We start from the raw sequence: 251,767 nt of genomic DNA, 5'->3' as shown, positions 1-251,767 counted from the left end.
TGTAAGAGTTCTACCCTTATTTTGGTTATAACCGATCGAGTGAGGGCCCAAATCTCTCCACACTCGATGAGTAGAGGTACTTCGGCTAGTCAGCGTTGAAAAAAACAGGGCTCTATGGTCACAGGGTTGGTAGGTGGGTAGTTAAGGCTGTCCCCAAGTTTATATTATAACAAGTTAATACCCACGACCTTCCAATATCAACAATAAAAAGACTTAGGGGTATTTCACCATCTCCTTGTAAATCCTGATTAACTTAAATGTCCTACTAAATCGCAGTTAACTTCAAAAACCGATTTCACAATCTCTGATTATCGCAAAAAAATTGTAAATTGCGTTTAAATCATCGCTAAAGTTAACTGAAGGAATATCCTCTGTTTAAAACACATTTAAAAATGGCGTCGTGTTAGTTGTCGTTTTGACTGTTCTACTCGAATTTTTATGGCGTTGAAAACCGTTTATAATCGAAATAATAAGGTGAGAATCCAAGATTTTGTGTTCAATTAGCTTGGTATCCGTTCAACAAAATACAATTAAAGTCGATTACAGCGTGTATAAGGAAACGTTATCTTCGTACGATTTCATAACCTAGCTGACTTGTGTTTCGAATTTTGACAGTTAGCCGTTATCGCAGTTAAAGGCACAGTTGCCGGTGTTCCACTGAGTTTTCTTGCATAGTTTTATTTTGTTTAAAATAAGTAAATATGGAGCTGATCCGAGATGTGGAGGAGGAGATTTTAGAGGCAATGGAAATATTACGAAGGCAACGAAAATTCAGACACAGAGTTAATTACGTGGAGATTCTCGATGATGTTGACTTTCGGTCAAGATTTCGTTTGACCAAGGAAGCCGTCAAACGTCTTCATGATTTAATCAAAGGTGGAATTACTCCTCGAACTACACGGTACGTACATTCTCTATAATATAATATGATACAATAAATAGTTGGATAAAGTGGCGGCTTCCGTAATGTAACACTTGGTCTCACTTGTAACTTTGAGGAGATTGTGGTTCGATTAAAAATAAAATATATACCTTGTTTTTCAGAAATCGAGCCGTTCCAACGATGAGCAAATTGCTTTTGACATTGAGATATTTTGCTACCGGCTCCTACCTCATGTCAGCAGGCGATTTCAGTGGCGTTAGCAGGTTGTCTGCTTGTCGGTTCATCAGAGAAGTTACTAATGCCATAGCTTCGTTAGCTCCAAGGTTCATTGGATGGCCCCGTGATCTTGGTCCTATAAAGCAAGGATTTTACAATTTGGCTCGCTTCCCGAGGGTCATCGGAGCTATAGACTGCACGCACGTTGCAATGACTCCAAGTTAATATGCAAATAAAAATTATTATTATATTTATTGATTCCTTCAAAGAACGGGAAAAATATGTATGCCTAGGCACATAAAATCTCTTGAAGAGTATTTATTTGAATGTACCTTCTGTTTCAGAAGCAGAAGATGCTGAGGTTTATCGCAACCGGAAAGGGGTCTACTCCATGAATGTCCAGGCTATCTGCGATGCCCGCCTCATTATAAGAGATATTGTTGCCCGCTGGCCTGGTTCCAGCCACGACCAAACAATATTTAACAATTCAGTTATAAAGGAGAAGTTTGAGGTTGGACAGTTCGCAAACTGTATTTTGTTAGGTGACCGTGGCTACCAAAGCCAAACATATTTATTCGCACCGCTAGCCCGAGTTAACAGTCCAGCTGAAAATCTATACAACGAGGCACAGATTCGTAGTAGGAATGTGATAGAAAGGTGTTTCGGTGTGCTAAAGAGCAGGTTTCCAGTTCTACGAAGGCGCATCACGCTGTCAAGTGCACGCGTTCAGTCCATCGTGGTGTCATGTGCGGTGTTGCACAACATGGCTGTGATGATGAACGACCCACACTTTGCATATGAAAGAGACGAAGAGTTTGAAATGGTTGATGAATTACAAAATAATTATCCGGACAATAACAATGACACGAGGCGAAACCTAATTAGAATATTTCACTCCTCTCTTAAATAATTATCCCGATTACCAATAATGTTCATTTCAATTAGGTAAGCATTTAGTAGTGTCTCGGTGAATATATGTCATATATTTTTAAATATTATTTATCTATGTGGATATAATTATAAATATGTATTATTTTATGTATATTTTTTAGACACTATAAGTTTATATTAAATCATTTAAATGAATGCCTCGACATGGGTTTTGCCCAGTGAGGTATTCATATTTAAAAACAAAAGTGTTATGCAAAACGTGAAATAAAAAATAGAAGCAAAATATCATGCTAGTTAAGTGAGGTCAGCTTAGATTTTTACTCTTCACCTCTTTCATATGCATGTTGTGGTTATTGAAAATCTAATCTGTTTTAAAGCAACCTTTAATTTTTTTTTTAAATAACACGGTAAACGTAACTAATGTATGAAAAACTAGTTAATTTATTAATACTCTCCACTGCGGCTCCATAAAAACTCGTGCTCTAATTTGTACTCGTATACACCACACTACTAGTAAGTTAAGTTAAGTTAAGTTATCAGTTCTAAGAATTTTTATCATAATTGTGATAGTGTCAAAAAACCTTTATATATATATTTTTTTGTTAATGGTTTAAAATATTAAATTATAAAGTATATCACCTAGAAGTTGTATTCATTTAAGACAGGGGTGCTCAAACTTGAACTGCTGGCGATCTACCTCAATATTTTTAGACTACTTACGATCGACTTGAGAGGCTGCAAGTATGTGTGATGCAGGGTTGTCGTACATACACGATACACCCTACCTACCTAGGTAGGGTGTACCGTAGCATATATAGATATTAGCTTTCCGCACAATTTACATTATCTTAGTCAAGGTTTGGGTTAGGTTTACTTAAGTTCTTCTCTACAATATCAATGAAAAAACTCCTAGTTATTCAAAATTGCGAGTTTATTCGTTGTTACAAAACAAAAGAGTTACATATGGTGTTAAACTCAACTAAGGAGTGACTTTGGATGTTGAAGCGTGGCACTGCATGTCCTCAGCATACTTTTCATAAGATGGTGCGTAACCACTGAGTGCCAATCGCAAGCATGATGACATATGATCGTTAGTTAATCGATTGCGATATTTTGACTTAATTATCTTCATTTCAGAAAATGCAGACTCGCACAAGTAAGTTGACCCAAACATTGCCGTCAGTTGAAGGGCGATTTGCCTTAGATTCGGATATTTATCTTCAGATATAAAACACCAGAAATTTGTATCAGATGCTGTAGCTTTGAGATGTATATCTGATATAATCTGCACCAACTCATTTTCAACAGAACATGAGTTCATATTAAACTGACTTGCTACTTCAGTAGCTAATTCCTCAATGTTTTTACATGAAAAAGGATAACTCATAAATGATGCTATATTTGCCAATTTACTGCAATCATAAAAACGCATTTCGAATTGTCCCAAAATATTTGATAATTCAGCCTCATACATATCATAATTCAACTGAGGAATCCTTGCTTTTAAAGACGGAAAATGTTTCAGATCATTTCTTTTCAGTTGATCTATCATAAGTTGCAATTTACTTTTGAATGCGTTTACTGCGCTAATCATCTCAATAATAGTTTTTCCTTTACCTTGAAGCTCCAAGTTAATGGTGTTTAAGTGCATTGTGATGTCAGTCAAAAATGCCAAATCAGTCTGCCATTTTTCGTTTTTCAACATCTCAGTGTCATCACCTCTTTCGTCTAGAAAAGCTGTTATTTCGGGCAATAATTCTTGAAACCTTTCTAGGAATTTTCCGCGACTCAACCACCTGACGTCCGTGTGAAGAACTAAATCAGTGTGTTCAGCTGACTCCCTATCTTCCAACTGCAACTTAAAAAGCCGCCGTTGCAAGCTACGTGCACGGATGGAATTCACAATTTTTGTTGCAATGCCCATAATTTCCTCCGTGTTTAAAACTTTTGAACACAAAACTTGTTGATGTATAATGCAATGGAATGAAAAAATGAAGGGAATTCTTCATTAGCTCGAGACAATGCCACAAAACCGTTCTTCTTTCCAGTCATTGCTGGTGCTCCATCGGTTGTAATGCACACTAATTTATATATTGGTAGCTTGTAGTTTTTTACAAAATTGATGAAAACGTCATATATATCTCCGCCACGGGTCTTCCCCTTCAGAGGAATGATTGTCAAAAATTCTTCCTTAGCCAACATGTCATTGAATACCATCCGAATAAAAATACACAGCTGGGCAGTGTCTGTCATATCGGTGGATTCGTCGAACTGTAAAGAAAAGTATGTACTTATTTATTTATTTATTGTGGATAACTTATATAGCGCCATTTTCGTAATAAAATACCTCAAGGGCGCTTTACATGGTGATTCTACTGTTAAGTTAATTTAATTGAAGCTTTAAATTTGTAATTTGATTAAAATAATTTATTTTGTTGTCACGTGCTACGGATTTATTCAAATGATTTAGAGAACAAGTGGGTTTTAAGTTTTTTCCGAAACATCACTTCACTTTCACAGCCTCGCACCTCTGCTGGGAGAGCATTCCATGCCATAGGGCCTGCGACCGCAAATGCGCGCTCACCAAATTTAGTGCGCTGTTTGCGTAGAGGTATAATAACTTTTCCTCTCGCCGTAGACGTAGCTGATCTAAGCGTGAGACGCCTGTCAGCTAGTTCATCTGGAATGCATAGTTCCCTTAGATATTCCGGAGCCGAGTTGTGCAGTGACTTATACATAAGCCAACAGAGTTTGTATTCGACCCTCTGTGGAAAACGTAGCCAGTGTAGTTCCCGAAGTAGTGGAGTGATATGACTGAACTTAGAGATTCCGAAAATAAGTCTCGCTGCGGCATTCAATACAGATTGTAGGCGAGTCATTTTGTTCATTGGTAGACCTGCATAGATACCATTACAATAATCGACTCTAGACACTACAAACGCATTTATTAATTGACGGGCGGCATCAACCGCTCATGACTTCAATACGCCTTGTGACAGTCGGACGAGATAACTGAAGTTCTCTAATAGCAGACATGATTTCTGTTTTATTTTTAAAATCTCCAAATAAAGTCTCACCTGCTTCAATAAATGCTTCCTTCACAACCGATCCATCTTCGAATGGTTTCTTGTGTTTCGCCAATATATGAGATATTTTAAATGACGCGATCGTAGCAGCTTTTGATTGTTTGGCTGGTCTTGTGAACATGGTTTGTTCTTTTTTCAAACAAGATATCAAATTACTTACTTTTCGTTTTCTTAATTCACTCTGTGGCGGAAAATCCTTTTCATAGTTTTTATGAGCCGTTTTATGATGCCTCTCTAAGTTACCACGCTTAGGTATTGCAACTGACGCACGACAAATAACACAAATGCACTTATCCTTCACCATACAAAAGAAAAATTCTTCCTCCCAATCGTTATTAAAATGATACGTTTTAGATTTCTTCATTGCACTCATTTCGCACTATTTAATAATAAACTTTGTATCGACGTAGTATCGCCTTCAAGTTACAATTCAGAATGACTACAATTCCTGCAGGCGCAACATTTATATCGGCGTGAACGAAAGTCTCGAATGTTCCCGTCAAACGCGCCGCCCGAAATGGTCTAGTACAGTCTAGTCTAGAAACAACGCGGCTTTTCTTTGACAAGTACCGCGCGTTCCTTTGATAAAGCCGCCTTTTGCCGTAAGCAGTGTTATTACGTAATAAATTTTTGTAGTTTAGTTACCTACTTATTAAAAAAATTTTTCTTCTCAAGATCTACTCAAAAAGCACTCGCGATCGACTGGTCGATCGCGATCGACCGTTTGAGCACCCCTGATTTAAGACATGTTTACAAAAAGTGTAAAATCGTAGAATGAATATGGAACTATAATTTGATATGTAAAATGTTTCCCTCAACACTCATTTATATAATATATGTATGTATATGTCATTTAAAACAAACAATCAAACATTGGTTTTAAATTTTGATATTTTAAAATAAATTTGATGACTTGAAATTTGACTGCTTTATAAATATAAGTTGATTTTTGAGATGTAACCTTTTTTAATGGGGGATTCATTATAAAGGAAACAATAAAAATATAAACAATAAGTGAAAATAAATGTGTTTTTATTCCTTTTATTGAGCCAAATTTTAAAAATAAGTATTCAAACATTTTATATTCCTAAAATGTATAATCTAAGAACTAACTTTGTGGTTATTCATTATAATCAAATAAATATAAAGCAACTTGTTTTCAACCACTCATTTTTTATTTTTTCTACCAACCGGTTTTAAAGCTACAAAAGCTTTATTATCAAGGTATAATTAACTAACTAGTTAATTTAACCCTTATAAAGAAGCTTTGAAACTGATTGGTAAGTGGTTGAAAACATAAGTTGTTTCATATTTATTTTCTTATTCGTTCATTTTTTGATTTTCAAAAAATGCAATCTTTCTTTATAATATATCCGATTAGCTTCTAGCTTTTCTTCTAATATTTTTGTCTTCAAAGAACGCTGAATTTCCTTTGCAGCTAATTCTTTCTTTCTCTCCTCCTTTTCTGCTTCACGTTCCTGTGTCTTATACATCCATTCCTCCTCCAAAATTTTTTTTTGAAGCAAGATCAAATCTTTTCTCGCATCTATAACGCGCCCTCCTTTCTTCAAAGCTGGGTGCTTCGGTGTGCGCAGCTGCGGGACACTCCAGGTATCCCACTGCTGCGCTGTAGTAATGGCTGCCTGCCGGCTAGGGACTACCGGTGATGTAACCGCTGGTGGCGAAAGAGCTGCCGGCGGCTTAGCGGCGAATACCGGTATCGGTTCATCCCGCGGCTGAGTGGTGAATACCGGTATTGGTTCATCCCGCGGCTGAGTGGTGAATACCGGTATCGGTTCATCCCGCGGCTGAGTGGTAAATACCGGTATCGGTTCATCCCGCGGCTGAGTGGTGAATACCGGTATTGGTTCATCCCGCGGCTGAGTGGTGAATACCGGTATCGGTTCAGCCCGTGATGTAGACGGCAGGCTGATACGATCGTCTTCTTCTTCGACAAAATTTATGTCCTCAACGTAGGACGAAGAATCTGAAATAAATGATAATATTGGTAATGAAGTGCGGAACTTTTGCTGAGATGACTTTTTATTGTTGATTTAATAAATATTTACATAAACAAGGCAAAGAATTTAGCTCTAATAATATCTTTTGGTGTTCAATATTGATATTTAAAAAATACTTTTATTGATGATAGAAAAAATTATTGGATTGGCCTCATCGTGCAAGTATTTCATAGTCCCTGGACTGGCACCTGAAGTGTATTTTTTATTTTCCAAAATGTGAAAACCCGCTAGGGCATTTAAAATAAAATAAATATTTAAGATATTTACTTACACAGCGGTGTGGCATCACTGTCAAACACCATCGGTTCGCCCTCACTACTCAGGGATATCATTTCCATAATCTTCATTTCCATCTGGTCAAGAGGAGGCACCGTACTGCTACCCCCACCAGTCTTCATGAGGTCCTTACGGATATCCGTAGACCTCTTCCGCACGGCCCGATTGATGGCGTCATATTTTTGCCGGAGATTTTTCCTGGTGCGGAATGCAGACGCTTCAGCACTGCAGTTAAATTCTGCCTCTATTGAGGTCCACTCAGCGTCTTTATCTCGCCACTGCACGGAATCACTTTTCTTACATTCAACAACACTTCTACGACTATATACCAATTTAATAAGCTTATCACATTCGCTCCTAGTAAAATTCGTTCCTCTCTTATTCATCCTGACTGATTTAACTAAAATAAACTAAACTTAAGAAAAACTATGATTATTAATTATTATATAAACTATTAAAAAACTGAAAAAGCTAAAGAGGAAAAACTAAAACGAACTAAACTTAAGAAAAACTAGGGTTTTTATTATATAAACTATTAAAAAGTTAAAGAGAAAAACAAACAAACTAAACTTAAGAAAAACTATGATTAATATTATGTAAAGTATTAAAAATAAACTGAACTACAAGAATTACTATGGATAAATCAAACTAAACGCTATAAAAAGTTAACTTAATTATTGATTCTAATCTTAAATAACGAATAAAATACTGAGATATATCTAAAACTTATAAAAACTAACCGAATAACTGAAGAATTGACGAAGTTGCTGAGAATTGAATAGTTTTACGCATGTTTTGACAGATAAGCGATTGATTTTTGTCCATAGATTTTTGCATTCCGGCATTTCGCGCTGTGTTGCCAGACGAATGTCTTGATTAACTAGTCGGAAGATTGATTTAGCATTATTTCGATGGTGAAATCGGTTCGTTGCAAAAATCGTTTAAATCGGGTAGCAAATTTTAACTTACATTTAGTTAATCAGGATTTACAAGTAGATGGTGAAATACCCCCTTATTCTAATAAACTTAAATATAAAATTAACCTAGCCTTATAATTAACTTTTATTAATAATCGGCGCGCGTGCACGAGAAGATGTATGAAGGTAGAGGAAGCGAAATCTATATGCAGAGATAAAGTTACGTGGCGTTCCATCCTCTCTGCCTACTCTTACGGGAAATCATGGTTGCCGTTGTATTTGTCATAAAAAGGTGGGAATATAAAAATATGTTTTTGATGTAAATAAAGTGAATTGAATGTAGTGGATTTTAAAATATAAATATTATTTTAAACTTATTATTACTCGCGTTTTTAACTGTTCTGAGCTTCACAAATATCAACATGTGGCCGGTTCTTGGAGGCACCTTCTCGGTAAGAACAATAGGCTCTCAATTGCCTAAGCGGACGGACATTTATTACTCAGCTTCAACGACCCTTGCGAAAGGCGCATTTCAGGTCCTTGTTACTGACTAATAAAATCTAACGGTACTTTTTTTAAGATAGACGCGTTTACAGAAATTATTTTTATAAAAGAAATGACAGAATTGATGGATTTTGCACAGCGGTACTTTCGGTCTATATCAACCTTTCCAAATATGGATAAAAGACTGATTGGCCTGTATGAAGCTACGTGTCTGTAATCTTCCTTTCCAGGTTTTAGTATTACTTCAATTCTGGCAATTTTCCATTGGGCTGGGAAACAACCAAGTCTCAGACTCGCATTAAATATGCTATGGAGAATGTTCGGAATGCATTCGAACGATTTTTGACAAATGTCTGCAGTGAAGTGATCGCTGCCTGTAACTTTACTGGAATTTAAGCTAAATAATATATTTCTTATTTCTAATAGTGTAAAAAGAATGTCATTGTCGGCCAATAGATTTCGAACTCCATTTTGCCTAATTTCAAGTTGCTGAAGTTGAATTTAAGCGTCTCTGGAGGTCGTGATTGCGAGTTTCTCAATATTTTTTGTACCGTAGACCAAACCGTATCTTTATTTTGTCCCGTGCAAAAATCTTTCCAGCTTTTAGTCTCAGCTAATGAAATCGCATCTGTATATTTTTGCTTGATCTCAATGTACGCTGGTAATGTTATGAGATTTCTTCTACCCGCAGCCAAGTTGACCAATTTCCTCTTTAGTCTAATGACTTCTTTTTTAAGTTCGTTTAGTTCTCCAGGGATATTTTTTAGATTTTAACGTTTTAACGTTGGGGTTGGACGAGCGACAGGCTTCTGAAATTGCATCTGTAATAGTACCTACCTCTCTGTTTAGGACACTCGGTTCATATTACTGTCTATTTTTATTAAATTTAGTTCTTTTTCTGTAATTATTTTCTTTAAGGTGTCTTTGAATTTTTTCCAGTTTGCTTTGCTGGTTTTATATAAAAACGTCGTAACTTCATTTTCAATAGTATTAGAGTCGGTTTCTAATTTGATATTAAATGTGATTGCATTGTGCTCTGAAAGTGCAGCTAGCTGTCGGTGGATTCGCCATTTCTCGACTAGACCAATCAAATTTGCAGAGCATGCCGTGATGTCTATAATGCTTGTGAGCAAATCATTGCCTCGAAATGTTTCAAATGTGGGTACGTTTCCCTCGTTTATAAAGTGAAGCTGATTTTGAGACAAAAAATCATTGACTTATCTCCTCTTTTGTCTGACCTGTTGCTGCCCCCCCGGATGCTCTTAGAATTTGCATCTGCCCCGATAAGAATTCGATTTTAGATCTTATAGTTTAGCAGGGCGCTGATTTTACTCAGGCAGGAGTCGACGTCTTCACTTGGAGTAGAATATTGAGAACCTAATATAAGTGGTCGTGATGTTAATTTAGTTTCGATGAAAATGTTCGTATTATCACTGTATTTATCTAAAAGTATGCAGATATGAGATATCTCATTGTTTAAAATTATTACGGCTGCTTTTACTGGAAAATTACGATTATATTTTTCCAAATATTTTGCCACTGTATGTTGATTTATTGATCTTTCCGGTGTTACCTGTATACGGTTCTTGTATGAGTGCTATATCATATTTTTGCTGTATAGCTTGTTGAAAAAATGACAATGTGGCAGCTTCGCATTTTTGAAGGTTTTCCTGAACAATTATGATATTTTTTCTGGATTTACTGTCCATAGTCGACCATATTTCGATATCTAATAAATTGTCTTTGGTGTGCCGGACACTCTGGACTTAAAGCTTGACAACCTCGAAAAAGTCATTTACAATAAAAAATATATAAAATTTAAAAAAACAAAAAGGGAAATAAAAACTAGGATTAATAAAATTATTAATGAAGAGAGTGAGAGATGGTTGGTTTTTGTCGGGCTCTCTGTTGATGGTCCAACCAAGGGATTGTAAGAATTTCAAGGCTTCTAGAGTCTGCAGCCGGAGAGTTTCTCGGCTCTGATGTGCCAGGAGAAAGTCGTCCAGATAAACAATAACTCGAATGCCCTTTCTTCGAAGGACCTCTGCGATCCAATTGGTTATTGCTGCAAAAATTTGAGGGGAACTGCTCAAACCCTGGGGCAAGCATGTCATCTGCAGACATTGACCTCTGTACACGACACGTAGAAAACGACGATGGGTCTTTGCAACTGGTATATGAAAATACGCATTCGACAGATCTACTTTTGTCAAGTAGTCTCCGGGTTGCAAGAATTCGGGCACTTTGAGTGGGAGATCAGGGAAAACTTTTTCACTTGCACAAAATTGTTTAGCGCTTTCAGATTGATGATGGGACGAAGAGTCCCGACGCTCTTCTGCACTAGAAACATCTGGGACAGGAAACCCCGATTCATGGGTGCTAGTTCTAATACTCCCATTTCTAGCAACTCCTTTATCTGTATGTCCATTTCCGCCGTGTATTTTGTGGCAAAATTGTGCAGTCTTATCCGAGTGGGCCGGGATAGCGATGGTTTTATCCAAAATGGTATCCGATAGCCATTGAGAATTTTTAGGGCGAAGTCGGGGGCATTTGCGGTACGCCATTGTTCTAAAGAACCTTGCAATTGCCCTCCCTGAAATCGCCCGGGCTGGTTGTCAATTGTTTTGGGGGCGACGGTGCGAGGTCTGCCCACGCCCCGTCTGCCTCCGAAATTTCCGTCCTCTGCTGGCAGAGGAGGAAAGGCCAGAATGGTGACCGGGGTCTGCCCGCCGGTACTGAAACGGAAATTGGGTGGGACCCAGATTTCCCGCAGGAGCACATTGAGTCTGTTTGACTGTTTGTGCTCCGCTCTTTGGCCTTGACACTGTTTCCCTAACCCTGGGGGTCTGCGGAAACTGAGCCCTAAAGACTTTGCTTGCCCCACCCAGTCTCTGCAACCGGGTGACAAGTTTGTCCTCATTACCGGAAATACCGGAGCCGTGGATGTGCTGCAGGCACTGACACTAGGCCCTGACACATTTGGAGTCTCCACCGGGCCTAAGGGAGACTCTTCGTCTTCGAAACCCTCAAATTCACTGTCAACTGCGCCAGATACGCCGCCGGCATCTCGCTTAAAAACGAACTTCTGGAGATCGCTTAACTGGCGCGTCAGCTTTTTGAGCATTTTATTTTGAGACTTTTTACGCGTCGCGAGCCATCCGAACTCGAATCAGAATCCGTGGTCTCATAACGACGCTTGCGCGTACTTGAGTCCGTGTTCTCACTTCGGTATTTTTTGGTAGTTTTCGCCAGAGTTGGCGGTTCCACAGATGACATTACGGCGCGCGAGGGTTATGTGATGATAAAGATATGTAAATAATATTTGAAGCGCAACGACGCACGTTGTTTTTAAAAAATAAAAACCGGTAAACAAGATGGCGTCCACAAAACAATGCGCGTCACTAATACGAAATTACACGAAAAAACAGTGAATAAACGCAACATTCCTAGTCAATTATATCATATAGTTTTCTTTAAACAACGGAAGCTTTTAAATAAACAATTGAGTTATCTCTAGCACTTAATGTATCACAAAAAACTTAGCGCGAGATAATTTGTGACCACATAGAAAGAATTTCTATGTCAATTGACAAAAAAAATTGCATGACGCCAACTGCCGGTGACAAAACAAACGACCAATCACAGAGCATATAGATGATGTCATCCCAGTGTTGACAATATAAGGAGAATGGAAGCTAATTTAGACCACTATAGACAAGAATCGAAATGTTGTCTCTCACATATATAAAATATGTTCTGGATGACGAACGGCACTACATAATAAAGTCAAGAATAAAACCCGCTGTAACATCGCACAAAACAAACATTTTTATGCCGAACCGGTGACATTTCGAAGGGATGTATTGTTTAAATAACAGACGACCTTTGAAAACAATAATGCTTTTGTCGATAAATAGATTTTCGTGAGGCATCATAGTTGCTTCAAAAATTGTTCTGGTATGGTCAAGAAGAAATCTAATTTTATGAAGTTTATCAGTCGGTATTTGTACATTACTATCACTAAAGTGGAGCATTTGCAACAATAGTTGGTACCTGTCTCTGGGCACCGTCGTTCCGAAAAACGGAGTGTGAAGTATAATGTTTGTACTCCAATACTCTTCTATTGTCAAACGCTTAGTCCTCGTCATTGCGAAAGTTATATACATTTCCGAAACTGTTGTGTCCACCCATTATATGGATCTCGCCTTTTCCTTAAAATCGACAGTGCTCATTTTGTACTGATAAAATTTGTTTCAGCATTAAAAGAATTGTTATACAAGTAAAGTAGTTTAATGGATGTTCTTGACCTTGGAATGTTACTACCACTGATCTTTAAGGCTTCCACACTACGTTTTCCTTGGTTTTGTCTTTATAGTTAAGTCTCAGTACTTTTAGTACGCGACCAATATGAGGGTTGGCATATGATGACTGAAACAAGATCTTCGTCAGGAATGTCAGCAGAAATTCCTCTGACTAACCCCATTCGAGAAACATTATGCGTTGGGATAAAGGCCATTAGACATTGCAAAAATATTTCTGATGAAAGAGTTCGCTGCAGTTGCATTATTAAATTCCATCTTTATTCTGTACTTTCCCTCGGCCTTAATAGACCCGTTAATTATATTGGGTACCTTTCTGGAAAACAAAAATTTGCCTAACTCCACGGTTAAGATAGGTTTGCTCTGTTCACAACGCTGTATAGTCATATTGAAAGGACCGCAAGATCTAAGGGGATTAAAATATTCCTTAAGACGGAGGGTTAGAGGATTGCCCTGGCGGAGGAGTAGTTTCATTTTATTTATTTTCAAACAATCGCGGAATATCAGTAACCTTGGCGTGGTCCATTTTCCTTTTTTTATATAAATGTATCTCGTCTGTTGGTACGACTTGCACCCCGCCGATAACAAATGTTATGGCTTTGAGTCTTCGTCTCCCGCTGAGTATTATAGCAACTCGGGGATATGAGAAATCTTATCCTGAAGCTACCGAACGATTGTAAAATAAATTGTCTTAACTTACGTCAAAATGGACGCCTTTCACTTTTTACTGACTACATATTGTATAATCGGTTCGTCTCGCACAAATTTATTTGACAAATGGTCGAATCTTTTCGATTCTCTCGCTAGGTGGCCATAATATTGCCATATGTGAAAAAATGGCTGGTTAATTAACCAGCCAAATTCACCGGACCGGCTCGAATTATGTGTTGAAATATATATTTTTTTAAAATATTTTCAATTTTTTTCTGTAGTTCTAAAACTTCATATTTAAGAAGTGGACCCAGCTTCGTTGCTGCGGTTTCAATTATTCTGCCACCAAGAATAGCTTCAGTAAGTGTCCCATCTGCTGTACCGCAATTTACAACCTTATACAATTTGGATGCAGTTATTCTGCCAAATCTTAGGCTATCCATAGAGCACAGTTTGCTCGGTGTTGGGGTGGCATTGTCTGCCATTTTGAATGATTTTTCTTTCATATTTAACTGGCAGTAGTTTATAAATTGTCTGCAGACCAAATATCTCTTGTTTTAATAAATTGATACACAAGGTAGGTAATTAATAGATTAATTCTATTTCAGTGGATAGGCTGTTGATTGGCTGTTGATGACTCCCAGTCCTATCGTTTTATTTATATATTAACCTTTAACATACTATGTGAAAAAACTTCCATAAGTTCCTGTGTGGTAACCCGAGGTTACCCAAACTAAATTCGTTTTTTCTAGCCTTTAAAGTAAAATAATTGTGAAATAACCTTCACATACTCTTAGATTAAGAGTAATGACATTATTGTTTATGTTTACAAAACACAACACTACAGAATATCAAAACTACTTGAGTGACGATTGATTTACTCTCCCAATGGAATCCCACAAGAAAAATTCCTACTTGAAATTCATTAAGGATAATAATACTCAGTTCATTGGTAATATTCACGTTTGTGTTAATATAAACTAACTTTTAACTAATGTTTTTTGAAATAAGCATTTATTATTTCAAGGTTTAAAAATTCGGTTATAAGCGTAGACTATACCCTGTCTGCGTAATCTATAAGTGCGAAAGAACTACAATTAATAATATGAATCATAACACGTATAAAACATGTGAGTCGAGGTCCTGTAAAAAATAAGATGGTGAGATGTTCTTTGTAATATGCGTGTACGGGTTGGATGGGTTAGAATTAACTCGTACACTTTCTTGAATTTAATTTAAGTTTATTAAAATTATTTGTGGGTAAATACAGAACAAAATATTGATGTGAACCCAACGATAATAACTGTCCGTAACTAATTCTTAATGAGTAGTGATAATCTTGACCAATCTGTACCAGTATATATATTGGTCAGATAAGGGCTGTGTTTGTCGAGGCTATGTAAATACTGGCCAACAGAAACTTTCCAATGCTTCATCTTTGGACCATGATTACGTGCTCGATTGTATTCGTTCACAAGGGACTGATAATAAATGGTAGGTATATTACATCTTCAAACGAATTAAAATATTCAGCTTAATCTTATTTTTCAATGAAATACACAATATATATTTTTAATACCTATACGATTTCGATTTTACTATTTCATTCCTTGGAAAATAAAACCAAAAAAGGTACATGAGTACACCACATCATATTTTTGTAAATGCCAGTATTCAACAAATACACCTTTTTAAATAGCATATTACAACAGAGATGAAGAACATTTTAGAGAAGGTAATATAGAAGTCTCGGCATCTATAGGGCTTATGACCTGTCATTGGCTGGTTTAAGTGGCCACTTAACACACTGAGTATCATTCACCATTCTGCCCATATTTAAGCATATATATCCCTTCAATTCTTTCATCTGTTGATGTTTAGGAAGTTAAAGAGCTAAAACCTTACCTTTTCTAAAATGTTCTTCATCTCTGTTGTAATATATTAATATTAACAGCTCCCCAGGGAGTTATATCCTGTCCTTGTCTACAAAAATTTGTAAAAACTCAAAATATTGTTAATAAGTCCACCTGGTCCATGAAATAGAATAGAATTTGAAAAAAGAAAAAAATTTCGGCGTTGCCTAGTATGTAGGTGAAATAATTCAATTACACGAATCTCACCCGCATAATTAAAAGTTTCAGTTCTTTAACTTCGCAAACATTAACAGATAAAAGAATTGAAGAAATATAAATGTTTAAATATGAGTAGAATGGTAAATGTTACACTGTGTGTAAAGTGGCCACTTAAACCAGCCAATGACAGGTCATAAGCCCTGTAGATGCCTAGACTTCTTCATTACTTTATCTAAAATGTTCTTCATCTCTATTGTAATATGTCAAGATTAACAGCTCCCCAGGGAGTCGAATCCAGTCCTTGTCTACAAAAATTTGGACAAACTCAAAATATTATATTTTATGTACTTACATTTTTCCTTCTTTGCACGACTGTTTGAATGCACTTCATTAAATGTTGAATATTTATATTAAATGTCGAGTAACATTAATTTGAAAATTGCTTTTTTTTTTAGTTCTTAACACATAAAATCACCACCATTTACAGAAATCAAAAAAATTAACCATACAAAAAACATTTAATTTACAATTCGGAGATACAGCACACATTTTTTTAGTAAAGAGCTTCGACTTTCGGTTCATTGGTATAAAGTTCCGAAGTCAACTGATTTAGTATTAAATTACTATCTCTTTTCATCTTATTAAAATTATATGTGTGTCTTGCTCAGTTATCTCATTAGATTATATCTCTTTCCCTCAAATGAATGTTTTATATATTTGTCTCAAGAATACTCGACGTTTTGTCATTTTCTGAGATCATTGTGGACAAAATATTCCATTTAAAATTATCTAATAAACCTAAAAATATGATATAATTTTTTTCTGGTGCGTAAAAGATCACTTTAAGATTACAAAAAATTTCGTTGTGATATTCAAAGGAGTTGACGAGATATTGATGAATTAAGTGCAATTTGCAACGCCGGTTACATCATAGGAACGGGCGGGTTAAATAAAAAACCAAAGCAAATAAATTGAGGTGTGGGTATTTTCCCATTTCTCTGGCTGTAATGAATTTTTTTGAGGTTCTAACCGCAGCCATCTTGGATTTTCTCAAATAGCACTCTGTTATCCTCCTTGATGGTTCCTTAGAATGTCTCCATTCATGCTAAAGATTTTATCTTTATTCAATGTTTACGCTTTTGGAGGTGGGTGATGTACGGTTAAATGTTAACGCGTCTGTTTGGCAGCGTGTACTAATGTAGGTAGGGGAGGGGTATGCATTGTCCGCCATATCTCTTCTCCCTAGTGTTCGAGTTAACAATAATTAATATAAATAGATAAAGGTGTGATTAGAGGGGGCGCCTTACCTGAAACATCCCTCCCCCCTTGTGAAAAAACTGCTACTAAGTTAATGAAACATCTAAAATAAAATTTGCCAAAGAAAAATCATCGAAATTGTTAAAAATGAAAATTGTTAATGTTTTTTCAAAAAATCATTAAAATTGTTCAAAATGCACTCGAAAATGTTTGTTAAAATTATTTTTCATCCTTATGAAACTCAGTTAAAGAGAAAAAAACTGAATAATATTGTCTTTTGTAACGCTTAATAATAAAAATGGCTGTGATTGTTTGTTCGACACTTAATAAATATACATATAAAAATACATAATTTTTTTGTAACAAAACATTACTACTTAAGTACCGAGTGTCCTTTTTTCACATTAAACTGGAAGCCTCGATGGGTGCGGCGCTGGTTTAGCTGCCGTCTCTCGTCATCCTGATGTGCTTCATGTCGTGGTCAGTTATCCTCATATTGAAGAAACGCCACACCCCGATGACGAGTGCGATGATAATGCAGACCAATACTAGCGCTGTGAGTGATATGTGGTCAGGTGCTGGTCTCATGACACTCGCACCTGACTGCGCTATCACTGCGTCTTCTTTTGATGATGTAGAACCCATGGTAGTAGCGATAGGGTAGATACTTTTGTCTTGTTACTTTTATGAACGACTCTGGCTCACTGAATCTGACAGGTTTTCTTCTCGCACGGCCTAAACGTGTTGTCATTTGTGCTGCGTTCGGCAAATTTTTTAATGGTCATGACGGTGTATCCTCGTTGCAGTTCAGATGTTAATTCGCAACCAAGCTGTTACCATTTCTGGCAAGTCATCGTTTCGGAGTTTGTAAGTAGGATTTAGGCGGTCTATGGAAATGGTTTTCTTCCTCCTTGATTTTTATTTTAATCATCTTATCCCGTCTTTTTAAAACAAATTTTGCGGGATTTTCCAAAAAACAATTTGTGTTTAAGGTTTTCGGATTTTTTCGAGATTTTTCCTGGGTTTTCCAAAAAATATTTGTGTGTGAGGTTATCCGAATTTTAGAAAAAGAAGAGAAAACTATTTGTGTTTGAGTTTTTCCGAATTTTTCCTGGGTTTTCCGAAAGACTTTGTGTTTGAGTTTTTCCAAATTTTCCAAGATTTTATAAAAAGAACAAGAGAAAACTATTTGGTGTTCCGATTTTTTTGAGATTTTTCCTGTGTTTTCCAAAAAAATATTTGTGTGAGGTTTTCCGAATTTTCCGAAAAGCTATGTGAGGGCTCTCATTACCTCGTTTTTTTACAAAAATATGGGTACAGGACTTAAAATCGGGAACGATCGCGCCACTTGCCCGTTAGTAGATGCACGCTCGGAATTGCTGGTTCGCGGGATGCGTTATCCTTTATTAACTTTGCTACAGAAGCCTAAATACAATGACTGCAATCACCTACCTTATTTTGGATTCTGGCACCTTTATTGTCTGGAACTTCTGTCGCGTGGCAGTCAGGATCAGATCCGATCTTGTTGTCAGGAAGGAGGGGCACTTTGGAATTACACAACACAGTGGATTTAATAGTTATTGATTGTAAAATATCTTATTTGCGATCGCGGTGAGAATATAAGAAATCACATGTACACACGCCCAGTTCAGTTGTTGTTCTTCTGACTCCGAAATAATATAATAACAACCCACGGTAGGCAAATGTAACATCTTAACAAGGGCCCTGTAGGTAGCAAATAAATCCGAACGCCTCATCCTAGCAAATGTGCTATATATATATATATATATATATAGAGATGTGTGCACATAGAGTTAATGTGGCGTAACCAGTGGTGTTGGTAGATTTGTCGCCTGTCCCGTGGTGTTCGTGGCGATGGGAACGTTGCGGCCATTATTTTATCAAGTTTCTGGTGTAGTCTGTGTTGCTGATTTTCGGCTTCGATGCGGATTGTGGAATCTTAACACTTTATTTTTGGGCTCTTACGCTTAGGCTAGACCAGGGGTTATATCGAATCACTTTTTAATTAGGCTGTTACTTTATTTACTATAAGTTACAATAGTTAGGAACAAAGTTATTAGTTATGCCTCGTGGCAGTGTTGGAACCGACTCGCTTTGGCGAGGCGGCGCACGGGTGCGTACTCGTGTACACACGTGCTAGCCTCCTCGCGCGAACCACCAGACTGTCGCTCCCTGCGCGACGTTCGTCTCTCTTATCTTCTGCCCCACATATTGATTGTAACAAATACCATAACAATATAATTTAGATCCGTTTCGCAAAATGGTGTACAAAACAAAAAACAACTTCTCTTTCGGAAACCAAGTTTTGTAGTTTCCATTTAAAATAAATATAAAAATGGCATTTTTCAATAAAAAATTATAAAAGCGCCATCTATGAATAATTAGTTTCATATTTTTGTTTAGAATCACTTTGTTGACATACTGGATTTAAACCAGCCAACGACAGGTCGTATGTCCTGGAAATGCATAGACTTCCATATTCCCTTAAAAATGTATTTCCTTCTCTGTTGCAATAAATTCAACAATTTTTTTGTGTATAATTATTTTTTGTACTTTTTAATATGTTAGTTTTATTTATTATAAATGGATTTTGCGGGATCGTAAAACAACGGCGAATGTGCAAAAGACAGTGACATTGACATTATTTTATATTTGATTTTGACAAAGTCATACAAAGACTTTTTTCCAGGTTAAAAAAAAATATATTTCCAAACCAATTATTATCAAATGGTACACTTTTGTGCTTATCAAGTTATGACATAAATTGTCAAAAAAAAAAAAATTACCGCTGTCGTCATGTAAAGTTAATGAAAATCACATGCGTCGTTGTTCTACGAACTGTGTTATAAAAATCCGTCTTCCTTTCCTTCACTTTATTTCCTTTTTCTCACCTTCTTTTGTTCATTTTTTGATATTTTATATTTTCTCCCTTGTCTGTAACGTGTTCTGCTATTATATTTGTGAAAAACTTTAACTGGATGCGTGTACTTATTTGTTTAAATAATTTATGTTTTTTCCCGAATAAAATATTTAAAAAATAAATAAAAACCCTTATTTTCACTGCAAGCTGTCAGTGCACGTCGGCTCTATGATGCTCCTTATTGTTGTATCCCGAATTGTGTGACGCAGAAATCCCCATGTTTAAGTCCATTATGACATCTAACTTTGGAGCTGTATAATATATGAATCCACTAAATTCTTTAAAAGTAGGAATATCATTGAACACTTTCTTGCCATCTCACAAACCCTTTGTACTGCAATCTAATTTTACAAGAATTAAATTGATAATTAGTACATCCCAGTGACTGGAAGGTACTCCTCACTTATGTTATGCTCTTAAGTTAAATAACATCTGCATTTTTAATTGATTTTAAATTAAGCTACTCCTTGACAATTAACAATTAATTTATTATTATGTTTAAAAATATAGAACTTATAGTCCTTAAAATATTGCATGACTAAAATGACAGCTGTCAAACTAATGTCACTAGTGATGGGAAATTACTGATCACGTTTTCTCGGCGTTTAATAAATAAATAAATAAAAACTAGCTTAATGCACACTTCGGCATTGCCTGAAAATAAAATATGTATCGAAGTGTTATTTTGGGAGATAAATTTTAATTTTAAAATGAATATTTTTGTGTAAATATGTAATAAATATTATGTACAATACCTTTTATTGTGTCTTATTTCTGCCTATGTGTGAAAATAGTGAATAAATAATAAGTTTCACTTGATAAATAAGTTTATTAATCACAAACTAAGATAATACAATAAAATATTTATACGCAGGTTTACAATGCAACACTCATTTGGAAATCCGTATCAATGTCGCAGCCGGATTGTCATTCTAGCTGGAAAACATATTTGCTAGCCAAATTACAAATGGAATGGTTTCATTGGGACTGACTATAATGACGACGATCAGCTTTAATGTTTATTATGCAAAATGAGCTGTGGGCATGGTTTCGGGTGAAAAACAGATATCCATTCAATACTACCGGGGGAAGAAATATGATGATGAATAAAGCCAGTGGGTATTACCTTATTATTAAGACGTAAATACCCGAAGACCCAATGGGGCCAAATATTTTGATGTGTCGGGTGAAGTTTGGTTAGGTTAGAATTAGTTAGAAAGTATCCTGCTGATTTTAATAAAATTTTAATATACAATTCAACTACAAACTAAAAAATATTTCCCTTTTAATGGTTTCGTCAATGAAGGATCTTTGCATTACTTTAGATAGTAAAATCTCCTATCATGAACACATTAATAATTTTGTAAACAAATCTCTCAAACTTCTCGGTTTTATCAATAGAATGACGACGGACTTCAAAAATATTAATACCATTAAATCTCTTTACTTCTCACTAGTTCGACCCCATCTAGAATACGCTTCTCCTATTTGGTCTCCATTCTACAGGACTCATATTGACCATATCGAGTCTGTCCAACGCCGTTTTCTAAGAAAAGTGGCACGGTTGCTCGGATTATAAAGGGGTGATTATACCTATAGTCCTTCAAATATAGCTTGATTAGAATGACAGTTGTCAGCAAAAGTGATGACATAACTTCGTAGTTACGTCTAAGGAGTGATTTATATTGACACACGAAAAATCATTAGTATCTGGCGTGTTAATTAATTTTTTAAATACAATGCTTGACATATAAATCAACAAAAATTATATAAAATCAGCTTTAAAACTAAAATAAACCTAATTATTAATGACGTTCAAAAATGTTAGAGATGTGACAAATCAAATGTAAAAATAATTCATTTGATGTTGTTCATGAAAAAAAGTATAAAAGGTAATTTTTTTGTGAATACTTGTCTTTAACACACTATAATAGGCTTGTTTTTGCGTTTTTATATCAATTTTCGGACACAGAGCTTCATGCTTGCATGAAAAAACATCGATTCGATCGGTACATGATCAGTGATCGGTACTTTCCCACCACAAGTCACATTAGTTCGGCAGCTGTCATTTTAATCAAGTTATATTTTAAGGACTATAGATTCTTAATTTACACATACACAAGTAAAACTATGTAATATTGTATTACTGCCTATCCTAAAAAATCCACGCCTTCTCAATTTGTTTATAATACATTCATACCTTCTAATTCGTCATCATTTCCCTATCCACATCCAGTAGCGCATAGGGCACAACGGTGAGGAAGTTCAGTGCCATGGGAAATCGGATATATTTTTTGTATTCTTGCATGCGGAAAAAATTAGAGCATTTAATTGTACTGCGAAGTTTCTCAAAAATACGTGAAAAAGTCAATAAAATTAGTTTTAACAAAAATTTAACAAACTACTTTGAAACATCACGGATTCGGGTGAACAATAACTAAAAGATTTCTGGTTTCGGGATAGCCATGTTTTTCAACCTTTAGCGTATTTTAACAGGTTCTCCTTTTAAATGTCAGGAAAACTCACCGACTTGAACTCGTGACGTCACGGGTGGAGTAATTTTAAAATTACAAAGCATTCAAAATTCATAGTGATAATACGATTGCCTCAGTTTGTAGTCTTAACAATTTTTTTAAATTCCAAACTTTCTCATTGAAGCTGCTCTCGATCATTTAATAAACCTAGACAATAATATATGATCAGTCTTATGCCCTAGACCCAGTACCAGAGACCATAAAATATTCCCATAAAAATATTAATTCTTTTTTTCCTCATCCGCTTCTATGTGGAGCATGTGGACATCACCAGACGCCTCCGGGAGACCTAATCGCGAGCCGGCACTCTCACCTCCTTCCACGTCAATCCCGTGTCCCTTAGTTTCACCGAAGGATCGTCGTCGACGGTCTTCCAGGACGGGGAGAGCCCGCAGGTGTGAAGGGACAATTAGAGTTAAGGCTCTCTTGAGGCGGCAGCTAGGTCCACCGCAGCATCCTCAAAACTCTCATTATAGAAGGTTTCTGCATCCATTCTCGGACTTCAATGGTAGTAATGAATACATACCACCTTGTACCTAATATTCTCCTTAAGCACTTACTCTAAAAATTGAGAAGTTTAGTGTTTTGAGTTTTAGTTAGGTGTCAGGATTGGCACCCATATAGGATTACATACTGGCATTATACAAGAGTTGAATAATCGGCATTTCGTTTTGACTGAGTACCGACAAGAGTCACTGTTTAAAATAAACAATTCATTAATGGATTAACCTGCTTTAAATTGAATTTGATACTGCTTTAAATTGCTGGCAAACGCAGTATGCATTGAGGCGGGTTTATCTCCATTTGATATCCTTTCTTCAGTATTTTTACCTAAGAGTAGGCATCGAGTCAAAAGCATTCAAGCAAGCTATTTCACTCGGAGAACTACATTTTTTATTCCGCCCAGGCACGGAAAGTACCTTCTAATCATAATGTTTCGTACAATACATATAAAGATGCAAAAATGGCTGCCTCAGGATTCAAATAATGTCACTCTTAAGAGTTTTTTAACAAACACAAATCAAAATCTGCGCTATCATATTTCCTTCCAAATGTGTTTTTAAGTTTGCATATAATTAGTGTTTTTTGAGCATACAATGAAAACTGGCCAAGTCAGGATTCTTGTTTGTCGGCAAATCGAGGTTGAAGTTTTTACGTAGACACACTCACAGTTTTGCTATTTAGTACACTTTTGATTTCAGGTGTCTTTTGCTTTACATAGTACAAAGCATTATCAATGCATTTTGTTAGTATAGAAGCGTTTTGATTTTGTCAGTATTTTCTGTAGCAGTTAAACTGACTCGATCAATATTCAATCATCAATTTTGTAAAAAAACTTTGAAATATAAATAAGTAAACTTAGTTTTTTTTTTCAGTTAAAGATTCCATCTAGCACTAAAACTTGGTCAAAAAATCCCAAAATTCGACTTGGCCGCTTTTCCATCTACAGGATTCGTTCGGACTACCGTTCCAGGAGCTATTTTCCAGCCATATTAATTCACCGTGTCCGAGACGCATTCGCCTTCCATGCTTGAGGTCCTGGTTTCAGTTCTTGGGAGGGACGACACGAAATATTGATTAAAAAAGGTGTTTTACACTGCAATATTGAATTGTTCCTGGGTAGGTACCTGAAGCGTAAGACTGATCGCATTACCTTCCTGCAACAGATGACCGAGATACACTGCATTTATTTTACCAAGAGCAGAGCCCTATGCGCCATCAGGTGTGGATAAGGGTATGATGATGATATTTACAAAATGCGGGTACATCTTTAAGCTGATAAGTAAATATTTACTTTTTTCATAAAAAATCGTCTTAAATTCTTACATGGTCAATAAAAAACTCATTTCTTCGAGCCTAAAATTACAGTATTTTATTTAAATATAACAACTTTGTATAATACTGATGCAATAACTTCTAGTCTTATGATAGATTAATACACAATATTATGGAAGCATGTTTATTTTACCATTCTAATCGTCATTCACTAGAATAATATTCAAACTACATACAAAAACTAATTCAACCCATATATTTCATTCCTCTGCCTCTCAATCTGCGTAATTTTAGGCATAATAAAGCCATAATAAAGTTGTCAGCATAGTATTCTTGTTGAACTCGATAAAAAGAACACACCTATGGATATTACAAATTGAAAGGTACACGGCTAATATAGGCTAAATGCATTTCTTCAATCTTCACGATATTATTGCCATTTTTTTCTCCTGAATGAGTTCAACAAAATAATAACAAAATGTTAAGTAAAAAAAGACTCCCCGTGTTACGAATTGAAGGAAATAAATATGGGGGTCACGGCTGGCAAAAAAAGATTCAAAATATGACAATTGCGTAGTAGACGTTTTTGTTTCTTTATTCCTGTGATATGTATAAATATAGACAGATAATCCGGCACTTCGCCTCTCCGGCTCTGCCAGTAATCCGGCGTTTTTATACTGCCAAGTGGTAGTGTGAATTGGAAACCAGTGACTTCTTGTGGCGTGGTCAATGACCGCTGCGCAAGATGTATGTTTACCTGTCTGCCTTACACTCGTCTGTTCCGTGTGGTGCTCACTGATGTAGTGTATGATACAGTATTACATACGTATACAGCAGGGCCTCGCTAGTTCGAACACCCAAAATTTATGCCCTGTTTGGATGTAAGAAACATTCGGATACAGATATTTTGAAAGACATTTTTCGAAATAAAACAATTTTTTTTGTTACTGAAAGTTTGTTTTGATCATGCAAAATGTAAAATTAATAAAGTGTAATGCTATTAATCACACTTTTTTATGAATTCCAATATGTATAGTGCTTTGTCGAGTGTTATTTAGTGACATAAAAACGCTTCAACACCCCATTCCAAGTAAGTATTAAAGGCAGACAGAGGTTGAGTATGTAGAATCCTTCCAACTAGTTTCTATGCCTCCAATTCTTTTTAGTTTTCGCTGTCATGCTTATTTCTTAGTTTTCTTAGAATGTCTTCATCAGTTAAAGGCTCCAGATAATCAATATAAGCATTGTTTATCGAGTGATTGTTAGTCCCTACTTCTGAAAAGCCTCTGTTTCGAAAGAGGTTAAATGGTAGGTCATCTTCAAGGTCGCATCTTAGCCGAAAATGTCATCTAATTCAAATAACAAGGCCCACAGAGGCTTCACAAAGGTAGGGGGTCGTTCGGACTATAGAGGCGTTCGGATTAGCTGGAGTTAGGACTATCGAGGCCCTGTTGTATATATATGTACAATAAAACATAGTTTCTGTCGTTTAAATGTGTCACAGTATAACATTCATTAAAAACCTATATTATTAAGTACATGAACTCAGTGTCCCACAAAAAAGGTTTTTATTTTTCTTTTTTCTCTCCTGAAAAATTCTTTATTTGGTAATAAGCCCGTTCTTGCCGCGTACCCTTCAATTATTTGTATTCAGTCGTGTCAATAACTCGGGATATATGAAATTTTATGCCAAAAGCAATTTGCATCATATCTAAAAGCATGATTTAACTATTGACGGAAGTGTCAGGTTACTATTTGTGGATATTTATCCACAAACGAAATATGTACCTCACGGTTGACATTTTTTTAATTAGATATCAATTATCAATGCTAGAACTAATTTAAACTATGCAGTTAATTATAACTTATAATTTATTCAATCTGTTTAGCTAGATTAGTTACCAAATGAAAGTATAGTTCTGAAATAATGGTCGGTTCAAATGTATACAAATCATACAGCCATTTTAACTCAGAATTGCCATTTTCAAGATAATATTCTACTGTTGTATTGATATGTGATACTATAATAAATATATACATAACTTAAATAAATCTGATAAATTTGGTATTACCCATTGGACGAGAGAGCCTCTTCAAAACTAAAAAAATAATAATGTTTCTATTTTGATGACTCTAATTTCTGAAATCTTACTCAAACTTAGATCTATGAGTTATATAACAAATATTTATCTATTGTTAAAAATAATAATACTTTAATTAAGTCTTTCATTTCATTAAGTATTTTCATATAAATGTATATTTTGAGCGATCAAACTTAAGATAAAAGCGAATCGCTTTGGTGAATGTGTATTTGTTTGCATATTTTACCATTTCTGAAATAAATTGAGTCATTACATACCAGTTTTATAGTGCTAGCTACTTTTCATATGGGCACCAAAGAATCTGATGACTCAATAGTATTAAGTCTACGCGATATTCTTATTCAAAGTTATGTGTTGATTCAAATCAATAGCTCTTGAAAAGTAGGCAAATTTATTATTCCATTTTCAATATATCGATAACAAAACCAAATATTTACAAAAACATTTTAAATAAGTACCTATAGTAATAAATTACTTATGCTTTTATATTCAATCATATAGTTAGCATAATATAGACAAACCTCAAAATGGACGAGTACACAAATCTTTATTTAATAAAACTAAAAATAACCAAAAAATGTTATACATACATAACTCAAATAATTATTTTGTATCAGTCTACTACTTTTAAAAATATAATATTAAACATGAAATGGATTGAAAAGCGCAGGTATTTTTTCTCTCCTAGCGAGGATATTATTCCAGAACATTAAATACAAAATAATAACCGTTTTTACTACTTATTTATTATAAATATAGTTTTAAAGCAAATTTATTACATCGAACATTATTATTCTCTCGAAACTTTGTAAAATATGAAATAAAATACCAAATATTTAAATTAACAATGAATTATTTCACATGTTACACATTTCTCAATATGTGTTATTCCAATAATTTACCATCAATTTACATTTTGTGGGAGAAAATATGTCATAATCGTAACATTTAAGTAAAGCTTAAATCAATTTTTATTTTATATTACACAGTTATAAAACCTTCTGGTTTCTCAGAGGAAATTCATTTTAATTGATTATAGAAATAATTGACGAGTGATTTGGACCAACCAGGGCTGAAGATGTCGCGAAGGCGATGAAACCCATTACTGGTTATTCCAAAATTGAGAATTTGAGTATTACTCGTCTTTTATTTATATGATAAATAGTTGTTATACATAGTTTTAATTGTGTCTTATCAAACATTTTATCAATATTTTAGAACCGATTATAATTCATTGGTAATTATTTGATTTAAAACACTATATACAACCAGCAACAAGTGATAACAGTTATAAAGCAGGGGTGATATCACTTCTGCCTTCTGTATTTGGCAACGGGCTCTGGGTATAAGCTTCTAGATGCCTATTGCAGTTCATGTCTATGTGGAATGAAGTGTTTATAACAATGATTTCACTGTATGCAAGCTATGTAAATAAATTATTAAAGCACTTAGATTTGCTCTTTTCACCAGAACTGTTGATATATGTTTATTTTAAATGTTGAAAAAATCATCCGCTTAGCTTAGGTGAAAACGCCTGTTGGCCATTGAGAAGTAAAAATAAACTACGGGATTCCATTGATACATTGACTATGATGTTTAAAGATCAAGAAATATCAACAGACTTGATATTCGAGATACCACAAATCGGTTGGTTTCTTTATCGAGAAGGGATGTGTGTTCCCTTCACTTGCACATATGCACATCCACAGTTAGTAGGCAGGTTTTACATTCCACGAAACAGCACCAGTGAAACTTGCAGTGACAACGCTCCTTAAAGCTCTTCTTCAGGGTATTGTATCCTCGGCCGCAACACATCAGGTCACACCCGTCCATTCCTTGGGAAGTTCGATTGCAGACTCTACCGGTTGTACCGAAGGAACCCTGCGAAAACAAATAGATTTATACTTGTGATTGAAATTGAATGTGAAATTATTATAGGGGGAAAACATTTTTGGAAAGGAAATATGGAAGTCGTTGGTGTTGATCAAACTAGCTGGCATAAAACTTTAAAAGTGCTTTCAGGCATTGCCCGACAGGTGAAATAATTCAGCCAGATGAATCTCGCCCGTATCAAAAAAGGTTTCCGCTCTTTTAATTCACAAAAGTCAACCTATGGAAGAGCAGAGGGAATATGGATGTTCAAACATAGATACAGAATGGTGAATGTTAATGCTTATACTTCGATATTCCCTTCTCAAAAAAAAAATTTCCTCTCTTTTGTGATAAATTTCAATCTCTTAATAACTCCCAAGGAAGTGAAATCCAACCTTTTCTATAAACGTTTGGACTTGCAGTAGAACTCCATTTATCCGAACTAGAGTTATCCGGATCGTTATCAAGCGTATGCGGGACTTCGCTGCTCGTAAGTGAGTTTCTTCGACAGAGCAATTAACTTTGCTGGACATGTTTAAGTAGGTTTTGAATGTGATACCAATTCACTGTATTATTTCAAAAGCAATAAAAAAGTTATCGTAGAGTAAGTTTTACATTTTCTTTTAAAACATTGCCTTAATTTAACGGTTAATTAATAAAAGTTAAAGTAGCATGGATGATCGGCCTCGACAGAGTAGACTACACTTACGAAGGCGGCCTCCGTGGTGTAATGGCCAAGACGCTTGACTCAAAAGGTTCCGGATTTGATTCCCGATGAGAACACAAAAATTAAATGTGATTTTTCTCAAACCTGGGTGTTCTGCGATGTAATTCACCATTGTAATTGGGCCTCCGGGCCTGTTATGGTGCAAAAAAATGGAGTAAATGCTAAAAATCTCAAGTGCACAAAAACAGATATAACGTTGGCTCCATATTTAGTTTCATTTACTAAATGGCTTAATTGATGTATCATCGTAACTGGAACAAGTGGCATTCAATGTTCTGATCTACCAGTTGCGAAATAATGATGCGCTGTTCCTTGATCAGCATAGCACAAACTAATTGCTCGCATGCACCAATGTCCCGACTGTCGCATTGTAAACTCGAGACAAGATCTGTACTTTTTTGGTGTAAGTCTTTCAAGATTTAAACAATCAATAAAATAGACCAGATATTGTCTTGAGGTAGTAATTATTATTTCATTTTATCCTTGCTATAATTTTCGTAAGTTGTATTTTGTTTTAATTGTACTTGAATATATTATTAAGAAATGTATTTACTATTGTTAAATGGACTTAATTAGTCCGTAAATAAATAATAAATTATCCGGATCTCTGTATTTCCGATGACACCGGGCACTAATTAATCCGGAGTTTTACTGTACTCGAAATATTTTTTATTGATTCTTCTGCATCAAAATAGATAGATTTTTTACTATAGATTAAGCAAGGGAATTCTAGAGCAAGATCTCAATGAGGATGAGAATTTGTTTGAGAACGGAAAATGTGAGGCTAGGCATATTCAGGACCAACTTGTCAGGTGTGGTTTAATTTATCAGTTCATGCACTGCATAGTATTCGCCAATCTGTCTTTTATTTTTTCGCATTATAACTGGCCAAAAAGCCCAATAACATATTATGTCTAGAGGGGGTTATAAGTAAACCCCCCGAGGAACACCTCAAGAATGGGCCATCACTCACCACGTTCTCATTCTTGATGCAGTAGTTTGGCGAGTCCTCCAGGTAAACCAGGTCCTGTGCCGTGGGAAGGGAGAAGCGAGGATCCTTCAGCTGCAGGCGTCCCCTCTTGCTGACCTTCACTTCCGTAGCTCCGTCATACTTGTCCTTGATAAAGTCACCTGCAAAAGAAACTATTTTCACTATGTGTTTTTTACACCATTTTTATAAACAAATACACTTTGTTTTTTAAGGTAGGAGAGTGCCGGGAACAGGGGGAACGATGCACTCGAATCAACCTTGGCAAATATTTATTTACGAAAAGTTCGTGATGTAGGTAATATTATAATTTGACATTTGAAATTCATAAAATTTTTTCAAAAAAACATCAGTCAAATTAAATTTTTTAAAAAGACCTTGACAAAGAAACAGTCATATGTCGAAACCGGCGGGCATATTAAATTTATTTTAATGATTTTACACCAACTTAACAGTTAATTATATAATTTTACATGGAATATCACAAAGTTGGTGCTTCAAATACCAATTGTATGGAATGAAGTTTTTTATTACATATGACCTTCCCCGCTTCTTCCCTCGCGTGGTATTGGGGAGAAATTAGTCAATTTATTTGTTATTTTGTCGTTTAACAGTAAGAATTTTCCCGACAAAATAATATGTTTTTTCGGGATAAAAAGCAGTCGGCATCTATTGCCGGTCCTCCAACTATCACTATGCAAAAAAACGTAGTCTATGGCGATGGAGTATCGTTATTCTGTTTTAATATTAATCTATTTTTCCATTAAGTATTTTCTCTAGAAGGTAATATTTTTCCGAGGTGAAAAGTAGTTTACGACAGTTTTCAGCTCTCCGGCTATCTCTATGCGAAAAACCAAGTCAATCGGTCGTTCCGTTGTGACGCGAAGGAAACACAAACAAACAATTGTGATTGTTCACGCTTTCGCATTTTTAGTATTACATTATTTTTTATATCACATAGTATATATTATTATGTGGTATGCATCCATCGATAATAATATTATGTTTATCCCTAACGGTTTTTTTAAATTACAAAAAAATACCGTATTTTTCGGACCATGAGACGCACTTTTTTACTCTGAAAATTCAACCAAAAATTTGCCAGTGTTTGAGTTTTTTTAGAAACTAATTCGAGAATTTTTAATATTTATTTAGGGATGAAATTTCTGTTAATGATGAATAGAAAATAATCTACTTAATGCACTTAGAGTTTTTTATGATATTTACGCTTTATCCATTATTATTATTCTCTACAATTTGTACCGAGTAAATCTCACGGCTCGGCGCGTTGAGCAACTTTTTTTCATTCATCCTATTTACAAAAGTCCATGTAATTTCATTGACACTTAAAGTAAGCACCTTCCCGTTACATTAATGCGGCCTGTAGGCTTATCAATCGTCCATTTCCGTTCCAACAAAGGCTCGCCTTACTACCGCGCTGTGCAGCGCCCGGTAAGTGGACAAGGAGCGATATTTATGTCTCGTTTCTGTGACCCCCAGAAGGGAAATCAATAAGAAATGCTCGTCCGACTTTCTGACTCGGGCGCAGTTCCCCAATCCCACAAATCTGACTTTATGGACATTCATATCGAATGTAGGAAGGACAATGAAGTATTAATAGGTGAGTTACGAGTCTGTGACAAGACAAGAGAGAATAGTTCATCTTATTGTGTAGTGGTTATTCCGCGTGGATACCGTGCGTGTCTCGGGTTCGACACCGAATCGGTCCACATGAAATATTGACTTGAAGGCGTTTCTCAAAGTTTAGTGGCTTCCGGTGTTCGGGTGGAATAGAGAAAACAGTTCGGTGTGAGAAATAGAACCAGAAACCTGGGTGGTATAAAGCATTACGCTCTGCTTTCTGGCCCATGACCTAAGCTCGTGAGGAGCACATTTGGACAAGCCACATTAGGGCTCAGGGCCTATCGGGCCTGTCTCAGCTCCCAGCCTTGCCAATTCATCAGCTGCCTCGTTACCGTCGATGTTTGAGTGTCCGGGTATCCAAATTAATACACTCGCCGACACAATTAAGCGCCCGTAGGCATTTTAAGGTTAATTTAGAATTGATCAAGGCAGAGCTCAGTGCTTTTAGAGCGTCTAATGTATACCTATAAATTCACTAAATTTTACCTTTAAAAATACGCCAGAAGAAGTGTACTGCCCTCGTAAGAAAAAAGGAAGCTTTTCAACAAAAATCACAGGTGAATTAAATATGAAGTAATGTTCTACAAAGAATTTTGAACCGTTTGATATAAAGCAAAAAGCAGTAAAAAAAATATTTCAGTAGGCAAGAAAATCGATGGTATGTTTTTTTTAGTTTTTAAATAAAAAATACAGTATCTTGAGATTTATAAGCTAACACATTGTGAGATTTGACACATAAAGGTTTTATGCTTAGGAACAATTGACATACTGCGTTTTACTTAAGATTATTTAGTTTTTGAAAGTTTTTTTCATTAACTTATTTTTTATTTGAAAATTTTATTTATTTACCCTTACGGATTATATTATTTATTTTACAAAAATAATTTGTAATTTATTATTCATACTCTGTTGCTGATAATAATATTTTTTACATCGTTTGGAAAGTTTGTCTGAGTCCTTTGTTTAGTTTTGTCTGGTAGTTTATTGTAAATATAATTTCGTAAATACTAAATATGACTTTTTGATCTTCTTTTAATATGTTTGTAATAAGATTACCCATATTCACTCTTTTTTATGAATTCGTGTAGCATGTAGTTTAAATAATAATATATAAAAAGTGTTTTGTAATTTAGCTGGTAATTATAAAGGATAACTTTATTTTAATACCCGTTTATTATTTAATTACAAGTATTTTATTATTAAATAAAATGTCAAATATTTTTTTTTTTTTATAAATAAAAAATAATTTGATTTACCTAATGCATTTTTATAATAATATAATATTATTAGAACACTCGTGCTTAGGTTTGTTAGTTTTTGTATTGAAAATAAAACGTTTTAGTATATATTTTCATCATCATCATACCTGATGGTGCATAGGGCACTGCATCGGTACAACGAATGCAACGTTTCTTGATAAGTTAGGTGAAAGCAAGGTGATCAGTCTTACGTTTCAGAAGCCAGTCCAGACCATATAACAAAAAACTACATACGGAACCTAACCTTACATCTTTCATTTTATTTGTGTTCATTTTATGCCGATTTTTTTTACGCCGGTGTCTCTCGGAACGGCACTCCGGCCTAAACGACGTTTACCTGTGTTTTATTGTTCCCGGACTGGCACCTGAAGCGTAAGATTGACCACCTCCATTTAACAAAAAATAACAGGATACGTTGTAATCGGAGTATTAATACACATGTTACATGGAGGTAAGGTGATTATTTCTACGCTTCAGTTGCTAGTCCTGGAACAATGAAATATTCCAGTATAAACAACCTTTAAAATAAATATTTAAAATCCACCCTACCAGGAATTAAATCCAGGACATCGATTATAGTAAGCGAACACGTTAACCACCCACAACGCGGCGGACATTTCTCCATTCGATTTCTTTAGTCAGGATTTTTATCTGAGAGCAGTCATCGTGTCGAAGGCACTTCTCCGGGGTTCTGGTTCTATTTTACACATAGAATGATATTCTCAATCCGCCTGGACACAGATAATATATATGTATATAATATTCATAACATCTTTTTGCATTTTCTTAGGTTTCCAGTATATTTACCACCTAACCACCGAGTAGATTGTTATTTGAGAGCAACAATGGATTGTAAATTAACCCGATGTAAATTGTACATCTATGTTTTAGAAGCCGAGTGCAGTATGGTATACTGAGTGTGTTTTGAGTTCTGAGTTAGAAACAACTTTACTATGAAACTCAATAATACAATGTATGAAAGATGTATGATGTACCAGCCAACACATTTTATGGTTTAGATATGTACCTAACGCCGATTTTGAAATATATTAGTTTGTTTTCTTGTTTTTTTTATTTTAAATATCATTCCAAAACAAAAATAGGATGTTGAAGTAGGGTCTTATATTATGCATGATGCATTTTTATGAAATAATTGGACGGGGAAAGCGTATGATAATCATATGAAATTTGTTCTATTGGTCTGTATAAATTGGTTATGTTTTTTTATGATTATTTTAGTTTTTGATTGTTTATTATGTTAATGATAATTAGGTTTATTGGATTAATTGCGTTTTTTTATTGTTATTATTATGTTAACTTTGTTAAATAGCTAATCTTAGACATGTTTCACATTTTGTAAAATGTTTCCCTCGGCACGGGACACCCCCGCGAGGGAACATTATTCTGTATAAAAAAAGAATACAAACAATGTAAAAGTATAAATAAATAAATCAAAATAAAATAAAAACCGTTCAAAACTAATTATTCAACAATGTTTTGAGTATGTCCAAATGCTTGCAGACTGGCTGAGTTTTCTCCCTAAGGAGTTGCTCATATTTAAATTTGTTGCAACAGACAGGGAAAACACTTTTGAGAAGGGAATATAGGAGTCTAGAATTTACAGGGCTTACGACCTGTCATTGGCTGGTTTAAGTGGGCACATTACACACCGTGTAACATTCACCATTCTGCCTATGTTTGAACATCCACATTTCCTCAACTCTTCCATTTGTTGACTTTTTGTGAAATATAGAGCTGAAACCTTTATCATGTAGGTGAGATTTATCCGGCTGAACCAGCCAATGACATGTCGTAAGCCTTTTGACTCCCATATTCCCTTCTCAAAAGTGTTTTCCCTCTCTGTTGCAACAAATTTAATTATTCAAAATATGCATTATAAATACTTAACTTTTACTTGCAACATATTATTCTTATAGGTAAACTTTTGAACTTACGAGAAATTTACGCCAGCACTTATTTCCAAAATGTATATACATATATTTTCACATTCATTTTTAAAGATCCAAAACCGTTCCAACGCATTCGTTAAGGATAGTTTAATAATTAAGATAATTTATTTGGATTTGTTTCGATCGTTTCTTTTTAAATTGTGCATTTAAAACGGATTAAATTACGTTATTTTTCTAATGTAAGGGATACATATTTTTTTCATTTTTACTAAATTACGTTAATGTTTTACTACTGTCACTTTTTTATAATTTTTGAGACTTATAGTATTCTCCCAGGATATCCTTAAATGATAATTCAATTTTTTAGAGAGCCTGCGTACAATTTAAATATAAGTAAAACTACATTTTTCCACAAGTATTAATTATATCTAAAGCTTTTCCTTACACACCCTCTCTGACATAATCAATCATATTACCTGGGCCCGATTACGATAGGAAGTTAAAAGAGTTATACTCAATTGTCTCTTAAGTAAAATCGAAATGTATAATTTAAAAAATATACGTATTTTTAAACATGAAAAATGAAAATAGGCATTTCTTTTTTTTGTACGAACATTCACATTTTCAGTTAAAAAAACGAATATACTTCATAGACAACTTAAGAGAACTACGTTAACTTCCCGTTTTAATAAGGGCTCTGGTACCTAAAGAATTTTCAAGTTTACGGTCAAATAAGATGATTTCGTTATTTTGTAAACCGCGTAAAGTGTGGATTATAATCATCATAAGTGATCAACCCGTTCAGCGGTATGGAATTCCATATATTATGTATTCTGACAGAGTTGATTGCACGTTGCATAGGATTGAATTGCAAATCGTGCTTTTCTAGGTGGTCCCATATATAATCCAACCGCAGGCAAGAAAATACACCATAATAAATATATAATAACTTACGTGTATATAAACGTTGATTAAATTATTGGTTTTTATTGCGTCGGGTTGTGTGTAAGAAGGCATTTGCATTTATTGAAAACAGTTGATGTATATTTTTTCTAATTGCGTTGACAAACATAAAGTAATAGAAACAAATCTTTTTTCCGTATTTTTTTTACTGAAATAGACAACGCGTAGGTTACATAAACTTTTTTTCATATTTCTTCGTGTATTTTTTATAGATACATCCATATGAGTTTTTGTATAGGGTTTCTAAACTCATCAAGATTATCTATGGCTTTCTTCAAATTACTTATTTACGAATGGTAGAACGAAACGATCAAACGAGATGAAGCGCATTTCATGAAAAAAAATATATATTTAATGCAGTCCCTGGGCCCGTATTACATTTTTTTGTTATTTTTATTATTTATTTGAAATTTATTTATAAACCCTTATTATGGATTACATTCTTTTGGCAAAATAATGTTTATTTTTTAAATTTGTATTCGATTGTTAATATTTTTATCATCTTTTGTAAAAGTTGTTCGAGTATTTTGTTTAGTTTTGTCTGTAAATTTATTGTATAATTTCATTATTATTTTTGGTATGTGTATATATATTTACATATTTATACACACACAATTCTGGGTTCATAAGCCCTGTAAACGCTCGAATATCCATAATCTTGAAACAAAAATTCTACCCATCTCTGTAGTGATATAAATAATATTATAATTTCATTCCCTGGTTTACTAGTCTCGACTGTCTTTGCCTCGTTTTAGAATGCTGTATGTGATATTGTTCTGATATTCTAATATTGTGCCTATGTTGACTACATTTTTTAAAAAGTTTTAGTTCTTCGTCTACATCAGTGGTTAATTTATGCATAAATTTTAAGGATTCTAGTTGAAAGGGTTTATTTATATTTGATTGTTTAGTTTGTTTCAAGAGTTCTTTAGTTTCTGTTAGGTAAGGGAGTTAATAGTAAGTTAACAGAGTTGTCTCCGGTTTTACACTAAGAAAAACCGAATTTTCCATTTGAAAAATTGAATACAATATAATTTTTATAAAGTATGTTCTACTTTTGGTAATCCGCGGAGATATACTTCAAATTTTCAAATAAGTATTTACATATTTTCGAGCGTGAAATTCTATCGACAACTGAAGATAACTCTGTTAACTTCTCATTGTAATCGGGGCCCTGCTGTTGTTCACAATGGTATCACGTATTCAGGGTCATTTTTTGTATGATTTTTCCAGTATTAGCTTTCATTGGCAGATACCGCGGCTTATTACTTCTTCCGGAATTTTATGCCGCTAAGATCAGGGATAGTAATATAAAAAGTCGAAAAGTTCGAAAGTTTTTAAGGCCTTTTATCGAGATGTGTTTACCTTTTTTACTGATTAGCAATTTAGTTATTTTATGTACCTACCTACCAGGCGTTGGTGGCCGCGGTAGTATTATTTTGAGGGACAGGTTCTTCTTTATTACCGTCTTTTCGATCGTTCCGAAAAAAACGAAAATTCATTGCATCGCCCAAAGGGCTGAAATTTCTGAGTTTCCGAGATTCCAAGTAAGTCCTGATAAAATGAGGCCCGAAGAGCTTATCAATGGATGCTTGATACCCGATCGTTACCTGCTAGTGATGATACATTATCATCATGTTTAAAAACCATTTAGTATCTATATACTAAATATATCTTTTATGCCTAAAATGCATTTCTGTCTGCATATTTAAAAATGCACTTCTGTTTTTCCCACTTTTATACCAATATACTAATTTTTAAGGATACTCTTATTATTTTTTTATACTACTAAATATAGTTTCGTATCATTAAAATCAACAAAATAATAGTAATATTTTATTTTTATTTTGTTGATTTTAATGATACCATTATTTTGTATATTTGATTATGTGTGAATCATAATTTGTATAGTTTTTATTTTTTTTAAATTATTTCTGATTATCGTTTTTGCATTGTATTCTTTGGAATTTTATTATTTATTACTTATACCTTTTTTGTGGGTTGTTATTCTATTGCATCACATGCCATTATAATTTTACTGTGTATTTTTATTATTAATTATTACGGCTTGACACGGGCATAGCCTAAAAAGCCTTAATAAGTTCATTAATATGTCATTTTGAATGAATAAATTAATAAATAATTAATTTAAAAAATGTGTAAAGATGATTTTTTTGACATTTTTCTTTTTCTTCTAAAAATCATTTTTGTATATTTTTGTTTTTATTTGTATATATGTATGTAAAACATTTAAAAGCCTCAAAGACGTTTAAATAAGTAAATATACTTGTTTAAATGTTTTTGATAACAATAATAAATAAATATACTTTACAAATCTCAAGGGATTTAATGAAATACCTTTTAAATAGATAAAACACGGCACGCGTGTTTCAAACTTAATGCAGCATAGATTCAAAACTGGTATAATAAATTATTAGTAAGTAATAATTGTGTCTAACAAAGGAATCAATCACAAAAAATGACGTGATGCTATTACAATGTTTTGTTAATAATAATTGCTTTTTAACACGAAACGTTTACGGTGGGAAGTAAAATTGAATAATAATTTTACGTGCTTAAAGCAGAAGATGGTTTTGTCTATGGAAGAGAGTTAGCTATGAAAGATGATGAGGGAAATCGAATAATAAAACTTATTTAAAGAATGACTTACTAAGAGACAATAATTGATAATACTATTAAATGTCAATTATATACTGTTTACAGTCCCATGTCGGTGGAGATGTTTTAAATAAAATATAGAATCGATAAAAATAAAAAAAAGACACAAACATTCAAAAGAACAATTGCAGTGAAAGCATTCCCTCCACATACCCGAAAACCGTTTTAAAAACCGTGCCTCTTCCGATCGGTTTCTCTCATACTAAAAAACTATTTTTATGTGACTAAACGAGTTACTGTTTAACCCTAAAAAGATAACTATATTTTATAGTTTATTAAAGATAACCTTACTTCGATTCGATGTGTGTATGTTTGAGTACACATATTTTGGATTGTGTATATATTTAAATGTCAGCCTCGTGGTGTAATGGTCAGCGCGTTTATCTACCATGCAATAGGTCTCGGGTTCGATTCCCGACATGGATGATATGAAATATTTATATAATAGGTTGTGTTCCCGTGACTAGTGTTGCGGACTCACGGACCACAACTAGATTTCCATTTTCTAATGGTGAGTTATGTAAAACTCGTTGAAAATGGGCACCAAAATTGAAATATTTGGGTAAATTATAAGAAAGCCAATACTTCTTTTAATTTTATTTTTTTTAAAGGGGTGTTTTCACACCACAATATTTCGTAGTCCTTGGACTGGCACCTGAAGCGTAAGACTGATAATCTTGCCTTCGTGTAACAAAACTGATCAAGATACGTTGCGGTCGGTGCACCAATGCAGTGCTCTATGAACCATTAGATGCGGAAACGGAATGATGATGAATTAACATAGCTACATAAAATGATAGATGTTTTTTTTTCTTTTATAATCTATTTTGATGTATTTAGTTAATGTTAAAACTGTAACTAAATAAGTCATTTGAAGACATGTAATTTCAAATATATATGATAATCAAAATTTAAAATTATAAGAATTAAACAAAAAAAAATACACGAACCTACTCATAATGACACGTATGGTAGGTAAAAACAAGTATTAAATTCAGTTACAAAAATTTGTTTCCAATATGCTTTTTTTTATAAAATAATAACACCAAGCATGGCTTTTCTTTAAAATAATAAATAAAAACATTGATGAATACAATGGCCTTCGTAGCAGCCCATAAATTGTTTACCTTCATAAAAAACTTCTGGTCCAATGGCAACTCCCTTATTTTTATTTTTTTATTATTTTTTTATTTTTATTTAATAGCATAATTATACATTTTTACAATTTAAAAAAAGTTTCACTTGTTATATTTTTACTAAAACTAAAATCCCACCGAGCCACTTTTTGTAGCTTGTCGGTGAAGATTATATTTATACTGACTTAATAATATTATTTACATTTATAAAAACAATGAATAACTGATAAAAAATAACAGCCGGAAAGATCAGAATAAACATGTTTATACAAATAATAATATATAACTTTATTTTTTAAATACAAGAAAATATATGAAAAATTAAAATATTTACCCCTAAGCTACTATTCATATATAAATTCTTGATCGAGTAGCCACTCTCTTGTTTTGCTCTTGTTACAATGTGAGTTAAATTTAAGTTCTTTTGGTAATAAATTAAAAATTCTAGGTACCAAATATTTGAGAGTTCTATTTCCATATTTATTACATACTTTTGGTACTACCAAGCCATCATTAGACGTGAAGCGTGTATTATGTTTATGTTTGAGAGGAAACTTGAATGCATTACTATTAAATTGTTCCAAAATGATGCAAAGCCACAGAAGTCAACTGATTTTTATCATTCGAATAATTTCTATCAAACTTTTATGTTATTTATATATTATGTAGGTGCATATATTATGCATTAGTATGTTCGTTTTGAACCAACGGTCGCGCATTGTCATACCTTGTTTTATTGTTGACATTGTATCGTATTCACTGCATTTTGTGGTTTCCTGCCGTTTTATATGGGACTCGTTGCACATTATTCATTCAGTGTTTTTTTTTCAGAATAAGATTTTGAACTTTACCAAACTTTAAAAAAATACAATTATAACATTTCTTGACTAAAATATTTACAAAAAGGTTTCGAAAGTGGGTATAAATCATATATTTTTAAAAAAATAATCAAACTTCTTACCAAGCTCTTTCTTGTACCCTTTTCAATATAATTACAAGTTTTTTTTTTATACTTACGCACTCAAACACACGCACCCTCTCCCTCATTCATTCAAACATACACACATTCACATACACACATGAATACAAACGTCGCACACGTACAATTCAATAAACTCTTTTCATATATATAATGTATTATTAGATTAACAGTGGATTTTTAAATTGGCTCTAGTATTTATTTTTTATTTCTACTTTCTTTTCTTTTTCTTTTTTTTTCTCTCTTACTATTATATATGTTTATATATCTGTGTGGATTTAAATGTGAATATGTAATATTTTATACGTATTTTATATATATTTTTTAGACACTATAAGTATCATTTATTCAATCATGTAAATGAATGTCTCGACACGGGTTGTGAGGTATTCATATTTTTTTTAAAGTTTTATGTAAAACGTGAAATAATAAATAAATAAAAAAAACTTTTTTTTTTATGTAATAGCTGTTAAAATCCCAAATAAAATAAATAAAATAATTAGGTGCAAAAATAGGAACAAAAGTGATAAGACCTAATAAAAATGCAATTGCCAAACTTTGCGTATCATGTATGTATCATAAAAGCTCCCTTGTTGTGAAACATGTTATATGTTATGAAACATGCTCCTATCAGCTTTGTTAACTTTAACGATAATATTGTATTTAGGTAGCATGTTTTACTGAAGTTATAGTATAGCATTAAGACTACGTAATAATATTTAACTCAATGCTTTACTATTGATTAAATCGACAACTGAATGCACTCGTACATAGCAAGCTAATCTATAAAACTATTATAATAAATTCTGCATTTACCGTAGACTTAATTCTCTAGCGATTTTATCACAGGTGCATAAGGAGAATCGATTTATTTATTCAAAAGGAATACTTTATGTATATATTCCATCTTAATATTATAATTAATATCTAGTGTTTCTTTATGAATGCAGTATATTACGACTGTTTATTTTCTTAACGAAGTAAAAACTACTAAAATGAACAAAAATGATTTTTTAGAAGTAGACAGTATTTATAATAAAAATAACTGAAAAAAAATGTGTTTACAGTCTTAGAATTTTGAATTTTGAATAGTCTTAGAATTTTTCAACAATATTTTGAGTTAGTCCAAATTTTTTTAGACAAGGACTGGATTCAACTCTCCGGGGAGCTGTTAATATTAAGTATTTTTAATACTAACACATGATAACTTTTGTTGATAAATCCACCTGGTCTATAAAGAAGTATAGAAATTTTTTTTTAAAAAATTCAGGCGTTGCCTAGTATGTAGGTGAAATAATTTAATTACACGAATCTCACTGGCATAAATAAAGGTTTCAGCTCTTTAACTTCACAAACATCAACAGATGAAAGAATTGAAGGAATTTAGATTTTCAAATATAGGCAGAATGGTGAATGTTACATAGTGTGTAAAGTGGCCACTCAAACCAGCCAATGACAGGTCATAAGCCCTGTAGATGCCTATATTGCCTTCTCTAAAAAGTTCTTCATCTCTGTTGTAATCCGTTAATTAGAATTTAGAATAGTCTTAGAATTTTTCAACAATATTTTGAGTTAATCCAAATTTTTGTAGACAAGACTGGATTCAACTCCCTAGAGAGCTGTAATAATTAAGTATTTTTAATATAAACATACTACAACTATTGTTGATTAATTCACCTGGTCCATGAAGAAGTATGGATATAAGAAAAAAACATTGTTTTCAGGCGTTGCCTAGTATGCAGGTGAAATAATTGAATTACACGAATCTCACCCGCATAAATGAAGGTTTCAGCCCTTTTCAAAACATCAACAGATGAAAAAATGGAAGGGATATAGATGTTCGAATATGGGCAGAATGGTGAATGCTCTACAGTGTGTATAATATATATTATATATTCAAATTATGTACAAAAGTAAACAAAATCTAGATCGCGCCAAACAAATAATAAATAAAAGTTTTTACTGGCGCGTTTCTCATACATTATTTTTTTAAAATAGTAAATTATCAGAATATATCAAATAAACACAAAAATAAACAACAACAAAAACAACAGAACCCTGGAGAAACTCGGTCGGGTAGAGCCGAGGATAATATCCACACTCTCTCATGTAGAGATATCTCAGAAACATCTTTTGGATTTTCTCCATCATAAGACAGTACTTCAGTTCACGTGGGCCCCAAATCATCGAGCCACTCTCGAGTCTACTTCGCACCGAGGAGTTGAAAAGAATTCTCAGTACGCGGGTATTTTCGAAAACCCTGGCAGTACGCAGTCCTTACAGAATCCTTACATCTTCAATGATTTACCACTGATTGCCTCTATGGGATCATGAAATGTCAGGGTACTCACAAATCTAACGCCCAGACCTTAACATTTTATGTTCTTTATTTATTTAACTTTTTGTCCATGATGTTGTTTGTACATTGGCGGGCTTATTGCCAAATGGCAAGTTCTTCCAACCAACCAATAAAATAATAGTTTTTTATAATTCAAGTTACGAAACATATTAAACAGAAAATAAATATTAAAAAGCCAAAGATATATAAAAATAGAAATAAACGTATTTGTTAATAAATAACTTTAAATCAATACTTGGGTATTACTCGATGGGTAAAAGGAAAAAAGAGGAAAGAGGAAAGGAGGATAGATAAAGGAAGAGAAAGGAGATGTTTATTCAGACGTGATTTAAACAGAGATACTGTAGTAACATCTTTGACGGTGGATGGGAGATGATTTCACAGTCGAGCGGCATGGACACGATATGAGTTAGAGAAGAAAGAGGAATTGTGGATGGGTTAATACCTAAAATAGTTTTTTGAGAATGAGAACGAAGAGGTAGACCGTAAACTGATAGACTTTGAAATTTTTCACGCAAGTATATAGGAGCGTTAGGACTATGAAGTACTCGTACATTAAACAGAAGTGAGAGGGACTGATAGTCTCTCCGCTGTCTAATTTTGAGCCATTTCAGTTGCCTACGATAGTTAAAAATGTGGTCAAATTTCCTAAGACCAAAAATGTACCGTATACATGTATTCTGAAGTTCAAGTTTATCGAGTTGCTCACCGCTTAAATCGGTCATGGAAACATCAGCGTAATCTAGAATGGGTAGTAGTAATGCTTGAACAAGGGTGCATTTAGTATTAAAAGGTTAGAATTTTTGCAACCTTTAGTGAGTGTATACTGGAAAATATTTTGCGGCTTAATTCATCAGTACTCCTAGATTTTTTACGGATTTCCAGTATTGAATATTGGTACCATTGACATCAAGAGAATTATGTGGATTATGTGATTACGTCTAACTTTCTAAGCAATCTTTGACTAGCCGTAAACATAATTTGTGTTTTAGATGGGTTTATAAGTTAACTTTTTAATTTTAATTCTTTATTCTTAATTTTAACTTTTAATTTGAATTTTTAACTTAATTTTAATTTAAACTTTTTATTTTAATTTTAACTTTTACTTTTGATCGTAATTTTAACTTTTGATTTCATTTCTTAATTTATACTTACTTACATCTTCTACCTGCATCTAATAAATTATTGTTGGTTGTGAATTTTTACAAATAAATTTAAATGTTCATGGAAGCAGAGAGAGGGGGAGGAAAGTAGAGTAGCTATACAATGACTTTTCCTTTTTATGTACTTTTTATTAAATATTTATATTTTTACTTTTTTAGAATTCAATTATATTTCGCCTTTCCTCCTGCATTCATAATAAATTCGTGTAAAATCTGTAATTGGTCTTACTTTTTTTAATTGTTCTTTTGTACCTTGTTTTATATAAAGACTGTATGATTTCATTAATAAATAAATAAATAAATGAGTAAACCATGCTCTTTTGTCCATGTTGATACGCAATTTAGTGTATTAGACATCGATTCTATTGCTTCGCTGGTGCTTTCAGGTCTGCAATGAAGATATAGTCGTAAGTCATCTGCATAGATATGATATGAACAATTGAGACATTCTGCTATCGGAAGCTAACCCTAGTTATCCAGTTTAGATTATTCTGCCTAATCTTATTCGGTATTACGATGATGATGGTGATGAAGTATCATCAAGCAGGTTCTCCATCCACCCAAAGCGAGAGCATTGATGTGGCTGACGTGTTTATGAGACTATTAAAGCCGAGTTTTGTAAGTGAGCGTATGCGCATGCGCATTCAGCGAATGATTATCCGTAATGGATTCTCCTCACATAACTCCACTTTATATTCCATTCATCATGGAACCACTTACACCATAATATATACGGCTTACTATAACTCAAAGATAACGCCGAGGAAATTCCAAGCTTTTATCGCCAATCACTGTTAAACTGTATGCTTAGTATTCGCACGAGCAAAAAATATGGCTTGTTGTCTAATTAGAAAATTCAGTGCTACGGAGAATTACATTATATACAGGTTGACTGGAACTGAACCCGTTATAGCAAATTCGCATATAGAGGAGGTTATTTGCTAATTATTGGACCTCACTTTCCTTACGTAAAGTTTTATAGTTTGCGAGAAATGTAATTTTATACTTTATTGAGATTTTTTCCAAAATTTGACCTTCAAGCATTCAGAACTTTAATACCCGTATGCAGAGACAAACCTTAAGGTGAGGAATGTACATTCTATTGTCTTCACCTTCGGGTTATTCTCTGCATTTGAAATTAGAATGTACTTTCCTCACCTTAAGTTTTCTCTCTGCATAGCATTTGAAATTAGAATGTACTTTCCTCGCCTTAAGTTTTCTCTCTGCATACGGGTATAAGTCTTTTCATTATTTTAGTTTTTTTTAGGGGTAAAAAATAAAATATTACTGTACATAAACACTGAACTGAACTAAACTGATTTATATTGAATTATTTTCAAAAGTACCTATTTAATGTTATTTCATAATGCAATTTACTAAGTATAAGTTTTTTTAATTGTTAATTTTTATGATTCAACACGGGTCTTAAAAAGCCATAATAGGTTACTGAATGTGTTAACAAATGTTACTTGAAATGAAATGAAAAAAAAACTAATAAATTAACCGTTATTAAATCCAAACATTCAACGCAGTAATTAATTAAACCGCAGTAAATATGAAGACAACTTTCTCTCACTGTGTTCGTGTACTCGCTGTGCGTTGGTTGATTGGAGAAATAATAATGTATTGATGAAGATATTAAACTGATTAACAATTTATTACCAATTAATTGAATCCGAGATGACCACTTTGACTGGTTTTGGGAACTACCTTAAAACTGTGTTCAGATCCTAAGACATCAATTTCCAACACACATAATAATGATGATATTTAAAACTTCGCGATTTGGAAATTTCTCGCCCGTGACGTCACAAGTTATTTACGGTGAGTTGTCCTGATTTCCCGGTAGCCGGAAATGTATCACAACACTCTGTCATCGCTTGATTTCGGAAAACCAGTGACTTCATTCAAAGTAGTACTTTTTTATCAAAATCTTTTTTTTTTTAATTCATACATTTTTGAGAAACTTCGCCATACGATTAAATACTCTAATTTTTACCACGCGTAAGAATATATTTTTAATATTCCATTTACCTTACTGAACTTACTTATTTATTCATTTTATTTCTTGGAAAAGTGCATACGTATACATATTTCTAAGTGTGGTCTAATAATTACATAACATGTCGTACATATATATTATATTAGGTCTAACTTAAAAACTGGATTTTTTTTTAGAAATTTGAACGTTTATTAAAGACAATTCTGTTATTCAACGTATTGTCTATCGAAAGTTACCACATTTCCCTATCTTTCTGGCCGGTCATCTTTTAAATCAAAGAACAAATTAAGCCATTTTTTTATGCCTCGGACTGAAGTGAATTGTCTTCCGAAAAGTGCGTTCTGCATCGACTAAAACAAATGGAAGTCAGAAGGCGCCAAATCTGGATAATATGGCGGGTGGGGCAGAACTTCCCTTCCGCTATTTTCCAAATAGTTTCTAACCGGTTAAGCAATATGTGGCCGAGCATTGTCACGTTGGGAAATCAATATCTCGTGTCTGGTCTCTCATTCTGGCCGTTTTTCCTTCAATGCTCTCTTTAAACGAATCAATTGTTAAATAGGTACGAAGGTTTTCACGGTCACTGTTCACGGTCACTTTTTCAGAGCCAGACCGCGAAACTTCAGAGGAACATTTCTCATGATAAGCTTTAAAAAAAATCCCAATATTTTTTTTTTCCAAAAACTTGTTTAATTTTTTTTTTTTAAATTACACAATCTCAAAATAGAGTAAATCTTTAATTTCTCGGGCCAACTTCCTTCCTACAAACCCCTACCCCATTTACATTAGTTGCATTAATTTTAATTTACCACCTGAATTCGGATCAGAATGTTACAACCTCACCGAGGATAACTGTCCTCTGTTCTTCGGGTAAACGGTATTAACTGTCACTGCGAGTGCAGGAAATTGTGTACACACGTAACCACTGATAAGTTATTTGAGTCGTTGCCGTTGTAAATTATCGATCATTTTGTCGATTGTCTATTAGGTTTTAAGTTATAAAAATCTATCGTGTCATCGCGCGCGACTGTTCAAGATCTAGTGCCTTATTCAAACCAACATCCTGTAGAACTTGCTCACGAGAAAAATATCGAACAATAAGGTTTTGAGAACCCCAGTATAAGGTGAGTGATTGTATTAATTTTGTATTGGAGTTCAGCAGCAATATTAACAACGCAATGTGTAAAACCGCGGACCAGCGACTATCGATCATGCACCCAGCTTTCATCCGGTATGTAGCATTTTTCTTTCATCCGATAACTTTAGGAAAAATAAGAGATCGGTTCATACGTTTGTATACTGTTCTCAAATAATGTATAATGATGAATTAAGTGCAATATTTCCTCATGATAGGAATGTATTGGCTGTGGGATGAGATTGTATTACGAACTAATGATGATGTTAGTACCTATTTTTACCAGACTACCTTTGATATCACTCCCATTTTATTTTGAAACCGATTAATTCTAATTTATTTATTTGGCCTCCAAGTAAGAAAAAATAGAATATGGCGTTTTTAACAGCAAACTAATATTTACATCATTACGTAATGACCTTGACGAGAGTTGAACCTAATACCATATGCATAGTAACACAACGCGCTAACCACTACTTACATACAATATACGGTCAGTATCTATGTACACCCGTTAAACATTTCGAAAATGTAAAACACTATAGTATTAAAACCAATAGCAATGAAAAATGCTACTATATGTATATAACCCTTTCACTACCAATAACGTTATTTCAACACTCCAATATTCGCATCAATATTATTGCAGTAGCCGCCTCGTATCTGCGTTTTGTGATTGTTTATTCTTTTACAAGTTTAGTAATTTTTTTTATAATTAAAAATAATGTCTCTGGAGTCCCGTGCCGAGGGAAACATTTTACAGTATTTTGAACAATATTTTACTTTGAACATTTATTATTATTATTATGGATAACTTATATAGCGCCATTTTCGTAACAAAATACCTCAAGGGCGTTTTACATAGTGATTATTTTGAATTTGTAATTTAATTAAAATAATTTATTTTGTTGTCACATGCTACGGATTTATTCAAATGATTTAGAGAACAAGTGGGTAAGTTTTTTCCGAAACGTCACTTCACTTTCACAGCCTCGCACCTCTGCTGGGAGAGCATTCCATGCCATAGGGCCTGTGACCGCAAATGCGTGTTCGCTAAATTTAGTGCGCTGTTTGCGTAGAGGTATAATAACTTTTCCTCTCGCCGTAGACGTAGCTGATCTTAGCGTGAGACGCCTGCTAGCTAGTTCATCTGGAATGCATAGTTCCCTTAGATATTCCGGAGCAGAGTTGTGCAGTGACTTATGCATAAGCCAACAGAGTTTGTATTCGACCCTCTGTGGAAAACGTAGCCAGTGTAGTTCCCGAAGTAGTGGAGTGATATGACTGAACTTAGAGATTCCGAAAATAAGTCTCGCTGCGGCATTCAATACAGATTGTAGGCGAGTCATTTTGTTCATTGGTAGACCTGCGTAGATACCATTGTAATAATCGACTCTAGACACTACAAACGCATTTATTAATTGACGGGCGGCATCAACCGGCAAATTTTTGCGTATGCATTTAATTTGTCTCAGCTGGTAGAAGCATGAACTTATCGTTCTACTAATTTGAGCGTCAAGAGAAAGGTCAGAATTGAGTTAAACTTCCAGTAGTTTAACGGTGGGTAAAGCGGTACTCCCTACATTGGGTAGGGCCGTATCCTAGATCAAATTCTGTCGTCTGGCTGAAGCGACCCATAGTTGTTCAGTTTTTGATGGGTTTAATGTTAGTCTGTTTTCAACCATCCAGTTTCCTATTTTCTCGATGCATCCATCAATTAAATTGACAAGCACACTTCTCTCGCCTGATTTGCAATAAAAATAAATCTGAGTATCATCTGCGTAGCAGTGAAACCACAATCCACATTCTCTGATAATGTTCTCTATATCTTTAGTGTAAAGGAGATAAAGGAGTAGTCCGAGTACTGACCCTTGAGGCACTCCTGTAGACACCCGAAAGTTGTTTGAGCTTTTACCCTATTTATCCTATAAAAACACTTTTTTCCTTTTTGACCTGATTCACTCTTCAATCCGTGCGCAATTTGCCCCCATTATCCACTTTTTAAAAGCAATTTTATAGTAGGAGTACTTAACTCTTAAAAGACTGGCAAAAAGTCTCTTTGCGCAGGGTGATGCAACATCGTGTTACCACTAGTAAAAGAAGAGATATTCTAATGTTCAGCCATTTGAAAAAAAAACATGGAGACATACTGTTTAATAATTCATTTATGCAAACAAACATATAATTTAGCCCTATTATGGCAAAATAAATTATAAATCATAAATACGCCGCTCATATTACGCGCGTGCATCCCCCAATACTGTCATCAACCGACTGAAGAGTGAATCTGTTTTAGATAACGCCCGCCTCAGAACAGCGTCACTGTCTTCCTTGTTATGAGTTATATCTTCGTGCTCTCTCTTATACAGGTATGTTGCTGAATTAGCGGACATTCATTCTTCGCGTAGCAAGGATAAATATTTTTTGTATTAACATCCAGCACAGTAAAACAAATTTTACTTTTGAAATCCGCTGTAAAAATGTTCATTTAAAGATTACGAAAAATACGATTTCATAATTTAAAAAAATAAGAGAGACATATCAAGTCTTATGTCCTATGTCGACTAGTGTGACATTACAGCCACACAAGAGTTAAAAATTGTCCTAATGGACAATAGAAGTAATAGTTAGTGCACTTTAGTCGAAAAGTAGACCAAAAGTCGTTTTAATTTTACTCGTAAATTGTTTTTGCAGCATCAGGGTGGAATGTCTAGTAATTGCGTTTGTTTTATAGGAGGCAGTGTATAATTTTTTAATGCTTGTAGCAGAAGAAACTTTATTTAGGTTTTTTTAAACCTTAAAGCATTTGTGTCCGTTTTTCACTACTTAAAAACTTTTCGCAACTTAAAAAATTGTGATGATACTTTGAGGCTTAAATTAATAAAGAAGAACGATAATATAGCTATCTTTTTCGCTCACTCATAAAATATAGTAATGTCGCATAGGCCGTGACTATAAGTTTGAATACTGACAAGTTTTAACTTGATGCCGCGCCGACTCGAGTAATTTGGTAAATTAAACAATATGGAAAGATGAAATAGTTGCGTAGTTGCAAAGTAAGTTTGTTTTATATGTTTGTTGTTTATTTCGTCTGTTTATAAGATTTTTCTTGAAATCAGAATGAAAATATCGGATGTCATTTAATGTGTCACTACCGATTTCTGTGAATAAACAGTTCTTTTTATTTGTCCCAAAATACGGACATGGCCAAAAATTCATGTCGGATGTATAAAATCAAATATATGAACTTATTAAAATACACTTTTAAAGGATATTACTGAATTCAAATAAAATATTTATATACAGCGATATCCGTTTAAAAGGACCCAAAAAAATCATTTCGTAAAAGAAAAACAAAAACTCATTTGACATGTACTAAAAGCCTAATTGATCAGAAAAATGAAAATGAATTCATTAAAATAAAAATGTATTACTATTTCATTGGTTGCCATGATAAGGGTTAACAGATTTAACATCTTTTTTTAGTCGAGGGAGTTTGTTCTGATTTTCAGAATAAATTTTATGGCAGATTTTTTTTTGCTTGGGCAATGTCTCATATGGATCCGAAAGGGTTGAAATGTATTATTGATGAAGTAGATTTTTGATCCATAATGGATTCCGTGCCTCTTTATCTGATATGGACCGTCCACAGTCCACAGATCGTGAGCATCCATCAGGCGACGTGATTTACTGCGCCGGCCATCTTCGACAGCTGACAGACGTCATATCTGACATTCGGCAGTGCTTGTCAACTGGCAATCACCGGTAGTCGGCAAGAGACAGAAGGTAGGTACCGCCACATGCGGGTTAGACAGATACCGCTTATCTATTTACTTTGGGATGAGGGGGATTAGCGTAACTGTACGCATGAAGTCATTTTAATAGTTTGGTTGATTGAACTTTATGATGCTTTTATGAACAAATAAACATATTACAACAGAGATGAAGAACGTTTTTAGGAAAAGAAAATAAATTATTGGCATTTACAGAGCTGAACCTGTCAAGGGATAATTTATGTGGCAACTTCACGCACTGTGTAACATTCACCATTCTGCCTATACCTGAACATCAGAGTTTCTTCAATCCGTCTATCTGTTGATTTTTGTGAAGTTAAAGAACGGAAGACTTTGTTTGATGTGACTGAAAAAATGTTTAAAAAATCATCTGAAAATATTTTTAATAAAATGACCAGCCAATGACAGGTCATAAGCCTTGTAAATATCGTATTCCTTTCTTTAAAATGTTTTCGATCTCTAATGTAATACGTTGTTCTTGGACGAGTCAAAACATTGTCAGCAAAAGGACTTTATTTTATTGATGATTTTTTAAGGAATTATATCGTAACTATTACCTATATATTCTTTTGAGTGTGTCATATCCTGCTGGAGGGTGGGGTTCCATAAACTGCTGCGAACGCCCAGTTGCATTCCACCGGCAGCACCACTGACTAGTCCAACTCGTTAGCGTCCACGTCACGACCCTGGGCAATGGGATCACACTCATAACGGGGTGATCACAGCAGACAACGAGAGGATGATAGGCGAGTTTCTGGCGCCTCCAAACCAGAACCAACCAGCTAAGGAAAGGTTACCCCGGCATAAAAATCCACCAAAGAAACAAACAAAACAAACAAAAAAACCATCACGCCGTTACCCCGTAGGGGTAGGGAGAGAGGATAGAACGCCATATCACTCTGTCTTTGCATACAAACCTCGCTTTCTCTACATCCATACATCTTCCCATGCACGCACGCTGATTATTCCAACTCTTGACATGTCCATCTTCAAGTATTTGTTGGATTTGGTCACGTCATGTCTTGCTCGATTTTCCTCTATTTCTGCATCCATCAACGTTCACATTGTAAAGATGTTTAGTCGTTCTTTCGCTGACCATTCGCTCTACATGTCCGAACCGACGCAGAGCTCCTTTCTTGATTTTGTCGATTATTTTATTATTTATTTTATTTTTTATTTATTATTTGCGCATCTATCGTATATAGTTTTATCACCATTCGCCTGAGAGATTGCATTTCAACAGAATTCAACCTGCTTACATCCCTGTTTTTCCAAGTCGATACTTCGCTCCTATGGATCAGAGTCAGGACCATGACTCTATTGTGAACTGCTAATTTTATCTCTTTCGAAAAATACATATTTGCAAATTATAACCTTTTTATCTGAATATTCTAATATTTCAATAGAGATGAACGAATGATCTCATCAAGTCGGAAACGTACGTCTAGAGATCTAGTTGTATTTCGGACACACATGACTATATTTCTTATTCGCCTGAACACAGGCCATGCCAAAATGCAAATACTTATTAACAAAATGAAGTCCTGATAAAAAAAATAAAATCGTTTTCCGTAACACGTTTTCAAGTTGCCTACATAAATTATCTTTTGATTTGATTACAAACGTATAATGCCAAGATCTTTGTTTACTCTTAAAAGGCGGACATTTGAAAAAAAATGTAGAGGCGTACTGTGTAATATTTTTTTTTCCCCGTTTTATAAAAATAATAACATAATTTAGGCTCGTTACATCAAAACAAATTAAAAATCGTAAATACGCCAGTCATTTAACTAACGTGCACTCCCGCTATCTGCCAATAACCGACTGATTGAATGAATGAGAAAAACACACACGATTGGTGGTTTCCTTGTCTAATGCATGGTACATGTTTCTATCGTGCTATCTAGATGCTGTTGTCTCTTTCACACGAACGCCGGCCATATAACAGCTCCTCTGTCTTCCCTGTATTCAGTTCTATTTTTGTGCTTTTTTATATAGTTTAACAGATTTTTTGTGGTATTAGCATGACTTTCATTCATATCGCATAGCGATAAATATTTTTTGCATTAAAATCCTGTCTATTTATGCTAATTATACTTTCCAAATCCGGTGTGAAAATATATATTTGATGATTACAAAAAATACAAGTTAATCATCAAAAAAATTGGAGAGATATAAAATATCAAGTCTTCTACCCTTTGCAAACTCTTGTTTCATCGCAGCCACACAAGAGTTAATCGTTGTCTTCCTGTATAAAACAAGAAATGCAATCAACTTGGCTATGCTTGTAAAGGTAATAAAAAGATTTAAAATCGTATAGATTAACATGTAACTTAACTTACGTCGTGTCAGTAACTGACGTTTCTAATAAGTGAAGGAACTCACTTGCGTAATAAATCATTATACGAAGTGTAGAATGTAGCCATGTCAAATATTTTATCCCAAGTTTCGCGTTCCGTACTCTGATATGAATTGCCGACGAACAATCACCAATGGACGTCCGGTCGCTGAAAACTTGATTCCTTGTAAAGTAGGCAAGTCTGGTTAAGGCTCTCAGGAGGCATCCGCTGTGTGTATATGGCCCAGCCAACCGTATCGCCTTCGTGTGATGACAGTTGTTACCGGAAGTCGGAAGTGTCCGTTCTGTTGCTCACAAAGTCAAACCACTGCCTACCCAATATTCTTCTTTAACACATATTAGATAAGTAAAGTGAATGATGAATTCACATCGGATATAGACATATGTCGAGGAGTCCGGCAAGGATGCATTCTGTCTCCTTTCCTTTTTAATATGTACTCGGAAGCCATTTTTAAAAATGCCCTGAATTAACTAACAAACAGCATTAGCATAAATGGACAATTTATAAACAATATCCGATACGCGGATGATACTGTCCTTCTAGCAGATAGTATGGAAAGCCTGCAACTATAATTGGACAAAGTTTACACGGCAAGTTTGAATAAAGGGCTAGAGATGAATATTTCCAAGACTAAATGTATGGTTATTTGGAAAAAGCCACAAACTTTCCCAATGACTTTAAAACTTGGAGGGCAGGTTATTTAGCAATTTCATCAATATAAATATTTAGGATGCTGGCTGAATGATAAATGGGATCACTCGCAAGAGATCAAAGTCAGAATAGAGGTAGCGCGAGACTGCTTTTTTAGGATGCGTGACCTTCTTTGCAGTAGAGACTTTAATTTAGACCTCCGAATGCGCATTACTCGATGTTACGTCTTTTTAGTACTTTTTTACGGCGTCGAAACGTGGACACTCACTCAAAACACTTCAAAAAAAATCGAAACCTTTGAAGTGTGGTGCTACAGGAAGATATTAAAAATATCCTGGGTAGACAGAGTCCGAAACGATGATGTTCTCCGACGGATGGAAAAAGATAAAGAAGTACTGAAGACCATAAAGAAAAGAAAACTTGAGTACTTTGGACATGTGATGAGAGGTGAAAAATATAAAATTTTACAAGTCATTCTACAGGGAAGGATTGAAGAAAGACACAGTGCAGGTAGAAGGCGCATCTCTTGGCTTAAGAACTTGCGCGACTGGTTCCATTGCAGCACTCAGTCCTTGTTCAGGGCAGCTGCCAATAAAGTAAGAATCGCAATGATGACGGCAGTTCATGACAGAAATACTAGGCGCGAACGCGGGAGGATGGCAGGAGCAGGCAGCCGACAGAGATGCCTGGAGGCTCTTTGTGAACGCCATTCGCTCCAAATAAGGAGCAGACATGGAATGATGATGAGGTTCCACGATTCGGATCCGTAAATGGCGATGTCACGGACTCCGGATCAGAACGTCCGAGATTCGAACCTCAACCTTTTTTCATTTTTTAACACTGGTTTCAAAACAAACATATTTCGATCAATCAATTTGAAAGCATTGAAAAGGAAAATATATGTTTCCGTCTATTAAAATAATCCTTATTATTGGGTCATTGGACCCTTATCAATATTTCACTTGAAAGTAGCCATTCAGTCAAAAACACGCGTTTAGGGTTCGGGTTTTTTTTCGCAAACAAAAATGTAATATTTATTCCGTCTTTTTATTCTGAGTGACAAAAGTCTACGATGTATGTAAGGGGAGTAATTGAAAAATTTAATTATTTATTTATTTTACATAAAACTTTTTATTTTAATAATAAATGTTTGTCGCAGTAGGCAAAATTATCAGTTCACAATGGAGTCCTGGTGCCGACTCTTGTGTATGAGAACGAGTTATGGAATTGGAAAAACAAGGATTGCATGTATGCTGAATGCTGTCGAAATGCGATCTTTCGGGCGAATGTTTGGTAAAACGTTTGATAGGTGTACATAGTTCGCGATTCATGGATTATGTGAGGTTGAAACAAGCATTAATGACGAAGTCAAGAAAGAAATCCCGCGTTGGTTTGGACATACAGAGCAAATGGACGGCGAAAGAACAGCTGAAAGGATTAACGATGCGAATGTTGATGGAAGCAGAAAACGAGGAAGACCTAGAAAGACTCGATATGACCAATGGCATCAACAAAAAAATTAAGACGGATATGTCAAAAATCGAAGAAATCGGCGTGCGTGCATGTGAAAATGAATTAATGTAGAGGAAGCGAGGTCAGTATGCAAAGACCGAGTAATATGGAGAATTTTTTTTAAATGAAGGGAGGTTAAGGGTTTTAAGAATATATGCATAATAATGCTTCAGGCGTTTCTTAAAAGTTGCCAGGAAAGTGACATTTTTTACACTATGAAATAGCCCATTGCAAAGTCTGGCACCCGGGACAGGAATGGAATAATTGCTAGAGAACGGTGCGGTATGTCGAGGAATTACTTTTTTGTTTATTTTCTCCCTTAATACTATTTAATAGATATTAATACTATTTAATAGAACAGTGGGAGATTAATTAGTCCTTAATGCCATGCAATCGATTTCTTATCCAATCTCTATCACATTCTACATATCTCCGAGTACCTACCAAACCTATATCTTCTGTAATTAAACTCAATTATCTGACACTTCAATAGGCCCATTCATTTAACGCACGACCTGCGATTTATAATTTATTTCCTGTCAATACATTGTAATTATACTCAAGTATTCACTATAGGCTAGGTATTTATACATTTTAAAAAAAGTATGTATTCATTTAAATAACAATTTATCCCAGTATCGCGACAAATACATGAAATGTATCATTTTTTATTACTGTTTTTTCGCACCACAATAGGCCAGGAGGCTGAATTACAGGTGTAAACCATAATACAGAATACACAGGTTTGAAAAAAACACTTTTTTGTATTCCAACCGGGAATCAAACCTGGAACCTTCCAGTATTTTCTCTCGGTGTTTAATGTTTTCTACGTGTATTCTCAAAAAAAAAAAGAAAAAAAATATATTCGTAAGTGCCCCCGGCACAGGTTACCCAGTGAGAACAGATTATTTTTTATGTTCAATATTGTATGTATTGCAATATTAAACATTTTTTAAAAATCGGCTTGTGGTCCCATGGCTAGTGTTGGTTGCAGACTCACGGATCAGAGATCCGGGGTTCAAAATCTCTCGCTACCCCAACGTGATTCGCATTTTCTTGTTTTGAGTTATTTACAACTCGTTGAAAATGGCCTCCAAAATTGAAATATTTGGGTAAATACGAAAATATTTTACGTAAGAATGTAAATATTTTTTTCTTATTGAAATATATAAATCAGTTTCATAACATGAAAACGCGAATATTTCTTTAAAAAATTCATTGAAGGGGATTCTAAACGTAAATATGAAACTAATTATGCCAATTTTACGTTTATTTTCAATGGAAATTTTAAAACTATTTTAAAGTAACAAATATCATAACAATATAATTATAGGTCCTTTAATAAGATTACGTATTTTTCGTTTGTACACCATTTTGTGAAAAGGATCGAAATAATATTGTTATGGTATTTGTTACAATCAGTATAGTGTAAAGTTTCTGCAAACTAATTTTTCTAAAATTTCCATTGAAAATAAACGTAAAAAGGGCAGTTTTCAAAAAATATATATAAAAGCGCCATCTATGATTATATTTTCGTTTAGTATCACCTAAAGAAATATTTCACATAAGATGTTTATTCGCGAATTTTAGTGACACAATCCTCAGCCTGCTTTATGATCCTGTCAGTAATTTAGGTATATTAAAAAAACGTAGATACTCGTACACGTTCTTTTAATACCAATAATGTAATAATTATAAGATTCTCGTCACAAAGACAACGTAAAAAATTACATACTTATACCACTTTCGGTCAAAGACTTAGGTTATTACGCAATTTAAATCTATAACCTACTTCCAGTGTCCTTTAAAACAATAATTATGAATAACGAGTAAATGTTTCAAAATGCTATAAAAATGGATAATGGAGGCAGGCAGAAGTAAAGTAAATTGTGTTATTCGGCCTAACCAATTTCGAAATACTTCTGTGATTGATATACTAAGCTTCGAGCACATTCGGCCCTGTAATGTTCTAGCGTTGTAGCTTAGCCGATGGCGATTGGTTTCGCGAATGGAGGATCATAGGTTTGGCAAGGCGAATTCGCGGAAACTTTCAAATTTCAATTTTGTTTTTTATTTATCGGTCTTTCACGAACTTACCGTTACAATGTAATACAATTTTTTTTAAAATAATAATTTTCAAAACATGGTCACCCTATTTGAAAATGACTTATTCTTCCTTTTGAAAGTTTGCGAAGACATGATTACAAGGTAGTTTGAATATCTGTTTATTAAATAAATCCTTTTTCTTAGAACATGAAAGGTTGAAATTATTATATTGCACGTTTGAAAGCGTTCTGAATAATATTAACACGTGTTTTTTTTCGTTTTGATTCCATTAATATGGGCAGTAGCGTGGGTTCGTGAATGGAGTAGGCGCGAGGAAGTTAATTATATCTGACGGTTGTGGTATATAATTTAGACGTACAGTCTCCGGACAGAACAATGCGACCACATTTATCTGATAGCGGTGAATGTGTATTTATTTATTTGTTCTTGCCATGACGCATTATTCATAAGGCAGGGTATTTCAACCGAAATGGGGTATCAAGAATATTTACAGTTTGTCCAAATTTTATAGACAAGGACTGGATTCAACCCCTTTGGAAGCTTTTTTATATTTTTTTATTCATTTTCATTTTAGAAGGTAAAACATGAATAGAAAATATAAAAGGAAAAAAATAAAACCCACTCAACCGCGAAACCGGCTGGTCAGCAGGTTTCTTATTTTTCCTTTACAAAGAAAAACGTTAGAGAAATTATATAAATTTAATAAGTCATGTAAACATTATAAAGAAATAAAAGCATACGTATTTTTGCACAAAGTTTATTTACAAAAAAATAATTAGATGACTGTTCACATAAAATAATAATCAATATAAAGCCTTGTTACATATTAGCCATTTAATTTTTTTTTTCTTAAAAGTTTTGTCAACATTTTCTTTTAAGATCTGCTTAGGAATCTTATTGAACCTTAAAGTAATTGTATAATGAAGTGTTCTTTAGCCATACTTGTTGATAAACCTCGGTACTGACTACTAACAAGCTTCCACGTTGTGCTAGCCTTGTATTATGTGTATGTATTTACCTTTTCTGGTAGTTACTATAAAATCGATATCCAGTAACAAATTTGAGCCATAGAATAGCATTTACGGACAGGCATCCTTGCTTTTTAAAAGTTCGGGTACCTCTTCCTTATCAATTTTAGCTGATCTGTTAATTAATTTAAGAGCCGAGTTTTGAAAAGATTGAATTTTATAATGTTGTTTTTACAAGAAAGGCCCCAACTGGCATTAATGAAAAAAGAGCATTTTACGAAGAAAAAAAAAACCAGAAATATCGGCATTTACATGGCCTATGACTTGTTATTGGCTGGTTTAAGTGTCCGCTTTACAACCGTGAATAATTCACTATTCTGCCTATATTTGAACAACTGTATTACTTCGATCCTTCCAGCCGTTGATTTTTGTGAAGTTAAAGAGCTGAAACCATTATTTATGCGGATAAGATTCATATGACTGAATTATTTCACGGAGCAACGCCTGAAAATATTATTTAATTTTTTACTTCTTCTTGGACCAGATAGTTCTATTAACAGTATTTTCAGTTTGTCCAAACTCTTGTAGACAGGGACTGGACTCAACCCCCTCGGGAGTTATTAATATTTATATATTACAGCAAAGATGAAGAATATTTTATAGAAAATAATATTTCTATTTATTTTTTAAAAATATGACTTTTCTTTTCAGGGCTTATGACCTGTCATTGATTGGTTTCAGTGGCCATTTTACACACTGCGTAACATTCACCATTTGACCTATGTTTGAACATCCATATTTCTTTGATTCTTCCATCTGTTGATTTTATTGAAGTTAAAGAAACACACAACACCCTGTCCATTAACCCACTCTCACACCCATATACAATCACACATATATTCACATACCTTCCGAAAACACACTCCACTTTTTTACACACGTATCCTCACACAAAAAAAAAACTCGCACACATGCACTTCGATGAATTAATATCTAACTAAACTGGATTTTTATAATTGTATTTATGTGGAAAACTGATTAGGCTTTATTTTATGTTTTTTTTATAATGTTGTGAATATTTTTTTGTATTGCTGTTGTTTTTCTGAATAAACAAATTAAAATTGAAATAAAAAAAAAACTGAAACCTTTATTGTTGTAAAGAGATTCATATCCTTTTCCTAAAATGCTCTTCATCTCTGTTGTAATTTGTTAATCCTAATTACTCTTTAGGGGGTAAATTCCAGTTTTCTGTCTACAAGCATTTGGACAAACTCAAAATACTGTAATATACATTTTGGCACAGAAAATTCGATTTAACTTTATTGAAAATTGAACATAATTCCGTTCATTTCCCGTCGTAATCGGGGCCCAGGAAAAAGTAGGAATAATATGATAGGACGTTTTATCCACTGGTTAGTTTATGATAGTTCTAGTAATTAGTACAACATCCCTCGCGGGACGTTTCGTGGGACAATCCGGGTGATTTTTACCCTTAAATGACCGTGATAATATACTTCTCCGTTTCTTGTGAGGTCCCTGATGATGGGCTGAGCTGTGACGGGCGAGGAGGAGGGGGTTACAAAGGCACCGACACACAACTGCGGTCAAAACACGCAGACATTTAACCAATGGGTGTTTAAAATCAACAGCATTTTAAATTTTAATAAATAATTCAAAATTATTGCAACAGAGAGGGAATACATTTTTGTGAAGGAGTTTGAAAGTCTAGGCGTTTATAGAGTGTATGACCTGTCATTGGCTGATTCTCACAGTGTTAAAGGGCCACATACCGCTTAGCAATGTGTATCATTCACCTTTCTTCCTTTGTTTAAACATCCACATTTCCTCAACTCTTTCATCTGTTGACTTTTGTAAAGTAAAACAACTGAAACTTTTATCGATGTATTTGAGATTCACCTGGCTGAATTATTTTACCTGTGGTCGGGGTCTACGTTCAAGGTGCGCCGAAGTTTTTTGTGACGCTGTTTGGTTGAGTTTAGGTACAAATTAGAAGGGAAATAAATTATATGTCAATTTTTATCGAAAGCCAACCGGGCAGCGTCAAAACGCATTACCCTCTTTTATACTAGTTGGTCGAATCGAAAATATTTTGATCAACTATGTCCATTTGGATATTTTTTAAGTAGATATATTTTTTTTTTAATATGAGCCCCTTTCAGAACACATGGGCTTATCTTGTTAAATTTTTGGAGAAGATTAGCGAAATAATTTAGGCACTAAGTTTTTAATTCCAATCAATTTTAAATTTGTTTGGCTTCGTTTTTTAATATGAAATAGGTAATAATGTTGATATCAATATAAAATGCGTATTTTTTTATTGATTTATTTCCTGTTTTTGTGATACACAGAAGTTTTTTTTTTTCAATTTCTGACTAACTAGGAGTTTCTCGAGTTTAGACAGGACTTTTATTGTTATATGTGTTTTTTCATTCGATGATACTAAACCAATTAAAATCCAACCAGCTGAAACAGATATATTGACAATAACTAAAACAGACTAAATATAATGTTAATATCAAATATTAAATTTTTAAATGTTTTTATATATGCAAAGCAACTGATAGACTTATTTATGTCAGGGTCCGACATGTAAAAGATTTGGGGCCCAATACCGTAAAATACTATTGAAAAAATGCGGTTCTACTTTGTGGTACCCTAAAATTAATGGTCATGGCTCATTGTTTTAACGTTATGCTGAGTTTAATTCTTTATTCAAAACCAGAAATTGTTTCGAACCGATATAAAACTTTTTGACTGCAAATTATTGGACTCGAATAAAGTATCTGAGAGGGTAGGTGGCTGACAAGTCGTAATTTTTTAAAGTATATTCAATAGATTAAAAATTATTCAAATTACCACCCCATCTGATTATTACATATAATATAACCGATTTGAACCATGAAAAATATACTGATTTAATCGCTCGGTAATCTAAAGCACATATCAATGAGTAGAAAAAGTGAAAAATATAAATATTAAACATACCTACTATAAGCTTTTAGAATATCTAAAAATATATAAAATTATATCTAAATTATTTAAAATTATTTATATTACTTACATAAAAATGTTATTTATATAAATCAGGTTGTGTCAAATACATACATACTTTAAGATTACTTTATTCATTATTATATTCTTAATTGCACATTCAATAAATAACTTCAGTATTTTACACTGTTGTCATTCTGGTATAAGCCGCCCAACAAATGGAAACTGATTTTTGCCTAAAATATTGACGTTTAATAATTAAATATATATTTTTTATTGACAGCATTTTTTCAAATGCCTATTTAAACAAAAAATACTGTTTTGTTCTTTGACAAATACTACTGTCATTGATAAAGGGGTATTTTTATTGAATAAAACCTGGCAAACCCGTTAAACCGAAATTGAACATTTAACAAAAAACCGGTGTTTCTAAATATCAAGAGTTGGTTTTAAAAATTTTATATAAGATTTTTACTTTACTGTTTTATCTGAACTACCCGCATCCAGTCGGGTATCATCACATATGATCTAAATAGTCCTTAAGTGTGAGGTTACCCGCCCTAGCATATAGAATATAGATCTATAGCCTTGTGGTCCTGTGATCCTGTTCCTGTAGCCGCACACAGGGATAAGGATATCAAATCTAAATTAAAATATTATAATGTATTGTTTTAGAGCATAAGGTTCACCGCGCTGCGGTAACAATCGTGAATAATTTCTAATTATAGTTCTTTTTGTTATTATAAATTGTTACTATTCCTACGAAAACGTTAAAATATATTTTTTTAATAGTCTTGTTGAGCAAAAACTCAACTAATTTTACAAAAAGTACCCATACTAAACACGATTTCCATCTTATTACCGCAGGCAACTAAAACGTTTCAAAATTCGTCGACAACGCTCTCATTTTTGTTCACTGTACTCCATAGTCTTAACACTCCACCATACCTTAATGAAATATATTTAAACGCTTAGCAGATCATGCCTAAGGTACGTCGTCGTTCAAATTCTCAAAGCACCCTTTTAATTCCTACTTCTAAGCTAAGATTCTGTCCATGCACCTCGACTTTGTTAAAATTACTTCTGGAGAAACACTGTTTATCTCTTTCTTAACGTCTCTTTTCTTTCTAAATATATACAGATATTGTTTGTTCTGCTTTTCGTAACTGTTTTTTTCTACATACCTACGTATTAAGTCTAAAAAATCAAAAACACCTATTATTTTATTGGTTGCATGGAAGAAATTTACATTTTGCAATAAGCCTACCTCTTCTATCATTTCCTGAATTTAAGTAAAAACAATAAGTACAACAACAATTGTTTTTCTTGTAAGACCACATAAATATTTTTTAACAAAAAAAATAGTAAAATTATAGTCTAGAACATTTCTGAAAGCTTAAAAAACATAAATTTTAGACTCGTGCCATAATTATCGCTCAAGTTCGAATTATCCTACATTAAAAATGATTAATTAAATATATTTTATGATTTAAAAATATATGTATACAATTTTATCAAGACAGGATCAAGAACCACGTCTTGACTAATGCATATCTCTTACACTTTATTTTCAAAGCCTAACAAGAATTCGCTTTTTATGGACGTTACAAAATCTAAGAAACACGCGAGTGGTTATTTTATTTCTAATTTCTATCGTGCCAATGAAAATTAAATTAAGGTACCTTATTCTTCACCAGAGGATACTCTAGATCAATATTGAAAAGCTCTAGTATTATATAGATTTCCTGCTTATAAATATGATGTTTTTATCATATCTTCCTTCCATATCCTCTTTCCCGTCTGCTGAAAAGCCTCTATAATAGAGGCTGAGCGGGTTATTCCTTTTTAAAATACATAAATAAATAATGTGCTATCAATTTTGTGCATGTAGTTCAATAAAAAAATTAAACGGTAACATACAACTGAAAATTAAATGTATTGAAACATTAAGCATATGTAGGTATTTGTAATAAATAGTTAAACAAACACCTTGCTAGAATTAACCTTTCCGAAACATCTAGATGTAAGTTCTGCAGTACAGATGAGGAAACACCTATACATATTATATGTGAGTGTGATGCTTTAAATCATAAAAGGAGCCTTATCCTCGGCAAACCGATGGTCAAACCCGAGGATATTAAAGAGCTCGCCCCCTACCAAATAAACCGATACTTTACGGATCTGGGCTTGGAGGGGGAGATTTAGTCAAATATAAACTCTCGCCTTCCAGACAGTAGCCAGGCTCTTAATAGACCTGGGTTTGGAGGGGGAGATTTGTCAAAATTTGAACTCTCGCCTTCCACACAGCAGCTAGGCTCTTTATAGACCTGGGCTTAGAGAGCGAGAACTATTCACGGGGACCCGTCACAATATATCTTCACAGGTCGCAGTGACGTCGGGAGCTTGAATAACACTGACTCCCACCTAAGACTAAGACTAATAAATGAACAGCTGAAATAATAGATTTTTATTTTTTTTAAAAGTAATTGTGGATTTTTTTAAACAGGTGTATTTTTTATATGTTTCATACACTTAAACTCCCGCTAAACTGCTAACGCAGCTTTTTTGCTGAGTATTCTCTCTTTAAATCTTTTAGCAAGATAAATAATATTGCACCAAATATTAAAAATAAAATAAAAGCGAAAAATAATAAACAAATAAAACAATTTTTAACAACAAAAATTAAACTATTTTATATTAATACTGAATTGTTAATTTAAGAAAAAAGTTTTAAAAATATTTTTTGTTTGATTTTTATTAATTTTACTTTTATTCCTTCATTTTGAAGTCAATTTAAGATTCTTGGGAAGATACACACCCTAGTCTTCTGTCTTTACGTATTTAGCGCTTTTTTTCTGTAAAGTTTTCCTTTAGTTTTCGGCCTGTTCCATACGTATGGGATATTGGCGATTTGTAAATATCTTGAAAAAATTCTTTAGTTATCATTTTTAATGTTTAAAGCATTACACATAGGCAGTAGAATTTTAAGGTCCACAAATGTTGAGATCCGTACAATATGTAAGGCCTCAGCCTCAAGAAGTATTATCAACAAAATCAAGAATAAAGATCTGCGTTGATTTGTAAATGTGGAGCGAATGGACAGTGAAATATCGGCAAAAAAAAATTACGATTCCAATGTTGACGGATGCAGAAATCGAGGAAGACCATGTGAGATATGGCATGACCAAATCCAAAAAATAATCGAGGATGAACATGTCAAAAGTCGTAATAATCGGCGAGCGTGAATGAGAAGATGTATGAATATAGAGGAAGAGAAATCTGTATCCAAAGACAGAGTGATATGGCGTTCTTTTTTTTTCGTTTTTTTTTGTTTGCTCGCCTGTAAATATTTTATCGTATTTATGTTTTTTTTTATGTGCTAACAGGCTACCGTTCAATAAATATATAAATTATACATTTCAAAGTATGGTCACCCTGGACAAAGGTAAATGCGTGCATTAGTCTAATAAAAGGTATAGTCGTAACAGCTCTCATAATACTAATTATTTCAAACAATGAAACAAAAAATGTTATTGACGCACCCACTCGCGAAGAACTATAATTGCTGGGCCCTGATTACAATGAGAAGGCGATATAGTTATCTTCAACTTTCTATAAAATAAATTCGAATTTTCTGTAGAAACAATCGAAAATACCTTTAAAATATGTTTTGAAGCATCTATAATTACAGGATACCAACAAAGAAACTTTAAATTCAAACGAGTGAAGGCGTATATTAAAAAAAATAAAAATAAACTTCAAATTTTCATCCAAATATGCGCATTTCATACATTTTACTTTAAGACAATTAAAGATAACTCTGTGAACTTCAATTTAATCTGTTGTTGCTCGAGGGCCTCGATTACAATGGGAAGTTAACATTTATCTTCTTTTTTATCTACAAAGTAAAAATAAGTTTTCTGTATGAAAATTTTATTTTTATTTTTTCTTCTAAACGTGTTCAATTATAATGATTATAATAAAATTATAAATAAACTTATCAATGAAACTTCTTGGTTTAGTATTACTTTTTATTATTTTGACCAACGAGCGCTTTCGCTTAAGTAGGCATCTTCAAGACTAGTGAATTGTTTAGAACATTTACAGTTTTTATACTATTCTTAACATATTTTGGAGAGTAGATCAAATTAGTATTTTAACAGGGGACAGAAACTGTTTAGCAAACTAGTGGTAAATATTTATGTTTCTGTCCCCTGTTAAAATACTTATTTGATCTACTCTCCAAAATATGTTAAGAATAGTATAAAAACTGTAAATGCTCTAAACAATTCACCAGTCTTGAAGATGCCTACTTAGGCGAAAGCGCTTGTTGGTCAAAAAAATAAAAAAGGAAAACTAAACCAAGAAGTTTCATTGATATTTTTATTTATAATTTTATCATAATCATTAACTATGGATTTTTATCAAGAAATATCAATAAAAAACATCAATATTGTTCAATTATAGGTTACTGACGAAGGTATTTTAAGTGTTCATGCAAATATACTCATTTTCGTCCATAAATATTGGTTTTTCTTTATCGACAGCCGAAAATAACTCTGTTAACTTCCCATTGTAATCGGGGCCCTGGGCCCGTATCTGCAATTTTATCTATAAAGTTAAATAAGATTTTCTGTTTGAAAAATGGAATATGCATACATTTTATTTTACCAAACAAGTTCACTCACAGGTTTCCTACAAAGATACTTGAATTTTTTACATAAATGTACAAATTTTCCTAGGTAAATGTTGATGTTATTTTATAGACAGTTGAAAATATCTTCAGCCGACGGCTATAGAGTCAAATAAAATTTTCTGTAAGTTGTTTGTAGATTTGTATTCAAATTTTATAAAATTTTGTCTGTATTTAAGTAAATTAAAATTATTATTAAGGTTTTTAGAAAACTATTATAACAAAGAATAAAGCGTAAATGGTAAAATATCTTGTGTATAATTGCTATCTGCTCCATAAAATCGTTAAATTAAAAATAATAGCCATTATGAGTTTACTCCGCATATTTCTACATTATAATGTATACGTATACGTTCCTCACACAAAACGCTTATTGTTTCGAACAGACTTTTTATCATAATTAGAGGCTTTAATTACAATATTTTGAATGGGATGTCGGGAAAGGTGATAAATGTCGTATGGCATTTGGTGAATGTTTTACCAAGTCTGGAGATTATTATCTCGCTCATACAATGGACTATAACAATTGAAGAAAGCATTTAAGTACATTTTGAAAATTATGCAAATGGTGGCGGCGTGCATGGAATGTCAAAATCCTTTGATCTGTCAAGCGAAAACTTTAGCTGTTAACTAGCGAAGCGTCTTTTTTGTAGGTGTATTCTTCTGCCCTTTCGTTTTGTAATATTTGTAATTATGTACTATGTCGATCCAACTCATACATTTTTTTTGTTGCGTTTTTATTTAATAAAATACTTATGTTATTACAACATTAATACATTATAAAAAATAAAACAATGTATTTTAACATATTTGTCCCGATAAACTTTTAAATAATAGTTTGTCATCGGGTCCTCAGACATTAATTTTAATTAAGTTTCAAATAAAAGAGTACAGACATGATATTGTATATATAAAATAATGAACATATATTTATTATATTTTTGATGCTTCGAAAAAATTAAAAATAGTATTTGGAAGAAAGAAAGAAAAAAATCAGCAAAACTAAATAAAATAGTTAAAAATATTTAACAAGTTTAAAAAGTAGAGAAAAAAACCATTAAATTAATGAATAAACATATACTTGAAAATATTTAAAAAGTTAGAAAAAATTAATGTTCTCATAAATGCAACCAAAACAAAGTAAAATATATAAAAAAAAAACAAAACAAAAAAACAAAAGTTTAAATTTGTCTACAAAACAAAAATTAAAAGTACCTTTTAAAATTAAAATTTTTAAACATGTAAATAAAATAAGATAGAAAGAAAATAAACGGTTTAGAAGACAATATTAAACATGTATTTAACGAGAGGTAAAAAAACAGAGTTTTTTAAATGAAAGTTATACCAAACATAAATTAAAATAAGTATAAAAACGTTCCGTCTTCTAACCACTTCCATATAAAAAATATAATCTTGTTTTTATTATGACATGCTTTTAAGTCAAGTGGGCGCATATTAAATATTTTTGGAACAATAATCTAACGAAATAACTGAAATATTGGTAATCTTTCTGGTTTCGACAAAAATTATAAGTGCGAAAATTTTTACGGTCCTTCAGATGCGGGCGGTATTTTATTCTAAATTATTATGTCGTGTGTTTTTCGTCCTATAAAATACTTTTAGCAAAGTTATTGGTTGCAATTTACCTTAGAATAATGAAACATGTTTATTTAATATCTAGCATCGGAAAGGATTTTAAATCTTGAATTTAATATAAGTATGAAGTAACAGCTTACCAATTTCCCTAAAGGATCCTAATTGCTGCCAGCAAGTCACCAGACTACAGGAACCGGAAACTCCGTGACATTTGCAGGTTACTGTTGACTTCTTGATTACAGCCTGAAAATATTCACCAATCATTAGTTTTAAGATTTATTGATACTGTAACAGAGATGGAAAACATTTTTTGAGAATGAAAATTGAGAGTCTAGGCTTTATATATATGTAGCTTGCAAGCTACCATTGGCTGGTTTAAGTAATAATGATCACCATACACAAATATGAGGTTTTGAATATTCTTTTACTTTTTTCACATCCCTTCCTAAGTGGTCTCAGTCTCAGTTCTACCAAATAAAGCCGAAAGATAGTCAGGTCTTCCGAATAGCGGGAGCCTGTAATTATATATATGAAGAAGAGGCAACTTAGATTAAGACTCTCCTGAAAGATCCGCAGCACGTGTCCAAGCCAGGTTTACCGCCGCACCATCCAAACGCTCGTTTATAGGAGGCTATATGAAAGCAAACCACTTTTCACCTTAAGTTTTAGTCGGGTTCATTTTAACTGAGCATAGACTAGAATTCCAGACAGCACGTGTGTTAAAAGTTGCTTCGGCAATTCCTAAATGGGTTGCGAGCTCATTTTGACGAGTGTGGTCTTGTGAGTAGTACCACTGAATCCGGATCAGGAGGCTAGAGACTCAAACCCAGCTCTAACACAACTTTAAATTTATTTTAACAAAGAGGGAAAAAAAAATTGAGAAGGGGATATGGAAGTCTAGGCATTTACAGGGCTTATGACCTGTCATTGGCTGGTTTAAGTGGCCACTTTACACACTGTGTAACATTCACCATTCTGCCCATGTTTGAACATCCACATTTCCTCAACTCTTCTATATCTCTTTCCTATGACAGCGGTGCCCGTATTTTAACGGCCATCGGAATATTTTGTGAAGTTGCACAACTTGTTTCCCAACACGAACCACAAAACGACCAAAAAATTTGAATTGAAAATAAATCATTTGAACTGAATAATTATCAGTTATTTGCTTGACAGAGACAAACATGTTGAGAAAATGGAAGTTTAAGCATTAAAATAGCTTATGATTTGTCGTCGGCTGGGTTAAGTGATCACTTTACATACTGTGTAACATTTATAATTTTGCCTATAGATAGTGGACTTCTATTTCCATGTACGGATTTTTTTATTCTCTAAACGTGCTTGATTTTAATATTACATTCTCATGCGTGTTAGCCCACTATAGAGAATAAAAACAAGCGACGTTTCTGGAGATATTTTTTTTTTATTTTTCTCGGACGGAATTTTAATACATATTTTGTAGTTTTTAAACAGACATAAAGCCGTTGAAAATATGAAAGTCTGCGCATTAACAAAACTTATGATAAACAGATTATAAGCTCTGCCAAAGCTAAGCTCTGCTCGGAAACATCCAATTTTTCTTCTAAGATTTGTACACACCCAAATAAAAAATATATTGCATCTCTGATGAAAAAAACTATAAAATAATAAAATAGGAACCAAGTTGTGGTAGAGCAAAGAGCGAACCTTGAACCCCTGAAAGGAATTTTTCACCAATACCACGGGATCATAATCTTGAACTTATAACTGGGTAGGGTTTACGGTGTCTCTTATCTATGTCATTCCGTCCCGTCGCGTCATCGGATCTCGAAATTGGATTTTATAATTAAAAACCATAATAGTCATCAAATCGATATACTTTTATTTTTATCTATTTTTTTAACTACATAGGACCCGCAGTCCTTAAGTGCGGAGATAGGAGCATATCCAACAGTCGCTAAGCCGCAGATAACTGTGTATTGTGATTAGTTTTTAACTGCCTCGGGTCATTAAGCAAATCGAAACGAGTTTAGGTCGATCGGACTCCACTAAAGGAGCATTATTTCCCAATATAAAACCGAAATAGATAACTTTATATTATTTGAATGGGTAATATAATTGTGGAACTGTGAGAATGCTACCAGGGTAGAAATTAATTTACTCAACATGGGAATGAAACTGAATTGACAAATTACAACAGGGATGGAGGACATTTTAAAGAAGGGGATATGGAAGTCTAGGCATTTACCGAGTTTATGACCTGTCATTGGCTGGTCTACGTGGCCAATTTACTCACTGCGCAACATTTACCATTTTGCTTTTGTTTAAACATCCATATTTCTTCAATTCTTCAATCTGTTGATTTTATTTTAAAAATGATAAATGTTTCGCAGTGTGTAAAATTCTCTGGATTATGTCTAGTCTGCCTAACTGGGTACAACTTATTTTAAGACAGACATTTTTATGCATAAAAAAACAATAACATGACTACCTACTAGTTAATTTATTATATAGTTATAATATTTCAATATCCCATTTTTTTATTTTTAAGTGAGTTTTCCGATTTTTCTCTACCTAAATCCAGTAACCCTTTTATACAAATTTATTCTATTGAATTCGGGTCATGGTTTTGTAACATATTGAATATTTTGGGGCCCAAAAACCTGAAATTTCTTTGCCCGAATTCAGAGTTTGTAGTAGACCCTACGACTAATCCTTTAGTTTGACTTCTGGTAGTGTAGGAGTGTTCCTTTTGGGATTTGGTAGAATAATTTGCTTTCACAAATATAATTGTTCTAGATATATATAATTGCCTTATATCTAATATATCGAATTCCTCGAACAACTAGACGCTGGGGTACCTGAAGGGCTTTTTGAAAATTATTTTAGTAATAGATTTTTGAGGAGATTCGAGAGGTTTTGATCTAATAGGGTTTTTTTAAATTTACTATTAAGTTTTTAATATTCGCAGTTTTACAAAATATTATCAGGAATATAAAAACATGCTAAAGCTATCTCCTTAAATAAAACGAAATTCCTCTCATAATTATGATTTTAATTAACACTCTAATGAAGCAGAGATACCTAGTACCTAAGATGTAGGACATATTTATATTCCGTTCTTAAGAAATCCTTGGGAAATCAATACATTCTTTACCTTTTGTAATAAACCCGATTTGAAGCGCTCAGCAATAATTCTCTCTTCATTTTACGATGTGTGAAATAAATCCTTTTAATTTGCGCCTTTCTCGACAAGATAACAGTGCCGTAAAGGGATCAAAACATTTTTTTTGTAAAAATATTTGGCCATAGCCAACGAGTCGAAAATGTTTGTCCAGGATTCTGGTTCTTTTCCAGACTCAGAACTGTATTATTTATCTACCCGGACACAAAACATTTTTTTTAATGACCACGTGTTCACATGAACCAATCAAAAAGCGTCATTCTGTTGTTGCGACAACCAGCAACAGATTTCCGGCTTCCGGGATATCTTCTTCTTTCGTCGTTTAGTATGTTTTGACATTTAGCGGGTACAAGTAGTTTGTTTTAGAATCGTTCGTGGTTCACCTTTCAAATATCAGAAATACTCATTGATTTGAACTCGTGACGTTGCAGGCGGCGTAATTTCGACGTTTCGATAGAAATTATAAAAAAAACATAGCGAAAATAATCCGGATACAGAAAAAAATTACTTATTATGATGGTCTTTTGATTCATTTATTTTTTAAACCACTGCATTTCCTCATTAAAGTTAATTCTCTAACTTTCCACTTTAGCTTCTGGGAGCACATTTTTTTTTTTTTTGTGTTGAAAATTTAAAAAATATGGGCCCAGATCGGTTCTTTATCTCATGGGAATTACAAGCTTGTATGCATATATTTTTTTTATTCGTTTATTTTTCCATACATATATTTACATAGAATTTTAATTACAAAAATTCACTTAAAAAAAATACATCTTAAATTTAAGCTTTAACATAAATTGGGGAAAATTCTTACAAAGACTTCAGCGTTTGAGCGTGGGCCATTCTTTTTTTAATTGTTAACAAGTTTATAGCATATAAATATGGTATGGCATGACCATGAAAAGAAAAGAAAATAAAAATATAAGAAAAACCAATTTAACATATGCTGATATTACGAAAACAGGATTTTTTGCAGTATACATTTAATATATATATTTTTTAAAGGTGTCCATCTGTTCTTTCCATGCTAATCCAAGACCTCAAATTTACTTTGAACTGTATCAGTGATTTAATGTTTTGTAATTCTTTAGTTAAAAGATTGAAGGATCTTGGACCAACACATAAGCAGTGCCTCTGTGCGAACTTAGTTCTGCATCCTGGAACTGACAGTATACTATCGGATCTATTGCTAATACGATTTAAATTATTAATAAATAATTCCCCATTTAAGTGAACATATTTCAGGCACTGGAATAAATATTATTTTCTAAAACTAAAGAGTCCACTCTCCACGTATAATTCATTACAAGGAAATAGTCTATGTTTTTTGTACATTATCTTAATTATATTTTTTTGTGCGATTTCTATTGAGCGACTATGCACGTCCAAGACTCCTCCCCACCCAATTATTCCATATCGTCTGATTAACTTGCAAAACTCTAATCTCCAAAATTAAAAATTTTACAGGAGGGTGAAAAAACAGTTTAATTTGTTGAAATTTGTTGAAATTATACTGTTTTTCCACCCTCCTGTAAATTTTTTATTTTCGGAGATTGGAGTTTTGCAAGTTAGTCAGACGATATGTTATTGAAGATTGAATTAAAGCGTAATATACCATTTTTAATTTTTCTTTGGTTAAAATATTTTTCAGTCTTTGGAAAACATTTAAAACAAAACAAAACAAGTGGCATTCAATGTTCCGATCCGCTGGTTGCGAAATAAAAATGTGCTGTTCCTCGATCAACACAGCACAAATTATTTTATTTTATTTATTTATTTATTCATATTTTTTCGCTTATAAACTATAATTAATAATAAAAATAATGTGACCTCACTGGGGTTTCCCGTGCCGAGGACACTTAACAATTTAGTTTTTTTTTTTATTACATTTGAGAATAAACAAAGAAGACTCACTTAAAAAACAAACATAATTAACAAATATTCAGACAGTTTTAAAAACAAGGTATTTATATACATCTATATTATTTATATTAAAAAACACACAATGAAAACAACAAAAACCTAACATAAGCCATACAGTTGTGGAGCAGTTGATTCAGCATTGGTATGGGCGAATTAGACTATCCATTTTACTTCTGCCTAGCTCCACTATCCATTTTTTTATAGCCTTTTTAAACATTTTCTCATTACTAATTGCTTTAATAGATAGTGGAAGTAGGTTATAGATTTTAATTGAATAATACTCAAAATCCCTTTGTCTGAAAGTGGTATTAGTTTGTATTTGTTTAAGTTGTTTATGTGTTGAGGATCTAGTGATTATATTATTTGTATGTGATGTATTGTGGGGGTTATGTCTTTCATTTGAGTAAGAGTAGTTTTTGAATCTATAAGTGAGTATTGTTTTAGCGTATAATTGTCGCTCGCATGCACCAATGTCCCGATTGTGTCGTATTGTAAACTCGAGACAAGATCTGGAATTTTTTGGTGTAAGTCTTTATAGATTAAAAAATTTACTAAGATAGACCGGATCTTGTCTTGAGGTAGTATTTAATTTATTTTTTTGTCCTAGCTTTAATTTTATTTAGTTGTATTTTATTTTATTGGTGCCTGTATTTATTATAAGAAATTGTATTTACCATCGTTAGAATGGACTGCATAAGTCCGTTAAATAAATAAATAACTATTCAGTAATTATTACAGTAATTTATTCAAATGTGACCATTCTACGTCACTGGACCATAAAATAAAAGTGCAATTACAAGGACAGATATAAAAAGGCTCTCAAGGTATTACGGGGCAGAACTCAAAGCTGATTCCTGCTTTATCACACTCATCGTCTGGAAATCAGGATACACGCCACCCGCCACCCGCCACCCGCTAACCAGCAAACTGACTGAAGTCACCATGTCGGATAAATAACAAGAATTATACTACCAGGTCTAGGTGAAAAGTCACCGTAAAGAAGATTAGTAAACCGTCAATTCACTTATAAAATAAATTTTGGTAAATATTTGTGTATAACCACTCACCGACTTTTATTCTCATTATTATTAAATTCTATAAAATAGGGTTTGAACTAAAATATTTTTACTATTTTATTTTTTACTTAGAATTTAAGAAAAGTATTAAAAAAAATGGGTAATCTAAAATGCTTTTATTGCATGGTGTAGTGGTCAGCGAGTGTAGTGGCAACATGCAAGAGGTCTCGGGTTCAATTTTGACACAGTTTATCTGAAAAATGTGTTTTTAATCTAGTATATTTCAAATGATGTCCCTGGACTGGTACCTGACGGGTAAAACTGATCATCTTACCTTCAAGTAACAAAAATGATCAAGATACGGTGCAATTGGTGTTTACCAATGCAGTGCCCTACGCACCATTAGGTGCAGAAAGGGAATGATGAAGAAAATGCTTTTAATTTTTTTCCTGTTTAATTAATTATCATCAAATTGTCAAAACAAAATTCGTTGTCTTTATTTGAATACCGATACAATAAAGTTTAGTCTAAATTTCAAGACAAGTCCTCTGCTGGTCGAAAGGTATATTTTAGTTGTATAAAGTTTACATTTTTTTTACCAGAAATTATTCAGAATTTATTTTTTTTACGTGGGAAAGAGAGATTTCTTTCTTGCAACTGACGGGAGTCGAACCCGCAGGGCCACTTTCACAGTAAGCCGTCTCACCAACTGCGCCACGGTGCCTGCCGTTTATCTTATCTCGTATTTATTTACTTATTATTTTAACTGCGTGATTTTGAGCGTTTTAAAAGGCCAAATCGTATGATTTCCATACTTTTTATCAGACTTCAGCCTTAAAAACTTAACACATATTATTATTCAAATATGTAAAAGTAAAGTTGTAGTTTTCCATCGAATATTCTGTATATTTATTTAGTCGCGAACAAAGGACCTCCTTAAGGGATTTCCCAAAATGCGTTAAAAATATACAAAAATCGCTCGCTTGTATCCAAGACACGAAAAAGTAAAATAAGTTTGTAAATATGTACACTATCCTCCTCAAAATGTAGTTATTAGCACATTTGATTACCAATCATGAAATGTCTGGTTGGATTCCCATTATTCCGTCGCATGAAATATTAAATTTCACTAAAAATTTACCAGCTTACCTGGAGTCATGTCTGAAGTCTAAGACCACTCATCCGTCGACTTTTTTGACTTATCTTGTCTTTAAAATAGTAAGGTATTGTTATTTTTATTTCAAGTTTAATTTCTAATTCAAATGATCTAATTCTTCACATAAATATCTCATATAAATCAAATTCATATTTTGCGTAAGCGAATATTAATCGAGATATTAATATCCGTTTAACCATGCACTTTATGCTGTCCTGGTAATTAACACATTTAATATTAAATTAAATTAAATTATCACTAACACAAAGACCATTTCAAACAAAACAATTATTAAAGTCCTTGTCCTTTTTTTATTTTACGTCAGCTTTTGTCATAAATAATTATAAATTTGTTAATGATATCCGTATAAATAATTATAAATCCTACCAGGACGACAGGACAACAGAGGCGATCGGCACAACCAATTATTTCCCACGCAACCCTTTATGTGTGCGTTAATATATGTACACAGCGAGAGTGATAGTTTACCAATACTATACTACTAAGTCACACAGAGCTGAAAGCCAGCGTAACATAGTAACATGATTTAAGTCAATTTATCACAACTAAATAGATTTAGTAAGCAGAAGAAAATGTACACTTGTATTTATTAAATTCACCACAAACGGAGAGTTTATTTTACGTTTACTTTTATAATCGCTTTTCAAGAGTGGAGGGTCACCTTATTAAACTCAATTCAACTTTTATCGAGATAATTATTCCTATAAAAATACGTTCATCAATTTTTTATTTATTTATGAAAGGGAAATCAATAATACTCAAAACAAATATATGTTCAAAACAGAATGATCAGTAAAGCAACAAATAAGTTATGGTGTTCGAAACATTTCAATTATTGAAATAAGTTACCCTACCCCTCCTAGTAAATTAAATAATAAATGTAATAAAATTGAATCAGCAATACCATACGTATGAAACTAGAGTCCAGACAGGGGTTTAAAATTATTTTCCAACTGGTTACCTGAAGAGATAAAAGAAATAAAAAATATATTCATTACTGTAATGTCATTAAACATTTTTTTTAATATCATCGTCATCATTCGACTTCCGCACCTAATGATGCATAAGGCACTGCATTGGTACACCAATCGTAGCGTTAATTGATCATTTTTGTTATTATTATTATTTTATTTTTTTTAATAATAGAAATCAAATTGGGGTGAAGTTGGGTTCGAACCTCCGATCTCCGATCCGTGAGTCCGCAACATCACGAGACCACAGCCTGATTAAAAATATATTTTTTTTTAAATTCTTACGATGTCAAGAACCAATTTCATATGGCAAATATGAATTTTACGATGTCACAAAATAAAATAAAAATTAGTAATTAAAACTCGTCTATGCAAATTGTAGAAACAAATGAAATTACTAAAAATATTCTAATTTGAGAGCCTTAGCTCTTATATTTGTTTTTTAATTTTTTTAAAATAGGTTTTTTATATGAAAAAATAGTTACAAATAGGAAACACTTTGTGGATATAAACCACACACGAGTTTAATATCATATTATAGACAACTAGTTTTAGGTATTTTGATTACCCATCATCGGGTATAACAATTTACTTAACCGAAGTACAGAATTCAGAATAGAAATTGGGTTCTGATAGGGTTGGATTGAAGGGGTAAGGGGGGGTGGCAACGTTATTCCACAAAGTAAATGTCGAAACAATAAATAGCATACAAATTGGCAATTGAAAATGTATCTTTACTTGTCTGTTAGACATTCCAAAAATACTGTTATTTAATAGTTAGTACACACGTAACTTTGGTGAATTACGAAAAGGTTTAAGCGTTATAATTTGAATGTAAGTAATTTAGTGAACTAATATAAAGGTCCGACGCATCTCTCGAGACGAGACACGGCCCGGAGAGAGGGTTCCCGCCCTTAGTGAGCGGGGGTGAACTTACCCTGCGGCCCGCCTCGTTGTTGTGCCGGTTCATAAGGGCGCGCGCCCTCCTCCGACTTCCCCTCTTGGAGCGAACCTCCCTCTCCCGAATGTCCACAAAATTCTCCGTAAATCTGGAAATAAATACTCAATTAATCAATTTTGATACGTATTTAAAAATAGATAAATAAATAATATAATTATACGAGCATAGCTGCGGTCTTAAAAACTGTTAAACAGGGTTGTGTAATATCACCGTAGTTGTTTAATCGGACAAAATATATGGGTATTGTAGTTCTTAAAGCAAGCAACAAGGATGATTCGCAACAAATACCTAGTGTCCAAACTATATGATTTATAAATTTATTGTTATTTTTCTTAAAATTAAAGTCCTGCAGAATTGTGTACATACAACTCGTCAGCAGATTCTTATAAACTGGTTCGATAAGCCATACATAACATACATTAATAATAATTTTACTTAAAAAACATTACATATTATACCATATTTTATAACATTAATAAAAAATAAAAACTATCATTAATACAAAAAAAAATATTTTTGATTAACCATAATTTGAGCAACCGTCTCACTCAGTATTTTTATTATTGTTTGGTAACATGTTAAATATTTTAGGTATACTATATTGCAGTATCCTTTTGCCATATTTATTGCAATATCTAGGAACAGCTAGCCCTACCATACTAGTAAACCCGGTGTTGTAATCATGTACCAACTAGTGTTTATACTCGGAGTGCGACGCATGCTGACAAATTAAGTTGTTCCAAAGTAGAGCCCGAACTGATAATTTATTTACAGATTTATACATTAGTGATATTAAAATATTGTGTCTCTGGCCGTATACATTTTTATGTAGTAGCAATTTGATCATCGAATTTTTCAAATTTTGAATAAAATTATATTTATGGCAAAGTATCCAAAATTAAACTCTTTTATTGGAAAGAATATAAAGAATACAAAGAAAGGATTAAATCCAATAAAACAATTTAAAATATACAGTAAAATCTAACAGAAGTGTTTTATTTTCGATACCTTTCCAAATTTTTATATGGAATTCTACCAATTATTTGCATACACAGTAAATAATATATGCTATTTGCCTGGAGAGCGATTTGGTGGTGAACGAAAATAAGTAAAAAGTTATAGTATTTAAAAGAGGAAGTTAGGTTATTGAGTGCATTAAAAATGTGAACAACAAATCATCGCATTGGGAAACAATGTTCTAACTGACAATATATGTTTTTTTACATTGAACTTTTATTATACGAGTATTTATATTTAAATATCGGTTCTATCTACATCAAAATTTTAAAGAACAACGAACGATCAATCTTTTATTATTATTAAGTTTAATAAGACACTATTAATAAAAAATATAAGTTTAAATAATGTCTTTATTTCAAACTTTCATGTCTCAAAAAAGTTATGAATCTACATAGAACCTTGTTTCCCCAACGCGACGAAATGTCTTAATTAAGTAGAAGAATTTGTGTATCTAGGAAGCATGTTCTCAAGAGATGGAAGAGTAGATAAAAACGTTGAAATGAGAGTGAATGCGGGCAACAAAATGAACGCCGCACTGAGCGCAATACTTGCCAATAAAAATAAGTCCATCAAAGCTAGACCGGCGGTGCACCACGGAATTTTAGTCCCAATACTTGCGCATGGAAGTGAAACATGGAACTGGCAGACGAAGAAAGAACACAGAGTGAACGTGGTCAAATGCGACCTCTTAGACGAATGTGTAAGAAATCAATGTATCGTAGAAGTTACGAATTATGAAATCTGACGATAGTGCAAATCTGAGATAAATACGATTTATAAAATTAAGAAAGGATCTCTAAGATGATTTGGGCATGTAGAACGAATGGATGACGAAAGAATGGTAAAACAGGTGTATGTGGCGAGAATGAATAGTAAGGTAGGACAAGGACAACCTAGAAATTGGTTGCGTGATCAGATTACATGTTTAGTATATATAATAGATATAATAAAAATAGTTTTCAAAATTTTTTACATTTTCAAATATGTTTACATGAATACCTTTTTAAATATTTTAACTTATTTTTAAGTACTAATTTTTCATTTGTATTTTGTATTACGTGTTAACACGATGAACACCAAAATTTTAACAAAACAATTAAGGTTATACATGCGTCATTCAAAAGAATACTCTACAAGATATTGTATTTGCTTTTACGTTACATATATTATTTTATTTGATAACAAGCCTTCAAAATGGAATTTCAAGTAGGCGAAAACGAGCGTTTTCGACACATACTTTTGTTTACATTCAATTAGGGAATAAAGCTGCCAAAGCTGCTCGCGATATTTGCGTAGTGTTCGGTGAAGATGCTTTGAATTATTTACTAATTTTTTGTAAAACACTGATATAACTAATGTTAATATCCAATATATGAGTGGTTCAAAAGCAAAGATCACTAAGTCCACTCTGGTTAGTTTTGAGTAAAATAGGTTTAAATATATTTTAGTATTCTGTAAGGGTATGATTGGAATCACTACCATATATATTAAAACTAGTCAACTTAGGACATGTTTCATTATGGCAGTTAACAATTAAAGCTTTTTGCATATCTTTCATGCAGTAATCTCAATTACGATATTTTTGGACTTGGTTATCTTTGCTTGTGAACCACTCATAATTATATGTGTCGCAATATTAATATATGTATATATGTATTGATTTCGCATATATACATAGTCCCGATTTAATACGAAACTTTCTAACAAATTGCGACATGAAAATAAATAATTGTCTTGTGAATAAAATGAAATTAAAAAAAAATAATGATTATTGTCATTATCTCAACAATTAGTTATTAAATTATTATATTTTAAAGTTATTATTACTAGGCATTTTATTATAATTCTAGTATCTAAAATAATTCTGATATATTTTGCTCCGGGTAGAATTCTGAATGAAAACTTACCTCCTCAAGCTTTTGCACACTAAATTTCTCCTCATTTTCCCATACAAATCCCACCACGCCAGTAGACAAACTTATACCAACAACTCGCGAGTTTTACATGAAAAGCATAATGGCCTAAACTCAAATACCAAAAAATACAGAAAAATATCATTTTAATGTTTAAGAAAGCTGAATTTTAAAAATACCAAAAAATATCTCAGAAAAATATATTTAACAAAACATAAATTATTTTCTGCATTTTCCTTTTTTTAAAGTTTTTTTAAGGGTATTTGTTATTTTATGAAAATGTCCCTTCTGAGTTTACAAAACACGTATTGCACATGCGCATTATGAGTTGAAATTTTCCCGCTCAAATATTTTAAGCACCGCCCTTAACTATTGATTTTCTTTGCTCCACCCCTAAAGATAACTGAGATACAAAATAATCCTAACGCTCAGGTATCTTCGCATTCAAAATGCATCTTAATGGACGTTTGAACAAGTGCTATTTTGGCTTGGGTGTTTTGAATCGAACCAAGAATGGCGGGAAAATGGATTTGGATGTGCTGTCAAAGGCTTCTTGATATATTTCTGTGCTCCGGGTATTCTTACTAGAAACGAAACAAGTTTAAATTCAGGGATATTTGTTTTATAATAAATTTCTTGTACATATTTAAATAATTTTAATCGAATTATTTATTGATTTATTTTATATAATTTATTCAAGCCTCTATGTCCAGACGGATAAAAAATACAATTCTTCGTGTGAAATAGAACCAGAATCGACACGTGGGCTGCTCTCAGTTAAACGTCTTGAATAAGGAAATAGAATGGAGATAAGTCCACCTCGTTGCGTAGTGAATGACGCGTTCGTTTACCATTTTTGATATCCTGGGTTTGATTCAACCAGGCTGTTGGTAAAATATTGATGTTGAAGGTGGTTGAAACTGCAATATTTCATTATTCCTAAACTGGCACCTGAAGCGTAGGATTGATCACCTTACCTTTGTGTTACAAATAATCGAAATACTCTACATTTGGTTTTCAAATGCAGTACTTTATACACCGCTGAGTGCGGAAAGAGGATTGATGATGATATTAAGATTATCAACTGTAATAAAGAAAATATAAAATAGTAGAAAATATAATGTAAATATTTTTAAAAAAACCATAGCATATACCTACAGAATTCGTCAAGAAGATATTTTTTTTAAAACTCATTGAATTAATTTAACACAAACAGCTAAAAAATATACCATGCAATATAATTTGATGTTTATCGATGCCACACAAGAAACTAAAACTGCATTTCGAAAGTCTATTAAATTTATTTTTTAACACGCTTTTATTTTTCGGAAAATTCCGCTGTACGCCATTATGCGCGTCTTCCATAAGCGATTATCCGATTTCCAACCTCTCGTAGCCACATGTGCTCCTGGTATTTTCCAGCGGATTTGGACAATCTTAAGCGCTAAAGCCTTATCCACCCCCCCAAGCTATAACGGATAACGCTTCTGACATATTGTGTTAGCATACTTTAATTCTATTTAGCTTATTTTTAAACATTACGACAGTTGCAGTTTTGGCATTTTATGTTATTTTTTTTGTTTTCTACAATAATGTAAGTAATTTTTAATTTAAACAAAAAACTAGTAAATATTAATTGTTTGTTACATAAGCTTCATATTTATTATTTATTAGTTAAAATAAACTTATTTAACCATATACGTATATGAATGTTTGAGGGGACAAGATCGTTTAAATAACGATAATATTTTAAAACTAATTTTATTATCTTTTTCAGTTTACCTTCGCGACGATAATGGCCGTTGTGTTAAAACTTTTTAAAATCAAAACACTTGCGTATAAGCTATTTGAGGTAGCATTTTATATTACCACTATTATTACAATGCTTTCCGTAATATTTTATGATATGCTTCCGTTTTATAATGAAGTGTTGTTAGTAATATTTTTTTATCCGCAGATGAGTTTTCTCGGCGAGGGAGAGATCTTAAATCCTCGAATCTTCTCTGCGCTTCGATCTCCTTCATTTTATGTTATCCTAGTATAAAAATGTCTGGAATGCGGGAATTCGCTCCAGAGCACTCGTTAGAAATTCCCGCCAATTTTCCAAAGGAAATATCTGGAATGTTTCACATTCCACGTCGCTCGCGATGTATGCATTCCTGGTAGGAAAAATTCATCGATACGATGTTTCGCATCAAATTTTTACGCTTTCTTTTCACTGTCGAAATGGACATTTTTATAACGGTTCTATCGGGGAGAATATGTTTTTTTTTCAAAACGCATTATTTTCAAATAGATCAAATATAACCCATGTATGTAAAATTAATATCAAAAACTTATTTCTTGGAATATTTTTAAGTATTTTTTTTTATTATTTAGATATTTCCAACGTGTATTTTATTTAGCTTCAACTCACCTCCTATAGTTTATCTTTTCCTAATAAAATAAACTCGTGAGAGGAGCTTTAAGTTGCGAAGCTTTCTCGTTCTAACACAATTTTATTTTTTTTAATTTATACATATATTTTTTTTATTTATGTGATATAGAAAACATTTCAATCGGTAGAATACGTCCGTTTTGTTTTTTTCCAACTATAATTGTAAAAAATATTTGGTTATTTTCATAAATAGAATAGTTTTTCATTGTAAAGCACTGATCGCGTAGTAAAAGGCAGCGGATTTAAGAAAACTGGGTTAACTTATCCACACGCCTGTATGGACTCCTGGTGTGTAAAAGCCGAAATATGCAGAAAAATCCATGTTTTTGTGAAAACTGTTATGATGGAAAGCTTAGCGCTGAATATTTAACGTTTAAAACGAAGCCTTTTCCTGGACAACAGTTACATATTTTCAATATTTTGTATTTACTTCGAGAATTGCACATTACCTTTACTACATTTTCCTTGCCAGAGTTTCATTCATGGGTTGCTACGCTCGTCATGCGCAAAACGAGCGCGGTTTCCATTCGCTCGAGAACACCATTGCCACTTTATGCCGCCCTGGTACTGTTCTACGCAGAGGAAAACGAATATGAGCTTTCCGTTAAATGCGTCAAACGTGAAAACGAAAATACTCCTCCCTTCGGGAAATGCGCTCGGGGTTTTCAGTAACCGTTTCCAACGTATGAGATTCACGTAAAACACCTTCTCGATACTCTGCGCTCCCGATCCAACTAGCCTCCGACGTTAGAAATTCCTGAAACTCAAGGTAACATTTTTTCATCACTGAAATTTTCTAACGTAGAAAATTGTCATTTTTTACGAAAGTTTATCTTTCTTATCTTTAAATTAACATGCTAAAATGAATAAAGATTTTTCTCTTCTCATATTCATGTAAACAAGTCAATTTCTTCTAAGAATAACCTGTCATAATAAATCATACATTTTGAAGGTCGTCTAAATACTTCACGTTTAAATATGAAGACTAAATTTACATTATTTCCTGAAAATCTGAAATTGAAGCCCTTTCGTAGCGTGAAAAACTACCAGGAGAACATGTACGCGAGTAGAACACCGGGGGGAAAACATTCCTTCTACGGATTGCAATAAACGTAGCTGAAGTCGTAAACTGAGAGATCTGGGAGACAAAGAGTAAAAACGGTGTGTTTTACTTTTCTCCGTGTATACTTCCCCGGGTGCTTTTTACACAAGTGGAATAATTTTCCGATGATTTATTATCGTAATAGAGATTCAATGTTTATTTGTCATTATTCTTCTTCGGTGTTTCTGCTTTCCTGGGGATAAGTTCACCTCTGACCTGTTTTTTTATTATCCTTTTTCGACCTTTTTCCGAGTTACCCACAGAGCTCGTTTTTAACGTTGTATTTATTTTATGGGTGATAAAGTACAGCGTAAACTTTTTATTGAATCATTTATATATTACAACAGAGATGAAGAATATTTAATTGAATTTTTTACTAAATCGATTAATATAAACTCCTATTTCTGGTTAATATATTTTTTTATAAATATTATACTCTATTATATTGATAATCACGGTATATTAACAAAAAATACAATTTCTTTATCCACTACATATTTTAGGAAATAGATTTTTAATGGATTATGTGTAAGTCTGTCTAACTAGGTAAACCTGTTTTAAGGCAAACATTTTTATGCGAAATAACATGACTACCTACTAGTTAATAAATAATGCAGTAATACAATATTTATTTTTACCATTTATTATTTAGTTTTAATAAATTTTCTAATATTTCTGCACCCAAACCCTGTAATCAGTTTTTCATACAATGTTTCAATGATTTAAGGTTTTTAATTTTGACCAGAATATTTATTTATCCCTATGAAACATGTACTTAAAAAGATTTTTTACAACAATGTCACAGGACAGGCTTTTGAAACATTGATAATTGCTGCATTTTGTATTGCGCAAATATGTAGGATAATACTTTAAATATATTTTGTGACTAGGACTGAGAAAGGTGAATATTATGGATTTTATTATTCCTGAAAATCGACAAATTCAAAATGCAAACTGCTTCAATATTTTTTTTCGTAACGACATGATGTTCTGAATATCCCCTAATTAAATTAAGGAATAATCCCCTTCTCTTTTATGTAAAATAATATAAAATGGAGGCATATCTTTTCATACATGGATGATATTATCAGTAACCGGTTTACCTAATTCGTTCTAGACTTCCCAACGGGTGACTGGGAATAATCAACTATTTTAATAATTTACGCAAATGGCATACTCGAACGACATACACACGTAATAATGTCATTATATTATAATCACTGTTTGTATTTTAAGCATTTACATTGTTACAATATTTCGTGTTTGTCAAAATTTTTGTAGTTAAAAAACTGAATTAACCCTTCAATATTAACAAATTTTCATTGAGATTAAGAACATTTTAAAGGAGGAAATATGAAAGTCTAGGCATTACAGGGTTTATGACCACTTAAATCAGCCAATGATAGGTCACAAGCTCTGTAAATGCGTAGACTTTCATGTTGTCTTCTATAAAATGTTCCACATCTCTGTCGTAATTTGTTAACATTAACTTTGTAGTCAAACATTTTAATAAATATAAGCAAATATTTGCATGATATAACCATTTACTGACATTTCTTTGTCTACCGGATTTGAGACGTACCCGTTTCTTCATCAGGGCAGTTGACTAAAGAGGAATGAACAAGCATGTTTGGGAAATTATTTCAAACTACTAGAAGGGATACTTTAGTTGTGGTTTTTCTTAGGAAAACCCTTCAATAATGACCCTTTAAACGTGACTCTATCCACCTGAATTCTTCTCGGGCATCTGAGAACCAACAATTTGCAACTTAGAAAGAATGAGTTCACACTAACCCATTTTTCGGGCTGATAAGAGATTATATCGAGAACTCGGCCATTTTGAAGAGTACCAAATGTTATGTTCCAGATGAATATCTCCGACAGCGTCAACACAAACTGTTTTACCTCCGGGTTTAAGAACCAACTTGTCTCTGGTCATGGCGATAAGAAGAGCAGTCAGATAGCAGAACATAATCACTTTGGAGGTCGACATATTTCACATCAGAGAAACTTTATTTAAGTGCTAAATACTCCTCCTATAAGAGAGTACTGTTGAGGACAGAACATACCACAATAAATACTATTAGGTTGGCAACACTAAAACGTCTTCAGTTGGCATCGCTGGTGCGAACACAATTTTACATATGAGCTATGACTATTCTCAGTCTTTATTATAGTAAATTAAAAGACAGATCACATGCTCACTAAGACCGACATTGAATTATGCCTTCATAATATTAAACCATTGCTCAAACCATTGACATGTTGTCCTACTTAACACCTAAATTTGTTTTCTTGGTAATGTGATTTTGGATCAAGAAAAATAAGTTGATTATTTTTTGCTATAAGAGATATTTTACAAATGATTTCCGGTTTACCCTGTTGGTTAAGTCAACCCCCTAATACACGTCAGTAGTCAGTTCGTTGACGTTGTGCGGACTCCGACAAAAGATAGATATGGTAAATCGTAAAAGTAATTATCTCCGCATGACCAATCTACAATACTAAATACCGACCTAATAATATAACCAACACGTGTTACCGTACTAAAGGGGCAGAGCGGAACTAAACCAAACGCTACTGGGTGCGGGCCGCAGGGTTGATGCATGCACGTAGACAAAACAAGCTTTATTATGGAATCATAATTTCTTATTTAGAATAAAGTTGTGCGTATTAAATAAAACCAGAACCCTGGATGAACAATAAGCAATCGATGGCAACTCTAAGGAAGAAATTCTGAAATAGGTAATAAGTCCTCCTCATCCTCATAGTATGGTGTTGGCCTATTCCCCGACCGTGTTAAATAAGCTACAGTTGGAGTGCCAATGCAGTGCTTTATACACCATTGTGTGTGGATAGGAAAATAATAATTATATGTTATTGACCGAGAGGTCCAATCAATGATGGCAAAGTAAAGTACCGGTATTAAAATTTTACGAAATCGTTTGCCCAAAGCAAAAGTGCAGTGAGATAATCCCGAAATTTTCGATTAAGAGATATACATACAGATACATATGTTAGTAAATTAATTAGTTGGGCGTTATCAAGTAATAAAATACTGAAATTTTGTTAAAATATAGTATTCATAATCTACTCCAAATAATTTTATTTAGTTAGACCCTTTACACACCTCGATGTCCAATTATTTTAGAACATGTTCTTCAGAGATTGCTGTTGCTTTGGGCTAGCGAAATTTAAATTGTTTTGTAATTTATCTTAAACTGCATTTAATTGGTAGATCTTCATTTTATAGATCGAAAGGATCTGTTTGTGGTACTACATTCGTCTCCCGTGAAGTCGACTGCCAGCTAGCCGTCCATATTTTCAGAGGTCTGCCTGCGGGTCTTCTGCCAAGTGTTGGGGATCAGTGCTACGAAAGCTCCTAACGTCACTACAACCTGTGAAGATCTATTGTAACGGGTACTCGTAAATAGTTCTCGCCCTCCAATCCCAGGTCTATAAAGAGCCTGGCTACTGTGTGGAAGGCGAAAGTTTACAATTTGGTTAATCTCCCCCTCCAAGCCCCAGATCTGTAAAGTATCACGCTATTAGGTAGAGGGCGAGCTCTTGAACATCATCAGGTTCAACCAGTGGTCCCCCGAGAATGAAGATCCTTTTATGATGTAAAGCATTGCATCCACATAGAATGTGTATAGGTGTTTCCTCATCTGCACTGCAGAACCTACATCTAGAAGTTCCGGAAAGTGTATTTAATTGGTAGTGATAGATCTTCCTTTTATAAATTCCAAGGATCTGTTTGTGCTACTGCATTTTTCTCCTGCAAAGTCGATTGCCAGCTATCTTTCCATATTTTCAAAGGTCTGCCTGTGGATCTTCTGCTTTGCGGTTGCCTTGAAACGCGATACGTGGAACACTGTTTTTCAGCATTCTGTCAAAATGTTTGATCTAGTTTTGCCTTTGCTGTTTTCCTCATCTCACAGTGTCTTCCGTACTACACATGCTTCGAGAGTCCATGTTTTTTGTGCGATCTTGTAGCATGCTTCTCATCGAGATTTTGCTCTGGAGATATCCGCTCTTGCCTCAATTCCATATGTGACTATTGGTCTTCCACATGTTTTGTGGATTCTGATATCAGAAAGTCTCGTGTGTCTGTGCCTCTATACGAGATATCTGAGGCACCCAGACACCGGAGAAGTTTTATTTATTTATTTATCATTTGGCAGATCATTTCTTCAAATAATTATAACTCTGGAGATATTTTTAAACAAAAAATTCTTAATCATATTCCAGTACAAAAATTCTTAATCATATTCCGGTACGGTGTGTATAAAATAAATATTGCAATAAAAAATACATTTTACAAAACCGCTTCAATCTTATCAAATATCGAACCCATGACCTCATATCAGAGACAATTGCCACTTTTAAAACCAACGATCAGCTAAATATTCTTTTAAAAATACTTTTTTTTTAATGTACACGTAAAAATGTCAAGGCATAAACGATGTTTTCATTTATGTAACAAAATACATCAATTCACTTATCGATTAACCCCGTATTTTCACAGAACAGTGAGATCATATGTGACTCGAGTTTATCGGGGGGTTGATGCATATTACACGTACAATATATAGCAATGTAGATAATGCAAGTCTCCCACTTCCCCTGCAACGAAGTGCCGCTCATTTGAGTGATCGTTATAATAGGGGTGATATCAGGTCACTGATAAAATTATAACCCCTATGTCAATACAATGCGTTCAGAAATTCAGATGGTAATATAACTTTATATTCCACTTTTTTATCTGCTCGTAACATTGACATTAAAATATGACGACCAATATTTTATATAGTGCTGGTTTGTTGGGTACAGATTATATGTATACTATGAAATAAGGCGCTTTCTGTCAGTTGAACACTTCCAAAAAACTTATCATTTAATTTTTCTAGATTTCTTACAGTATTCGATTAAGGAAAAGATTGAGAAAGTAAAATTTACAAAAATACAATCATCAAACGGAAACGTTTCAACAAACAAGGGAATTATAATAATGTGAAAAATTGAGATAACGTATAATGAAGCATACATAATTGTTTAAAACATGATATGCGAGTAAACAAGCTACTACCCAAGCTACCTACTACAATGTAGGTGTTGCGCAAGGTTCACACTTTGGACCGATTCTTTTTTCATTTAATAAAATAATCCTAGCTTTCCGATGCTCTGGATGAATTGTATTTATATTTTAATAATTTTTTGAGTTTGTTAAAAATTTTGTAGACGAGAACTGGATTCAACCCCCTAGAAAGCTGGCTGTTAATATTAACATATGAGAGATGGAGAACATTTTAGAGGAAGGAATAAGGAATTCTAGGTTTCTAAAGGGCTTATGACCTATCATTAGCTGGTTTAAGTATCCATTTTACACACTGCATAACATTCACCATTCTGCCCATACTTGAAAATCTATATTCCTTGAAATCTTGCCAGTAATTCAAGGAAAGACAGACTCAAAACATTGTTGACAAATCCCCTTGGTCCAATAAGTACAAAAATTAAAAAAAACGTATTTTCAAGCGTTGCCTATTATGTGAGTGAAATAATTCAATAAGATGAATCTAACCCACATCAATAAAAGTTTCAGCTCTTTAACTTCACAAACACCAACAGTTGGAAGAATCGAAGGAATTTAGCTGTTCAAATAAAGGCAGAATGTTAAATGTTACCCAGAGTGTAAAGTGGTTACTTAAACCAGCCAATGACAGATTATAAGCCCTGTAGATGCCTAGGATACTTATTACTTCCTATAAAATGTTATCCATCTCTGTTGCAATGTGTTAATAATATTAGTATACAAACGTTTATTGATTACATTTTTTTTGCTTCTCAAAACAGCCCCAGCATGATGTGTTAAGTTGCACCGTAATCTTTGCCAAGGGAGGTGCATTTTCATCACAAAGGTAAGTTAAGTCAGAAACAATACGGATTTACACCCCAGAAATCAACAGAAGACGCTCTTAACGCATCAGTTAAGGTAATCAGGACTGCACTGCATGACAAGAAAATGATCATAGCGATCTCGCTCGACATAAGAGGAGCCTTTGATAACGCTTGGTGGCCATTTTTAATGTGCCAACTGAGCAATAAGAAGTGCCCTCGAAACTTGTTCATGTTGGTGAAGAGCTATCATCAACAAAGGAAAGTTGTATTGTCACACTTCGATGCCACTCTCGAAAAGGTAACGACCAAAGGATGCGTTCAGGGATCCTCCTGTGGACCGAGCTTCTGGAATTACATCTTAGATGATGTACTCCAGAAAGACTTGGGTGCGGGAGTCGAACTGAAGGCATTTGCGGACGACCTTCTCTTGACAGCCGTGGCAGACAATACAACAGAACTTGAGAGGATGACAGACAATGCGCTGAAGATTATCACAACATGGGGCTCAAAAGCTAAACTCCAATTCGCTGAAGACAAAACCAACGTGATGTTTATAACCAGAAGAAAGGACCGCCAGCCAACCATTCATATGAACGGAGTCCAGTTGAACTATGTGGACCACTTTAAGGTTTTGGGTCTTACCATAGATCGCAACCTAAATTGGTCCAAACACGTTGACGGTGTTTGTAAAAAAGCCGCAGGTATTACAAACAAACTCGTGAGAGCCGCCAAACCCACATGGGGTGCATCGCCGGAGGTTATGCAGCAAATATACGTAGGCGCTGTAGAGCCTCTGATTACGTACGCCTCAAGCGTGTGGGTGGACGCGGTCAACAGGAAAGTCAATCGGAAGAAATTGAACTCCATCCAACGACAAATAGCCATCAGGTCATGCAAGGGATACAGAACAATCTCCTTGGTATCAGCACAGGTTTTAAGTGGATTCATGCCACTCGATTTGAGAATCAGGGAGCTTGCAGAAGCATATGAGGTGAAGAAGAGCCTCACTTTGCAAGACTTGCCACAGGACAGATTTTACCAGGGAGTGGGAGACTATTTCTCACTTCCTCATCCGGCGGAGCGCTATCCGATAGATCACGGCTATGATGATCAGGTTCTGCCTGGGACGGCGCAGGAAGAGTTGAGGATCTACACAGATGGCAGTCTCTTGGACGGCAAAGTGGGTGCAGCGTTTGTACCTTACGATGGCGTCAGAGAGCTGCCGTCGAGAAAGTTGAAACTTGGCGATTTCTGCTCCGTGTTTCAGGCGGAACTCTTTGCGATCAGAGAAGCCCTGGTCTATGTTTTGAAGAAACCACCAAACAGATGGAAGAAAATAACGATCCTGACAGATTGCAAATCTGGCGTCCATGCAATAACTGACCGAAATTCGGTCAACCCTATTGTAATGGACATTAGAACAGATATCCAGAAGCTTCGATGCAGACACCAGGACGTGTACATCGGCTGGATACGGGGACACTGCGGAATCCTTGGCAACGAAAAGGCTGACGAAAAGGCTCGGGAAGCTACACTCAAGAAGACAGCCCCCGATTTTGCCGATTTCCCGCTCAGTTTTGCCAAAAGGAAAATAAGAAGCAGAACCCTTCAAGTCTGGAACGATCGTTATTTAAGTGAACCTACCGGAAGTATAACTAAAATGTTTTTCCCTACCATTTTCCATGCCTATGATTTCAGGAGAATGCAGAATGCTGGCTACGAGCTCACCCAGATGCTTACGGGTCACGGTGGGTTTATGAGCTACCTGCATCGCTTCAAGATCTCCGAAATCGACAGCTGCCCATGCGACGATGAAACTCCTCAAGATGTCCCTCACCTGTTGATGCATTGCCCCCTTTTCAGCTTTCAAAGACAACAGCTGGAGGCGCGCTGCAGAAGCTTGGGTGAAGATCTATGCGACATCCCATCGGTGATAGGTAATAAAGAACTCACACGAGAGGTAGTATTATACATGATCAATATAGTGCAGGCTATTGGTAAAATAAACCAAAGTAGGGAAGAAAATGCCGAACACTCCTCTAGTGGAACGGAAGGCCTGTTGACTACTGCCAACAGGCCGGCTTCTCCTGAAGAGTTTTGAGTGGTTTCCTCTCCACATAAGCAAATGCTGAGAAGTTCCTGATTGGCCCACATTAGTATATCCCACCTGATCCCAACAGTTTAGATCAATTTAAAGAAATTTAATTGCAGAAAAATCCACTTTTGAAATATAAACCTTGTATATTATAAGCAAGGTAAATAATAAAGCAACTCCTATATAAAAAAAAAAAAAAAAAAAAGCATGATGTGTTGCTACTTTATGCTAAACAATATTGACTAAGTACTGAGTAAACAAAGTACTCTGTAGTATACAAAATTAGAGATAACGTCACAGGACTGTCACGTCCACTTATCTAAGCAAGTGACGCGAGCAATCATTATGATATGAGTTATAAATAAAGTCAGTACTGTCATATTCTGTGATAAAATAACCAGATTTACACCGATAATTTCATTATATTCTTAAGAAGATTCGCGGTCTGACTCTGATAATAGAACTAGAGCACGTAGTTTTTATTTTGTTTTATAAACTGTTTTTTATAGGAGCTAGGACCACCCAAAAATATTTCAAATAGCCTAGTTTTATCTGCCATCTTTGGACTTATGATATACAAATATAATGATGATTTTAAAACATATGAGATAAATTTTACAATGCCGTAGAATGTAGTATGTAAATATACTTTTTTGCTTTTCTAAACTATAGGGGTACTTAAGTGAAAACCCAAATATCATTTAGTTTCGTGTATGGTTAGAAATATTTGAGTAAAGGAAAGGAGCAAAGTAATGGACCCGACCTACTTTTAATATGATGAGGATGCACTGTTTTTTAATAATAAATATTCACTGTGAATTATTTTGATATTTTGGTAACAACTTTCCACCACGACGCGCCACAATTACAAAAATTCTTATGTGAAGTCCAATTTTAAAAGTGTTCAAAAACAAATCTTCTAATTTTGTATCTTGAAACCTACCTTACAGGCATCAAACTTATGTTTTTTTTATTTTTTAAAAAACTTCATAGTTAATGATTTTCATAAAAATATCAATAAAAACGCCTCAAAAAGATATATATTGGTGTTCTTATAATTTATTCCGATCCGTGAGTCCGCAACACTAGCCACGAGACTACGACCCGATTAAAATAATATAGGAAAACTTAACAAAAGAGATTTTACTGATAATTTAATCAAAAACATTATTTCAATTTGGCGAGTACTCTCAGGTAAAAAATCTGCAACAGAAAATCGACTGGAGATTAGTCGGTCTCATGATGTACTGGTTATTGCGTTTGCCAGGCGTTAAATAAACAAGTAATTGTAAAACAATAAATATCGATTCATCGTATTGAATTTTATCATGCCGTGTAGATTTTTGCCGTGGTGTGAAATGGGACAGTCATATCGCGCAGTGGGCTCGTGGTTTGCACGCGCACAGCGGTCCAGTCTCCGTGAATGTACGGTGAGGTTAAACAAAGAGGCGGATGAACGAGCAAGAGCCGCAACCTGTAAAAGAACGGCACCTTTCTCCTCAGAATTTCCCCTTAGCTTTGCTAAATGCTGTATAAAACAAAATACGCAGCAGCGTTGAGAGGATCATTACCGCGCTTCTACTACAGGTAAAATCACTATAATGTTTTTCCCAACGCTGACTGATGCAGCAAACTTCCTTCGTCGTCACCAAAGTACTTTCGAAACGACCCAAATTTTTACCGGACACGGAGCTATGAGAAGTTACCTATATAGGTTTAAATGAAGGAATGATAACTATTGTCCGTGCGATGATATTTCTCCACAGAGTATCGAACATCTGTTATTTCGGTGCCCATTTTTCAGTTTACAACGCTTTAATCTTGAAATCTGCTTCTGTTTCTGATGCAGGTAAGATGGAATATCCTTAACAGCTATCCACACTGTATTTAAAAGTAGTTATCACGCGCCATTGTTCTTGAACTTTGCAACAAAGGTGATTGGACTCATAAAGGTATTAAACCAAAATCAGTGATCAAACATCCCATTTCCAAGACAAACAAAAACGATTCTTTCCGAGTACCTTAGCCTTGTACATGACATACATGAAATACGGGGGTCCAAATATATATAAAACAAAGAGGCAAAAGGAGATGGACACAAAAAGTAATAAGCGTGATTTTTTATTAAACTATCACATACATCCTTTTGCATTTCTGTTGACAACATATCGCATCTTCTTTACGGTATGTAATATTTCTTTACATTCTGATTTTAGTTAGAATTTTACCCTGAAACTGTTCATCTAAAGTCGAGAAGTTAAGCGAAGAAGAAAGAGAAATAAACACAGTGTAGATGTCCTCACCATGGCCGTCAACCACTTATTGGGATATTTATCCCCTCTCCACCTCGTGTTCTCGTGTCCTGTCACACACAAGCAGTCGCGTGATATATTCACCGAGATTATCGGGTCAGGCGCTGTTACTGGCATATAGTAAACAAAGCATTGAGAAAACACAAGTCAGAATTTAAATTTTTAAGTTATTCACATAAATATCTGGAGATAGTGGATGAAACTCGCGAGTGAAAGATCCTTTGTGAAAAAAATATAAATAACGTAATACCGAATTTAATAATTAGATGTTGGACACGAAGAAACCGGTCACTAATAAAAATTATTAGTAAAAGTGGAATAAAACTATGTACGTATTTTATTATAAATAAAAGTAGGTTTAGTAAAAGACGGATTAATGAATGTTACGCAAATTATCAAATACCTAGGTTTATTACGAAAAAAATATTAATCCCTGTTGGTGACATGTAATATTATCTATAATACATATTATTATGTAAAGTTGTAGCGCTTAACTTCAACTTAAAAGCCTGCACAATAATTGTTGAGAACCTACTTCGTTCTATCAAGACATCTCGGGTAATATGACGTGATCAGATGGACAGACAGGGTCTCGTCGTCATGGCGCGGCGCTCTCTGGACTAGTGGATAACGTAATATGATCAGACGTACTTGTAGCCGTACTCCAGGTTGTCTCCACAGCCGCCCCACAGCCAGTCTCGGTGCAAGTCGCGGGGGCGCAGCGCCCGGGAGCAGCCGCACGAGGACAGGCGTCCGTCACGGCAGGCCCGCGCCACTGCCAAAGCGGCCCCCGCGGCTAGCAAAGCGTGAGTGAAGGCGCTCTCTCGGCTTCCTGGAATAATACCTCATTTTTCTTAAATAATTGTAATATAAATCAATAAAAAGATCTGATTCGACCAAAATCAATAAAGAAGAGGTGTTGGCTGTAAACTAATTCCGAGATTAAAACTACTAGAATAAGAAGGATATAAATCATATTTGTTTGGGTAAGAAATAGTGCTAGACTGCGTTTACAAATAGATCGCTAAGAGGCTTCAGATCAGACATTTCATAAGGAGTGCCTCAAGGAACGTATTTAGATCCTTTATCGCTTTATTTATGAAAGCAGTTTTCCAATTAGCATGTTAAACTATGCAGTGATGTAATTAACAGGAATGTATAATGTCACCATGTTTGTTTAATCAATACATGGACAACTGTATCAAAGAGATAGAATGTATGGGTATTGAAGCGAAAATGGATAATTTTTCAGTAAGCTGCTTGTTATACGCTGATGATGCAGTTCTTTCAACAAGCAGCAAGGAGAATGTGTAACAAATAGTCTCTAGGATGTATGATGTATGCCTGAAGAGCGAATTAGTGATGAACGAAAGTAAGTCAAAAGTGATAGTACTTGAAAGGGGAAGTGAGGTTACTGACTGCATATTAATGTAAATCTGGGAAACATGTTTTCAATGGATGGAAAAATAGAAAAATATGTTGAAAGGAGAGTGAATGTGGCAACAAAATGAACGGTGCACTAAGCACAGTAATTGCTAATAAAAATATTTCAATCGAAGCTAAACTGGCAGTGCACAACGGAGTTTCAGCCCCAACACTTGTGTATGGAAGTGAAACATGGAACTGACAGAGGAAGTGAACGCAATCGAAATGCAATCTCTTAGACGAATGAGAGAGAAATCAATGTATGACAGGGTTACGAATGAGAAAATCAGGTGAGAGTGTAAATCGGAGTCAGGTATAATTGATAAGATTAAGAAAGGATCTCTGAGATAATTTAGTCATGTAGAACGTATGGATAGCTAAAGAATGGTGAAACAAGTATACATGGCGAAAATGAAAGGTAAAATGAGACGAAGACGACTAAGGAAGACGCAACATAAACTGAAAACCAAAATCTTAAGTCTGGCTATGTCAAAAGCTGGCAGATGTATGAATGTGGAATATGCGAGAAATGTATGCCAGGATAAACTTGTGTGGTGGTCCATTTTCTCCGCTTACCCCTGCGGGGAAATGGCGTGATAGTAGTATTAGTAGTAGATGTAAGTGAATTAGAAAATTTGATATCTTCCTTCGTATATGAGGTCCTGGATTTGATTTTCGTAAAAATGAAATGCCGAATGAAAATGTGCTTTTAAAATGAAATATTCCATAGACCCTAGACGTCTGATCTTAAGTTTTAATTTAAGACTGGTCATTCATGGTCGAGAATAGCTGTACATTTCAAAGAAGTTCCGTTTTGGCAAGTTACGCAAACATGAGGAAAAGATTTTTGCTAATGATGAAGCCGTACTGACCTATTTTGGCAAGTGGTCCAAATACACTTGTGTCATTGTGCGTGGTACAGTTCCACCTCCTATCCTTGAACTGGTGACCACACTCCTGAATGGCGCTCTTGGCTCCAGAAGCCACCGCTGGCATGTGGTCCCCGTACTGCGCACACAGCCGAGCCTGACCGACCGTCAGGTGGTTGGCGGAGCATTTAACCTGAGGATCTACGTCCGCAGCAGTCCAGGTCTCGAAGCCATGGTGACCCATATAACTGCAAATGAAACGTTTTACATAAATGACTCGCTCTTTAACAAAAATTGTTAATTTTACCAAAAAATTTTTTTTTTTAATATAATATTAAAAACACAAATTGTTGTTATTTTCGATAATGAAATATATCGCATCCCCAGAAGTACACTGCCATAAGTCTTTATTTGGCTATTTTTACTAATGCAGTTTGACCACGTGTTTTTTGTGTTATTCAACAAACTTCAGCATAAGAATACTAAAATAATAAAACATTGAATCTACTTAGTAAAATATCGAGAAGAAAATTGCTCTCATACTGCAGTGTTTTTCTCATATTTTAACAGTCAAATAAGCAAATAACACAAAAAATACCGGACATTATTTTATTTTATTGGAGAGCCAACAGACATTTATAAACTTTTAAGATATATTTTCATTTATACAATAATATTATAAGTACATATCATAAAGTCCAATTAGAAGCTTCCACATAATTTTTTTTTTTTTCAAGAATTAACGGTACAAGTACCTTTTACATTACATACATATATAAGTATTTACAGTGGAGTATATACGGTAACAACTTTTTCAATGCTTACTTAGAAAGAACATAATTAAAATATTGATTCCACACTAAAATGTTTTACAAGTAATTGTTTATAAGCTGGAAATTTCAATAAAAATATGTCACCTAAATCCGAATGTTTATTACCCAGCGCATGTAGACGATTCAGTACTGAGTTGCTAGAATATATTGAGATATGATTGTTGCAGTGATAAAGTTGAACTAGCCTAGTCACTCTAACTGGTACTTTAAAACCAATGAGGGCCAAAATTTCAGGGCTGTCCAATACTGAATTAACGATTTTAAATAGAACTAATAAATCATAAATAGTTCTCCTTTCCCTTAATTTAATCAAATTTAATATATTTAATAAATAATCATAGTTACGAAATTCATTACGTATTCCTAATTTAAAATTAACATATCTCAAAAACTTATTCTGAACTCTTTCTATGGTAATTTGGTGAGAGGCATAATAAGGGCTCCATATTGTAGAATTATACTCCAAGATGCTTCTCACCAAGGAGGTGTATAAAATTTTTAAAGTGTTTATATTTTTGAAGTCCTTAGTGATGCACAAAATAAACCCAAGCGTCTTTAAAGATCTACTACTAATATCATTAATGTGACTGATAAAAGACAATTTCTGATCAAAAATCACACCCAAATCCCGCATCTCAGTAACTGAATCCAATGCAGTGTTACCGATTGAGTAGTCAAATAAAATAGGATTTTTTATCCTGAAAAATCTCATGATATTGTTATTATAAATGTTGTCACATAAAAAATATTCATAACATAAAATAACTAATCGTTTTGTAATATTATATTACAACTATAGTTGACCTATGGTCTAAAGTGTACATTTATTATGTGCCTACATACAGAACTGTACATAACCTGCATAATATATGCTGCGGATTCAAGGCGCAACATCATAATTTGTTTTTTTTTTTTAGATTTTAATTATAAAGGAAGTTAAAGATATGTTATTGATATCAATTAAATTAATCGATGATTACACATATTGTAGGTTCTGTTTACAAATGAATTTTGAAAATATTTAGTGGAACATTCAGAAATTTTAAATAGAGATTGGTTTCTGGTGTACGTTACTGGGACTCTAAAATTAATAAGTAATAGAATCTTAGGGCAATCTAGCCATGCCTCTGCGAGCTTGGAGAGTTTGAAGTTAGTTTGTAGATTATCTAGACCTGTATTCGAGTCAACCGTCTAAATTTGCAATGCGATATAAATTTTGATTGTTTTAATAATGTCAATACACGTTAAGTTACGATCATTCATATTTATTTTTAAATGTGTTTGCTGTCATAAAAACCGCGTTTTCCAGGGAGAGCGATATCTTCAAAAAACTCTTATTTTAAGGGAAAAAAAGAGATGGGAAATTGAAAGAATGGTTTTAAGATTACAGTGTTTTTTTTATGTACCTCCCTAAGTGTAATATTTAAAAAAAACTAAAATAAATTTAAAACAATTTTGTTTTTAACCTCGAAGGTTGGAAAAATATAAAATAAGTGGTTAACCTTAAAAGACTGTGGTAAATAATCCCTTTGCGCGCGGTGATGTAACACCGCGTTACCACTAGTAAAATACAGAATATTCTAAAGTTCAAACTGAAGACTGAATCTGTTTTACACATCAGCCGCCACAGAACAGCGTATCTGTCTTCCTTGTTATGAGTTCTATCTTCGTGTTCTCTCTTATACATATGTGTTGCTGAATTAGAGCACATTTATTTTGCACTTCGCGTAGCAAAGATACATATTTTTTATTGACATCCAGCATAGTTATACAAATTTGACTTTACAAATTGGGTTTGAAAATGTCCGTTTGTAGATTACAAAAATGCGAGCTCATCATTTTAAAAAATAAGAGAGATAAATCAAGTCTTGTATCGTAAACATATAATTTAGCCATGTTATAGCAAAAAAAATTTAAAATCACAAATACTGTCACTGTTATCAACCGACTGCAGACTGAATTAGTTTTAGACAACACCCGCTGCAAAACAGCGTCTCTGTCTTCCTTGTTATGACTTCTATCTTCGTGCTTTCTCTTGTATAAGGTACCTGTATAGATGTGTCGCTGAATTAGCGGACATTCATTCTTCGCGTAGCAAGGATAAATTTTTTTTTTATATTAACATTTAGCATAGTTATACAAATTTTACTTTCTAAATCGGATGTGAAAATGTCCATTTAAAGATTACAATATATACGAATTCGTCATTTAAAAAATAAGAGAGATATATCAAGTCTTGTGTCGACTAGTGTGACATTACAGCCACACAAGAGTTGAAAACAAAGTTATCTCATATTTATTTTATTGTAATGAATAACCACAAAGTTAGTGCTTTCAGTATAAATTTTAAAAAAAATTATTGCTAAAACTATTTAAACCATTGATGGACCTTTAAGTTATCAATTTATAAATTATGTAATATCCACAAAAATATTCTGTCCATCAAAGAATATCCGTATTATATGCATAAGCTAGATAACGATTCGGGATGACACAAAGGTTGCCCCGTAGTGTAATACTAAGATACTTGTCTTTCGCACGGAAATTACGGGTTGTAGTTTGCTGCAAAAAATCTCGTAAATGCCTAATTATCATTTGTACCTATCTCAAAAAATAGAGACTTTTTTTGGGAATAAAATTTTTTATTTATTTCAATTTTTTTTATCCAAATTTCCAATAAATTTTTTTTTAGAAAGAGTACACAAGTCTGGATTTAGTCTAAGGAAAGAGATCATTTAAAGAGACTGCTGCGAAATATTGCATATATTTATACTACTAAGCGTGTTGTCAATATGCTTATTAAAATATTGTTTAAAATTGTTTGAACTTTTTATTAGTGTTTTTATTCGTGTTTTACTTATTTTTTCGTTTGATTTTTTTATTTTATTTATTAGTAGAAAATATTTCTTCTTATCATTTTATTTACATTATTATATAAACATAAATATATTCTATTTACCTAAGTATTAGTTTAAAATAATAATACATATAATTCTATTTTTTTTATCGTTCTGTTATTCAAAATTATTTTTTTATTTTTTTTACTAGCTATTTAGTACTAAGTATTTTTAATACCAAATTATTATTTTTTCAATACTTTTAAAACTGGTAATATTTTTTTTACGTTGTTTATCTTTTTTAGACTTTCTTAATTTGTAAATAATATATTTTGTTTTAAATGCTCTGTATTACTTATAATTATACTTACGTGTATGTATTTTTAACTGTATTTGTAACTAATATGTAAAAGGCATTAGTGCCGTTTATTTCAATTAAATAAAATTATCATAATATATGTATGATTATATAATAATATTTTATGTTTATTATTGCTATTATTTAATTATGTACGTTAGCGAGCCGTTATTACGTTGGAATACGTTATTATTGAAAAAATAATTATTAAATATATCTGTATTTGTATCAATAAAATAAAATATTCAAAAAAAATAAAAATATTTTTAAAAATGTAAAATTTACAAAACGATACATACCAAAAAGGTTGAGTCGTACGGTCGACAAATATCTATAAATAAGTCATTATAGAAAATAAAAATCAGACGTACGTTCCAAATAATTTATTTTATTTTTTAATGCCTTAGTAACACAAGACTAAATAAGAAAATAAATAGTAAAACATAAATTACTAGGAATCTAAATTTAAGTCATCAAGAGTAATCAATGAAATACAACTGCAAACATCTAGAAAAAACATCCATAACAAAATATGTATAACACGTTTGAATGTATTCATTGTTATTCGAAGATACGATTAGGGGATTATTTAAAATAATTATAGATTTTACAAAAACAATGCATTCAGAATATATTTTCTTATTTATGTTCACATGTATTTTCATTTGAAGTAATTTGCAAATGTAAAAAAATCTTATAAATTTTCAACTGCTACCCCAATGAACCATCCAAAATCATTGTCAATTGACGCTATTTCTCTATCCCATTTTTATTTTATTCCTTAAGATAATGCCCCGAGTTTTGAATCAAAGGATCCAGCCTTCGTATCAGTTTTAAATAAAATTTCCATCCAAGTTCCATTAAAGTCATAAATCACATGATGTAACGTCCGTAAATTTCCACAATGAAATTGTATCCGTAACTCCTTTGCGATTTGACGTGAATCGTGACGTTCTTGTATCCAACACCCCCACTTAAAAGAGAAGCGAACCCTCCGTTTCCTTTGATATCCTGATCAATAGCCCTGATGGCGGTGATTGTGAAAATATTAACAGTTCTGTTAGGGGGAAATTGCAAGTTTTCACTTTTGACTCTCATAAATGACGAATTTTGCTTCAGAACCTGCCTCAGAAGCAATCGGTCAATCCCAGGGGACATATATCCGAGAACCATGTGATGAGAGTTGTTCGAATGGACATTCACATTATTTCCATAAACAGCAGGCGGGTACACTTGGTTGTAAGAATTCACCGAAGACAACTGGCAGAAAACTAACAAAGCCAGACTTGTCAAAATAACCTTCTTCAACACACCCATTTTTGTTTAAGTAGATCAACAGCTTTAATATGTTTGCACTTTTAGTAACTGTTCTCACTTAGTCCAGATACGAACTGAATAAAACTGTTTGATAGCCATTGCAATTTATAATAATCAGAAAAATGAAAAGCTGTAAATAGACGTAGCACTTTTTGTTTATTTTAAACTGATAACTGGAGTACGGTAGACTGTTTACCTTATGACGTGATGTTGAAGCGGATGCCATTTGCAGTATCTTTACTACAGAATTTAAAAAAATGTTTTTTTAAACAAACTTTTTATCTAAAGAAATCTTATAAAATTTTGTGCTCCTCCGAAATATTTATTTTCACTTTTTATTAATTTTGCTACAAACAGTAGATTTCATTACCATGAGTTATACTTTATTTATTTATTGTTTACTTTTTTGCATGAACACTTGACAAATTACATATTATCTACTCTTCTTAATGTTAATTTTTTTGTAATTTTACAGTTTTTCAATTTTACAATTTTAAGTTGCTAGAATTCCACAGGTCCACACGCTTTGTAGCTGCAGGACGATTGCTAATCTTGCTTCAATATGTAAATGTTATCAACCATCAATTTGTAAATAGGGTCTAGAATTTCAACAGTCCATGCACTCAGTAGATGCAAGACTTTTATAATCTAAATTCTGTTTTCAAAAATGAGTTTGTTTATGTTATAGTTATAGTTTGCATATTTCGTCTCATCATCACTCCAAGTCCGCTCCTAAGTTGGAGCATATGGTGTCTAAAATGAGCTTCCATGCATCTCTATCGGCTTCTAGCTCCTGTGCGTCTTCACAAGTGAGGTTCGCGTCCCGTAGTCCAAGTGTTATGCGGGCGATTTATAGGCAGTATTTAGTTTTCATCGAGTAAATATCAGATCTACAGACAGCCTTCATGCTGTTGAATGTGGGGCCTGCTACTCTTATCCGCATTCTCAGTTATTTTTTAAAGCTGCCATTATCTGTAACATGTACTCCCAGGTATTTGAGACGCTCGACCCTTTCGATGATTTGGTTTGACAGAGTCGGGGGATTTTGAGCATCAAGGTGCGAAGTGTTACACAGTACATGGGTTTTTGCAATATTGATTTTTAAACCCATCCATGCAGGGATGCAGGGTACCTATTTAGCTTATCTACAGTGACCTGAAGACCCCCGACGAATCTTCGATTATAACCGCAACATCAGCATACTCTAGGTTGTCTTAATCGATGTACAGCAGCCAATTGCAAATATTTACTTATCTATGCTTTATACATGGTTTTTCAGGGTCAGACCGCGAAACTTCACAGGAACAATCCTCATGGTAAGCTTTAAAAATAATCTGTATAATTTTTTTCCAAAAGGCCATTTTAAAAAATATATTAAAAAATTGACATCTCAAAATGTAGTAAATCCTTAATTTCTCGGACAAGCAGTCCTTCCCTATACCCCTACACCTCTCCTACCCAGCCGCTTCGTTGGTCAAATACGTTTTAAGCGCAATTTTTTTGTCGGGGAGGGTAGGGGTTAGCGGAAGGGATGCTAGTCCGAGAAATGAAAGATTTCCTTCATTTTGAGATTTGAGACTTTTTGTCTCTGAAGTCTCATGAGGAAGGTTCCTCTGAAGTTTCGGGTCTGGCCCTGAAAAACCGTGTATGTCTCGCAGCAGTCTCCTGCAATGGTCTCTTCCCTTAGACTAAGTCCAAATTTGTACACCTCTCTTGAAAATGAAAGAACTTTAATCTAGGACATTGAAAACTTTTAGGGCCACTTGACTATCGGAAGTCGATCAAAGGATTTAGAAGCCAGGAAGGTAAAGTTGCTTTGAGCTAGCTTCGAGTGTGTGGTCGGACCAATGTAATTTATCCTTCCCGCAGATCGCGTATGTATATTTGTTTATTTTGTCTCGTTTTATTATAAAACATTTGAAAATATATATATATTGTAAGTCTGCAACTTTTCCACTACTCCACATTTATTTTCACTTCTTTCACCGCTATATTTACCTCAAGTCGTACGGATTGTTAGTTTTGCGAAATTTATAACTACTGCGATGTCATTATTTATATTGAAGCCAGCGTTGCTAATATTTGCTCTGGAAAATTCTAAGAAAAGCCTTCCTTTGGCTTCCAGAGCCTTGCGAAAATAAGATAGTGTTTCTCATTCATAAACGTAAAATAAATTTATTAAAGGATTACTCATTGAATTAAATAATCTAAGTATCATTATACAATAATTGTATTTACACTATGTTGGAAAAAATAACATTATAATAACATGAAAACATTATTTTGTAATTTATAAAACACATGTCTTATTTGTGGCCAGGTGGATGAAGAATACAGTTCTGGGTGTGAAATATAACCAAAATCCGGGATGAGTGTTTTCGACTAGATAACTGCTCTGATTCCTGGTAGGTTGGAGCTGAAGTACTGATTTAAAGGATATTTTAACTGCAATGTTTCATTCTTCCTGAAGCGTAGGAGTGATCGAAATAAGCTGCATTAAAAAACCAGTGCCTTATGCCCCGCTGAGTGCGGAAAGAGGTATAATGATGTAACACGTATTAAGCCTACACTTTCCGTTTATTTTTTTAATATTTGGGACATTCTATTATAACAGGAGGGACGTGGGTGGGACATTTGATTCCAGAATTTGACCAGCTTTTTTCATTTTTTTTCATTTATTTATTTTTTATAATATACATAAGAGGTAAAACAGAGTATTCAAATAAATAAGCATAATTACATAGCAATGAAATACATATTAATAGTAAAAATAGCAAACAAAAAATCCCACAAAGGCATGGCCTGTTCGTGGGTATACAAGAAAATGTTAATGATTTTTTTCTCCAATAATAAATAATGGACAGATATAATATTTTTGTGTAACATAGGAAAAAGAAAATAAAATATTTTGTAAACTTCAGTAAATATTCGGTATTTTTTTTATAGTAATTAAAAAAGGAAAAAAAAAAATTTTTTTTAATTAAAATATTCCTTATTATTAAAGGGCAACAAAACATATTTTAAAAAGAGTTGACATCTTTAGTTTGAACCCAGGATAGTGCGTGTTTTTTAAAATAAGGAAAATTTTGAAAGATTAGGATCTGTGCTAGCCTCGTTTTACAATGTGGTATTTCTAACACACGATCCCTTCTTTGACTTGATCTATTGGAATCACTTGTAAATACATTTTGGTTCTTAAATACATATTTTAAGCATTGAACACAATATATTTGTCTTAGGCCTAAAAGTTTAGCTTCTTGGAACAATTGGAATGAGGGAAATGTGCAATTTTTGTGAAGCATTATTTAAAATATAAATTTTTGAACAGTTTCTAATGGTTTAATATGAAACTTTCATTCATTTATTCTCTTTTTTCACATTGTAAATAATAAAAATCATGTTTCTGCACTGGGGTTACACTAAACTTAAGCATATGCTTTTTTTTATTTTTTTACAAGTGAGAATATACAAAGAAGACTTAGTATGCATACATTGAGTTATTACTTTGTCATCAGAATACATACAATAGAAAATATATTTTTTAGACAAGATAAAGAACCATTTTACCATACTGTTTTTAAGTAATAGACACACATTTAATATGTTTCGTGTAATTATTATTTTATTTTTTATAATTAATATTTGCGTTCTTATGATTTACCCAAATTTTTAATTTTGGGGTCCATTTCAACTAGTTGAAATAACTCACTATAAAAAAATGGAAACCAAGTTGTGAGTAGAGTGGAGTGCGAACCTTCTAATCATGGGAGTAGTAAAAAATACATTAAATCAGGGGTTCCTCAGGGATCTATACTAGGACCAATACTGTGCGTCATAAAATTATATGTTTAATTTATCATAAAACATTTTATATATGCAGGTGACACTATTTTAGTTATTTTACATGGCGATCTCAAGAACCGTAGTAAATTTCAACAGAATTAGTGATGCTTTGCAAAATAGGTGGCATGATGTCAGACGACATTGATGGTAAAAAAAACTATATTGATGCCTGTCATGTAAATGAAAAATTGTATTTAACCACATCCCGACTTTTCTATGTCTACCGGTTTCGTCATGACACTAATTATACTAACATGCAAAACCCACTATACACTTTCACCATAGTAGTGCAAGTTAGTGTTAAATACTAATAGCGTGCGTCCTATCAGATTGTTGATATAATATTTTTGTGCAACTACTATGGTTAAGTTTAATAGTGGGTTCTGCATATTGATGTAGTCTATTGGCAAATAGAAGGGTAGTTGCGTCTCTAAACCGTTTGTCATAAAAAAATCATTAAGTGGTTATTCATAAAATTATTTACTAACACTTAATAAATGAAAAAAATAACAATAGAGATGGGAGCCATTTTAGAGAAGTAAATATGGAAGTCTAGGCATTAACAGGGCGTATGCCCTCTCATTGGCTGGTGTAAGTGGCAAGTCTTTGTCTAGAAACGTTCAGACAAACTCGTAATATTATTGATTAAATTAAAACTTATGATTTAAGAAATCAAACACTGATTTGAGTCTACTGAACACTTTATTTTATTTTTAAAAATATAAAACAAAAAACTTTCTTTTTTTTTTTATTTCATTATTATTGCAATATTGTATTTATGTATATAAAACTAATTTTGGCCTATAATTTTGTTTTTTTTGTGAATATTAACTTTTTTGTTGTAATGGCTGTTGTTTTTTTTTAATATATAAAATAAAAACAAAAATTTCGTGACAATCGTTTCGCCTTGTTAGGGCATTTTAAAACGAATGTTAAACAAATAGAACAAACGAAATGTTGACATTCGTTTGAAAATGTCCTAACAAGGCGAAACGATTGTCACGAAATTTTTGTTTTTATATTTGTAAAAATAAAATAAAGTGTTCAGTAGACTCAAATCAGTGTTCGATTTCTTATATTATAATTTTAAATATGGAGTTCTACAAAATAAACACCAAATCAATAAATAGATTAAATTAAATGTTATACTACAAAGTTAATGCTTTAAATATTAATAATATGATGCATGTGCGATCAGCGCATGCCAAAACATATATGTTACCTATTTTTAAGTCGCATAAATTTGAGTGTATTTATATTAATAGAATTTGCTTGTGTTGTGGTGTCTAAGATTCTAGTTATATTTCACAAACAGAACTGTCACCATCATTCCTCCCGGACTCAGAATATTACTTTTTAAATTAATTTATATATTCAGTTTCAAATTTTTCGAATACCTTTATTAACACGCGATGAATCACCACCAACTAGAAGTCATTTAGAACACAATATGATAAGATCGTCAGTCAGTATGTAGTCGAGTTATCGTTTTATGGTATCTTAAAATTTGTCGATGTGTTCGAGATACGGATCGTACATGCTTATAATATGTATATTACTGTAATAGCTTATGGTCTCTAGTCGCTACTGACGTGATACATGATTCAAATATTGGGAAGCCTTTCGAGGAACACAGTTAAACATCAGTTAGCCTGGCACAGGATAACCAACGAGAAATGATGAACTATTTAATCCCTATGCACGTTATAAATTACAACTTAAATGGACTAATCATATTGAAAAACATGTAAACAAACTGAGGTATTTGACCTTTGTTTTCAAACGTTTTACTTTATGTACGTTTCAATACGAGTGATCACGCCATTTCCCGGATAAAAAGTAGGCACATGATTCACAGATTGCTGGTTCGCGATTTTACAATGTGCAAATTGCGTTATTCTTGTTGCTGATACTTAGAACTCCAATACAAAATGAATACAAGCACTCACCTTATACTGGGGTTCTCCAAACCATATTGTTCGAACTTTTTCTTGCGGCAGGTTATATTGAATCTTGGGTGATTGAGGCACTTCATCTGGACTAGTCGCGCGCGACGACATTACGGGTTTTATAACTTGAGGAATAAGCAATTATTACGCGGTGCAAGAATCCAAAATTTGTCTTTCTCTTTGTAAGGAGAGAGAAAAGAATTTTATAAAAAACTGTCCTTCTTCTTCTTTTTCTTTTTCTTCAACTTTTTGTGCAGATATTGAATATATTATATCTGTAATTTTTTTTCTCAGAGTCTCAAATAGACGATATTTTAAGGCGCTCAAGATCCTAGCCAACTGAGGTCCAAAGCCGATCAACCAACACCTGAGGGGCCGATCAACCGAAGCCTGTAGGGCTGTAAAACATGGCCCGGCGAGGGGGGCGACTATACTAGGCACGGAGTTGCAAATACGGAGAGATAAATAATTCCAACTTGGATTTTTAAAATTTGGTCATTTTTTACGTTTCATAATTTACTAGCAAATCTCCACTTAAAAATAGAGAAAAGAAGAGATTTATTTGCATTCACAAAATTGTAAAATGTATGTTAGCACCTTTCGCATAAACGATCGAAAACACCTTCGTTCAGTTTAGTTCGTAGCATCGTAGTCTCTCAACATCGACTGTTGATGGAACATCCGTGATAACGGGAGAGAAGTAACAGCTTACATATAAGATGTTAAAAAGATGTTGGACTTTAGGAGTACGCTTTCATTGTAGCCGTTTATCTAATATCTAATTACTGATGTTGTAAACACTTATATTCGCCAATCGTAGCTGATGAATGTTGATAAATCGAATGTAACGGTTTTCGAAAGAAATGAAAGGCGAAGTATGTTACTTGGAGTGGAAATATTTAGAAAGACATGAACTCACGTGTGGCTGTGATATCGCCCTAGTCTACAAACGATGCAAGTATTGATATTGATCTCTTATTGTTTTAAATGATGAAGTATGAGAATATTAAATGTGACGCCAATACAGCAATAAATATGTGTAAGAGAGAGCTCGAAAATAGATCTCAAAACAAAAAAGACAGAGACGCTGTTCTGTGGCCGGTTTTTGTGAGAAAATAGCTTCAGTCGGTTATTAATAGCGATGAGCAACGCGATGGCGTATTTGTGATTTTAAATGTATTTTGCTAAATGTTTATTTTTATAAATTACTAGCGGACCCGTCAGACGTTGTCCTGCCCGAATGTTGGCTTCCCTGCTATTAGCTTTGAAAAAGACTTTATTGATAAGTAGGTACCTTACTACTTGTTTGTGATTAAATTCCAAAACTTTAAATTGATAATACTAAAATATTTCATTTAAGTAGGTACCCGGGTACTTGTTTATGGTTGAATTCCAAAACATAAAATAAATATTTATTTCAAATATGGCATTCTTTTTGCAAACGTCAAACTTCGGTCGTCTCACCAACAAAGGGCTGTACTTATGTAGGAATACGATTTTTAAAAATGTATTCAATTTAATATTATTTTAGTGTTACCAAAAATTCAACAAAAAGAAACAAATGGGTAGAAGTTATAAGGAATTTAAGGAAAGAATCTGATTGAGATCCACAAAAAAAATACTGTTTGTAAACATTCAAAACCAAACTTTTTTATATACAAAAAACAACAGCTTTCCATTTTTTCGCAAATGCATTCTCCTCGAATGTAACCCTGGTAGATCGATGAATTAAACATTTATGCTCCTAACTTATTTTTTACATATTCGATTGAAGATATTAATATCTACGAACACGCACAGCGCAAAGATCTATGTTTCTCTGAAAACCGCACGTAAATCGGTTAAGCCGTTTAGGAGGATTACGGTGACATCACACGTACAGAAGAATTATATATATAAAGATGGAAAATTTATTATTTAACAGTACGTCTCTATGTTTTTTTTCAAATGTCTTAACTTTAGAATATTCCGTCTTTTGCTTGTGGTAACAAGATGTTTTATCGCCTCTCGCCAAAAAAATATTTACCACAGTATTTTAAGGGTTAAAACAAGGTTAAAGGCCGAAAACTGATGAACAGTGCACTAAAATCAATCGTCTCAAATAAATGTTTAGTCGCAGGTGGCGAAATTAGCCTTTCACAGTGAAGACCAAGTGCCGACTCATATGCAGAGAAGTAAAGTATGAAATTTCAAAAACAAGGATAAAAGAAGGGTGAGTGCTATCAAAATGTGATCTCTCGGGTGATTGTGGGGTCAAACTATTTACTGTAGGTGCACAAATGTTGGTGCATTATGAAAGGCTGAGATAAGCATTATCGGCAAATCCAAGAGGGGAGTTTGGCGTTGGTTCGTATACCTGGAGAAAAAATCGACCGTGAAAGAACGGCTTAAAATACCAACAACGCGAATGTTAATGGTTGCAGATTGTTAATATTTTTGAAGTAGCCATTTTACACACTATTCACCTTTATGACTATGTTTCTTCTTCTTCTCTTAGTGCCCTGTCAGGTGTCCACAACGTTGGCAATTACTCTGGCAAAAGTCTCTCTGTAATGTGCTGCCCGGAAAATCTGCTCCGCAGTCCTGAAGCCAGTCCAGTCTCGTATATTTCGTAGCCAGGACATCTGTCTTTTTCCAGCCCTTTGTGACCCTCAATTTTGCCTTTCAAAATTAAACAGGCGCAGTTGGTTAGACGGCCAACTGTGAAACTAGCGTCGCGGGTTCGATTCCCGCCAGTTGCAAGAAAAAAAACTAAGAAAGATTTTTTTCTCAATTGGTCTTGGTGTTGTGGCGTATTTATCGTTACCTCCTTCCATATCCCCTCTGTCCTACCTGCTGACAAGCTTCAAAATAGAGGTTTAGCTGTTTATTCCTTTTAAAAAAAATATTAAAAAATGAAGCAAGTGGTACTTTTCTCCACGCATTATATACCCCAGATATGAAATTTTACGAACTTTTATGGTGGTTAAGAGTTTTCTGTTCGTTTTAGCTCGACTTAAGACTTCTGAGTTCGTTATCGGGTCTATCCAAGATATCTTAAGCATTCTGCAATGCGACCACATCTCGAAAGCCTCCAACCTATTCATAGTGTTCACTTTCAGAGCCCAAGTCTCACAGCCATACAACAATACAGACCACACATTACATTTTACCAATCTTTGTCTTATTTTCAAGTTGAGATTAGCATTGCAGAATAGTGACGATGTTTAAGCATCCGCATTTCCTCAACTCTTAAATCTGTTAACTTTTGTCAAATAAAGAAAGAATGACTAGACAGGTGCCACCGTTTTTTAGCAACAATTCACGGACAGTGTATACTTGTAATGCAGTATTAAATAGACTGCATGAACTCGGCAATAGTTATTCCCACGTATCTGATATATTTAGTGTAGGGTATTGTTCCTATAGAGCAAACCTTTTGAACTTTTTCAAAGATGGTGAATGGTAATTATATTTATTTATTCATGCATTTCATATACAGTTTTTTATTCACTTTGCCTAGCTGTGTGAAACAGTACTTATGATTTTCTTGTTGTTTTACTGTATAATGTTTTATTATTTAAACTTTCTAATGAATATGCTGTTTAATTTTTAGGTTATTTTTTTAAATATAAATCTTGTATAATTTTTGATTTGTTTTTTTTTATATAAATCTTGTTTTAAAAATTCATGTTTTTGAAAAAAAAAGAAAAAAATATTAAGCCAAATATGTTAATATTATAAATGTTTGTAAAAGGCAGATTTGCCGTTTATGTTAATAAAATAAAATAAAAGACTTAAAACCTTTATGGGTATGGGTAAGATTCATCTGGCTGCCACTTTAACCAGCCGATGACGAACCGCAAGCCGTGTTATTTTTTTGTTCATTTTTTTACATTATAAACAACTATTGAAAATAAAAATAATGTGACCTCACTAGGGTTACCCGTGCCGAGGATACATAACATTTTTGCATGTAAGAATATACAAATAATACTTAATATACAAAGATAATTTTTTTTTAATGTTCGGACAGTTTTAAATACTGCATATTCATATAAATATTTGATACGTGTTTATATTTAATTTATGTATACCTTTATTATTTATATTATAAAACGCACAATAAAAAAACAAAAACATAACATAAGCTACACATTTGTGAGGCAGTTGATGCAATATATGTTTGGGCGAATGATACAATTCATTTTACTTCCACCCAGCTCCGCTATCTATTTCTTATAGCCTTTTTGGACATTTTCTTACTAATTGTTTTAATGGACAGAGGGAGTAGGTCATAGATTTTAATTGCATAATTTTCAAAATCCCTCTGCCCGAAAGTGGTATTAGTTTGTATTTGTTTAAGTTGTTTTTGTGTTGAGGATCTGGTATTTATATAATTTGTATGTGTTGTATTATTGGGGTTATGTCTTTCATTTTTAGTAAGAATAGTTTTTGAATCTGTAAGCAAGTATTGCCTTAGCGTATAATTGCTTTGGTGTCATAAGTTGCGATTTGTGGAATATTTCTTCAGTAAATGTCTGTATTATTTTAATTATGGAGTTTTGTGCAACAAATACACTATTTAAAACTGTGTCACTCTCAATTATATCGTAGTCGAAAATTCATTTATTTATTATCATTAATAAAACATATAATACATATAGTACATATTATACTTCCAAAAGTTATTTTAAAAAAACTCATTTGGGACTGTACATATAAAGAAAACATTGTTGTGACAATACATAATATCATACATACTTAATTCATCCGAAATAGTACAAAAACATTCTATTAAAAACATAAAACACAGTACTTTACACCATTTATATAAATTAAATTAATAACTATCACTATCAAAAAGATTTAAGTAATATTTTTTCATCGCGACACTTTTGGATTTTCTATTTGACTTTTCGTGTTTTAGCTCATCGGGCAGTTCATTAAATTTGGAATGGCCAATCCCAGCGACCTTCTGCCAATTTTCGTTGAGCGAAACTTAGACACATGAAGATTCCCCGAATAACGCGTGTTGTAATTGTGAATATCATGACCAAATATGTATTTTAAATTTGTGTAAGCAGAAAAGTTTACGATATTCAAAAAAGAATTGGTTATGTCATGCAGGGGCATTACCTTGAAAGGAAGTATTTTTGTCTGTCGGTAGATATCCTTGGTATGGGAATCTATCAGTTCAAGAATGTTTCTCCAAGCTCTGTTCTGAAAAACTTGTATTTCCGAGATCTGAGTTTTGCTGGCAAAACTCCATGATAGATGAGATAGGTGGAAATGAATCATAGCGCAGTAGACGGAAAACTAAACGGAATGAGGAAACAAGCCTCGAAGGCTATTTTTGATTTTACATGCTCAAATTGGTAGCTCCATGAAAGTTTGGAGTCAATAAATAGTCCCAGGTATTTGAAACTTCATATACATGATAGATAGGATAGGCAAACAAAAATTGATTGGCACAATGCAAAATAAATCTCTAAAATTTATTTGTTAATTTCAAAACTTCTTTGTTAATTTCATATCCTTTCATATTCCCTTCTCAAAAATGTTATAAATTTAGATCTTGTTAGTCCTAGGGAGAGAAATGCAGCCTGGCTACAAACATTTGGACATTCTCAAAACACTGTTAGTTGCATTTCAATTACATTTGAATTCGTTGGCGAATATTGACTCGCATTTGCGACCGCAACCACGTGCACACTGGCGAATGTACAGCTGGACTTTCGGGGCATTCGTCGCTCCCCTACACCAGCTCGTGCTTAAACCATCGCGATAGTCTCTAATTAACAACTCGCTTTGTGGGTCAATTGCGGGAACTTTACACGCCATTCGTGTGCACTTTAAGTATAATGTCTGAGATCTATTCTTATGGTGTATGGGTACGGTTGCGACACTTTAGTCTCTCGTTGCAATCTCCCGCAGGAATATTATTCCTAAAGCTCTAACGAGAAATTTACCACAGTGCATTCCGCCAAAATACAATAAAATCTTTAAAAATCATTTTAGAGACTCTACATCATGTTTCTGCGAGACGATGCATTTTCGCAAGTACCTTAATAATATAATAAATATTGTATCACTTAATACAAAAATAAATAAGAATACGATATAAATACCAGAATTGCTTATATTTTAACCATTTTCTTTCGTTTTAACGTAAGCAAAACAATATGTATATTTTGTATAATGTTTGTAGATTAAAACTGGGTCCATGCTCCACAAGCGACCAAAAACTATTTAAATTTGTTGCAACAGAGAGGGAAAACATTTTTGAGAAGGGAATCCGGAAGTCTAGACATTTACAGGGCTTATAACCTGTCATTGGCTGGTTTAAGTGGCCACTTCGTCCACTTAAATGCCTCGACTTCCATATTCCCTTCACAAAATGTTTTCCCTCCCTGTTGCAAAAAAATTTAAATATCCCTAGGGAGGAAATCCAGCTAGTCTGCAAACATTTGACATAATCAAAACATTGTTGAATTAACTACCTTGTAAAAGAAGAAGTATAAAAATTGGAAAATTGTTTTCAGGCGTTAGAATAGTTTTTTTTGTGAAAATGATTGCTTTCCGGTTCAAGCACTAATTTATGAATTGGTTTTTTAGAAATGAAGTATTGTGCGACATTTATTTAACGTGAACTTTCACTCACAAAATATCAACGACAAGTGCAGTGTAGTTTGACATTAGAAACAATATAATTACTTTGGCTTTTAAAAGTTTAAGTAACGGTCTTATAAATAAGAACTCCTTCAGTCGCATTCCATAGAACATAGGAGCGGAAATAATTCTTCTTCATTAACGGTTGATTGCGCTAAGTGTCTTACCGTGATAAATTACTATAATCAATTAAAATCTAATAAAACGTTTTTATTGTTTTCCCGTGTCTAAGCGGAACGAAGAATGTAAACAATATTTTGAGCATGTCCAAATGTGTGTAGATAAAGCCTGGATTTCATCTCTTGAGAAGTTATTACAAGGAAAGGCGAATTATGGCGACTTCCATTCCGCGTGCCATCTAGACCGACAAGACAAAATCTTCTGTTTTACACAGAAAACGCGTCAACAAACTATTTTAAACAATCTACAATACCTAGAATATGCGACCAATATAACAATATATTTACCGAGGCTGATATTTTTTGTGACAATGTATGTAAATTTAGGTCAAAAATTATAGAAATTTTAAGAGAAGCAGATATTTAACTTTATTTTTATGTACATATTTTTTCATTTCTTTTCTCTTACATTTATTATATTGAACATAAATTAAATTATTGTATTAAGTGTAAACAATTTTTTTGGTGTGTGCATGAGTGTCTCACACTAATATACAAAGAAATTGGCAATATTTGTGTACATACTGTTTGTTTACCTGATAAAATAAATAATTAAGTATAAATCCTTAAAAGAGAAAGCCGGTGGAGATTATTCCGCCTCGTGGTTACTTAGTAGCTAATTTTCCTATCATTCTCGAGGTTGTGAATTAATTAAGAATTTATTTAAAATGAAACACTAATTTTTAGCACTTAAAAGTTAAATATATTATAACACAACTAGTTTCTGGTATTCTGAATTACCCATCATCAGGTGTAAATATAAACTAAACAAAAATATATACCCAGATTATTACCAAGGTACTGATATGGTCGGGTGGAAGGGGGAAGGCAATATGTGGTGAAGGCGGTGGGGTTTTCCTAATTATGGGGAATATTGATAGCAGGGGTTAAGAATTTTGGAATATAATGTTATTAATTAAAGTTTTCTCAGTATAGTTTTTTTTTTGTATTTCATTATTATACCTTTATTTTAGACAAAATGTAAAAGTTTAATTTTATGGGAATGAAACGAATAGTTTGTATCCATAATATGGTTTGCAAATTCAGAAAAACTAGTGCTAGAAAGTCAACGGCGGTGTTCGTTAATTTTGATTTAAATTTTTAATTTAGCTATGAATTCAATTTCCTCCAAGATTGACATGGAATATGGGTTTTAACGTATATTTTATTTTAATTTCTATGTTAATTTTTTTGATGTTTTTGTTAATTTATTTATTTTGGAATATAACTTTATAACATTAAAACAAAATCTCACTTTTTGTTCAATCCATTTTTGTACGTTTGTTTGAAGATAAGTTCTTAATTTATAAAATATGTACATTTTGCAGGTAGGCACTGCGTGCCGTGTGTATCAATAAATGAAAATATATTATTTCTTTTTCATATTTTTTAAAACCATTTCTTTTCTTTCTTTTTTGTTTGATTAACATAACATTTAAGATCACCTCAATAGCTACTTTTAATTTATTTATTTTTTTGTAGATATAAATTTAAAAATTTATTTATATTTTTTTTTTATCTTACTATGCTATTTTTTTTTTGCAATATGCGGAGCTGAAAATAGAACAAAAAATACTTTGAAGCGCATCCGGGTACGTAGGGGGGAGGGGGCTTTCAATGTTGTTCTGTGGCTAGTGTCGTAAACTTACAGTTTAGAGGTCCAAAGTTCGAACCCCGCTTTGAGTTATTTACAACTCGTTGAATTAATTATATATTTTAAGGATCATTATGTTCACTGGTAAAACAGTTTTTTCACAAAAAAGTGACTTCTGAAAACAAAAATGAAATTTCTTAACAAAATAACGTGGCAACAATGATAAGCGCTGTGGCGCAGTTGGTTAGACTGCCAACTGTGAAATTGGCGTCGCGGGTTCGATTCCCGCCAGTTGCAGGAAAAAAATCCATGAAAGTTTTTTCTCAATTGGTCTGGGTGTTGTGGTGTATTTTTCGTTACCTCCTTCCATATCCCCTCTATCCCACCTGCTGAAAAGCTTCTAAAATAGAGTCTTAGCGGGTTATTCCTTTAAAAAACTTTTGTATAATTGCATTATATTAAAGGTAATAAACCAAAATCAGTGATCGAACATCCCATTTCCAAAACAAACAAAAACTATTTTTTCCGAGTACCTTAGCCTTGTACATGACCCGTAAGGCTACTAAATTCAGGGGTCCAAATATTTATGAAAAAAATATTTTTTTAACGTTTTAGTAAGTCCGAAATCTGAAGTGGGAGCATTAGAAATGATAAAACACTTTCCATTCAGCAGTTGGCCGATCTTCCCGATGCTTATGTTAGTCTTCAGTCTCCAGTGATCTTAGTAAGTTGTGACTTGTGACTTGTCCAACCTTCCCAAGGTCGATACTCCAAACTCAAAAGGAATTCGTCCGACTCATCTTTAGTCAGGAGTGCTCAACCGAAGGATGCATTAGGGAAAACTTGTTGGCTCTTTATATGAAGGATACAAAGCTAGCAAAGCTAACGAAGCTACAACGCTTCGAGTCACGAAAGCACGCATGCCGCATGAATAATAATAAGTAGGTATGTAATACACCTTACCGTCAGCCATATTAATATTTTTATTTGATTTTTAATATGTATTTTCTTTAATTTTAAGATAGAATAAATAAAATAATTTGTTTGAGACACCTGAAACATTATAGATACAAACAGTCATACTTGCTACCTAGATGGGTTCATGCTCATTCGGTTGTACTCGTACATAGGAAGTAAGTACTACTGACTTTGCAACAATAACCGATGAACCGGAGATTCAGTCTGTTTGTATAATAAACTCTTTTTATTTATATTTTTTGCTGAATTTTTGTGCCTAACAATGTGTGCCTATTTACACACCTAAAATGCAAATCTTTTTTCCTACTTTTCTTCTATACTTCACCTTTTTACTAAAAATATTTTATTCTTTTTTTACCATACATTACTTTCACTAAGTTTAACCATAACAACTAACCATATTTTCTTTATATTATATAACTTTGTTTTTGACTTTAATTTTGTACAAATTGGCTACGGCCGTTAGTTATAATAATAACTAAATAAATTAATAATTTGTAACTGTGTGACCGACATTGGTGTTCTGCATTCGATTGTACATTTTTTATTTTCAAGTTTTTTTTTTTTTTTCACATTTTAAAAATGTACATAGATTATTTGTTTCAGGTCCTAACTAGCCAGGAAATTCCTGTGTTTAGGAAGAACCTTCTTTTTAGATATTTTTTTTTTCTCATTTTATTAAATGATGCTTAAAAAAAACAAATAATAATATCAAAAAGTTAAAAATAGATAAAAATTAGAAAACATACCGATAATACTAAAAATTGAAGCATAAATATAAATTAGAAAATATACCATTAATAATTTAAAAGATGAAAATAAATATGAATGATTATATTCCAAGATTTTACCTATTTATTTAGTCGGCCATGTAGTGTAGTGTAATGGTCAGCGCGTTTGTCTGTCATACGAGAGGTCTCGGGTTCGATTCCCGACATAGTTGGTGTGAAATATTGATTTAAAACGGTGTTCCAACACTAGAATGTTTCATAGTCCCTGGACTGGCACCTGTAGCGTAAGACTGATCGTCTTTCTTTCATTTAGCAAAAATGATCAAGATACGCTATGATTGGTGTACCAATGCAGTGCAATGTTCGTTCGTGCAATACTCGTGTATAGTTTATACATAAAAAAAATGGTTTTTTTTTAATAATGAAAGAGGTTATAAAGAAATGGACTGTAAATAAGGCGAAATCAGGAAAGGGATGCATGAAGAGAGGAAGTTGTACATATTTATAATTGTAGTGTCTATTAAGTTACATATCGCATTTTTAGTGTCAATTTCAAATCTTACAAAGATTTGTGGAGTCTCTTTTTTAAAATTAGTTATTGTACACTGAAAAAGTCATACGAAAAAGGTAATTTTTAACATACGATGTTTTACTTGTTGGTACATAAAACAGATCGCACCGTCTACAAATCCTGTCTGGAACATGTATTGTTATAAAACTAAGTAATTCTGCACAGTCAACTAATCTTGTCATAATTTTGTAAAGCAGTAGTTGATCCGCACAGACTCCGCGGTATTGTAGAGAATTGAATTCATGGTAGGTGGAGGCAGCGAGAGTTGATACATTTAAAAGACCGGTTGTGGATTTTAGGTACTTTATAATTTTTTTCTAAATGTTTTCGATACTTTATTATAATAATATCACTATTATTTCCCAACCGTGCCCATTGGTGCATTGGGCGCTGCATGGATACTCTGATTGCAGAGTTCTTGAATCATTTTTACCACATGGAAAGTAAAGTGACCAATTTTACGCTTTAGGTACAAGTCCAAGACCTTAATCATGATAGGCGAATGCATTAACCACTACCCTAAGAGACGGACTTATCTTCACTCGATTTCCTTTGTCAGGATTTTAAGTCGTAAAATGTACTTTTTTAATGTTTAATTCTCATATATATATATATTTTTAAAGTGGTCCACTGCAATACTTCATTATATGTGAACTATGACCTGAAGCGTCAGACTGATCATCTACAAATTATCGAAATACATTGCATTTGTTGCCCCAAAGCAGTGTCTTGTGCAATACTGGATACAGTCAGGGAAATGATTTTTTTTTCGCAGTTTTAAAATGTACAGAGTTTTTTTGTTTCAGGTCCGACTAGCTAGGAAATTCCTGTGTTTAGGAAGGACTTTATTTTTTACATGGGTTTTTTTTAATCTATTATTTCATTAAATGATGCTTAATAAATTCAAAGAATAATAATAACATTAGAAAAAATCAATATAAATATAAATTGGAAAACATGCAAGTAATAATAATAAAAATTGAATCATAAAAATAAATTAGAAAATATGCCATTAATAGTAAAAAAATGAGACATAATTATTATAAAATAGAAAACATATCGATAATAATAAAAATTGAAGCATAAATACACATTATAAAATATAACTTTTTAAAATTTTTAAAATTTCTAAATGTAAAACTAAATCTTTTCAAAATTCATTTGTAAATAGAACCTGCCATATGTGTAATCAAAAATTGAATTGTATTGATATTAATAATATATCTTTAACTTCCTTTAAAAGTGAAATTTCCAAAAATAATTCAAGTTATGATGTTGCGCCTTGAATCCGCAGCCTATATTATGCAGGTGATGTGCAGTTCTGTATGTAGGCACATAATAAATGAACACTGTATGGTCAACTATAGTTGTATTATTTATTGTAATGTGCAACTGTGTGACCAATATTCATTTACATTTCTAGTAATATTATAAGTTTTGTATGATTAGTTATTTTATGTTATGTATAATTTTTATGTGACAACATTTACAATAACAATATTATGTGAAAGCCTCTAATTGGACTTTATGATATGTATTTATGGTATAACTGATTCTTATAAATGTACAAATGTCTGTTGGCTTTCCAATGAAATAAAATAAAATAAAATAAAAATAAAAATAACATTAGTAATAAAGAAATAAAGAAATTGAACAAAAACATAAATTGGACAACATACCGATAATAATAAAAGTTGAAACATAAATATAAATTTGAAAATATATCGTTAGTAATTAAAAATTAAAGAACAAAAATAAATTACAGAATATACCATTTATAATTAAAAAATTAAAGATACGTGTAAATACTAGTATTAATAAGAAAAATAAAATATATGTAAGTTAATAAACATAAAAGTAAAAATAAAATACACATAAAAACAATAAGGAGATATTTGTCAATTAAAAGCAACACAATTTTTAGTCATGAAAATAATTACAGGATATAAAAAGGTCTACCCCTTATCCACTTGCTCACCTTCTTCTTATAAACATTGTAACTGACAGACGTCTTTATGTCAGGGTCCAACATGTTAATTGTAAAGAAGGATCGCGGAAGGACTCAAAGGGCAGGCGACCGCACATTTCAAAAATGTAGTCCTTCAAGAAAGGGAACGTTCAACATAACGTAAGCCTATTTGTTTTAAATTTACTATCGCAATTCTTGTAGAAAGAGATATCACATTCTAATGAGATTATATTTTATACAGGTTCCCTTTCTTCTATCTTTTTCCATTTTTCCACTTTTTTCTATTTTTTTATTTATTCCACCTTTTTATCAACTTTGTCCGATGATAAGGATTTTACAATATGGTAAATTTACTCCATGATTTGAATGGATCACTAATTATTACGAAGCTTATTCGTAAATACCTGGAAAAGTCGGTGTCAGATTTCAAAGTTTTCTTCACGATCATGAGACACAAATTAACAAATGCAATGAAGCAGACGACCATTTACTGAATTAAGATGTCGACAAACAATCTTCTGGGAAATCATCAACTGAGCCAACTATGAGTTAAAATATATCAACCGAAGACGTCGCATATCGAATTCCATCTGCGGATTTTATTTTGTAAAGTCAACATTATTTCATATTACGGCGAGAAGAAAACAATCAAGAATCTATTTCAGTTGTCATTATTATTGTTACGAATATTTATTTCTTAGATAAATTTATTGTCAACCATTTATTCATATTAGCTAGGCAGAATTCTGATTTTTTATATTAACTAATCTTGTTACATTTGCAGAGAATTGCTTCTTTAATTAAAATTTTGTATTTCACTAACGAGTTGTTTATTTCATAGAATCCAGATCTTTAAGTCATATTTGTTCCATTTTACAGTAAGATATTTTATATATAACGTTTTTAATGCCGTTCAAAAAAAATAAATTTAAAAAACATAATATTATTCTTTTGGAGAATTATCATGTTCTTGCCGATTGAGCGAAACTTGTGAAGGGTAAGTTGTCTATAGGTACTTTATTTGGTTGTCTGCATTATTCTTCTATATCTTAAAAATTTGCTCATTGGTTTGTGATAACCTACCTTTATAATGTCGCCCAACTGGGATCAAATAATTAATTTCAACCTATAACTAACTTGCCTCTTTACAATTAACATGTTAAATTGAAGATGAATTTTCAATTGCATTTTGATTTGAATCAGTGTTATCTTGATTTGCAATATCCGGAATGTCAAAATATCTGCTTTAGTTTGTTTAATAGCTGAATTGTTTATATTCTAGAAGTTATTGTTTCTTTTAAATTTATATTTTGTTTGCAAAAAAGCCCATTGGGCGTATAAAGATTCCAAATATATATTTTCAAGTTATTAAAACGTTTACTTAACCCTAGATCACTAAATATTCGCATAATAGACTACGGGCACCCCGCGCTTTTGCTATGTCGGTAAGTTCCCCCCCCCCGCTGCCCATCAAACTTCTAGTACCTTCATTAATAGTGAAATTAGTCTACCGCACGTATTGATTGCGGACGCATGCTGATTGGATTTGGAATCTTCACTTTCTTATCCAAATTATCGTTATCGTTATTTCACTTTTATTGTTATTGTTGATCATAAAAATGTATATGTTTGCGTGATAATTACTGTTAATGACTTCTTGTAAAAATTGGAACTATTGCCCTGCCAAAAAACATCGCATGACGAAATACTTCTGCAGGGGCTGCAAAAGAGGCATTTGTGACGAACGCACTGTTTTTATTTACAATAACTGTACCGTGCAGACGGCTGAACATATCCTATGACATTGCCCGATTTTAGACACTGAAAGGGAAAACATGCTGAACGGCTTGACATAAGTGACGAGGCCGATGTGGAATCCAAGCTTATTGGCTAATCCAACTAACGTTTAAGCATTTTTTTTATTTTGTGAGCGAATGGGTGGAAAAATGGAAGAAACTGGGTAAAGGCCTACCATGAGTACTAAATCAGTTTAAGATAAAAGGATACATACTTGGGTACTAGCATCGGTTGTCTAAACTGAACTCTTGTCTGTCTGTGTTGTTCTTGTCCCATAGAAGGGAAGTGGTAAATTACAAATCTAAATAGTAGATTAACTCGAGAGACCACGCGCCGACCATGCTCTAGGACCCGTTTCGTCTGCTCTAAAGTCTGAGAAATTGTTAGGACGATTAGGGTCTTTGCATAGGATTGTCTCTACTGTTGGTATTAGGGTAAAGGGTTTTGCGAGAGATTCAGTATTATGACAAGAAGTAATTTCGCCTGAGCTCGATAGGGATCATTTTAGGATCTGTGTTAGGATTTTGCCAGTAGTGTCTTGATAATTTGATGTTCCTCTGTGATTTGGTAAAGATACGCATTGTTTTTCTTCTGTTGCTTGAGTGCATGTTGTATAGGGTAAATTATTCTTATGTTTCCTATATGTATTTGGGTTTGGTATCGTTGTTTGTATTACTACGCTCTTCTTCCTTTCCGAGGCGGGATCTGGAGCGTGCGGCCGCGGTTTCAATTTGGAACTAACACTGTATTTCTTTACTATCTCACTGGGAAATTAGAAAAAGGTGATTAAGCTGATCATGTGTATTCGATTGATCATAAATTGACAATACTGCAGTGAGGGATACAATGAAAGCTTTTAAAGTTTTTTTGTATTGTTATTTTCACGGTTCGATTGCAAAGAAATATTACATTTTTGCTTATTTAGTTTTTTTAACAATTGATAGTGATATGCGAAACTGAAGAAAGACACAAGTCTTTATGAACAGTTTCGGGAAAGGGGTGGATGCTTTCATCGTACCGTGTAGATTAATTTCAAAGTTATTTTAACTATTTAATAGACTGAATTTTTAGATTGATATATCAGGTAATTTGTCACAAAAAATATTACCGATAATATAAAAATTCATGCTTTGTTTCGTAGTCTGACAGACGATAGGTTAGTTACACCTCGATTTTAAGGTTATTGAACCAAAGTTAAAATACGTATTTCTAATGCTTGTAATAAGTTTATGTTGAACACCCCTGGCTGGGATAATCACCAATACTTTTTTTGCGTTCGGGCAGCCACTTTTTGTGCTCACCTCTCCTAATTTAGATCAACAGTTCGGTCATTTCAATCCTCACACATTATACCAGATTGTGTTTATTGTATTAGCTGTTATTATACCTACGAGTGACGAGTGCCCATTGCCAACTTTGACCCATTTCGGACGATGGTAAAAGTCCTCACGGCACGATAACACACGACGATGAGGCCGACTAATCTCCACTTGGTTTTCTTTTGCGGGATTTTTACCTACAAAAAAATAATCAACTCCCAATTAGGAAGAAAAAAATGTAAAACCAATTTCAATCCACCCTAATTTCACTTGCCGTTGTCTAGCCTACATACGCAAGAGGAAGAAACCGTATTTTTACACTAAGCCGACAGATAAAAAATATGAGATGGAGTTTAGATTACGATGTATTTCGGTCGGCCTCGTGCTGTAATGGTCAGTGCGTTAGCCTGCCATGCAAGAGGTCTCGGGTTCGATTCCCGACATGGTTGATTTGAAATATTTATTTAAAAGAGTGTTTTTTTTCACACTATAATATTTCATAGTCCCTGGACTGGTACCTGAAGCGTAAAACTGATCATCTTACCTTCATGTAACAAAAATGATCAAGAGCCAATCAATGTTAAGCAAACATTAGTCCAGAGCTTACTTCTTCCAATCCTTGATTATGCAGCTGCATGTTATTCAGATGCTGACTCTGAGCTGCTCGATAAGTTGGAACGATTGCAAAATGTTTGTATGCGTTACACCGTTATATAATCTTAGCAAATTTGACCACATAATTGAATACCACATGCAACTACTCGTACACTGGCTCAGTATCAGGCATAAAAGAAACATTATCATTCTATCACTTCTTCACAATATTTTAAGAGCTCTTGCAACCTCTATCCCAATATGGACTATCTCTCCGTTCTAGTAACGAGAAACCCCTTTTAATACTCATTCACAGCTCTGACTTTTTTGCCTTCTCTTTCACAGTAGTAGCTGCTCGACTATGGAATAATCTACCCACTAACGTTAATGACGCATCTTCTTTATTTACATTTAAATTAAATTTGAAATATTACTATCTAAATGTTCTAGTTGTTCCTTTTTCCTTTTTCTTTCCTTCCATCCCCTCTCCTCTTTTTATGGTATAGAATAGACTTTTAGTTAATTTTTGTTTCAAATTTTGTATACCATTATAAGATACTATATAATTGAGGAATATCACGTTTTTTTAAAACATGTTTAAAATATTAAAAGGGTCAATGAAACTGTCCAGTAAAAAAATATTTGTTTTGCTTCTTATTAGTTTCAACTTTGTACCAAACTATATAAATTTTTTTAGAACATAGTCACAAACCTTGACGTCACAACTATTAATGCCAAACATATCGCGTTTTTCTAGTAACATATTTATTTATATTTTCTTAACTAAAGTTTAATATAAAAAACATTTCTCCATATTGATTTTTAAAATACATTTAATTATTCTTAATCCATTTCATATATTTTTATCGGTATCCGTATTACGTGATAATTTCCTATTACCTAGAATCATATCTGTACCTCAGAGGCAGACGGATGCAAATCCAGAGTTTGATGAAATGACATTCCGATTTTCGTATCCAGTTTATGACGTGTACATTGATTTTGAAGAAATGCAAGTCTTACAATAAAAGAATCAATATATTAAGATATTGAAAATGCAAATTAATGTTCTGAATTATTAGAAATCACTTAGAGAAAGTAGATTCTTTGGGCTATTGTTAAACATTCTGACGTTTGGTTTGCATCCGTTTGCCTCTGAGGTACAAATATACTTGTGATTTTTGTTTGGGTAGGTAGGAAGAAAATGCTTTAAGGCAATATGCCCGCCCTTATATGTATGTATATTGTATACGAATATGAAGTGTTAAATAAATAAATAATCAATCTACCGTTTCCAATAAAATTCCGATTATTTTTATGTTTTATTGTTAATAGTATGCCTACATTACTATTAAATAAGATCTCACCTTATTTGGTATCTGGTTTAGAAGTAAAAAGAAAACACAAAACAACGTTTATTTCTGGTCGTAAACCCAGCCAGGGCTCTAATCTTAATCCTTACTTAGCTAATGTTTTACGACAGAATTAAAATATCAAATCAAAATATCCGTCAATTTATTGTCAAACAAATAAAAATTTTACTACTAACTCTTGGTTACCGGCGTCATAAATTTGAAATCCGCTTTGACTAAGTTAAAGCGAGAGCTTCGGAATTAAAAAAGCGTTTTTATATGCCATCTGTTCGGGCATTTGATGTTAAATGGACGTTAAAAAAACCCACGAGCTTTTTTATAAAACTTAAAACAGAAAAGTAGTAAAAATATACCTTTACTAACCATTGAAAAAATAAATACATATGTGCAATCTTTATATTTATAATTCTTCAGTGCGTGTGATGTCACTGAACTCCTCCTAAACGGCTTAATCGATTTACGTGCGGTTTTCAGATAAATGTAGATATTTACGCTGCGCGTGTTTGTAGATATTTAAATCTTCAATCTAATATGTAAAAAAGGAGTTAGGAGCATAATTTTTTTATTCCTCGATCTACCAGGGTTGCATTTGAGAAAAATGCATATCCAAAAAAGGTTAGAGGATGTTATATTTTAGGGTATAAAAAAAATGGTTTTTAAATTCTTAATCTTTGTTACAATATGGTATTGTAGGTTGGGGTGGTGCATATGCCAATTTATTAAACCTTCTTAAAATAGTACAAAGATTAATTATGAAAGTAATTTTAAAGAAACCCTCAACATGCAATACGGAAAGTCTATATAACATATTTAAGGTTCATACAGTAGACACTCTTTATAAAATAAATTCCATTATACAAATTTATAAAGTAGAAAAAATAAAAGAATTTGAGATGAATAAGTCACTCAGATACCAAAATACGATTAAAATTTCTAAATTCCACACATGTCATAGTCAGAATAGCTTTGTCTTTAAAGGTGTAAAAAATTATAATAATCTCCCCAATGAACTAAAAACAATTCAAAATAATAATCAATAAATATTTTTAAGTAAATCTAAAGAAATGTTTTGAACACGTGTTAAAACTGCATTAAATGTTAATTAGTATGAATGTGTTATTATTTTATGTTTTTTTATTTTTTTATCATAAACTCGTATATTCAAAAAAGTCTTATAAATAAACAACTACAACAGTGTAAGTTACTCTCCAAGCACAAGAGTAAGTCTCTTTTTTGGAAAGTTACAGTGATAACACTTAATAGATGTATAAAAATAGACCTGTATATATATTTTTTTAAACGTGTACTTTTTATGAAATTTATTTTTAAAAAAATGTTTTCAAAAAGCATACATTTTTTGTGGATCTCAATCAGATTCTTTCCTTAAATTCCTTATAATTTCTACCCATTTATTTCTTTTTACTGGATTTTTGGTTATATTTAAATAATATTTACTGACATTAAATACATTAAAAAAATCGTATTCCTACATTAGCGCACCCCTATGTTGGCGAGAAGAACGGAGTTTGACATTTGCAAGAAGAATGCCATATTTGGAAAATATTAATCTTATGTTTTGGAATTCAACCATAAACATGTACCTACCTACTTAAATTCAATAATTGAATATTAAGAATTCATCACACGTACAGACAAATTATGTATACGGCTGGTGATATTGCACTTTTTTTGCTTTGGGCAACAGCAAATCCCCTTATGACGAAACGAAAAGATTGAAATGTCGAACTAAATGTCAAATATATATATATATATATATAGTTTAGCGAAAATTAGAGTATATACATCTGGTTTCATATAATAAATAAAAAAAACAATTGTATGCATTATTTATCATTTATCAAAGTCAATAACACTCCAACTGTCGTGTAGATTTGATTATTCACTATTTTCACAAAAGTGCCATTATCTCAGTTTCACTTTTCTATGGCTGGCAACATTCTGCATAATGACGTTCAAGTGAAAATCCTGAAAGAGTCAATCAAATGAAGAAAAGTGCTCATCGTAGTGTTGTCGTTGGCGTGTTTGCCTTCCAGGCCAGGGTCCAGCGTTCAATTCCTGGGAGGGTCAATATGAAATATTCGTACATACGTTAGTTTTACACTGCAATATTTAACTTTCACTCTTCGTTTGACAAATGTTTTAGTATTAATAGTTTGATTTTGTCATTCTCCCTATGACAAAATTACAATGAGAAAGTTCCGTGGTTTTTTTATCTGTTGACAGACTATTAAACTAAGCCATTTTTTTTTTACTTTTACGTATCGTTTTATCAGCGCTATGATTTTCTAAAGTGTTGTATTTCTAAAATTACTCCGCGTGGGACGTTTCACGTTCTCTTCCGCTTCTTCTCCGTCAGTTCTACCGATTGGTCTGTTGACGGTAAGTAAACCGTTAATCTCCCACAACGATCATTGGTTGATCTTTTTAAATTTTTGTATATTTTCAAGAAATTTAGCCGTTTAATTTAATGCTCTACTTTTTACCGCTCGTAAGAAAACATTTTTTGTATCCAATTTTGAAAGGGACAAAAAATAAAATGTTGAATTCAACTAATATCGCGGTTCGTAAAATTGAAAATAAATAAATTTACCAGATTTCTTACAAAAAAGATTTTTAAGTATTAGCGAAATCGATAGGAAGACTCACGTAGTTTTCATGTATGTGGAGGAAGCGCTCCCGCTGCGAAGTTTCACTTTCCCTGTAGCTCAATCACAAATAACTATCGACGTGCTTAAAAACATGTTAAGCATTTAAACGATCACAGTGAACAATAATGAACATGCTTAAGTTATCGCGGTCATAAGTCAACGCCTGTGTAATCTTTACACCGGTGAAATTCAAATATGTGATTACGCAGTAGGATTATAACGATAATATTTTGACATTTAATATTAGGTGTTCACAGATGTTCCATTATGATCGCGAATACGATAAACAACCATGGTGAGAAAATGTTATCACGTCGCTTATTAGCACGTCGATAGTTATTTGCGATTGAGCTACTGGACTACCCCTGAAGCGTAATACTGATAACATTTCCTTCCTGTAGCACATGAACGAAAAACACCGCATGCGCTTTTACAATGCAGTACCCTATGCACCATCAGGTGTGTATAAGATTTTGATGATGTATATGGCTGTAGATTCAAATCAAAGTTTTTAAAAATGGCATCCCTGAAACGCAATTATTGCTTTGAAAAAAAAACAAAGAACACCTTTCAGCATGACAATTATTTATCTTATTTATTGGTTGTAATCAACCTTGGTGTTTGATATTTTATCACAATCTACAGTCATTATTTGTGTAATCATGCGCATTATTATAATTCGACCGGGAGAATGATGAGGCGGAGGGTGGGGGTGAGCAGGGGACGGGAGGGGGACGGGACAGGTCACTACCTGTAGTGAGTTTTGTCATTAATTATCACAGAAATGGTAAGTCGGTCGTTATTTATGGTACGCGGGCTGTGATTGGTGGATGGGCGGCCAATAATGATCAATGGCGCTGGGTAATGACGTAATTACCAGCCGGCCAATAAAATGATGAAGCCCGTAACCGATAATCTGGCAACACTCGTGCTTCACGCTATATTTATAGGGGTAGCCAACGCGCAACAAGTGACGTTGGAAAAATCCAATATTTTGTGTTTTTACAGGTTTGCTAATAAATGCGATTTGGGCCCCGATTACAATGATTAGTTAACGAAGCTATCTTCTCAATAAAACAACTTTGTTTTTAATCACTTCTTTTTCATTTTTTCTACCGACCGGTTTCAAAGCTATACAACTTCTTTATGAAGGTATACTTAACCAATGAATAGTATCCAATTTTATTATAATATCATCAGTATTATGCTATACATATGGAACGAACAAATCAAGTATTTTTGTCTTTCAAGGATGGAAAGCGTAATTTAAGATAGATACGCTCAAAACTATAGTGGACTAAAGGAAATATTGTTTATTTAATTATTTTATATTTTTTTCTTATTATAAATCGCTTTATCTTCAATTGTCTGTAAAGCGAAGGTATTTTTTTTAACTCTTAAAAGGCTGTGCTACAAAATTCCTTTACACGCGGTGATGTAACGTATTGTTTCCTCAAGCAAAAGAAAGAATATTCTGAAGTTCAGAAATTTGATAAAAAAACATAGAGAAATTCTGTTAAATAATTCATTTTCCATAGTTAATAAAAATAATAATATAATTTATGTCCGTTATATAAATAGCGTGCCTACTGCCAATAACCGACTGATTAACGAATATTTTTTCTTTTGTTTTTGTCTCTTTCACACAAACACCAACCACTCACTAGACTTGATTAAAAACCAAGGGCTCCATGGGCCCCGATTATGATGGGAAGTTAACATTTATCTTTAATTTTATCTACAAAGTAAAATTAAGTTTTCTGTATGAAAACAATTTATTTAAAGCAATTAAAAAGTATTACGAAATGGAAAAAAATATTTATGAAGAAAAAAACATATCAAAATTTAAAATAATGGTCAAGACATATGTGATAAACAATTTATAAATTGAATATATTTGCAATGTTATTATTAGAACACACATAACAATATGTATGATATGTGTGCCCTACTTTAAGATTTAAATAAAAAATAAAAAAAGCAGAATATGCATGCATTTTTTTCTTCTAAATATGTTTACTTATAGGTTACCGACGAAGATACTTTGTGTGTGTGTTCATGCAAATATACTTATTTTTGTAAACAAATATCGATTTTCCTTTATAGACAGTCGAATATAACTCTGTTAACTTCCCATTGTAATCGGGGCCCTGGTCGTTCTCCAAATTACAAATTACTTCGGAGAGCGAACATTGAATTGCGTTATTCCAAGGTTCTTCAATAATCTCCACAAACCATCATTAACAGGAAAGATCATCAAATGAAAAAAAAAAAGAGCCAAAGAAATATCTTCTTAATACTTTATAGTGCCTGTTAATAAATAAATTTGTATAATATAAATAAAATAATGTAAAATAAACCCATCCATAAAAAAAAAATGTGTCCCACCGAAAAGTCTTTAGACTTACTTAGTGGGTAACAAATTGTTATGTGTATTTAAAATTATCAAATAAACGCTGCTTTGCAGCACAGGAAACAGAAAACAGAGAACACAGCTTCTCTGTCTTCTTTGATATACATATGTTATATTCTCGTGCTCTTTCTTATACAGTAAGACAGATTCATTGTGGTATTGGCATTTCATTCGAATAATTATCTTATTTTTAATGAAAATCCAGCATATTAATGCAAATTTCACTTTCCATTTCCTTTGCGAAAATGTCTATTTGAAGATCATAAAAATACAATTAAATAAGAGAGATATGTCAAGTCATGTAGACTCGTGTAACATCAAAGCCACAGAAAAGTTAATAGGACTGGACAACCCTTGTGAGTAAGGCAACGTTTAAATCAAAAAACATATTACTAAATTTTTTTATTTTTTTTACGTACATTTATTTTATTTTATTTTGGAAATCAACAGTTCTACATACATATTTATAGTAAACAAACAGATATAGAACTAATAACAGATTTTCATAAAGTTAGTAAAGAAAATATATTACATATTAAATGTACTCGTAAATATTTTTCAATAATCAAAGATTTTTTAAGAACAGTAAGTTATTGTAAATTGGGTGGGATTAGGGCAAGTATGCTTGAAAAGAGGATAAGGAGGGGAAGAGAGATGTAAATATTTATTATTATAATGTCTACTAAGTTACATAATGCATTTTTAGTGTAAATTTTAATGAGTTTTTTAGTAAGTGCAAGCAGGGGTTGTAAATTATGATATTATATAATAATGAAAATAAAAGAATTTAAATTAAAATCATTTAAGTATAAGGTAATTACAATAATAAGAATATAAGTTTTGTTTGAATGTATATCGTAAATCTAGTGTAAAATATATAATTTTATGAAGTTGTATAATGAAAATGTATTTTAATGTATCAGTTCTCTTATTTTGACGGTTAAGATTTTTGATTTACTATAAAATAAAAATTCCAAACAGTTGTTTATCCCTGGCAAACGTGCGAACGCAATTTGGAGCCCTCATCAATCGTCGTTTTTTATATTAAATTATAGTGCAGATTAAAATAAGAGGCCGACTGCGATACTACAAGTTTTCTTGCTTTATTAATATTTAATTACATACTATTACAATTACAATTAATACCATGTCCATATTTCGTACAACACATATTAACAATGCATTGTAAGATACCTATTCATATTGGAATAATATATATATATATTACAGCTTCTTAAGACGAAATTATATATTTAGGAAAAATATACATTGATATTCTGAATCAGGTAGAAGAATTTGTGTATCCGGGAAGTATGTTTACTAAGGATGGAAAGACCGAGAAAGATATTGAAAGGAGGGTGAGTGTTGGCAACAGGGTGAACGGTGCACTGAAATCTACTTTGGCAAACAAATGTGTATCGCAGGAGGCTAAACTAGCAGTTCACAATGGAGTTCTAGTGCCAACTCTAATGTATGGGAGTGAAGTATGGAATTGGAAAAATGATGATGAAAGTAGGATAGGTCCACAAATGTCGAGATCCGTGAACTGTGTAAGGCTGAGATATGCATTATCGACAGAATCCTGAAAGGGGTGCTGCGTTGGTTTGGACGTGTAGAGCGAATAGACAACGAAAGAACGGCTAAAAGGATCTGCGATGAGAATGTTGATGGATGCAGAAAACGAGGAAGGCCGAGAAAGACATGGCACGATCAAGTCCATCAAATACCTGTAGATGGACATGTCAAAAGTAGGATTGATCGGCGTGCGTGCGTGAGAAGATGTATGAATGTAGAGGAAGCTAGGTATGTATGCAAAGATATGGCGTTCTATCTTCTCTGCCTACCCCTACAGGGAAACGGCGTGATGGTTTGTTTGTTTTTTTGGGGAAAATAATGAATCTTGATTATATTGTCCGCTACAAATGAGTGACGAATTACTGCTTTCACACCGATACCAAACCTTTATGACTTGAAGGTAACATTATCCGTCTGACGCTTCAGATGTTATGTTCCAAAACACCGTCATGAAAAAATGCCGTGGGTCGTTCGGGACCCAGAAGCATTTCAGATACTAAAGTTTTCAAGATCCTGATTGGTTCGATTCCAACTCGTAATGTTTTTTTATTGAATTATATGCATGGTATGCCCGTTACTTTACGGATCTGGGCTTGGAGGGGGAGATTCAGCAAAATGTAAACTCTCGCCTTCCACACAGTAGTCAGGCTCTTTATAGACCTGGGCTTGAAGGGCGAGAACTATTCGCGGGGACCCGTCACAATAGATATTAACAGGTCGCAGTGGCGTCGGAGCTTATATAGCACTGACCCCCAACACTAAAAATAGAAATTAGAATGTCTGGTTTACGTATTTTACTTTTGTGTGAGAAGCGTAATTTGCATTGTTTTAATTTATGTTTTTCGATTATTTTTTCAATATTGTTAATAATGCTATATTTTTTTATGACACATTTATTATAAGCTTTTACACTGTGTTTTTCTTTTTATTGAATTATTGTTTTTAACATATTGCGTGCTGTGAATAATTTATTATAAAGGGTGACTTGCTATGTATGCCCAGTTGCCTGTCACACATCCTTAATAAAATAAATTCGTAAAATATTTTAAACAGGAGTTAAAATGTTCATTCGATTTCCGAAAAAGGACTTAAATTATACAATATGGAGGTGTTTCACAAAACAAAAGGTTTTTAAAAAACCAGTCGTGTAAATTTCAACCTAGTCCTTCCTAAACCGTCACCATCTCCCCATCCAATCTCCTACCGATTCCCTAACATACCACTAAATATTGTTGGCCATTTTTTTACTGCACGTTCCGACGTGGCGGTGTTTTCATACCCCCTATAGGGTTATAACAATAGGGGGGTAGAATTATAACTCTGCACAAAATTTATGATTTTTTCCGCAGATACTATGTATCTTACGTCCATCAGGTCAAGGTGAAAGTGTATTTTGGTATTTGCATTTTTGTGTTGTTAGTGTCCTGATGAAGAGATCGGTACGTCTCGAAACCAGTAGACATTAAAGCCTTATGGACGTAAAAAAACCGGTTTCTTTTATAGGCACGTAAGAAGTTAGAAGTGGGACTAATCATTTCAATCTTTTCCGACAAACGATTGAGATTACGTTGTGGAAATGAACTTTTTCAAATAAATATTTTAAATGGACCTTGCTGGGATCAAGCATTATAGACAAACGCCCTAAACGCCTCATGATTAGGAAGACACACGCATGTTGGACAAAATATGAAATTACTTTTTTAAATTATTATTGTCATAATATTTAATATCCTCACAGTTGAATGTTTTGTGGTGGCCAGATACCCTTTTTATCCTATTATTTTTTTCTCCCCCGGGACCCCTTCCTCTTCCCCCACTTACCCTCAACACCAGTCTACACACCTTCAGTGGGAAGGCAATACAAATCAGGTGGGCACTTATCAGCGGGTATTCTCCGGACTCGATATGCCTATTTTTAGATTGTTACTATTCTAATCATTCCGAGATTTTTCTAATTTATCTAGTTCATTATGATTGATTACCTACTCCATTATATCGTCTGCCTAGCGCTGTAGGCAAACTGAATGTAGTTATGCAGAAAACAGCCAGTTCACGATTAAAAAAAATAAATATCAGTGTCACCAAGAGCAGTAAGGTCAATTATGTGTTCTGCTAAAAACAGCCAGGCCGATTTTATACAAAAAACTTTAATAATCACCCTTCGGAAATGGTGTTGATTTTAAAAACGGCATTTTTCAATTTGCCGGATACACCCACAGCACTTAAAAAATCTTACGGTATAGATTCTTATTTTTAGTGGTGGGGATCAGTGCTATACAAACTCCTGACGTCACTGTGACCTGTGAAGATCTGTTGCGATGAGTCCCCCGTTCTCACCCTCCAAGGCCAGGTCTATAAAGAGCCTGGCTGTGTGGAAGTCGAAATGGCTACGGTGTGTTTACATTTTGCTTAATCTCCCCCTCCAAGCGCAGATTCGTAAAGTAGCTAGGGGGCGAGCTCTTTAACGTCCTCGGGTTTAATCAGTGGCCCCCCGAGAACGAGGCGCCTTTTATGATGTAAAACACCGCGATATAGATGCTGATAGAAAGATTAATGCCTCCAAAAATCTAGTTCTCTTAAAGAAATTAATGTGGATAAAAACATAAGTATTTTAATTTTATAAAAACATTAATTTAAAAATACCCGTAGTAAAAAAAATTGTTTTAATACGGCATGTCTCTTCGTACTTGTTTACAAAGTTTGAATGAGGTATTATTCAGTATTAAATCTGGTCGTTTTCGGGGAAACACATATTTTAGGTTGTGTGATCAGCCAGACATAAAAAATCACAATAATCCCTTTGAGGCTTGTATATATTTTTTTATTAATCATTATAAATTAATTAACTGATTCTGTAAAACAAACTACCCTAATATAAATATAAAATAACATGTTTTATAGAAATTAACACAACATACATCAGAGTTTTACCGGGGCTGGCTGTTTTCAGCAAAATGCACATCTTAGGTTTTGTGGTCAGTCAGACTTTAAAAATCATTGAAATACGTTTTTTACGGATTTTTTTTATTCTTAAATAACTATTGTTATTAAAATACTTTTTTTTTTTTCGTTATTTTTTTTGTATATATTTTTATTAAAGAAGGTAAATTACGAACAGAAAATATTAAAGGAAAAATTATGAAACCCATTAAACCGCGTAACCGGCTTGTCAGCGGGTTTTTTATTTTTCCTTTACAAAGAGAAACGTTAGAGAAATTATATAAATTTAAAAAGTATTATAAACATTATTAAGAACTAAAAGCATACCTATTTTTCAAATTAAATCGCTTCCCTTGCTTACATCGTAGACCTTTGTTACCAAGAATTGCAGTTCCCTTTTGTTGTTAGCGAGAAGCACGGCATCATCAATATACAAAAGACAATTGACAGTTAAATCACCCATTTTTGCTCCCATTCTTAAGCCTTTCAGTTCTTTCATACAGTTATCGATATACACGTTGAACAGCCATGGTGACATCACACATCCTAGTTTGACTAAAAAATATATAATACATAGATTATATATACAATATAAATACATATAAGTTTATAGATATAAAAATGTTATTTTCATGTATATATTTTTTAATAATCAAAGAAAATATATTTTTTTAAATAATCAGCTATTGTAAATGGGGTGGAATTAGGACAAGGATGCATGAAAAAATGATAAGAAGGGGAAGGGAGATGTACATATTTATTATTAAATATCTATAAAGTAAAATAATGCATTTTATGTCTATTATCTAAGTTTCGCTTTTCTATAGCTGGCTGCTTTCTGCATAACTACGTTAAACTGTTTCATAGACCAAATGACGTATACTAAACGACAATAAATAGACACGGTCTAGCTCGCAAAAGACCGTGCTATAAAATTACTTTATACGCGGTGATGTAACGTCGTGTTACCTCAAGCAAAAGACAAAAAATTCTGAAGATTGAAAAAATTTAAAAAAAAAAACATGAGCACGTTAAGTAATTTATTTTCCATAATTTAAAAAAAAATTAATCCAACTTATGCTCGTTATGGTCAAATAAATTAATAATCATAAACACACCGGTCAGATAACTAGTGTGCACTCCCGCTAACTGCTAATAACTGACTGATATTGAGAACGAATTTCTTCTTTATTTTTGTCACTTTCACACAAACACTGGCCACAGAAAAGCGTCTCCGTTTTCCTTGTTATAAGTTCTATTCTCGTGCTCCTTATTATACAGTAAAACAGATTTTTTGTTTTATTGGCATTACTTTCATTCGTATAATTATTCTTCGCTCAGCAAGGATAAATATTTGTTGTATTTAAATCCAGCATGTTTTATACATATTTTACCTACCTACAGTTACCTACCTACAGTTCGCACCAACTATGCACAGAACTCTCCTCTGACTTGCTTGACGCGTAATTATAATTTATTTTTCAATAACATAGACATATTTAACTGCAGAAAACTCACTTATAAAAAACTATTATTTGGAATAAAATATGTTTCTTTATAAAAAAAATTTATATTTTTACATTATAAATTTAAGTTGTTTCTATTCACTCATATCAAACACACACTTACCCTGTCCCTAAACCTACCCTCACACCCATATACAATCACACACATATTCACATACCTACCAAAACCAGACTCCACTTTTTTACACACGCATCTTCACACAAAAAAAAACTCGCACACATGCAGTTCTATGAATTATATCTAACTGAACTGGATTTTTTAATTGTATTTATGTGGAAAACTGATTTGGCTTTATTTTATGTTTTTTTTTTATAATGTTGTGTATATTTTTTTGTATTGCTGTTGTTTTTCTGAATAAACAAAAATTAAAATTAAAATTAAATTAAATTAAATTAAATTTTACTTTCCAAATCTGGTGTGAAAATATCAATTTGAAGAATTCAATAAATACTCCTTGATCATTTAAATAAATAAGAGAGATATATCAAGTATTGTATACCATGTAGACTCGTGTTTCACCACAGCCAAACTGTAAATGCCTAGACTTTCATATTCCCTTCTCAAAAATGTTTTCCCTCTCTGTTGAAATAAATTTAAATATGAACAACTCCCTAGGGAGGAAATCCAGCCAGTCTGCAAGCATTTGGACATACTCAAACATTGTTGAAGAGCTAGCGCGATTAATAGCATTTTGATTGGTGGGTAATTGCCTTCAATGCCTTGAAGAACATCAGTTTTCTTATTATTTACCAAATTATTAAATAATCATGTTCTTATAGAGCGTGGTTCGAACTTTTGATCGGTGAGTCCACGAAACCACCGAAGGACCACAATCCGACTCGTTTCAGCCTTATTCAACTTAAACGACCGTTGAATGCGGATAATACAATACATATGATAATGTTGTCTTGTCCCAACTCCGTGAACAGCCTTGACCACGCGGGACAGAACGCTAGGACAATACGAAAATTCGGCCGAAGTTCACACTTGAGCACTGAGAAAATGAATACACGAAAAATATATCACTATTTATCAGAATTGTCAAAGAACAAAATAAAATTTTTTTTAAAAATTCTGCCTCCATTTTCGGCAGAAAAATTGTGCGGGAGCGACCATGTTCATGTCGAGCAAATCGCCATTGTCACGAGGTCCTGTCCGTGCACGTTAACACGAGGACAATGAGGCGGGATGGGGTTTATCATTGTTCCGCGGAGATAGCCTGCACGGCTATCTCCGTGGCGATATTTCGGGATAATTTTTTGTCCTACAAATTGCTATTTACACGTAGACAATGGTCGAGTCCTGGGACATAACAATTTTAGAGGTATCAAAGCACTGTCAAAGCTTTAGTAGATATTCTTAATTGTACAATTCATTACTTGAAAAAAAATACAGTATTTTAGTTATTCCTAAAATTACTTCCAAAAGTATTTCGGTACAAATAATCATATGACTTTATGAATGATTTTTGTCAAATAATTTTAACGGAATATTTTGATAAGATTATGGTATTACGTATTAATAGCAGATTCATATAAATTTATCTAAATAATTAATTATGGAGTTTTATCAGGAAATATCTACAGAAAACATCAATATAACTTTATTGTACCATTTTTTCTCACTTTTTTCAACATAAGGCTCTTACGTTTACGTAACGATTAAAATTTAGTTTTAAGGGTTGTGCGTATGGTAAATAAAATTATGAATTTGTACCGGGTTGTGGTCCCATGGCTAGTGTCGCCTAAACCTGGTTCGTAAATGTTATTCTTGACCTTAGTGTAGGTCCGGAATAATGGTACTTTACCAGAGTAAACCAAGTTCGTAACTGTTCCAATCAATATGACCATTTATTGCTAGGTGTATTTCCACTGTGCACCAGGAGATAATATTTGTATGTACTTTTTTATTTTTCAATTTTAAAATAAATTTAACTGCACATATAAATAGTATAGCAAGATATTTTTTTGAAAAATATATGTAGATCAATAAACGAAGACCTTTATATAATTGGTACACATATTATTTATATTTTATGTATTTCATTATTTTTATTTTATTATGAACTATACTATATTATTTATATTTAATTGACGTGTATTTTTGGGACATATGTATACTTAATATTTGTATAAAATAACTATTTTTAATTTCTTACATTTGATTAGCTAGGCATTGCTATATTACTTTCATAATCAACTATTATGATCGTCTAGAGTACTTTCATTTATCAGTTTAGAAATCAAAATAATTTTGGCTGGTTTGATATTCTTGCACAAATTGATATCTAACTGTATATCCTTGCTCAGATAAACCTTAATGTACCTCGCCGTAACTTGCGTACCAATCCTGTCTTTGCTGTGGGAAATTATAAAACTAACGTCAGATTCTTTTCCCTTCTGCCAAGGATCCTAAGAACAGTGAACGAAATCTCACTAAACAATACTGTCGATATGTTCCTACAGCAAAGGCAAGCATTCAAGAAGCAAGCAGTTTTGTCACTCATGATTCACGATGACACACATGACATAACATGGCAGTCCGCCTAGATTATTATACCTTTGTAAATTTAAAATTGTTTAAATTAAGTGTTACTTTATAATAAATACTCAATAATGCCAATCTGTTAGGGCTTTCATAAGCCTGTTGATTGGCATAATTTTTTTTATCAAAAAAATGGTATAGAACTACTTATGCTTTAAAAGATAAAAAAAACTCCATCTTAGAACAGGCTGAGCCATGTTAGATGGAGACAATCCTAAACAGAGAACACTCCGCTTTTATTTTCTATTCACTAGTTTTATAAAGATTCCCTGTAAATAAATATGTATACTTATTTTATGCAATAAATTTATAAAATAAAAATAAATAAATTGGTAAACATAACCTTTTTTTTCTTTTTTTACATTTATTCTCTATTAATCTTAATTGATCGAAATTAGTAATCTACCACCATGATTACGTTGAATTTACAGATATAATTTGTTTTTATCAGCACAAAAACATGTCCAATCTGTGGCGATAATTGGTACTCATCGATAAATTTTACGAAAGAATAGTACGACGAGTCAAAAGAGACTTTCGTTTTGTTTTTAGGGTATGACAATGTATGTGTCCGGGCGGATGAAAAATACAGTTCTGATTGCGAAAAAATCTAGAACCTTGCACGACTCGATGGCTACTTTCAAGTAAAAATCGCGAAAAGGGAAATCGAGTGGAGATAAGTCTACCGGGTTGTGTAGTAGTTGGCGCGTTCGCCTATCATTTTTGAGGTCCTGGGTTTGATTCCTGGCAGGGTGGACTTGAAATTATTATTTTTATAAAAATACATAAATTTATCTGGGTGTTTTGGTAATTTTTTTATTACCTCCTTCCATATTCCCTCTTTTCCAGCTGCTGACAAGCCTTTAATTTATAATATCGGTATCATGGTGTTTATTCGGATTTTGTACTAAAATACGTGGTTATTTTTTTAAAATTCAAATTGAAAACATAGTAAACTTAATTTCATATAATATTCCGAGGGAGTTTTTGTAAAAAAAATCATTTAGGGACATGCAGATAACAATTTTTCAATTCAAACGAATTTAAATTTGGACACTTTAATATTATTTACAAAAGCAGAAAAGAAGTAAAGATACACTACAAATTAAGAAGGTGTTTTTTTTTTAAATTCCAAAATAAACATAATACAAGCTAATAAGGTAATGAAATGAATTCAACATTATCTATACAGAATACAATCTATAAAAGAATAAACAAGAAACAATAATCAAAGAGAAAATATGAATAAAGAAATATAATGTTAAAAAATTACATAATTAAAAAGTTTTTTAACTAAACAAAATATAAACGTAATACTAGCAAAAGTGGAATGAAAGCGTATAAAAGTACATAAACATGTTACAAGTTAAAAAATCATGAAAAAGCATAACAATAATTCAAAAAGTATAATAAGTTTCATATACAAGCTAAAATGGTATAATATTTCAAGTTTTATGTTCAAGGTGCGCATTCTCTGGATCAACTTATATTATTAACTCGAAGTACTTCTGGAAAAAATAATTCTTCAACTCGCACGTCCTGTTTTTGTATTTTGAAATTGGTACGTTAAATCTTTGTGGGAATTTATTAAATTCCTTAAAACCTATATATTGCAAATATCTAGTATTAAGCTTCGTAGACTTCACAGGTCCAATATAAATGTTATTTTTTGATCGAGTGATGTACTGGTGATGTCCCTATAGAAAGCGGGTTTCATGTTACTGTGCATTGAATTTTAATGTGAAAATATGTCTCTAAATAAATATAATAATATGATTGTCCCTAATACCTGGGGACAAAAGAAATATTGATAAATCGAATGGAATGGTTTTTGAAAGGGATTATAATTATATTATATATTATAACTAAATGTGAGATCATTGTGAACGGAGATATTCTAAATCATTTGGAAGAATTTGTGTTTTTAGGAAGTATGTTTACTAGGGATGAAAAGAATAAGAAATACATTGAAAGGAGGATGAGTTTCGGAAACAGGGTGAACGGTGCAATGAAATCTAGCTTGGCAAACAAACGTTTGTCGCAGGAAGCAAAAGTAACGGTTCACAATGGACTTCTGGTGCCGACCCTAATGTATAGGAGTAAAGTATGGAATTTGAAAAATAATCATGAAAATGTATCTTATAATTGCGGTATCATGTACTTATTATTCGTTTTTTTTTAAATATATTATTCTAAAAACAATTATTTCTCCCTCCTTATATTTATTTTTATTTATTTATTTAACTTTTTGTACATAATGTTATTTGTATATTGGCGGGCTTATTACCAAATGGAAATTTCTTCCAACCAACCAATAAAATTATAGTTTTATTTTTTTCAATATTCCTTAGCGTGATAACATTTACTAGATGTGTAAAAGTAGATTTGTATAGAATTTTTTAAAAACATGTACTTTTTATGAAATTCACTATTAAAAAAATAAAAAATAAAAGTCAAATAAAAGTCATTTACTAGATGTGTAAAAGTAGATTTGTATAGAATTTTTTAAAAACATGTACTTTTTATGAAATTCACTATTAAAAAAATAAAAAATAAAAGTAAATTTATACTTCAAGTTACATAACATATTCAATAGAAAATAAAGACTAAAAAGCTAAAGATATATAACATATTTAGTAACATATTTGATGGTGTATGGGAGATGATTCCACAGTTGAGCCGCATGGACACTATATGAGTTAGAGAAGAAAGAGGAATTGGGGATGGGTGTTAAGAGAGTGCCTTGAGAATTAGAACGAAGAGGTTAACCTTAACTGATAAGCGTTGAAAGTTTTCTCGCAGGTATATAGGAGCGTTAGGACCATAAAGTACATTGAACAGAAGTGAGAGGGAGTGATAGTCTCTCCGCTATCTAATTTTGAGCCATTTCAGTTGCCTACAATAATCAGAAATGTGATCATATTTCGTAAGACCAAAAATGTACCTTATGCATGTATTCTGAAGTCGTTCAAGTTTATCGAGTTGCTCACAGCTTAAATCAATCATGGAAACATCAGCGTAATCTAGAATGGATAGTAGTAATGCTTGTACAAGAGTGCATTTAGTATTAAAGGGTAGGAATTTTTGCAACCTTTTTAGTGAGTGTAGACTGAAAAATATTTTGCAGCTTAATTCATTAGTATAGATATTCATCCATTAGTACTTCTAGATTTTTTACGGATTTCTCGTATTGAATATTGGTACCATTGATATTAAAAGTATTATGTGAAGATACGTCCAGCTTACTAAGCAATCTTTGACTACCCGCGAACATAATTTGTGTTTCAGATGGATTTATTAGTAAACCATACTCTTTTGTCCATGTTGACACGCAATTTAGTGTATTAGACATCGATTCTATTGCTTCGCTGGTGCTTTCAGGTCTGCAATGAAGATATAGTTGTAAATCATCTGCATAGAGATGATATAAACATTTGAGACATTCTGCTATCGGATTGATAAACAGGAAAAATAGTAATGGTGATAAAACTGCACCTTATAGTTCAGTTAGTAGTAATAGTTATTATGCAAATAGTGTAATAATATGTTTTAATTTAAGAAATCTTCACCGACAAGCCATATGTACTGGTTTGTTAAGACCTGTAATAGAAATATATTATATATTATTATTATATGTGTTATATTATATGTAAATAAATAAAAATATAAAAAGTAGGTTGAATGGTGTCGAAATGTGACCCTCTCGGGCGAATATGTGATAAAACGATTAGGATGTCGAGATCCGTGCAGTGTGTAAGGCTGAGACAAGCAGTATCGACAAAATCGAGAAAGGGGTGCTGCGTTGGTTTGGACCTGTAGAGATCGTATGGAGAGCGAAAGATCGGCCAAAAGGATCTGCGACGCAAATATTGATTGATGCAGAAAACGAAGAAGAACGAGATAGACATGGCACGATCAAACCTAACAAATACTGGAAGATGAAATTGTAAAGAGTAGAAATAACAGGCGTATGTGCATGAGAAAATGTATGACTGTAGAGTCTGTATGCATAGAAATAGTTATATGATGTTCAGTCTTCTCCGCGAAATGGCGTAATGAATATTATATGAATTGCATAGTCAATTGCAATTGCAATTGCATATTGCATAGAGTCATTTTAAAAAAAACATTTCGTTATCCAAGTGACTTGCTCTTCAAAGAATTCAGAGTACTGAATATTATTCAACAGTATATATTGAGAACGGTAGTGGTTACACACATAAAGAGAGACATTTACCCAAGCGTCAACCACAACCATAATACAAGATACTCTAATAGGGATCTGATACTAAGTGAAGGGGTCAACACTGTTCTGGCATCGAGACAACACTATAACGTAGGCAAAAAGGTCCATAACCTTTTGCCAGAATCGTGGAAAGACGGGAGTGTTGTCAAGTTACGGAAGGTGTTGACCTCGCTCTTTCATGACATTGGTCGTAGGGAGTCAGAAAAGTTGATGCATGCCACGGATTGGAGAACCTTACTGGATGTCAAAAATAAAATATAAAAAATAAGGAATAATTTAAAAATATATATATATTTATAGATGACAACCATGAAGTTTCGTATAAATAAATTGTCTATGTTTTTATGAATGTATGTATGTGTATGCGCATGGGTGTATGTACGTATGTGTGTATGTACATGTGTATATATGTGTATATTTATATATATGTGTGTATATATGTGTATGTCTGTATGTATATGAATCAAAATGTGTATCCGAATAAGTTTATATTTTGTTTGTCTGTGCTCTATATTAATTTGTTTTTTTTATTTTTTTTTATTTTTTTTATTATATTGAAAACATATTATACATAATTATATACAATATTCCCAAGGAGTTTTTTAAATTATTATTATTATTTTGTTAATTATTATAATATATTAAAATGTAATTGCCTAGCTTGGAACGGGGTAAGTACCGTTGTTAGCTCGGCAAAGTGAACATGGAATTGTATTATGATAAAGAGTGTGAATAAATATATAAATAAATAAATCAAATATGTCTTTTTTCAAAAAAAAAATATGTTAAGAGAGGGAAAAAAATGATAATGGAAGTCTAGGCGTTTACAGGGCTTATGAACTGCAATTGGCTAGTTTGAGTGGTCACTTTACACATTGTGTAACATGTACCATTCTGCCTATGTTTAAACTTCCACACTTCCTCAACTCTTCCATCTGCTAAAGGAGCTGAGTGAATGTTACGCAGTTTGTAAAGTGGCCACTTCTATAAAAATATATCTAAATAACTCTCTAGGGAGGAGATCCAGCATGTCTGCAAGCATTTAGACACACATAAAATATTGGTTTTAAAGATGGTTCTAGGTTCTACACTGCAACACTTCAATGTTCCTATACTGATAACTGAAGCGTTAGACTGATCATCCTACCTTCTATGCAAAGAAAATGATATAGATACGCTGCACTTGATGCAGATAGGGAAATGATGAAATGCTCAACAACATCGCTCTGGATGTTGATCTGTTCCATGTATCTGAAGGGGTTTTCCGGTGCAGTATTTTCCTCCTACTTTAGCAAGAGTCTCTTTCATGTATTTTTTTCTGTTTATAATATGTACGTCTGGAATTTTTGTTTGTAATGTATAAGTTATTTTTCAATACATTAATTGAATTGAATTAAGTTCTCCAAAACAAAAGTCATTTTCATGATAATTGTACAAGTTTGGATTTTGTCTAAGGGAAGAGACTATTGCAGGAGACTGCGGCTAGATATTGCATAGATTTATAAACTATTAAGCGTGTTGTCCAGATGTTTATTCAAATGTCTGTTTATGCAATAATTTTTATTTTTAGTATTCTTTTATAATATCCATGCTTTTACTTTCCATTATTATTATTATTAAAAACTTCAAGTACAAAGAATAAGTACTTTGGCGGACTTCTAAAAGCAATATCTTCTAGCCAACCAAAAAACAGACTGGTTAAAGAATAGTTGGTACAAAGTAACGAATATATCTATCAAAAGATACATACATGAAAAAAAAACTAATTAATTCAAAATAACCGCTGTTTTTTAATGAGGAGATAAGGCTTGCACATATTAACTTTTAAAAAGTACATTATGTTGTAGAATGAGGAATGTGGAATCAGACAATGAGTTTGGAAGGAAGATAAAGAGAGAGAAAGAGGAACCAAAGAAAGAAAAGGGATAAAAATATTTATTTAAAAAACAGTAAAATACAGGGAATTCCGGATTCTGAGGATATATTATTGTTTCAGGTGTTTCTTGAAAGTATCTCACTAGCCATTTGTACCAAGGTGCATTTTTTATATGAAGAGGTAGCTCATTCCAAATTTTAGCACCTTGAATGGAAAAAGAATAGCTGAAAAATGATGTGCTATGTCGAGGAATGGAAAGTGTTCTCTCCTGAGCAAAGCGAAGTGAAATGATCAGAAAGGTAAATGAAATTCTTAGTAATATATTTCAGAAGGCAAGGGTTGTGAAGAATATTTTAAAGAAATGAGAGAGATTAAATGTTTACGCGCTGATAAAAACGAAGCCACTTGAGTTCAAAGCGAAAGAGTGATACATGGTCATACTTTTTGAGATTATGTTGTTTCTAAACTCAACACAGGGCTCATGGCCTCATAGAGCTTGAGATACGTTTTTTTTGTAATATGTATCGTTATATAATTAAATAAATAAATAAATATTTGTAAAAACAGTACATTAATTAATCCATCGTCCATAACACGAAATAATCTCAACCGGTTGGCCGTATCTAATCACATCATTATCATTTTTGGCAGATAAACGGATTTGCCGATATTTATTGTTCCCGCTTTACTTCTAATTCTCTTGCGAAGTTGTGTACCCACATCGAGTCATATAAAGTATTACGATCTCTGAATGGCTAATAAAGAAGATATTTTTCTTTATGTAGAAAGGTGTAAAAGTGGTTTAAGTGATAAAGAATGATTAAATATGTGAGCAGTGAACGAAAAATCATCAGAAAACAGCTAACGATAAAGTATTTTTACAAATACAAGCAACATCTCCCGAAACATACAAACCTAACATAACCATCTGGTATCTACGTTAAACAGTGAATAAATACTTATTTCATTGGTGTAAATAGTGTTTTCGGTCTGGTGACACACCAGTTTTCAATGTCAAAGTGTTGTTCTTAATATGGTCGCTAAGACCAATTTATTATTGGTGTTGATTTCTCTAATTGCTTCTCCGCAAGAATGCACTTCCATAGAAGAAATAGTTGCTGAAAAAGAAGAAAGGCTTTACAGCATCCAGAATCTGAGAAGAGGAATATCGTCAATTTTTGAAGATAAAGAATTGGAAAAGAACAACTCTTACTCTTTCGAATATACCAAAGGATTTAGAATACCAGGTAAAAATCACGTCTCTCTTTGGTAAACTAAATTAATCGATATTCTCATGTTGAAATAGATTAATCTTTCAATCTGTCTTTTTTAGAGAACTTAATGCGGAACGAAAATAATTTACCTTGTATGCATTTTTAAAATAACTATTTATTTATTTATACATACGCCCAATGGGCATTTTTAAGAACATATTTATACAAAGAAAGTTATTACAAAAGAAAGTAGAAAGACACAATGCTATATAGTAGACTTTGTGGAAGTGGAAGCTGGAGAGAGAGAATTTGATTCAGTAATCATATGAAAAAAGACAACTTGTTATCAAAGAAATCAAGACTGGTATGTTTGTTGGCAGACCTAAGAATTCTGGGCATAGGGGAATGAAAACCATAGTTAGTTCTATGGTTATCGGTATGAAAGAGTAAATTTTGTCTGAGGTTTCTAGTTGAGATATTCAATTTTATTGAGATCAGCAGTTCGGGCGTATCTAAGGTGAATTAAGAATTTAAAGTAAGAATAGAAGGTCGGATTTATTTCGATGGTCTTGAAGAGAATATATAACAAAGCTAGTTTCCAACTCATTATACGTATATTGGTCTCTGGATAAGCCCAACCCCCAGCCTATCTTTCTTAAAAATCGATGTGAATATCATAATATGGAGACCAGATAATAGAGGAATACTCTAGGTGTGGGCGAACTAGGGAACAGAAGAGAGTTTTAAGTGTATTGATATATTTAAAGTCAGATGTGTTCTGTTAAAAAATCCAAGGTCTTTTAAGGATTGATTGATAACATGTTCAATATGAGTTGTAAAGGAAAGTTGTGTCAAGTATAATACCTAAATCTCGTATACTAGACACAGAAGATAATATTTCATATTGGATTTTCCAGACGAAAGAATCTCATAACCTTGCACCTACTTCAGTTGAGATGTATATTGGATGAATATGCAATATTAAGTACAATATGCAATAATGTCCCGTCTCTGTTGCAATATATTTAGTTTCATGTTCCTATCCTTGTCACCAGAAGCCAAAATTTGCTATTTATGAAATCTTCCAACAGCAAATTTTGTTTTTATGTCCCAATGTTTAGAATGTGTAGATTAGTAAATTCGTTGCAAAACTAAAAGTTCTTTGAGAAATATTTTCTCACCTTTTGTGGATCTCTTAACCATCAACACAGTGTGAGGGGAAGAAGGATTGGCATGGCTTAGCTCGAAGTCTCATATTTAAGTCGTGTTTTTTTTACATGCTGCATATCTCAAAGTAAATACGCCACCCGCTTACTGAGTCACCCATACGAACAAAAACAATTATGTGATAATCAATCATGGAATCAGCTACAATTTACAGCAATACAAGCCTCAGGTCGAGAATTGCAAGCGCAAACCGAAACCATCCGTTACACATATGTTGTTAAACCAAAAATTTGGAGCGCTTTTGTTATATGCAATAGAGCGAAAAGACATATCTGTATGCAGGAGCAAATTATTATTCTGAGCATACCATTATTTTACTGTCTTTGTCTGTCCTTATACATGTATTTATTTATTTGTTCATTCAAAATTACACTCGAATAAATATTAATGAACTGTTTAAGGCTTTTAGGCTGTGGCAGTATCAAACCATAATAATTAACAATAAAATACACATAGTAAAATTAATTCAATCAAATTATAACGACATGTGATGCGATAGAATAACAATCCAGAAAAACAAAGTATAAGTAATAAATAATAAAATTCCAAAAAAGACAATAAAAAAAGGCATAATTAGATATAAATATTAAAATACAAATTATATAGATTTAGATTCATACAAAATCATGTGGCAAAACAAAAATGGCTATTCTTTAATTTTAATTGTGTTATTTTTCATAATTATCCTTCTTTTAAAAAATATATATTTAAAACCCTTTTAATCTAGTTTTGTTCAGTTTTTTCTTTTTTGTTTTCTTAATAATATACGAGTATGAAATGTTTTAAAGTATCAAAAAAAATATATGTTCATTATTTTATGTGTATACAGTATTGTCTGTACTGCTTTATTTGATTCTTAATCAAAACTAATGTCTGAGCACCCGATGACAAACGGGACCAAATATGTTTTAATACTTTGTTTTCTTTACATGGTGTATTAATATTGTAATGATGTGTGTATTTTATTGAATAAAGACTCTATAAAAAATATAAAAAATGGTATCATTGAAATCAATAAAAAAATAAAAATTGAAATGATAATTGAGATATGGTTTCTAAAAACTTACTCTATACTATATTAAGAAATGAGAGTAATAAATAATATGCCAAAGAACAATGAGTACTTAATTAAATAATACAAAAATACCTAGTGAAAAAAGATAAAACTATCAAGATATATACAATTTAAATTCTTAAAAATTAAAAAAAATATTAAATTGGAGATAATCAAAATTAATGAATTGCTATCTATTTTAGTAAACAAATGTACGTCAAAAACACTCAATAACCTTAGAGAAATCGTTGATCTTCCATTCTCTTGGGAAAAATTTTGATTATTGAAACTGTTGACGTACGTTTATATCTACATAAATTCAAATTGATGTATTATGTATTCCATAGAATCTTTAATTTCACTGATAATTGGTCATAACAATCAATTGTTTTGACTAACATTTCTCAAAGAGGTTCTTTATTTTTTATTTGGTCAATATTTTTCAATTTTGATTTTAAAAATCCTTATCTTGACTGTTTACGTTGGTATTAATAGTCGTGCATCATGTTTACTTTTAATTGTTTTTTTTGTATTTTTATTACCTACATGCATAATTATTTCGTTTTTTTTAAATATTTATCATAACTTTTTTGCGCTTTATAATAGGTATACATAAGTTACAAATACTAAAAATACTATTATATAATCACAAAAAAAACCTCCTTAAAGGCATGGCCTGTGTGTGGGTATATATTTTATTTATAATTTCAATAAAGGATACTGGATAAATAAGATAGATATCAAAAATTAAAAAATAAGTGCTAATATTAGAAAACAATTTTTAGTCAATAAAAATGAGAAAATTATAGTAAAAATATAATATGCGATTCATTGAAAAAAGAAGCTTAATAAAAATTCCAAACAAAATTCAAATCGAAACAAATTCAATTAATTTATCTCTATCATATTGTTCTGAAATGCATTGAACTGTTTTGGAGCTATGAAAAAATAGTGTTTTTTCCCAATTCTGGATTTACCATAAGGCATTTCAAGTAAACTGTTTAATTTTTGACTAGATCTTTTGAAAATTTCGGAAAATAATGTTGGCGCATGAAAAAATATTTAAGATATTCCTGGCAATAGATTTCTCGTAGCTTCAAAAATTTAGCTAGCCGAAATAATTGGTTGGAGGGAAAAGTTGAATTTTTATGAACTATAATTTTAATAATTAGTTTTTTTTACGGTTTCTAAAGGTTTTATAGGATTATTGTAGGTTCCTCCCCATCCAATTGTTCCATAAAAGAGAAAGACTGTACAAGGGCATATTAAACCATTTTTATAGGGTTTGGATGCCACCGAATATGTGTTTTTTTAAATATTTTCGTCGTTACAATATGTCCGCTTTACTACACAAAAACTACAATATGTCCGCTGTACTACACAAGAACTAAGAAGAAAAAAAAAGGGATTACTTTATATAATCGGTACACACATTATTTATATTTTTATGTATTTCATTGCTTTATATTTGTTTTTTATTATTTTTGTTTAAGTAACAAAGTAACATGGCACATATATATACGAGTACTTTATATTTGTATAATAACGATTTTTAATTTCTTACATTTGATAAGCTAGGCATTTATTATTAAGTAGTTTTAGTTTTTCTTTTTTATGTTATTGTTTCATTAGTATTTTAGGACTACTTATGCTCTAAAGATAAAAAAATCTCCATCTTAGAACAGACTGAGCCATGTTAGATGGAGTCTATCATAAACAGAGAACACTCCGTTTTCATTTTACATTAATTAGTTTTATATAGATTCCCTGTAAGTGTGTATACTATTTTTTGCAATAAATTTATAAAATAAAAAATATATATATTAAAATAATTTAAACATGATTTCGAGGAATCGAAAATTAATTTAAAAACTCAACTTAAAAATATAGTTCCAAAATTAAAAGGTTTTGAAATTTTAGGAATAAATATAATAAAAAAGAAGAGCAATAGAATTGTAATAAATTAACAGACAATGGAAATAACATTACTATCAGCCCCCGTAGTTTTACCCTACCCAGGACGATAAAAAACAATACATATTTTTATATGATAAAATCCTCCGCTACTGTACACCGCCAATAAGACATTATTTTACACAGAATTATTATGTATCGTTCTCGATTTTTTTTAATGTACTAATATTTCGTTTTGCGTAAATGCTTTTCTCCGTATAATGTTTACTTACCTGAAGATGCCCGGTAGATGCATGTTAAACGTTAGGTGAAAGCGCTGATTGGTCAAATTAACGAAAAAAGGATAGCAAGTATTTTAATTTATTACTTATATAAAAACATAAGTTATTGCCCGACTACACAAGGACCTGTTAAAAATCTATAGATTTGTAAAACTGATGTTTTTGAATGCTTAATAATATTTCATTGGATCGCTGTGAACAAATTGAAACTTTAATCTGATTTAGTAATTAATTTAGATTGTGTTTGATGTTTAAAATATTGTTTACTTTTTTCCCTAAACTTGATTGTCCAATTACACCAATTACACAATTACACCAATTACACCAATTACACAAGTACACAATAGCGGGCTATTGCCGGATGATATTTTTTTCCAACCAACGAATGAAATCAAAGGTGTAATTTCAAAAGATTATTCTAAAGAAAATAATGTAATTTGAAAAAAATGTTTCAAAAATATAAATAGCAAATTTGTATGTAAATTAATCAATATCAATTGTAATCTTCAGTGAGAAAATCTAATGTCAGATGAAAGGAAAATAGATTAAGGAAGAAATAGGAAATGTTTCTTCAGACGTGATTAAAAGAGATATTTATTTATTTACACGTGCATTTTATATTTTATAAAATGGCACAAAAACCACTGACAAATTTGGCTTGTTCTAAAAATAGGCTCAGTATATTAAGGGTCGGCAAGTCTGCCTAATGTTGCAATCGGTTCTTATATGGGCAAATGCCTGTTTTAAGAAACTGATGTGTTGCGGCAAATATGGTGATCAAATATGTTTCCCATAAATAAAAATAATATTGAAGAAATAGAAAAACAGTTATGGCCAAAAAAAAAAAAATGTTTTCAGTTAACGTTAATATGAAAATAAAAAATTTCAAAAATATATGTACATATTTCATAAAAAGTATAATCGATTTATAAATGATTCAATGAAATTGCATAATATTTAGATCAATATCCCTAATAAATTCTCTGATTCCTTACATCTTATATATTTCTAAATTAAATGGCAGCTTTAAAAAAGAACTGGGAGTGCGGCTAGGAATAGCAGGCGCCACATTAAACAGTATGAAGGCTATCTGGAGATCGGATATTTACTCAGTGAAAACCAAATGCTGCGAATCACACAATCTCCTCTACGCATGCGAATCGTGACACCTCACTAGGGCCCAAAATAGTTAAATTCTGCGTTTTGAGAATAGGTGTCTCAGAAGAATATTGGGTGTGCGGTGGTTTGACTTTGTGAGGAATTAAGTAATAAGAGAACGAACGCAACAAACTCCGGTGACAACTGTCATCAAGCGGAGGCGATACGGTTGGCTTTGCTATGTGCTGCGAATGCCCCCTGAGAGCCTTAACCACGCTCACCTACTTAACAAGGCATCAGGTTCTCGACCAGGGGCGTGCGGTGAGATTTTCGGCTAGGGAAGCAATATGTACATACATATCTAAAAAGTACATAAATACGTACATAAGTCTAGTATACCATGCGTTACAACTCGTAAAAAATGAACCCCAAAATTAAAATATTTAGGTAAATTATAGAAACGCAAATACTTATTTTACTTACAAAATATATATTCGCTTATCTTTTATTTTATTTATTCCCAAAAAACATATTTATAAGCATTATCAATTTATTGAGTCACAAGTTCCAAATCCATGGGACTTATGTTGAGATACTTAACTGGCTATCGCAACTGCTCATTCGGTATAATAGTTCTATATAATTTCCCCTGTTTGAAGAATTGGATAATTCACGATGTCCTCTAAAAGTCAACTCTTGTTTTGAAAGAAAACATACAACATCTATGAGTTTGGATATAATACTCGTATATATATAAGCTGCAACTGTTTTGTTGTAAATAACGATAATTATTTTATGTAGTTCACTTAAACAAATTTCTATTCTGTTTTCTTTATTGAAACGCTTGAGTTTAAAACATGAATCGATATGATGTTGGAAACGCTCGTGTCTTTTTGCAGATTTAATGAGATTATTTTAATCACAAAATCCTTGTTTATTCCACGTATTCAAATTGTTAGTTAAAAACAAAAAACACGGCCAACATATAATCTTGACACTTGTCCAAAACCACAAATCCACCAAGTTTTTGTATATACGGAATTCGAAAAATGTCGGTCACATGATTTTGTTTTTGTTATTATTTTTAAATTTGGCGTAGGTTTACCATTTTGAATAACAAGTTTTTTTTCGGCAAACGTTCGCGACGCAAAACTTTTAACTATCAAAGATTTTAAAACACCATTACACATATTATTTAGATTTGGATATATATTTTCCACGTCTGCCATATTTAATTAAAATAGATTTTCACTAATAGCGTAATCGGATTCTGTATAATCTGTGATCTGTATCTATATAAACAAACTGACAGACCTAATTATTATCGGTCAACTAAAATATTATGTTATTTTATTCGAATAAGTGTAAGAAAAAAATCGATTCAAGCGATTTTGTGCTCTTATAATACCGCAGTAGAGTTATATTTAGTGACAATAGACAACATTCGGTTGGGCCAAGCGATTCTAGTCCTAAATTTGTTAAAACACAGTACAGCAAACGAGATAATGAATTTGGAACGGTTTTTTGAAATTGCTTCCAGAATCATTGAAAATTTGGACTGCGCGTGCGCGGACTTAGAATTTTAATACCATACGCCGCTCCAATTTGGAACTGTATGAATTCGCTGAGATTTTTTAGATCCCAAGCGCAGTTAGCTTTTGTCCGAAGCAGGGAATAGTTGTTCGCTGGGGTGTCTTCGTCACATTTACAAATTAGATCAATTGTTTGTCGACTCCGTTACAGATCTAGTTGCATTAATCGACAAATTAACATTGTTAGTATTTGTTCATTATACTAAACAATATTATATATATTTTTATTATTATCATTTTGATTTTTTAAATATTCTAGCGGTAAAGTTTAGGGAACCAACAGTTCCATCCGTTCTATGAACGGACCGCGCATGTTCTCGACGTCCTGGATGTCCACTGCTGACTGTTCGTCGGCAGTTCGTGTCAAAACTACGGGATGCGAACCTGAACCTGAGAGATGCTTGGAGGATCTTTGTGGACACCATATGCTCCAACTATGGAGCGGACATGGAATAATTAATGAAAATATATTCCTTATACTGTAGATACATCTTTAATAGAGGATGAGAGATGATTCCACAGTCGAGCCGTATGGACACACTGTAAAAGTTAAATAAGAAAGAAGAATTATGGGTGGGAATTAAGGAGTGCTTTGAGAATAAAAATAAATGGTAAACCGTGAACTGATAGGCGTTGAAATTGTCAATCAAAAAAATGTTTTTTTTTTTCAGGTGATGAACTGCTTCTTAGTGACAGTCGATTCTTTACATTTCCCTATCAGGATGTTACGCTGGATATGCTTTATCCGAAGGTAAGTTTAGAATTTCACTACTACCCGGTGCATGCAGAACTGCGTTATTAGTTCTGCTAATTATTGTAGCAGGTCTCAGTCATTGGTTATGTATTGTAACGGGTAACATTTTGTGGACGAACGCTCCTTGTTACATTGAAAATAATTGCCACCGATCTTTCTGATTCTTTCTTTCTTTCTGATCTACGGCGAATGTCATTTTCTCTAAGCCTTCTTCCGTGACAAGCCGCCAACAGATTGGTCGATAACAAACAACGCGGAAATCGCATGCGAGTCATTTGAGTTAATTTAAATCTATCCGATTCATTTGTCTGAAAGCATTTTATTAATTTTAATTTAATTTTGTAGCGCCTTTTTTTTTCCTGATTACGTTTTTTTTTTGTTTGTTGTATTAATTAAAAAGAAATACAGTATTGTGAGAATTTATGGAATAAAATTCCTGGTAATCATATAATACGTATTTTATTAATATTTTAAGTTACAGGTGACGTAAAATCATAAAACATTTTTTATTTAATAGGATGTATGTCCTCCTTTTGCTTTTATAACAGCCTGAACACGTTTTGGCATGAAATCAATAAAACTTTGGCAATTTTTGAGTGTTGCTTTACGTTAAAAATTACAAAAAATACTTTTATTCCATTCATTCGCACAATACTATATTTGCGGTCTTATAATTTACTCAAATATTCCAATTTTGGTGGCCATTTTCAATGAGTTGTAAATAACTCACTAATAGAAGATGGAAATCAAGTTGGGATAGAGTGGGGTTCGAACCTCGGACCTTCAATCCGTGAGTTCACAACACTAGCCACGGGACCACAACCCAATTGAAATTTTAATACATATTTATTAACTAGCTTTCATCTGCGGCTTTGCTCACGTTGTATTGGGGAGAAATCAGTTATGTAATTAATTAGTTTTGTCGTTTAGCAATAAGAAATTTTCCGATAGAATGATATATTTTTCGGGACAGAAGTTACTTGTATCGATTTGCCGCTCCTCCAACTATCGCTATTGAAAAAATAAAACTATCTGTTAGACAATGGCGACGTCGAATCGTTATTATGTTCACAAATCCAAAATCCTACCGCATAACGCAACCAAAACGAAAAGCAAACGAAAATAACCACAGACAAATCACGTAAATTACAGAAATTTAAAGAATTTACTTTAGATATATTATGTTTGATATCCCGCCTTACCACCTACTCATTTTCAAATAATGTTGCTCATTGTTAACATGCACTTTTTTTAAATTCGAGATGAAAAAATAAGTATCGAGTATAGAGACGTGAAGGAAACACAAACAAGCGAACCAACACAAATTCGCATTTATAATATCAGTATGGATCGGTTAATTGTCACAATTCTGTCAGTGAAATTTAATCCAACCACTGCCATTATTTTCAATTGCACTCAAGGAAATCTGAAGCAAAGATGATGCAATCCATAAATGTATCATCCGATTGTATTAAAAATAAATATGTGTCTTATCTTTACAATTACGTTTATCAAGAAGCAAAATTGTTGTTGTGGGAAATATTATTTCAGAGACCCGTCCGTGATCTGGTCCCATACTCTCGGGAACAATCTATCCTGCTGAGACGTACTGGACGGTATTACAGATACCCAATGGAAAGTCTGAAGAGATGAAAGTAACCTGACATTATTTGTATATTCTTCCACAATTTTCGATTCGACGCGTCTACAAAATTTTTCATACAAAACCGTTTTCAAAATTAATCATAAAGTTTAAATTTCACTTCTGTAATAATTGTAAATGGTTTATATAATTAAATTTTTGCGCTTTAAGGTCAGTGTTTTATTTCAAATATCTCACACCATACAATATTACTTCTGTGATTGATGTATGTACTAAAACTATGTTTCGAACTCATTCGACCATGTCATGTTTCTATCGGGTAGCCTAGCCGGTGGCAATGGTTCCGCGAAAGGGAGATCGTAGGTTTGGGAAGGCAAATTTCTGTAAACTCTTTTAAACTAAGGTATATTTTTTATTTATACGTTCTTCCGTAGCGTTACATTGCAATACTACGATGGTTGTTTGATATGCACCACCCCTGACCTGCTTCAAATTAACCGGTGGAGCTGTTGGGTACGCATTTTTAAGTCTAGCATGCCTATGTGTAAAGTGCCGAGCGGCAAGTTGAAACTAGCAAAATAGAACCTGGACGTTTTTTATCTACTCTAAGTATTTTTCATTCTAAAAAAAGATATTTATGAAGATTATTCCACCTCGTAGTGTAGTGGTTTGCTCATTTGCCTAACATGCTTGAGACCCCTGGTTAAATTCGCAGCGAGGATGTAGTTTAACAGCGAAATATTTTTTAATATTTTTCTAAATAAATATTTGCGCTCTTACGATTTATCCTAACATTTTGCCTTCACTTTGTTTTTTTACTTATTATCAAAAATAGGCTTTGTTGTACAGTAATATGCTAATTAATGTGAACATTAACCAATAATTTATTTTTTGAGGTAGCAAGACTGCTGCAAGACAGTTTTGATACATATTTATAGAAACATCACATACTCTGTCATTCACAATTACAAGCTACGCCACATCACTTATGTTTTGTGTATCCGTAAAACAGAAAGCTTTACTATTGTTTTTTTTATCAGGTTATCAGCCACGTTAAAGTTCGTATCTTTAATTACCGTTGATGTTGTAGTTTTCACATAAAACGGACACAAACGATTTAAGGGTTAACACATACACAGACTAAAATTTCATAGTAAGTAAGTGAATGTGAAAACAAATGTGTTTTTAATAAAAAAATAAATACTGTAAATAATAAATTATCATGTTATTATTATTGATATTTAATGAATTAACTTTGTGGTCAAACATTTTATTAAATGTTATCAAATAATTTTATATAATCAATTTTTTTTATTAATTATTTATATAACAAATTAATTAAGTAGTAAAAGTAAACATTTATATATTTTATTTTTGCTGGTGGTTCATCTAAACTGCCTAACTAGGGATAGCTTCCCCGTTCTAAGGCAGTAAATTATGTTTTTTTATAATAACATTAAAAAGTAATTGCAGTTGTATTATTATGTGTGCTTTTTCAGTCTTAAAAGTAAATAATAAATATACAATGAAAACATAAATAATACCAAAATTTCTATATCCTAAGTCCTAAGTCATTACTAGTGAAACAAGAAATCAGCTTACGTCCTTTTACTCGACAACAATGTCTCTGACTCCCTCCGACCAATACAGATTAAAAATACAGTCAACACCTTCCTCAGCCTGGCAATCCCACCACATTTCGATGAATCTGGGATAAGGTTATATATCCTCGAGCCTATATAATATTGCTGCCTTCAAAGGCTCAAGCCAAAAAAGTATTAACTCCTCTCTGTAGAATCAGATCCTTATTGAAGTGTCTAGTATTATGAACATGACAAACCGTTGCATATTTTTCCCTGTTGAGATGCGTGACCGCTACTGATCTCAAAATATACTGTCGACGAATATCCAGCACTTAAAATTCTTTGAAGAGCGAATTACTCGGGTATCGGTATGGTTTTTTCAATATATCTCTTATCACTGATTTTTGAGCTATAGCTGATGAAGCCATAGTCGTTTTAGTGCAATTTCCCTAGCCAATCAGACCATACGTCAGTATTGAATTTACCAATCTATAACACAATTGTTTTAGTTCTTTTATCCTTAGTATATTTTTTAAAGGTTTGAAAAAAATAATCAAACGTTTTATTTTATTAGAAATTTCTTCAGTTTGTAGGTTCCATCTCATGAATTTATCTATTTTCATACACAAATATTTTACACTAGTGACATTTTCCAATATTGTATATTACCGACATTTCTATGTCTACTGGTTTCGAGACGTACCCGTTTCTTTGTCAGGACGCCAATTAAATGAACATGCAAAACCCACTATACATGTTCACCATAGTTGTTGCACAAAAATATAAAATCAACACTACAAGCACTCTTCATTCCCTCCCTCTTATTTCAACTATTTCTCCCACAGTAAAATATTTTCATAACATAATTAGTGCATGCAAGTATGGCCTATTAAAATACATATCGTGTTGGTTTTATATTTTTGTGCAAGAACAATGGTGATGGTGTATAGTGGGTTTTGCATGTTGATTTAATTGGTGTTTTGACGAAGAGACGGGTACGCCTCGAAACAGGTAGACTCGGTAAATGGTTATATACAAATATTTAATAACATTTAGTATCATGATATTCCACGTTCAACTTTAAGTTATTTTCTTTTGTCTGCAGCCGACATCGAACGAGAAGCAGCAGTTCCTGATCACCGCCTTCAAGGTCATGGTATCCCAGGATAGCCCCAGCAGTGACGGCTTTCTCATCGCTGGGGGCATCCGGCTGGACAAGGTCGGCCTGAAGATAGTCGCTTCCGCAGCCACCACCTTCGCCTACGACATCGCCATCTACGGAATCTTACACGACCTGCTGTCTCCTGACTATGTCCCCGAAGGAATCAGGCCTAAGGATGACTCCGACGATGGAGACGTGCAAATCATTAGTTCCAACGAGAACAGACACGTGTAGCGCAATTCAAGTTGAGGCGAACGCAGATTCTACACGAGCTCATAAACAATAAACGAATTTTACAGGAGTGAAAAAAGAAATATACAAACGTCATTTGTGGGATACTGAGCTCAAATATTCTAACGTAATTATGCAGACAGCAGCCAGCAGCCAGCAGCCAGCAGCCAGTCATAGAAATGGTATACTGAGATAATAGCACTTTTATGAAAATAATGAATAATCAGATCCACACAACCGTTGGAACGATTTTTTACTTTGAGAAATAATAAACAAAAAATAATTTAATTACGTATTTGACCAGTTTTGATGATTTTTTAAGTCTGGCTGACCACACAACATAAACTGTGCATTTTGCAGAAAACAGACAGCCCTAGTAAAATTCTGTTGTATTTTGTGTCATAATGTAATGAACGTATTATTTTACAACTTAATTCATTTCTTATAATAATTTAATTATTTGCAAAAGGAGTTTTATTGATTTCCTTAAAAGTCTGGCTGACCATTTAACCTAAAATATGCATTTTGCTGAAAACAGTCAGATTGAATATTAAAAAATACCTCTTTGAATGTATGACTTGACATTCTGTATATAACACGAATGTTTTTATTATAGGTATTTTTATATCAAAGAATTTATAAAATCAACATACTTACGTATTTATCTAAGAGAACCAGATTTTGGGAGGCATTAATCTTCCCATTTACATAAATACCGTAAGATTTTTCTAGTCCTGTTGGCGTTTTCTGCAGATTGAGAAATGCCGTTTTTGTAATCATCACTATTTCAGAAGGTGATTATTACAGTATTTGTATAAAAGCGACCTGTAGCTCAATCACAAATAACTATCGACGTGCGAATAAGCGACGTGACGACACTTTCTCACCATGGTTGTTTATCGTATTCGCGATCACAATGAAACATCCGTGAACACCTAATATTAAATGTCAAAAGATTTACGTTTCGTGACGTATAATCCTGCTGCGCAATCACATATTTGAATTTCACCGGTGTAAATATAGAAAATATTCCAAAACTGCTATTTTTATTTATTTATTTATATATTTATTATATCATGCTTTTTGTCAAGAGAAGCAGTCGCTATAGTAATTGTAATTTAATTTCCACTTTTTTGTATTAGATACTCCTTACTACTTTACAAATGCAATATATTGTATAGCAAACGCCGATTTTTCGCCAGGAAACTGTGTCTTTTTACGAGGAAAACAAAAAACAAACCGACACGAGCGTCGACTTAGAGATTACACACTCGTTGACTTATGACTGCGATAACTTAAGCATGTTTATTATTGTTCATTGTGATCGCTCAAATGCTCAGCATGTTTTTAAGTACGTCGATAGTTATTTGTGATTGAGCTACTGGCTGTTTTTAGCGGAACATAGAATTTACTTTATTGCACCCGATAACACCAATATCAATTTTTTTATTGTGGACTGGCTGCTTTCTGCATGACTACGTTCATTTGATGAAATGGGTTTTCAATCAATGTAATATAACATATTTTTACTTATAATTACAGAAAAACTAGCAAAAACATATACTTTACATTTTTTTAAAACCGCTTTCTTAAACTGACAAAAACGATCTCGTCGCAACAATTGTTGCATTTTGACTGTTTCTGCCTTCCGTGGCCCCATATTTGTTTCCTACAATTCAAAAGACCGGGAGCCACATTCTATTATATTAAACTCATTCAGGAGAAAACAACGATAATAACGAAAATATGATACATATTTAACAAACAGTATGTGAACATTATGAAGAAATTAAGAGTTATTAAAATTAATTCTAAGTAAGTTGAATAAATTGTCAAATACCGCTTTTTATTTAACAATAAAACATGAAAAAATATATTCAATATTATAGTAAATTTAAGGATCACTCCATAAATGTGTACAGGATATTCTAATATTATAACGCACTGTACTTTTCTGTTTGAACTTGATAAACAATTTTCTCAATTAACATATTACAACAGAGATAGAGAACATTTGAGAGAAGGGAATATAGAAGTCTAGGCATGAACAGGGCTTATAATCTGTCATTGGCTGGTTTAAGTGGTCATTTACACTGTGTAACATTCACCATTCTGCCTATATTTGGACATCTATATTCCTTCAATTATTCCATCTGTCGATGTTTGTGAAGCTAAAGAGTTTATCAATCACAAAATAAAAATGTAAAAAATTGCTGACACTATCATAAGTAAAAACATGCTTTATTTTAATCAAGAAGTTTTTCTGGGTTATTACATATAACGAAACGAAATGAACGAAAGTTTTATTCAAATTGCAAATGTAATAGTTTTAATGAAATTTATTTATCTATAGAATCACTTAGAAAAGCGCTCTTGAGGTATTATATTACGAAAATGGCGCTAAATAAGCTGTCCATAAATTGTAGCCGATACAGTTACTCTAAAGCTAGGGTTTCCTAGGACAGCGGTGCCCGTATTTTAACGGCCGTAGTGAACGGTGATGCAGTGGACAGCCGTCGTAAAGGTGATTAGAGAGTGGTTTCCTAGGAAAACGGTGTTAAATGGTGTTGATAACACCGTTTTCCTAGAAAACCACACTCTAGTCACCTTTACGACGGCTGTCCATTGCATCACCGTTCACTACGGCCGTTAAAATACGGGCACCGCTGTCCTAGGAAACCCTAGCTTAATAAGCACATTTTTGTATGTGTTTGTTCGCTTAGCTATATAATATCGGATAAAAAAAGAAGAAAACGGATGAAAATCTTTTGAAATAAAGTGCATTATGATTCCGAGTATCCGGATTAATTCATGCTTTCGACTTAATACAGCGAATTGGAATCACATTAAAAACTTACTTAAACATATTATACAGCAAAATTAATTACACAATTAAATGAGAATTACAAACTTCTGTTTTTTTTATATTTTTTACAACGATCTGGATATTTGGTAATCCGGATGACCGGAAATCGGATACCTCTACTGTTTTACCTATTACATCATCGTAATCATGCCCTTATCCGCACTTGATAGTGCATAGGACACAACATAGGAAAACCAAGCAGCATATTTTGATCATCTGTTCGACATGATAGACCGGATTTTTGTTTATTTTCTACTTAAATCATAGAATTAGAATAGTCCAGAAACCGCATATGCGCATCAAACTGAATCCGACCAAACTACTTACAAATGAGTAGTTTTACGTTTTGGCCATTAGGTACTCTGTAGACGTCGCTAAGTACGCAACTGCCGATTTAAATTAAATTATGCCGTGTTGTATCGTTCGCAAGTTTCAAAATACTGCTGGGATTAAAAGGGAATACGCTTGGATCACATTTCATATGTAACAAGCAAATTCACAAGAAATTTTATTTTAGAATTCGATTATTTTACCATCTGACCGATTTTTAAATTAAAGTACGTGGAAATTTTGTTAGTTTTGCCAGGTTATTCGAATATTTTACCCGGCTTTTTATAAATAAGCACTAGTTTAATATCGCAACTCGTCATCGCAATTTGGCCTGTTGTGGTGCAAACAATAAAAATGATAAGGTCGTGATGATAATATATTATTATTAAATAATTGCTTTTTTCATAAATAAGGTATTTGATTTGACTTACAACCAGGATCCATTGACCGGGGGGTATTTGGTTCCATTCCTAGCGTCACAGCAAGCTGAGAAGATCAAAACAAGGACTGCGAGGACCGAAAGAAACAGTCCCGCCTTGTGAAAGGACGCCATCTATAAAAATAAAAAAAAATATATTCATTAAGAATTGTCAATTTTTTATTATTGCCGGATGCACATATTTATTTACTTAAAGACAGTTTATTGCACATTACTTGAGACATAAGTCCCAACCCCGTGGGACTAAAAGTCCTGTGTTGAGTTGTGCGAGCAATTTGTTGACACAGACACATTAGCATATCATCACAAATATTTTGTAGGATCAGAAACACAACAAAAAACAAATGTATGGCACATCAATATGGTAAACAGTAAACTCAAAATTTCGGAAAAAGATCGAGGAGTTTCCCACTCAAATCCCTCCCACTAAGGAAAATCCAGTCTGTATGTAAATTTTATATCCGACAGACTGTTGTCCTGCCCGAACGTTGGCTTGCCTGTTTTAAGCTGGTTCAGCAAACGCTTTTTCGTAAATGAGGACACACGTTATTTATTTTTATCTTTTTTTATCTATTTATATATTCGTATTAAGGGTTATTTTTCGTTTTATCTCTTCACGTGATTGGCTAAGAGGCCTCGTCGTGCTCAAATCAAAATTGTGCTAAAATCAAAATCGTGCTCAAATCAAAATCGTGCTAAAATCATTCCTCTAGTGCCATAATCCATGAAGAAAATATGGAATACGAGTTAATGCAGAAAATTCAGACCGCGTTTTACCTGAGCATTCTAAAATTATAACACTCAACTCAAGCTCAAAGCGAATTTAGTCATTCTTTTACTGCCAGTCGTGTTTTGACGTAACCTTGACATTCTATTCGAAACAAAAGAAAAGAAAAATGATTGTATCGCGAAAACTTGGAAAAACTATCCGGATAAAAGAAAAAATACTTTTCATTGAAAAATACGTACCTAAGTACTTGTTTATGGTTGAATTCTAAAACTGTAAATAATTCATTTTTAAATATAGAATTCTTTTTGCAAATTTCAAACTCTGCGCTACTTATCTATCTATTATAACAGTGGTGCATTTTGTGTATAAATTTGTTTAACAAAAATGTATGAAATGTCAGTTAAAATTATTTAAGCATTACTAAAAATCCATTAAAAATAAGTTAATATGTAGAAAGTAAGAAATTGTAAGGAAATTCATCAATTCATTATCCATTAAAAATAATTGATATTTGTAACGTTAAAATACAAAAAAAACAACATCCTCCAAATTTGTCAACATTTGCATTGTAGTCGAATGCAACACTGGAAAATCGATAAAAAACACATATTATTTGCTTGTAACTTTTTTCCACACAACATATTGAAGATGTTATATTATTTATAAACCTTGAGCACGTAAATTTAAAAAATTTGCAAAAAACCGCATTTGTCAAGGTATTGGTTCATTTTCGAGTTTTTGCGAGACTAACAACGGCGATCAATTTTTATATCATATATAGATTTTTTTATTTTTTTTTAATATATTTGGACCCCTGTATTTAGTAGCCTTACGTGTCATGTACAAGGCTAAGGTACTCGGAAAAAAAAAAAGTTTTTGTTTGTCTTGGAAATGGGATGTTCGATCACTGATTTTGGTTTATTACCTTTATGAGTCCAATCACCATTGTTGCAAAGTTCAAGAACAATGGCGCGTGATAACTACTTTTTACTACAGTGTGGATATCTGTTAAGGATATTCCATCTTTCCTGCATTCTGCTTCAAGATTATGGCGTTGCAAACTGAAAAATGGGCACTGAAATAACAGATGTTCTATACTCTGTGAAAAAATATCATCGCATGGACAATAGTCATCATTCCTTAATTTAAACCTATATCGATAACTTCTCATAGCTCCGTGTCCGGTAAAAATTTGGGTCGTTTCGAAAGTACTTTGGTGATGATGACGGAAGTTTGCTGCATCAGCCAGCGTTGGGAAAAACAGTTTAGTGATTTTACCTGCAGAAGAAGCGCGGTAATGATCCTCCCAACGCTGCTGCGTATTTTGTTTTATACAGCGTTTAGCAAAGCTAAGGGGAAATTCTGAGAAGAAAGGTGCCGTTCTTTTACAAGTTGCGGCTCTTGCTCGTTCATCCGCTCTCTCATTTCCTACGATACCAGCATGTCCTCTTATCCAGCATATTTGAATGGTTATCCCTCTTATTTTTAGATGCTTAATTTTACTCTGAATATCTACAATGAATGGATTATCATATATAGATTGTGGAATACCCAACTGAAGTAATGTCTCAATCGGATATAAAAAGATGACTTCAAATGCTCTTTTTAATGCTTGGCAAACGCGATGGGAAACTTTCCCTTCAGGGAGGGAAACATTGTTTTTTTCCCTCAATCCGTCAGCGCTTCTTGGGTTATCCGTGATCACTCCGTGTCACTAGACTACTTAGTTTTTATCAGGTCACGGTAAATTTAATGAAAAAGGATCGGTTTTCACCTCTTAAAATGCTGTGTTACAAAATTATCCAGTAAATATTATGAATTACTGGATATACGAGTAGGTACTACAAATTTAAAGGTATTGAATAAGTTCGTTACAAAATACACATAAGGATTTTTTTGTTTTTTTCATTAAGACGGTGATTCGTGTTTTGCATAAAACCACCTAATTATAAAGTCGTAGCTGAGTGTAGTCAGTTCATGAAAAATACATAAAAGATTAGAAATATGCACATATGATGTGGGAGGCATAAATATATCATGTCAGAGATAGATTACGAATGATGGATTACTTTCTAATTAGGAGCAACACTTTATAAAGTGCGCACGAGGCAAATTACTAAGGAAAATTCGTACCTTTAAACATACAAACAGATGCCTACATCTAGCGCAAAAAATTAGAAATTATGAAACGAATTCAATCCCATTTACTCAATTCAGATTAAATAATCCCTCGGAGGTAAAATACAGTATTTATTCATGATACAGGGTGCCCGTTTACTGCTACTCGTGTCGCCGTTTAATCTATTAGAGTTATTTTTTGTTGGTTTACAAACTTTCTAACACAATTATCCTGAGGAAACAAAAATCCTAAAAAACCCTTCCAGACAAAAAAAACATTAAAAAAATCAAAACTCGAAAGTTTTTGCGTAGTTACGCAAAATCGCGAAACATACATGAGGGTGATTCAGATATTCCTCAATAAGAGGCACGTATGTTTTACCTTTGGACGTCACATCTCCGGCCATCCTGTAAATATGGCCTTGGTCAATTCTAACAGTTACTTTTTGAGACATTTTGGTTTTTAGGTTTGTTTTACACACATACATATTATATAATATCATAGATGGCCAAAGTTTTCACCACTGCGGGCGACCTGCTTTTGAAATTTTTGGCTGCGGTCTACTAACACTGAAAGTAGAAATTTAATGCCAAAAAACGGTTAAAATTGAAAACAAACATAGATAATACCAATACGAATCCCAATATAAAGTTTTTTTAGAACTTCAATTTTTGATGACTTCACACAAACATAAAAACAGTTTGTCAATAAGTCAACATGTTTAAATTTTTTTTTTTTTTTTGTTTTTTTTAAAATAAATATTTGCGTTCTTATAATTTACGCAAATATTTCATTTTGAGGGCCATTTTCAACGAGTTGTAAATAACTCTACTATTAGAAAATAGGAATCAAGGGTAGAGTGGGATTCGAACCACTGACCTTTGATCCGTGAGTCCGAGATACTAGCCAAGGGACCACAACCCGATTTAGTAGATTTTAGTTTTACTAACGCAAGAATATTGCTTAAACATTATTACTTTTTATCATCATCATCATTCCCTTCCTGCACTTAATTGTGCATGAAGGTAAGATGATCAGTCTTAAGCTTCAGGTACCAGTCTAAGGACCATGATATATTCTGGTGTGAAAACACCCAAATATTTTATATCAACCATCTCGAGAATCGAATCCGAGACCTCTTTCATGGTAGACAAACGCGCTGACCATTACACCACGAGGCCGACTTACTTTTACAATTCGTAAATATTAACTATGTATGTAGTGTAAACATGCTGCCAAATGGTCATCTGTCAAACGAGAGCGATGATTTGTTTTGATTGCATTCATTGTAGAAAATGATATTCGCAGAGGAAATAGGATAAAAAAGTCATCAAATACACCGAGCACCTCCGCATACATTGATTTTTTCTTTCTAAAAATTACTTTAAAAAAAAATTGTACTTTCAAGAATATATCGCATAGGATATGAAATAAAAGGTGAACAAAACTACCTATAATAAAGCAATTTACCATAAGGTTTGAACTTGCCAACACTACCCTAAAGAACTTCTAAGGCGCTTAAAATAAATAAGCAACCACCGTTGTTTAGTGGGTAAAATACTTGACCCACGCACAGAAGGTTCCGTGTTTGATTCCCGGTAAAACGCAAAAATTAAATGTTATATTTCTCAAGCCTGGATGTTCTGTATTAACAATTAATAATTCACCACTGTAATTGGGCCTCCCGGCATGTAGTGGTGCAAAAAGCATAGATAGGTATATAAAAAAAATGACGTAAGTATGGCACTTTTGTGTGGTATGTTTATGTACACTTATGGATGTGTGAAAATATATTTTGTACCTATGTAATAATTTTCTGTTTAAACATTTTTTAATTTTTAGTAAAAAAAATGTTTTTCTTAACAAACAAAAGTCTACGATGTATGAAAGAAAAGCAATTTGCTTATGAATGTTGATAAATCGAAAGTGATGGTTTTTGAAAGGGATGAAAATATAACTAAATTTGGGATCAGTGTGAACGGAGATATTCTGAATCAGGTAGAAGAATTTGTGTATCTGCGAAGTATGTTTACTAGGAATGGAAAGACAGAAAGATATTAAAATGAGTGTGAGCACCGGGAACAGGGTTAACGGTGAACTAAAATCTACTTCGGCAAACAGATGTTTATAGCAGGAGGCAAAACTAGCAGTTCACAATGGAGTTCTAGTGCCAACTGTAATGTATGGGAGCGAAGTATGGAATTATGAAAAAAAATAATTATGAAATTAGGTTAAATGCTTTTGAAATGCGATTCCTTAGACAAACGTGTGGTAAAACGATGTATGTTAGGTGCACAGATGTCGAGATCCATGAACTGTGCAAGGCTGAGACTTGCATTATCGAATCAAGAAAGGGTGCTGCGTTGGTTTGGACATGTAGAGCGAATGGACAGCGAAAGAACGGCTTAAAGGATCTACGATACAAATGTTGATGGATGCAGAAAACGAGGAAGACCGAGAAAGACGTGGCACGACCAAGTCCATCAAATACTTGAACATGACTTGAGAAGATGTATGCATGTAGAGGAAGCGAGGTCTGTATGCAAAGACAGAGTGATATGGCGTTCTGTCCTCTCTGCCTACCCCTACGGGGAAACGGCGTGATGGCTTGTTTGTTTGTAAATATTTATATTTCAATATTCTATTAATTTCTGCAAATCAACTGCTCCACAAGTGTAGGTATAGCTTATGTTAGGTTTTTGATATTTTCATTTGTGTGTTTTGTCATATGGTTTGTAATATGGTTTGGTCATATAGATGTACATAAATACCTTGTTTTTAAAACTGTCTGAATATTTGTTAATTTTAAGTTAGTCTTCTTTGTTTATTCTTAAATGTAATTATAAAAAAGTATATTGTTAAGTGTCCTCGTCACGGGAAACCCCAGTGAGGTCACATTATTTTTATTATTTATTATAGTTTGTATCAAAAAAATGTGAATAAATAAATAAATAGTGTTTTATAAAAATTACAAATCAGTAATAATAAATCAGTTATTATTTACCAAAATTTCTAAGTAAGAAATAAAATTTTAAAATACGAAGTGAAATTAAGTATCGTAATAACATTTATTGGTGAATATCAAACACCGGCGTTGACGGATCCCGTTGTGAAGGCAAAGCTCCCGAGCTAACCCGCTAACCTGTAATTTAATAGTGTTATATGTGCCTACAGTGCCTGTGTCCCATCTACCTACTCGACTCGTGAAGAGAACAGAGAATCTAGTTTTGGAGAAGGCAATAGGAAAGGTTTGGTCCTTTGTGAGCGCCCTTCGTAGCCGCTAATCACTTCTACCTGCCAAGGATAAAGAAAGAAATGGTAGAACCTATCCTTTTGGGAGCTTCCAATGGAAACAGGGTTGACACGACTAACTAGCCAGTACAATTCGTCGAAACTGAAAGTGTTATCGAATTTCGTCTAATGTTTATCGAATTTCGTATGACTACTACTACTATTCAGAAGATCTAAAACGTACTAAGTGTTATAGTTATTTTACTGTTTATACTATGATACGTCGCCTCTGTTACTTCAATACTTTTTATATTTTAACTCTTTATTTATTATTAATTAGCTGCATACCTAAGCCATAATTTCTTGTTTAATTTTTCTGTGTTATTTCTTTGTTTTTTTGTGATTTTATTTAGGTATATTTTCTTCACTTGTGTACAGATGTTATGTTATTTCGTTTCATTATAATTGTTTTTTAATAATTATTTTATACTTTGTGAAAAGCGTAAGCCGTCGAAATAAGTAAACAAATACATTAATAATTGAAATAAAAATACCTTCCTTATTTTACTACTATAATAAGAATGGTACTCCTATCTGAATTATACCATTATATTAAAGTGTAACTTTATGCCAAGTTTATGACAACAACACTGTTGATTACAATTATTGTCCTTATTCATAATATTTACACTTTTATTTTATACATATGTACAAATATTTGACTATCTATTGTATAATTATGTAGGTGATCAGTCTTATGCTTCAGGCGCAGGCGCCTGCCTAGAGACAATGAAATTTGCTTTTACTTTTTCGAATGCGAAAACAGTGATAATTTAAATAACATCATACGAACAAGTAGAAGAATTTGAGTATCTGGGAAGCATGTTTTCAAGAAATGGAAGAGTAGAAAAAGATGCTGAAAGGAGTGTGAATGCGGGCAACAAAATAAACGGAGCACTACGCACAGTAATTGCTAATAAAAATATGTCAATCTAAGCTAAACTGGCAGTGCACAACGGAGTTTTAGTCCCAACACGTATGTATGGAAGTGAAACATGGAACTGGCAGAGTAAGGATTAAAACCGAATGAACGCGGTTGAAATGCAATCTCTTAGATGAATGTGTGGGAAATCAATATATGACAGGGTTACAAATGATGAAATCAGGCGAGAGTGCAAATCTGAGTCAAGTATAATTGATAAGATTAAGAAAGGGTCTCTGAGATGGTTTGGTCACGTAGAACGAATGAACGACAAAAGGATGGTAAAACAAGTGCATATGAGACGAGGACGACCGAGGAAGACGTGGCATGATCAGATAAACCAAAATCTTAATTCTGGACATGTCAAAAGCAGACAGAACCAAAGGGCATGTATGACAAGATGTATGAATGTGGAAGAGGCTAGGATTGTATGCCAGGATAGACATGTGTGGCGGTCCATTCTCTCTGCCTACCCCTACGGGGAAATGGCGTGATGGTAATAGTAGTAGTATATATTTTTTTTGTAATGAGATAAATTAATTTTTGTATTCTTAATTTTCGGGATAATTTCCAACGAGTTATAAATAACTCACAATTAGAAAATGGAAACTAAGTTGTGGTAGAGTGAGGTTCGAACCTCGTACCTCTGATCCGTGAGTCTGTTCACGGGACTACAACCCGGTTTTTTGTTTTAATTAGATTTTATTAGCATTAAAGAAATAAAATCAAGTGAACGTCGGCGTCGCGTCGTGATGGAATATTAATTATTTTTTTAACGTTTTCGTCCATATTTATGTGAGTAAGCTTTCTTTTTTTTCCCAAGCGAGTAGATTTTTTAAATATTTAAATACTTTACTTTTACGGAAATATTTACGCCCGCAGTATATATCTTGTTTGCTTTTTTTGCGCCCTTAAAAATAATAATATTAGGTAAGCGTATGAAACATTAACAATAAAAAAAATTATGTGCAGTTAATAAAAACATCATTTCATATGTTTTATAAAACCATAATAGCTGCTATTCTATTGAACCAGTTTTCGGAGAATTCAAAAGTAGGACAACCCTATTCAAGGACTTCCAAGGACTTCAAAGGTATCTACATTTTTTTAAAATTAGGAACTGGTCGTAAAACAATATTATTTTTGCCTTGAATACTGTTATATCTACTATAAATACAAGCGATTCTACATGACGTGAAAAAGTTTGCAATCACTGTCATTGTCTCTGTGTTATGAACGAAGAAAAAAATCATGATCGGCGTTGGTAACTTTGTTTTATTGATTGAAGGAAGCTTCTTATAGCTTATAGTCATTTAAAAAAATCTTAATAATCAATCAGAAATATACACTTTTTACAAAACCCCATTCGTATCTTTAAGGATTTGGACGTACCAAAAATACAACTTATTAAAAGAATGTTAATGCTTGTAGTATACCCGATATTTAACATAACGCTAGCTATAAATTGCGATCTCTAATACAAATGTGTGGGAAATCAGTCTATGACAGGGATTACGAATGATGAAATCAAGGAAATGATGAGATAAAGGGGAACTGAAATATTTTATTATTCCTGGAATTACACGTCCTGGGTCGCAGGACTGATCACCTTACCTTCATGTAACAGATAATTTAGCTATGCTGCTTTTGGTTAACCAATACAGTACTAAATGCAACACACGTCTAAAAAAACAAAGCGTAACTTAACTAAAGAATTGTATTAATATTTTTATCCAAATGACTAAGTACAAAGTTTTATAAAAAAATATCTACAAAAAACATAAATATTATATTTTATTTATTTATTTGACAATTGTAGTCTGTATTACTTTACGGGCTGTTTAACCCATCACGTAATGCAGAATGTAGACATAAGTTAGAGATTAATGAATAGAAAGCAGATAGCTGCTAAACTGCCGATATGTACAGAAAAATGGATCAATATCATCCGCAGAAGGCATATTCAGCAACCAAATCGCCCTGTCAATGGGTGAATTCCAACTTGCATTTGTATGGCTTCGGGTGTGTAAAACAGTGCGTGAGATCTCGCTCTAGTGTAATTATTGGGAACATACAAACTGATCACTTTCAGTATAATTAGATTATTATATAAATATACTACCAGAAATCAGCTTATTGAAATGTTTCTTAAGAAAAAATTGACGATGAGATTCGAAGGTGATGTAATCCAGCATCCCTGACAAAAATAGTGATGGATAATTATCATTTTCGTTAAGATAAAAGTATCATAACAATGGCTTTTGAACCTTTTCTATTTCAAGGATGTGGTTTGATTCAGAGGGGTCCCAAATTATGAAACAGTATTCTAGAATGCCGCGGACCAGTGTATCATTTAATGTGCTAATTGCATTAGTATTATTGAAATATCTAGAGTTTCGACAAGACAATATTTATCTACAATACTAGTAATATGGGACTTAAACGTGAAATTTGCATAAAAAATAATACCAATATCTTTTATTTGATAATAGTGAGGTAAAACAACATTATTCATGTTGTAAAGAAAAAAAAATATTTCTTTGGAGCGAGTATACGAGATAACGCAGCATTTTGGTATGCTAAATATAACAACAATAATAATCATGGTTTATTAATAAAAAAATACAATGTCTCTATCTACTACATACATACTTAGGTAATAGATTTCTCTGGATTTTGTCTAGTCTGCCTAACAAGGTACAACCTATTTTAAGGCAGACGTTTTCATGCAAAAATAAATAATAACATGACTACCTACTAGTTAATTTATTATAGAGTAATACAATATTTAAATATATAATTTATTATTTCAGAATGTTTTTGAGTAAGTTCTTTGATTTTTCTCTACCTAAATCCAGTAATCATTTTTTCAGTAATTGAATTCGGGCCATGGTTTTGTAATGTTTGGGTAACATATTGAATATTTTGGGGTCCAGAAACCTGAAATTTCTTCGCCCGAATTCAGAGTTTGTAGTAGACCCCATGACCCGTCCTTTAGTTTTATTTCTGGTAGTGTGGGAGTGTTCCTTTTGGCATTTGATATAGTTTGCTTTCACAAACATAATTATTCGAGATATATATACATATAATTGCCTTATATCTAATACATCGAATTCCTCGAACAACTTGACGCTGAAGTACCTGAAGGGCTTTTTAAAAATTATTTTATTAATCGACTTTTGAGCAGATTCGAGAGGTTTTAATATTTATTTATCAGTGCCTCCCCATCATATTATGCCATAAGTGTTTGAGTAATTGAGTTACATAAAATTATTGATTAGAAAGATTGAGTTTAATTAGGGAATATTACGTATCGACTTGAAGATATGGGAAAGTTTCTTATTTTATGTGTTACAATTCTATATGTTCTGTTTATTTAAAATATTTATCAATAATTATTCCCAAATATTTTATATGGTGTATTGAGTCAAGTATTTCAGGGTAAATTCTTAAAGGAATATAATAACGTTTTGTTCAAAAATGTATTTATGGTCTAAAAACTGAGTAGGTGCGTAGGTAAGTTTAACAAAATACCCGGGCCATCTTATAATTATTATATTTATAATTTCAATGTTTTTAAAACAACGCTAGTAACTAAAGCAGTGACACTGGAAAGAATCTGAAATGCAAAACCCAGGTGGTCACCAACCACTATAATTTTATGCATAGGAATAGGAAGGGAATTGTATGTACTATAGTACTTTAAAAGCTTTTTTTAATACCGAATTCTCTCGTCTAAGTTTATCGTAAATCTAAGGCACCTACAGAGTGTTGATTTTATCAAGAAAAGATATAAAAATTCCCACGTGACAAACGAGATAACCCACACACGGTACAGTACCTTCGTATAATGCATATCACGCAGTCAAGATAAGGATTACAAGTTACAATGTCTTCCGAGATTTATATCTTCTTGTTTATGTAAATGTCCACCATTTAGTACAGAATTACTGTCAAAATTTATTTTACTGATGTTGCTTCAAATTTATATTCCTTTCAAATCCATGTAGCTGCAAATTTATTTCATATACGTTCTTGCACGCTGGGATTTTGTTGTTTGAGAACGTTTTCCTAGTGTGTTGAAAACATGTTAATCTTTTCTGATTCTTTAAAGAATTTACCAAATACAGAAATCTATTAATCAAAATAATAGTCCACCTCCATAATATTGACATAATTGTTTTGTGTCTGAGTTAAAATCATGTTATAATTATGGATAAAATCAATTGATTAAGGGTATAAATGGCAAAATAAGGGTCTCTGCGGGTGTAACTGTAGGTGCACGTATTATTTTCCTGACAAATTATTTGATATGCTTCCACGTGAAATTCAGTTAACTAATTACAAACCATATTTCAAAAGAGAAATCAAAATCTGGCTGAAAAAAATTAAGATAAAAGAAACATTTTTTTTAAATGAAATGAAAAACAATATTAAACCGATGAAAAAATAATAAACATTTGAATTTATTCTGTAACTCGCAAAAAACTTTCTTAATTTTAATTGATATTACGGTGGGCAATTTTCATATAAATTTGTATGGAGCGAACCGAGAGAATAATTCTTTTCTGTCTGAAATATCGTCGAAACGGAGCGGACGTGTTGGACGGGTGGACCTAAGAAGAAGTGTTGAGGTTTTGTATAACGTATGAGATACAAATTAACGCGTCCTCGCAAGCCTATTGCCTCCCCTCAATAATCCAGAAATATAATTATAAATCTAGTGTTGTTGACTCGATAGCAACTCTCAGGTAAAAATCTTCGAAATCGTGTAGAAATTCGGACTTACTCCGCCTCGTAGTTTGGTGGTTGGCGCATTCGCTGACCATGCTTGAGGTCCCAGGTTCGACGAGAAATATATTCGCGAAACATTAAGACTATAAATTTGTAAAAAAAATGTCTGAAAAAAAGAAATAATGAGTAATTGGGTTGTGGACTCAGATCAAAGGTCTGCGGTTCGCGTCCCGCTAAAGACCACAGCTTAATTCACGTTTTTAATTTAAAAGTGAGGTATATACAACTCGTTGATAATGGTGAAAATACCCCCAAAAATTGAAATATTTCAGTAAATTATGAGAAATAAATGATTATTAAAAAATGTTAAAAGCAGTCACCGTCGATTTGTATTTTTATTTCCTTTGGTAAATAATTTATTCCTACATAAAAAATATCTGCCTTAAAACAGGTTTCACCTTTTTAGGCTATTTTTTTTAACTATTCATTGCATTAAAATAATACCTAACATAAAAGAAATTTGTTGATTTAGGAAAAAACTGCAGATTTTTTTCTTAAAGATTGTTATTTTATTAATGATAACAAATAAGTTTTAGAGGTATAAATAAAAAAACTTTGCATTATGAACCAATTTTTATTCACACAACCGACTAGTTTCGGCAACTGCACGTTGCCCTCTTCAGGGTTATATAATTACTAAACATACATTGTCGGCCTCGTGATGTAATGGTCGGCGCGTTTACCTACCATGCAAGAGGTCTCGGGTTTGATTCCCGACATGATTGATTTGAAATATTTATTCAAAAGGGTGTTTTCACAATAGAATATTTCATAGTCCCTTGACTGGTACCTGAAGCGTAAGACTGATCATCTTATTTATTTATTTATTTATTTATTTATTTATTAACGGACATTGTCCATGTATACAATTTATAAGGTTTAAATATTACAAATAAAAGAGTAGTTTAAAACATTTAAAGAAAAAAGAAAGAAGCATTGACAAACATAAGGGACATCGAGACAAGATCTGGACTATTTATTTAGTGCTCGTTTAAATCGTTGTAAACTTAAACCAAAAAAGTCCAGATCCTGTCTTGAGTTAACAATACGACAAAGGCGGGTCATTGGAGAATTTAGGCCATAGTTTGTTCTATGCTGATCGATGAACAGTACTTCATTGTTTCTCAATCTACGAGTCGGAATATTGAATTTTACTTGTCCCAGTAATGATGGAACATCGATTATACCATTTAGTATGCCGAACATATATATGGAGTCAATATTAGTTCTACGTTTTTGTAGACTAGAAATATTTAACATTGACTCTATTTCGGCATAAGAATAATTATCTCTCTCTAGTCCAAGCATCCACGCTATTTTTCGAAGCAAGCGATGTTGGACTGATTCAATGTGATTTATGCGATTGACATAGAATGGAGACCAGACTACTGAGGCATATTCAAGAAGAGGGCGAACAGTTGAGCAATAAAGAGTTTTGATTGTACGGACATTAGTAAAATCAGAGGATATTCTGTTAATGAAGCCAAGTAATTTCAGTGATTTATTTACTGTATTATCTATATGCTCGTTGTATGTCAGTTTATAGTCCAAAACAACTCCTAAATCTCTGATGGACTTGACTACATCAATTTTGGAGTTTTCTAATAGGTACTCGAAGGAAATTGGTTGTTTTGTTCTATGAAATGACATTATTTTGCATTTTTTAATATTTAGTTCTAATTTATTGACTTTACACCATCGGTTAAAAGAGTTAATGTCTGATTGAAGAAGAAAGCAGTCTTGTAAAGTTTGAATTATTTTGAGAATTTTGTTGTACAAAACCTTACCTTACCTTCATGTAACAAAAAAAGATCAAGATACTCTGCGATTGGTTTACCAATGCAGTGCCGTATGCACCATTAGGTGCGGAAAGGGAATGATGATGAAACATACATATAATATGTAAAAGAAATAGTGAACAGATTAGTGGGTGTCAATAAGGATAAAGAAGGGGTTATTGTGTTTATGGTTTGGTAGGAGTAGGGGAGGAGTAAGGGGTGATTGTGTTAAAAGAAGGGTAAGACTTTTTAGGGAAAATATTAAAAATAGGGCTTTGACTGATTATTTATAATATTTAAAAAAAAATTTACAGCTTTTTAAATTTCAAGAATTTCCAAATTAAAAAAATATTTCAACAGAGAGGGAAAACATTTTCGAGAAGGGAATATGGAAGTCAAGACATTTACAGTGCTTATGACCTGTCATTCGCTGGTTTAAGTAAATAAATTTAAATATGAATAACTCCCTAGGGAGGAAATCCAGCCAGTCTGCAAGCATTTGGACATACTCAAACATTGTTGAATTTCCAAATAATTTAATTGAAGAGTTTTATTATTTAAATGCAATATTTCCATTCCATCTTCAAAATTAAAGGAGTGATTATTTGTTGTAATATGTTCAGCAAATTCCAAAAAATAGTTATTGTTGAGACATCTCACACGTTCATTTATAAAAAGTGGTTCATAAAACAAAGTTATTTTATTTATACCTCTAAGGTAAAGAACAATGAATAAAGCACTTAAAGTAATATTTAATTTTAAAAAATATATATAAGAACTACATAATTATATAGAATAACAAAAATGCTCAATCTAGAGAAATTGATCTACACAGAAAAAAAATATATATTTAAGATGAAAAAGAATAAAATAAAGACAAATATTAAATTTAATTTTAACTACAACATACATAAAATAAATACAAGAGCATCAAATAATTTAACTTGCGAACAACCTAGGACCAACAGAAAAAGAAACATTTTTTTGTATACAGCAATAAATTTTTACAATTCACTTTCTAATGATCTAAAAAATAAACAAAACACGTACACTTAAAAAACACCTAAATAAAACAGTTCTTACAGCCCGTGGTACGAGTGATATGTGATATATGTGTTTTTATTTAAACTATTGTGTTATTATATATAATATCCCCTCATACTAGCACTTTAGCTGATTGGGAATATTTCGTACTAATAAAATATGTAATAAAATGTAATATGTAAAGTTTAAAAACCTTGTTTTTTGTCATTAATAAATAAATAAGGCATAACAATGTACCACAAAGTTAGTGCTACAAATATCCAAAATATAATAATTAAGAGTTGACGGGTTGTGCTTCGATGATTAAACCCCGCTGTACCACAAACTGTTTCCCATTTTCCAACACGGTTATTTACGACGCCTTAAGCTCCATTCGATTTTACCGAATACCTACCCGTTCCATGGGTAATCTTTTCTCATTATTGTTTAAAATTGCTAGTTGACATTGGATTTACCACGAATTCCATAAAACACAATTACGGCTGTATTCCCAACACACATTAAGCTAATAATTCCCTGAATAATATCGTAGACTGGGGTTATTTTTTAGTTAGTCAAAATGTAGTTTCCACTTCTTTTATCACTGTGCATTCGATCAAAAATAATTACTGTTTTAAGGGAAGTCCATCTTCAAGTATTTTGTATTTTATCAATTGATTTTTTTATTTTAATTTATTTGTTTTTTTACAATATATATAAGAGGTAAAACAGAGTATTCAAAAAATAAATCATAATTACATAGCAATGAAATACATATTAATAGTAAAAATAGTAAACAAAAAATCCCACAAAGGCATGGCCTGTTCGTGGGGTGTACAAGAAAATGTTAATGAATTTTTGTTCCTTTAATAAATAATGGACACTTATAATATTTTTGTGTAACATAAGAAAGAGATAATAAAATATTCGGTAAAAGATTATATGGTATTTTTTTATGGTAATTAAAAAGGAAATATTTTTTTTTTAAACATAAAAATATTCCTTATTTGATGGACTTGATGGTGTCATGTATTTCTCGGTCTTCCTCGTTTTCTGCATCCATCAACATTCGCATCGCAGGTCCTTTTAGCCGTTTATTCGCTGTCCATTCGCTCTACATGTCTGAACCAACGCAACACCCCTTTCTTGATTCTGTCGATAATGCATATCTCAGCCTTATACAGTTCACGGATCTCGACATTTGTGCACCAATTATACATCGTTTTACCACACATTCGCCTCAAGGGGTCGCATTTCGACAGCTCATTGAGCACGTTTTTGTTCAATCAACGATAGTTTTGATGCATTTTATGTTTTAAAAAAAATATTCCAGAAAGTCAACAGACATTAAAATGAAGTCAACTAGAGAAGAATTTTCAGATATTTCTATAATTTCACGCTGATTTCGAGCCGTTGTTTTTTTATATTTTATTTAACTTTTTGTACGTAGTGTTAATTGTACATTGGCAGGCTTATTGCAAAATGGCATTTTTTTCCAACCAACCAATAAAATAAAAGTTTAATATTTATAATTCAAGTTACAAAACATATTCACTAGAAAATTTAAAAAAATAAAGAAATGTAAAAATAGAAATAAATGTATTTGTATATAAATTACCTTAAATCAATTCTTTTACTCAATGGGAAAAAAGGAAAAAGAGGAAAGGAGAAAAGATTTTGGAAGAGAAAGGAGATGTTTCTTCGGACGTGATTTAAACAGAGATACTGGAGTAACAACTTTGATGCTGAATGAGAGAACAATATTTGACGTCTTATGCCAGGAATAGAACCCGGGACCTCAATCATGATAAGTGAATGCCCCAAATACTACACAAGGAGCCAGACTTATCTAAATTTGGTTTCCTTTTTTGGGATTTTAACCTGAGAGCAGCCATCGAGTCGAAAAAACTCGTTCAGGGATTTGGTTCTATTTCACCAATAAAATAATAGTTTTTAAATGGTTAAAATATTAAATTTATTTTTTTACTTTTATAATGACATTATGCATATTTCTGTGAATTAGATTAGGGACCAAGATGCAAAATAGCCGGCCGCCGACGCTAAATACTTATACAGCCCCACTTACCATACTACAAATCAGTTTAAACCAACGTACTAACAGCTTTTGTTTTCGAACCGACAAATAAATGAATATTTTATTGGTTATATTTATTTAGGACGCCGTACGTAAATACTCTATAGTATATTTTTATGGAAACAGGAAATATGAATTTCTTTAACAATTGGGTAGTGGGCTGCGGTAAAAGTAGACGGTTTTTTAAACTTAACTTAAATGATTAATTATTTTTGTGTTTTTTGGATCGGTAAAATATAAATATTTAATAGATTAAAATAAAATAACCATATAAAACGTACACAGTGAGAGTAGAGCGAGTGTGGCTAAGATAGGAGAGAGGGGGCTTATGTGTGGATTTATTTCATTTTATTTGATTTATTTCGAATACAAACAGATGTAGAGGTTAAATTAATATAAATAAAAACTATATCAAATGTATACATAGTAGGGCCTTGGTAGAACTGCATTTTAATTATAATAATAAAAATACGAATTATTTTTTTTTCCACTTTTATTTATAAATTTTTACCAGTGACCGGGTTTCGTCGTGACCAACATCGTCAGACTGATGGGAGAGTTTTTATTACATACATTCAAACAAAACTTATATTCTCATAATTGTTATTACCTTAAACTTAAATGATTTTAATTTAAATTCTATGATTTACATAACTATATAAAATCATAATTTGCAACCCCTGCTTGCACTTGTATATAACATAGAAATTTGTTTAGTCTCCCACCAGTCTGACGATGTCGGTCACGACGAAACCCGGTCACTGGTAAAAATTTATAAATAAAAGTTGAATAAAACGGTATACGTATTTTTATTATGATGTTTTTCTAATATAAAATCACAGTCATGATAAGTTAACTTGTAAATGCCTGATTTATCTAATTTATCATTTTTTGTTTTGATTTATTTAGTGTATTTCCTTTTTTGTGTAATATGCTGGTCTTATGTGATCAGGTAGAAAAATTATTCACGTACAAAAATCTTCTCCAAATTATGAAAGTACATTTTATGTTCATAATGTTTATCATCATTCCCTTTCCGCATCTAATAGTGCATAGAATAAATATTTAAAAAATCTTTGATTATTGTGTACATGAAAATAATATTTATATATGTATATATTGTATGTATTTATTTGATATGTAATATATTTTCTTTACTAACTTTGTATACTATGTGGAAATCTGTTATTAGTTCTGAGTTTATACACTATATCTGTTTGTTTACTAAACATATGTATGTAGAACTGTTCATTTCCCAAATAAAATAAAATAAAAATAGGTCACTGCATTGGTACACCAATCGCAGCGAATCTTGATCATTGTTTGTTACATAAAGGTAAGACGATCAGTCTTACGCTTTAGATACCAGTCCAGGGACCATGAAATATTCTAGTGTGGAAATCACCTTTCAAATAAATATTTCATACCAATCATGTCGGGAATCGAACCCGAGACCTCTCACATGGTAGGCAAACGCGCTGACCATTACACCACGATGCCGACATATGTTAGTTTGTAATTAACCTTGAAGAAAGCCTAGTGTTTTGCCTAGTGTTATTTTTTTTTAAAGAAGTGTCAAATAAAAATAAAAGAAATAAATTAATTTTAATATTTTATTATCCAAGAAGTTTCACAAAGTTAGTGCATCAAACATTAAAAAAAAATGATTTGATTTCCTACTCTGTGTTTTTGTAATATCATTATTATGTGCATTTCTTTGAATTGCATTAATAAACTAAAATAAATGATAATGTATCACATTTTTTTCTTATACGTGTTTTCATTTAACTGTCAAAATATTTCGCATCTAATAAAAAATGTCGGGGTATTCTTTATGGCTACTTACAGTCGCCATAAATTTTATATTAATGGGCTCAGATATCCTTTTTCGCAAATCTTAATTAAAACTTTGACAAGTTATTAGTTGGCGCGAATCGTGTTTGTAAATTAAGTTGTTGAAATAAATTATGAAAAAATTCATTCATTTTACATACCTAGGTATTAACACGTTTTTAAAATCAGCCACAACTTATACTTTTATTTTATTGTAATATTAAACAGGAAACTTGTTCACTCTTCACCGTGGGTGCTTTTAGTATTAATTTGGTAGAACGGACTTAATCCGCGATCAATCATCATCATCATTCGATGTCCGCATCCTCGTTGGAGCGTACAGAGCCTCCAACCTCCGAAGTCAGGTTCGGGTTCCGTAGTTCTGATATTATGAACTGCCGACGACCAGTCAGCAACGGACAACCAGGACGTCAAAACAAACCTGAGCCTCGATTATGATGAAAAGATAAAGACGTCATACCTTCACCTTGACGGTATAGTTGAAGACAAATTCTCTTTAGCGATTACGAAGATACACTACCGACCCCCTCCCCTACCTTCATAGGTACATCGATATGAAACAAGGGGAAGCGTACGTCACGGTACACATATCTACGCATTGAAATGACATAGCTTCAGTATGACGCCATAGTTGAAGATAAAAGTCTCCCGTCGGACTACTAAGATACACTACTGATCCTCCCACCATCAAGTTTTAATGTAAGTACATGTGAGTACCGACGGGTCTAGAACCCCTCGATACGCTTATCTCCGCATCAAAAGGTTAAAAAAAAAATCCACCGAGCAATTTTTTATTTTTTTTATGATTTACTTACATTTTTAATCGTTTTAAGGCTGGCACTTTTTTTCTTAAAAGCCTAATAAAAATATGAGAGAGAAATAAGTAAATTTAATAAAAGTCTGTAAGTAATTCTGACATAACTGTCAGTTTCCGAAACAAGTAGCTAGATGCAAAAAATAATATCGCTACATTCTGCCCTATTGACATATAAGAGTATCTAGGCGTAAGAATGTTGCCATTATAAAAAACAATTAGTTATTATATTTTTTCGTCTGTTTTACTACTATCTTCCGGAGTGTACGTATCGAGACGTTAAAGGAGCCGGCTTTGTAGTCGCTCGGTAGATAAATACAGACGATCGTTAAGCATATCGTCTTGGCAAATGTCAAAAGTCTTTTAAAAATCATGTTCAAGCGAGCATTTTTTGCTTGAATTGGGATTTAATGGAGTTTATTATTGCTTTGAAGTGGGCACTTTCTATCACAGAAGCCTATTTAAAATATAAATAACAAGTATTTTAAATGTTAATGAAGTAAGGAACGCCAACTATTTTTTACGGTCATTCATTGGTTCGTTTCGATCGTATGATGTCGAGATGACAAGTAGGTAGAACATACCGAGGTAGATACAGATAGTACAGAAGTTAAGTATACCGTCTCGATTTGGACAGATGCAGATAGAGTTCATAATTGAGGCCCCGAGTCCGTATTCTAATCGGAAGTTAAAATTTTATCTACCAAGTAAAATTAAGTTTTCTGTGTGAAATACAGAATATTACACACATTTTTGTACTTAAATATCGATGTTCATTTATACCGTCTCGATATGTACCGATGAAAATAGCGTTAATAAGCGCGGGTCTGATGGCTTGTAAAATAGGCAAGTGTCGTTTAGGCTCTCAGGAGGCATCCACAGTATACGGCTGAATCAACCATATCACCTCCGCTTAATGGCAGTTATCCTCGAAGTTTACTGAGTCCATTCTCTTATTTATTCATTCCTCATAAAGTAAAACTAACTAATACCTATTCTCACAACTCAATACATATTTTGCTGTTACTGTATTCTCTACGACTCTACGATTCGCATCCGTAGAGAAAAATAGGTGTCAATAGGAATAATAAATAAATAAATAAAATAAAAACTGCACCGTATCTACATACTTAATTAAAATGTGTGCATAATATGTCGTGAATGTAGCTAAAAATGAAATAATCAAATTAATTTTATAGTACCGTAAGTCATTATAATCCCGAAGAAAACCACTACATTTTTTCTTCCGAGGTAATTTATCACACATGAAGTCAAATTAAGTGCAATCCAATTAAGGTGTAAATTAATCATTTTTGATACATCCAGTATTATATTATCAAACATGTTTATTTTAAATCCTTTAATTTCGTCAGAATTAAAGAGATGTAAATTTTTTAATAAAGACTAAGAATATAACATTACAAACATAGAGAAGATTGAAAATGTTCTAGGAAATTTTTTTAAATACCTAGATTATAAAAACAATAAAACGCTTTGTACTTACAGCCAATCTGCCAAACAAAATGGATTTTTTACCCATAAAAATAGATGCACTGTATCTGAATTATGCTATTTACATAAATTAATAAATAATAAAGTACACTCTTTTAACCTATTCTCCAAAATTAATCTGAATGTCCCCTTTCGCGTGACAAGAAATAAGTATTTATTCCATTTGCCAGTCTGTAGCACTAACTGTGCACAACACTCTTTCCTCTATCGTTCTTAGTCTAACTATAATGTTTTTTTTTATCTATTGATATATTTTACATGCCCCTTAATTTATTTCAAAATAAATTTGACTTATTATTGTCGGCCTCGTGGTGTAATAATGGTCAATGTATTTGTTTACCATGCAAAAGGTCTCGGGTTCGATTCCCGACATGGTTGATACGAAATATTATTTAAAAGGGTGTTTTTACACTAGAATATTTTAATAGTCCCTGACTGGCGCCTGAAGCGTAAGACTGATCATCTTACCTTCATGTAACAAAAATGATCAAGATACGTTGCGATTGGTGTACCAATGCAGTGCCCTATGCACCATTCAGTGCGGAAAGGGAATGATGATGATGATTTCAGGCTGCGATACGATCCCACTTACTATTTAATGATACACACTCCTGAACACTTACTCCCACACTAATACACATAAACATACATCTACACTTACTCTCATACAAATATACATAAAACACATATTTTTGTTGTTACACAATTTAATAATATGTATGATTTTTATTTAGAAACTTTGCTAGTCTGTCTTAAACTGTATTTTTAAAAAATGTTAATATATCATTGTCGACTGTTTGTTTCTTTAAAATAAATGAATAAATATAAAATGGATATTTTTTTAACTGAAAATATTCATTTGAGATCAGTTTGTATTTAATCAAATTATTAAAATCAATCTCACCTTTGCCGCGCTGTTGGCTCAAAAAACGTTATATCTGCTCACATTTTATTCACTCAAACCACAAAATATTCGAAACACTTATTTTCCGAAAACACTCAATAGCAAGAAAAACACTTTTGAAATTAACCAAGAATTCACAAAAACATCACAAATATTTGTGATCACAAATGTTTTCAATAATTTTACTTAGTTTGTCAATGTTCAATTATTAGTGCTAAACTAGCATCAAAAATCGTTACGTCAAAAGAAAACATACTTATACATCAATACATTTTAATGTAATGTAATGATAAAAAATTTCGTCGAAACGTTAATAAATAACAGTTTATTCTGTAATGGTTCACTGTATTTTGTTGAGTATAAACGTTTGATAATGATTAATTAAATATTGTAGTTGATAACTTATTAAGACGTTCATTCAATAGTGATACCTTACATTTAATATTTTACTTGTGTAAGATAAGCGGAACGTCATTAATATCCAACGTAATATTATAAACCATTTTAATGTTTCAAATGTGTTAAAAGTTAAGTGTAACGGCAGCCATTTGTGGGGAATTCGCTGAAGAACTTTTGCAAAAGTTTTATCCAAACGTCAACAAAGCCTCACAACAGGTAGTATGAAGGTTGATGGTTTGAAGAACTGGTATTAGTAGTGTAAGGAGACCGGTGAACAAAGGCGTTGTGCCTCCGCGGCGGCTGGCGGTAAACTGAAGTGTTGAGAAGTGCAAAGCTCCGTCGAAGCCTTCAATGGTTTGGGGATGCTGTTAAACCAGAGGCGGGCCGTGACTAGAAAGGCAATAAAAGGTGGAGCGAAAATACAATGCGATGCCCTCGAAAAGTTGTGCGTGCGGGTTTTCCGGGGTCGACTTTCGGTGTAATACGACGGCAATAATGAGTATTTTTTAAATGCGTATTTATCGAAAAACTAAAAAATAAACTATCACACTGTTAGAGTAGTACGTAGGGATATAACACTACATCACTCTGTCTTTGCATACAGACCTGGCTTCTTCTACATTCATGCATTTATAACGACTATTGACATGTATTTTCTCAAATATTCGCTGAATTTGATCACGCCATGTCATTCTCGGTCTTCCTTGATTTTTGCAGCTATCAACATTCGCATTGTACATATTTTTAGCCGTTTTTTTGCTGTACGTGTCCAAACCAATGCAGAACTCATATTTAGCTTTTTGCCTGACGTAATACACGAATCTCGACATTTGTCACACATTCGCATTCGAAATCGCATTTCAACAGCATCCATTCTACTACTATCCTTGTTTTTTCAATTCCGTACTTCGCTTCCGCACATGGCGGTCTGTATAAGGACTCTATTGTCGAAGGCTAATTTCTAAATATTGATTTGCTAAAGTTGATTTTAGTTCACGGTTCACCCTGTTCCCGGCACCTAACCTCCGTTTAATACTGTTTTTAGTATTTCTAACCCTAGCAAACATACTTCTCAGATACACAAATTCCTGTACCTTTTTCACGATAGCCGATGTAGGTATCGATAGGATATTTCTACTGATTAGATAATATGTAATTTTTCAACCAACGGTGCACGAGCCGGCCCTGAACTGCAGTCGGCGGCGCATCAAAACGCATCGGCAAAATTACCGACTTTTTGTCGGTCGGTCAGTGTATGGAGTACCTATTATAATATCTATAGCGTGTATTATGGTGCGGGCATTTCTAGAAAGGGGACATCCCGCTTATTACCGCCATTACTCCGTACCTACTCAGTGAACGGAGTAACTAATGTATCCATAAGGGGTTGATACTCTCTGCAATCTTCCACGGCAGAGCAAAACGTAATAATTAGACCACTCATTGTCCGGGGCCCGTTCACCGAGCGATCTGGAATTTTTAGATTTAGCACGTCCGTTTTTTCTAAGCAAATAAACATAGTGCTTTATAGAATTAAATCATTAAAATTATATTTTGAAAGAATCTCGTCTATGCACATCAGTAAATACATAATTTTATTAAAAAATTAACAACCCGTTTAGGTGATACATAAGTAGGCACAGTGTGTTCGAATGTTTAATAGCCCTATGTTAATGCGTAAGCCTATTAGTGAACAGAGTAAACACACACAGTTCATTTGTGTCACATTATTTACTAGATCGTCATTATACATATATATATATTTTTTTAATATAATTTTTACAAAAAAATATTTTTATTTTTCTGGGTCGTTTTATGACGTCTCAAGTTATCCGCTTCTTCTCAGTCAGTTCTGCCGATTGATCCGTTGACGGTAAGTAAACCAGATATCTTCCACAATTCTCTTATCATGGTTGATTCATGTCAACTAGGTACGTCGTTCAAAGTAGTATTTTTCTTCGTATGTTTTCAAGAAACTTTGCCGTCTAATTTAATGCTTTAATTAGATATGTATATAATTTTTAAAAAACATGTACCTTTTAAGAAATTTATTAAAAAATTAAAAATATTTTTTTTTAAATTAAATAAAAAAATAAAAAATAAAATTTTTACTCAAGTATATTTTTTTAATATTATGAAACTTATTACAACAAATTTTACATATTACAACAGGTTATTACAATTTTACCTAACTAACATCAGGGACAATTTGATTTTATAAATTCCGTTACAGTTCCCCTATAATTGATTGTATAATGTTTATAAGATTGCTTCGGGAATAAATATACAATATCGATGCTGTCTTCATTATTATTCATGTACGTATATTTGTAAATCATCTTGAACAAATTTAATAGTGATGCTTAATAATTTGTGAATTTATATTTTAACTATTGCTAATTAACGCATAAAATTATTTATTATTATGTTTATCAAATTACTTATTCTACCATATAGATGTGTTACTATTACTACTTTATTGAATTATTTTGTATTTATTTATACTACCAATTAATTACCGAATTGAATTATAAAATTACTTACTTGCTTTGTATTATTTAATAACTTTTCTGCATTCCATTTCTTGACAAGTACACATTTTTTTATTTATGTATTTTTATTATTATTTTGTATATTGTTTTGATTATTTTGTATATTGTTTAATATCTTAATAAATGTTTTTGATTTATATTTTATTTTATTTATTTTTATTTATTTATTTTATTTGGTAAACAAACAGTATGTACTCAAATATTGCCAATTTCTTTGTATATTAGTGTAAGAAACTCATGCCCACACCAAAAAAGTGGTTTACACCTAATACAATAATTTTAATTATGTTCATTATAATAATTGTAAACGAAACGAAATGAAAAAATATATATAATAATAAAGTTAAAAATCTGCTTCTTTCAATATTTCTATAACTTTTGACCTAAATTTACATACATTGTCACAAAAAAAGTCACAAAAAAATTATATATAGTAGAGTCCCGACTAAACACGGAATTTTCCAATAAGTCAGGACATAAAAAATTGTAATTTTGCTATGATAAGATTGTGTGTTGTGTGCATTAAATAAATAAATAAAATAAAATAAATAAAAATTAATGTATCGTTAAAGATATCAATATCAGCATTACTTTCTACATAATTTTATAATCTTAACATACGCGATGATGCATTTAAGTGCGTCATACTGTTATTGATGGTTTAAAAGATGATTTGTTCAGTACGGTCTCAATCGCCGTCTGGAAACATTCTGAGGTACATTCTCAAAACAAAATTTATGGCCAATATTACAATTAATCATATTATAAAGATACATCAAGTCTAGAATCTATCTCCTAACTTCCAGCTTATCTAGACACAAATTGTTCTAGGCGCTGATCATCAGACTGAAGGGTTCTGCCCGAATTACATTTGAATGTTAAGTTACGCAGATTTTTTCTTTGCACAGATTAAATTAAATTAATGTGAGTTATGTAATGTAGCGACCAGAACACATCCAAATTCCAAATTACTACGAAATAATAAATTGTATGAACAAATTATAGATGGTACATATTTAAAAGGTTTACATGTTCTGTATATGAATCCCAATATCTTTAGAGCTTTTTCTTTGACGTTTTTAAAATGATTGTAAAAGTGTGAAACGAAAGTTATGACTAGTTATGCTCACATTGTAAGATAGAATTAGTATAGGAATAACGTGTGCATTTTTATAATATTTACTAGTCAGTGTTTTTACGGCCGTTTAGGCACACACCGCGTTTTTCTAGGTTATTGCGCCGTGTGTCGTATGCACCCTTTGCCGACCTTTCGGCGAGAAGAGGAGTGTGAACAACACACGACACAGTTACCCAGAAAAACTTAATAATATACCGAGTAAAAAGTGATGAAGAAAATACGTTAATTCAAAGCAGCCATTATTAGTCTAATAAAAAGTAAGGAAATTATACAATTTGCTATTTGAATTCCATGTTGCTTAAAAATCACGCCACTGAATAATAAATTATTAAGCCCTTGAGATAATTTTCACAAAAATGGCGCAATATAAATTATACACAATAATAATATTTTTTTAATAATTTATACATAATTTATACATTTTTTATAAATTATACACAATAATAATAGCATTTCTGATACAAATATACTGAAAAATTTTATATTAACTAAAAATACAATTACTTTTCGAACTACAGTTTACGCCTCTTGAAAGTTTTTTGTTTACTCGAACTTAAAAATCCTTTCGCCGGCAGATCCTTACGGAGTAACCCCAGATCAGCCTTCCCTCCTTTCTTCTTTTAAACAAGATAAAATAATTACAATATTAAAGTGTACAAAAAATAATAATAGGTAGGTACCGTTAGATTAAATTGTAATGATTATTTTCAATTTTTCTTTCTATTATGACTACTTACTAAAGTGAGGAAATATTTATCGATTTCAGTAAAAAACGTGTTATAATTATTTAGAATTCTGGGAAAAGATTAATTCTTATTATTATTATTCGTGCTTGAAATACCAACATGAAACAATTGTTGCAGCCGAGTTGTACGTTGAGGGATACGAATTTTAATTTTCTCAAGTAGTTGAGGGCAATCTAAGTTGTTATTGCATATTGTGTAATGGAAGGCGGTATCATTGATGATTCTTCTAGATTAAAAGGTGTCGATTTTGTGATGTACTGCAGCTTCTTTATAGTTTTTGAAATGTAAATATTGACGAAAGTTTAGGTAATTTTTTTTTCTTAATTCTTTCAATTCTTAAAATATATTTACAATATATTTTAAACTGGATTAGAACAAAGTTTTTTACCCTAGTTAGACAGTCAAAGCAACATAACATTAATGTTATAATTTGATGTAACAAATAAATAAAATAAAAAATGTAATATTATTGACATATCGATATTTATTTTAATGGCACGGACTAATAAAATAATACTAATATATAGCCCATTCTTTTATTCGAATATTAGAATGCCTATTACAATTTTAAAAGATTACATCTGGACTAACAGGTTTGTCTGGTCGATAAATTATACATAACCTATTAAGTCGTATATTTAATTTTATACGTCCAAGTAATTATTACACGTATCACTTTATAAACAATATTCTGCCTAAATTAAACACATCAAATGAGGTACGAGTATAAGAGAGAACAGGTATCAATTTAAATAATTTTATCGAGGTTTTAGAATTCTGTCATAAATATAAACATTTTTTCTCAATTTTTATATTAATTTACCAAAAGTTTCTCAATTGTCTACATTTACATTGCACTTCATAGACTTTTTTTAATAATGCAAACATCAACCTTATTCAAAATATATCAAATTCAATTAAAAAATAATTTATTATAAAAACAACAGGCTATCAGCGAAACGATATTCGATAAATAAATATTTAAAATAGGAGATAAGGGTTTTACGGTCACTGTAATCAATATCGTCGACCTTGTGGTGTAATGGTCAGCGCGTTTGCCTACCATGCGAGAGGTCTCGGGTTCGATTCCCGACATGTTTGAGATGAAATATTTATTTTAAAAGGTGTTTTCACGCTAGAATATTTCATAGTCCCTGGACTGGTACCTGAAGCGTAAGACTGATCACCTTACCTTCGTGTAACAAAAAAATGATAAAGATACGCTGCGATTGGTATTCCAATGCAGTGCCCTATGCACCATTAGGTTCGGAAAGGGAATGATGATGTTGATGATTATCAATATGTGAGTTTTTTAGGTAATCCCGTGGAAGTAGGATTCGTTCCGACGTTTCGGCTACCATTGCAGGAGCCATCTTCAGGGTATAGACACATGTTTGATGGTTCTACAGTAACTAAAAAAGTATCTTTAAAAAAAATCAAGCGTTGTTTTTGCTTTCTTATAAACTTCGCAAAATGCAGTTTCGATACGTGATACATACGTAGGGACCGTCGGTATTCGACACGTACCTATACTTTGTAGACGTCATGCATAATGCGTCTAATTATTATTATTTGAGCACCTAGACTCGTATAGTTGTATATAAGTAACTTCAGTCTACTTAACCCTTAAATTCGTGATTTTTTGTGATTTGACACGAATCGAACAAATTTCATAAACAGTACACACATTTTACCTATTTCGCTTGATCCACTCATCGATCCGTGCGCAACCCACCTCCACTATCCATTTCTTAATAGCAATTTTATATTGTGAGAACTAATTGTCCTGTTGGATAATGGAAGTAGATTGTACACTTTAACCGAGTAGTAGGCCAATCCTCTTTGACCGAAGGCTGTATTTATTTTTTTGCAGCATCAGGGTGGAGTGTCTAGTAACTCTTGTATTTGTAACGGAAGATTGAGAATAATGTTTACGTGCGTATAGTAACAGACCTTTTACATAAAGTTGTTTTTTAGATTTTGCATTAAGATTTTCAAATATACCGAGGGAGCTAGTTTTGATACTAAATAATACTAACGTTTTTGCTCCATATTCTTGAAGATATTTTTAAAGATGTTTTTTTAAATTAACTTACATTTGTTGTAATATTGTTAATTAAATCGGCATTCACTTCGTAACACTTAATTATAAATTATTATGAAAATAAAACTTTGTTATTAGTGTTTCACAATTTGTATTTAATTACAAGAACACTACCACAGTTTCAACAGTAATAACAAAGTGTTATTTTCATAAAAAAATAAATTTATTGTTTTTAATTTCTTTTAAAATATCTTCTCATCGTTTTTTATTAACTCCTTAAAATATGTTTGTACGTATTTATATGTTTTTCTTTTTGAAAATGTTTTTTTTTGCATTTGAGCATATTTTTTTGTTCTTATTTATTTTAATTCTCACGTCTTAATTATTTTTACTTGGTTTTTTGTACTTGAAAAAATAAAAATAGTCAATTGATAACCTTAGGTATTATGATTATATAATATGAAAACTTCACTGGTCCATTAGAGTTAAATCTAACTGTGTATAATATAAAACTATGTTATTGTACTGTATGTTATATTTAGGAATGAATAAAAGAAAATAAAAATAAAATTTAAAATTTATAAAAGGAAAAAAAAAATCATATTAAATAATTTATTGTCTATAATTTAAAACAATTATAATATTATTTACGCGTATTATGGCAAAATAAATTTTAAATCGTAAATACGTATTTCTTATAGCTAGACTGCACTCTCACATAACCGACTGATTGAACGAATTTCTTCTTTTATTTTTGCCTCTTTCAAACAAACACCGGCCACAAACCAGCGTCTTCGTCTTCGTCTTTGTTAAAAGTTATATCATCGTGCGCAGTAAAACAGATTTTTTGTGGTATTGGCTTCACTTTCATTCGTATAATTTTTATTCGCATGGTAAGAATAAATATTATTAAAATCCACAATTTTTAGACAAATTTTGCTTTTCAAATCCGATGTGAAAATATGAATAGAAGATTACAAAAAATACTTAATAATTTATTTTTAAAAAAATTGAATAATTTTTTTTTTTTTAATAAATGAATGAGATATAATGGCATATAATTGTATGTTTATCGTGCTAATGAATATATTGTTAATAATTATTTTAATGCCCTTATTTGTCTTTGCTTCATAGTTTTATGTTCTTTTTGTTCCATTTCTTGTTTACATATTTCTTTAAGTAACTGTTGTAATTGGCTTAGGCCGTATAAATGATAAAAAAATCCCCCGAATTGAGAAGTGAAAAGGCCAGGAAAAAAACGAAGAAGAAGAAGATAAAAAAAATATAAGTTTTGTATCCTTTGTAGACTCGTGCTACACCATAGCCACAAAAAATTTAGTTTTAAAAAAACGTACAGTCAAATCTGTGTTTAATTAAATATTAAAATTATTATATGGAGTTGCACTAAATAAAGGCCAACTAAATCAATTACATACGTACATAATTTTAGGAAATGTATCGTGATCTACTATCTACAATATTTTATGCAACTGTGTTTTTAAAAATGCACAGAAACTTCTAAGAAAACATCTTTGCTCCTCACAAGATTCGATATAAGCTATTAGCCAGACAAAACCACGCATTCCTTAGATTTCACTTTTATGTGAATCGATGATGCCTCAAAGCGAAACCGGTCCCGCCACAAAACATCAGAAGGAAGGAGCATGGCGTTTCTGCCTTATTTATTAACCTTATCAAATTACAGCATTGAGCTGAGTTTCTTTTATATCACTGGGCTATTATGCCGGGAATTTAGACTACCAAAATATGAATAACAACTCGTCACGCAAATTATTGTATTGTGGTCCTGTGTAGGTACCGTTTTCGAACATTCAGAATGAGATTCTCCAAAGCTTCTCAATGTTTAAAGAATGTCCAAATATTTGTAAACTAGTATCATAGATACTAGGGAGTTTATCAAAATTGATAGATACATAATTAAATGGCGATGGGAGAACATGTTTATGAAGGCAATATGGAATTTTTGTTTATTCCACTGTTTTGACAATTAGAAAAAAAATACTTGTGTTTTTTCATTGAATGATGCTTAAACGATTCAAATCGATACTAATAAAATTAAAAAATAATACGTAAATATCAATTTAAAAAATTGCCAACATTTATATAAAATTCAAACATAAATATAAATACTAATGTGGATACCGGCAACATCAAACTCCAGGCAGTCCACCACACCAATTTATCACGCCACCAGCCTCTAGAAAACGGAAACCAGCGAAACCAGATTTTCTCCGTTCAGCGCTGGTACTAAACGTGAAACGCAACATCACAACCTACACTCGACATTTTTGTAAATCCGACTCATTTTATTGCATCGGCAAAATTTATTATCATCATACTCAAACACCAGCTATAAATAAGTAAGTTCTAAAATTAGCAATAAACTACATGTAATTTGTAAGTAAATATCTCATTTTAATACACGCAACCGTTACAACAAAACTCCTGATAAGTTAAAAATAATCATTTCACCAAGGATATTTTTTTTTTTTTAAACAAACGTTAATAACGAAACGTAGAAAATAACTTGTTAGTGGGCTTAATTAATAAAATACAAAAACAGAACAGGACACCCAATTAGAGTGGTGAATTACACAACGGAACACCCAGGCTTGGGAAAAGTTACATTTAGTTTTTTTTTGTGTTATGACCGGGAATCGAACCCAGAACCTTCCGTCCAGAAATCAAACGTCTTAGCTACTAGACTACCAAAGCCAGATAAAATGTTTCAAGTTTATAAAGAATTTGATATAAATACCGGAAGTACAGTTAGTAAAACGAGTGTTGAAAGTATTGTAAAAATGTCGAAATTTCGAATTGGTCGAAAAAATAAGTGGAAGTGTACCAAGAATTAGTAATTTATATATGTATAAATATAAGTTATTACACCATCATTGTAAAAATAATTGTACATAAGGTGAAGAAATCGGAAGAATCTCACTACACAAACAAAAGTTTAACTCCATAAATATGGTACAGAGTTAAAGAAATATATGTAGATGTTTAACCATAATCAGAATGGGATAGATTACCACTGTTTACACTGCATTAAAAGTAATGACAGTAAGTAAGAGTAAGACAGAGGTCATTTCGTTTAACGCGTGATGATAAAAATTGGCTGACAAACGTAATGAGTTTCAAATGTGCAATAGTCAGAAAACAAATACACCTATGTTTTTCGATGGAACGCCGTATCACTATGTCTTTGCACGCAGACCACGCTTCCTCTACATTCATACATCTTCTCGTACACGCACGCCGATTATTCCAACTGTAATTTACGACGCGAATGTTGATGAATGCATAAAACTATGAAAACCCAGAAAATATAACAAATACTTAAATATGGACATGTCGAACTCATAATCATGAAAAAATCTGTATTTGGTTACCAAATCCGGTGCGATGTGCACCACTGAATGCAGAAAGGGAAATAATTATGATGATAGGGTTGTAATTTCCAAAAAAAATATACTTATGAATATATTTTTAATTATATTCAGAATACCTTTGAGGTTATTTTATATCACTTCAAGGTTATAAACAAAAAATAATTATCAATCTTTTTCTTCTTCTTCCTCTTGGTCTAGGTCTTATGATCTGTTTGTGACGGTGGGCTGTCCTGGGATGATGACATCCAGCTGTCCTTCCATCTTTTTGGCGGCCTTCCTGGTAGTCTTCTGCTGCGGGGGTTTGCAGACTTGATGATTTTCGCAAGCCTCGTATCTTCCATACAGTCCACAAGGTCCCTCCAAAAGCGCCTTCTGGTTCTTCCCCTCCTAATTATGTCAATTGTAATTAAGAATAAAGATTTTTTTTTTAAATTCGGTCTTTCCTACTAGCCGAAAGTTTGGGGAGCGCATCTCGCGGGTCCAAAAATGCGTATTGTCGTTCCATTTAATTGGGGTCCCAAAAATAATTATTCTCCCCTCCCTTTCCCCCCCATCTCCCTAAACCCTCTCAAATGCCCACCGAAGGGGATACTTAGCCTTTCACGTCACTAAATACCCTCCTTCCCATGCGTGATACTATTTAAAGCACTTCAAATTATTATTATTGCGTTTTGTATCTGGAATTTAGAGATGCGCGTAACCGAATGATGGAAAGATCGAACATTAATGAATAACCGGTTAAGAAAATAGCTGAATCGTTTCAAGAAATATCATTTATGTAAATGAGTAAAAACAACAATTACCTATAACAAATTTTGTCTGTGTCCAATACAGGTCTCAGTGTGAAATAGAACCAGAATCTAAGATGAGTGCTTTTGAAATTTCTGAATCGAGTGGAGATAAATCCGCCTCGTAGTTTGTGTTTGGTGCGTTCGCCTACCACGCTTGAGGTCCCTGGTTCGATTCCTGGTATATTATTTGTATAGGTGGGTGCGCGTGAATTGATTTGAGGTTAAATGAGAAAAATAGATTAAAATTGAAGTCATTTATTGAGTAGATACACACGAGTTACATCCTAACAATTTTTGTACAGAAGGAATTTACAATAGCGAACACTGGACGGAGAGCTGTGGTGAGCGGCAAGAAATGTCAAGACAAAATGTGAAATGTTCTTCCGGTGTTCCGATGTTCAATATCTTGTCCGAGCTGACGTTGCAGTGGATTACGCCTTGCGGATCAAAGCGGGGTTTAGCTCTGTCAACCACACGGCGTTTGGTGTTGCTCTCCACAGGGTCGAAGTGAAATATTAAAACCAAAGTTTAAAAGGCACAAAGTTGTTTATTTATGTTTTGAGTAGTCGTACAAGTGTACTCTTAATACCATTAATGCAGGCATACACAATTAACATTTTCTCATATATCATAATAAATAAATATAAAAATATGAATATAAATCGTAAAATGAACAAAAATGCAGTTATACTGTTATGTCCGCCCATCAAAGAAGTAGAACGTGGTGCGTATTTAATATAACAGTTTAAATGACAATTGGTAAAATATGTAAGTTAAATTTTGGGTGATAAAAATTCATTTACTTACATAATTTACATAGTTTACACACGGATGGTCGTGTCAAAAGTCGTAATAATTGGCTAGCTTGGTTCGGATATAGGCCATTTTTAATAGTATTAATGTTTATGTACGTAATGGACTTCTCCAATAGATTCAGAACATAATATTTTACCTCACGGCTTCCAAAAACAGCCTGCCTCTGGTTTTGCCGATTGAAAGAGCAGTCAGGCAGCTAAACATGATCACTGTGGAGATCGAATCTTTCACATCAGTATAAATATGGGGCAAATACATACTCTTCTAATTTGGGAGTATTATGCCTTCTTAATATCGAGCCATTGCTCAAGAGTTCCTTGCCTGATATATTGTCTCAGTTTATTTTATTTATTTATTTAAACGCCTTTTAGGTTTTTGCATGTTTTACATACATGGATGCAAATAAAGACAGACATGTATTTTACACAAAAGTATCAAAAAATAAAAATGATTTTTAGAAGAAATATGAAAAAATCATCTCTACATATTATTAAAAAATATATAAGTATACTAAACATATAATACATACATATATTACAGTGGAAAGAACAGAGATAATTTTTTAAATTTAAAGACACGCATATATTTTACACCAAAGTAGCAAAAAATAAAAATGAATTAAGAAGAGTAAGAAAAAAATTATATATAAAAATAATCATCATTACATATTAGTAGAAAGTATATAGGTAAACATAATAATACATACATACATACGAGTATATTTTAGTGGAGAGAACAGAAGTGCATTTTTTTGTAAAAGTTAAATTAAGATAATCTGAAAATTAAAAAAACTTAGAAACATAATATATAGAATACAGATATACATAAGTCAATAAACGGTACACAATTAAAATCAACATAGTATTATTTAGGTATTTCAATTTGAAGATAGCAAATTGATACACTGCCTTTTAAACTTCAAAAGTGTGAATACGTAAATATCATTTACGTATTCATTTGCAAACGCATTTAAAGCCTTAGATATTTTATTTTCAAAGTGTTGTTATTTTGGCAAAAAAAAATGATACACTGTGTTGTGATGCTCTATCCTCTCAATAGCTTGTTTGTGCACATATAAAACTAATAATTACGTTTAAAATGTATGTTAAAGTTTTTTGTGCTTTGTTTTCAATAAAACAATAAATCATTTCTATTATATACTATAAACATGTCACTATTCACAACTACTAAAAGGTATTAATCGATTCCGTTTTACGAATAAATAGTTAACGATATAAACATTTAATAAACAGTGACTAACGTCACTACTAGAAGTGGATGTTATAAGAAGCTACTTTTCGTGAGATCCATATCTGGTGCGTGTTATATGAGGTAGATAGTTATATGCTACAAAATGCTTTACAATGTTAAATTGTAGATCTTTAGTTTTGTTACAAGATAAGATAGTATACATTAGATCTCGTATTAAGATGGGTGACTCAAATCACTTAGGGGAAAAAGGAAGTACACTATTTTTGATAACATCCAGATTAAAAATAATATTTATGTATAATAATATTAAAAGACTGAGGCTAAGGCTGTAGTCTGAAAAAAAGTACGGAAATCATACGATATTGTCATCTTAAAACGTCGTTCTTTCAAAACCGGGCCATTAAAAAATAAACAAATTAAAGATGGGATAAAAAACTAACTAAAACTGTATATAAATAAATAAAAATATTCTTAAAAGTTTTTTTTTTTTTTGACTGACAGATTACGCCTTTCGAAAATTAGACCAAACTTCAGTATTACAGTGGGTTCGAATGTTTGATGGCCTTATAGTTATGTGTAAGTACCTGTCGGTGAACCAATTATTTAAATAAAGAATTCAGCCATACGGGAAATTTGATATAAAAAAATTTAGAGTATATATACTCTAAGTAAAAAATATTTTCTTACGCGCGGTAAAAATTAGAGCACTAAATTGTCTGGCAAAATTTCTTTAAAACGTATGAAAAAAAATATTAAAAAAAAAAAAAAATAGCATTATATCCACTCATTAGTTAACCCGACAAAAAAATGATAACGATCCTTAAGATAAAAATAACTTTATTTAATTTACTTTCATGTGATTTTGAATTATCTATCCTTACCCTTGTTTTGTATAAATACATTGAACTCCTTAATAAATATACCAGTCTCGAAAATGTCGCGAAAGCTATGAAACCGGTCACTGGATATTCCAAATTTGTGGATTATAGTATTACTCGTCTTTTATTTATGTAATAAATTACAACCATTTTTAATCACACGTACTTTTTTTTAAATTCTAGGTTAAATAATGCCTTCAATCATCGTTTAAAAAAATTTAAATAGTGAAAATATTTCAGGTCAAACCCTTTTATGGAATCAAGATATTTTTTCTTTTTTAAAGAATGTTTTTTTTTTTAGTTTATTCAGATAAAAAATAAAAGTATACAATATTGCTACTAAATATGATTTTTAAATAAGTTTAATACATATTTTATTGTGTACATAGAATAATTTGTATACTTTATTTAATTATTAATATTTTTAGTAAAACATAAATTACAAAAAAAAACAAATGGTGTTTTCAATCAGAGCTACACAAAAAATAATTATAAATATAACCTTTCACTTTTTTCTTAAATATGTATGTTGTATTCTTCTTGACTGTACTTTTTATTTCCTTTGTCATTTCATTAAGAAAAATATTCCTCTGTAAGTTATAAATATATCATTTCCACAGGATGTTATTAGAATTTTAAAATATTTATATCGACAATGCGACGGCATTTTTATTGTATTTTGAAAAACCGGCGTTTAAATCGTAATATTTCCGTGTTTTTTATTAGACTAGACAGAGGTAGTAACAGACCAAAACAAAATTTTCAGCCGAAACCAAATTTTTGCTTCCGTTTTAGTTTTGGCCGAAACAGACACCAAAACCTATTATTTTTTTTATATATGTTAGTTGAATTTTTTTTTACCTTGTTTGCAGTGTACAAGGTTTATATTTACTTCAAAGGGGTACTTATTTATTTGTTTACTTGAATTTTTTTTTTAAAATTAATTGACTTCTTAAACCAGCCATTGACAGGTCATAAGCCCTGTAGATGCCTAGACTTCTATGTTACCTTATCTTAAATGTTCTTCATATCTGTTGTAATATGTTAATATAAACAGCTCCCCAGGGATTTGAATCCAGTTCTTGTCTACAAAAATTTGGACAAACTCAAAATATTGTTAATTGACTTCATTGAAAATTTTTTTTTTTACACGCTTTCGTTTAGTTGATATAATATGAAAGGATCGGGTTGGATGTTTCGGCTGTGGCCTGTTTCAGGAGCTTCTCCGCATTTGCTCGAGTGACGAAGAAACCACAGGAAACTCGCCAGGAGAAGGCGGACTGTTGTCATACATTAACAAACCTTCCGTTCCACTTGAAGAGTATTCGGCATTCGGTGACCTGCTATCATTGATACCTTTTATTGCCTTTACTATATCTATCATGTATAATGTTACCTCTCTTGTCAACCCGTCTAGTGAAATAATCTCCGATGTTTTCCATCGCATTGTACGGAGTTTATACATGGGCGATGGACGCTGAGGAAAAAATAAAAAGTATGCTCGATGTGTTTAAAAATGTGGTGCTGGGGGCGAATGCCACACATTCCATGGACTACAAAACGCACATAAAAATATATTTTCCTCGTGGACTACAAAACGCACATATATATATATATTTACATCGTAGGCTACAAAACGCACAAACATCTCAATTTTCATCGTGGACCACAAAACGCACAAACATCTCAATTTGCATCGTGGACCACAAAACGCACAAACATCTCAATTTTCATCGTGGACTACAAAACGCACAAACATCTCAATTTTCATTACCTAAGCAAAAGATTGTGCTGAAAAAGTATTTTATTATATTTTGTGAGGTTTTGTTGATAATTTTCGTGCATATCAATTTTCTTTTTAATATTTCAGTAACCCACGATTCTACAAATATGAAGTGATAAAATCATCGACATATTAATACACATAGACATACCCTTAGCCCTCAAAAATAATGACACTTAACTCATGCCCAAACGCTGTCATGCCCAGCGCGTATTTTATATATGTCAAGACTTCTATAATTCGAAATGTGGCAGTCATAAAATGTTTATAAACTTTCGAAATTATTTTTTTTTTTAATGATTGTTGTTATTAAGTGTATTTTTTTCCTCTTTTTTTTCTTTTTTAATTTTCTTTTTTAACTGTATTACGACAATCTTACTGTAACCATATTATGACAATAAGTTAGCAATTCAACTAATTGAACAGCATTCAAAAACAGGTTTTTCTCATTTTGACGGATAAGTCTAAATCCACCAACCAGCACTCTGGACGGGGGGTGCGATTTGTGGTTGCAGGCCTTATGGCAAGAAATGCGAAAGTGTGAAGTTGTGAGAGAGAAGTAATTTTTCGGAAAAAACTTGAAATCCACTTGTTCTCCTAATCGATAAATTTCAAGTCAAATTAAAATCAATATTATTTCAATCACTTTGTACAGCGCCCTTTGGGTGTAGGTAATATTATGAAAACAGCGCTCTATAAGTTATCAATAAAAATAATTCAAAATGCGCTTATAGACATATTACTAAAAAAAAAATATTTTGTAATTAAGCAAAATTGACGACCCCTGAGAAAGCGACCACAATAGGAATAATGTTTTACCTTCTATTCGTGGGTAAATGGATTGAGGCACAAATGACCGTAAAACATCCCTAAAGATCCCACATTTTCCTTTAAAAATACCGCCCCTACGAAACCCACCCTTGAGGAGGACATAGCACCGCCACTTCCGAGAAATTATTTCACCTTATATTACTCCTTGATGGCCATTTTCAAATCCTCGCCTTATTCGACGAAGGTTACGCTGAAACCGGCCATTAAATAATGAAAATATCATTTAAAAAAATCCTAAGTATAATTATTTGTTTTTAAAACTTCATAAATGAACCAAAATGGATTTCTTTCAAATATAAAACAATAACATGTACTCATAATACGGTCTCTTTGTGTGGATAATAATATCCATCTTGCTGAGAAGTGATTGGCGCGTTCGCCTTAAATTTCAAAATTACATATTTATTTAAACGTCTTGCATGCTTTTACATATATAAATATAAAGTCAGACAAGTATCATACTAAAAAATCATCATTATCATTCCATATGTTCGCTCCCTAGTTTGACCATATGGTATCCACAAAGAGCCTCTATGCATCTCTATCGGCTGCCAACTGCTTTGCGTCCTCCCAAGTAAGGTTCTCGTCCCGAAGTTTTGACTTAAATTGCCGACAAACAGTCAACAGTGGACGTCCACGATGTTGAAAACCTGATGCCTTGTAAAGTACGCAAGCATAGTTAAACCTCTCAGGAGGTATGTTAATGTTTTTTCTTTATTTATATTTGCACCACAACAGGCCAGGAGGCCCAAAATTACAGTGGTGAATTACATCACAGAACACCCAGGCTTGAGAAAAATCACATTTTAATTTTTGTGTTCTCACCGGGAATCGAACCCGGAACCTTCCGTGTGTGAGTCAAGCGTCTTGACCACTACACCACGGAGACCACCGAAGTATCCGCAGTATATGGCCTAGCTAACCGTATCGCGTCCGCTTGACGACAGTTGTCACCGGAGCTTGCTGCGCCCGTTCTCTTATTACTTCATTCCTCACAAGGTCAAACCACCGCACACCCAAGATTCTTCGGAGACACTTATTCTCAAAACTCAGAATTTCGCTGTTTCGGGCCCTAGTGGGGTGCCACGATTCGCATCAGTAGAGGAGAATTGGTGTTATGCAGGCCTTATATAGGCAGCATTAGGTTTTGACTGAGTAAATATCCGATCTCCAGACAGCCTTCATACTGTTGAATGTGGTGCCCGCTACTCCTAAACGCACTCCCGGTAATTTTTGATAGCTGCCATTTTTTGTAACACATACTCCCAAGTATTTGAAATTCTCGACCCTTTCGATGATTTAGTTTGACGAAGTCAGGGGATTTTGAGCATCAAGGTACGAAGTATTACACAGTACATGAGTTTTTGCAATATTGATTTTTAAACCCATCCATGCGGGGTACCAATTTAGCTTATCTACAGTGACCTGAAGACCCCCGACTGAATTGACAATTATAACCGCATCGTCGGCATACTCTAGGTCGCAGAATTTTTGGGAGGGACAGAGGGATATTTCTCGATCTAGTGGAAGTAACTTTCTAAAGATGGAGTTTATAAGGATTTTAACAAAGAACGGTGCAAGGACGCAACCTTGGTGAACTTCAAAAAAATAGCAAATAAAATTGAATTTAGAAAATATATATATTTTTTTTTTAAACATGTTTACATATTAGTAAAAAATATATATATCTATACATAGAATACATTCATACTATATTTTACAATGAAGACAACAAAAGTGCATTATTTACCCATTTTACTAATTTAGTTATATTAAAATAATTTAAAATTAGAAGAAGTAAAAACCATAAAAAAAGAATACATACATAAGTAAACAAAATGAACACATTTTTTTTATTTCATTAAAAAATACAGTTACATAAATGATACATGTTTTTTTCTATTACAATCTACTTTTATAATTTCTTAACTGTAACTCTCCAAAAAAAAGACAAGCTCTTGTGCTTGGAGAGTGACTTACACTGTTATAGTTATTTCTTCTTCTTCTTCTTCTTCTTCAGTCTTATTATCTCCACTGCTGGATAAAAGCCTCTTCCAAACGTCTCCATTCCTTCCTATCGGCTTTAGCGAAGTTAGTCGTTAACTTTATGGCAGTTTGCACTTCCATAAAATATTGCAGAATTTCTTGCGGATCGATGTTAAGCAAACATTAGTCCAGAGCTTACTTCTCCCACTCCTTGATTATGCAGATGTCTAATTCTGAACTGCTTGATAAGTGAGAACGATCGCAGAATGTTTGTATACGTTATGTCTTTTATCTTCGCAAATTTGACCACATAATCGAATACCGCTCGCAACTATGTCAATCGCATAAATCACATTGAATCAGTCCAACATCGCTTGCTTCGAAAAATAGCGTGGATGCTTGGACTAGAGAGAGATAATTATTCTTATGCTGAAATAGAGTCAATGTTAAATATTTCTAGTCTACAAAAACGTAGAACTAATATTGACTCCATATATATGTTCGGCATACTAAATGGTATAATCGATGTTCCATAATTACTGGGACAAGTAAAATTCAATATTCCAACTCGTAGATTGAGAAACAATGAAGTGCTGTTCATCGATCAGCATAGAACAAACTATGGCCTTAATTCTCCAATGACCCGTCTTTGTCGTATTGTTAACTCAAGACAAGATCTGGACTTTTTGGTTTAAGTTTACAACGATTTAAACGAGCACTAAATAAATAGTCCAGATCTTGTCTCGATGTCCCTTATGTTTGTCAATGCTTCTTTTCTTTTTTTTAAATGTTTTAAACTATTATTTTATTGAAATATTTAAACCTTATAAATTGTATACATGGGCAATGTCCGTTAATAAATAAATAAACTACACTGGCTTAGTATCAGGTATGGAAAAAACATTCACATTCTATCAATCTTCAGAATATTTTGAATAATACCACTTCGCCTGCTTATCTGAGGGAGCTTTTCAAACCTCTATAACAACATGGACTATCTCTTGGCTCTAGTAACGAGTGAACCCTTTTAATGCCCTTTCACCGCTCTAATTTTCTTGCCTCCTCTTTGACAGTAGAAGCTGCTCAATTGAGGAATAATCTACCCACTAATGTTCGAGACGCTTCTTCTTTATTTACATTTAAATTTATATTGAAATGTCACTAGTTAAATATTTGAGTTGTTCCTTTCTTTCTTTGTCTTTCCTTCCCATCCCCTCTCCTCTCCTATCTTCATAGTAAAGTTTAAATTTTAAATTATTATTTCCTTTTAATTTTTGTATATAATCTACTACTACTAGTACTACTACCATCACGCCATTTCCCCGTAGAAATAGGCAGAGAGAATGGACCGCCACACACGTCTATGCTGGCGTACATTCCTCGCTTCTTCCACATTCATACATCTTGTCATACATGCCCTTCGGTTCTATCTGCTTTTGACATGACCAGACTTAATATTTTGGTTTATCTGATCATGCCACGTCTTCCTTGGTCGTCCTCGTCTAACGTTGCCGTTCATTTTTGCCATATATACTTGTTTTACCATTTTCTCGTCGTCCATTCGTTCTACGTGACCGAACCATCTCAGAGACCCTTTCTTAATCTTATAAATTATACTCGTCTCAGATTTACGCTCTCACCTGATTTCATCGTTCGTAACCCTGTCATACATTGATTTCCCACACATTCGTCTAAGAGATCGCATTTCAACCGCGTTCACTCGGCTTTCATCCTTCCTCTGCCAGTTCCATGTTTCACTTCCATGCATAAGTGTTGGGACTAAAACTCCGTTGTGCACTGCCAGTTCTACTATTCTGCATAATTACCTAGAATATGTCCATGCACTTGTAATTTTCTCAAACTGAACGGTTGGGTAGGTAGGAAGAAATTGACTTTAGGCAATATGCCCGCCTTTAAATAAATCAAACAAATCATTTGTTCAAATTGGCTACGGCCGTTAATAAATAATTAAATAAATCATGAATTAACATATTACAACAGAGATGAAGAACATTTAAGAGAAGGTAATATAGAAGTCTAGGCATCTACAGGCCTTATGACCTGTCAATGGCTGGTTTAAGTGGCCACTTTACACACTGTGTAACATTCACTATTCTGCCCATATTTGAACATCTATATTCCTTCAATTCTTTCATCCGTTGATGGTTGTGAAGTTAAAGAGCTGAAACCTTTATTTATGCGGGTGAGATTCATATAATTAAATTATTTCACGTACATACTAGGCAACGCCTGAAAATGTTATTTTTTCAATTTCTATACTTCTTCATGGACCAGGTGGATTTATCAACAATATTTTGAGTTTCTCCAAATTTTTGAAGACAAGGACATCTCTGTTGTAATTTGTTAATATAAACAGCTCCCCAGGGAGTTGAATCCAGTCCTTGTCTTCAAAAATTTGGACAAACTCAAAATATTGTTTATAAATCATAAATGGTTTAACAATTTTTGCTTCTAGATAAAATTAAATTATTTTATTTTAATGTATGTATCAATCCATTATAACCTTTCATTTTCGTTTTATCTTTGCATTATTTAGATTCTATCACGCCCAGAAATTTGGTGAATAATTGTGTGGGAATGTGGACCCCCTCCACAGATGGGAGACTGACAGAAGACACGACTTGGAGTAGAGCATCAGCGCCTTCCGCGAGCTTCCGCTGTGCATGTATCTATGTAGGTATAGCTGCTAGCCAACATCTTCACTATAAATGATATCCGCTATATTTCTTCCAAAACAAAGGAGTAACTCCATTGCACAACGCTGCGACTAGTCAAATGAAAGCGAAAGGCTGCAGACTTCTTGAAAATCACAGATTTTTATTTTCTTAAACCGAATGGTTTGTGTTGAATAGGTCATTGTTTTTTTTTATTTATTTTCTTTTGCTAAGTTAGGATAGAATAGGATAGGTTTGGTTATGTTTAATGTTTGAAAAAAGTTTTTTTTACATATTTTAAAGGAATAAATAAAATTGCTTTGTTTTATGAACCACTTTTTTTACTGTCGCAGCCGACTAGTTTCGGCAACTCACGTTGCCCTCTTCAGGGTTATATAATAACTAAATATAAATACTTAAATAAAACAGTGAACAGTGGGTGTAAAGAATAGAGGAGCCAATTTAATAACTTATCAATGAAATAATTTGAAAATTTTCGAAATAAAAAACCGTCAAACAAAATTTAAATGCTATAATAATCAATTAAATTAAAGCCAAAGTCCTATTTTTTAATATTTTCCCTCTAAAGTCTAACCCTACTTTAAACACAATTACCCCCTCCTGTACTTCCACCCCACCATAAATACAAATACCCCCTCTCTATCCTTATTGACACCCACTGTTCACTCTTTCTTTTACGTGTGTAAATATGGTTAGCTTTGTTTTCAAAGTAATTTATATATAATAATTAATATCCAAATAAAAAATATTTCTTTTAGTCCTCTCCTGTCTAGCTTCGAAAATATTGATATCAAATTACTACCCTTGTGAGGAAAAAAGGGGGAAAAAAGACTTAATTTATTGGGTCCACGTGTAGTATTTAGTGAAAATGATAAAAATAAAACAGGAATTTATTCATTGGTTACGTAAACCTTGACAAAGAAGCTTGTTTACTTTGAAACCGGTAGGTGGAAAAAAAATTTATTAGTTAAAAAAAAGTTGTTTTATTTATTTTATTACAAAGTAATTTTATTTATTCCTTTAAAATATAATATAATATACAAAAATCATAAATATTTTTTTACTTAACTCAATCGAACCTTTCCTAACCCAATCCGACGGCTTTTGCTTCAGCCGTTTCCGAAAGGCTAGCCAGGCTAACCAGCTAACAAGTTGGACGTTAAGTTATCTTCGTTTTATTATGTAAAATAAGTTCTATAAATTTTCCCGTTGTGTGCCAAAAAGGTACCTATCATGCACTTATTTAGATCTCATTTAATGCTCAATTCATAGCTCAATAGTATTTAGCCGTTTATTTCTAAGAGGAAATCATGCAATTAGAACGTACTAAAAAATTATGTCTATAATAAAAATAACAGATTCTTAAAAAATATATGCAATGTATGTAAACTGGGAAGCCATCCCTAGTTAGTAGTTAGACAGTTTAGATGACTTATCAGCAAAAAACAAAAAATATGAATGTAAACATTAAACTCGTTAAATCTGTTGTATTTAAGTACTCATTAAATCTGTTGTATTTATAACTGAATGTAAATTGCTGTAGTAAATTAGTTAATACGTAACCATAAATAAACAAAAATACTTTTTAAATATATAAATAAAAGGATCAAAATAAATATTAGTGAAATGCCAATGGAAACAATTAAATTAAAAAAATCGAAATTCTAAATAAGCGTAAATACGTTTTTTTAAAACATAAACGTGTTTTTTAAAAAGGTAAATAAAAATAATGTATAGTATGAGACTTGACGACTTTGCAAAAACTATAACCAGAATGACAAAAAATAAAACATTAGAAGTTTATTATTGAAATTGTATATCTAATTATTTCGCTCTCTTTGGCTGACCGTTCCCTGAATAATGCCGGCTATTAAAAACCCGGCATTAGCTTGCAATGTCTAAGTACCCGTCATAGTTGATAATGCCTCCCCCTCCCACAGTCGGTAACGGGAGGGGGTGGTAACGTCACACACAGAGGGATGCTGCTGACAGACTGAAAGGCAGATTGATGCCGAAGATTAGAAGACCAGGGGCTCGTCTAACTGGAGAATTAAATATTCCATTAGAGATATCATTCATATCTTTAAATTATCGTGAGGCATTAAATTTGAGCTCGAGAATGACATAATTCTGAAAATCCCTTGATTCTGTCCAATTCTTGTCTTGTTTCCTTTGTTCTCAACTTATATGGAGACATTAGGTTATTTCATTTCAAACTTATTAAAAAGACAAACATCTTAGATTTTCAATACACAAATAATGTACTCGTTTATTGAATTAATTCTTAAGTACTTAATATCTTATTTAAATTCAATTAAAATACATGAGGTTTTTTTTTAAATAGACCATGATAATGTCCATAATACAAGAATAATTAAATACAACACATAAAACATTGGTTTATATTCAAATTTTAAGTGATTTAAAAAGTAATTTGAGTGGAGAATCACAATATTTGTACGATGAAGCTGGGTGATAATAATGTTGTCGAGGCAATAAACTAAATTTGTTTTTAAAAGATGATATCAAGGGTAGATTGGAAAGGCACTTGGATGATGATTGCGGTAAGTTATATCCATATGGAAGATGCGAAGCCCTGCCAGACAACACGTGTGAATTGAGATGATGAAGAGAAGGAGATACTTTATGGGGCAGAAGAGAATTCGAATAAATTACTGGAAGTGAAGTTGATGATGTACGATTAACCGATGAATTGCACCCACAGTGAGGTGAAGTGTTATTGGAAATCACCTGACCGGAGATAAAAGAAGCGTCCGGAAAACCACACCTACATTGAGAATGTAGTGATGATGAAACTTGTGAAACTGGCAGAGGTTGAAGTAATGATGTGGAAATAGGCGGTGATAATGATGATGCTAATGAACTAGAAGCGAAATTTGTTCGTGGTAATGATGAGCTGCACCCACAAGAACTAAGTACAGTATTTGTGTTTTTTTGTGGTAATGAATAAGAAGACGCTGGTGGTGAGTGTGGAGAGAGCGATGACTCTTGAGATAATACACAGGGTTGATTTTGGGGTGACTGTTGATGCGTTAATAATGACTGTGATGATGGTAGTAGTGAAGGTTGAGGTGATGGGGGTGTTAAAGGTGATAGTGGCAGATGAGACGATGATAATTGTTGAAGTGGGGGAGATGGCTGAGGCGGCGAAGGTGTTTGAGATTGTATTGGCAAAAGTTCATCATGTATTTTACCACATGCGCAGACAGGTTTTAATGACGACGCAACTAGAGTTGATGGATTTTCTTTGGATTGATGTAGTAATGAATGTTGTTGGAGTTGTAGTATTGGCTGAAAATGTGGCGGTGGTTCATGGGAATATTGCGGTGATGGTGGAGGTGATGCAACTGGTGGAAATGATGACGGCAACTCGTGCGTTTTACCACACGCGCATACAGGATACGAAGTTTGTACTTGAGGTGTAACTAAAGATGATTGATTTCCATTCGGCTGGGGTAATAATACCTGTGGAAAATCGATGTCTGTTGACGGTGATATTTTCAGTGTCAATAATTGCTCTGGTAGTTGCTGATTTGGTAATTTGTTCGACGGAGACAATGAGAATCCACTGTTACTCGCTAAGTCATCGGACAACGTTGGTAGTGGAGAAAAAACGGGTACTTGAGAAATAATCGATTCTACAGACGATGGTTGCGTTTGTGGATCACGTGAAAGCTGCATTGACCATAATTGGTTGGAACAAACTTCTTCACTATCTGACGATATAACCTATGAATACGATATAAAACATTTAAAAATTACTTTTAAAAAAATCAAATAGTATCCGTTATAAAATCAACATACCTGTTGTAGAGTAACAATTATTCCCAGTCCGAAAATCCAATTGACTCTGTGACGCCCCATATTCAAGCGCTGGGAGAAATGATCTTAAAACATTAAGTCTCGTAATATTATATACATATCGTCCCATCCAAGTTCTCACTAGCAATACTAATGAAGATAGTGTAATTTTAAAATGTCACACGTTTGAGTCATTTTCCTTGCGTCATCCATAAGCTGGTATGCGAACGTGTCATTTCTGTGGACGATGCAAAATGATTTTGAATCACAAAAAATACATTTATTTCGAGATTGAGAAATGCGTAAAATAAATGACATGTTTTATTTATTTATTTATACATTTCATCGTATTTACATTTCTTTATAGGAAACTTTGCCCAGCTTACGAGGATAGGGATAGGTATATAATATATACATACCCCGATCCGAGCCATGCAACTACAATTTAATAGAAAATCATTTACTTGTTAATTTATTTATTTATTTTAAAAAATTAAAATTAAACTTGCGACATTACATAAAGCGGTCAGCGCATTTGTCTACCGTGCAAGAAGTCTGGGGTCCGATTCCCAACATGGTTGATAAGAAATATTTCTTTTTGAAAAAATGTGTTTTTACACGGGAATATTTAATAGTCCCTAGGCTGGCACCTGAAGCGTAAGAGTGATCACCTTACCTTCATGTAACAAAAATGATTAGTATACGCCTCGATTGGTGTAACAATGCAGTGCCCTATGCACCATTAGGTGCGAAAAGGGAATGATGATGATAAAGGATACACAATTTAACTCAATACAGGTGAAAATTCTTGTTTATAATTTTTTTTCTTCATTTTCACTATCCAGTAAGAATTTTCAATTCACTAGTAGCATAAAAATATTTTTAAATTAATAATTTGAAATTCCCGCGAATACGCTTCATTGCATTGGCCACGATCCTAATACGTCGCGATTCAGTAAAATTTCTAACTTTGTTTGTGACTGTTAAAATTTAAATAGAACGTCGTCACGAATCTTGACGTGAATCATTGGATTTGGTAATGCCATGTCTTTCTCGGTCAACGTTGATTTCTTTGTCCATTGACATTCGTATCGTATATCTTTTTAGCCGTTTTTTCGCTGTCTATTCACTGTACATCAACGCAGAACTCCTTTCTTGATTTTGTCGATAATGCTAAGCTCAACCTTACTAACATCATCACGAATGTACGAACATATTAAATTAACACATCCATATATAAAAAATCGAACACAAAATGTGTGCGTTAGCTGGATACGAGGACACTGCAGAATTATTGGTCATTAAGAAGCGGACGAAAAGGCTCTGGAAGCAACTCTCAAAAACAGCTCCTGATTTTGCTGACTTTCCAATAAGTTTTACCGAGAAAAAAATAGAAGCAGAACTTTACAGCCCTGGAATGATCACTAGTCAACAGAAAAGGTAAGGAAAAATATTTTTCCATCTATTTACCACGCCTATGATTTCAGGAAACTGCAGCGTGCAGGATACGAACTTACACAAATCCTGACGGGACGTGGTTGGTTCATTGGTTCATGAGCCACCTGCACAGATTTAAGATATCTGAGATCAATACCTGCCCATGCGATGATGTTACTCCCCAAGATGAGTTCCATCTGTTGATGCATTACCCCTTTTTTAGTTCACCACCCTCATTCCATTATAGCACCCACTCACCCACCTCTCACACACTTACGCTCACCCTAACACACTAACCTTCACAATTAATGTCCAAAACATATTTTACAAACGCAAAGAAACCGATTTATGTATTTTTAATGTATTTCAGTGGATATCTATCATTGGTTTTGTTCTTTGTATATTTTATTAATTAAATTTCTTCACGTGTATTACGTTGATATCTCCAATAAATAAAATATAACAAAAAAAGCCTTACATGGTGTACAGATCTTGACATTTGTCCATCTATCCGATAGGTACTTTTGTGTGGTAAAACTATGCATTATACCTCCTATCGTACATGGTTTTACCACACCAAAGTACATGGTTTTACCACACAAGGGTATAATGCATAGTTTTACCACACTGAGAGATCGCATCTCGACGGCACTCAGACTACTTTCATTCCAATTCCATACTTTACTCCCATACATATAATATATTTACATTAAATTTTTTTTTTTTAAATATCGACAAAACAAGGAGATAGTGGGAAGGAAGAGAAAGAAATTGATAAGGCGTGGTAAAGGATGATTGGACGAAAAGCAGGAGTGGAAAAGTACATTTGATTTAATGATTAAGAGCATGAAAAGAGACAAAACGTATGTTCTCTGTTATTCTGAATCAAGCCTCTTAGTTGTCTTCTGTACCTATTCTATGGAGTGTTAAATATATCAAGACTATTAAAATTCTTGTAAAATGCTTCACATATACGAGAGATGGTAAAATGTTTCCGATAGTTAGTTTTAATATTACGAATATAGAAAACATCAGACAGTCTAGTTGGTCTGGAGGGGACACGATAAGCAAGTAGATTAATTAGTTCTGGGGAATCAAATTTATTATTTACAATTTTGTAAAGCAGGATCTGATCAACGATATCTCTTCTGTGTTTTAATAAATATACATACTCAAAACATTGTTGAATCAGATTGGAAAGCAAATATGAGGCAGGTATAATTGATAAGGTCCGGTTATATACGAGACTTATTTTCGGAATCTCTAAGTTCAGTCATATCACTCCACTACTTCAGGAACTACACTGGCTACGTTTTCCACAGAGGGTCGAATACAAACTCTGTTGGCTTATGTATAAGTCACTGCACAACTCTGCTCCGGAATATCTAAGGGAACTATGCATTCCAGATGAACTAGCTGACAGGCGTCTCACGCTTAGATCAGCTACATCTACGGCGAGAGGAAAAGTTATTATACCTCTACGCAAACAGCGCACTAAATTTAGTGAACGCGCATTTGCGGTCGCACGCCCTATGGCATGGAATGCTCTCCCAGCATAGGTGCGAGGCTATGAAAGTGAAGTGATGTTTCGGAAAAAACTTAAAACCCACTTGTTCTCTAAATCATTTGAATAAATCCGTAGCACGTGACAACAAAATAAATTGTTTTAATTAAATTACAAATTTAAAAGCTTCAATTAAATTAATTTAACAATAGAATTACTATGGAAAGCGCCCTTGAGGTATTTTATTACGAAAATGGCGCTCTATAAGTTATCCATAATAATAATAGAACAAACTCGTTGAGCTTATATTTTAGAGACTTGTCAGCGGATGAGAAAGAGAGGATATGGAAGAAATTTATGAAAAATAACTCAGATCTGTTGAGAAAAAAAACTTCGCCAGATTCATAGTTGGCCTTCTAACTGACTGCACCACGGCTCCTCATACAACAGACATACGTATATATGGCATGAATAAATGGTAACTTAGAATACTGACGCCCAAAAAATACGTGGCATCAGATAAACCAAAATCTTAAGTCTAGTCATGTCAAAAGTAAATGTCGAAGGGCATGCATAACAAGATGAATTTTCATTCATCTTTTACAAGAAGCTAGAAATATGTTTCAGGGTAGACGCATGTGGATTGTGGAGATCCTCCCTGCCTACTCCTGCAGGAAAAAAGCGGGATGATGGTAGAAGAAAAATAAGTTATAGTTTTTAAAAAATGACAACAATAGCAATGTTACCAATAAATGATAAACCACATTCCAAGTAAAAACTTTAATTATGATTCATCAAACCATATCCATAGACAAAGTACAATGTTAACGCTGACACAGGCTCTTCATAATGAACACCATAAATTGTTAAATAAAAATTGTAAAATATGTGACCAAACGTATTTTTAGCTATCTTGTGTTCGATAAAATCGTGCCTTATTCGTAATAAAATGAATTAAGGTTCGTATAAAGATTGGTCAATTTACAGAATATTCACAGTTGTCTGTTTCCAGTACAAGGAGATGGAGCTCTCTAGAGTCAGTTGGACCTGCATTCTGCTGCTATTACTAGTCTCGCAGGTAAGATCTATCATACGATTATTATTTAAAGCAATAATTTTTTAATTGATTTTTAAAAAAAGTATTTTGAAAATCCGCATTAAAAATATAGTTTTCATTTCTTTTTTTAGAGAACGCATTCAGCATGTATACGTTCATCATGTGATACTGTAAGGTATTTACCATGTCAACCTCTACCTCCGACCTCGTGCGCACCGCCACCTCTTCCGTGTAACCCACCGCCACCGCCTCCGCTGCTGTGCGCACCACTACCACCTCCATGCAACCACCCGCCCCCGCCTCCACTCCTGTGCGCACTACCTCCTCTTCCATGTGGCCCACCGCCACCACCACCACCCCCGTGCGCACCACCTCCTCCTCCATGCAGCCCACCGCCACCACCACCGCCCTCGTGCAACCCACTGCCACCGCCTCCTCCGCTGTGCGCACCACCACCACTTCCATGCTACCCACCGCCTCCGCCTCTACCACCTCCTCCTCCGTGCAACCTACCACCACCACCTCCACCCCCGTGCGCCCCACCCCCTCATCCATGCAACCCACCGCCACCACCTCCACCCCCGTGCGGACAACCTCCACTCCCATGCAATCCCCCGCCATCACCACCACAGCCATACGCACCACCGCCACTTCCATGCAACTCACCGCCACCACCTCCACCCCCGTGCGCACTACCTCCTCCTCCATGCGGCCAACCGCCGGCACCACCGCCCTCATGCAACCCACCGCTACCGCCGTGCGCACCACCACCACTTCCATGCAACTCACCGCCACCACCCCTACCCCCGTGCGCACCACCCCCTCCTCCATGCAATCCATTACCTTGTATCCCATGCATATGTTAAAAATGGATTTCACATTTTGAAGGAATGCTATTTAAATTTAAAATTTAAAATGTAAGTCGGATTGAAAAAAATTGTAAAAATATGAAATAGTTAAAAATAAAAAAAATAATTCAGAATAATTATTGTTTATTACTTCCGTGGTAGGATTAGTGATAGATTTAATGATCGTCATTTCCAGTGATAAGTGAACGACAAAAGTGGGAAAATAATTTACAATCGTCCGAGACAGAACATACAAAAATTAATACGAACATAATGAATGTTGTATGGGGCAGTTCTTCAACAAACTAATTGCTTTTCATATTTTCCAGAGCAACTAGACTGTCTGATATTTTGTATATTACTAATATTAAAACTAATCATCGGAGACATTCTACCATCCCTCGTACATGTGAATCATTTAACACGATACTTTTATAGTCTAGATAAATTTCCCATCCACCATATGTTACTACATTATCTCTGTTTAAATCACATCTGAAGAAACATCTCCTTTCTCTTCCTTAATCTCTCCTCATTTCCTCTTTCCTCTTTTTTTCCCTTTTCCCATTGAGTAATAGTTTTGATTTAAAGTAATTTACAAACAAATTCGTTTATTTATATTTTTAGCTTTATAATATTTATTTTCTATTGAATATGTTCTGTAACTTGAATTATAAAAATAAAACTTTTATTTTATTGGTTGGTTGGAAGAAATTGCCATTTGACAATAAGCCCGCCAATGTACAAATAACATTAAGAACAAAAAGTTAAATAAAAAAATATTTAACACTCCATATAATAGAAACAGATGAGAACTAATGAGCTTGAAGAATAACAGAGAATAGACGTTTTGTCTTTTTTTCTCTTTATTTCTCTTCATCAAATCAAATGCAATTTCCCATTCCTACTTTTTTTATATAATTTAAACCGTCGCCGCTTTATTTTAGTATAATAAATTAAATACATGTTATTGGGTGGCAGGCCCTTCTATTTTTTTGTTGATTTTTTAAAATTTATATTTATATTAATTTAACTTTTACATCTATTTATATTTTAAATAAATATTTATTTTAAATTATAAAAATATTTCATAGAAACGCGTTATACAAAGTATGTACCTCTAACCAGCTTGGAGTTGACTTATTGATTGAGGTTCACCGATCAAAAAAAAATATATATTGGTGGTCGATTATCCTATAAAATTTTCTTTGTTGGAAGGTAATATTTTAACTGAATGAAATATTTCATGATAATCACGGTTATTTTTTTGTTTGTAAGATAATTCAACAAAGATATAAACTATAAAACAAACTATTTGAAGTTATCGACCTATGCATCAAAATAGTTTATGAGTATTAATTTAATTTTGTTTATTCAGAAAAACAACAGCAATACAAAAAAATATACACTTCATTATAAAAAAACATAAATTAAAGCCAAATCAGTTTTCCACATAAATACAATTATAAAAATCCAGTTGAGTTAGATATAATTCATAGAAGTGCAAGTGTGAGATTTTTTAACGAAGCAATAAGTAATTTAATCATTTAAACGTACTATTTGTGTTTTTGTTTTATTTTGACTTTTCAAAGATTGACTCTAAAAATATATGGGTACAAGAATAAGATGAAATACTCCATTGTTTTGTAACATCAAACCCATTTTTAATAAGCACATGGTATACATGGAGGAGGTGACGGTGCGCACGGGGGAGGAGGCGGCGGTGGTGGGTTGCATGGAGGAGGTGATGGTGCGCACGGGGGTGGAGGCGGTGGCGGTGGGTTGCATGGAGGAGATAGCGGTGCACACGGGGGTGGAGGCGGCGGCGGTGGGTTGCACGAAGGAGGTAGCGGTACACACGGGGGTGGAGGCGGCGGTGGTGGGTTGCATGGAGGAGGTAGTGGTGCACACGGGGGTGGAGGCGGCGGTGGTGGGTTGCATGGAGGAGGTGATGGTGCGCACGGGGGTGGAGGCGGCGGCGGTGGGTTGCATAGAGGAGATAGCGGTGCACACGGGGGTGGAGGTGGCGGCGGTGGGTTGCACGGAGGAGGTAGCGGTGCGCACGGGGGTGGAGGCGGCGGCGGTGGGTTGCATAAAGGAGATAGCGGTGCACACGGGGGTGGAGGCGGCGGCGGTGGGTTGCACGGAGGAGGTAGTGGTACATAAGGGGGTGGAGGCGGTGGTGGTGGTTTGCATGGAGGAGATAGCGGTGCACACGGGGGTGGAGGCGGTGGCGGTGGGTTGCATGGAGGAGGTGGCGATGCGCACGGGGGTGAAGGCGGCGGCAGTGGGTTGCACGGAGGAGGTAGCGGTGCACACGGGGGTGGAGGCGGCGGTGGTGGGTTGCATGGAGGAGGTGACGGTGCGCACGGGAGTTGAGGTGGCGGCGGTATTGGGTTGCATGGAGGAGGTGACGGTGCGCACGGGGGTTGAGGCGGCGGCGGTAGGTTGCATGGAAGAGGTGACGATGCGCACGGGGGTAGAGGCGGTGGCCGTGAGTTGCATGGTAAATACCTTACACTCTCACACAATGAACGAACGCATGCTGAGTTCGTTCTCTAAAAAAAGAAATGAAAATACGCATTTTTAGTAACAATGTATTTTTATAAAAATTAAATCTTTACAAAACTCGGCTCTTAAATTAATTAACAGATCAGCTAGAATTGATAAAGAAGAGGTACCCGAACTTTTTAAAAAACAAGGGTGCCTGTCCGTAAATGCTATTCTATGGCTCAAATTTGTTACTAGATATCGATTTGATAGTAACTACCAGAAAAGGTAAATACATACACATAATACATGGCTAGTACAAAGTGAAGGCTTGTTGTATCGAGGTTTGTCAACAAGTATGGCCAAAGAACACTTCATTATACAATTACTATAATGTTCAATAAGATTCCTAAGCAGATCTTAAAAGAAAATGTTGACAAAACTTTTAAGAAATGCATGCTTTTAGTTCTTGATAATGTTAATATTACTTTATAAATTCATATAATTTCTCTAACTTTTTTCTTTTTAAAGGAAAAATAATAAATTTGCTTAAAGTCGGTTTCGCGGTTTAGTCGGTTTCGAAAAATAATTCTATTTTTATTTTTTGTTCATGTTTACCTTCTTAAATAAAAATAAATACCAAAAAAAATAACAATTTTAAAAATGAGTGTTTCCAATAATACGAATATAATAATCCTCACCTGCGAGAGTAGTAATAACAGCAGGAAAGGGGCCCGACTGACCCTAGAGAGCTCCATCTTCTTGTTCTGGAAACGGATAACTGTGGATATTACTCGCGTTCTCCGATCATTTATAAGAAGTTCAATATCTTTTTGTCACGTTTTATAATTGAATCTAAAACTAGTAATTTCACGTAATATTTGCCAATTCCACTAATTCTTGCATGTGTTTAAAGCATTTTTAAAATACGCACTTAATCTGGGTTATATGATAACATTAATATCGTGTTTTATCTGTTACGAATAATTACTTTTTTTCTTGTCTCGGCGATCAAATAAATCATTAATTTCTCAACTTTTTTTTATTTATTTTTTACAAAAACCTTTATTAGCATAAAAAAAACAAAACACACAGTAAAAAAATGGAACACTTAAGGTTGAACTTGCCAAAAAAGAGTCTGGCTCTTGTGTTTGGCAAGTTTACAAAATATTATAAAAAAGAAACAAAAAATGCAAAACAAAATAATACAATAAATAAAATATTAAACAATTTTAAAAATTAAGAAAACACAAAACTAATAACAAATAAATAAAACATTTATAAATTGATATACGCAGGCACATATTATACATACATCTTTATTTTCAAAATACGGTTAATGTCAGGAAGCTTTTCTTTAATTTATCCTTAAATTTTCCGTAATTTATTTCTTGACGTAGATTTTGTAGTAAATTATTGAAAAGCTTCCATCCTATGTAAGTATAATGATGTTTGGCCGTGGTAGTTTTAATTATCTGTAGAGCGAGGCATCCTGTTCTCAACCCTCCCGTAATACGGTCCGATGGGAGGCTCTCCTTATGCACCAGGAGCATACAACACTTTCCGTAAATATCCCCCACTCTTCAAATATTACATTCTTTGAACAGTTATACGGTCTCTGAACGGAACAATATTTCGAGTGTTTCCGAATGTTTATTAATGAGTAGGTAATTGATATTTTGCCCTGTATTTACTGTGTTCTAAACCAAGCAATCAAATTTTAGAAACAAAAGAATTAACAACAAATTAATTAAAAATACATACATACATCAATTTGGGTTCACATGGGGCTGAAGTACGGATGATGCTATAGCAAAAATTACTTCACTTATTAATTATGCTTAAAATAGAAAACCATCGGTATTTTTATTGATTTTTGTCAAACATTTAATAGTATATCTAACAGAATCTTATTCGAAAAACTTAAACACGTTGATCTAGGAAGAAAAATTTTACAGTGGCTAAAAAAGATCACATGAATAATCGTACACAAAAAGTAAAAATCCTAAATATCTTAAGCCAGCGATAAATAATAAATGTTGGTATAAAAATACCGCAAGGCACTGTTTTAGGTCCTTTATTTTTTATCATATTTGTGAATGAATTTTTTTATTTAAATTTAAAAGGTAAAACAATACTTTATGCCGACGACACCGTTTTGATAATTTTGCATTGACTTGAGAGGATGTTAACAATAGTGCCAAACGAGATATCAATTTATTAAAAAAATGGTTCGATTTAAATATCTTATTACTGAATGCCCTGGTATATATTGCAGGAGAAAATTACGAATCCATAGTACATCAACTAAAATATGACCTTAAAAATATCGAAATATGGTTGAAGAATAAACTTAAGCTGAATACAGATAAAACTAAGTTTATGAACATAGGAAATAAAAAAATCCTATTTCACCAACAATAATGATGGATGCAGAAATATTAAAGGAAGTGAAAGAGATAAAATATTTGGGGATTATAATAGATTCTAGATTGACTTTTTCCCAGAATACAAGATATGTGACAAATAAGATAGCAAGGAAGGTTTCTCTTATGGGAAGAATCAGAAGATATATAACTGCAGATTCGTGCAGGATGATTTATAACTCCATAATTGTGCCTCATGTAAATTATTGTAGTGGTATTTTGTTTTTGGCAACTGAAGGGGAAAAAAATAAACTTACTGTTCTGCAGAATTATGAGAGTTATTTTTAAAAAATTTAAAAACACCAGAATAAAGTTAATGCTGAAACAAGCCAAAATTATGACAGTACGTCAACTAATATATTTGAATGTAATGTTTTTTGTTCATAAAATGATTAATGGTTATACCTCAAAAGAGTTGACTCAAAAGGTTTTTTCTAATCAATGTGAACACGGATATAAAACAAGAAATAAACATGAAGTAAGACTATCATTTCGTAGGAAAACAAGTACACAGAACTCATTGATGCACCGAGCTGTACAGTTATATTATAAGGAGATACCATTGGAAATAAGAGAGCAAAAAAATATTATTTCATTTAAATGTCAATTAAAAAAACATGTGTTTAGCCGATAAATTTTCGTGTTAGCTTTATAGAAGTTTTCTTTTTAAGTGTACGTATATCGTTTGAAAAATGTTAATAATTAGTATATGTTTTAATAATAATTAGATATAAGTTAATATTAGGACATTAATTTATTATGTTAGTACTATTTAAAGACAAAATAAAAAAAATAATAAAAAAAAAAATAGTGAAAAAACTTTCTTTCTACCCTTTTCAATAAATCACTCTGATCTTCATTTCATTAATAAAAATAATTAAATAGCTCTTATATAACAAGGCTTTTTATTGATTATTATTTTATGTTAGCGGTCATCTATTTATTTTTTTGTAAATAAATTTTATGAAAAAAATACGTATGCTTTTAGTTCTTAATAATGTTTATATTACTTTTAAAATTTATATAATTTCTCTAACGTTTTTCTTTGTAAAGGAAAAATAAAAAACCCTCTAACAAACTGGTTTCGCGGTTTAGTGGGTTCCATTATGTTTCTTTTTATATTTTCTGTTCATGTTTTTTTATATTTTTGTTAATTCATAAATTTCATAAAAAGTACATCTTTTTGTAAAATTCTAAACATATCCTACTTTTACACATCTAGCAAATGTTATCACTGTAACTTTCCAAAAAAAAGCGACTAACTTTTGTGCTTGAAGAATGAATTACACTGTTTTAGTTGTTTAAATATAAGAGTTTATATAATTTTAAATACGAGTACATGAAAAAAACCATAAAACAATAATACATTTATACTAATTAAAATTTTATGTTGTTTTTACACGAGTTCAAAAAATTTCTTTAGATTAACTTTAAATTTATTTATTGAAATATTATTTTTGATAGTTTTTAGTTCATTGGGAAGATTATTATAATATTTTACACCTTTGAAGACAAAGCTATTTTGACCATGCTTGTATGGAATTTAGGAATTTTAATATATTTTGGTATTTGATATCCTTCTTAAATAAAAATTAATACAAAAAAATACACACAGTAAGGAAAACGATAACATTCTAATGTGTGCCTCTAAGGCATGTACGACAGTGAGAAAGTCTAATGAGTTAAAGTACCTTTGTATATTACCCTAGATAGTAATTTGAAATGGAAATTACAAATAAATGCCATAGCAAAAAGAGTTAGAAAACTTATTTACTTATTTGTTAGATTAAGAAACATTATTTCTCCAAAAAATATAAAAGCATTTACTGCGCAATCATACAATATATTCTGCAGTATGGAGTCATAGGCTGGAGAGGAGCTTACAAGACGAATTTACGTCTACTTTTAATTGCCCAAAAAAAACATCGCTGAAATTATATTTAAAAAACCCAAAACCTATCCTTCAAATATAATTTTTAAAGAACTGAATATACCCTCAATTGATGACATCTCTAAAAAAGCATCTATTTTACAAACTTTCAAAGGGAGAGAAAAAAAACCCACTAATTTACAAAATTCTCGAAACTATGGATTTCCAAATAATTTAACTTTACACAGATGCAATACAACTGCTTCTTTAAATCATTATTCATATGTTGGAAAAAAAACTTACAATCTTCCAGAAATCTTAAAATTAATACCAAGTATTAAAACATTTCAATATTTTTTTAAAAAAAACACATGAGACCCGCCCTAGCCTGAATTCCATACAGTGGAAAATTGTGTATATTTCAGAATATAATATTTCATTTTACACTATTAGAGAGGTAGAAACGTTATTATTGATTATGTATGTACCAACCATTTTGTAATGTTATACTTATTTTGGCAAGATTTAAATGTAACCTATATGATGTAAATATTTCACATCGAACCCGAGTCCTCTTGGATGGTAAGCAAATGCGCTGACCATTATTAGACCACGACGCACATTTCAAACTCTAAGTAAGAAATTCTTGCGTCGATTTTCATTTCGCACAACAGGTTGTAGTTTTGGGTACATCACTGACATCTATGAGTCAAATAAATAACTATTTAATAAAGTTCTTAGGATATTCCGATGCGTAAAATGGTTTGGAAAGAGAGCGTTAGGCACAAAACAAAATTGTTAAACTGCCCAGAGAGAACCCAATATCATATCTGGATAAAACGAATCGTTCGCGTTTTTTCGTTAGAAAATTAACTTATTAATTAATTAATTGTGAAGTGGAATTAACTATTTAATATAAAGAATAAACACTTGTAGAGTATTCCGTAAATTAGTGTAAATGTTGTTATTTACTGGTGTTAATCTAATAATTGGCCAAGGATTTTTTACAAAATACTTAAATTATTTGCTACCGATTCAAATAAACATAAATGTTTGGTTAGTTTTGTACGTTTCATTATGATATGTTAGGTTAATACATTTTTTTACATATATTTTATTTGATTTTAATTATCAATTGACAATAATTCTTGGTGGATTTTCATTGTAATGATGTACCGAATTATTTAAATATAAGTTATTAATCAAAAATACTTGATACACTTCCACTTATTCGTTTGACCAATAAGCGCTTTCACCCTCTAATGGGCATATTTAGACCGATCTGAAGTCTGTCTGTGACCAGTCTGAAGATGCCCATTACAGGATGAAAGCGCTAAATGGTCAAACAAATAAGTGGACGTGTAATCAATAACATGTATGCAAATATAAATTATTAGGTACATCATATATTTTATTTACTATCGCCGGCGCCGGCTGTTCCACGCTGGGTCTGCGGCGGATTTTTTTGCTACACGAGCGCCACGACAGCGATTTGTGCGTAAATGAGTAAGTTCAACCCTATGGGAAATTGTATATAAAAAATGTATTCTTACACGCGGTAACTACTTTGCATGACGTCACTAGTTCTTCCGAATCAAATAATGATAAGAAATTTGTTAGAGGTTTCCGGTTAACAACGGTAAGTCCACTGATCAATAAGCGGAAGTCATCGAAAGGAAGGAAAATAAGTTAATTAAAAAATACAAAACTTTACAAAATCATTGCGCCGATAATACGATAAATAATTGATTTACTTTTTAATTTTGTCGTAGTTCATTATTTTTTTGACAAAAAACTTCTGAACATCCTTATAAAAAAATATCAATAAATAGTTCAAATTAGGTTAGTAGGGGGACCGTACCCCTCGTTGTCCGAGAATCCTTTCACCGTGCCTGATAGCTGATAGTATCAGACAAAACGTAGTATTGTGTCAGGTGGTATAATAAAAAGTAATAAGACAATACACGCTAAAACATTATTACTCACTTATAGATTCAAAAACTACTCTTACTCAAATGAAAGACATAACCCCCACAATACATAACATACAAATAATATAATCACTAGATCCTCGACACATAGACAACTTAAACAAATACAACTAATACCACTTTCGGACAAAGGAATTTTGAGTATTTTTAAAAAAATATAATTTTTATTTTATTGGGTAATTCAACAAAGATACATACTAGAAAACATACAATTTGAAAGCATTCGTTGATACAATTTTACATGCATATATATCTTTAATTATAGAATTACACAAAATAGATTTATACGTTAAGTTGTAATTCATATTTTTTAATATTTTTGTTTATACAGGATACAATGCAATAAAAATTAAGTTGTACGTGTGTACTTATTGAATAAGATTTATTCCTAAGAGATTATTCGCAAAAGCTGAGAGAGTATCATGAAAAATGACAATTTTATTGTTTCGGCAGTATATATTATATTCCCGACACATGCGGGCCATAGGTGTGTGGTATAAAGCACTATTTGAAAACAAAGGCAGTTTAAATATTTCCCGATGTCTGAGTGTTCTCAATCCTACATTTATTTGTATTATTCAATTAAAATCTATAACCTACTTCCACTATGTATTAAAACAATTAATAACGAGAAAATGTTTTAAAAGGCTATAAAAAATAGGTAGAAGTAAAATGGATTGTCTCATTCGCCCATACCAATATTGAATCAACTGCTCCACAAGTGTATAGATTATGTTAGGTTTTTGTTATTTTCATTGTGTGTTTTATAATATAAATAATATAGATGTACATAAATACCTTGTTTTTAAAACTGTCTGAATATTTATTGATTATCTTTGTTTTTTTAAGTTAGTCTTCTTTGTTTATTCTCAAATGTAATTTCAAAAAAGTATATTGTTAAGTGTCCTCGGCACGGGAAACCCCAGTGAGGTCACATTATTTTTATTATTAATTATAGTTTGTAAGCGAAAAATACGAATAAATAAATCAATAAAAATTAATAAATACTAAGACTATACGACAACTATCTATACTAAGACTTCTCGTCTATTTTGACATCTATTGGTGAAAAGCAGAACTACTCAAAGTTCAAGTGGATCTTCATGATGTAGTTATTACATTCATTTAATATAATCGCAGGTGTCTTTCAAGGTCTCAGAAATTTGTAACATCACGTTCATTGTTAAAATTTTAAATAAAATAATGATATTATTCACTCGTAATTTAATTGTAAATTAATGTTTTAATATATTTTTTATTTTTTTACTGACATCTATATTTGAGTAGCGTAAACAACTTGAAAGTATTCAATAAACTTTTTATTCGGAAAGAGGAAACAGAGCGTCATTATGACTTATTAAACTTCTAAAAATTTATAATATGAAGACACAAACACGGCGTTTCCCCGTGAGGATAGGCAGAGAGGTCAAAACGCCATATCACTCTGTCATTGCATACATTATAGATAACGCTTCCTCTTCATATATATTCGTGTGCACATTGATTTGTTTTTTTTTTTAATGAACGCATTTCATTTCAGTATAAAATATTTTGTTCTAATAAAAACATTGAGACTTATTTATCAATCGTCAGCAGAATCAATTATAAGGCATGGTATTACCAGTTGGGGCCTTTCTTAAACAATGTTAAAAAAGTTCAATTTATACAAAACTCGGCTCTAAAATTAATCATCAAATCAGCTAAAATTGATAAAGAAGACGTACCTGAACTTTTTAAAAAGCAAGGGTGATGTCTGTAAATGCTATTTTATAGCTCAATTTTGTTTCTAGGTATCGATTTGACAGTACCTCCAAAAAAAGGGATATGCATATACATAATACAAGGCTAGCACAACGTGAAGGCTTGTCAGTGCCGAGGTTTTTAAATAGGTATATCCAACAACACTTCATCATAATAACAAATCTAAAAAAAATCAATAAGATTCCTTAAGAGAAAGGTTGATAAAAGATTGTATAAAAAATAACTCAGTGGCCAATGTGTAAAAAGGCTTTATTTTAATTAATATTTATGTTAACATTCTACTATTTAAATTTATATACATGTATTTTGTGAAATACACGCATGCTTATCTTTTAGTTCTTGATAATGTTTTTATTCCTTTTTTATTTTCTGTTTATGTATCTTCTAAAATGAAATAAATATTTTTTTCAAATATGAAGAAAAACCGTATTTATTTCGGACATAAAATATATTTATTGACGTGCTGTCATAATTTTTTTTATTTTTTTTATCATAAATTTAATCTTTCCTTTTTTATCTTCAGTAGCCATAAATTAAATTCTGCCATAATAATTTTATACGGGGTACAAAATTTAAACAAAACTTTTCCAAACGATTATTATTGTTTCAGTCGTACCAGGCTCCTCCCGCCTCTATCCATCTCCCTCTTCACGGTCATGCACATTCCACACAATGTGTACGTCTCCCTCGCACTCGCCTTATCTTCCTAAACGCTTCTCCCTCTCGCACTGCCAAACTTAAAAATGCCGCCGCAATATTCCCGAATCAATACCTCTCCTACGAGGTCACGTGGCGTACGCCAGCCAATCGGAGGACGGGAAACTTCGCTCCGAAGGAACACAAACAACTCGCCGCCAGTCTGTTTGCGAACAGCGAACGGTGAACAAGTGCCCCGAGTTCCGTCGTCGTCCGGCACCGATCGCCGCGTGATATTGACAAGTACGAGTACGCGTTCGCGCGATGGTAACAAGTGTCCCGGAAAGTTCGTGAGTGTCCCGCGAGTCTGTCCTGGCGAGCGTCGGCGCCGCGCATCCCCCGGGAGGGGGGGGCCATGTGAGGGCAGCGCGCGCTCCGATGGGCGAGCAGCGGGAGCTGACCGAGGTGGGCTGGGAGACGCGGGGGCGCGCGGACGCGGGCGCTCCGCGCCTGTGGCGGCCGCCGCTGGGCCCCGCGGGGCCGCGCGCGCCGCGCCCGCCGCGGCCCGCGCGCCCCACGCACGTGTCGCGCCTGTACCCCGAGCTGCTCGCGCTCATCTTCTCCTGGCTGGACGTGCCGGACAAGGGCCGCGCCGCGCAGACGTGCGCCGCGTGGCGCGAGGCCGCCTACGCGCGCTCCGTGTGGCGCGGCGTGCAGGCGCGCCTGCACCTGCGCCGCTCCAACCCCGGCCTGTTCCCCTCGCTCGTGCGCCGCGGCATCCGGCGCGTGCAGGTGCTCTCGCTGCGCCGCTCGCTGCGCGACGTCGTGCTCGGCCTGCCCGAGCTGGAGGCGCTCAGCCTCGCCGGCTGCTACAGCCTGACGGACGCGGGGCTGGCGCACGCCTTCTCCTCGGAGCTGCCGCGCCTGCGCGAGCTGGACCTGTCGCTGTGCAAGCAGGTCACGGACACGTCCCTCGGCCGCATCGCGCAGTTCCTGCGCAACCTGCAGACGCTGCGCCTCGGCGGCTGCTGCAACGTGACGGACACTGGCCTGCTGCTGGTGGCGTGGGGCCTGCGCCGGCTGCGCTCGCTGGACCTGCGCTCGTGCTGGCACGTGGGCGACCGCGGCATCGCGCACCTGGCCGGGCTGGAGGGCGGCGCGGCGCGCGGCACGCCCGAGCTGGAGCAGCTCGGCCTGCAGGACTGCCAGCGGCTGACGGACGAGGCGCTGCGCCACCTGGCGCGGCTGCCCGCGCTGCGCGCGCTCAACCTGTCCTTCTGCGTGTCCGTGACGGACGGCGGCCTGAAGCACCTGGCGCGCATGCCCGCGCTGCGCGAGCTGAACCTGCGCGCGTGCGACAACGTGTCGGACGCGGGCGTGGGCTACCTGGCCGAGGCGGGCTCGCCCATCAGCGCGCTGGACGTGTCCTTCTGCGACAAGGTGGGCGACGCGGCGCTGGCGCACGCCTCGCAGGGCCTGTTCCGGCTGCGCGCGCTCGCGCTGAGCGCGTGCCAGATCTCGGACGCGGGGCTGCTGCGCGTGGCGCGCGCGCTGCCCGAGCTGGAGGCGCTGCACATCGGCCAGTGCGACCGCGTGACGGACAAGGGCCTGGAGACCATCGCCGAGAGCCTCACGAGACTGCGCTCCATCGACCTCTACGGCTGCACGGCCGTCACCCCCGCCGGCCTGCGCCGCCTGGCCGAGCTGCCGCTCCTCAGCTCCGTCAACCTCGGCCTGTGGAACTCCAGCTGATGGGCTGCGTGAGATCAGGCCGGTACTATCTCGCCGCGCGAACTATGACGTTTATTTTTCCTTCGTGAGCGATTATTTCGTTTCATTTTCTACATGGCAATCTAACCCGACAAGAACGATTAACAATAATTGTAATTCTCGCCGACTACTCCCGGCAGTCGAGTCTTCCTACTTCCAATTCCGAGAGTGTCGTTACAGCGTAGCTCGTGACGTCACCGCGATGTCTGCAGATTACTTAAACCGGTTTCCGCTCGACTGGCTCCACTCGGAGACTCTTTCGAAACAGGATTGCGCCGTTTTTGTAAAATTTACAGAATGATTCGAAAACGAGAAATCGGTTGACGATAATAACTTCCCGAAGCTAAACCCGCAGCGGGCGACTCTCGTCCTGGCTCCCGACCGACTCGCGGTCGAAAGACTACATACTGATTACTGATTGCTGTATAATGTTAAGGTTTCCAAAGGATGGATAGGATGAAGTAACGAGTAATGACTCCGAACTCTGACGTGAGTTCTGCCATAATAATTTAATTTGTTAACTCGCATGCTTTTATTTTAGAATAATATTATCTTGTTTATTTTTTAAGTTTTTATTTGAACTTTATCTAAACTCATCAAGACTGTTACGTTAAGTACGCGGTAGGCCAGTTTTATCTTCTTATCATTGTTCCGCAAATGCCAATTCTCAATTCGCGTCCTCGGTTTTAAGATCGAAACGTGTAATTATGTTTTTCCTACCGAGGTACCTACACTTGATAGGAAAAACATCATTACACATTTCTATTCATCTCAGAATTATCATGAAAACGTCACTCGGCTACTCAGCTACTCAGCAGACCTGTACATATCTAATATTATGCGCAAGTTTTTACAAAGCCAGCTAAATCCACAGTTTTTTAATGCAGAACGTAGTTTTTTACACTTTTTCACATATTTTCTGCGTTCTTCGTATACTTTTTTATGAGGATATATTGTTATTTGATTTGATTATTCGTGGAATGATTTGGTCGCGTGCATATCCATTACATTAAATGGGCAAAATTTCTATACATTTGAATAAAACTCTTGCCAAACAAGCCAAGCTCGGTAATATTATTGAAAACTTTACCCTCCTTCAGAAGGCGCCGTACGTTTTCATTCGTAACAATATGTTGGCCTGCAGAACAATGAAGAAGTGTGTGTTTAGGAATTAGTTGAACAACATTTCATGTCTTCGCCATAAACAAACATTTACCAACCGTAAACATCCGATAGTTATGAATTTCATAACATTTTTCTTGAATATTGGGTACCTAAAACATGCCTATCAGCCATTTTACTCATTTGCGAATATTTTGCGCAGAATGATCGTAATTAAAATGTTCATACTTCTCTCTTTAGGTCATACATACGTGTTATTTTCTAGTTCTCGGGATGCCACTCGGGCCGTAAAGAGGATTCGCGGTCTGACTTTTAATCACGAAGACGTATTTCTTTATAACTTGCCGACACAAAAAATGTCATTCTGATACTCTATCTTTAAAAAAACCAAAATTGGTTCAGTTTTGGGACAGGGAATGCGAGACCTCGATTTCGTCAATTTTAGTAAGGCATAATCAGTTCATAAAGTGACTTGTATATTCAAATACTTATTCATCAAATCGTATATCCTCTTAATGTGATATTTTTTTTAACCTTCACTAGGAAGTAGGAAGGTAAAGTTAGGAGTCGGCTTATATCGGCCGACGCTGCTCATCCCCACAGAAGACGGATCAGGGTTTTACCTTCGTCGAACCTTAGACCCGCGGGCATTTCTCGGAGCCTCCACTTAGGGACAGAGAAGACGCGGAGTTCCGCCGCGATCCAGCCCAGCCCATCTTGGAGGGTTTAAACCGGAGAGAGTTCATGCTTTCGGTACCCGAAATATATAGAAACGCTTTTTGTCAGTCATAGTCATAACCGTAAGTTTATTTCGGTTATTCCTTATTTAAAATTAGAATAGAAATAACCGGCCTCGAAAATGTTAAATGACTTTTTTTATCTTACTTCAATAACAATTAGTTTGACTCGGCAAGTCTTTTCCGGTCTTCCATATTTATATTTTGCAATTGTAATTATGTAGAAAGCAGCCTGTCCACATTTTTTGAAAATATGACATATTCTTCTTCTCGAATTCAGGAAGGTCAAATATATGTTCTGCTTAAAACAGCCAAGCCGCTTTCATACAAAACACCGTAATAACCACCTTCTGAAAATTTCACGATGTCAAAATGTCATAAATATGATAATCACCCCTTATATTTAGAGTTTCTATGAGGTTTCATTCAATATTATGGCTGTCGTTAAAATCATTAAATCTGGTCAGTTACATAGTTAAATTCTTTTCGTTTCATAAAAAAAAAATGCACGCATTATTCATCATTTTTTGCCCGGGTCAAAAACATTCCAACTGTTGCGTAGATTTGATTATTCACTCTTTTCACAAAGGTACTGCTTTCTGCATAACTACGTTCAATTGATACATACTCATAAAACGATATTAGTTCTTAAATTAATAATGACAAGCAATTAAATTAAATTGTTTCAATAGATTAGATTACGAAAAAAACATCTGGTAAATGGAATTAGGTTTTAACGAGAAAACATTTGAACAAAATGACTTACAATGGGTTTTTACACACGCTAACTTTGAAACCAACTAAATCGCGAGGGATTTAACTGCATATTTTACTTGTTTTCTCCAATTTTGACATTTAGAGGGTTTTATCAACTATTTCTCCGATTATTTCCACAGCCGAATAGTTAATAATTAAAAAATGATTACAAGAGATTAAGCCTCATCCGAATATTTCAACGAACCAGTTATCCTCGTCGCTACTGTGGAGCGCTCGGTCATACTTCGCTTCTCCAATCGTCATGCATCCTCGCCTGCTCCGTAAAACGGAACGCAACACCTCGATTTTTAACGGTCAGACTTCGTAGATATAAAATTTAATTAAAATCATTGTTTAATGAATTAATTTCCCTTCGGTTTCAATCGCGGGACGGGTCACACGACGGAATGAGTTGGCACCGTTCGGAGGAAACGCGGTCTGACTTCTTTGTACGAACGTATTTCCATATTTCCCCCCTGGCTTATAGCACTAGAGCACTTACGCTCTTTAGATATTTACAATTGGCGTGTCCCTGTCTTTTTATTTTGTTGATAAATCGTTTCGAAGTCAAAGTCCTCGAAGCCACAGATACTACTAACTGCACGCCATTTCCCAGTAGGGGTAGGCAAAGAGGATGGACCGCCACACACGTCTATCCTGACACATTCCTAGCTTCTTCCACATTCACACATCTTGTCATACATGCTCTTCGGTTGTGTCTGTTTTTGACCTGACCAGACTTGAGATTTTGATTTATCTGATCATGCCACGTCTTTCTACCATTCATTCTAGTCATATATATCTCTTTTACCATTCTTTCGTCATCCATTCGTTCTACATGACAACCATCGTAGCGACAATTTCTTAATCTTGTCAAATACTTACACCTATCTCAGATTTGCACTCTCGCCTGTTTTCACCATTCGTTACCCCGCCATACATTGTGTTTCCACATATTCGTCTAAGCGGCCGCATTCACTCCGCTTTCATCCTTCCTCCGCCAGTTCCACGTTTCACTTCCGTACATGAGTGTCGGAACCATAACCCCATCGTACACTGCCGGTCTGGCTTCGATTGACATATTTTTATCAGCAATTACATTTATGCATCGCATATGTATCGAGTTCGATCATGCAACGAGAAATATAGTTTTATTTCTGTAGAAAAATGAAAAGTACTCGGGTAGTAAGTGTGAAATGTACAAGTTTATTACTCAGAAATATTGTTCATTCGCGTCCCTTCGCGTCCACGCGTAGGCGTGTTCGAGTATTACTATTACCTAGGTATTCTCGGGACTCGAGAATAATGAAAAATCCTTCATACGAGCAGGTTTTTTTGTATTTTCTTTTCTTAATATCGAATAAAGGGACAAAGGACCGCCAGAGGAAAGGTTCCCAATAGGGGCTATAGGGGCTGCAGGAATAAAGGAATAAATATATTTTGTTTAAGATTAAGGGGAGGGTATTTCACTTCCACCGGGCACGTTGTTCGTCCTTTACAATAATTCTGCACAGAACTCGGAAATGGCTCATTCGACCATTTTTCTTTAGCCAGCGCCGCGTTTATTTTTCATTCATTCATTCGTGTCCATATCCACACCGCGTGGTGCATAGGGCACTGCATTCGTAGGTGAGGTGATCGATCTTACGCTTCAGGTGTCAGTCCAGGAACAATAGAATATAGCAGTGTATCACCACCTAATTAATATTTCATGTCCACCCTGCCAGGAATCGAACCTTGGATCTCAAGCATGGTAGGCGAACGTTCCGTTCTCGTCCAGGATCTGGTTCTATTTCACGCACTTGACCGTATTCTTCGTCCGCCTGGACGCGGAATATGACTACTAGAAGAACAATATTTATATTCGGCAGGTGTAAATAGTAAAATGGAGGCTGTCGATGAGAAATCACTATTTAATACAGCTTTGATATAAAAAACTAAATAAATATGTGCAGCTGGCACATCACTGCCTACACCAACCGCAGCGTACCTTGATCGTTTCTGTTTCATGAAGGTAAGATGATCAGCCTTACGCTGCGGGACTATGAAATATTCTGGTGTGAAAACACTCTTAAATAATTTATTAGCATAAAAACACTTAAGTTTAAACTTGCCAAAAAAGAGTCTGGCTCTTGTGTTCAAAATAATATAAAAACGAAACGAAAATGCGTAACAAATAATAAATAAATAAACTATTTTAAATAAATCAAAATTGAGAATATGTAACATTTAAAAAAAAACTTATTACCCGAGACCTCTCGCGTGTTATGCGAACGCGCCAACGATTTGACCACGTTTTATAAACTGTATTTTTTTTGCTGTCATTTTTATACTTCATTTTTATTTTCTCTTCAGTAAATGCCCGAACAACATTAATCTTACATTATTCGCGGCGCGTAGGGCACCACTTAAGCTAACTTTATTTTTTTATTACCTTGTGATTCATCATCATCATCGTTTCCCCGTTTGCACCCGGTGGGGCATAAAGCGCTTCAATCCCAGTGTAGCTAGATCATTTTTGTTACACGGAAGGTAAGGCCACCGGTCTTGCACAAGTCCGGAGACAGTGAAATATTGCAGTGTTAAACCACCATTTAAACCAATATTTCACGTCGACCCTGCCATATTGAACCCAGGACCTCGAAAACGGTAGGGAACTTGTAATAAAATTATTAAAATAAGGTGGACTTATCTCCGCTCGATTTTCTTATTCGGGATTTTTACCTGAGCGTAGCCATCGAGCCAAAAACGCCCGTTCTGGTTCTCTTTTACACTCGGAACTGTACACAGATTGAACTGCGTACCTTAGATAGGATGACCAGTTTAATCATCAGTAATATTGCTTCTGTTGGAATGATACGAAGTGACATTTCCAATATCTCACTCTTAACTTAAATTTTCTTCTACATTTTTTGTTTGACTTTATCTAGAAAATTCGTTCCACCTCTTTCGTGTTTTAATTGTTTGATTTTCTCAAAGCGTGGTGCATTCACCCCGTTCCTCCTCCCCTAGTGAGCGGTGACCACCTGACTCCCCTCTGCGTGACGTCACGTCCCCCCTCCCTCGCGAAGGGGTCGCTAGTACTACTCGGGGTGCCATCTTACCCCTCGGCGAAAAATTAAACTACACGCTCTGTTTTACATATTTTTCGTATGAATTATCTAAAGTACAAACCCCTTTTTTATTACTCGTATTAAACTCGGCCCTTTTTAAACGAACTGTACTTTTTATAAAATATTTCGATGATTAAACTCTCGTTTGTTGCCTCTTTGTAAACAATCATTTATTATTTTTACTTTTCGGCTTAATTTTTTTTTAAATTTTCTTTATTCGAATGACGAACTCAGTTTTTCAAATTGTTTACAATCTAATTTATAATATCGAATTTATATAAATTCTTGCTAAAAAATGCATACAAATCAAATGAAGAACATCGGTGTTTTTTTTTTTTTTCATTTAAAATACTACAAACCAAACCAAAAATGAATTGTATCGTATTATCATTGCTACGAAATTTTAATGTTTTGTAATTTTTTAATTACTCGTGTGGTGACATCACTAGTTCTCTTCGGTGATTTGTCCTGCTCGGTGGGTTAGCTTCCCGAAAACTGGAAATCTATCACAACACTATCATCGGTTGATTTAGAAACACTTGTGACGTCATTTAAAGCAGTTCATTTTTAAAAAATGCTATTTACAGAAACTTCACCGTACAAATTAAATGCTATATTTTTAACCGCGAATAAGAAAACATTTTTTATATCCAATTTTCCGTAGTTGTCGAACTTACTCGTTGAAGACCTTGTTTTAAAAACAGCAAAAGTTCATTTTTTCCAATTTTGTTTTTATGATTCTCTGTCTCAAAAATACTGATATAATTCCCATGCCCCTCATTTAAATTCATGACTTTTTTGTATTATCTTTTTTTTATTGTCATAATTTTTAAGTTCATTCGAGAGCATATGCTACTGTAGCATTAACTTTTACTAAAAATATACAAAAATATTTAGTATAATCATTTATAGTGAATTCTACAAAGTTTGCGCTACTAAAAACAGCAAATGTATAGTTATTTTATTTAATATTTAATTATACGTACAACAATTTACGAGTTTAATACCGTACTTGAACCGAATGTCTATAATTTGCTTTCATTACAAGATATAATATAATAACCTCAGTAAAACCGCTGTAAGCAGTTAAACACACTCCTGAAAAGTTGTCGGTTTGTGTCAGTTGAGGTTTTTAAAACAAAGTCTTCAGTTGTATTTTCTGATTTACTTTGCTGAACTGATCAACTTAGCGAAATTTAGAAAACTGTATTTAAGTTAGTTAGTTTATTAGTTTTTTTACTGAAAAATTACCCCAGAACATGTGTTTAAGTAAGAGAAGGCGTATTTTGACTTTTGTGGAGTCGAGACTTATCGCGTAGTAAGTACTAAAACTTAGTATTACACAATAGGTATCCGCGTACACGAAATGGGCGCAAGGCATTCAAACAATAGTACTAGGTACCGAGTACTGGCTTATCAGTTCAGAAAACCTTCTATCGCACACTAATAAATTCTGCTGGAGATACGAGTACTCGGCGTATGCGTTCCTAAATCCACGTGTTTGCTCGGTACTTGTAAATAGGCCCATTTCAGAAGACCGCGGAACTCCATTTGGCACGGTAAAATTACATTGGGCGAATCGATTTTTATTGCATTAAAATTATATTTTTACTAACCAATCCATTGACTCCATTCTGATCTCCACTCCATTTCGTTTTGGAGGATTTTTACCTAAAGTAACTGCCGAATGCGTATTGTTTTAATTTAATGTCATTTTTGGTGTAGGCCTCGATGCCTGTGTTTTTTCCAAGAGGCATCTCCCGCGGGGTCGATTCCCGGCTGTCGATCCATCTCTTCGGCGGTCTGCCCGGGAGTCGCCCGCCTCGGGGTCGGCCGTGAGGGAGTCTGGATGGCTCCATTGTCTTCGCGTGCTTGTGCATACCGATGTCTTCTCCGTCGCCTCCCCCGCCTGACGACATCCTCGATCTTCGAGTTCGTTATTATGACTCGAAGATGCTTGCCAAATGTGCTCTTAGCGCGTTTTTTGTAATTATTATTATTAATTATTCATTCACATTAATTTTACCGTGCCGTGTGCATCTGGGCATTACGTGTGAAATACAAAGCCTCTCAACCTTTCTCGCGTATGAACTGCTTACAGTACTAACCATAACATAACTCGATCGTCAATTCTCAAAACAGGTAACGCGTTAGAAAATAAGGAATAATCTGCAGGAATTCACATTAAACTGACAATGATTTCAGAACAAAATTTTATGTTTATATTGTGTTTTATCCTTGTTACTATAATTATTTATTAGGCCGTCGTTTTACCTATTAACGCTTTTAAAAACTATCAATGTTTAGGATGTGTATACAGTCAGTATGCATATGTTGAGGTGAATATGACTGTTTTTTTTTAATCAATCTACAGCATTTCGGAAACTTTCGTGGATATTAAATTTCTTTTGTTGTGTATTTTTGAATGATATTTTTTATAGCTCGAAATAGTTGAAATTTTACAGAAATTTTATAGTAAATTTGACTTTACAGAGAACAATCTTTATTTAAAAAATCTCTCGCGTACCTGAAGGTTTTTCTAGATTTAGGCGGGTACCTACTAGTAATAAGTGATTAAAAAAATAAAATTCTCTAACAAAACGTCATGTCTTGTTTTACTTAGAGATCATACGATATATTATATTTTAAATTACTCGATCAGTTTGGAAGCTCATATTTATTTTCATCTATCGGCCGGTAAAGTAAGTTCCGTCTTCGCGTCTCGATTCTCGATACCCATTCTCTCGGTTTTTTTATTCTATCGAATGCGTCGTCTGGCAAACATGCGGCAGTTCACATTGAGAATCGCCGCTATATGTAGACCATGCGATGTGTACACATAACATCGGTGATATGAAACAGCTGAGCCAACAAGACCCCAATTGAAGGTTCACGATAACCAGTCATGTTCTGTTTTGTTTAATTGTATATTTAACACCGTTTAAATTCGAGACTCTGCACTCTGATGATGCGAGATATTTCATTTGTAGAAACAATTACGTAACTCTCAACTCCGGCTGAACTGTCATTTCTAAACTAGTCTATAGGGTAATGTTCTACGTGTTTTTTATGATTTTAAATTTTTATAGCATACACGTAGTGACGTGTCTCCGGTTTCAATCCTCCAAGATGTATCGGGTTCCGAGAAGCTCCGCATCCCATCTGCCAGTCCGTCTGTCGACGTGGCCCTCTTTAGGTCTTCCCGTGCCCTGCAGCTCTATAACCTCCTGCGGGAGACCCTCGTGACGCGCTATGTGCCCAATTCATCCCTTATAAATTGAACTAACTCGATGAACAATTTCAGCAGCATAGATTTTGACTTTCGTGATTGATTAGATTACAAAACGTTTATATTACGTACCTGCTACCTATATCGTAAAAACTACTACTACTACCATCACGCCATTTCCCCGAGAATGGACCGCCACACACGTCTATCCTGGCATACAATCCTAGCCTCTTCCACATTCATACAGCTTGTCATACATGCCCTTTGGTTCTGTCTGCTTTTGACATGACCAGACTTAAGACTTCAGTCTCTTTTAACATCTTTTTCTACTCTTCCATCTCTTGAAAACATGCTTCCCAGATACACAAATTCTTCTACTTGCTCGAGACACTCGTTGTTTACATTTATTATGCAGTCAGTAACCTCACTATCCCTTTCAAATACCATCACTTTTGACTTACTTTCGTTCATCGCCAATTCACTATCTATGCATACATCATACATTCTAGAGACTATCGTAAAAACAAGATTTTTTTTAATTTTCGTCTGTCGCGTGGCACAAATTGGTTTTGCCGTATTTTCGGATTTCAATTTTGGGCTCCGAGAATGCAGAACCAACTGAGACGTATGTCCACTCCAGTAGCAGCAGAAGGCAGAAGGCGAATCTCGGCGGTCGCCCTCGGTTGACAAATGTTCGTTATTCTGGTAAAGTTGGTCCGAGTGCGTTGCGAGCTGCGAGCTGAGAGTGACCAAACCGGTCTCCAGTCGGAGCCGCCGCGGCATTTCTCCTAGCGTCCTAGCCGATGCTCCGTCGCCTCTTGTCTCGTTAACCCCTCTGTAGAAAATTCATAATGGCCGGGTGATAATTCGATTTCAATTTGCAGTTTTAGAGAACACACCGACAAAACCTCTCGTACATTGATCGAGTTATCTAAATTCATCGCCATAAGTCGATAATCAGTTTGTATATTAAATTATCGAGGAAGTTTTAATTTTTATTTTTTTAATAGACTATCGAACTAAGCCAAAACGAGTATCATACTATCATCTCTATGACTTTTTGAAGTTATGAAATTTTTAAACTACTGCGCCCGTGACGTCACAATTTCGAGTCGGTGTTCTGACATTTAAAAGTAGAACTCCATAGCTGTCAAACAAAACGTTGAAAAACATGGCTACCCGAAAACCGGAAATCTATCCCACCAACGCTACAAGTGTTCCTTTATTGTTCACGTGATGCTGTGATGTTTCAAAGTAGTTAATTTTTATTATTAACATTTTTTTTTTTAATTACACACACTTTCGAGAAACTTGGGCGTACAGCTCTAATATTTACCGCGTGTAAGAAAACATTTTTTGTATCCAATTTCCCGTTCCACTGAACTTCCTCGTTACATTAATAAAAAAATGAAGTAAGTGTTTGTTACTCTGGACAGATTTCGGTCAATGTTTATTTCACGTTGATTCTGTAAATCTAATATCCGTTCAATCTCTGGGTGTTTCATTCGCCGTAACGGCCACGAATACATGAAAGTTGTTCAAACTATATTCTCCCGGTTGTAGCGAAGTGTTGTCAGTGTCATTACTTGTATTTAAGTTGTATTGTTTATTTGAATGTACGTATTGTTAAGGAATGAACTGTTACTTTAAACAGATTGTGATATATAAAAGTAGGGGACTGCGGTGATCATTATTATTTTAGTAATAAGACTCGAATAACACATTTCTAACACCAAAATTACATTACTTACGCAGAGAATGTCTCCATACCTACCATAGCCGACTACAATTTTAATTTTGTAACTTATAAATATTTATGCTTAAATATTTCATATCCTGTATACGTATAAAATAAATATGTGAATAAAAAATAAATACGATTGAAATGGACTGTCGCTACATTTTCTTATGAAACTTGCATAATTTTTATTTTCAAATACTTACAATTTATATTGTAGTTGTATGTTATATGCGAATACATTTTAGTACACGATATGTTAATTTAATAAATCTCATCGCTGGTTTATATAAGTTTTTTATCGAAATTTTGAATATAATAATACATGTAATGCTCCTATATCACAGTAGGCAGGTTCCTATAAATACCGTGTCATGTGGATCCGTGTTTTATGAGACTAAAAGGCGGATTAGGTTCCAAAAAAATTCGAAACACTTTTGTTACTAAAAAATATTTTCAATAATGGCGAATTTTTGTGTCAAACAATAAAAAGGGTCGATATGAGACGTAATTATTTATGTCCATGATAAGCCATATGTAAATAAATAATGTAAATTTATTTCAACAGATGGAAAACATTTTTGAGAAGGGAATATGGACGTCTAGGCATTTACATAACCTTATAACATGTCATTGGCTGGTTTAAGTGGCCATTTTACGTTTAAACATCCACATTTCCTTAACTCTTCCATCTGTTGACTTTTGTGAAGTAAAAGAGCTGAAACCTTTATCATGTGGGTGAGAGTCATCCGGCTGAACCATTTGCCCTGCCCTCCAACGCCTTAAAACAATTTTTCAATTTGTTCTAACTAATACGTGTACACACATCATGTAAAAAAGCGTGCTGCGAGAAGCCGTGTTGTAGGAAGGTTTCCGCAAAAATTTTATCGTGCTAGAGCGAAACCGTGTTATAGGAGGGTTACCTGTACCACCATATTTTATGTATATTATTGTATGCAAAATATATTATCACAGAACCATTGAGGATGTAAATTAATTACTAGTCAAATGAAAAGACAAAATATGTTTTGTACCAAAATAGATATAATAAAAGGAAATATTTTCTTATCCATCTTCTATTAACACCATGTTCAGCTTGCGCCCTTTCGTCTTGGAAATTTTGTCTTATTTGACTACTATAATATTATGTATATTGTACCTCTTATTTAACGTTATTTTGTTTATTTTTGTATTCATTACTTCGTTTATTTGTTATATTCCATGTCTATTTTTAACACGATATAAATAATATACTCTTTATTCTGACTTTGAGGGTAGTTCATAAATTCGCATTACATTTTTTTTTTAAAAACACCGTGTTTAACATTTGTCCTATGTTTCATGCAAACTTTCAATTATTTGATGCGTCAAAAGTGAATCAATACAGATTTTTAGTGTTTTTTTTAGTTAAAGCCCAAATGTATCCCATGCGGTACTCCTTTCTTACTCCGGGAATTTATGAACTATAACTGTTTTATTTTCTTTTCGACTAACCCAATATAGCAGATGTATACAATGAATTAGGAGCAACGTTTGAATATAAATAATGTTCAATAAGCTTGTAAAAATGCTATGATATGTAAATATACGATTAAGAACTGTAAAATGTTAGTGTCTAGATAGGCCAATGTTTATAATGTTATATTGTAAGTAGGATAATCAATTTTTCCAACTTTGGTGGATATTTCCTCCTTCTACCGCAAGTTTAATGGCACATTGTCATTCACATTGCCCGAAATGCAAATAAATATTTTATTTGTTAAAATATAATATTTTATTTTAAACTTATTTCTTCCTTTCCTGTTCCTCTTCCTGATTTCATTTTCAATTCATTTGATGCGTCCATGTACGTTACAAAATATGTATTTCAAGGCATACATACCGCAAGAAAAATTAGTACTCTAACAGTAATTAGAGTCGTTTTCAGCGCGTTTGCTTACGATGCAACAGGATTCGGGTTCGATTCTCGACATGGTTAACATGAAATGTTTATTTGACTTGCACATAAAGCGTAAGACGGTTCATCTTACCTTTATGGAACAAAAAACGATCAAGAAACGCTGCTATTGGTGTACCAATTTATTTATTCCTGATATTTTTTGCGAGGGCGCTGTACAGCAAACATCCCAACACGTCCTGCAGCTACAGAACGCATATTATTATTATTATGGATAACTTATACAGCGCCATTTTCGTAGTATAATACCTCAAAGGCGCTTTACAAAGTGATTATATAAAAGGTGGTCGGGATTTTAGTTACCCGCTTCCAATGGTTATTTCAATAATACATAGCCAGAAAAAAAACCTGTCTCGCAGCTACAGAGTGCACGGACGGTTACAATCTAGGCCTCGTTTACATTTTTTAAAAGTTACTAGGAATTATTTTTAATAAATATTTAAACATAAAAACGTTTGCAGAATGAATCTAGATTACAGCATATCCTGCAGCTACAGGGCGTAGAATCTTGACCTTATTTACAGTTAAAGTTTATTTTATCAAATATCTTGCACCTAAAGCGCATGGACGAATGGAATTCTAGCAAGATAAAAATTATAATAATAAATATTCTTTATAGTTTTATTCCTCTTTTATAGATAAATGTTTTACCAGTGCCGGGTTTCGTCGTGACCGAAATATATTTTCATTTTAAAACTTCATCAAATTATAAATTTTACACCAGTTTTTATTATATACATTCAAACAAAACTTATATTCTTATAATTGTTATTACCCTTTACTTAAATGATTTTAATTTAAATTCTATTATTTACATAACTATATAAAATCATGATTTACAACCCCTGCTTGCACTTGTATATAACATAGAAATCTGTTTAGTCTCCCACCAGTCTGACGATGTCGGTCACGACGAAACCTGGTCACTGGTAAAAAATAAAATTATAAATAAAAGTGGAATAAAACTATAAAGTATTTTTTTTATTATAGTTAAAATGCAGTTCCACCAAGGAATGTCGGTAGAAAAACTCGATATATTAAGATAAAAATTATTTCAAAAAGTTAACAAAAAATAAAGTGCATTACAGATGCATTGTTATGCGATACAATGCAATACTCTATGCATTATTAGATGCAGAAAGGAAATAGTGACGGAAGGTAAGTTAGAATAAATGGAAAAAGAACTTTTTTTAAAAATCTTTCAGTAATATCAAAGATGTCGATATCCGGAGAGATACGGTTCAGTATAGATGTTGCTCCTCCTACTGGCGCTGGCGTCACCACTTCCCACCGGCAGGCGGCAGGCTGGGTCTGCAAGCAGGAAGATAAAACAACTTGTGTCGTCGATGTCGATGTAGTTATTAGAAACTTTTTTTCTTTAAATTGAAAACATTACGTAATTTCATGTAATATTCCCAAGGCGTTTTTGGAAAAAAAACTCGTTTATGGACATGTAGATAACAATATTTATTTATTTATAGACGTATTTATATTTTAAACTGTAATCTTATTTACAAAAGCAAAATAAAAATTATGATACTCGTACATTATAAATCAACAACTTATCGCAAAAAATATTTATTATTACAAACATATTCTAAGCAATCATGAGTATAGAAAAGTACATATTGTCAGATTGTCATATTTTTACATATTATTCAATTTTGTATTATTTATCTTTAGACATCTCTAATAAAAATTTGATATATTTTTTATTTACAAAAAAAGGAAAATGTTGTCTACCTCAGAACCGGTATTTTCTATACCTGGTGATAATCGACAGTGCCTAATATGTTTGCTAATATTTTAATTTAGCTTATTTGTATATTTTTTAACTTCACTGTTTTACTAACAGATCATAATAATACTATGCTTTACTGAACTTAACTGATATAATTCAAGGTAAAAAGCATGAGGTATAAAGAATTACATATACGACAATGTTTTGGGTATGTCCAAATGCTTGCAGACTGGCTGGATTTTCTCCCTAGGGAGTTGTTCATATTAAAATTTGTTGCAACAGAGAGGGAAAACATTTTCGTGAAGAGAATATGAGAGTCTAGGCATTTACAGGGCTTATGACCTGTCATTGGCTGGTTTAAGTCACTAAGATCAAGATCAAAAAAAATCACAAAGCTAAATTGGTCGTTTAAATATTTAAAAAATAAAGTAACCATGCCATTTGTATCGGAATAAAATCGACTCAACCGGCTTTCGGTCACTATATGTTTGTCAGCGTTGCTTCCTTCACACAGCGCCTTCACATACGCAAAAATTTGCCGGTTGATGCCGCCCTTCAATTAATAAATGCGTTTGTAGTGTCTAGGGTCGATTATTGTAATGGTATCTATGCAGGTCTACCAATGAACAAAATGACTCGCCTACAATCTGTATTGAATGCCGCAGCGAGACTTATTTTCGGAATCTCTAAGTTCAGTCATATCACTCCACTACTTCGGGAACTACACTGGCTACGTTTTCCACAGAGGGTCGAACACAAACTCTGTTGGCTTATGTATAAGTCACTGCACAACTCTGCTCCGGAATATCTAAGGGAACTATGCATTCCAGATGAACTAGCTGACAGGCGTCTAACGCTTAGATCAGCTACGTCTACGGCGAGAGGAAAAGTTATTTTACCTCTACGCAAACAGCGCACTAAATTTAGTGAACGCGCATTTGCGGTCGCAGGCCCTATGGCATGGAATGCTCTCCTAGCAGAGGTGCGAGGCTGTGAAAGTGAAGTGATGTTTCGGAAAAAAACTTAAAATCCACTTGTTCTCTAAATCATTTGAATAAATCCGTAGCATGTGACAACAAAATAAATTATTTTAATTAAATTACTAATTTAAAAGAATCACTATGTAGAGCGCCCTTGAAGTATTTTGTTACGAAAATGGCGCTATATAAGTTATTCATAATAATAATAGTAATAGCAATGTGAACACAACACTAATTGCGTCGTTTCCGTACTGACACGGAATACAGATTTTATGAGTAATAAAGAGACCGATGTAACGGTCTTGTCCTATTCCCACCCGAATATTGCGTTTTTTTAAATGCAGAAAGATGGATAGTGTTTATCGAAGTCGTTTTATGGTCTTAACCCATTTTAACCTTTTGTTAGTGAGGTCGTTTTTGTTCTAAATGTGCGGTATATACTCAATCGAAAAGCTAAAAAATTATGAAAAAGCATAAAAATCATTTAAAATGACAAAATTAAAAGCAAAAATTGACCAAAAATTTACACTATACTATGAAGAGAGGAAAGGAGAGGTTATAGGACGGAAAGAAGAAGGAGAAAGAAACAACATTTAGATAGTGACAGTTCAATCTTGATTTAAATGTAAATAAATAAGAAGCGCCTCTAACATAAGTGGGTAGATTATTCCACAATCGGGCAGCTACTACTGTGAAAGAGGAGGCAAGCAAATTAGAGTGATGAAGGGGTATTTAAAGGGTTCTCTCGTTAGAGCGAAGAAATAGTCCATGTGATAGAGGTTGGAAAAGCCCTCTCAGATAAACAGGTTGAAGTTGGATTATCCAAAATATTGCGAAGAAGTGATAGAATGGGAATGTTTATTCTATGCCTGATACTTAGCAAGTGCAGTTGCTCAAACATAATATATAAATATATATCTCTGTCTGTTTCCCTCTCTGTTGCAACAAATATAGATCTAAATAACTACCTAAGGAGAAAATTTAGCCTCTCTCCAAAAATTTGGACATACTTCAAACATTGTTCATCAAAACTAACTGGTAGAAGAAGGATGAAAGAAGATAAAGAGGTACCGAAGACCATAACGAAAAGAAAACTCGAGTACTTCGGGCATGTGATGAGAGGCAAAAAATGTAACATTTTACGGATCATTCTACGGGGAAGGATTGAAGGAAGACGCAGTGCAGGTAGAAGGCGCATCTCCCGGCTAAAGAACTTGCGTGACTGGTTCTATCGCGGCACTCGGTCCTTGTTCAGGGCAGCTGCCGACTAAGTGAGAGGAAATATAAGAAGAAGAAGGTATAAGAAGTATTAAAATTGAACAATTGATTTTATAATATTCCCTTCTCAAAAATGTTTTCCCTTTCTTTTGCAACTAATTTAGATACAATTTTTTGACTTTAACTATCTGAAACAGAATTAACAGGAATAGCAACTCATCCTTGAATCGAGGTTCGGCTAAGTTAGGTTTGATGTGTCGACCATGCCGGTAGCAATCCGCAACCTGACTCAAATGCAGAATAATATTACGCAAGTATCGCGGGAAATCGAACTCAGATGTGAATAATGTAGGTAAATACTAAATACCAACACGGGCAGTTGCAGCGGTGAACAGATTTCCCAGTAATAAAAAATCAAACAATGGCTTAGAAGGACGCGTGATTATATTCAGTCTGATACTGCCAGTTTAGAAATAGTCACGATTTTTTATTTTAGAATTTCATTCGACGACCGGTGAAGTAACAGCTAGCGCAACCTTTAAATTGGGCTTCGGGTTTGAAACCCGAAATTGAAATTAAAAAAAAACACAACATAAATTAAAAATATGTATGTATATATTAGGTGTCAGCTTGTCCGTTTTTTTTCCAAATTTAAAAATTACCTGAATTTTATTGTTATAAGCATTACTCGTTATTATTATTACTATCATCATTATTATGGATAACTTATATACCGCCATTTTCGTAATATAATACCTCAAGAGCGCTTTACAAAGTGATTATATAAAGATATCATTTTTTAAATATTTTTTTTTAATTTAAGAAAAAAAATGTACTTTGTCACCACATTCTAAGGATTTATTCAAATGATTTAGAGCACAAGTTGGTTTTAAGTATCTTCCGAAACATCACTTCAGTCTCACAGTTTCGGACCTCTGCTGGGAGAGCATTCCATGCCGTAGGGGCTGCGACTGCAAATGCGCATTCGCCGAATTTAATGCGCTGTTTGCGTAGAGGTATAATAACTTTTCCTTTCGACGTAGATGTAGCTGATCTGAGCGTAAGACGTCTGTCAGCTAGTTCATCTGGAATGCAGAGTTCCCTTAGATATTCTGGAGCAGAGTTGTGCAGTGACTTATACACAAGCCAACAGAGTTTGGAAAACGTAGCCAGTGTAGTTCCCGAAGTAGTGGAGTGATATGACTGAACTTAGAGATTCCAAAAAGATAAATGTTTTTTAAATCCAATCGCCGTTGCATATTGTCACTATTGATAATTTTAATAAATACTCACAACACACCAGTTTCTAAATTTCAAATTCAGATTTAAAAAAATCATTTTTATTTTTCCACAATGTTGACAATATGATAGGGACAGAGAAAACGTTTTACACACTTCAATATGTTTCGTGTCACGTTCTATTTTACAAATAATAATTGCCACTTTTTCGCAAATTAAAAAACGTGAAAATTTTTTTCCTATAGTGACATTATACTGGGAAAAAATAAGGGAATACGTATGTATGAAGAAAAGTGCGACCGTTTTTCCTATTAAATGTAATTTTACTCTCTTATTTTCTATCATTCATCCTAACCACTCTACGTCACCTTCCTTAATTTCACATCCAATTATAGTATGTACATAATTTATGGCATCTTCACCCCACACTGCCAAATATCGCGAACAGCCTTGGCAGCTTTATTCCCTCGATTGATCGCGAACAGAAGCAAGTGTCGGAAAAACTTACTTTCGTCAACTTGACATTCCATTTTGAAGACTCGTAAAAAAAAAAAAAAATTGTGTATCGCAAATGCAAACATGTGGAAAGTTATAATAGAGCGATAAGCCTGACAAACTGGAGAAGAGCCGAATGGAGATAAATTCTGAAGGAGGCCAGGGCCCACAACGAGCTATAGCGCCACTGATGATGATGAAAAGCAAACACAAAATCTTGTAGAGCAGAAAACTTTCTTTCGAATGACGTAAACATTACCATTTTGTTTTACTTTTGGTACCGGTTTTTTAATTTTGAAAAAAACGAACAAAACTTATGTTATCATCTAATACCTAATACAACATTATAATAAAAAATATCAAAAAATGGCAATGACAATGAAATCAAATTGACGTAAATACAAATCAAATTGACATAAATACAAAGATAGAAAAATTCAATATAAAAGTTAGTACATGACCTCCCTTATCTAACAACAACTACAGAACTCTTTAAACCAACTAAACAACTAGAGAAAACTGAACTTTTTAAACTAGAATCATTAAAATTTTAGACGAAACAATTGTAGACGAAGAACTAAAACTTGAGAAAAATTGTCGTGAATATGGACACAATACGAGAATATCAGAACAATATCATATCTAACACTCTAAAACTAGACAAGGACAATCAAGATTTATTAATTAACCAGGGACTGAAAATATACAATCCACTATCATGGCTGGTATTCTAAACGCTCTCACGGTCGTAGAAAAACCATTTATCTCGTGTAATTTGTGTGTAAATACACGAGATAAATTGTTTTCTACGGTCACAAGAGCGGTTCAGAAAAGCAGCCCAGACAAAACTAAACAAAAGCCTCAGACAACCTTTATAAAAGATATTTAAAATATTATCATTTACAATGGGATATGAATTTAAAATAGAAAATTGTTCTGTTAAATGCGGTAATGCGGTAAAAACATGTATATACATATATGTATATAATCGAGCCATATTCATTTATGTTTTAAAACCGTTGAATACATTTTAAACAATATATAAAATAATAATATGTAATAAAAACAACATTCCTGTTAAAAGTTAAAAGAAAATAAATATCCACAAAACAAGCATATTATAGTGGAATGGGAAATGAAAGAATCTGACAAAGAGTGGTAAAGGATAAAAGAAAGAAAGTAAGAGAGTTCTTCATTCAAACGTATTTACGTATTATTTCCCTGGATTATAGCACTAAAGGAATGTTTTTACATACATCGTGTTGCTTGTTTGATAAATAGTACAAACATAATATATGAATGTCCTAATATTTACTTATATATAATTATCATTCAAATATATACTAATTATCAACATTTCCAAACAATATACGTACACTTAAAAGCAATAAAGAAGCGAATTTCAGAGAAATATTACAAATCATTTTCAATTTGAAAATAATCAATAAAATTTGTTGATATGGGTTCATGTAAAATCTCCTACAACACAATCACTGAACCACACATCAACCACCGCAACAGCACATTATCATATCAAACCACGACAAATGTAAAACAAATCCACCATACTACAAAACAAAGCTCCGAGAAAAAATACAGGTATCCAAGGGCAATTTCGATGATAAATTACTTAATTAAAGTACTTCAATGCTGTGATATTCGCTCAAATCATTATCTTATAAATTTTAAAAACCCACAAAAAAAACTTCTTTAAAGCCAACTCGAATACGATTAGTTTTTAAGAGCTAACTTATCTGCTACCCATATGTTTTTAAACTTACATTTAAATGAAATAAAATTATGTGAGCTAGGACCATCCAATAGCTCAAAAACGCATTTTGTTTTATCTGACGTCTTCGGACGCACCGTAAACAAATAAAGTGATGAATAATTTTGAAAAACGAAAAAGTTTCCGACACAGAATTTCTAGAATCGGTTCAGTTTTGGGGTGCGGAAAACGGGACAGCCGAACGTCGATTTTGTCGATTTTTTTCGCACAGTATCAGTAACATTTGCGAGAGAGTGACAGAATTTGAAATTGTCTTTCATAGCATATTCTCTTAATAATTCGGGGTGTAATGATCCCGATGCTTTTTGCAATACCGCATTAGATGCGGATAGGAGGAAATATGAGAATTAGAATATGGTTTGATAAATGAACGATTATTGCCGTTCACGGGCACGCTTATACTGTCCGTAGTATAATTAATAGTAAGTAGACGTAGGAGGTACCTACTAGATCACGGGTTCCCAACCGGCGGGGCGCGCCCCACTCGGGGTGCGTAGAGTGATTCGTAAGGGGGCGAGAAGGCTCCAAAAATAAACTGCGTATTTTGTCATAAAAAAAAATCTCGATGCTAACAAACCCCGAATATCTGTGGCTTGGATCTAAAAGGGCCAATGTCGTAAATCGCAATATTACAGAAGAGTAATTTGTCAGCTATTTTGTGGCGTAATAATAAAATGGTTTACTTGTTTGATAACGAGCATTAATAAATAACATAGACACATATTGTATGTGCAATATATTAAATAGTTAATGATTAATATTTTTAATTGTCATCGACCCTCTACGAAACGTTTGCAAAAATAAAACAAATAACACATGTAATGGTACCGAACGACCACAATGTGTGATATGTTACGAGAAGGCCCACACGGCTCGTGCGCCATCTTGTAACAAAACACGGCGCGTTAAAAAACAAACCGGATGAATATTTTGTGATAAACAGCCGAAAACTAAAGCGACTTCAGACCAACACTACTGTATTCTTCGTTTCATCAACAGGTAAATACGTTGAAACATCTTATGAACCTTTACTGCTTGTATTCTTACAATTTCGTAATTTTGCAATTTTATAACTTTACAAATACTAACTTATGCACTCTAATTTTTCAAGACAAAATTGATACTTATTCATAAATACACACACCCTCACCCTCACTTTCACACCTTAATACATACCCTCAAACGCACACACAAATCCTCACCCACTCACTCTCTTTCTCGAACACACACACACAAATTCTTATTATATACCTACTTGTTTAGGTATAATGTATTTTTGTGAATATCTATTATTGGTTTCATTTTGTGTGTATTCTCGTTTGTACACGTATACTCGCTGTATTATTGTTGATATCCCAAATAAAATAAATAAATAGCAAAAAAACTAAAACCTTATACTGCTGGCGAGACTTTTGTGAGCGTGGTTTTTCAACTCTTGGTACGAAAAAATAATGAAAACGAACTTCTTTGAACGACGTCACTAGTTCATATGAATCAACCGATGATAAGAAAGCTGTGAAAGATATCCAGTTAACTTACCGTCAACGGAACAATCGGTAGAACTGGCCGAGAATAAGCGGAAGGGAACCTCTGACGTCACATGCGGATTAATTTCAGAAATACAAAATTTAAAAAAACCCTAACACTGTTTTTTTTTTAATCTTTGGTTAAAATTAACGGTTTATTAACAAATAAAAAAAAAATGTAAATAACATTGAAATTCCTCTGCGGTTAACGCAGTATAGCCCCAGTGCTCTCACTAATTATAATGACAAACTTTTGTAAGTTCATCTATAAATTGATTGAAAAATTGGGGGGGGGGGGCTAGAGATTTTATGCATGGTAAAAGATTGGGAGCCGCTGTACTAGATAGAGGTAGTACACAGTACACCTCTCCCGCTTCATCATATCCTGCGTCCTGCGTGTTCCATTGTGAGCTCATAGTCATATCCAGCAGCTAAATCGACAGTAGCTTGTGGTTGGTGATTATTAATGCTATTTTTATATTATAAACATATTACAACAGAGATGAAGAGCATTTTAGAGAAAGGAATATAGAAGTGTTGGTATCCACAGGGTTTATGACCAATCATTGGCTGGTTTAAGTGGCCACTTTACACACTCTGTAACAATCACTATTCTGCTGATGTCTATTCAGTTTTTGTTCTTTTACAATTTATGTGTTTTTTTTTACATTAAAATTAGTGTTCTCTCACCGGGGTGGGCGTCCCGAGCCGAAGGAGACGTTTTATAATATTTTGCAACATGCCTAACTAATCATAATTAATCCATAATATCAAATACATATATGTAAAACATAATAAAAACTTTAACAAATTACAACAGGGATGGAGAATACCTTAAAGAAGGGAATATGGAAGTCTAGGCATTTACAGGGCTTATGACCTGCCATTGGCTATTTTAAGTGGCCACCTTACACACTGTAACATTCACCATTTTGCCTATGTTTGAACAACCATATTTCTTCAATTCTTCCATTTGTTGATTTTAGTGAAGTTTCTCCATCCCCGTTGTAATTTGTAAACCTTAGTGACTCCCAAAGGGGTGAAATACAGTCTTAAAATATGTTTGAAAGTTAATTGTTTATTATAATTATTTAGGAGCTGTGCGTTCGAATGTAATTAACCTATTTTATTGTGTTAGTGCCTGTCGGTGAACCAAGTAAACATATTCATTTCGTTTGTGTTAGTAGGCGCACTAGAATATTTTTTATGTAAACTTATAGTTACGCACACATATAGCATGGGCTAGTAAATATTTAAATGGACTTTACGTTTTTGTAATTTACGTCATTTTTTTTCCAAATTTCGGAAACATGACTAATGTATAATATATAGGTAATTATTACCTATATTTACACATCTATAATATATTGACTTTTATTCTTGAGGCCCAGGGTTAGATTCCTGGCAGAGAGGACGTAAAAAAAATATTTCAAAGGTTGTTTAAACTGCAATATTTTATTATTTCCGGATCGGCGCCTGAAGTGTAAGGCTGATTACCTCACCTTCCTTTTTTATTTTTTTTTATATAATTTTACATGTAGCAGATGATCTTTATATGCCGCATTTGGTTTATAAAAACAGTGCCCTATGCACCACTGGATGCGAAAAATGGGATGATATTTAAAATTTATTAATTTTATGTATGTATTGTGAATGACAACAGCAACAATCCATCACGCCGTTTGCCCGTAAGGGCAGGCAAAGATAGAACGCCACATCACTATATTTGCATGCAGATTTCGCTTCCTCTACATTCACACATATTCACATGCACGCGCGCCGATTATTCTGACATTTGACTTGTGACATGACCATCTTCAAGTATTTGTTGGATTTGGTCATGCCATGTCTTTCTCGGTCTTCCTCTATTTCTGCATCCATCAACATTCGCATTGTAAATATTCTTAGCCGTTCTTCCGCTGTCCATTCGCTCTACAGGTCCCAACCAGCACAGAGCTCCTTTCTTGATTTTGTCGATAGTGTCAATCTCAGCCTTACATAATGTACGGATATAGACATGTGTGCATCTATCGTACGTAGTTTTACCACACATTCGCGGTCGCAGGCCCCACGGCATGGAATGCTCCGTCAGCGGAGGTGCGAGGCTGTGAGATGGAAGTGATGTTTCGGAAAAAACTTAAAACCCACTTGTTCTCTAAATCATTTTAATAAATCCTTAGCGTGTGGTCACAAAAAACATTGTTTTTCTTAAATTACTAATAAAAAAAGTTAAATTAAATTTATTTCTTCATAATATATAATCACTTTGTAAAGCGCCCTTGAGGTATTATATTACGAAAATGGCGCTGCATAAGTTATCCATAATAATAATTATAAAACGCCTGAGAGATCGCATTTCGACAGCATTCAGCCTACATTCATTCCTGTTTTTCCAAGACCATACTTCGCTTCCATACAGTCGGGACCAGGACTTCGTTGTAAACTGCTCATTTTGTTCTTGCGACAATAATCCACCACTGGGTGCGAAAAATGACAAGATAATTTAAATTTATTGATTTTATGTATGTATTATGAGCGAATGATTAATTACCATATTATACATCCACATTGTATTTACTCTAGTACCATATGCACCACTACAAGTGGAATCGTAAAACAACAAGCTGATTAAATGTTTCACTGGAATCTCGTTAAAAATGGGGCAGAGCAGGACCCAATCCATACCTCTTAACACGTGTATTACCATTTTTATCCATTTTTTATGGTGTTGTAGGTTGCGAGGTGGTTGTTAGACGTTGTTAGTGTCCTATGGAATAGGCGGGGGGACGGAGGCGGGTGAGGGGGGCCCAAGGAGAGGAGCAGGTAGCGTTTTTTGTCACCCCCCCCGTATCCCTCCTCGAACCTCTGCATGAACACAAGGCTCGGTCCAAGGAAGGTAGAGGCGAGACAGCTTCTAATTTAAAGGCTGTATCATCATTTTTCATTAAGGTTTTTGACAATATTTTGAGTCCATCCAAATTTTTTTAGACAACAACTAAATTCAACTCCCTCGGAGTTTTTGATATTGATATATAACGACAGGGATGGAAAACATTTTATTGAAAGAAATATAAAAATCTAGGGATTGACAACGCTTATGACCTATCATTGGCTGGTTTAACCTATTGCTATTGGAGAGTATTATACCCTTAGATTAGTAACC

At 33.3% G+C, this 251,767-nt stretch overlaps 4 protein-coding genes and 1 long non-coding RNA gene across 8 annotated transcripts; 3 read left to right on the top strand and 2 right to left on the bottom strand.

The window, feature by feature from the left end:
- The first annotated feature begins 322 nt into the window (after positions 1-322).
- LOC148275611 (uncharacterized) lies at positions 323-5,392 on the top strand. Its single transcript, XR_015823983.1, has 2 exons — positions 323-1,319; positions 1,444-5,392. It is a non-coding gene; the product is annotated as an uncharacterized LOC148275611 (long non-coding RNA).
- A 19,178-nt stretch (positions 5,393-24,570) lies between these two features.
- Positions 24,571-184,756, bottom strand: LOC148275608 (protein Wnt-5b-like). 2 transcript variants are annotated; one of them, XM_088235469.1, is made up of 8 exons: positions 184,068-184,756; positions 162,224-162,345; positions 96,204-96,448; positions 94,558-94,738; positions 77,103-77,214; positions 68,056-68,158; positions 30,019-30,176; positions 24,571-28,327 (listed from the first exon to the last, which is right to left on the bottom strand). In XM_088235469.1, exons 2-8 carry the CDS (start codon positions 162,343-162,345, stop codon positions 28,130-28,132), a joined length of 1,119 nt encoding a protein of 372 aa, XP_088091595.1. In that variant the 5' UTR covers positions 184,068-184,756; the 3' UTR covers positions 24,571-28,129. The 2 variants fall into 2 exon arrangements, with proteins under 2 accessions (XP_088091595.1, XP_088091596.1); XM_088235470.1 differs by lacking the exons at positions 162,224-162,345; positions 184,068-184,756 and adding an exon at positions 123,195-123,311.
- LOC148275610 (putative salivary secreted peptide) lies at positions 100,597-107,448 on the bottom strand. The gene is made up of 2 exons (XM_088235479.1): positions 107,338-107,448; positions 100,597-101,548 (listed from the first exon to the last, which is right to left on the bottom strand). The coding sequence occupies exons 1-2, from the start codon at positions 107,446-107,448 to the stop codon at positions 101,102-101,104; spliced, it is 558 nt and encodes a 185-aa protein (XP_088091605.1). The 3' UTR covers positions 100,597-101,101.
- On the top strand, positions 145,607-161,023 carry LOC148275609 (uncharacterized). Of its 3 annotated transcripts, none has more exons than XM_088235474.1 (3): positions 145,607-146,130; positions 153,935-154,014; positions 158,309-161,023. In XM_088235474.1, exons 1-3 carry the CDS (start codon positions 145,917-145,919, stop codon positions 158,597-158,599), a joined length of 585 nt encoding a protein of 194 aa, XP_088091600.1. In that variant the 5' UTR covers positions 145,607-145,916; the 3' UTR covers positions 158,600-161,023. The 3 variants fall into 3 exon arrangements, with proteins under 3 accessions (XP_088091600.1, XP_088091601.1, XP_088091602.1); XM_088235475.1 differs by lacking the exon at positions 145,607-146,130 and adding an exon at positions 153,359-153,445; XM_088235476.1 differs by lacking the exons at positions 145,607-146,130; positions 153,935-154,014 and adding an exon at positions 155,335-155,672.
- A 40,741-nt stretch (positions 184,757-225,497) lies between the features above and the next one.
- Ppa (F-box and leucine rich repeat protein partner of paired) lies at positions 225,498-239,424 on the top strand. The gene has a single exon (XM_088235471.1). The coding sequence runs from the start codon at positions 225,633-225,635 to the stop codon at positions 226,944-226,946; it is 1,314 nt and encodes a 437-aa protein (XP_088091597.1). The 5' UTR covers positions 225,498-225,632; the 3' UTR covers positions 226,947-239,424.
- The last annotated feature ends 12,343 nt before the right edge of the window (positions 239,425-251,767 follow it).

The sequence above is a fragment of the Micrasema longulum genome, unplaced genomic scaffold, assembly GCF_059751315.1.
Source record: "Micrasema longulum isolate JH-2025_06_02 unplaced genomic scaffold, ASM5975131v1 h1tg001379l, whole genome shotgun sequence".
In the NCBI taxonomy this organism is placed as follows: Eukaryota; Metazoa; Arthropoda; class Insecta; order Trichoptera; family Brachycentridae; genus Micrasema; species Micrasema longulum.
This window is presented reverse-complemented; position numbering and strand designations above follow the sequence as displayed.

What these genes read in the sequence shown, in the direction of transcription:
- LOC148275610 (XM_088235479.1), bottom strand. Translation starts at nt 107,448, where the DNA reads ATGTCGTCGCGCGCGACTAGTCCAGATGAAGTGCCTCAATCACCCAAG. An exon ending in TTGGAGAACCCCAGTATAAG is followed by an intron (nt 101,549 to 107,337) that starts GTGAGTGCTTGT and finishes TCTACTTAAACA; the next exon opens with AAAATGGGTGTGTTGAAGAA.
- LOC148275609 (XM_088235474.1), top strand. Translation starts at nt 145,917, where the DNA reads ATGGTCGCTAAGACCAATTTATTATTGGTGTTGATTTCTCTAATTGCT. An exon ending in CAAAGGATTTAGAATACCAG is followed by an intron (nt 146,131 to 153,934) that starts GTAAAAATCACG and finishes TTTTTTTTTCAG; the next exon opens with GTGATGAACTGCTTCTTAGT. An exon ending in TGGATATGCTTTATCCGAAG is followed by an intron (nt 154,015 to 158,308) that starts GTAAGTTTAGAA and finishes TTTTGTCTGCAG; the next exon opens with CCGACATCGAACGAGAAGCA.
- LOC148275608 (XM_088235469.1), bottom strand. Translation starts at nt 162,345, where the DNA reads ATGGCGTCCTTTCACAAGGCGGGACTGTTTCTTTCGGTCCTCGCAGTC. An exon ending in AACCTGGAGTACGGCTACAA is followed by an intron (nt 77,215 to 94,557) that starts GTACGTCTGATC and finishes ATTTATTTCCAG; the next exon opens with ATTTACGGAGAATTTTGTGG. An exon ending in ACAACGAGGCGGGCCGCAGG is followed by an intron (nt 68,159 to 77,102) that starts GTAAGTTCACCC and finishes GAATATTTTCAG; the next exon opens with GCTGTAATCAAGAAGTCAAC.
- Ppa (XM_088235471.1), top strand. Translation starts at nt 225,633, where the DNA reads ATGGGCGAGCAGCGGGAGCTGACCGAGGTGGGCTGGGAGACGCGGGGG.